At 39.9% G+C, this 288,358-nt stretch overlaps 2 protein-coding genes across 4 annotated transcripts; one reads left to right on the top strand and one right to left on the bottom strand.

Annotated features, from left to right (window-relative positions):
• Positions 1-88,518: 88,518 nt before the first annotated feature.
• Positions 88,519-125,852, bottom strand: DTL (denticleless E3 ubiquitin protein ligase homolog). Its single transcript, XM_061185573.1, has 16 exons — positions 125,801-125,852; positions 120,486-120,611; positions 119,569-119,667; positions 118,502-118,563; positions 118,297-118,417; positions 112,844-112,909; positions 111,513-111,625; positions 110,179-110,252; positions 108,212-108,315; positions 107,792-107,896; positions 104,962-105,074; positions 99,487-99,576; positions 96,951-97,086; positions 90,672-91,504; positions 88,731-88,841; positions 88,519-88,629 (listed from the first exon to the last, which is right to left on the bottom strand). The coding sequence occupies exons 1-15, from the start codon at positions 125,850-125,852 to the stop codon at positions 88,743-88,745; spliced, it is 2,193 nt and encodes a 730-aa protein (XP_061041556.1). The 3' UTR covers positions 88,519-88,629; positions 88,731-88,742.
• A 362-nt stretch (positions 125,853-126,214) lies between these two features.
• Positions 126,215-214,496, top strand: INTS7 (integrator complex subunit 7). Of its 3 annotated transcripts, none has more exons than XM_061185569.1 (20): positions 126,215-126,401; positions 137,415-137,544; positions 138,716-138,862; positions 139,995-140,132; positions 146,217-146,263; positions 150,068-150,267; positions 150,751-150,873; positions 165,566-165,683; positions 167,829-167,963; positions 171,366-171,463; positions 174,133-174,372; positions 176,229-176,366; positions 177,464-177,670; positions 191,147-191,341; positions 191,908-192,011; positions 193,055-193,123; positions 202,800-202,932; positions 208,109-208,207; positions 209,581-209,766; positions 213,012-214,496. In XM_061185569.1, the coding sequence occupies exons 1-20, from the start codon at positions 126,308-126,310 to the stop codon at positions 213,297-213,299; spliced, it is 2,889 nt and encodes a 962-aa protein (XP_061041552.1). In that variant the 5' UTR covers positions 126,215-126,307; the 3' UTR covers positions 213,300-214,496. The 3 variants fall into 3 exon arrangements, with proteins under 3 accessions (XP_061041552.1, XP_061041555.1, XP_061041554.1); XM_061185572.1 differs by lacking the exon at positions 126,215-126,401 and adding an exon at positions 126,523-126,550; XM_061185571.1 differs by lacking the exons at positions 126,215-126,401; positions 137,415-137,544 and having other exon boundaries at positions 138,847-138,928.
• The last annotated feature ends 73,862 nt before the right edge of the window (positions 214,497-288,358 follow it).

Genomic DNA, 288,358 nt, shown 5'->3' with positions numbered 1-288,358 from the left:
CCCACTCACTGTTTCTGGTGGACTCCTGGAAGCAAACTGTATGGGTGGTTGGGTTGGGGGGACACAGAGAGCAAAGAAGTAGGAGGTAAATGTCAGGAATCAGCAGAGCTGGCTATCAGCAGAAAAGCTGGCATATCTGTGGCATCTGATTTGAGGTGGGAGAGGAGGGAAATGTTGAAAATTTTGTTTGTCTCAAAATATCCTATCAACCTCAGCCCTGTGGTTAGAGAGGTATTCCTACTAGTCAATTCATTTCACCGGAGGGAAGATATTTTCTCCAGGAGACCCTGTTAAGATGTGGCAGAGCAAGTGGGGAGTCCATATGGAGTAGTGGCTAATCTTGCAGCCTCTGGTGCTAGATTGTCCCTGTTTGATTCCCTGGTCTGCCATTTTCCAGCTGTGGTACCTTGCACGATTTACTGAAATTTCTTTACCTGACAGGGTTTTGAGATGAGATGAGGAACATAAAGTGTCTGGACAGTTAGCACTCAATAATCCAAGGGTGCACACAGTATGGGCTTAGAGAATGCCTAGTTCAGTGGTCCACGATTTCCCATGGGAACCACCGGGAGTTTATTAAAATACCAGGGCCCAGGCCTTACACTGAATGGGAAACCCTGGGGCTGAGCAGACTTATTTTCCCAAGAAGGGGAGGGGCTACAAGCAAGTCACAGTTGTTCCCTGCCTAAGCTGGCATTGCTGTACCAGAATGTTAAGTTGTTGCCCTTGTGGTGCCAAAAATACCAAAAGGCCAAGCGATGTGGTGGGCAAGGCATGGGCTTTGGCATCACACAGGCCTGTGATGAAACTCAGGACTAGTCATTTGTTGGCTGTGTGACTATGGTGATGGCACTTCATCTCTCTGAGCCTCAGTGTCCCCATCTGTGTCGTAGAGATCATTATAGTTTTCTTTAAGCTTGTGGTGAGGATTAATTTAGGCCCAACAGTGCCTGGTGGTCAGCCAATGTCAGCATCACTTGTCTTTTCAGGATGGAGTCCTCACATCATTCAATACCAAGCCCCTCTGAGAAGATGGGAAATAGAGCTTCTGGGAGCATCCTTGGCAGTAACTGAGCTGTTCAGGTAGGCAGCTGGCCTTTAGGCATTGAATGGAACTGAATTTTCTGCAAGAGGAACATCTGCCAGGTCACTGGTCAGTGTTCCTAGTGGGTGGGTCACTGAGGATGAGTACCAGCTCAGAGGTGTCAGTAGTAGGGAAGCTGGGCAGGGCAGAGACAGGCAGTGGGGAGCGGTCCATTGGCTTCTTCCTTACTGAAAAATAAACTCCTGTCCATTTCTGGAAGTTAGGAACCTTCAAATTAGCCTACGGGGTATTCCCTCCCGGCCAGTGGAACAAAAATATCTCACCTGGGCGGCACTCTATTGAAGAGGGAGGCAAGCTCTGTGGTTGTTTTTGTTGATGGGGTTCTCCTTCATCCAGCCACCCGACCAGGGGCAGCATCTCTTTGATGTCTCCCTACATTTGCTCCCTGAGTTACAGTCTTGTGACGTGATCTAATTCTCAGGATTAAATTCACAAGCAGATTCACACACATTGTGACACAAAACCAATTAACACACAGCCAAACCAGAACCAGAAGAGGTTCTGAGGCTTAGTCAATAGACATGACAGACACTGCATCCCCTTTTCATCTCCCACCCCAGCACCCCAGCAGTAGTTCCCCATCTGTCCAGGTGAGGAGGAAGCCCTCAAAGGGGATATGTCCCCCCTCTGCTCTTGGGGTCAACTTGCTCAAGATATGGCCTATCTTTACCAAGACCTTTCTAGCCACAAGACATTCTCAGGGGATATTGGGAATGGGGTGAGGTGGGGAGCTTGGAACTCAATTTCAGCTTTCTTTGCAGTTGTCTCTTTGTTGTTCACATTATTATTTTTCTCGGTTTGGGGCTCTTGTTGACATTTTGCCTTTATTCTGACCATTGCTGCCTCCTGCCCTGTTTCCAAGAGTACATGCACCCCGTTTCTCTTCCAGGTGTGCAGCAGAAACATCCAGGAACCCCTAGTGGAATGGGAGTTCCTCACCTGTCTTATTCCTCTTTACAGCCCCAGCACTTAGCCCAGTACCTGGCACCAAGATGGTCCTCAGTCACGGATGCGGAGCCAGAGGAGCAGCTTGTTATTGTACTAGAAGTGAGAGTCACTTAAGAGAAGGGTGGCTCTGTCCATCTCTGGCTTGACTGAGCAGAGGGCAAAGGAGGGGTGGTGGGACAAGGAACCAACAGCTTTCCAACTCCTCCCCCAGGCCAAGGGAAACACTTGGGATTTGGAATCAGGAACCCGAATTCAAGAGACAGATCTTCTACTTACTAACTGCATGAACCTTGGGCCATTTACTTAAGCCCTCTGAACCTCAGTTTGTTTACTTATTTCCAAGAAAATAAAGATTTTCCTTTCCCGCCCCACAATCAAAGAAGTTGTGACAATTAAAGAAATTAGCTTTACAAAAATGCTCTATAAAGAAGTATATGAATGACAGCTTTTATTCTTTGTAAAGTGGTTTCACCAGTGGGTTTAAAGTGTTGTGGTTCAAAGGTATTAGGCACCTATTATGTGCTAGGCACTGGGCTAGGGGTTTCAGTAAGTACACAGTCGAGAGGTGAGGAGAGCGCTGTGAAGGCAGCCCAAAGAAGGGAGCCATTCACAGACCACACTCAGGCTGGGGGTGTCCTGGAGGTTTCTGTTGCTGAAGCGGCCTGGAGCCTTTCATGCTCTGGAGTCTGAAGCTGTAAATAACACCCGAGTTATTCTCATTCGACTTCAGGACACCCCCAGGCTGAGGCTGTGAATGGATCCCTTCTTTAGGCTGCCCCCATTTGCACCAGTGCTGGCCACCATCTCCGAGAATATTGGGAAGAAACCAAATATAATCTTTGCTGAAGCCACATTTTGGATCATGGACATTGTGTGATTTCAAGTAACAGCATCCATTCTAATAGTATATATTATAGGAGGAAAAATTAATAGACAAACAAAATTTTTGATATTTCCCTCCTTTCCCACCTCAGATCAGATGTTATAGATATTCCCACTCCTCTGCTGATAGCCAGCCCCACTGACTCCTGGCATCTACCTCCTACGTCTTTGCTCTCTGTGTCTCCCCCTTATACAGTTTTGCTTCCAAGAGTCCACCAGAAACCGTAGGTGGGTGACAAGGAATAGCAAAGAGAAAGACTAAGATCACTTTAAGGGAAAGGGGGAGGGGCAATACAGGGGTAGAGGGGTAAGAGGTACAAACTATTAGGTATAAAATAAGTTACAAGGATATATTGCACAACATGGGGAATATAGCCAATATTTTATAACTATAAATGGAGTATAAACTTTAAAAATTGTGAATCACTATATTGTACACCTGGAACTTATATAATATTGTACAGCAACTATACTTTGATTTAAAAAAACCAAGAAACTACCACTTTATTGGGAAGCAGTGATACTATTTTAGATTAAAATTTGCCTGAAAATAGACCATTCAGTCATAAAGACAATAATAAATTATATGTAAACACCGAACACTTATGCACATTTTTATGCACATATCCATGTGGTACTCCTGGGTATTTGGACATGGTGTGAGAACACCCCAAGTATAGTCTAGTGGTTAAGAACTAGCTGTTGAAGTCCATCAGATCTAGGTGTTGAGCACAAGCTCTGCTGATTACTAGCTACAAGACCTCAGGCAAGCTCCATGACATCTTTGTGCCTCAGTTTCCTCCTCCATACAATGGGAACAATGTAATACCCACCTCTGGACAGGTTGTGAGGACAAAGTGAGTAAAGCACTGTAGACTCTCCTTTATAGTGGCCTGGAGGGAAACAGTGACCCTAATGGGACCCATTTCTCTTATCTGCTTTCCTCAATTGATGTCAATGACTTGTCTTCTCTCCCACACAAGGGCACCTGATTCAATGCAGACTATTCCTCCTTTAAGGTGGGGAGCTATGTTCTTGGCTTTAAGACAGATTTCTTAAACTGTCTTCCGCTGTTACAATGACTCAGCCGTTGCTTAGGGATTTAATTAACTAGCAATAGGAGGCTTAAAAGAGACAAACCTCTGGGGACTTTTTGCTATGGCTGGCTTTCCGCCAGGTGAGACTGGAACATAAAGAAGCTTCTAGAACTCCACTGTCCAATATGGTAGCCACAGTGGCTACTGAGCACTTGAAATGTGACTAGCCAAATTAAGATATGCTGCAAGCATAAAATACACATCAGATTTTAAAGATTTGTATTAAAAAAGGAATATAAATGCCTCATTAATAATTCTTATATTTATTACATGTTCAAATGATAATATTTTTGACATATATGTTGACTTTGGTTAATGTGGCTACTAGAAAATTTTCAGTTACCTATGTGGCTGTTGGATGGTGCTGTTCCAGAGTATTCATGATTTAATAATGACTTGATAATGTGTCAACACTTTTTAAAAGTAACTTTAACAGAGATCTCCTTTTACTTTTAAGAGTAGGTATTGTTATAACCAATTTCCAGATAAGGGGAGCAAGACCATAACCCATTCTGTGCTGACAATCAGTAGATTTGAACAGACCTAAATTGGGGGATAATCAGATGGAAGAACACTGACTTGGGAATCAAGAAACCTGGCTTCTCGTTCTTGTTACACCACTAAATAGCTGTATGACTTCAGGCAAATTACTGCCCCTCTCTGGACCTCAGATTTTCACTTGATAAATAAAGAGATTGGCTGGATTTGAATTTAGGAGTGGGAAGCTAGTAGCCTGTGGACCAAATATAGCCACAGATTTGTTTGTGTGTTTTGGGCAACCCAGTGCTTCATAGTTTTTAATTTACATAGTTTTAGGTAGGGGTCAGGCGCTCTCCTATTGACTATGGCCCCTACCACTCCCCTTGGGCTCTCACTCCACCACTTCACACACTTTTGTTACTTGCCTCAAAACCCTTGGCTGCAAATTTTAAACTCCATATACAGTGACCCTGTGGGAGGACTGCTGACTTCCTTCTGTTCACACTAATGCTGACCATTTTCAGAACCGGGGGTCTTAAGGTCTTAAGTGGTGATCCCCAATCTACTTCAGGCCAAATTTTTGTCTCTCCTTCTAAGCCTTTTTTATTCTTTTTTTTAAAGTGATATTACCATCTTGAATTTCCAACAGAAACAGCACCATATCTTCCTGTAAATCATAAATATTAAACTAGAAGGAAACTTTTAAAATCTGTTTTAATCTATTCAGGGTAAACTTTCATTTTACAGATAAGGAAACCAAAAGAAATTTAGGGCATATAATGCTTTTATACTTGTCTGTGTCAGTGATTTTATCACGTGTCTTGGAAAGTAAGGTAAAAAATAAGAAAAAAAAAGATAAATAGTTATTTTTTAAATTCAAAACTTATACTATTTTCAATTCCTTTACATAAAATCCAGGTAGAATTTTCTTTTTTTTTAACAAAAGTTCAATGGGATGACTAGAAAAACAAATAGTGGTATAGAACTGCTTCCCTTTCCTTGTGATTATGCTATATAAAACTTGTAACAAAAAATAGGTAAATGTAACCCACGCAATGAAAGTAAATAGCTAAAGGATTTTAAAGCACTGAAAGAAGTCTTTTTGTTAGGATAATAGCAATTGAGATGCGAGCTACAGCTTTTGCATATTAAACACAAGTCTTTGTCTCTTTTACCTAAGTAGTGTGAGAAAGCAAAATCTGATTTGATGGGGGAAAAGGAAAAGACCATAAATAAAAGGGTGTGTTGTTTCCTGAGGGACAATCTTCCTAATGGCATTCTGCCCAGAAGCCCTTTCTTCTTAGCTAAACCACTGTGATCAGGATAAGTTGAGTAACCAGATGGAGACCCCAGAGGGTCAGGAGTGACTACAAAGTTGATCAATGCCTTCAGGGTCCAGGTGTCAGCCAGTGCTGACCCTGAGGCTGGTCAGTGTTGCTGTTGGATAAACATAGAAACTCCACATGTGATCTCTTTCAGGAGAAGCTCACGGCCAGTGATGGGGGAGATCCTTCCCAAAGTTCGGTAGTCACAGGCACCCCAGAAGTGTCTGAATATATGATCACCCCTGCTCCCCAACACCACTCTCAGGCATCTCTTCCTGGGAGAGAAGTCTAACCTTGGGTACATGCCAGATTCAGGCAAGAAACAGCTCCTTGTATTTTTCCCAGAAATACTGTCGCCCTTCACGGCCATGACCTCTACCCTCAGGAAGCCAATGTCCAAAAAAGGAAAAAGACAGATCTATTTTTCATCCACAGAAATATAAAAAGGTAAATGCTAGAAGTTGCGTTAAGGATTCGAGAAGAGGTGAAAGCAAAAAAACAGTCTGCAACTGGTGAAAGCCCATCCAATCAACTCAAGGTCAAGACAAGGTGAAAATTCATAGTAAAATGGTTTGGGGAGATACAAGTTTTGTCAACATGCCCTGTTCATTTCCTTCTCTGCTTTTAGACTTCCTGAGCAGCAGGCCCTTAATTCTCCCTCTGTTTCTCCAATAATCTATCTATTCTTTCAAGGTGCCTCAAGAATCCCAGTTCCCCCATGAAGCTTTTTCTAACCCTCCAACCACAGAGTTTCTTACTTTATTATCTGTATTGTTCATTTGCCACTTAACTATAGCCTTGAACTGCTTTTAATATATATGTGCACCTCACTTTCCTGACTAGGCTGCTGTAGACCCTTCACAGGCAGAGCTGTGTGAGTGACAGTGTCTAGCTGAGCACAGAGCTATAGAGAGGAGCCCAGGGAAGCAGCTATCAGCCATGGCCCGGGGCCTCCCTGATTCCCCTTCCCAGCATGCCCTGGGACACTGTGCGTTTTGCTGACTCCCTGCCTCGTTCCCTTCTGGACCAAACATGAACCAGTTCTTTCCTCACCAGAAGGCCGAGAGAACCAAAGAGATGTTTATCTTTTTGTTCAAAAACTAAAGTATCAGGGTAACAGAAAACATTATTAGCTGATCAGGTAGGTTTAAGACAACAATTACCATTATCCAGATTATTAAGATTTTCTTAGAAAACCAAGCCTTTTCCTGTGGAACAGACCTAGACCATTAAAAGAAAAAAAGGAAGCAAAGAAAAACTTTGCACAGATTCCTTCTGGATGTTGTTACCAGGCATCTGAGGACTTTTTTTTTTCTTTTTAACAGATATGTATACATTGGGTTTACACAGTCCACAGGTTAAAAACAGGCAGGTCCATAAAACAAGCATTAACAATAAAAATATAGTCCATACTGAACTGTACACTTAAAACGGTTAAGATGATAAATTTGATGTTATATGTAATTTACCACAATTAAAAATTGAAAAAAAAAATACAGTCTGTGTGTAGTACCAAGCACTAAAATAAGAGTAGCAAGTTGAAAACATATGAGGGTTCCTCATATGAAAACATATGAGGAACATATGAGGGTACAAGTTAAGGTGGGTGATGGGCTAAACTATTTTAGCTTAATTGGAGGGCAAGTGCAGTCAATAACTGTGATATACCACAAGTTAGGAAGAAAATGACCATTAAAAATATAACCATGGAATAGAGGTAGGCATTTGTTAAGAAATCAAAATTTTACTTGAAATGCAAATGGAATTGAATGCATAAGTAAGTGCTATATTCATTAGATGTCTGTTTTTACTTATATAATTCGCTGCCTTTGAAAAAGACTATGAGGTGGAGTCGAGATCTACAATATTATGTGGTTGAACGTGTAACTTCACTCTTTTCCCCCTAAAAGTCAGAACGTGCCAAAAACATAAAATTCCAGCCAGACAAATGAGGTAAGGAACAAAGGAAGGAAATGGCCACTTTGGCCGGCACATCTGCAGAGAAAGTACAACACTAGAGGCGGACTCTCCCTGCTCAAAACCCTTTCAAAAAAGCTTCCCCATTGTTTGTTGATTTCTCAAACACATCTGACTTCAGCACACTTTTTATATATGATATATTGGGAAAAACACCAGGAGGAGCTTATGAACTACATCGTCATAATGATGATAACAGATAGCATTAACTGATAAATACATGCCAACACTGTTCTAAGCACTTTATACCAATTGACTCACTTAGTCCTCAGAGAAACCTGCAAGGTAAGTATTGTTAATACAGTCAGCCTTCTGTTTCTGTTCCATATCCAAGATTCCAAGATAAGTTCCATATCCAAAGATTCAACCAAACTTGGATAGAAAATACTCGAGAAAAAAAATTCCAGAAAGTTCCAAAAAACAAAACTTGAATTTGCTGCATGTCAGCAACTATTTCCATAGCATTTACATTGTATTTACAACTACTTCTATAGCATTTACATTGTATTAGGTATTATAAGTCATCTAGAGATGGTTTAAAGTATATGGGAGATGGAGAGATATACCATGTTCTTGGATTGGAAGAATCAACATTGTGAAAATGACTCTACTACCCAAAGCAATCTACAGATTCAATGCAATCCCTATCAAACTACCAATGGCATTTTTCACAGAACTAGAACAAAATATTTCACAATTTGCATGGAAACACAAAAGACCCTGAATAGACAAAGCAATCTTGAGAAAGAAAAATGGAGCTGGAGGAATCAGGCTCCTGACTTCAGAGTATACTACAAAGCTACAGTAATCAAGACAGTATGGTACTGGCACAAAAACAGAAATATAGATCAATGGAACAGGATAGAAAGCCCAGAGATAAACCCACACACACATGGTCACCTTATCTTTGATAAAGGAGGTAAGAATATACAATGGAGAAAAGACAGCCTCTTCAATAAGTGGTGCTGAGAAAACTGGACAGCTACATGTAAAAGAATGAAATTAGAACACTCCCTAACACCATACACAAAAATAAACTCAAAATGGATTAAAGACCTAAATGCAAGGCCGGACACTATAAAACTCTTAGAGGAAAACATAGGCAGAACACTCTATGACATAAATCACAGCAAGATCCTTTTTGACCCACCTACTAGAGAAATGGAAATAAAAACAAAAATAAACAAATGGGACCTAATGAAACTTAAAAGCTTTTGCACAGCAAAGGAAAACATAAACAAGACAAAATGACAACCCTCAGAATGGGAGAAAATATTTGCAAATGAAGCAACTGACAGAGGATTAATCTCCAAAATTTACAAGCAGCTCATGCAACTCAATATCAAAAAAACAAACAACCCAATCCAAAAATGGGCAGAAGACCTAAATAGACATTTCTCCAAAGAAGATATACAGATTGCCAACAAACACATGAAAGAATGCTCAACATCACTAATCATTAGAGAAATGCAAATCAAAACTACAATGAGGTATCACCTCACACCAGTCAGAATGGCCATCATCAAAAAATCTATAAACAGTAAATGCTGGAGAAGGTGTGGAGAAAAGGGAACCCTCTTGCACTGTTGGTGGGAATGTAAATTGATACAGCCACTACGGAGAACAGTATGGAGGTTCCTTAAAAAACTAAAAATAGAGCTACCATACAACCCAACAATCCCACTACTGGGCATATACCCTGAGAAAACCATAATTCAAAAAGAGTCATGTACCACAATGTTCATTGCAGCACTATTTACAATAGCCAGGACATGGAAGCAACCTATGTGTCCATTGAAGGATGAATGGATAAAGAAGTTGTGGCACATATATACAATGGAATATTACTCAGCCATAAAAAGAAATGAAATTGAGTTTTTTGTAGTGAGGTGGATGGACCTAGAGTCTGTCACACAGAGTGAAGTAAGTCAGAAAGAGAAAAACAAATACCATATGCTAACACATATATATGGAATCTAAAAAAAAAAGAAAAAAAATGGTTCTGAAGAACCTAGGGGCAGGACAGGAATAAAGATGCAGATGTAGAGAATGGACTTGAGGACATGGGGAGGGGGAAGGGTAAGCTGGGACGAAGTGAGAGAGTGGCATGGACATATATACACTACCAAATGTAAAATAGATAGCTAGTGGGAAGCAGCCACATAGCACAGGAAGATCAGCTCGGTGCTTTGTGACCACCTAGAGGGGTGGGATAGGGATGGTGGGAGGGAGATGCAAGAGGGAGGAGATATGGGGATATATGTATACATATAGCTGATTCACTTTGTTATAAAGCAGAAACTAACACACAATTGTAAAGCAATTATACTCCAATAAAGATGTTAAGAAAAAAAAGTATATGGGAGGATGTGTGTATTATGTGCAAATACTACACCATTTTATATATGGGAGTTGAGCAACCTTGGATTTTGGTATCTGTGGGGGACCCTAGAAACAATTCCCCTCAGATACTGGATACTGAGGGCCAACTATATCTCCCATTTTACAGATGAAGAAACAGAGGCAGAGACAGTCACAGAGTAAATTGTTCAAGGTCACAGAGATAGTAAGGGGTAAGGTCAGGGTGCAAACCAAGGTAGTTTGACCCCAGAGCCTGGAGACCTTAACTGCTGTTGTGTACTGAATGGCAGTGTTTCCCCCAAAATGTGTATATTGAAGTTCTAACCTCAATGTGATGGTATTTGGAGATGGGGTCTTTGGTTGGTAACTAGGTTTAGAGGCGGTCATGAGGGTGGGACCCTCATGATTGGATTAGTGCCCTTATAAGAAGAGACACAAGATAACCTTCTCTCTCTCTCTCTTTCCTAAAAGAAGAGGTCATGTGAGCACACAACAAGATGGAGGTTGCCTACAACAAGAAAAGAGACCTCAGAATGAAACTTACCCTTGCTGACACCTTGATCTTGGACTGCCAGCCTCCAGAACTGTGAGAAGTAAATTTCTGTTGTTTAAGCTACTCAGTCTATATGGTATTTTGTTATGGCAGCCTGAGCAGACTAAGACAATCACTATACTACAACCTCCTCCTGCCCAGCACAGAATTTTAAAGAATGGTGTGTAAATGTTTAGGCCACAATAAACATGGAATAGCATAACAATGAATGCTGAGATCACAGGGGGCCTAATGAGAGACGATTGTTTATTGGTAAGTGTTGCCGCCTCCCTTAAGCTCCCAAAGGAGCTTTGCACACCGTGCTTGTGTAGACACACCATTTCTAAAGGGAAGTGGACACCATAGGGGAAAAAACCATGTACGTGTTTTTAGTATCTTTTTTAAAAATAAGTTTTAATTTTTAGAACACTTTTAGGTTTACAGAAACATTGCAGAGATAGTATGATACATTTGTTACAATTAATGAAACACAATGGATACATTGTTAACTGAAGTACATACTTGATTCAGATTTCTTTAGTTTTTAACTAATGTCCTTTTTGTGTTCCAGGAACTCATCTAGGATGCCACATTACATTTAGTTGTCATGTCTCCTCAGGCTTCTCTTGACTATGACAGTTTCTCAGACTTTCTTATTTTTGATGCCCCTGATAATTTTGACACATGCTAGTCAGGTATTTTGTAGACTGTTTCTCTGTTGGGATTTGTCCGATGTTTTTCTCATGATTAGACTGGGATTATGGGTTTTTACGAGGAAGATCACAGACATAGAGCGCCATTTTCATCCCATGATATCAAGGGTACATACTATCAACGTGACTTATCACTGTTGATGTTGACCTTGATCACCTGACTGAGATCATGTTTGTCAAGTTTCTCTACTGCAAATTTACTCCTTATCCCCCTTCCCATAATGTTCTCTTTGGAAGGAAATCACTACATCTAAGGGTGGGGAGTTATGCTCTCCCTCCTTTAGGGTGGAGTATCAACATAAATTATCTGGAATTCTTCTGCAAGGGAGACTTGTCTCTTCTCCATTTATGCATTTCTTCACAATTTCTTTCCTCCTCCTTCTCCTCCTTCCTCTTATTCTTCCTCTTCGAACTTTATTTTTAGAGCACTCTAAAGTTCACAGCAAAAATGAGCAGAAAGTACAAGTATTTTCCATATACTCCCCTCCCCCCCACAGAGTAGTACATTCGTTACGAATGATGAACCTACATTGACACATCATAATCACCTAAAGTCCATGGTTTATATTAGGACTTGCTCTTGGTGTACATTCTGTGGGTTTTGACAAGTGTACAGTGACATGTGTCCAGCACTGCAGTATCATACAGAATAGTTTCACTACCCTAACAATCCTCTGTGTTCTGCTTAGTCACCTGTCCCCCACTACACCCCTTGGAGCCACTGATCTTTTTACTGTCTTCATAGTTTTGCCGTTTCCAGAATGTCATTTGGTTGGAATCATACAGTGTGTAGCTTTTGCAGACTGGGTTCTTTCACTTAGTAATATGCATTTAAGATTCCTCCATGTCTTGTCATGGCTTGATAACTCATTTCTTTTTAGCATAGTAATATTCCATTGTTTGGATGTACCACACTTTATCCATCTACCTAATGAAAACATCTTGGTTGTTTTTGAGTTTTGGCAATTATGAATAAAGCTGCTATAAATATCCATGTGCAGTTTTTTTACGTGGGCATAAGTTTTTCAGTTCATTTGGGTGAACAGCAAAGAGCAAAATGGCTGAATCATATGGTAAGAGTACATTTAGTTTTTTTTTTTTTTTAATTAATTAATTAATTAATATTTTTGGCTATGTTGGGTCTTCGTTTCTGTGTGAGGGCTTTCTCTAGTTGCGGCAAGCGGGGGCCACTCTTCATCGCGGTGTGCGGGCCTCTCACTATCGTGGCCTCTCTTGTTGCGGAGCACAGGCTCCAGACGCGCAGGCTCAGTAGTTGTGGCTCATGGGCCTAGTTGCTCCGCGGCATGTGGGATCTTCCCAGACCAGGGCTCGAACCCGTGTCCCCTGCATTGGTAGGCAGGCAGACTCTCAACCACTGCGCCACCAGGGAAGCCCAAGTACATTTAGTTTTATAAGAAACAAACTGTCTTCCAAAGTGGCTGTACCGTTTTGCATTCCTACCAGCAATGAATGAGAGTTCCTATTGCTCCATATCCTGGCCAACATTTGGCCATTCTAATAGGTGTGTAGTGGTATCTCATTGTTGTTTTAATTTTCAATTCTGTAATGACATATGACATTGAACATCTTTTCATGTGCTTACTTGCCATCTGTATATCTTCTTTGGTGAGGTGTCTGTTCAGGTTTTTAGCTCTTTTTTTTTTTCTTTTTTTAATAAATTTATTTATTTATTTATTTATTATTTTTAGCTGTGTGGGGTCTTCGTTTCTGTGTGAGGGCTTTCTCTAGTTGCGGCGAGCGGGGGCCACTCTTCATTGCAGTGCGCGGGACTCTCACTATCGCGGCCTCTCTTGTTGCGGAGCACAGGCTCCAGACGCGCAGGCTCAGTAGTTGTGGCTCACGGGCCCAGTTGCTCCGTTTTTGCCCATTTTTAATCAGGCTGTTTGTTTTCTTATTGTTGACTTTTAAGAGTTCTTTGCATATTTTGGATAACAGTCCTTTCTCAGGTGTGTCTTTTGCAAATATTTTCTCCCAGTCCGTGGCTTGTCTTATTCTCTTGACATTGTTTTCACAGAAGAGAAGTTTCTAATTTTGATGAAGTCCGGCTCATCAGTTATTTCTTTCATAAATCATGCCTTTGGTGTTGCATCTAAAAAGTCATTACCATACCTAAGGTCATCTAGGTTTTCTCCTATGTTATCTTCCAGGAGCTTGATGGTTTTGTGTTTTGCTTTTAGGTCTATGATGTTTTGAGTTTTGCGTTTTACTTGTAGGTCTAAGATATTTTTGTGAAGGGTATAAGTTCTGTTTCTAAATTCACTTTTATCACATGTAGGTTCATAGTTGTTCCACATAATGTCATATATATATATATATATATGTATTTAAATACACATTCAAAGTATGGTATATATATGTATGTATTTAAATAAATTTTGGAAGAAAAATATTGATAACATCCTAGTAACCTCTATGGCACAAAGATGGCTGCAGAGCAGTTTGGGAAATGTTGATCTTCTAAATAAAGACCCTCCATAGTCTTGTCCCTCTCACCTCTGCAGACTTGGCCCCCAGAACTTTCTCTACACATTCAGTCTTCCAGCCAGACTGGCTACAGGTTGCCCTTTTCCACCAAAATGGCCACGTCTCAAAACCCCTTCATCCTGGAAGTTACAGCTTTCACACTGAAACTTTCCTGGATGAAGTAATGTCTGTCTCTTCTGGGCTAACAGGATACTCTACCTATAACTCTGTTAATAGCACTTTTCGAGTTGTATAATGATAGATTCTTGCCCTGTTTTTGCTCTACCTTCTAGAATCTGTTTTTTTCCTTTATAACCCCCCTTTTCAAGTTCTGAGGGATATTTCCTCCTTTTTATCACCAGCTGGATAGGTGGGCCATAGAGAGGTTTTATTCGGGTACAGTCCTGCCTGGGAACCAGTCGATGTGAGCATGGTCACTTGGCTCTCTCCAGATCTGTGTATTTTGGGTACAACAAAAACATTTGTGGGACACAAGCAAAAGCCCACATGGAGTCCCCTGTACCTATGTCTAAATATTTAAAAGTTATCAATTGAGAATAAGCTGTTAAATAAAATGTTTTATTCTCCTACTTTGACAAGTGTACCTTCATAATGACCTGGAAGGGCAATGTCAAATGCAGAATTCTTGAACTCCTTAGAGTTCTGTGCTGGAATGGGGTGGCTCAGGAAATGACTCCCGTTCCCCTCTGATCTGTCCCCACTTCTCTTACTGCCCTTGACTCTCTCTGAGGGGCCTCATGAGCGAGACCATGGGTACTTCAGCCTGTGGTCCAACCTCTGTCCACACCCCCTGAAAACAGCTGCCCTGAGGCCACCTTTCAGGGCCGCAGATCTCATAGCAGCAGTGAGGTTGGCTCCGGAAGCGTGGTCCGGGAAAAGTGCACACAGGCCCTGGAGGCAGGAGCAGGAAAGGCCAGCTTTGCAGAGGATTCAGGCATCCCTGCTCCCTGGAGCATGGTCTAGAAGGGGAGGTGGGCTCCGGTGGCCACATCTCCTTGGCCCCGAGGACCCCTCCTCCAGTGAGCAGAGACACAGCTGAAGGAAGCACATTTCTCAAACTGCAATGTGCATGTGAATCACCTGGGATCTTATTTAGCAGGTCTGTGGTAGGGGCTGAGATTCTGCAGTCCTAACAAGCTCCCAGATGATGCCAGTGCGGTGGTATAAGGACCATACTTTGAATAGTAAAGCTCTAAAGCATAGGCCCAAGGCAGAGGTCCCTCTTACCTGGGCAGACCAATACCTTAGACAAAAAAGGATATATTTGATATTAATTTAATCAGTTCCATGGGTAAATTACCAATAGAACTTAGTACACATTTATTACGCAAAAATAATGTAGGTGTAATACAAATTTGAATGTAGCATTAATGCCCACTTGGGGAGTTCTTTAGTCTAGCAGGACCAAGTAAGTGTCCCAGTTTTTGGCTCTAACAGTTGTCGTTTTCTTCCCCTTCTCGCACCCTTGACCCCTTCCTGCGTGTAGCCAGCCCCGTGTCCCTCACTGACCAGTTACTGGCATTTCTATTAGAGCTTTGCTGTCCCTTCTGCAGACTCTTACAAACATACTTCTTGTCCTTCCTCATCATTCAGTCCACTCTTTTCTTTCATGCGCTTGCCTACACTTTCAGCACATTTCTTCTGGCAGTTTCTCCAGCAGACTTGTTACTTTCCTAAGTCCTTTGCCCTTTGCCCTCGGCCCTCAAGCCCACTCTTCTCAGTCACGCTGCTTGTCCTGCAGCAGCTGCCTTCTGTCCCCAGGCTCCCTGAGGGGCTCCCTTTCCTGATACTGGAAAGCACCATCCTGAGGCCTGCCTTCTGGAGCGGGGAGGCATCTTCAGCCAGTTCCGTGTGGCAAGAGAAGCTATTTCTGCCTTTTGGAATCTCATCACTGGGGCAGGAAGTGACCAACTTCCTGGCAAAGAATTCCCAAGAACATCTTCCCAAAGGGAAAAAAGAGAAAACATATCTCTGACGTACGTGGATGGTTTCCTCACTTTTAACTGGCCCTGCCCCAGCTGAGTGATATGGCTCGAGGCTGATAAACTTCTGCTGGTGACAGAAGCCCACCCTGTGTGACCCACTCAGACTCAGGGTATTGGATGTGGCAGGTGTTGTTAGCCTTGACTGAGTCAAGTTCAGCTTCCTGGGGCTGAAATCCTACTTCCTACTTACTCTCTGCTGCTGTTGCTCCTTTCATGGGGCACTGCCAAATATTGGTTAATGCATAAAGTTAATTTTTTGCTAAAACTGAGGATTCAGGTATGTCAGAATGCTGAGTCAAGCAGATTATACCACGGGGTATTGAGAGGGATGCAAACTTTCTTCTAGAAAGAGGAATGGTATAACGTGGAGGCAGAACGTATAACTTCCCCACTCCAACCACCCCCCAACCCCCCAGAAAACAAAAAACAAAGCAAAAAAAAAAGTTCTGTGTTGACTGGAACACATGAGAACATTGTCTTAGGATTATGTAAGAGATGGCTTTAGGGGGCAATAAACAAGCTCTTTCCAAACAGTGACATGTTGATATAAATGGACGCAAAACCAGTACTCTCTCTTCGATTGTAAATACTGTGAGGGCTTGTTAGACTCTAGCAATGACTGCAGGTGAAATCACTGCTGACTTTGGTGTCATTTTTGAATTATTCTAATAATAATAATTTTTTTCAAATATTCCATCCCAAATTCTAGTAGTCAAAGATGCGCCTCCATATTAAGAACCACCATCCTACTACCATCTAAGACTCAACAGGACTAGGCCCAAGGGCAAATTGAAACAGGAGGGTCGGTCTTTAGGGTGTTATTCCCTCTTACTGCTGCAAGCTTCTTGCCCACCATTGCTTGTTTTATCTTAATGCAGAAAACTTAACTGCTCTATAGTTCTTTCTCCCAGGGTTAGTAGTTCCAAGGTATAGTTCAGCTAATCTATTTAACTGGTTCATGCTAACATGTAAATGGAAGTGGTCCCTCCCCTCCAGTCAATGTACGTTTTCATGGTGGTCTCAGAAGACCCCACCTCTCTAGTGCCTGAGAGGACAGAAGACAGACACATGAAGAAACCTTGGTGGGAGAGAGACTTCCACACAGGCGTGGTCTTGGGACCATCTTGCTTTACCCTGTCACATTGGTCTTCCCCTACACAAGTGGTGCTCATTGCTACGATGTGCCTCATGGGCTGGCTGATTGACAGACTTTCCTGGATGACAGTGAAGGCCCAAGGGTGTTTTCCGTAGCGGTGTCCTTTAGGATAGTGTTCAGGAAGGTTGTCCTGGGAAAGTGCCTGGTGTAGCCATGATTCACACCATAACTCCCTTTCCACAAGAGAGCCAGAAGCTGAACCAGGTGGCTTTCCTCCCCCAAAATCAGAAGGTTGGGAAATGTATCATATACCTGTGTTGGCTGGAAAGTTTAAGCTGTATGTTTTCTATATATCTCATTTTTTCTTCATTTCTTTTCTCCTCTGTCTTCTTTTGGATTTATTGAGCATTTTTTTATGCTTCCATTTTATTTCCACTATTAGCTGTATGTATCTCTTTTTTTAAAGGGAACTTTATTTTTATTTATTTATTTATTTATTTTTGGCCGCATTGGGTCTTTCTTGCTGCACTGGCTTTCTTTAGTTGCGGTGAGCGGGGGCTACTCTTTGTAGCGGTGCACAGGCTTCTCGTTGCAGTGGCTTCTCTTGTTGCGGAGCACGGGCTCTAGGCATGCGAGCTTCAGTAGTTGTGGCTCACGGGCTCTAGAGCGCAGGCTCAGTAGTTGTGGCACACGGGCTTAGTTGCTCCACGGCATGTGGGATCTTCCTGGACCAGGGCTCGAACCCGTGTCCCCTGCATTGGCAGGTGGATTCTTAACCACTGTGCCACCAGGGAAGCCCTGTATGTATCTCTCAAACAATTTTTTTTGGTGGTTGCTCTCTATGGTTTACAATGTACATCTTCAACCTTATCACAGTCTACCTTCAAATAATTTTATAGTTTTATGTCACTTCACATATAGTGAAAGAAACTTACAGAAGTGCCTTCCATTCCCTCCCTTCTGGGCTATTGTCAAACATTTTACTCTGACATATGCTATAAACTGAAGATACATTGCAATTATTTTTGCATTAATCAATGATCTTTTAAAGAGATTTAAAAGCAAGAATATCTTCTTTTCTATTTAGCCTACTATTTATCATTTCTGGTGCTCTTTATTCCCTTGTGTAGATCCAAATTTCCATCACCTTCTGCCTTTACCATTTCTTCTAGTGCAGGTCTCCTGGCAACAAATTCTTTCGGCTTTTCTTTGTCTGAAAAAGCATTTATTTTGCTTTTGTTTCTGAAAGATATTTTCATAGGGTATAGAAATCAGGTTTTATTTTCAGTAAAGATGTTGTTCCACTCTCTCTAAATTGCAAAGTTTCTGACAGGAAGAATGCTGTCATTCGTATCTTTGTTCCTCTGAATATTATGACTTTTCCTCTGACCACTTTTAAGATTTTAATTTTTATCACTAGTTTTCAGCAATTTGATTATGATGTGCCCTGATGTGGGTTTCTTTAGGTTTATTCTGCTTGGAGTTTATTGAGCTTCTTCTATCTGTGAGTTGATAGTTTTCATCAATTTGGGGAATATTTCAGCCATTATTTTTTCAAAAATTTTTCTACCTCCCCTCCTCTCCTGGGACTCAGATTTACTAGATATTGTCTCACAGGTAACTGAAGCTTTTTTTTTTCCCCTAATCTTTTTTTTTTGACAGTTTATATTGCCATGTTTTCAACTCCCTGATCTTTTCATCCGTGTTATCTGATTTGCTCTTAATCCCATGCAATATATTTTTCATTTCAAATATTATATTTTTCACCTCTAGGAGTTTCAGTTGGACCTTTTTTGTATCTTCCATTTCTCCCTTCATTGTTTTACGTTTTCTTCTACCTTCCTCAGCATGTGGAGTACGTTTTCATTTTCTTGTCTGCTAAATTCCGTCATCTCTGTCATTTCTAGGGCAGTTTCTACAGATTGATTTTTCTCCTGGTTATGGGTAATATTTTCTTATTTTGATGTATATTTGTCAAGCTTTGCTTGGTTGCAGGATATTGTGAATTTTACATTTTTGGGCACTGGGTTTTATTGTAATCCTTTAAATGGTGCTCTAGGTGGTTCTGACACACAGCTTGCTTACTTACAGTCAGTTTGATTCCTGCACAGTGTGCTATAGTCCTGTTAGGTGGGTGCTATGCAACAGTGAGTCTAGGGCTGATCAGATCCCACTACTCTGACAGTGTCCTTCTGAGGACCCTACTTGATGCCCTGTGTATTATGAGGTCTTTCCACTCTGGTTAGTGGGAACAGAATTCCATGAGCTCCAGGAATGTGGGGGGCTCTGGATGCCCATTGTTGTGTGTGTTCCCCTCACACCCCTCCTCTCCCAGCTTCGGGTCATTTTCTTTCACACGTGTTTTCTCTCAGCCAAAGAGTCGATCTGCAGATCTTCAGAGCTCTCTCTCTGGGCAGGTCCCTCCTCTCTGATGCTGCCTCTCAAACTCTAGCTATCTTAGCTTCCCTGAACTCCAACCTCTCAATTCAGTGCGACCACCAGGCTCTGTTTGGGTTCCCCTCCTCACACTGCAGCCTAGAAACTGCCTCCAGCTAGTAAGGTGAAGCAATCATAGGCCTGACCTTGTTTTTCTCCCCCTTCTCTCAGGGACAACAGTCCTGTGCTGACTATTGTCCAAAGTCTGAAAACCACTATGTCATAGTTTGTCCAGATTTTTAGTTGTTTAAGGTAAGAGAGTAAACCTCTGGAGCCGCTATTACTCCATCATGGCCAGAAGCAGAACTTCTCTCAATGAATATTTAATTATATAACATATGACATTTTACATCATGGTGTTTTTGCTTAACAGTAGATATTGGTCATTTAAAAAATTTTGTTGCATAATTGTGGTAAACATTTTTTTAAATTTATTTATTTTATTTATTTTTGGCTCCGTTGGGTCTTCGTTGCTGTGTGTGGGCTTTCTCGAGTTGCGGCAAGTGGAGGCTACCCTTCGTTGCCGTGCGCGGGCTTCTCTTGTTGTGGAGCACGGGTTCTAGGCCCACAGCCTTCAGTAGTTGCAACATGTGGGCTCAGTAGCTGTGGCACACGGACTTAGTTGCTCTGCGGCATGTGGAATCTTCCCGGACCAGGGCTTGAACCCGTGTCCCCTGCATTGGCAGGTGGATTCTTAACCATTGCGCCACCAGGGAAGCCCTGGTAAACATCATTTTAAACTGTGTATACATTCATTCACTTACCAAACAGCCACTGATTGAGTGACTCCTACACTCCAGCTCTGGATAAAGCAGATAAGATTGCCACTCTCCCAAAGCTTTTACGCTAGAGGAAGGAAGACAGGTAAAAGATAATAAACCATAGAGTGAAAAGAGCTAGAAAACAGGGCGATATGTTAGAGAGTGACAAGGGTAGCTCCTGAAGATGTGTGTTTAGGGAAGTCCTCTTGGGAGGTATGATGCGGGATCCAAGTCCTGAGTGATTTTAGGGGTAGCCATGTGCAGAGTGTTACAGGCAGAGGGAAGGGAAGTGCACGAGCCCCAGGAAAGTAGCAAGCCTGTTGCACTGGAGGAACAGAGAGGAGACCAGTTTGATTAGAGCACAGTGAGCAAGGGGGGAGAGTGGTACCAGATGAACTCAGGAGGTAGATGGAGGGGGTCAGACTTTATGGGGCAAAGAATGCAGTGCAAATGCATAATTTATTTACCTAATTATATCATTACATGCTTATTGACTTCCTTGTTCCTGTCCTGTGAAACTTTAGATTTTTGCATTTTACAGCGTTTTATCATAAATAACATTGCAATTAAAACCTTTTTCTTTTTTCTTTTTTTTTCTGTACTTAGAATTATTTCAATATGGCAGAATTTCAAGATGAATTAAAGAGTCAGGGGGTAGGTAGCAGAGGCGGATGGTGCGCTTGGGGTCCCTTGTACAGTCAGCGGTGTTTGTTCTCAGCTGTTGCAGGTGCTGCTGACACCTCACACCTTGGACAATGGGACCCACCTCCCCATGTGCCTGGGAATGACACCCCTCCAAGCCTACAGCAAGTGGCTGACTGGTGTGCGGATACAAAAGCACCCACCTCCTTGCCTCAGTGCAGGACAACTCTGTGGTGCCATTTACACTCCAGAGCTCCTGGAAGGACCAGGTGGAGGCCATGATTCTCCTGAGGTCACATTCCTGCTTAGCTTTCCCCTTCCTTACTCTGCTCCCCTCCTTCCGTCAGATTTCTCCTGAAGCGCTCCCCCGAAGAGTCACCTGTACAGGAATCCCCACATCAGGCTCTCGCTCTAGGGAACCCAACCTAAGACAGGATATGAGCCTTTTGAAGATTCCTGATTTAGTAACTCCTTGGTAAGAATAGATAGGTAGCTGAAGGATAACTAAAGGTCCTGAGGTGAAGAACTAATGGTACTAACAGCTCCATGTGGAATGAGGATTAAGAGTCCACTGGATTGGGATGAGTTAGGAACACAAGTCTGTGAAGACTTAGGAATAGCCAGACTCAACCTTCAACACCAGTAGGCCATTTGAGAACATCAGGTGAACTTGTTCCTTCTCTCAGCGACACTGAGAGCCTGCAGGTTACCTCACTGGTCCCAGAGCACATCTCCTATTTTCCTCCAAGAGTCTGTCATTTGATCCCAGAGGCCCTGTGGCTTTAAGATAAGAGGACAAGAGAACAGAAGCAGGGGTGGAAGCAGTGGTCAAAAGAAAGAAGGGGACAAATTGAGAGATGAGAAAGAGGGTTCAGAATAGAAGAGGAAAACTTAGGGTATCCTGACACTTTAATCATGATTCTTTTTTTCCTCTCTTCTACAGGAGAAGAAGGTAGTCACATGGGAAAGCTGCAGATCAGCAGTGACTATCACATACACACATACACACACACATACACAATCACCTTGCTACTCTTCCCCAGGTCCCCATCTCCCCACCATCTCCCCACCATCTCCCCATCCTTTGAAGAGAGGATCTTAGATAAGGGAGCCCTGGCAGAGGGTTTGGAAGTACCCTCTTTTTTTTTTTTTTAACATGTTTATTGGAGTATAATTGCTTTACAATGGGGTGTTAGTTTCTGCTTTATAACAAAGTGAATCAGCTATACACATACATATATCCCCATATCTCCTCCTTCTTGCGTCTCCCTCCCACCCTCCCTATCTCACCCCTCTAGGTGGTCACAAAGCACCGAGCTGATCTCCCTGTGCCATGCAGCTGCTTCCCACTAGCTATCTATTTTACGTTTGGTAGTGTATATATGTCCATGCCACTCTCTCACTTTGTCACAGCTTCCCCTTCCCCCTCCCCGTGTCCTCAAGTCCATTCTCTAGTAGGTCTGTGTCTGGAAGTACCCTCTTACTGAGAGTCTGGGCAGATTCCAACCTGGCTTCCAAAGTAGATGGTAATTCTACTGCCAATTGTTTCTGAAGAGGTTGATAACTGAAGAGTCTGAGATCTAGAATCATTAACAAATCCGACCAAGTGTCAGGAAAATGAGAAAAGACTACGTGCCAGAAGGCAGTTGGTCTTACTCTGGATTCTTGTCCTATCTCTACCCACATCAGAATGAGAATAGCAATGATTAAGTACACATCTGAATATACCCCTTACGTGCTGAACACACAGAGTCCTTCAGACTCTAAGGTGGCATGTCCCTGGAGCTGCATTTCCAAGACTGTGGATGGTCTCACTGAGCCAGTCAGGATGATGGTAATAACTAAGACTTGCACAGGAATTTACAGCTTCCAAAATACTTTCATAAATATTATATTTAGCTGCCACTCATCTGTAAGATAGCTACTCTTATTATTGTTGTTGTTTTAACTTTTTCATGATGAGTACCTTGAGATGAGTACATTGAGAGTCAGAGCAATTAAATAACTTGCCCATGATCCCATAGCCAACAAGAAGCAATTCTTTTCTATAATACTGAGTCTAAATCCTGTACAGTTCTTACTCTATTTGCCTGCCTTGTCCCCTTCTCTGCTCACTGGAGTCTTCTTACATCTTGCTGTTCAGAGCTAAGAGTTCTAAGATCCTAGAAAGGGCAATAAGGAGTTGGCTATCCATGGGATCCTGAAAGCCTACTCTCTCTCTCAAGAGGACCTTCCCACGCTTGCTGGAAGAAGGGCATGATAGCTCATTCTTTTTTATTTTAAGGTACAGCTCCCAACTGAACTTAAGAAGAACCTCTTTTTCTGCCTGATTTGCACCTCTGTTGCTCCCAAGATGGCAGGCCTCTTCACATCAATGGGAAGATGGCAAGATGTATGAACCTATTCCTGCAAGTGTAATCACTGCCTCCCCTGGGCATGCAGGAAGTGAGTATGGGTATCTCTGGCCACTGTAAATGTTGAGCACATTGTTTTGTAACCTGCGCCACTGGCTCCCCTTTACTCCCCCACCTGCAGAGCTGCCTATCTAACTAATCTGGGCTGATGGAATGCCATTTCTTTCTCTCCTTACCCTAAATGAAGTATCATTAGGAAGGTAAAGGCTCTGCCTAAAACAAATCACCTAACATATTCCAGAGACAAATTTAAATTATTTAAATTATTTTTTTAGATAATGTGTCCCATCATATTATCCAAACCATTGCTGCTTTCCCTAGCAAGAATAATTGAGAATTGACACAAAAAGAAACTCACCTGAAGCCAGGGCTTAAGCTGACTTGCAGAACAGGTGTAAAGCCTGCCATGGAAGGAAGTCTACAGTGATAGCATTTGGGAGAATTTATCATCCCGAGGGATATGGTGGTAGTAATTTCAGCATTTGCAAGCTGTGACTCACAGCAGAGCATGCTACGTGGTGGGGATAGACCTAGCTCTGGATTGGATGACTGTCCCAGGTGAACTCACCCAGCAGGCCTGGGAAGCTCCATAATCTCATCAGGGCGTGGTTACCATTGTCAGTGAGCAAAAACGCCCTGCTGAGATTCCCAGGCTGGGACTTGTGGGCACAAGACTCCTCGAGAAAAGGATATAGAAGAGCCTCTAGACCAGAAGCCCCTTCCCAGCTCACAGGAACTGAGGCGGCTTAGTCAGGGAGGCAGGGGCAGGGATGGAGGAGGACTGCTGGTTGGCCCACCCCCTAGAGCAGTGTGCCTGCCATGCCTTGGCACCAGAAGCGGGCTAAACAGCCATGCCCGTGCCTGTAGGTCTGTTGGCTAACCTAAGAGGTCCCTTGAGGGTGATTAGAGCTAGAAGATTCTGCTTCTCTGTCAGCAACACTGAGCACAGATTCTGGAGGCAACCAGGCAGAGATACAAGGAAAAGAAGTGGTGGTTCCTCTAGGAACGGCTGTGGTAACGCGGGGAGACTTCTGGGTCAAATGCCAAAGACCAGGAGATTTAGGAACAGGAAGTGATCAGTGAACTAGAGTTCCTCCCATTCCTAACATTCTGTGATTCCAGTTTATGGGAGGAGACTGGATAAACATACATCGAAAGTATACAAATGCTAAGCTCCAGAAGTGTAGCGGTGGAGTCAAGACTTTCTGACTTGAGCATGATCTTTATAGACCAGTGACAGCGGGGCTGAAGACTGGACACCGCGGACGGAGGGCGTGAGAAAAGATAGGTGATTCTAGCTGAAATATCAGAGAGAGTTGCTGATAGAACAGATTGGAAGGGGAAAACTCTATAAAAAGAACTCTTTCTTTTTTTTTTTAAGCTCGAGGCTGAAAATCTCTTTTCTCCTGGGGAGAGAGATTCTGCTATTGCTTCAGCCAAGATGTGAATTTCCTGAAGGAGGAGATGACTGAGGTGTTCCTGGTGGAAAGGTGGCTGCTGGTGAGAGAGGGGTGGGTGCAGGGGATTCAGGGCTGATTTAGGCCTTGCCCGCAGTGATTCAGGCAGCCCAGGACCTTGCCTCCTGTGGGTGAAAATCCTGAGATAGGTCCTCCCATGCAGACACGCAGGCGGTTGCCATGTGGATGGTCTGAGATGTTTCTGCGACTGCTTAGTAAATGTCCCAAGGGAAAAGCATTTGGCGGTTAAGCTAGGGAAGGGGACAGGTATGATGTTCTAAAGCTAAGCAGATTCATGCAGGGCCAGGAGGGTGTTCTAGAACAGGGAATTTCTAATCGGCTTCACCGAGGAAGGGGAGCTGTCTTGTCTCATGCATGATCTGCAAGTGTATCTCTGTGTATACTTACCTCACCTGCAGCGGTGGTACTGTTACCAGCTCCAGTCCTTGGACTCTTTAATCAGGGTAAACTGATAAGAGGCTAGATGAGAAATTCAGGCAAGGCTTTACTGGGACTCAAGCTGCAGCAGGAGGGAGAGAAAACAAATAACAGGTTCCCTTACTCGCTCCCTGAGGAGGGTGGGCTGGTCCCTTAAATGGGCTGAGAGTGGGGGCAGATTGGTGGGTTGGGCCGGAGGGATGGCTTAGGTGGTCTGCCACCCGCTTGGTGGTGCTGTGCACACGGATTATGTGCAGTACCCTGCTTTTGCTCCCGGCACCTCAGAAGTGGCAGTTGGTTTGTGGCCTTTTTGTATCTTGTTGTTCATAATTGCCCGGACTGCTCACGCACGCAGTTGTTTTTAGTCTCTTATCATTTCTTTGTATTCTGTTGCTTGAGGAGACATTTGTCCAGGTGCAAGCACTGCAGCAAAGGGTCCCAGGTCCCAGCCTATCTCAGTACAGCTTTTAAGCATTCAGGTTAATTGAATCTCCTTTGATGGGTCAGAGTGAGCTGAGGGGGTTTACTGAGCTCCTACTGCCCGAGGAGGCTGGGTAGTATGTAGGAAAGCCCCCGGGTTGCCAGAAAGATCTAGGTTCACGTCCTGCCTGGGACACTTATTAGTCGTGTCTTCTTGAATATGTTGCTTGACCTCTCTGATTCCACAGAGTCCTTAATTATAAAACGGGGACAATCGTTCCACAGGGTTGGACTGAGAATTAAATGCGATAATATACAGCACTGGGACAAAAGTAGCTCCAGTTATTTCACTTCTGTGAGTGTCAGAAACACAGTGGGAGGGCAGGACCTGAGATAAAGGTAGATTAAGGCGATGGATGAACAGGTGTGCCCAACTTGGGGCCTTAACTGTGCTTTCCTCTAATGCAGTGCCATGTGGAGGGGGACCAAACCAACCTGAACCCAGGGTGCCTTACCAAGATGGCGGGCCCTCACTTCAGAGACTTCTCCACGTAGAACCTGTGACAGGCCCGGGACACATGAGCCATGCAACCTATGCCTCAGCACTGTCTTTGGCAAACAGGATCTCCCTGGGAACACCCACTAAGCCCAGGCTCTCTGGCTCTGCCTGAACAACACAACATAAACACAGCATTAAGGTCCAGAGGCGGTGCCTTGGCCCTGTCTGTGGTATGTCTCCTTGGCTTTAACGATATGGGCTGTGAAATGAAAAATAATTTCAAAAGGGAAAATATTAGTTAAGATCATGTGAACAAACTTCCAGTAGACAGACTTTCATTTTTCTTCTTCTTACTTTTCAGTCCTATTTGTGTGTTCTTGTATGAGACTATGTCTGCCAGGGCTTAAATATGTCAAGCAAGAAACAGGAATAATAAGTTCTGGGTTCCAGCTCCAGCTTTTATTAACTGAGAGAGACCTTGGGCTAATCCTTTAATCTTTTTGAGCCTCAATGATCTCATCTGTAAAACGGGGATACTAGTGCCTCTCTTAAACTGTTGTGGTTAGAATCAAATAAAACAATGAGTGTTAAAGCCCTTAATGAACTGAGGGCAAAAGTGATACAAATGGAAGCTCGTTTTTGCATGTCGAATATTCATTGATCGTCTGCTTGAAGCGTCTGTAATTACTGGGTTGACTTCCTAGGCTATCTAATGATATCTTGGCAGACATCTGAGCCTGCCCTTTCGCCTCTGCTCGTTCAATCCCTACCTCAGTCTCACCCCTCCAACAGGTCAAAAGAACTGAGACACTGTTGACCCATTGTGCCTGGGGCAGGTTGGATGTTCCTGAATGGTCATTAAGGACTCTTAGGGACAGAGGTGTTGTGACAACTTGCTGGTGTGAGTGTGGGGAGCTTTTCTGTGCATGCCTTGCAAACCCTCTCAAGGCTCACGTTGCCCCAGCCTTTCTCTCAACAAGGGCAACAAAAGAAAAGAAGAAAGATTCACGGGACACAGGGAATGGGATGCTGACTGCCATGGCCTCCAAGTTTCCCCACCCACAAACTCTCCATCAAACACTTGAATATGCAAGAAAGAAATGATAGCCTCTCAGGTTCTCTCTCTTTACTTTTCTCCTCATGCACTCCCCTCTCAAACACTGCAGAGATTATAGAGAACAGGGCTATAGCTACACAGCCTGAAAGCCAAAGAGAGGGTGCAACTCCCAACCATTCTGCGTGAATGGGAGTTTACTCTCTCTTGCTCATCTTGCTTTGAGCATAAACTATCTTATCCTATCGATTTTTTCATTAAAAAATTAAAACCATTTTCGAACTGTAAAACCATACTTGTTGTAGAAAATGTAGAAAATAAAGGAAGCGATAAAGAAGAAAATTACCCATAATTCCACCATTACTAACACCTTGAGTGTCTTTCCTTTCAGTGTTTTCTCAGCCACAGAATGTGGGTGGTGTGTGTACAGTTTTGTGTACTTTTTCACTTAATGTTATGACATGAAAAATTTCCCATGATGCTAAAATTCTCAGAAAACAGGATTTCAATGGCTGAGTAAGGTCTGTCATACAGATGAATCACAAATTATTTAGCCGTTTCCCTATTGTTCAACACTGAGGCTGTTTTAATTTTTTCCATTAAAAATAACACTGCTATTAATATCCCTGTACATGTGTCCATGTCTCTGATTATTTCCTTAATATAAATTGCCAGAAATAGAACCACTGTGTCAAAAGAGTAGGAATGTTTCTGAAAGTTTTGATCTATGCTGCCAAACTGCCCTCAAGAAAATACGTACCAATTTACCCTACCAGTAAGAGTGCATAATAGTACTCATTTCCCCACACCCCCAACAAAGCTGCATGTTATCTCCATTTTAATCCTTGCTATTTTAATAAGTGAAAACTGATTTGCTTTATTTATTTTTTTGTAGCAATCCTACCTTATCATTCCAGCCATGACACTCATTTGTATGTTTGCTACCTGTTTATTTTGTATGCCTTGCCTACCTCCAAACAGAATCTGAAGTCGTGCCAAGTAGGTAATCAGCCCTTAAAATTTTCCCAGTAATTTTCCCTCTTTGTAGCTTCTATGACTGGCACAGTGGTCTTCACATATTCAATATTTGATGCATGTTTACAGGTGAACCATATAGAGATGTTCACTAACAGAATCTTCTCTCTTTTTGCTATGTGTATGGCCCCATTATGTCCTTTTCTCTCAATCTTCATTGCTCTTACATTTAATCTTTTTTTTTTTTACACAATCTTAAATGCATATAATTATTTAGTGGTTTTTAGGAGAAAAAAACAAAATATAAATAAACAAAAAAACCCCTCTGTCTCCTCAATTGGATTGTCAGTCACTTGAGGGCAGGGGATACATGCCTTTTATTTATCTTAGAAGAAATGAGTATAGCATCAAGCACACGTGGACATTTAATTTTTCATACATTAATTCACTTATTTAACAAGCATTATTGAGCATCTGTTAATACGTCAGGCACTGCACTCAGTGTTGAAGAAACTAGCTCCCAGTCTGATAGAAGGAGTGGGATATGGTGGCATGCAGGATGCTATGAGAGCATTAAGGAGGGACCTCAAACCCAGATTGGAGGAATCAAGGAGGGCTTCCTGAAGGAGATGGTGGCTGACAGGAGCTAGCCGATAAACAATATGGCTGAGGGGATGGGTGTTTCAAGAAGAGAAAGCAGCACATGTAAAGTTATAGTCTACAAAGTATGATGCTTCGAGGAATTTACTACTGACTTAACATATCCAGAACTTAGAGAGGGACAGATAAAATGCAGGAAATGAGGCTGGAGAGTTGGGCAAATGTACAATGAGGATGAAATTGACCAGTTTTCGGCTTCACCAGTCAGTGTATATAGTGGCAATCCCACTGGCATCAATACCCAGTTCTCACATGCTCTGTATCCCGCCAGCTTGACTTAAAGGAAGCCAAGATCCTTGGAAGAAATCAAAGTTATTTTCAGCGTCTTTCCATCAAGTATTTAGGGGACTCTTTGGGGAGTACTTCCACGTTTCAATGAAACAATCTAGGTTATCATTTACGACGAAGTCTAGCCAGGCTGGAATTCTGCAGTCCCAAGCCTTAGTGCTTCAACAAGGGTGCCAACGCAAGGCTGGAACAAATACCTAGCAGTTTATGGAGCTCCATAACGTGGAAATCAGAGCATCGCTGCTGCATCTGAAGACCAGAGATTATTGCCACTGGTCTAGCAAAGTGTGAAGGAAAATGTTCTTACCAGTACAGTTCAAATAAGGGTTCTGTGAAGGCTGCTCAACTTCACAGAAATAGCTCTTTAAATGTCCACACAAGGCCCTTCCTTCCAGGAGCCACACGTGCTGCCAAAGCAGCTAGGGGAAGCAAGTTCCAGTGTTAGCCTCCACAGTGAACCCAGAACACCATTCCCCTTGGACACTCTGGCCCAAATGCTAGATTGATTCAAGAGGCCAGATGCCTTCTACTCTATGATGACTGAGTTCTCAGGGCCCCCACTACCTATAATCATGCCTCCCTCAGGGCCATCCCAGTTCATCAGGTGCCTGAATCCAACCAGGAATAAGGTTTAGACTCTCTCTCATAGGTTGTACTGTTCAACTTCTGCGTAAATCAGTGGGTGTAAATGGATACACGGAGGGAAGGCAGTTGCCCAGCCGTTCTTATCAAAGGCATCTGAACACCATCTCTAGCCCAGATAACACACCTGGCTTTGTTAAAGTACATAGACTTTATTCTGCAGGCAAAGAGGATCCAATAAAGTTATCATACAGTATATTAGCATACCAATTGCACTATACTAATTCATGATTAATATCCACAATATGCACAGAGCTCTCAGAAACTGGTTAGGAAAGACAAACCTGGTAGAAATGGGTAAATGATATGAATATGCGATTCACAGAAGAGAAAATCTAAATGTCCAGTAATGTACTTAAAATATGCTAATGAAAATTAAAGCAATAATGTAATTTTACTTTATACCCTTCCGATTGGTAAAAATTAAGAATGATAACACCTACTGCTGGTGAAAATGAAGAAGAAATACTTGACATTGCTCGATGAAATGTGAATTGCTACAAACTTTTTGGCAATCAGGCAAAGACTATAAAAATTTAACGCATATGCCCTTCATCCCAGCAATGCCATTGCTGGTAATCTACTCTATAGAAGCACAGTTAACCCTTAAGCAATATGGGTTTGAACTTTGTGGACCCACTTATATGTGGGGTTTTTTTCCACAGTAAATACTGTAGTAGTAAACGATCTACGGTTGGTTGAATCCGCGGATACGGAAGAACCGCGTATATAGAGGAACTATGTATATATGGAAAACAAACCATAAGTTATACGCAGATTTTGGACTGTATGGAGAACTGCTGTCCCTAATCCCCGTGTTGTTCAAGGGTCAGCTGTAAAAGCAGGGCACAAAGGATACATATACAAAGGTGTTTATTGCTGCATTGTTTGTGGTTGGCAAAACACTGAAAACAAAGTGAATGCCCACCATTAGGGCATTGAATCCCACCATTAGGGGATTGAATAAATTATGATGTACACATGCCATGGGGAATTGTTTAGCCATTTAAAAATATAAGTTAGATCTATACTAACTGACTTGGAGGGATTTCCATGAAGTGTGATTAAGTGGGAAAAGATATATGCAAAGGTGTATATGTACTCAGATCCAATTTTTAGAAAACGAAGACATCTACTGCTAGCAAAACAACAACCCTAAAATCTTGTGGGTGGGTGTGTATTTTTCCTGTCCTGTCTTGCAGATAGGAGTGACCAATGAGATATAAGCGGAAGTTTTGGATGGAGTGTTTGCTGAAGTTCTTTTTTACTCCTGGTCTTCCCCTTTTCTTATCTGAAATAAGGATGTGTGATAGCTGGCACTTTTACAGTCATTTTATGGCTTTGAAGATATGACAGTGTGAAAGATTACAAGGCAGACAGTTGGAAGGAACGGCTCCCTGATCACTTTATGGAGCTCTGGACTTTGTACATACAAGAATAAAACCTCAAGTGATTAAATATCTGTAGTTTGGTCACTATAATGAGGAGCCAAACACAATTATGATTATATGAGCATGAAGAAAAGGTATGAAAGTATACATACCAAGTTCTTAGCATTGATTGCTTGGGGTGTGGGTGCAGAGAGTAGAGAAAGAGAGAGGAAGGTACAAAAAAAGTATTTAAATAAAAGGTGCCCTTTATTCAAAGCAAAACAGCATTATGATATAATTCCATTTGTTTCCAATCATATATTCACTCCTTCCAGGCCCTCTTTGTTCCTACTTAAAATTATTCCTCTCTCAGGGTCATCCTGTAATATCTGAATCCCAGTGAGGGACAAGGTTTACACCCTTTTATCATATGATTGATCAACATAAAAAGGTGCCTGAAAGGATGATCATCAAAACATTAATGGAGGAATGGGGATAATCTCAGGGTAGGGTGATGTCAGGTGATCATTTCTTTCTTCCTTATATTTGTATGATTGTTTTAATTTTTATATTGATCTTGTATTATTTATATAATCAGGGAAAAAAACCAACAATGCTATTTTCACTGTGGGACAACGAAAATAAAGCAAAGGTTGAAGTGAGGCAAGATTGGAGGCAAGATCAACTGTGAGGGCATTTTAATAATCCAGTTAAGAAATGATGATGGGTTGAAGACAATTGGAGATGGAGAGATGTAGAAAGATTTAAAAAATACTAAGGAGGTAGAATCAATAGGATATAGTGATTGATTGGAAGAAGAGGAGAAGGCAAGATTTCTACGTTAAATGAGTGGATGGAGAGGTGTGCCATTCCCTGAAATGAGGAACAAAGGAGGAAAAGCAACTGAGTGGAGGACATGTAACATCTTCAAAATATTGATGCCTAAGCTCAGTATCTGAATCACAATCTCTAGGCACGTATTTCAGGTGATTCCAAGGCACAGCCAGGGCTGAGAAACACTGGTAAAGACCCCAACAGAGGGCTGAGGACCAGGGGACCAGGAAGTTTGAGACTAAGAAAACATGGTCAGAGAAGAAGGAGGAAAGCAAAGGAGAATATGTCCTGGAAATCAACTAGAGGAGGACGTTTCTGATACTTAGCACTGTGCTCGGTGCATCACTGGCGCTCAATAAATATTATTGACTAAATGACAGAAGGAAGGGACAATGGTGTCAAATATTGCTAAGGACTCCAGAAAGAGAAGAGTTGTAAAGTGTCCATTGGAGTTAGCATCAAAGAGGTTACCTTTCACTCTGTGGGGTTGGTTTGTGTTGTTGAGTAGTGAGGAGTGAGAGCAAAAGGGCCACGGGTTGACAACTGAATGGATGGTGACACACCATTATATCAAACATCTTGGTTATGCCTCAGAAATCACATTTCTAAAACATATTTTGTGATATTGAAAAATGCTCAGTCTACCTATAATATATGATTTTGATTAGAGGCATGAAGAGCTGATTTAAGAGCTTATGTTCTGGAGCTAGACTTCCTGGGACTGAATATAGTCTAAGCCAGTGACTCGATTGATGTGCAACTGTGGGTAAGTCCATCACTGGATCATGGTAAGCCTTGGACACAGCAAGCACCTAGGAAAATGTCAGCTATTAAATGTTAGACATAGCTATATACACATGGAAATCTGAAAATGAGTGGCAAGATTATAAAATTCTTTCCTGTATAGTTTTGTACAAATATTCTGTAATAAACACGTACTAGTTTTACAATTAGAGAAACATGTAAAATAATATTTAAAAACAACAAAAAAACTTTGCTGTTAAAGGAAAGATAAAGAAAAGGCAATAGCTAAAGGGTGTAGGATTGATGTTTCACGTGCTCATGACATTTGCCTGTTCATGGCTTTTGGGAAAGAGCCTGAAAGGGGTTGAGCGTGGTAACTGCGGCAACAATGTTTCTGAGAGGGAGAGGGAAGTGAGTATGAGAGCAGTTGGAGGACTTAGCCTTAGACAGGACATGTCTTTCTGTGATTGGGGAGGAAAGAAGTGGTGAGTAGGTATAAATGCAATAATTTGTAGGTGCAGAGAGACACAGGAGGTGGAAGAAGTTCTTGACTGATAGTCTTCGTGTCTATTACTGAAGCCAGCAAGGCTGTCTTCCGAGAGGGGAGATTTTGAATAGCCACCATAGGGAATGAAGGAGGAAACTGACACACGGAGACATCCAAGCGCCTGGCTTTGGATGGAGACGTGACCCTGCCATGGCCCTGACCTGTGTCACCTCCAGTGTAGCAGATGTACCCACTGTTCTGTCACACAGTTTTGGCGTACTTACGGCTTGCTCTGGATTTGTCTCTCAGAACCCCATGGTTTCTAGGTTCAGGAACTTGCAAAAGCTCCATCTGTGCCTTTTCTCTTTGATACCTGTGCTATCTGATCATGAAAGAGTCATTTTAGGACAGGGGTTTGCCTTGGAATCTGACTTCCTGATGATTTTTGATTGGAGGCCAGTATTATATTCAGTCTGTGTATGAGCATGCATGTGCTTCCTTCACTTCTACTATTAAGGATTTAATTTACTGGAGGGGAAGCACCTGTAATCGCTGTTTGGAAAAATGTCTGCTGAATGGCAATCCTCCCAGATGTGACCCACTTAACAATAAAAGTTCTAATGGAATCAGGTCTCACTGTAGCCCAGTTTACGTATAATCAGACATTTGGCTAACTAGCTGGAAATGACTGGGCCCTCCAGAATGCTTAATCCCCCCCATACATATTCTCTAATTTTATCAGAATCTCTGATGTTTCCACCCCTCCATTTTCTACCAATTCAGCATACTTCCTGGCATATTTTCCTTCTACATCCTGCCTGAAATTCATGGCATATCCTCTGCCATTCTTAGCATCCAAGCTCCCTGATTTTCCTATCACATCTTCTTTATAGTTCATCACCCTTGGATTAATCTAGCCATTTCCTCTTCTTCTATGTCAGGCCTACTGAGCCCTTCATCAGGGCCTAGGTTTTTGCTCCAGTATGATGAGCAGGGATTAGAGGGGAAGGATTCACCCTTGATGTCACTGGTGGAAATCAGTGACTGCAGAACTGAGGACTGGCCCCAGAGTAGCCAGGACATTGGTTACATGCAAGGGAATTGAGCAAATATGTTATATATTGAGGATAATGAAAGCCACTCATTGTTAATGAAAAGAGTTACAAATATGAAAAGGGGAAGGCTAAGATAAACCCTGTGATATTGAATTGGGATTGGAGGTGTTGGTGAGAACTCATGGTTTTTAGTAGATAGACAAACATGGAAATAGATATAGATGAGCATGGGTGTATATATATATATGTGTGTGTGTGTGTGTGTGTGTGTGTGTGTGTGTGTGTGTGTGTGTACATTTCCTAGCTCTGTCCACTGAGAGGACAGGGGCCTAGAAGTAATAAATTACACTCTAGGAGCAATGAGTACACTGAATACCCAGATCCTGGTTTATGAATATCACCTTCCACTAAAAGGAATCAAGCCTCCTTGGAGAAATGGCTAATTTGGGGGCCAGGGCAGGGAAGTATGAGTCTAGAGCCTGTTACCAAAAGTAACAAAGTGCTCAGAGAATGATGGGGACATACCAAGAGGACATAGGGGATAACTTGAAGAGATAACTTCTACTGGTCATATGTGTGGACAATTTGAAGATCAAAAAAATAATAGTAGTAATAGATTATAAGTCATTGAATAAAATAGGAATCCATGAGTCTACACAACTGACTTTAACCAAAAATTAACAATTTGTGGGGCTTATAAAGTATGTAGAAATAATTAAGTGTATTACAATAGCACAAGAGCCAGAAAGGGGTAAGTATATTATTGTATGTTTCTTACCTTATACATGAAGTGATATAATATTATAATATTATTTCAAGATATACCTGTGATAAGTTAAAATGTATATTATAATTCATAGAACAACCACTAAAATAAACAAAAGTCTCATGAGAAATAGCTAAAATGTCAATAGAGAAGACAAAATAGAACACTAAAAACTTTTTTCTACTTTACACAAAAGGAAGCAGGAAGGGAGTTTAAAGAAAAAGGAACAGAAAACAGATGGGGTAAATTGAAAATCATAGCAAGAGGGTTGACTTAGAGGCCAGCTCTGTCAATAATTACACTAAATGTAAATAGTCTAAACACTGCAATTAAAAGGCAGGCTGGATAAATAGAATGGTCTAGGAAGGCTTCACTACGAAGGTGACAACTAAGCAAATACTTGAAGGAGAGGAGGGAACAAGACATGCAGATGGATCAGAGTGTTCCAGACAGAAAGAAGAGCATGTACAAGACTGATTTGGTCTATTTTAAAAACAGAGAGCTGATTAGCAGGCACTGCTCAGAGATGAAGCTGTCTGGATTCTCAATGACTGAAACATCCAGGAATATTCTTAGGATTATATATTAGTAAATTATTATGGCCTCAGAGTTTTGCAGGAATATCCCTTAGAACATGACTAGTTCTGATTCTCAATTATGCCTTTTCTGAGCTCATATGTTCTCTACGCTCTAGCTCAAGCCCCGATACTCTACCACAAAGTTTATAGTGATAATGATCACAGAGTCATGGAATTAGGGATTGGAAGGTATCTCAAAGGTCATCTTGCTCCAACCTCACATCTGTGGTATGGCTGACAGATGAGTCAGTCACATCCAATGGAAATGATTTCACACCTCCCAGGGCCAACTCTTCATCTCATGGAAGCCTCTACTAGAAAGTTCTTTCCTCTGCGGGGCACAAACCTGCCTCACTGCAGTTGAATTTTTTCTGCATCTAAGCAACTGTGATGAATGTCTTACCACATGTTGTGAATGAGACAGAAAGTGCAAGAGTTTCAAATTGACCATAAGTTTCTTGGCTTTTATCACCTTCACAGAGCCTGTCAAATGGTTTAGGTTTCAAAACTTAAATCCTTGGCCTTCACTAAACCTTCTCAGTATCTTCTGTCAAGAGGCTTCCTGGACTTTTGAAGGGAAAGTAAATCAAATGGGCGTTTGTTTCTCATCAGCGAAAGCTAAGTGCTTGCAGAGGCCAGCTGGGCTATTTTTGTCTGTGGGTGGTGGATGGTTGCCAAGATTGAGCAGAGGTGTTTGCCTGTGGTAAAGACAGAGACAGGGATTGGTGGAGATGAGTATTGATGCAGGAGAAGGAAGGTTCATGAATAGGATTCAGAACCTGAGAACCTTGTTGAGATGATCCTAGCTTGACCTTCAAGCTCAGACCTCTCATTCTCCTCCTTACTTGCACCTTCTCGTCTGTGGGCTCGGGACTGCTATGGGATTCATTCCTCTTCTGACATGAACTAGATATCAAGCCTTTGGTTGGGCCAGGTCGTGCAGTACCCTCAGCTTACTGCATGATGCTCTGATTGCTGGTACCCCGAGTCCAAAGTATCCTCCCCCTCATCCTGTCTAATGGGGCTCAGCACTGCTTTGGCTGGATGCACAAGGCTGGGGTGGGAGGATAGAACCACCTGAGGTAGCACAATATCTCAAAGGAGTCAGGTTGCTCCGAGGGATTTGGGGGCAGACTCAGATTCAAAGACTGAGTGTCGTCCAGAGAAACACCACCTCCACTGGCCCCAAAATGCTAGGATTTCAGAGCCATGAATTTGCAACCAGGTAGATCTGGGATTAAACGGAAGCAGTTTGGGAACAAGCCCATGCAGGGTCCTGGGTTATTTTAGCATTTGCACTTTCTTTAAGGGCCCATGTGTGCTGAATACTTACACATGAATGAGTGTGAATTCAGGGTGACTTTTTTAAAAATAGATTTTTAAAATATAGGCTAAAATACAGATTTCTGGGCCTGCTCTTAGAAATTTTGACTCAGGCAGTCTGAGTGGGACCCAGAAAGCTATCTTTAGGAACTTCCCCAGATGACTCTGGTTTGTGATTGGGAATCATCAGCTTAAAGGACTGGCGGTCAGGCAGACACCTGTGCTGAGTCTCTTGTCTGTTGACATCTGAACTTCCTGTCCTCAGCTGTGGTACTGTGTGTGCCTTATCTTTTCTCTCACCTACCTGGATGGCTCCCATGACTTGATTATCTCCCTGCCCAGTTTTAGCCGGCCTCAGGGCTGCTGTGAGCTAATGATAAAGAATACTTAGCACAGTGCCTGGTACTCAATATCACCCAATAAAAGTCAGTTGTTATTCTACTTACCTCTGGTTAAAATTATATGATGGGCCTGAATTGTATGATCCATTAGACCATGCAATCATATCCCTTGAAGATAGTGGAATTAGGTCAACCTCCTACCTCCTATACTAATCCCTTGAATCTCTCCTCCTCCAGGAAACTGCCTGTTTGGCTCCCCTGGGTTCTCACTTGGTGCCCGTCTGATTTTCTTGGGTTTGCTTTCTATTGTTTTGGCAGGATCCGGAGCAGGTGTAATCCCCTTTGTGTTTGTTTAGAAATACTCTCCACTGGATGAGAGGAGGTGGGCCTCCCACTCACAGTGTTCTGGTGATTTGTTTCCATTCCTTTGTGGTTGTGTTTATGGTTGTGGTACAACTACTTGGAACTGAACTGTGGTTTCTTTGGAGACAGGGTTATTCTGTAGACATAGTGTGAAATTCCTTGGACTGGGAGGGCCCCAGAATGTAATACAATATCGCTACTGCCTCTAGAACTACCCAGAGTAGATAGGATTCTACTGTTATAACTAGAACTAGAGTAAATGCAGGATTCACTCATTTGTACATTTATTCAGCTAATGTTTTTGAGCACTTCTAGTGTGCCAGGCACTATGCTAATACTGGGAAGAAAAAGAGGGCCCCTACCATTTCAGCCCAGATCCTCTTTGACCCCTTTCCAGCCCATCGATTACAACACTGCTAAATTAACCTTCACTCCTTTCCACTCATGGTTACTGAATACCTACTGTGTGCTAGGTGAAAAAGTTGGTAGGATGTAGTTCCTATCTCCCACGACGTCACAGCTTGATAGGAAAGCAAGCTCAGAAACACACAACCATTCTATTTCAAGTCCTGTTTGGAATGAGTAAAATGTGTTTATTCTACCAAGAGCTTAGTACTAAGTTAGAGCTATAATAGAAATGTGTGCAGAGTACAGGAGCATAAGAATTAAATTTACTTCAAAAGAGTCATTCATTTTAAGCATTTACTGAATGCCTACTATATGCCTGGCATTATGCTTGGCAAAAGAGAAAAACAGCTTTTGCTTTTATGGAATAGAGTTTAGAAGTGTGGGCTCTAAAGAGTAAGAGAAATCTGAGTTTGTATTCTGGCTCTACCACTGACTAGCTATGTGACCTTGGGCAAATTACCCACCCTCTCTGAACCTCACATTTCTCATCTATAAAATGGAGGGGGGCTTCCCTGGTGGTGCAGTGGTTGAGAACCTGCCTGCCAATGCAGGGGACACGGGTTCGAGCCCTGGTCTGGGAAGATCCCACATGCCACGGAGCGACTGGGCCCGTGAGCCACAACTACTGAGCCTGCGCGTCTGGAGCCTGTGCTCCGCAACAAGAGAGGCCGCGACAGTGAGAGGCCAGTGCACCGCGATGAAGAGTGGCCCCCCGCTTGCCGCGACTGGAGAAAGTCCTGGCACAGAAACGAAGACTCAACACAGCCAAAAATAAATAAATAAAATAAAGAATTTAAAAAAATAAATAAATAAAATGGAGGAAATAACATCTACCACACAGGATTACTGGAAAGGTTAAAGAAGTCTTTTTGCGTGTTTTTTTTAAAATAAAGAGCTTTCAGTTTAATCGTCCTTCGTTCTAATCTCCTACCTTGTATGAGAGTTAGTGCCTGACTGTGGCCCTAGACTGTAATTTCCCAAGGGTGGTGACTGTGTCATATACAGTTTTGTTTCTACCGTGACTCCTGCTTGTTGTCTCCTGCACACGTCTAGTTTAGAGTCCCTCACATCTGCCGTTCCTGCTCCCAGGCCTTGGCCACCATCCATTGATCAGAGGCCTCTGGCTAGGCTGAATTGACTCTTATCACAGAGAAACAGTATAAAACCTGGGGCATGGAGCAGGAAGCTGGTGTGGTTAAGTTTGTTCCTACTCTCCAGCAGGTTCCTAATGTGCCCGCTCAATTTTAACTTCCACCCACACCCAACTTCTTGAACCCAGCCCTGCCACTGCCCCTTTCTTGCCGTCCATGTCACACTGCCTTGTCTGCCTGCTGCTGGCTTCCTGCCTGACCTGATTCTCCACAATGGCTCTTGGGGCCAGACTGATACAGCACTGTCTGCTTTAGAAACTTGTGCTCACACGGGAGTGACCCCAGCTGGCCTCTAACTCTCCCACTCTGGCCAGTGCCCTAGTGGAATCCTTGCTATCAGCTTTTCTACCCCAGTTGGGCTTCTGTCCCACTCTGACCCTTCAACAAACATGCATTGAGTTCTAAAGTGTACTAGGCTCTGTGTTATGGAACACACAGACGAATGAAATGGTCCCTACCCTGAACCACATCTTTGATTGCCCTGGTCTTCAACATCCTCAGGCTAAAAAGAGTTCTGTTGGAAAAGGAGTCTCTAGGCTGCACCATGAGGTTTTCTTGCCCACTTATGAGCAGATAGCAACGTGCCTTCTGGCAGAACCCTAGAGCCAGCTCTCTTTACCTGACCTGCAAGAATCTCACAGGGCAGGAAGCAGTGACTTGATAAACACTTACTGAGTACTTACCATGTTCCAGGTACTGGGGGATACGGCATAAACTATGATCTACTTTCTGCCCTCACATAGCTTGGAGTCTGTGGTAGGCAGAATAATGGTGCCCAAAGATATCCATGTCCTAATCCTTGGATGCTGTGAATATACTATGCCACCTGGCAAAGGGAATTAAGGTTGCAAATGGAAATTAAGATTGCTAATCAACTGAATTTATTTTTTTTATTTTTTGGCCGCACCACACGGCTTGTGGGATCTTAGTTCCCGGACCAGGGATGGAACCTGGGCCACAGCAGTGAATGCGCCAAGTCTTAACCACTGTACCACCAGGGAATTCCCTCAACTGACTTTTTTTTTTTTAACATCTTTATTGGAGTATAATTGCTTTACAATGGTGTGTTAGTTTCTGCTTTATAACAAAGTGAATCCATTATACATATACATATGTCGCCATATCTCTTCCCTCTTGCGTCTCCCTCCCTCCCACCCTCCCTATCCCACCCCTCTACGTGGTCGCAAAGCACCGAGCTGATCTCCCTGTGCTATGCGGCTGCTTCCCACTAGCTATCTATATTACGTTTGGTAGTGTATATATGTCCATGCCACTCTCTCACTTTGTCCCAGCTTACCCTTCCCCCTCCCTGTATCCTCAGATCCATTCTCTGGTAGGTCTGCATCTTTATTCCCGTCTTGCCCCTAGGTTCTTCAGAACCATTTTTTTTTTTTTAGATTCCATATATATGTGTTAGCATATGGTATTTGTTATTCTCTTTCTGACTTACTTCATTCTGTATGACAGTCTCTAGGTCCATCCACCTCACTACAAATAACTCAGTTTCGTTCCTTTTTATGGCTGAGTAATATTCCATTGTATATATGTGCCACATCTTCTTTATCCATTCATCTGTTGATGGACACTTAGGTTGCTTCCAATTCCTGGCTATTGTAAATAGAGCTGCAATGAATATTTTGGTACATGACTCTTTTTGAATTATGGCTTTCTCAGGGTATATGCCCAGTAGTGGGATTGCAGGGTCATATGGTAGTTCTATTTTCAGTTTTCTAAGGAACCTCCATACTGTTCTACATAGTGGCTGTATCAATTTACATTCCCACCAACAGTGCAAGAGGGTTTCCTTTTCTCCACACCCTCTCCAGCATTTATTGTATGTAGATTTTTTGACGATGGCCATTCTGACCGGTGTGAGATGATATCTCACTGTAGTTTTGATTTGCATTTCTCTAATGATTAATGATGTTGAGCATTCTCTCATGTGTCTGTGGGCAATCTGTATATCTTCTTTGGAGAAATGTCTATTTAGGTCTTCTGCCCATTTTTGGATTGGGTTGTTTGTCTTTTTGATAATGAGCTGCATGAGCTGCTTGTAAATTTTGGAGATTAATCCTTTGTCAGTTGCTTCATTTGCAAATATTTCTCCCATTCTGAGGGTTGTCTTTTTGTCTTGTTTATGGTTTCCTCTGCTTTGCAAAAGCTTTTAAGTTTCATTAGGTCCCATTTGTTTATTTGTGTTTTTATTTCCATTTCTCTAGGAGGTGGGTCAAAAAGGATCTTGCTGTGATTTATGTCATAGAGTGTTCTGCCTATGGTTTCCTCTAAGAGTTTGATGGTATCTAGCCTTACATTTAGGTCTTTAATCCATTTTGAGTTTATTTTTGTGTATGGTGTTAGGGAGTGTTCTAATTTCATTCTTTTACATGTAGCTGTCCACTTTTCCCAGCACGATTTATTGAAGAAGCTGTCTTTTCTCCACTGTATATTCTTGCCTCCTTCATCAAAGGTAGGGTGACTATATGTGCATGGGTTTATCTCTGGGCTTTCTATCCTGTTCCATTGATCTATATTTCTGTTTTTGTGCCACTACCATACTGTCTTGATTACTGTAGCTTTGTAGTATAGTCTGAAGTAAGGGAATCTGATTCCTCCAGCTCTGTTTTTCTTTCTCAAGATTGCTTTGGCTATTCGGGGTCTTTTGTGTTTCCATACAAATTGTGAAATTTTTTGTTCTAGTTCTGTGAAAAATGCCAGTGGTAGTTTGATAGGGATTGCATTGAATCTGTAGATTGCTTTGGGTAGTAGAGTCATTTTCACAATGTTGATTCTTCCAATCCAAGAACATGCTATATCTCTCCATCTATTTGTATCATTTTTAATTTCTTTCATCAGTGTCTTATAATTTTCGGCATACAGCTCTTTTGTCTCCTTAGGTAGGTTTATTCCTAGATACTTTATTCTTTTTGTTGCAGTGGTAAATGGGAGTGTTTTCTTAATTTCACTTTCAGATTTTTCATCCTTAGTGTATAGGAATGCAAGAGATTTCTGTGCATTAATTTTGTATCCTGCTACTTTACCAAATTCATTGATTAGCTCTAGTAGTTTTTTGGTAGCATCTTTAGGATTCTCTATGTATAGTATCATGTCACCTGCAAACAGAGACAGCTTTACTTCTTCTTTTCTGATTTGGATTCCTTTTGTTTCTTTTTCTTCTCTGATTGCTGTGGCTAAAACTTCCAAAACTATGTTGAATAATCGTGGTGAGAGTGGGCAACGTTGTCTTGTTCCTGATCTTAGTGGAAATGGTTTCAGTTTTTCACCATTGAGGACGATGTTGGCTGTGGGTTTGTCATATATGGCCTTTATTACGTTGGGGAAAGTTCCCTCTATGACTACTTTCTGGAGGGTTTTTATCATAAATGGGTGTTGAATTTTGTTGAAAGCTTTCTCTGCATCTATTGAGATGATCATACGGTTTTTCTCCTTCAATTTGTTAATATGGTATATCACGTTGATTGATTTGCGTATATTGAAGAATCCTTGCATTCCTGGGATAAACCCCACTTAATCATAGTATATGATACTTTTAATGTGCTGTTGGATTCTGTTTGCTAGTATTTTGTTGAGGATTTTTGCATCTATGTTCATCAGTGATATTAGCCTGTAGTTTTCTTTCTTTGTGACATCTTTGTCTGGTTTTGGTATCAGAGTGATGGTGGCCTCGTAGAATGAGTTTGGGAGTGTTCCTCCCTCTGCTATATTTTGGAAGAGTTTGAGAAGGATAGGTGTTAGCTCTTCTCTAAATGTTTGATAGAATTCGCCTGTGAAGCCATCTGGTCCTGGGCTTTTGTTTGTTGGAAGATTTTTAATCACAGTTTCAATTTCAGTGCTTGTGATTGGTCTGTTTATATTTTCTATTTCTTCCTGGTTCAGTCTCAGAAGGTTGTGCATTTCTAAGAATTTGTCCATTTCTTCCAGGTTTTCCATTTTATTGCCATATAGTTGCTTGCAGTAATCTCTCATGATCCTTTGTATTTCTTCAGTGTCAGTCGTTCCTTCTCCTTTTTCATTTCTAATTCTATAGATTTGAGTCTTCTCCCTTTTTTTCTTGATAAGTCTGGCTAATGGTTTATCAATTTTGTTTATCTTCTCAAAGAACCAGCTTTTAGTTTTATGATCTTTGCTATCATTTCCTTCATTTCTTTTTCATTTATTTCTGATCTGATCTTTATGATTTCTTTCCTTCTGCTAACTTTGGGGTTTTTTTGTTCTTCTTTCTCTAATTGCTTTAGGTGTAAGGTTAGGTTGTTTATTTGAGATGTTTCTTGTTTCTTAAGGTAGGATTGTATTGCTATAAACTTTCCTTAGAACTGCTTTTGCTGCAACCCATAGGTTTTGGGTCGTCGTGTTTTCACTGTCATTTGTTTCTAGGTATTTTTTGATTTCCTCTTTGATTTCTTCAGTGATCTCTTGGTTATTAAGTAGTGTGTTGTTTAGCCTCCATGTGTTTGTATTTCTTACAGATTTTTTCCTGTAATTGATATCTAGTCTCATAGCATTGTGGTTGGAAAAGATACTTGATACGATTTCAAATTTCTTAAATTTACCAAGGCTTGATTTGTGACCCAAGATATGATCTATCCTGGAGAATGTTCCATGAGCACTTGAGAAGAATACGTATTCTGTTGTTTTTGGATGGAATGTCCTATAAATATCAATTAAGTCCATCTTGTTTAATGTATCATTTAAAGCTTGTGTTTCCTTATTTATTTTCATTTTGGATGATCTGTCCATTGGTGAAAGTGGGGTGTTAAAGTCCCCTACTATGATTGTGTTACTGTCGATTTCCCCTTTTATGGCTGTTAGTATTTGCCTTATGTATTGAGGTGCTCCTATGTTGGGTGCATAAATATTTACAATTGTTATATCTTCTTCTTGGATTGATCCCTTGATCATTATGTAGTGTCCTTCTTTGTCTCTTGTAATAGTCTTTGTTTTAAACTCATTTTGTCTGATATGAGAATTGCTACTCCAGCTTTCTTTTGGTTTCCATTTGCAAGGAATACCTTTTTCCATCCCCTCACTTTCAGTCTGTATGTGTCCCTAGGTCTGAAGTGGGTCTCTTGTAGACAGCATATATACGGGTCTTGTTTTTGTAACCATTCAGCCAATCTATGTCTTTTGGTTGGAGCATTTAATCCATTTACATTTAAGGTAATTATCGATATGTACGTTCTTATTACCATTTTCTTAATTGTTTTGGGTTTATTATTGTAGGTCTTTTCCTTCTCATGTGTTTCCTGCCTAGAGAAGTTCCTTTAGCATTTGTTGTAAAGCTGGTTTGGTGGTGCTGAATTCTCTTAGCTTTTGCTTGTCTGTAAAGGTTTTAATTTCTCCATCAAATCTGAATGAGATCCTTGCTGGGTAGAGTAATCTTGCTTGTAGGTTGTTCTCGTTCGTCACTTTAAATATGTCCTGCCACTCCCTTCTGGCTTGCAGAGTTTCTGCTGAAAGATCAGCTCTTAACCTTATGGGGATTCCCTTATGTGTTATTTGTTGTTTTTCCCTTGCTGCTTTTAATGTTTGTTCTTTGTATTTAATTTTTGATAGTTTGATTAATATGTGTCTTGGCGTGTTTCTCCTTGGATTTATCCTGTATGGGACTCTCTGTGCTTCCTGGACTTGATTAACTATTTCCTTTCCCATATTAGGGAAGTTTTCAACTATAATCTCTTCAAATATTTTCTCAGTCCCTTTCTTCTTCTCTTCTTCTTCTGGGACCCCTATAATTCGAATGTTGGTGCATTTAATGTTGTCCCAGAGGTCTCTAAGACTGTCCTCAATTCTTTTCATTCTTTTTTCTTTATTCTGCTCTGCGGTAGTTATTTCCACTATTTTATCTTCCAGGTCACTTATCCGTTCTTCTGCCTCAGTTATTCTGCTATTGATCCCTTCTAGAGAACTTTTAATTTTATTTATTGTGTTGTTCATCATTGTTTGTTTGCTCTTTAGTTCTTCTACGTCCTTGTTAAACGTTTCTTGTATTTTCTCCATTCTATTTCCAAGATTTTCGATCATCTTTACTATCATTATTCTGAATCCTTTTTCAGGTAGACTGCCTATTTCCTCTTCATTTGTTAGGTCTGGTGGGTTTTTGCCTTGCTCCTTCATCTGCTGTGTGTTTCTCTGTCTTGTCATTTTGCTTAACTTACTGTGTTTGGGGTCTCCTTTTCGCAGGCTGCAGGTTCGTAGTTCCCGTTGTTTTTGGTGTCTGTCTCCAGTGGCTAAGGTTGGTTCAGTGGGTTGTGTAGGCTTCCTGGTGGAGGGGACTAGTGCCTGTGTTCTGGTGGATGAGGCTGGATCTTGTCTTTTTGGTGGGCAGGTCCACGTGTGGTGGTGTGTTTTGGGGTGTCTGTGGCCTTATTATGATTTTAGGCAGCCTCTGTGCTAATGGATGGGGTTTTGTTCCTGTATTGCTAGTTGTTTGGCATAGGGTGTCCAGCACTGTAGCTTGCTGGTCGTTGAGTGGAGCTGGGTCTTGGCGTTGAGATGGTGATCTCTGGGAGATGTTCGCCGTTTGATATTACGTGGAGCTGGGAGTTCTCTTGTGGACCAGTGTCCTGAACTTGGCTCTCCCATGTCAGTGGCACAGCCCTGACGCCTGGCTGGAGCACCAATAGCCTGTCCTCCACATGGCTTGACGGTGGACTCTAATCTCAACAGTCCTGTTAGACAGTGATATGACAGCATCTAGTGAAACTTTATTATATCCTGAGAGAACTTCGGTGCAATTAAATAAAGTTAGGAAAGAGCTCCAGTGCAATAAAATGAAGTAGGATGTCTCTGCTGTTACATTTTGGTGAATCACAGGCCCATTGGTAAATGCAGTCCTATCCGAAGGAAATGCCATACACTCCTTAACTTAGTTCTATGATCCTTTATTTCCTTGGTGCTCATCCAGTTTCACTTGCTCATAGGGTGCCGTGTCCACAGGCCTCTCACCCAGGACTTCAGACCAGAGTTCCTAGTGCGAAACAGCTGTGCTGACAGCTCAGCTCCGGGCCGGGTACAGAAGCTTTTTTTTCTCTTGGTGCTTCCTAGTTTCACTCTCTCATTTGGTGCTGGGGGCAGAGGCCTCACACCTGGCTCTTCAGACCAGAGTCCATAGTGCAAAATTCGCTCAACTGAGTTTAAAATAGGACGGTATCCTGGCTTATCCAGGTGGACTCAGTGTAATCACAAGATCCTTAAATGTGGAAGAGGGAGGCAGGAGAGTCAGTGTCTGAGTGATATGTTATAAGAAAGACTCAACCAGTCATTGCCGGCTTTGAAGATGGAAGAAGCCACGAGCCAAGGAATGCAGGCAGCCTCTAGAAGCTGGAAAAGGCAAGAAACCAGATTCTCCCATGAGCCTCCAAAAGGAACCCAGTCCTGTCAACTCCTTGATTCTTTTCGCCCAGTGAAACCTGTTTTAGACTTCTGACCTTCAGAACTATATGATAATAAATTTTTGTTGTTTTAAGCCACTTAAGTTTGTGGTAATTTGTGACAGCAGCAATAGGAAACTAATCCAGAACTCAACTAGGAAGATGGAAGTTAAAGAGGAGATTATACTTCAGTGTGATGAGTACTGTGATAGGAGAAGTATTGAACGCTGGGAGAGTGCATGAAAGAGACCCCATCCCAGTCTTAGTGGTCATGGTAAGGGGGAGTCAGGCAGTGCTTCCTGAAGGAAGAAGGCGGGGCACCTGCAGGAGAGAGAAGGAACCAGACAAGAATCTGCTGTAACCGTGTGAGGGGACAGTGATCTAGTCCATCAAGAGTCCAGTGAAGAGGTGTGGGAGAGTCTGGGCTATGAGAGTGAGGAGGCACGTAAAGGGCTGCTCTGGGCTGGTCCCTCTGCCTGCAGTTCCTCCTTTTAGGAGAGGAATTTTGTTAAAGTTTTCAAAATATAAAAGATGGATAAATAAATGGTAGTAAATTGATACAGCAGAATATTATACCTCAATTAAAAAGTAAATTTAGGGCTTCCCTGGTGGCACAGTGTTTAAGAATCCACCTGCCAGTGCAGGGGACACAGGTTCGAGCCCTGGTCTGGGAAAATCCCACATGCCGCGGAGCAACTAAGCCCATGCATCACAACTACTGAGCCTGCGCTCTAGAGCCCACGAGTCACAACTACTGAGCCCATGTGCCACACTACTGAGCCCATCTGCCACAACTACTGAAGCCTGCATGCCACAACTACTGAAGCCTGCACGCCTAGAGCCCGTGCTCCGCAACAAGAGAAGCCACCGCAATGAGAAGCCCGCACACCGCAACGAAGAGTAGACCCTGCTCGTCGCAACTAGAGAAAGCCTGCAAGCAGCAATGAAGACCCAATGCAGCCAAAAATAAATAAATAAATAAGAATTTAAAATAATAATAAACTATAAAAAACAAGTAAATTTAGGGGGCTTCCCTGGTGGCGCAGTTGTTGAGAATCTGCCTGACAATGCAGGGGACACAGGTTCGAGTCCTGGTCTGGGAAGATCCCACATGCCGCGGAGCAACTAGGCCCGTGAGCCACAACTACTGAGCCTGCACGTCTGGAGCCTGTGCTCCGCAACAAGAGAGGCCGCGATAGTGAGAGGCCCGCGCACCGTGATGAAGAGTGGCCCCCACTTGCCGCAACTAGAGAAAGCCCTCACACAGAAACGAAGACCCAACACAGCCATAAATAAATAAATAAATAAATAAAATTATACACAAACAAACAAAAAAAACAAAAAAAACCCAAGTAAATTTAAAAATTATTTTCACAGAACAAAATGTAAAAGGCACAAACCCTTTGACCCAGCAAGTTTCACGGCCAGGAATTTATCCTTCATGTGTGTCTTCACAGGAGTTCAAAGATGAATGTACAAGGAAGCTCTCTGCCAAACAGTCTCTAATGGTTAAAATGAGAAATAACTTAAATGTCCATAGATGGGGATTAGTTATATTTGACGTATCATGGTGTGGCATTCCATGAAACTTATTAAAAGCAAAAAGGCAGATCTATTTGACCTGATAAGTAGAGAGATTTATCTAAACCAGGATGCTTTGAGAGTGGGAATCTGTTGATAATTATACAGGATGGACTGTCCCAGGTAAACTGGGACATACAACCATACCAATGATAAAGAATGATCTCCAAGGAATATCTTTAGGTGAAAAAGCAAGATGTATAACAATATGCATAGCATGACTCCATTTGTGTGAGTTTTTTAAGGAAAGGATACCCTCTCCTAGTTACATATGCATAAATTTTTTTTATAAGACTATATAAGGAGCTAATCGCTATGGATCTGGGGAGAATGCCAGAATGCCTCCACACTAGGTTCTTATATTCATTTTATGATCTATACTGGGTACTTAAATTACTTTTATAATAAAAACACAATGCTGACTGGGTACATATATTACTATTATAATAAAAACGCAAATTCAACTAAAGTCAAACGCATTTTAACTAGGCATTTGCTCCCAATTTTCCTCTGGTTCTTAGGTCAGCTCCCTCACCAGTCTCCTCCCTCTCAGTTTGGGCCCCGAGTCTTCACACACTACTTAGTCTGAATCCCAACAGTTGCAGTAGAAGATGATAGAAAAGCAAAATATAATAAATAAATAAACATCAATATCACATATGATAAAAATCCCTCTAGGTTTCCAACTGGGACAATTATAAAAGTAGAGGCTACATTTTCCAGAGAAAATTTTCAGCCTCTTTAAAGCTGCCAACTCTCCACTCAGAGGAAACAGGTGCCCATTTGTAGAAAATATTTCTCTTCTATATTCTAAAACCTACTGCAGGATAGTAAATCGCTCCTCCCACTCATTTTTCCTTCTGCACTGAGAAAGGAGCACACTTAAAAACTTTCCTCCTTTAGATAAGTTCCTTCCAAGAAGGGAAGGGTTGAATTTTAGGTCATTTGTCCACCCACTTCCTGAGAAAAGGTCACTTCCTCAATTCTTATTATGGACCCCGCCTGAGAGCAGGGTGGGAAGGACTGTTCTTTGGCTTGGTGGTTTGGTCAAATGGCCTTAGAGGGGTCATGTTTGGCTGAAGATCTGTTGATTTCCATGGATTTTTATCACCCTGGAAGTTCACTCTCAGGGAAAAGGAGGCACCGATGCAACCAGTTCAAGAGATTGAGAGGGTGGAGGTCATTTGACTATTTCCCTGAACAACTTTTTAACAGAAAGAATCCCTGACAGACTCATTCTGTTCCTGCCCTCTCCCTACCCTCACGACCACTTAACTTTTCTGGCCTTGGAGAGCTTTCCCTCACAGTGAGGCGGCAGGAACGGGGGGGTGGGGTGCAGGAATAATAATACTAGTAAGTGGTTGAACTAGTGTTTGACCAAGTCGGCCTCAAAAGCCTGTGAGATCTCCACACACCTGGCCCATCCCTAACTCATCCCCCTCTCCTTCTGGGAATTCAGCGCCCCCTTCAGGCAGGGCTCGTCTCAGCTCTAACCGCCCCTGCTCCTTTTCACCCTCCAGACTGTTCTCTAGACACACCCCACCCCTATCCTTCCCACCCCTACTCCCTGTCCAAGTACTCCCACATTTTCAGGGTACCCTTCCAGTCCTATCTCTTTCATGAAGATTTCCCTGAGCACCGACGTTATGCTAAAAAGATATCGGATTTAAAAAAGTCCTTAAAAACAATATGCAAAAGACTATTATTATCATTAATGATAATAAAATCATTGACTTTAGCTGTGGGGCACATTCAGGCTTCAGGCTTAGCCCAGTGGCAGCCTGTGGTAGAAGCAGTGGATTCTCCAGTCTGCTTTTCCCAACTCTGACCTACAGCAGCAGTGGGGTACTGATGGCCTGGAGGGCCCCTGAGCTCTCCTGCTGAGCAGGGTGAAAGCTAAGCCAGCCAGAACCAGCCTGATGGCAGGAGGTACTGGGAGAAAGCAGGCTGCAGTTTGCACATCAACTCCCAAGCTGTTTGGCCTCAAATACAAAGGAGTCACTTCCTAAGAGGAAGTCAGTTCTTCCCATGACTTACCTGATGCCACCAAAACAACTCTTGGTCACTCTTGGAGTACGGCAGGGTATACTGTGGTCTCAGGACAGAATCTGGACACTCTTGCATCCAGCTCCTCTGACCAGGGCATTCTGGCCATCACTGCCGGACCTAGGGGTTCCCATTTCCAGCTGTGTTAGTAGAAAGAGAATCTGGGATTGGGTCAGAGAATCATAAATTGTTAAGAAGGGATTCAAGGAGAAATCCAACACCCTCTGATAAGGTAAATGAGGCCCAGAGAGATTTCAGAAGTGTTTCCCAAATGCTGATCCTGGTATCTGTCAGTCTTCTGAAAAATGAAGAAAATAAGGACAAAGTAGTGAGTTAAAAAAATAAACAAAATTTATTTAATTTAAAAGACATGCCCTTTATTCTGGTATTAATGTCTTTCCTTGTTTTTAGTGTTAAAATGCCTTTTCTTTTATGAAGTGATGTTGATAGTAGATGGCGGGTGATTTTTAATGCTCTTAAAAAGAAAGTAATGACTGTACTTGAAATTCCGGATGCTACAGGGTTGGGTTACTCATCAGGGGCCCACACGTATATCTAGTCAGGGCGGAGCTGAGTTTGCATTTCTGTTACTCATTGCTTTCTTCTAAGCCACAGAGACACTTATGCATGACTCGGGGTAAGTGATTTTACATCCTGGTCTTCAGATTTTGCATCTACAAAATGAGGGATAATAAAACCTGCCCTGTGTCACAAAGGAATCATGAGGCTAAAATGAGATAATGGAGAAGGAACTTCAAGAAGTAAAATTTTTACACTAAACAAGGGCTTGGTGTGATTATTGTGTCAGTCAATTGACTTGACGCTCCAGCTGGGCAGATTATTTGCTTTGAAGACTATATTAGTTTCCTAGGGCTGCTGGAACAAAATACCATAAAGCAGTGGCTTAAAACAACAGAAATTTATTCGCTCACATTTCTGGAGGCTAAGTCTGAGGTGTTGGCAGGGTCATGCTCTCTCCAAAGCCTCTAGGAGATGATCTTTCCTTGCCTCTTCCAGTTTTTGATGGCCCCAGGCATTTCTTGGCTTTTGACAGCTTATCTCCTATCTCTGCTTGTGTCTTCCCATGGCTGTCTTCACTCTGTGTGCCTCTGTCTCTTCACATGGTGCTCTTTTTGTAAGGAAACCAGTCATATTGGATTAGGGGCGCATCCTCCTCCAGTACGACCTCATATTTATTGATTTCATCTGCAAAGAACCTATTTCCAAATAAGGTCACATTTTGAGGTACTGAGGATTAGGATTCAGTACATCTTTTTTTTGGGGGGGGGGGCGGACATAATTCAACCCATAACAAAGACCATCTAGGTAAATTTTAAGTTGCATTTTTTAAGTAGCACCAGCTGCCCTGATTTTAAGAGAAGCAAATTTCAGGACTTCCCTGGTGGCACAGTGGTTAAGACTCCACGTTCTCAATGCAGGGGGCCTGGGTTCAATCCCTGGTCAGGGAACTAGATCCCACACTCATGCCGCAGCTAAGAGTTCACATGCCACAACTAAGGAGCCAGTGAGCCGCAACTAAGGAGCTGGTGAGCTGCAACTAAGGAGCCTGCTTGCCACAACTAAGACCCAACACAACCAAATAAATAAATAAAATAAAATAAAATAAATTAAAAAAAAAAGAGAAGCAAATTTCATTCTACCACCCTTCCAGGAAGAAACACTGTGAAGCAGAAACAAAGAGAAGTGGGGGGAGAATTCTGGAGGAGAATTAAAGCAGCTGGTTAATCAACACACAAATCTTTGGCTCCTGAGAGATGCAGCACATAGAGCGGCAGTGACCAGAGCTTGAAAGCAAATTCCAGGCTGAGCTCGCTCCTCAAAGAGCTCTTAACTGGAGTGTGGCTCCCCCAGAGCAATCTGCACTGCCAGAGAGAGGTGAAGGAACCACAGCTTCTTAGGTCAACACGCCTGGGCCTGAAGCAGTATTTATTCATGAAGGGCCTGAGCTGGGTTCTGCTCTGCTTGACACACTGAGCTGACACACTGGTGGCAGGGGCATTGCTGGGCAGTCCGGCCTCGCCAGGCCCTGGGGCCAGTTGAATCAACACCAGCACTCTTCTTTCCTAGCTGCCAGCCTCCACTTCCTTCCAGAGAGCTTTTTTGTTTTTATCCTGACTCAGAGGTCAAAGGCAGCTGTGTTTAGTTCTCCAAAGGACTGGTCCAAGGACGTACGTGATCACAGCAGGGATTTGGCTCAGATCTTGGGAAGAATCCATGCTCCATCAAGTTTGTGGACCTGTTACTTGAGGAAGGCTGCATTATGGCTTTCGCTGGCCCTTGGCACTTTTGCCTTTATGGCCCCCTTCCTCCATTAAAAAAAACATATTAAAAATTATATTTTATATAATTTGTATAAAGATGAGTATAATCCAGGCTGGATTCATTATTATATATGCATTATTATTACATTCTTTTTTCCTTCTAATTTTAAAAGAAGTTAAAATTAAGATGTTTTTGTTGGTCCTTAAAATACCACGGGACCTTAGCACTGAGCCTACTGTCTTTGGATAAGTTGGCCCTGGGGAGAGGCTGTGCTCTTTTTAAGCATGTGGGGAGTTGGTTACAGTGGGGCATGTGTGTGTGTGTGTGTGTGTGTGTCTCTGTGTGTGTGTGTGTATTAGATCTAGGAGATGACTTAAAATCAATCCATTCTGGACACAGGGGAATGACCAAGATGACCTTTTGAGACCCATGTAGCTGAAGGAATAAGGTTTAAGGTACCATGCCCTTTCTCTATATAGTGAGATGCTCCCTTTCCTCCTAAGGACACAGATATATATCCAAATGGAAAGTGTATCTTTCTCGTCAATGGTTCCCTGATATCCAACTTCAATATCTAGATACCTTGTCCAACCTCAGGACAAAAATGTGGAGGAGAATGGGCAAACAGGGTGATGAGATGGGGGAGAAAGCCAGGAGGAATGACTTGGACCACTAGTCTAAACAGAGGCCCAGGGCCTGACATTGTTGCATATCAACAGAAATCCTTCCTAGCTGGGGGTCCCCCAAAACGGTTTTCTCTCAGACCATAACTATTCACGGTTCTGAGCGCAAAATATTTCATCTTCCATCAAACCTAGCACTAACCTACCTTCTCCTCCATCAAGGGAAATTGTACCAATTTTACTGAGACTGGGAAACATTTATTGAGTTTTGGGGGTTGGGAAATTTTTTCTGTAAAGGGCCAGATAGTACATATTTTAGACTTTGCAGGCCTTTCGGTCTTTGTTGCAACTACTTAATTCTGCTGTCATAGAACAAAAACAGCTGTGGATAATATGTAAACAAATGGGTATGGCTGTGTTCAAGTAAAACTTTACTTACAAAAACAGATAGAAGGTGGGATTTGGCCTGTGGGTTGTAGTTTGCTGAACCCTAGACTAATCAATCTTTCACTTCCTGACCATATCCTGTTTTTTCTCTTCACAACATTTCATGAGTGTTTATTATGTGCTATGCACTATGTTAAAAACATTATTAGACCTTGTAATATTTAAGTTTTCCTGTTTTTATTTCTTGTTTCTTCCGTGACCTCAAAGACCCTATTTTCTTTTGTATCCTCCATGAGGCCTAACACGGTGCTAAGCTGAGCATACTTCGGTTTCTTATGACATTTCTTACTTACATTTTTCTGGTTTTGAAATCAATAGGGAGGGCATTAGTTAAATTCACTAAAATCCACCCATTTATATTTGGTGTTCAGTCACCTTTCCTTTCAGGTTTCTGCTTTCCTCATGGAGCAACCTTCAGCTCTTGCCTGCAAGGCCCATCCTAAGGAGCTTTGCTGGCAGTTAACCATATCCACCACTCGTCAGTCAACAAGTATTTATTGAGCATCTACCAGTACACTCTAGACTAGACTATGCTGGTAAATGTGAAAGTTTCAAAAAAAAAAAAAAGATGCAATCTATACTCTGTTTATAAACTGAGGTAGACATTGGTGCCCTCCCACCCCAAACCACACCTACCCTTTAAAAAAAAAAATTATTTATTTAATTAATTTATTTGGTTGCACCAGGTCTTAGTCGCAGCAGGTGGGCTCCTTAGTTGCAGCTCCAGGGCTCCTTAGTTGCGGCTCCAGGGATCCTTAGTTGTGGTTCACAGGCTCCTTAGTTGTGGCATGCATGTAGGATCTAGTTCCCTGACCAGGGATCGAACCCGGCCCCCCTGCATTGGGAACATGGAGTCTTATCCACTGTGCCACCAGGGAAGTCCCAAGTCATACCCTTTTGAAGTCTTTTCCCACATTGACTCTGGGGTTGGTTGTGTGACTTCCTTGGTCAATGAGATATTAACAAACATGAAGCAAGTAGATAAGTGCTTGCCCTTTGGGGCTCTACTTTTGGAAATACTCCCTTCTGGAACTCAGCTGCCATGGTGTAAGGAAGCCCAGGATGACCGCTGGAGAGAAGGCCATGTGGAGAGGCCCTGGAGAACGAGATACCACATGGAGAGAGGGGCCAGCCAGCCCCTAGCTGTTCTAATCTCCTCAGCTGAGAATCAGACATGGGAATGAAGCCCATCTTGGGTTTTCCCATCACAGTTGAGCCTCCAAATGACAGCAGCTGTGTGAGCGACATCAACTCAACCAGCAGAAGAACCACCCAACTGATCCCAGCTTACATTGTAGAGTTGTGAGTAAATAGTCATTTTAAGTCACTAAGTTTTGGGGTGGTGTGTAATGCAACAATAGATACAGGTTTCCCCTGCTATCTGAAAATAGAGTGCTCCTATGAAATCTTTTGTAAGCTGAAATGGTGTAAAGCGAAGAAGCAATTACCTTTTCTCGTAAAAGCAAAAGTCCCCTTTGGATTTCTTTCGGTTAATGAAAACAGGTACCAGTGTAGGTCTTTCATAAAAGCAAAGCGGTATAAAGTGAACTTTTGAAAAGTGGGGGATACCTGTAATTGATAGATGCACTAATTAGGAAACATGCATGTGCACGCACGCACGCACACACACACACTTACACAGAATCCAACCAACAAGCCACACAAGACCAAACCTGCTGGATCAAAGACTCATAGCAGCAATACGAGTCCTCCTAAAGAGGGTGGCAGGCTGGAACAGAACCCCTGAGGAAGTGCTCTGGACCTGAATGACAGGCTTTGAGCACATGGAAAAGAGCAACCTAAGCAAAGGAACAGCCAGAGTAAAGGCGCATCTCTCTCTGGACTATATGCCTTTAAAAGAAGACTTTGAGGGCTAAAAGCATCCCTGAGGACTGACTCTAATGATGGACTTCCAGGAACAGTGATGCAAGGAGGCATTTTGGCGTGCGGCTGAGGCACCCTCTCATTTCTCTCAGAACACACACGAAGGTGGCAACCTACTCCACTTACTCCTAAAGCTGATAAAAATAATCTATTATCATTTTAGAAAACTCCTAAGGTGAAATCCCTGGGACCCTAATGGGGCTTCTTTCTTAGGAAGAATAGCCAAGAACAGCTAGGTTTACACCTTCTACTTTATAAAACGGCCAAATACTAGGTGTCAGGGTCCTGTGATTATCTATCTTGGTCCTTCTTGTTCACAACATGATTTGGTTTCTTGTTCTTTATTTATGTACTACCCAATTGAAGGCTATGTGCTTCTCTGCCATCTGACCTTTTGGTTCCCTGATGGCAACACCATCAGTTAAGATCCAGAGCTGCACAACTACCACAGTGCAGTGTAGTTGACTGTTCACTGCTCTACAGTCCCTGCTAGAGCATGAGATCCTCAGAGGCAGAGATTTCTTCTACTCAAAGTTGTGTCTCCAAAGCTTACATAGCGGCCAACATGGAAGGATTCAATAAATGTGTAATGAATTAAGGAGAATACTCAGAAATATAACAACCACAAAACCAGGCAAATTAGAGTGGAAGGCACACTAGGCATAAAACTTCACTAACATTTACTGGCACAACCTGATTCCAGATCCTGTGCTAACCACGTTAGGAACCTTTTGTTCTCTCTCTCTTTTTGTGTTTAGCAAGTTTTAGTTACATTTGGAGAAGTTAAATTTCTTACTCGCAGAGCGGGAATTCAACTAGGCCCTTCTGTTCCCAAGTCCACACTTCTCTTTCTAGCTCTCCTCCTGGATCGTAAATACTACCCAACTGCTCCTATTTGGAGGTCACCAAACAGGGGCAGAAAATGCAGGAGACTGACAAGGCAGCTCCCTTAGAGAATTTTTGCTTGGGCCTCAGGAAGGAACCTACTTACCCCTGTGCTTGTGCTGGGGAGGACTAGGTGCAGACAGAAGAGGCCCTTAGGGTCTTTGCAGACCTTTTCCTGGGCACAAGGAGGGAGGGTTTGGCACCCAGCCTGTGCTGGGAGTAATAAGGATGAGTCCCTCCCAGGCTGCCCTCTTCTTCCTCAGAACCAAGTTACTTTTCTCTGGAAGGACTAACAGGCAGGAGAAGGCAGCCAGACCTGCCTATGCATAGGGTGGGGCATTGCCGCTTGACCCCCATTTCCCCGAAGTGTCATGCTTAAGACCGGGAAGCAGGGGTGGGGCAGGGGCTTGGCATTGGGGCTGAGGCAGATGAGAGAAATTTGGGCTCTTGAAGGGCAGGGTGCAGCTGAGGTGACTCAGGGGGCAGGGCCCGGTGTGGGGCAGCCTTTGGCAGGCAGGGGCAGATCTGAGGAAAGTGTCTAATTCCACATTTGTGCCTGTGGCTTTGTAGGCACCATTTGGCAGCTGCAGGGCAGGAAGGTAGCCTATGGCTGGGTCTTCAATATCCTAGGTTCAAATCTTAGCATGGCCGCTGTCTTGATGGCACTGGCAAAATCACTTAACTGTTCAGAGCTTCAGTTTCCCCTTTGATACCACAGGACTGAAAAGCTGGGATGGGGAGATGAATCAATGAGAAAGCCTGCTGAAATATCATTTCCCCTCCACCTCCCTGTCCTGCTGGTTCTTGACATTAGCCAGAGCCTTAAAGGTGAGCTGTGTCAGGCAGGGCCACGTTGTGACTTTCGTGGGCCCCTTTCGTCTTCCTGGGTTGCTTCCTTCATAAGAAAATATTAAAAATTCTATTTCATGACTGTATTGGTATAAAGATGAATATAATACAAGCTGGATTTATTATCATATATTAATTATTATTATACTCATTTTTCTTCTGATTCTAAAAGAAATTATAGTTAAAGTATTTTTGTGAGCCCCTCATGAACCCCTGCGCTGTGGCTAATGGAGTCCTTGCAGGCTCAGGTCTCTTCCTTCTTCCTGAATCTTTGAGTCTCATTGTGATCCAGATGGTTTAGGACAGTGAATTCACAATTGAGAGGCACTTCCCCCTAACGTGTTTATTGGGTCGGTGTGTGTTGCACATGACGATGGGTGTTCCGGTGGTGGTCTTGGTGTGTCCACATTTCAAGATGTAGCTGTTTTGCAGTGGAGGGAGGTAGTGTGAAAGCCTAAATTATAAAGTCCCGAAACTTGATTGGTTCATCCAACAAGTTTTTTTTTTTTTTAAGTATCTACTATATGCCAAGCCCTGTTGTAGGAACTAGAGATATAGTGCAGTAAACAAAAGACAAAAAGTCCCCATTCTCATGTAGCTTACCTTCCAGTTGGAGGGAGGTAGACAAAAGACAAAAAGAATTATGTGGGTAAGTACCAAGCAAGGGGGGGTTGGGAGAGTGGGTGGTGATAAGGTGGGAATGGAGTTTGCTGTTACATATAAGATGGTCAGGAAACATGTGTTGGATAAGGCGATACTGGAGCGGAGACCCAAGGGAAGTGAGGGATGTGGTTATCTCGGGGAATAGCTTTCCAGGCAGGAGGAGAGGTAAGTATAAAGACCCTGTGGCAGGAGCATCCTCAGTGAGCTTGAGGAACAGCGTGGAGACCAGAGGCTAGAGCAGGGAGAGGGAGGGGCAGAGTGGCTGGAGAGGAGGTCAGACAGGTGGCACAGAGCCAGATCTTGTAGGGCTGTGTAGGCTGTTGTAAAGGTTTTAGCTTGTAGTCTAAGTGTGATGAGAAGCCACTAGAAGAATTTGTTAGAAGAATGACATCATCTCAGCTCTTAACAGGATCACTTTGGCTGCTTGCATGGAAGAGAGGAAAGGGGCAAGCACAGAAGCAGGGAGGCCAGTTAGGAGGCTATAGTGTGTTGCAGGTGAGAGTTTATAGGGATTTGGAGCAGAGGGTTAGCAGTGATAGTGCTGAGAACTGGTCAAATTGTGGATATGAAGGTAGAGCCAACAAGATTTGCTGGTTTATTAGATGTTCAGGGAAACAGAGAGAGAGAGAGAGAGAGAGAGAGGAGTCAAAACTCCAAGGTTTTGGACTGGACACCTGGAAGCATGGAATTGGCATTTATTGAAATGGGGAAGGAGACAGGTTTAGGGAGGACTCCAAGAGTTTGGTTTCTTTCTTTCTTTTTTTTTTTTAAGACTTTGGTTTCGAACAAGTTAATTTTGAGATGCTTCTTGGCTAGAGATGCCCCAAATTGAAGCACTGGCCAAGGCCTTGTAGCCCCACATTGACCAGTCTTTGGCTGTGGGCTGCCCCCAGTGAGGGGGTGCAGAAATGAGCCAAGGAAGTTCCTTTCAGCTGACAGCATTGCCCAGAGAGGGACACAGCTGTGAGCCATCCATAGGCAACACTCCTGGCTGCTGAGCGGGACATGGACTGAGCATTATAGTATCTGTTACAAACCACCTCTTGTGCCATTCAAATCCACTCCATCTGGGAACAGCTTCTCCAGGATTCTGGCTGATCTGTTTCTTTGGGGGAACTTAAGGAAGATTAGCGGGATGAACTAGCCACCCCTCCCTCTGTCCCCACTACTGGTAGCTAGTTTTGAGACCATAATGAATGCTCATCATCTCCCTCCTGTACTGCCCACTCTAGAGTCCCCTCACCCTTAGCTGGTACCTCTGCTGTTCCAAGCGGTGTGACCCAGACCTTCATCCCTAAGGGATGTGAGCAGTGGGTTACCATGTCCTTCTCAGATCAAGGCTGCTGCACTTTTCTATATACCTTTATAACTGGGAGGGGGAGTATCAGGAGATGCCCCCGTGGATTACATGAGTGCCAGAAATGTTCCTCCCTGTCCCCACAGTGTAACCCAGCCTATCACCTTCTGATGGTCAGGGTCAATCACCTTGGCCAGTGTGGTGATGCTTTCATTGTCTGCTGCTCTCTTAGCTTAAGGAGCCTGAAGTTACCAAGGCAGCAGCCATGGCTTAAAACTTGCTGGAGGGGCTTCCCTGGTGGTGCAGTGGTTGGGAGTCCGCCTGCCAGTGCAGGGGACACGGGTTCTAGCCCTGTCCAGGAGGGTCCCACATGCCGCGGAGCGACTGGGCCCGTGCGCCACGACTACTGAGCCTGCGCTCTGGAGCCCGCGAGCTATGGCTACTGAAGCCCGTGTGCCTGGAGCCCGTGCTCTGCAATGAGAGGCCACGGCGGCGAAGAGTAGCCCCCGCTCGCCGCAACTGGAGAAAGCCCGCGCACAGCAATGAGGACCCAACGCAGCCAAAAATAAATAAAATTAAAAACAAAACAAAACAAAACAAAAAAACCTTACTGGAACTCCTACTATGCCTTCTCCAAGTGGAAGCATCCTCCCTGTGGGAACCAGGGCCTCTACACCCATAGAGCCTAAAGTTGCAGGGACTGGACACACAAATTCCTCAAGGTCACTGGAGTGATGGTGAGCAGGTCTATCTATTGGGGACACAGTAGTATATAATGGTGGTTGATTAGGATGAGACCACATCCTGGAGGACAACACCCCAGCTTTGCAGGATATCAGCTCCAAGTTGGTGTCTCAGCTGCATCGTTAAGCAGTCACTTCACCACTCTCTCAGCTTCTGGATATGAGATAGGACTAGAGGATACCATGTCATGTACCCACTCCCACACCTCCTTTGATGAAGAGTAAGGCCCATGGTCCAAAGCAAGGTTACACTCAATCCCATGTCAGTGAATCTAATGCTCTACAAGCTTTTGGATTGTGGTGTTGGCCCAGGCTCTCCTGGCAAGAAAAGCACATCCAAATCTAGAATATCAACCAGGAATATGTTGTTTTAAAATTAAACCTTTATTTGATAATTATATATGCATATGCAGTTGTAAAAAATAATACAGAGAGATCCCATGTACTCTTTACCCAGTTTCACCCAAGGGTAGCATCTTGCAAAACTACAGTATAATATCACAACCGGGATATGGACATTATTACAATTCAGACTGCCCCAATTTTACGTGTCCCCTTTTGTGTGTATGTGAGACTGTGTGTGTTTAGTTCTATACAATTTTATCACGTGTGTAGGTTTGTATATCCACCACCACAGTCAAGATACAAAATAGTTCCATCCTCATAAGATTCCATGTGTTGGCCTTTTATAACCACACTTGCTTCTCCCTCCCTTTTCCCTAATCCCTAGCCTCTGACAACCATTGATCTGTTCTCCATGTGTAAAATTTCATCATCTCAAAATGTTTTATAAATGGAATCATACAATGTATAACCTTTTAGAATTGGCTTTTTTCACTCAGCATACTTCCCTGAGGATTCATCCAAGTCGTTGCATTCACCAATAGTTCATTCCTTCTTATTGCTGAGTATTCTATGGTATGAATGTGCCAGTTTGTTTAACCATTCGTTCATTGAAGGACATCTGGGCTGTTTCCATTTTTTTTTTTTTTTTGGGCTGTCATGAATAAAGCAACTATGAACATTTGTGTATAGGTTATTGTGTGAACATAAGTCTTCATGTCTCTGGGATTAATGCCCAAGAGTGCAATTGCTAGGTCACATAGCAATTGTATGTTTAGTTTTATAAAAAAAAAAAAACCTGCCAAGCTGTTTTCCAATGCAGCTATACCATTTTACATTCCCACCAGCACTGTGAGGGAGCCAGTTTTTCTACATTCTCACCAGCATTTGATGTCATTACTTTTTATTTTAGTTAGTGTGTAGTGATATCTCATGTGGCTTTACTTTGTTTTTCTTTAATGGCTGATGTTATTGAACTTTTTTGCCATGTGTTTATTTCCCATCTGAATATCTTCTTCAGTGAAATGTCTGTTGGTATCTTTTGCCCATTTTCTAATTGGATTTTTTTTAACTGTTGAGTTTTATGAGCTCTTTATATATTTTGGATACTAGTCCATTGATAGGTATATGCTTTGCAAACATTTTCTCCCAATTGTAGCTTGTCTTTTCATCCTTCTTACAGGGTCTTCCATTGAGCAGAAGTTCTTAATTTTAGCGAGGTCAAATATATCAATTTTTTCTTGTGTGGATCATGCTTTTGGTGTCAATTCTAAGAACTCATTGCCTAGCCCTAGATCCCAAAGATTTTCTCCTGTTTTTTTTTTTTTTCCTAAGTTTCGTAGCTTTACATTTTATATATAAGTCCATGATCCACTTTGAGTTAATGAAATATGTTTTAATCCCAGTCAAGATAAACTGTTCTCTCTTCCAGGGTGAAGAAGGACCAATGTAATCAGCTTGCCACAAGTGGCTGGTTTATGTCCTTGAAGAATGGTGCCGTATTGGGGGCCGAGCAATCTGAAAATTGCCTCCACAATTGAGGGCTCACCTCATTTGCGTCCCTTCCCTTAGGGATCACAGTCCTCTCCTGCCTCTGGTCCAATGTCTGGAAATAGTTGTTCCATATCTTTGATCCAGTTTTTCCATTGTTTTTTGTTTGTTTGTTTGTTTTGTTTTTAATAAATTTATTTTTATTTATCTATTTTTGGCTGCACTGGGTCTTCATTGCTGTGTGCGGGCTTTCTCTAGTTGTGGCGAGCGGGGGTTGCTCAGCAGTTGTGGCACACGGGCTTAGCTGCTCCGCAGCATGTGGGATCTTCCTGGGCCAGGGCTCGAACCCGTGTCCCCCGCATTGGCAGGCAGATTCTTAACCACGGTGCCACCAGGGAAGTCCCTTTTCCATTGTTTATAGTGAGATAGTTAAGTCCCATTTTTCATGGATGAAAGCAAACCCGAATCTATTTTGAAGATAAGGCCAACAGGATTTGATTATGAGTTGGATGCAGGTTGTGAGAAAAAGAGAGAGGTCAAGGATGACTTCAAGTTTCTGGCCTGAAACTGGAAGAGTGGCATTGCCATTACCTGAGTTGGAATCAGATTTAGTCGGGGAGGCAGGGAGGTAAAGTTAGGAGTTCAGTTTTACAAGTGTTAAACGTGAGATGCCTGTTAGACATCCAAGTGGGGATGTCAACTTTTCAGTTAAATATACTGGTCAGGTGTTCAGGCGGGAGGTCAGGCTAGAAATGTAAAACTGGGGATCGTCTCTGTATAGATAGTACTTGAAGCCATGAGTCTGGGTGAGATCCCTAAGGAAGGACAGATAGAACCAGTAGGAGTCCAGGGACTGGGCCCAGGGGCACTCCAATATTAAATACTTGGGGAGATGAAGAAGAGCCCAAGTTGTTTGTGCCAACTCTCCTCCTCTTCCCACAATTCTCTTTCACTCTCCTGGCTGTGCCCCATCCTGTCTGCTCAGTCAGCCTACTCTTGCTGCTTTTCTGGCACTGACTTTTGCTGACCTATCTGTCCTGCAGCCATCCAAGTTCAGGCCTGACAGATCAGTTCCAGGACTGATCTCAGGCCTTGGAAACTTCTCCAGTCAATCCATGTCCTCAAAATCCTCTGAAGTCATTTAAGATCCATCTGGCTCTATCAGGACTGACTCCTCTGCCAAAGTATAAAGTGGGAATAAGGCAAAGGGCCCATGGCTTCCAGAGTGAGTAATGCCTTGCCCAGAACCTCTTATCATGTGTGGTGGTAACTTCCAAGTTGAAAACTCAGAAGAATAGGGAAAGAGAAGATACATCTTCCTAGATCAAGCCAGTTTCTTCTGCCCAAGATTCTGTCCTACTCAGTATTGCTGCATGGGCTACCCTGGTAGTGTCCTCCATGCTACTGACCTCAAAAGACTAAGTGTACATTTTCCAAATATCCCCAATTTCCACATAGCACTTTATTATTGACTGGATAGTAGTAATTAATATTAGCAACATTCATCTAATCACATGCAACGAGTTGTATAAGGATGTTTGTCATAGTGCTATTTATAAAAGTATTAGAAAGGACCTACATGACCAACAATAGGAGACTGAGTAAATAAGTTATGGTACATCCATAATATGCCCTCATTAAAATAATTTTGCAGATGTGGGAAGATGTTTATAATATAATGCTGATTTAAACATTTTAATGAGGCAGTTCAGTGTAGTGTGTAAAAGCACTTTAGAATAAACAGACTTGAAGAGAACTCCATGCCTTGAACTCTAACCATGAATGGCTAGGTAGAGAAGGATGAGCTTGTAAAGGAGACTGAGCAAGAGTGGTTAAAGATTTAGAAATTAAACAAGGAGAGTGTTGTATCATGGAAGACAAGGGAAGATTTTTTTTTAAGAGAGAGGGAATGGTCATTTATAACCACTCAACAGAGTCAAATGCTGAAGAGGAAGATGAGAACTGAAAGATGAACACTGTATTAATCATGGATATCACTAATGACCATTGCAAGAGCTTCTTCAGTAATGATAGCAAAAGCCAGATTGGAGTGTATTGAAGGTTAAATGGAAGGTGAGAAAGTGGAGCTTTATTTTGAGGAATTGATTGTGTAGAGGCAGAAAGAAAGAAGGCCATAGACTGAGGAGGATGTATGTTAAAGGATTCTTTTTTTTTTTTTTAATGAGAGAGATAGGAGTTTGTTTAAATAACCATAAGATGGGCCCAGTAGAGAGGGAGAGACTAGATACACAAGAGATTGGATAAATTACAGATAAGGTTCATGGGATGGTGGGGGAGGATGGGATATAAAACACAAGTGGTGGAATTGTTCTTGGTTAGAGAGTAGAAAGGAAAACTCTTCAATTGTAATGGGAAGCAAGAAGGAAGGGTACTGTAGGTAGGTTTAAACACTTGGTAACACAAAAGAGGAACTCGAAGATGATGACTTCTGAGAAAAGTGAGGGTGGAGGTGAGGGCAGCAGAGGTCTCAGGAGAGTGGAGAAGGTTTGGAACAGTTGTTGATAGGAGTGTGAGCTGACCAGAGAAATGTAGTAAAATTTTCAACCACCCTTTGGTCCATGTGGGGTTAGTGATCCTGAATTAGAGTGGAACCAATCTGCCTGATGGTGAGACTTTCCTCAGTAGTGTTCGGTTGCTTGAGTGCAGACAAGAAGGAGGCAGATAGATCAGCTCCTCCGGGGTTGAGATTTAGCCATACAAGAGGGGTGAACATTTCCGCCACCTGCCTGCAGGCCTGGGTGGATGGGGATGAGCCAGCTGCCTGGCTCTTCTGTGGAAGCACAGCCAGAGGGAAACGGGAAGAGGGAGGTTCCTCTGTCTCCACTAAATGAGCTTCCCGGCAGTCCACCTTCCAAACTTCCTGTCCTTGGGAGAGCTGGCCCTTTGTTAGCCTGACAGATTCCCCACGTAGAGCTCAGCCTCCCTGAGCTGTTTCTGCAGGCCTGTCAGGAACAATCCCTTTCAGTCTTCAGAAAGGTCTTTTCATACGTGCTGCTTCTTGATCCATACTGTGCTTGCGAGTGCATGGGAGGGACAGGGCTTGACCCCTGAGGAAGGTCACTGTCAAGGTCTAGTGAAGACAAAACAGCCTTCTTTAATGCTTCAACTCACTCAATACTCTGGTGCCCACACTGCCTAAAAGAAGCAACGGGGCTGCTCTTTCCTCTGGCCCTTGGCTTCTGTGGAGAGCAAAACAGAGTGGAGGCATTTATTTCCCTCAGCTCTGGGCATTTTACCCCTGGAGGAGAAACAGGGCAGCCAGGTTATAATTTGTGCATGTGTGACAGTCCTAACCTGGTCGCTGGGCCAGAGTTGGTGCTGAGAAAGGAAGGACTGGTGAAGGAGGATGGAAGGAGTGGTAGAATCAGGTTCCAGCTTGGGCCCAGGCCTCAGCTGTGGCTTCTACTGCTTGGAGAACAGAGGAGAGAGGGTGAACACAGGGGCGAGCCACTGATGGCTCTGCTGAAGGGTGGACAATGTACTGCAAACCGGCTGGACTTGGGAAGATAGCAACCCCCACTCCCACCCTGACATACACACTCCAACCAGGGAAAGGCCAACACGTGTTTCCTGTGTCGTTGCTCCCTGGGCAGGGGAGCATTTAAATGATAAGCCACTGGCCCGCTGATGAGCACTGAGAGGTCACTTGCCATCTCTGGGCCTGTTACTTCATCTATAACCTGAGAGTTAAACTATGATTTCTAAGGTTCCTCCAGTTCCAGCTATAAATCTGACTGACCTGGAATGACACCAGATTTTAATTATCTTATGATCACTGGATCCCAAGGTCTTAACACATATTTGATGATTAAACACAGAGTCCCAGCACTGGTTACTGGGCTGGTGGGGGTAGGAGGAGAGAATAATTTAGGATGACTCTGCCCTGAAGAAAGGATTGAGCTCCATTTTGACTCCACTTTTTAGGCCTCAGTTTCCTCAACTGTAAAATGAGACTTGGAAGCCTAGAAGATCTTTAAGATGTAGTTCTGATTTTCTATACCTAAGGTCTGCCCTCAGGCAATTTTGAGCCCCAGTGGACAGATACTCACTGACCTATTTACTTCGCATGTGTGCAGTCCTATAGTGGAAAACGATCCCTATCTTCAAGGAGCTCACAATGTATTTTATTTTATTATTATTTTTACATTTTAATTAATTTATTATTTTTAAATTTGTCTTTCTCTGTCTGACTTACTTCACTTAGTATGATAATCTCTAGGTCCATCCATGTTGCTGCAAATGGCATTATTTCAATCTTTTTTATGGCTGAGTAATATTCCATTGTATATATTTACCACATCTTCTTTATCCATTCCTCTGTCGATGGACATTCCATGTCTTGGCTATTGTAAATAGTGCTGCAATGAACACTGGGGTGCATGTATCTTTTCGAATTTTCACAGAAATAGGATAAACAATCCAGATATATGCCCAGGAGTAGGATTGCTGGATCATATGGTAGTTCTGTTTTTAGTTTTTCAAGGAACCTCCATACTGTTCTCCATAGTGGTTGTACCAATTTATATTCCCACCAACAGTGTAGGAGGGTTCCCTTTCCTCCACACTCTCTCTAGTATTTATTGTTTGTAGACTTTTTGATGATGGCCATTCTGATCAGTGTGAGGTGATACCTCATTGTAGTTTTGATTTGCATTTCTCTAATAATTAGTGATGATGAGCATCTTTTCATGTGCTTTTGGCCATCTGTTACTTAGGCTCTCTAAGCTTCAGTTTCCTGATCAGTAAGATGGAGATAATTAAAGCACCTCCTTGCCATGTAAAGATTAAGTAAATTCTCAACAAACTGGGTATAGGGGGAACTTACCTCAACATAATAAAGGCCATATATGACAAGCCCACAGCTAATATTAAACTGAATGGTGAAAAGCTGAAAGCTTTTCCCTTAAGATCAGAAACAAAGCAAGGATTCCCACTCCCACCACTTTTATTTAACATAGTACTGGGAGTCTTAGCCAGAGCAATTAGGCAAGAAAAAGAAATAAAAGACCTCCAAATCAAAAAGGAAGAAGTAAAATTGTCTCTATTTGCAGATGACATGATATTATATATAGAAAACCCTAAAGACTCCACCAAAAATTGTTAGCACTAATAATCAAATTCAGTAAAGTTACAGGATGCAAAATCAATGTACAAAAATCAGCTGCATTTCTATACACTAATAGTGAACTATCAGAAAGAGATATCAAGAAAACAATCCTATTTATAATTGCATCAAAAGAATAAAATACCTAGGAATAAATTTAACTAAGGAGGTGAAAGATCTGTACACTGAAAACTATAAGACATTGATGAAAGAAACTAAAGAAGACATAAGTAAATAGAAAAATATTCTGTGCTAATGGATTGGAAGAGTTAATATTGTTAAAATGTCCATACAACACAAGGTAAACTTCAAGGCAATTCCTATCAAAATTCCAATGGCATTTTTCACAGAAATAGGACAAACAATCCTAAAATTTGTATGGAACCACCAAGAACCCCGAATAGCCAAAGCAATCTTAAGAAGGACAAAGCTGGAAGTATCATACTCCCTGATTTCAAACCATATTACAAAGCTATAGTAATCAGAACAGTATGATATTGGCATAAAAACAAACACGTAGATCAATGGAACAGAACAGAGAGCCCAGAAATAAACCCATGCATGTAAGGTTAATTAATTTTTGACAAAGGAACCAAGAATATATAATGGGGAAAGGACAGTCTCAATAAATGATGTTGGGAAAACTGGACAGCCACTTGCAAAAGAATGAAACTGGACCCCTTTCTTACACTGTATACAGAAATCAACTCAAAATGGATTATGGACTTGAATGTAAGATTTGAAACCATAAAACTCCTAGAAGAAAACATAAAGGGTAAGCTCCTTGACATCAGTCTTGGCAATGATTTTTTGGATGCAACACCAAAAGCAAAGGCAACAAAAGCAAAATAAACGAGTGGGACTACATGGCTACATCAAACTAAAAAACTTCTGATAGCAAAGGAAATCATCAACAAAATGAAAAGGCAACCTATGAGATGGGAGAAAATATTTGCAATTCATGCATCAGATAAAGGGTTTATATCCTGCAAAGAGTTCCTCCTGGACCCAATTCCAACGTGTGTGTGTGTGTGTGTGTGTGTGTGTGTGTGTGTGTAGGCTTCCCCACACCAACAAGCAATTCTCAGATGCCAGGAGAGTGTCCAAAAATTCAACTCAGTTCTGACACTATTTACGCAGAGATAGAATCAGAAAGCACAGGTGAAGGGCTCAGTCCCACAAGGCTGCTGCCCTCCACTTCAGTTGTTACCTGTACTTCTGACCTATTGGCTATAAATAAGAGGTTCTCACAACCGTCTCCTTGGGTTTGATTAATTTGTTAGAACGGCTCACAGAACTCAGGAAAACCTGTTTACTCACTAGATTACCAATTTATTATAAAAGGATAATAAAGAATATGAATCAACAGCCAAATGCAGAGATACAAAGAGTGAGGTCCTGAACAAAGGAGCTTCTGTCCTCATGGAACGTGGGGCCTGACATGGTGGCACACGGAAGTGTTCTGGTTCCCCAAAGTGGAAGCTCAACAAAAAGGACAAAAAAGCTGTCCTCAGAGACATGACTGACTAAATTGTTGGCCAATGGTGTTTGGTTTAACCTCAAACAGCTCTCTCCTTTCTGGAAATCAGGGGGTGGGATTGAAAGGTCCAACCCTCTAATCACAGGGTTGGTTTTCCTGGCAACCAGTCCCCACCCTTAGGTGCTTCTAAAAGTCACCTCTTTCACATAACAAAAAACACCTTTATCACTCTCAACACATAGGAAATCCCAAGCATTTTGAGAACTGTGAGGCAGGAACTACAGATGAAGACCAAATATATATGAGAACTATATTTTGGTCTTCTGAATAACTAAATGTATATTTCTTAGAAATCATAATATCACAATCCAAAATACATAAAGAACTCACAAAACTCAATAGCAAAAAACCAAACAATCTGATCAAAAAATGGGCAGGGACTTCCCTGGTGGCACAGTGGTTAAGAATCCGCCTGCCAAAGCAGGGGACACGGGTTCGAGCCCGGGCCCAGGAAGATCCCACATGCAGCTAAGCCTGTGTGCCACAACTACTGAGCCTGCACTCTAGAGCTCGCGTGCCTCAAATACTGAGCCTGTGTTCCACAACTACTGAAGCCCACGTGCCTAGAGCCCGTGCTCTGCAACAGGAGAAGCCACTGCAATGAGAAGCCTGCACACTGCAATGAAGAGTAGCCCCCGCTCGCCTTAACGAGAGAAAGCCCGTGCACAGCAACAATGACCCAACACAGCCAAAAATAAAAATAATAAATAAATAAATAAATACATAAATGGGCAGAGCAACTGAACAGATATTTTTTCCAAAGAAGACATACAGATGGGCCAACAGGTACATAAAAACATGCTCAGTATCACTAATCATCATGGAAATGCAAATCAAAACCATAAGGTGACATCACTTCATACCATTACTGTTGAATGACTATCATCAAAATAAGAGATAACAACTGTTGGGGAAGACTTGGAGAAAAGAGAACACTTGTACACTGTTGGTGGGAATGTAAATTGGTGCAGCCACTATGGAAAACAATATAGAGGTTCCTCAAAAAATTAAAAATATAATTACCATATGATCCAGCAATCCCACTTCTGGGTATATATCCAAAAGAAATGAAAACAGGTTCTTAAAGATATATTTGCATGCAATATTCACAAGAGCCAAGATATGTAAACAACCTAAGTGTCCATCTGCAGATGAATGGACAAAGAAGATGTGACACATATATACAATGGAATATTATTCAGCCATGAGAAAGAAGGAGGGCTTCCCTGATGGCACAGTGCTTAAGAATCTGCCTGCCAATGCAGGGGACACGGGTTCAAGCCCTGGTCCGGGAAGATCCCACATGCCGCGGAGCAACTAAGCCAGTGCGCCACAACTACTGAGCCTGCGCTCTAGAGCCCGCGAGCCACAACTACTGAGCCCGCGTGCCACAACTACTGAAGCCCGCGCGCCTAGAGCCCGTGCTCCGCAACAAGAGAAGCCACCGCAATGAGAAGCCCGTGTGCCACAACAAAGAGTAGCCCCTGCTCGCTGCAACTAGAGAAAGCCTGTGCGCAGCAACGAAGACCCAAAGCAGCCAAAAATAAATAAATAAAATAAATTAAAAAAAAAAAAAAAAAGAAAGAAGGAAATCCTGCCATTTCCAACAATATGGATGGACTTTGAGGGCACGATGCTAAGTGAAATAAGCCAGACAGAGAAAAACAAATACTATATGGTACCACTTATATGTGGCATCTTAAAAACAAAGTCAGACTTATAGAAATAGAGAGTAGCAAAGTGGTTGCCGGGGTCTGAGGAGTGAGGGAATACGGGGAGATTGGTAAAAGGGCACAAAGTTTCAACTATAGGATTAACAAGGTCTGAGGATCTAATGTAAAATGTGTTCACTATAGTTGATAATGCTGCATTGTAAAAACGAAATTTGCTAAGAGACTAGAACTTAAATGTTATATTAAAAAAGACAAATATGTGAGGTGATAGATGTGTTAATTAACTAGATAGGGGAAATCATTTCACAATGTATATATATATCAAATCAACATGCTGTACATTTTAAATATCTTATATATGTCTATTATACCTCAATAAAATTGAAATTTAAAAAAGTATAAACTATAGCATGCTCCTAATCAGAAGGCATTCCTCTTTCTATCAACAAAAAAGTTTTTAATTAGAAACAAATTTTTTAAAAAAGTTATGACCCAAGCAAACAAACAAAAGACTAGACAGATTGTCCATGTAAGGTATTCAGCATAATGCTTAACACCTAGTTAGTACTCCATAATAATCCCTTTCCCGTCCTGACCCCCAAAGAAGCCCAGAATGTGATTCCAGATTAGGGAGGGCTGTGGACAGTTGGCCTGGTCTGATATGACCCTGGCTTAATGCAAGGTCACCCAATTGAAAGTCTAAGGTCGTGTGTATGTAGGACCTGCCGTGGCAGGCCATTGTCTAGGCCTGAAGGTGATCTCTGCTCTCGCAGGGAAAAGCTCCAGGTGCAAGTGGAGTCAGACCAGGATGAGAGAAAGTCTGCATGGAAGTGACAGAATGTCAGGCAGTGAGGACAAGGCGGAGCAAGATGGTGGGGTACACAGGGTAGGATCAGAACGCTTGCTCGAGCACATAAAAGAGCTAGCTCTGCCTACATTTAATACGGGATTGTGGCTGCCTTTTTGAGTTTTAGGCGTTTAGGTCTCATATTTAGCCAGACTTTTAGAGTTGTTCTATTCCAGACTCACACGCTCACCCAGGATGAGTCTAGAACCGAACTGGCCATAGATGGTATAGCACCTTAAAATTACCTCCCTCCAACTCAATTCATGATATGGAAAAGACCTTGAAGCCACGGCCAATGGAATCCCTGAGTGTGTGGACAGCATCTGAATCGATATCTGTGGACAGTGAGAAAAATATAGTGTCATAAAAGGGGATGTTGGCACCAATTGTATGTGTGTGTTAATACTACGTTAAGGAAAGCTTGAGCCTTATGGTAAACAGTACCTAGCAGGGTGCCTGGCACATAGTGCACATTAGATATACATTTTTTGATAACTGAATAAATGAATAAATGAACAGATGCATGATAGACAGTTAATACTGACTGCCTATCTTGGTTCATGTGTTTAAAAATGAGGAGGCTATTGTCATGTGCTTTCCTCCATATATAAAATTATATCCCTGATTCACCATTAAAAGACCATTCACTTAGTATTATGTGGTGTGGCCTGGGCTCTAGTCCTAGCGCTATAACTGCCATGTGACCTCAAGTAAATGACTAGTTTTCTCTGTGTGTGTTTTTTTTTTTTTCTTTTTAATCTAGAAAAAGAGGAGGTTGAACTGAGCACATGCTAAACCTCCTTCCAGGTCTGAACTTTAGAGATTATTCTGTGGTTCTGAGGTAAGAGCTCCTGTGTGTAAAGTCAACTCATCCACAGAGGGACTAAACCTGTGAACCCTCTTCCACTAGCGTTGGGCTGGAGCTGAACTGCCCTATAGTAGCTTGAGCCAGGCATCCTTAAACACAAGACCTGCAGAGCCCCTGAGGTCCATCAGTGGGCTTCATAGGGTCTGTAAACTTGCAGCCCCACCTCCACTCTTATAAGCAACATTTTGTGTATAAGTATCTTGTGAATTTTTCTGGGGTGTGTGTCCCTAGATTTCAAAGATTCCCCAAAATGAGGATAACCCCCAAATGGTTAAGAAATCCTTGAGCTTTTCAGAGAACAAGTGTAGAAACATGCTCCCAACACTATGGCATTTAATCTGATAAATGATTAAGTCCTGGTTGTAGCCACAGAAAACTAATGAAATTCAGAACAAAGGTCTGAGCATTTCTATGCACAAGACAGTCATTCTGACTACAGGTAGGTCATTGACAGATCAATGACAGGAAAAAACCATCAGAAGCCATGACTGCAGGACAATAATATTTGAGCTGGGTAGAATTCCACCCAGGTGGGGTTATCACAGAAAGATATGTGTCAGAAAGTTTTCCAGTGTAATGATAATCTCTACCTGATGTAGTGATGTCTAAGACTGTCCCAGAGAGACAGGTGGCAGTGATGGAGAAAGGGCGCACGCCTGTAGCCATCCATAGTTTGGTTCTTAGACTGGCACAAACCAGAGGCAAGCAGGTGCAGCGTGGGCCAACTGAAAGAGGCAGGGACCCCGCTGAGCTCTAACCACTGTTGTGCTGCAGAGTTATGATTCAGTGAAAACCACTCAACCCTGTTGGATCCCAATTCCTTTATTTCATAGGGCTATTTAATATGAGAAGAGAGAACTTGAATTCCTAAGAAGAAATCCCAGAGAATTAACAGAGTTTACTTTTTAAGAAAAGGAGGAAGTATATAGGAAGTCAAGATATGGGATTCGCCTAGAGTCCAGACTTGGAGTCCTTGAATGGATCTAAGGGAGTTTGGGGGTTTAAGGTGACTAAAGACCTACTATCATAGAGCCACGAATGTCCCCAGGGCAGAGTCTTCGGAGCTATGCATTCAGCAGCAACTAATTCAAAGGCTTGTCCCAGAGGCTCGCAGGGCCAGTTAGCTCAAGATACCATGTGGTCAGAGATTTGACCTTTGTGTATATGTGACTGTTTCCACATTAGACTGAGCCCTAGTCCCAACCAGCAGAGTCACACATGTGCATCACTGGGGACACACAGAGGACTGGCTGGGAGAGTGTAGCTGGCATCCCCGCCTTTGGAAACTCGCTCAAATACACTCTAACTCAAACTACACACCTTAACCCCTAAGGTTTAGAACAGAGTATTTGTAAGTATCCCGCAGGTCATGGTCATTTTGCAGTCATTTTAAAGAACATGTGAGCAGGGAGAGAAAACAGGGTTCACTCCTGAGGGCCTTAGGCTGAGGCACTAGCCTCGTTGTATTGACCAACTGGATTGACTGTTGATCTCCTTCAGGAAGTAAGTACTCAAAATTCCCTGTCTTTGGGGAAACCATAGAGCTTTTCTTTTCTTACCGGGCCTTTCTCTCTGGGCACCTGTCTCTCTGGGCACCTGTCTCCCTGAGCAGGGCTGGTCGTCTAGGCTCCAAGTGAGAACTGTAGAGGAGTGCCAGACACACGAACCAGAGGGCTGGGCCTTTGACGACTGCTCCCAAAATAAGGTGCCAAGCCCTACTTCTCACTTTCCCCTTGTGCCCTATGAGATGCGGGCACTGCCCCTGGAGCCATTACTCAGCAGCCTGAATGTACAGAAATAGGTCGGCTCTTCCCTCTGGCAGGGTCCTGTCCTGGCGTGGTGGGCCCAGGCAGGGCTGTGTGGGGACATCTCTTGGCCTCCCACTCTCTCTTCCTGTCAGGCAGTAATCCTATTACAAGACGGAGCTTCACTTAACTGTTCCTAGGCCTTTGAAGCGTCTCCTTGCCCCTCGGCTGTATAGCACCAGTTAGCTGGTGAACGCACTTCCTCACCTCCTCCATCTTTTCAACACATACTCTTTCCATCTTCTTATCCTACTGAAAACACGGCCTGTCCTGTTCTCTGGCTCTCTCCGGAGCAGGCAGCTTCTCTCCCTCCCCTGGGTCTCGAGGTCAGAAGAGGCTGGCATTCTCTGAGCTGCTGGTATTCCTCCAGGTCATGGCTCCCCAACCCCTCGTGGGCAGACCATCCCATCTTACAGGCTGCCCTGTCCATTCGATTGTCTCCTGATCTCCAGCACTCTCTTATCCTCCTCAGTGGCTTAACACCTGCCTCTCAGCTTTCCTGGCCACTTCATCCCGGGCACCTGTTTTTTGATCCTTCTGACACCCTGGATTCACCATCATTTTGAAAAACTACAAAAGACCCTAAATTCTGCCAACCTGTCACTCACTGTGATGAACGTAACCTGGGCACGGCATCAAAATGGCCCATGGCATTTCAAATTCTCATAATCCTACTCTGACCACAACCTACTTAACTCTTTCTACCTGTCAAGGTATTTCATTCCTCACCTGCTCACCCTTCCCAGAACCTCTTGCTTCCTCCACATCCAGCCTGGACCTCGTGGCCTGCTGCCTCCAGGCTGCTCACGGATCCTGCATTCTTTATTCTTCTCTGGGTCCTTCCTTGTTGACTCCCCATCTCAGGTAATCCCTAACTCAGATTTCTTTGCCTCTGCTCCCAGACTGCTGAGCTATGCTGGAAATTTACAAGCTTTCTGTGGTGTTTGAGCCCTTACAAACCATTCCATTGAGACCATGTGTGTCTTCAAATGAATTTATCTACGAAACAGAAACAGACTGACAGACATAGAGAACAGACTTGAAGTTGCCAAGGGGGAGGGGGGTGGAGGAAGGATGGATTGGGAGCTTGGGATTAGCAAATGCAAACTAATTATATATAGAATGGATAAACAACAATGTCCTACTGTATAGCACAGAGAACTATATTCAGTATCCTGTAATAAACCATAATGGAAAAGAATACGAAAAAGAATATATTTATACATATACATATATATAACTGAATCACTTTGCTGTACAGCAGAAATTAACACAACATTGTAAATCAACTATACTTCAATAAAAAAAAGACCATGTGTGTCTGACTCTCTTCCCTACCATTTGCTCTTCAAGGTAGGAATTTTGGCCCCTCAGGGCAACTGTAAAAAGTTAAAACTTAGCACTTGCCTGGCACTTGTCTGAGGACTTTATACTTACTAACTCATTGAATTCTCCAATGACAATGAAGGAATTACTGTTATTACATTTCTCATTTTTTTGATGAGGAAACTGAGGCTCAGAGAGATTAAGTAAATTGCATAAGGTCACAGAATTACTAAGTGGTAGAGTCAAGATTAGAATCTGGGTGAGATATTATACTATGTCTCATCATAAGATGATCATAAACTCTGGGAAAAGTCTGTTGACTTTCATCAGAGCTCCTCCTGTAGTTCAACAGTCTTTGAAATCATCCCTTGTTCACTCCTAATTGAAGGTATGTATATTTCAATTCTGACTCTATCATTTTTGGTCAGTTGAGACCAGAGACCAAAGGCATTGCTTCAGGAGTCCTGGTGAGCATGTAGAATCTTGGGGTATTCTTCCATTCTCTTCTGCCTCGTGTCTGACTGAATCAGTGCCCACATGAGCTTCCCTCAGGACTCCATATACCATAACCCCAGGTCCCTCCAGCTTTTAGCTGGGCCACAGTGTTCTAGTCTCCATTCTCTAGGGAAGGGAGAAGATACTGCAATTCTCATAGTGGTTATTTAAAGCCATTTCCATGTGATCTGGCTTTGGAGGCCAGGTCTTAAAACTCTCCTCCACTACTCACTAGCTTCCATGGGAAAATGGTTTAAACTCAAAGAGGTTTAGTTTCTTTATCTGTAAAATGGGAATAATAACAATACCCTTAGTAGGGTTGCATTTATTGAAGTGCCTAGCACAGACTGGGGCACAAACAGGCACATATTAGTTCCTTTCCTTCTCTTCCCCACACCCATTTGTTTCTTCATTCTCTGCAGATGACTCTGAAACTTTCCTTTTTTAAAAATTTTTTTATTTTATTTATTTTATTTATTTATTTTTGGTTGTGTTGGGTCTTAGTTGCAGCTGGCGGGTTCCTTAGTTGCGGCTCGCTGGCTCCTTTAGCTGTGGAACGTGTGCTCCTTAGTTGCAGCTCGTGGGCTCCTTAGTTGTGGCACATGTGCTCCTTAGTTGTGGCATGCGAACTCTTAGTTGCGGCACGCATGTGGGATCTAGTTCCCTGAACAGGGATCGAACCCGCGTTCCCTGCATTGGGAGGCAGATTCTTAACCACTGCACCACCAGGGAAGTCCCTGACACTTTCTTTTTGAGTGAATTTCCTCAATTTCCCTTATATCTGTATCAGAAATTTCTCAAAGTACAACTTTCCCAAAAATGAGTTGGCACTTTTAACGTAAGGGCCTTAATGTTTTTCAGACCCTTTGTCACAGTAATCCCACCTCTAGGAATCTTTTATGAAGAAGTAGTGGAAATGTGTATATGTATTCTATGTATAAATTCAATAACATAATTATACTACATATATTTTAAAGTATTCTATATATAAGATTCTATGTTCTCTGTTTTTACACACACGCAAAGATGTCTGTTGTGGAAATGGGACTTCCCTGGTGGTGAGTGGTTAAGAATCTGCCTGCCAATGCAGGGGAAACTAGCTCGAGCCCTGGTTCGAGCACTGGTTCCACATGCCGTGGAGCAACTAAGCCCATGAGCCACAACTACTGAGCCCGTGTGCCACAACTACTGAAGCCCGTGCGCCTAGAGCCCATGCTCCGCAACAAGGGAAGTCACTGCCATGAGAAGCCCGCACACCACAATAAAGAGTAGCTCCCGCTCGCCACAACTAGAGAAACCCCACAGCAACGAAGACCCAATGCAGCCAAAAATAAATAAATATAAATAAATGAATAAATAAATTTATTAAAACAAACAAAAAAAGATGTTTGTTGTGGAATTGTTTACCCTAGGGGGGAAAAATACAAAGCTTCTCTGTATTTTTGCTCATTATTTCTTCCTTCCCTTTTGCTTCTGAGAAACAAGTAACTCTTTTCCTCCCTAGATTCAACTAAAAAGTATTTTGTAAAATAACTTAAAAAAAAATTACAAAACTAACATATGCTTGTAGAAAAATCTAGAAAATAAATCAATCACTTGTGAGTCCACTCTCCAGTGCTGACTACTACTACAGTACCTTTATATTCAAATTTGTTTATACCTTTAAGAACAAAATTAGATATTATACCTATTATTTGGTAATTTATATTATTTCCTATCTTTTTTCTATCATTACAATAACATCTTTCCTAACACTCATATCTTAATTTATCTAACCAACATCCAATGATTGCTGGAAAATCTATTTTGATCTATTTTATTTTTTTAAACTTTAAAAAAATCGAGGTATAGTTGATGTACAATATTATATAAGCTTCAGGTTTACAACATAGTGAATCACAATTTTGAAAGTCATACTGTTTATAGTTATTATAAAATATTGGCTATTATCCTGAGTTATTCAATATATATTTGAGCTAATTTATTTTATATATAGTAGTTTGTACCTCTTAATTCTCTATGCCTCTCCTGCCCCACCCCGCTTCTCTCTTCCCACTGGTAACCACTAGCTTGCTCTCTATGAGTCTATTTCTTTTTTGTTATATTTACCAGTTTATTTTTTAGATTCCACATATAAGTGATATCATACAGTATTTGTCTTTCTCTGACTTATTTCTCTTAGCATAATACCCTCCAAATCCATCCATGTTGCTGCAAATTTTCATTCTTTTTTTATGGCTGAGTAATATTCCATTATATACATATTATATATATTCCACTTTATACGTTACACACACACACATATATATATATATATATATATATCTCACATCTTCTTTATCCATTCATCTGTTGACGGGCGCTTAGGTTGCTTCCATATTTTGGCTATAGTAAATAATGCTGCTACGAACATTGGGGTGCATGTATCTTTTCGAATTAGTGTTTTTGATTTTTTGGGATTAAACTATTTTTTTTTCAAGTTTATACATAGGACTGTGGTGACTGCAGCTGCATCTTTGGGCACTTCCTAAATTATATCCTCGCCTGTCTTTGTTCCTGATGCCATCCCTCCCAAGCCTCCATTTCCGGGACCCTGAGCCATAGCATAGGCCCTTGCCTCTGGGCAGGTCCCTTCCCGTTGGCTTACAAATATTACAAACCTACTCCAGCACATCTAGGCTTCAAAACTCTCCCCCTTGATTCTTCTGGCCTTTCCCTGCATCCTGAAGGCTCCTCTGGCCTCACAGGTAGGGCTTCTTCCTCCTCCTTAAGGCAAAGTTCCCTGTGTTCTGGATCCCCTTCCTTCCTGTTATCCCCACTCCTGCCTGTAAACTCTTCTTCTTTCCTGCCTCCTTTCTCCTAGCCCACACATGTACTTAGTCTTTCCCAACCATAGGTCTCGTCCTGACCATGACCCTCCCCCTGCCCCCAGTGTCCATCCCTTCTCACTTCTCTTCTCAGCCAAACCCCTTGGAAGAGGAAACTGTGTTTGCCACCTCCCCTCTCCTCCCTGACATGACCATCTGGCTCCAGTATTACCTTCTAAATTGTCATATGCAATTGGCATTATTTGTTCTTCGTCTTGCCCGACATTGTTGAAATTTACTCCTTGAAACTCTGTCCTGGGCCATCTCTTCCTAAAATGGTTCCTTCTTAGTCACTCCTGTCAGCTCTTCTTTCTCTAATCACTCTGAAATGCTGGCTTCTCTCCACACTAACGGTCCTCAAAGAGTGGTTCCCGGACCAGCACCATCAACATGGCCTGAGAATTTGTTAGAGATGCAGCTTTTCAGGTCCCACCTCTGACCTCCTGAATTAAAAACTGGTGGAGTGTCCACTCAAGTTTGAGAACCACTGCGCTACACATTCTCCCTGGCCCATCTCCTCTTTAAGCTCCACTTTAACTATTCTTTTCACACCTAATACTCCTAAAATTCTTTCCACCTCAGACTGCTCTCCGGAGCTCCAGTTCTATGCATATAACTACCTATAGGGCATCTCCACTCTCCCATCAGGGGTTTACAGGGAAAATAATTTCCTCCCGTAATCCTGTCATTTCTACTGTATCCCTTTCCCCCCAAATGATACCACCATCTACCCAGTTGCCAGTGTCAGATCCTTGGATTGATTTGATTCTTCTCTCGTTTACTCACCTAAAAAAAACACTAGTTTGCCATTTCAGGAGCATCTCTCAAATTGACACTATCCTCTAGTCTGCACTGCCATTGCTTCCTTCAGGTCCATTGCCTTTCGTGCTGGGATTACTGCAATCACCTCCTAACGGGGTCGACTGCCTGAAGCCTGGCTCCTTACCAATCTATTTCCCACACTGCTACCAGAATCATCTTTCTAAATTAAAAACCAGATCGTGTTTGTCTCCTGCCTAGTCATTCAGTGGCTGTCTAGTGCCTTCCTGATGAAGTCCAAACTCCGTAGAGTGGCACAGTGGGGGCTATTATGCCCCAACCCCTGCTTACCTCCACTGCCACATCTCCTGCTGTTCTTTATGTGCTCCCTGTGCTCTAGCCCTAGGGGGAAACTGGAATCATCGATACTTACAGTTCCTCCAATGGGCACTCTTTCTCACACCCTCAAACCATTGTTCGTGCTATTGTGCTACTTCCTCTATGAGGAATGCCCTTCCTTCACTTACCATCTGGACATTTTTTTTCTTCTCTAGGGCTCAGCTCAGAGTCAACTTCTGTATAAAACCTTCCTTGGATGCCCAGGCTCAGCTGGATGTGTCCCACAGTCTGCACATCATGCCTTGATCAGAGACCTTATCACGTTGTGTTTTGTTCTCCTGTTGTCTGCCCGAGGAGTCTGCGAGTAGCTTGAGGACAGGTCATCTTTGTTTAGTGCAATGCCCCACACATAGTAGGTGTTTAGCAAATAGCTGTTTAATAGGAGAAAGACTGCTTTCTCTTTTCTTGAAAGGAATCTACCCTTACTCCCTATTTCCTAACCACCCCTATTTTTTCATTCCCAGCCATCTTTCATCCCTATCATGCTACTGAAATAGCTCTGGAGAAGAACAAAGATGTGCTGGCCTTATCATAAACTTCTGAGCAGCAGTTAGCTACCCAGTTCTCAAAGAATTCTCTTCCCTGGGCTACTGAGCAGACGCTTTTTGAATTCTCTTTACATTTCGGTCTGGACTTTCACTGGTTCCCTTCCTCATGCTTTTTGCAACTGCTCTACAGGGCACTACAGCAAGCACAGGGGTTGATGGTGATGGTGGGAAATGGGTCCGGATGTGCTGATAAGCTGGCTCTCTGGGGAAAAAAAGGCCCTGATTTGTAGCTTTTGTCTATTCCACGGTATAAATACTCTCACTAGACTGATTTCAGGCTACCAACATTTTAACAACCAGCTCACAAAATTCTTGAATATCTAATAATTGGCTTTCATGAGTATGAGCCAGCTCTAGCATACCACTGGGTATGCAGAAACGAGTAAGACCAGTTTGACATCTAGGAGGGGATAATCTAGTGGTGGAAATAGAGAAATATTGGGTTGGCCAAAAAAGTTCGTTTGGGTGTTTCTGTAACATCTTATGGAAAAACACGAACGAACTTTTTGGCCAACCCAATAATTCTAAGACAAATGTGATAAGCACTATTTAGTGTTTAAACGAGGCACTATGGGGTTGAATGGAAGGAAGGTTTAATTAGGAAAATCTGTGAATACTTCCTATAGGAAGAGAGGGGTGTTTGAACTAGACCTTAAAAAAAGAGGACTTTAAAGGCAGACATAAGGGGTTAAAAACTATTCCAGGCAGAGGAGACGCCTTGAAGAAAGGCGGGATAGTACATTATTTGGAGGAATAGCTAATAGATGAGTAGGACCGGGATGCAAAGAAAGTGGGACACCAGAATGGATTCTGACACTATCTAGTTTTGTGATGTTGGTCAAACTGGTTAACTTCCCCAGGCCAGTTTCTACACCTTTAAAATAAGAATCTGACTTCTATGGCCCATTTCTGTCTTCATTTGATGACCCACCTTGGCAAGAGAAAGAAAATACAAGAGTGGGAAAGAAGGAGAAAGGAAGAAATGTATATAGCGTGGAGTTTTTACGTGGCTAAAGGCTGCAGTGCTGGCAATGCTGCAGGATTCCCTCCCACTGTCAGTTCCCCCCGCTAACTTTTGGCTTAATCCCAGTTATGAAAACCCCGACCCCATGTTTGAGCCATTGCACTGTTTTCTGAAGGCTCAGTTCTTTTCTTTTAAACTGAATGAGTATACTGAATCCTGACAGTATATGTAGAAGCAATTTAGTTCATCCTTCTGCTTTGAGGGAACAGGGGATTTTCCTTTCTCCATAGAAAGTATCAAGAAGATCCCACGGGCTCCCCTAGTAACTCATTCCCTTTGAGTAATTGTTATTATTAATTGTTATTATCCAGTCTATCTAGAATTTCTCCATCCCCACCTCTTGCCTGTCTTCTCTAGAGATCTCATCTTCATTCCTTTAAACATTGTGAATCATAAAACATACAGAAAAGTACATAAAACATAAATGCAAGGTATAATCAGAGCAGACAAGCATGTCACCACCAAGAGCAAGAGACAGAGACTTGCCATAACCTAGGAAGCCCCCCAAGTATTATTTCCCAAGCACAACCCTCCAGAGGGAACCACTGTCTTGACTTAATGTAATAATCATCTTTGTTTTGCCTCTTACCATCCATATATGTATCCCTCAAATACTAGTTCAGCATCCCGTTTTTTAACACTTGATTTGAAAGGAATCATACCGTATGCATTCCTTTGTTCTTGCTTCTTTTGTTCAACATTCTAACATTCATTCACATTGTCATGTGTAGCTAGTTCATTCTTTTTCATACAGTCTTCCGTTATGAGTATCCCATTTTATCCATTCTACTGTAGATGGACACTTGGGTTGTGTCCAGCCTTTGGCCGGTATAAACAATGCTGCTATGAACATCCCTGTACACATGCCCAGTGCATGTGAGTTTCCCTAGGGCACAGGGGTAGAATTGTTGGGTCATAGGCTATGTGTATCCTCATCTTCATCCTTCATTCTCTCCCTTATATTCGTGGGCAAGCTTTATTCCACTTTTTCTTTCCTAAAGAATTTTAACTTCTGTGCCTTTGTTCCTGTCTTACTAGCTTTTGATCCTGTTTGTCAGTTTTCTTGTGTTCTTATAACGTTATCAGTATTGGTTCAAGCTTCTCGACCTATATATCACCTTCCTCCTGTAGTTAAGAATGGTTTCCTCTCCCAAAGAGTAATTTTTTTATTACTCAAGTAGGAAATGTCTTTGGAGTATTTTGAGAGTTCTCTTTCAAATGTGCACAAAATGAAAAGCATATATTTGATTAATAGAGGGCCAGGGACAGGCTTCTTTCTGTGAGTTATTATAGTATGGGAATTAGTACTGTGGGCTTTTGAGTCATACCAATCTACAAGCTGCCACTTGTTGGCTATGTGTCCTTGGGCAAGCTACTGAACTTTCATGCTTTAGTTTCTGTCTAAATGTGGATCTGTCAAAATGTAGATAACAATTATAGTCACTTATTGGGTTACTGTGTATATTACATGAAAGAATCTATAAGTTTGATTAAAAGAGGTTTATAAACTTGGTCATCAGATAGGGAGAACTGAGGAAAGACAGGAATTCAGAATGCCTTCAGGATGTGTGTAGTGAGGATACATACTCTGAGTTTGTTTATACTGAGCCTAAGCACTCTAGCCACCCCTCTGTGGGGTGGCTTGCTAGGGGAGGCATGTGACAGGCTGCCTGTGGCCACAGAACAGAGTGAAGTGAATAGGCCATTTGGGAATCCAACTCACAACCCTGGCTTCATTTACTGTTCAGCTGGCCAAAATTCCATGAAAAAGTGAATGGGATTAGAAATGCTGTCAAAGTAAACAGGAAGGCACGAGGACACCACAGGATAACTCGAGTTAACGAGCTGCTCTAAACAGCATCCTCTCTTTGTGCAATTTATTGTACAGGAGAGTTGGCTGGAATAGAAACCATTCTTAATCAACAAAAAACCACATTCTAATTTTCCTGGCTCTGCAGGCATTCCATGTATAATTCCAGACTTTGTTGCTTACATTTCTTAGTTTTAGGAGGTAGTTTTCCAAAACCAGATACTTAATTATAGCTGCAACACTTAAAGGCCAATACCTCATTACCTAACTAGGGAGCTGAGAAATGTTTATGATTTCTCTTCCCCACTCAAAGGTTATTAATATTCATTTCGACTTGTCTGCTAGTCAACCTCTTTGTGAAGACATTGATTTTTGGACTTGGAATCGTACTCCCACATAAAGCTAGAAAAATCTAATAAGGCTTTTATGGAAGTAGCACTTCCAACTTGACACTAACTGTTGGGCCAAATATTGACCCATTACCGGGGCAACAATGCCTACTGGATTTTAATTTTAACTTTTCAGTTCCTATACCGCTATTATTTCACAGTTACACTTCATAAATCCTATTATGCTTCTTTTCAAATAATTCTTGGAAAATTGTGTTTGAGTGTACTGTAGGTGATGGGGAAAAGGTGGAAGAGAAATTAAAAAGAGGAAAAGACTGGTGCTGAATGATTATCGAGTGACGTATGACAGTATGCGCTAACTTCGTATCAGCATAGCAAGGCCAGATGGTTTATTTATAGTTTGTTATTTCAATAACATATATTATCTGGTAATATAATAGGGAAGGACCCACTTGTATAATTACTTTTAGACTCTGGATTTAAAAGTAAGGCTGTTAACAGAAAAAAAAAAAAAATCAGCTCTTTACATCTTCACCTGAATTGATAACTCCGGCACAAACTGATGAAGGGGTCCAGCATGGAGGACTGTTTGGAGAGGAAGGTGCCAACTCCTAATAAGAGAATGCTACATTCTCTAAGTTCTCGTAATTGGAAACCACAGTCTTGAACAGCAGCAGTGGCAACACAGTTTGTTACTCAGATGCCAACTGAAACCCCAATGTTGGGTTTGTCCACCAAAATGTCAAACCTTCATGGCTGGTATTTTGGCACTGATGAGATAAAGGCACTAAGTATTACTGGCATTGAAAAAGAGCCCAGGGAAGAATCTCACTGAAGTGAGGGAAAAGAATCTAGAGACTTACACAGTACTCCTCAATCAAATGTTTGACTCTTAAGTTTCTTACAAAATCAGAGCTACTAATACAGCAGCATGGCCTGTTCTGAGCTTTACCTCTTATTTATTTGCCTACTCACTGGCCAGGCAACACAATAGCCTAACAAGTGATCAAGACTTGGCTCTAAAGGTCCCCCAGCAGCAGCTTCCTCCCTAAAGGTGAACACATCTTAAACAATGTAGCACAGCTGGGGGCAGCAGTCAGGAAACGGGAGGGTGGGCTTTGTGTGAGCAAAGTCTTTGGCTTACTTGAGAGTCCAGGATATAGATTTGCAAACCACAGCCTCTTTAAACAGTGGCTGAGGCTATATATGAAATAACCTCTGTAATTTTCATGTACACCTGGTGAGAAAGAGTCATGAATCTCAAACACCTGGGGAAATAGAGATTTTTTTTCCCAGAGGCCTATTTGCTCCTTTTGAAAAGTGCTAAGACTGGAGGCCCAGGCAAATCTTCCGAGGTGATTCTGATTTAGTTCCCATAACTGAGGATCACAACTGTAGTGGAACAGGAATGTCAGAAGAACTGAAGTTACTTAAACCTTTAAGTCCATTTATCAAATATGGTTAACAACCCCTGCCCTCCCTACCTTATGAGAATAATATCTAACAGTAATTGTTCAATAAATGTAAGCTATTACGTGCTATTAGGCACTGTCCTAAGAACTGTACATGTAATAACCACACATCTCATGGAAACTGATTCACAGAGAGGTTAAGGAACTTGCCAAAGGTCATACAGCTAGGGCTGGAATTCAAAGCTACGCAGTCTAGAGATCATATTTTTAACTGTTATTTACAGTGTTGTAAAGAATATGAAACATGCATGAGGAAAGCATTTTACTTTGAAAAGTTAAAGGTGCTTTAAGTGGCAGTTGAATGAAGTTCCTGGAGGGAAGAGTCTGCATCTAGCCAGCACTTGCTACATCGTAGCTGCTCACAACTTCATTCAAAGGACCTGAAAATCTGATCTTTGCCTGTTTCCCTCAAATGCTGACTTTAGCCTATTAAAGCGCCACAGATAAAGTGACTCCTTTGACTACTTAAAATAAAGGGAGGAACTCTGCAGACCAGGTGCTTCACACAGGGCTTGGCAGGAGTAAATAAATAAGTGTTGGCTGAATTGAACATCTTCCAGGTGATGGATGTGTTGGCTGAATTGAATGTCTTCCAATCAAAGGCATTTGAAATGTGCTATTCATATTCTACAAAATGGCTTGAATTATTTAGAATGTCAAAACGGGAAAGGTCAAGTGGCAAGTTAAGGAAATTAAAGAGAAATGGGGTATAAATGGAATATTAAACCTTTGAAATTCAAAATTAAGAACCTGGTTATATATCCTTGAAGTCCTCTTTCCTGGCTTAGCAGGGAAGTGGGAGGGATGAGCTTCGGGGATGGAATAAGCCTATGTTTTTAATATTATAACACCTCTCATTTGTGTTGTACATACTTGCTGTAGGCATACTGATCCAAACAAGCTGCCTAATGTTCTTTTCAAAGGCTGACTTGACTTTACATAATTCTTTAACAACCCTTACACTTTTTAGCATGCGCTCAGACGTAGCTCAGAAATAAAACAGGTTTTTCTACCCCTTTAGACGACAAAGTGGGTCCCTTATAACAAGCTGGGCTTGTATTCCTGGCATTGGATCTAATGAAGTTATTTGACTCACTTCACATCCAACAAAATGTTGCTTGGCTTGCTTATAACGTCCAAACAATCTCTAAAGAGCACATGCACAATGCAGGTTTTTCCACAATTCCTAGGCATCTGATGCGTAACCGGTTAATCCGAGATGTGGCATGATCCGAACCGAGGGCAGGCAAAGGATCTCCTGTGGAGACCTGTGTGGGAAGCGGTTTGATGCTCAACGGGGCCAGCATTCAGTCCTGTATAGAATTACAAAGCAGAAACCACCTGTGCTGAACTGCCACAAGGAGGACAAGAACTCAGGTTCTCTGGTACGACATTCTCACCCAGCTTCTCTTCTGACGCACATCTGTAAAATGTTGCCCACACTGCCTAGCTGTGGAACGGATTCTCTCGGTGAGACTGCTTGTCCTTTGCTTTAAGAGCAGTGTGAGAGGAAGTCCTGTCCCTTTTGGGACTAGGAAAAGCAGAAGAACAGACCTAAGAGCAGCAGTGTGTTGGCTACAACAGGCTCTCAGAAAGCGTATGTTAAACTGCTGTGACCTATACAAGATCATTGCCACTGGCTAATTTCAAGGTGAGGGTTAAAGCAACTCACACACACACACACACACACTCACTTAAAAAGAAAAAAGTAATGTCTAGACATGCATATTGCACAGCTGAGGTTTTAAAAAATGCCTCCTACACAGGGTGTCCCAAAAATCTTAAAGTTTTAAGTTATTAAGGCTGGGGATAGGGATGGTGGGCTGAACCTGCCTTCTGCCACTCCAACGGGGTAAGCTACACATGATTCTGATTTACCACCAACTGAAAATGCAGCCTAGATTAAGAGACATTTTAAAGGACTAATTAGTCAACCCTTGCAAAAGTAAATTAAGGGCCTGTGTTGAAACAGCCAAAAGGAAACTTTAATACAGCTTTGTAGCAATAGCGCTTGGAGTGTATTCAAATAGAAAAGCTTGGGCTGGAAATACTTGTTTCGAAAAAGAATTACACCACTCCACCCTCCTTTATCAAGTAATCCAAGCCACCTTAAACACTCAAGGTCTGATCAAGCAGGACGTATTTTATGAAAACCTCTTTCATCCTGAACTAGATCATGTCCTTGGGAATAAACAAAGTTTATTCAATGAGCAAGTAGAAGGGATTCTTGATTACTGCTATAGTTCTTTTGTGTAGACAGACTGCTTCTAGGTTAATGCAAAAGCTCAGAAAAGAACATCAGATAAGGTAAAAGGCTTTATTATTCAGGAGCAGCTCAAAGTCTGACACTGACACAAGCAGGAATAATTATTATCTCATTACATTTGACCTTTGGCACCCATTTGAAGTACTAGTTTTCCAAGTGGGAATGTTACACTCAGTAGACTCTCAGCACAGTTTCTGACAGCCACATTTATCCCCAATTTCACTCAGCAGAAACTGTCAGATGAGCAGGGATACAAAGAAGAAAACCACCTACTTTAGTTCTCTTTTTCATGGATCCTTTTCCCCACTGGCTTTCAAATCGAGAAAGATAGACTGCATTATTGGCAGGTATTGGTCATAAATAACACCTTCCCACAAACACACAAAAATCAAACGTCAAATATAAGTAGAGTTCTTAAATATTCAGTTAATGCTACGGCATACTTTGTTTCGAAAATAGCATTTCTGTGGCTTTCCTTTATTTACCTTTCTCCTTGGATAAAACCAGGAGAACCCATGCTTAACTGACCCATGCAGTTCTTGTTGTTACACCTTCATTTATAAGAATCAAAGGAATTAAAGAGTTATCATTAAGAATAGATTTTAAAATGATGACGTAAGTATGAATAAAGTCTACACAGTCCTCAGGGATGTGGATAAAATGAATCAAGTTTCATGATTGGAAGGGGACTCCCTTCCAAGGACACAGTACATAGAAAGTACACGGAGCTTGTTTCTATGAGGTTACAAAGGGCTAAAATATAAAACAATGGTTCATTTCAAGCTGATTGATACGTAACTTTAGGGTAAGGGATACTCAAGACATTTTGCACATTATTAACTGAGAGTCAGTCTATACACTCTCTATATTAAATACCTAGAGAAAATTCCATGATGTTTGGCTCAGGGCTCTACTAGAAGATCACTGCTTTTTCGTATATAAAGAGAATCCAAAAAATCAAGTTAAAGTCAAGATTTACTCTTTAGGTTCTGCATTTTCAGTTAAGAACTACCTACTTTTATAAAAATACCAATAAAAAAAATCATTACTTTTTCTTAAAATCTGATGACTTCTTTTTAAAAAAAGTAGCAGCCCCTAGAGAACTGAAGACTGAATTCAAACTGCAGCTTCAGTGACTACTGATTCTATAAACATCTTCCTCCAGTAAATGGCAAAAACTATAACCTCTTCTAGAACGTGATGTTGGGCTGGAAACATAGTAGATTGTTTGCTAAAATATGAGAACCTTAGATCTCATATGGGAGATGTATATGGGCGGAAAAAAGACAAACATTTCTAGTGTTCTCCAAGTTTCTCCAACGAGCTGATATTTATCACTGCTTTTAAAATAAAGATGATTTTAACTTGAGATTGTATTTTAACACTGAATCAATATAAATTTGCTTATCTAAACATCACATTTTACCACATACTTAAAAATACCCACAAAAATGTAGTGAAAAGATTATATATATTTTATATGAAACTGTATTTGTTGGAAGCAGCAGAGACCCAGGGTCCTCTTCAGCAGCTGACCTTCACAGACAGGCCTCCTGCTGTGGCCCGCAGATACTTTCCACTGTGCCCAGAAAGTTTCAGAGTAACAAGAGACAACACTTGTTTTTTTGCCTCTATGACATGGGATGTCATTATTGTACAGAAGATGCATAATTTAAAAAGTAAAGACTACTCATTCAAAATGTTACACAGTGACAAACTTACTTTATGAAATTTAAACACAGCATTCTTTCCGAGGAGGCTGCACATACACCATGGCAGTAGAACCAGGCTAGGTAAATTTCAGAGTTGAAAGGATTTTCTCTAAAAAGGAAAAAACGGTAGCTTTCTTAAAACCAGAGTTACAGAGTCACTCTGTTGAATTTTTAATCTTGTTTTAATGGGTCAAAGTTCAGTTAACTCACTCAGATGAGAATCTATAATTCTGTTGACTGTTCTGGACTACAGTAGCCATCTTGGGACTTTCTATGGAAATATGTACAGATTTTCCGCATGGAGCTGGGAGTAATGGTAACCTAGAAGAAGAAAGTTTAGATTTTAAAGATTTTCTAAGATAAAGTTCAGCTGTTACCTCAGCAAGTTATCACTAAGGGTATTTTAAGATAGGATGCCTAGAAATTTGCTTATTTAGTCAGATAGATTTCAGTCTCAAATACTTTGATGGCAATGTCTCTTTTGGTTGATTTGTACTAAATACAGAAAAATTTAAGGCAGCATGCAAGGAAGGAAGAAACAGATTTTTCATGTGAACAGAAAATATTTACCAGTTAAGCCTTGTAATAGGAACCAAAGAGGTTACAATTACCATCCTTTTTGAAATACGTGAGTAAATCACCCTCCCAAATTTACAAACGAGATAGGTATTCAAATGGCAGATACTACCCTTTTCTGAAGTCTACATTATCAACATGTACATAAAGAAAAAAATTATTTTAAAGAAACTTAAGCTTCAAAGATTGAAATTATAAAGCCAGAAATATCTTGGACCAGCGCACTATTTTTTAAAGCCTTTAAGGTGTACACATTCATGAAAACAATTTTTTATTGAAATTGCTTTTCTGCTAACACATAGCTCGGACCAGCTCCCTGAAATAAAATTCCTATAATAATAGGAATTTTAGCTAGGGGCAAAGATCACCTACAGTGATAATTTTGAGAGAAGAAAGACTACTTATAGGTTTTTTTTTTTATATTCTGTAACAGGTCTTGGAGTTTGTGTTTGAAGTAATCTTTAAAATATTTCTAGTTTATCTTTCCTAAAATTATGGGATAGGCTTCATGACAGTAGGAGGGGGATATGAGCACTTATTAAACTAGAACTGGCCTAAGGTCATCTAGCTTCTGCCCTTTAAATGGGCAGATGTTACTGATCATGACTCCTAAATTGGGTTTCAATCATTCTTCCACCTTCTCCCTAACACAGAGAAAGAGCTACTATGAACTACAGGAGAAACTTCCTTAACCCACCTCCATCCTTAACTTGCCAACTGAGTAGCAGAAGCTTTCTATTCCCTTTGACTGGTGCCCATAGCTCACCCAATGCTCACAGCTACTTCTGCCTCCACCATAATGAGTCACTTGCTTTTCAAGGTTCACAAAGCTATTTCTGCCAGCAATATCTGTTTTTGAAATTATCTAAGTTAAATAAAAAGATAAGTTAAACTGAATGTTTAAAAAAAAGGCAGATACAGGTGAGTTGCCAAAAATACCGGTGTGAGCAAGATGATCGTAAAAGATTGGGGAGAAATCATAAAAATCTAGAAGGATTCTTCACTTAAATTGCTTTGTAAGTATCTTAATTTTGCTTTATTTTAAATAATTATAAGCTGTAATTACATATTGCAAATCTATTTATGGATGTTGGCAAATTGTCCATGAATTACAGCTTTGTCTGTAAAAAGGGGAGAGAATCTATAAAAAGAGGCTGCAGGGGCTGGGGGGTAGGGGAGGGAATAATGTCAAACAAAGGAGAGGGAAGATATTTTTGAATTGATATCCTGGAGGATGAAGGAGGCTTTGATGAATCAGGCAATGGGGCTGAGGGATATGGACCCTGACAGATGGGATTTTAATGGAAGTAAATAGGGTTGCCAGATAAAATACAGGACACACCCAGCTACATTTGAATTTCAAGCAACAAATAACTTTTAGTATGAAAAACTTTTAGTATAAATATGTCCCATGAATATCTGTCCTGCATTTTTATGTGCTAAATCTGGCAGTCCTAGGAATAAATAGATTTACTTTAAAAAAAAAAAAAAAAAAAAGCATTCTGACTTCTGAGAAGAGATCTGTGCCTGCCCTGGCCAAGTTGGGAAATGCATCTTCTACCACTGCCAACTTACCGGGCCTGGAGAAGTCTTTCCACTCTGTCTCCTAGGGTTGGGGGTCTGGGACGATGGACTTCGTGGAGACGAATTCTCAGCCTTCCGTTTGGCTGCCATGGCCAATAACCAGTTTTTATTCTCTGGGGAGCTATTCTCTTTGCCTACCACTTCAGAGCCTTCTCCACAAGATCCCAAAGGAAGAGGTAGCGTTCCACAGCCTTCTGAAGCATAAGGACTGGCAGGAGAAGGAGGCTCTGTGACACTCATACTAGTCCCTTCAATCTTGCTTGGTTTGGTAGGACCTAGAGAGTCCTTACCAAGGTCTTCCTGGTTACCAGCAAGGCAGCACAGATCCAAATGAAGCTTTTCAACTGGGTCATCAAGCTCAGTCACACAGTTGCAACTCTTTACACACTTTTGTTTCACATTCTCCAGACAACTTGAGTCTAGCCTCCTCTTTACTCTATTTCTAGACTCAGAGCAAGCCACTGCTTGGGATGATTTCAGGCTCACAGGTATAAGGGCTTTTCTTGGAGACATGATCTTGGTCTCAGAAGCAGGTGGAGTCATGGGTGGTGATAAGGAAGGTGTTCGGGTCATCCAGTTTCTAATGGACATCTTGAAAGATGAGGGTGGCTTGGGAGAGACAGAAGACACGGAGCCTCTTCTGCTGATGGGAGATCGGGTCTTGGCAGGAGGGGTTTTAAGAGAGAATGTGGCAGTATTTGAAGGAAGAGGGAGGTCTCCAGCACAGCTTGGAGCACAAGCTGCTGATGATGGGGAGGAAATGGATGGACTGCTCTTTACTCTGGGGGCTTTGGCAGGAGTACTCTGGCTACTTGTCACTGTTACTGAAAAAGAAAAGAGGGTCACAAAAATCAGAAGTGAAAGCCATAGTATATCCCCGAGTTCTCATCAAGGAAAATTATAGCTAACTTAATCATCCAGGGGTTGATTTCCCAGTGAGTAGATCACATAAGTCATTTGATTCTTACTGGACCCTTTTAGCATTTTCCTTCCCTTTTCCTAACTGCCAGCCCCCCAAACACCCTGCTGTAAAACACATACTTGTAAAAATCTAGAAATTACAGAAAAATTTAACAGCATCCAAGTGAACCACTTTTAGTGTTTTTTCTATACTTGTGCATGTGATATAATACATCTCTTTCTTCTATACAAAAATGGGACCATGATGTACCAAATATTTAGTAACCTGCTTCATAACATATCATGAACATTTCCCACATTAATACAGATTTATATCATTTTTAACAGCTACAAAGTATTCTAAGGTAACAGTAAGACATTAGGGTTGTTAATGATATTTTGTTTTCATAAGTAAAGTTGCCATTAGCATTCCTGTGTATACTTCTGAGCACAGGGCAGAGAGGCACCGCACACTAAGGAGCGTACAGGTCTACAGTCTGGCACAATCACTATGTGACTTGGCACAACCTTTCACCTCCTCTGCCTCGCATTCCACATCTATTAAATGGAGATAGTTTTTAATCTCCATAAGAAGTAATTCCATCAATTACTTGTTATCAGGCCTCATGTGGCTTTCCACCTTAATTTACAATTTATGATTTTCCACAAGCCAAAGAATGTCAAAGAACATTTCAGAAACTCAACGCACACTCTCTGTAAAGCAAATCAAATAGTGGATAGAACACTTCTCTATGTGTCTTGTCCCTTGTTTACAGGCAATGACAAGTACTTCAGGCAAATTCTTATAAACTGGGACTTCCCTGGTGGCACAGTGGTTAAGAATCCGCCTGCCAATGCAGGGGACACGGGTTCGAGCCCTGGTCCGGGAAGATCCCACATTCTGCGGAGCAACTAAGCCCTTGCACCATAACTACTGAGCCTGCGCTCTAGAGCCTGCGAGCCACAACTACTGAGCCCGCGTGCCGCAACTACTGAGCCTGCGCTCTAGAGTCCGTGAGCCACAACTACTGAAGCCCTCACGCCTAGAGCCGGTGTTCCGCAATGAAGAGCAGCCCCTGCTTGCCGCAACTAGAGAAAGCCCCGGCGCAGCAACAAAGACCCAACACAGCCAAAAATAAATTAAAAAGAAAGTTATTAAAAAAAAGACTACAGCAAGCACTTGAGATAGAACAGGTAAGGTTTCCTTTTCTTTAAGATAATCATTTTTGTCACTTAGTAATGCTTACACCAGAGGTTCTCAATCTGGCTGCATAGCGGACTTATGTGGAGCTTTATAATAATACAGGTACTTGGCCCCTACCCCAAGCCTACTGGACAATTTCTGGAGACAAACAAACTTTAAAAAAGTTCCACAAGTGGCTATGATGCACAGACAAGGCAGAGAACCATTCGCCCTGATGGTGCTATGAAATCTCTGGCTGAAAACAGTGAAAGAATAGTAAACAACGGAGCAGGTGCTGACTGGGAAAAGTAGGACAAGGTAAAAGGGGCCGTGCCTTGGGATTTAAAGCCCTCTAGTTACTAGGTTAAAAGGGCCAGAAGAGAAGACAGGCAGTCCAGGACAGCAGTGAAGGGTTGGGGTGGCAATTAGAAGCTTGGGAAAGCATAGGAACATAATTTTCAAAATGGCAGTGTGATGAGCAGCAGCCAATCCATTGCTGGAAGTTGGCTTACAGGGCCGAATGGCCAGTGCACCAGCCTTTGGCCCTTGCGTCAGGTTGTTGCTCTGTAGTGCTCTTCAGAGTTAACTCTAGCATCACCCAGAGACAGAGAAATCTAGGTCTAACTCCTGGTCCAGGCTTAGTTTGAACTTCGCTTTGTTGTGCTGGGTTAAAGGAGGCAGTACTGCAAGGTGCTTCCAAGCACGAGCTTTAGAATCAGACTGCAAGGGTCTGAACTCTGATTCTACTATAACTTCACAGCTGTGTGATCTTAGGCAAGCCTAAGTTCCTTGAGCTTCAGTTTCGGTTGTTTGGGGAATTAAACGAGATAATCCAAGTAGGTCCTTAGAACAACTGTGCTTAATACTCAATAATGGCTAAATGTTATTAATATGGTACAAATTGGTCAACATATGTAACTTTTTTGTGACTTGACTTCCAAAACTAAGAATAATTAATGACACACTAAAAACACCTAGTTAGGGACTTCCCTGGTGGTCTAGTGATTAAGATTTCGCGTTCCAGTGCGGGGGGTGCAGGTTCAATCCCTGTTCCGGGAGCTAAGATCCCACATGCCTCGTGGCCAAAAGACCAAAAAACATAAAACAGAAGCAATACTGTGACAAATTCAATAAAGACTTTAAAAATGGTCCACATCAAAAAAATCTTAAAAAAACAAAAACACCTAGTTAAAAGAAACATAATTTTCATCAAAAATGTTAAAATGTTTATAGTCATTAACACAGAAAATCCACCTCTGAGAATCTATTTTAATGGGAGATGGGGACCCTAAATTCAGAAAAATTTTTTTTCCCACAAAACATTGGAAATAAAATGCCCAACTACAATAGAATAGCTAGGTAAACTATGGAACATTTACCCAGGGGATGATTCAAAATGTTTTGCTAAAAAGATAACATGGAAAGTGCTTAGAATATCATGTTCAGTGAAAAAAATCCTCAAGAAATCCAAATATATCTGTAGTATAACTATGACTCTGTTAACAAGAAAATCTCTATGGATAAGGGAGTAAAATCTCAAAAAATAACTCGAAATGTTAACTGAAATTGTGTATGAGTGGTGGCGATGCTGATGGCTTTTTCCTCATAGAATTCATTTTTACTTTTCAAAATTAGGGAGCAAAAAATACATATAAAGACAAGGCAGCAGAGGGACTTTCCTGGTGCCACAGTGGTTAAGAATCTACCTGCCAAGGCAGGGGACACAGGTTCGAGCCCTGGTCCGGGAAGATCCCACATGATGCGGAGCAACTAAGCCCATGCGCCACAACTACTGAGCCTGCGCTCTAGAGCCTGCGAGCCACAACTACTGAGCCTGCATGCCCCAACTACTGAAGCCTGGGTGCCTAGAGCCCGTGAGCCTAGAGCGCCTGCTCTGCAACAAGAGAAGCCACCGCAATGAGAAGCCCGCGTACCGCAACGAAGAGTAGCCCCTGCTCACCGCAACTAGAGAAAGCCCACGCGCAGCAACGAAGACCCAAGGCAGCCAAAAATAAATAAATAAATAAAATATTAAATTACTGAAAAAAATTAAAAAAAAAACCCATATGACTGGTTAAAACCAACTTTCCACCTACAGTGTACCTGTACCTGTGCAGCAGACGCACAACCATGCTGACTGCTCACTTTCAATGAATGAGTGCTAGCCTTAGGTTGACTCTTATGCCCAACATCATATTTCCCTGGTCCATTTACTCTTCTATTCTCTATATGATTATTCCAGACTTTCTTTTCTCTCCTCAAATCTCTATCACCTCCACCCCTCATCCTTATTCTCAGTTGATGATCCTGATTCCTATCTAAGAAAATAGAAGCTGTCAGAACAGATGGAAACTTCCACAAGTTCTGACCATCCCATTTATCCACCTACCTTCACTGTGCCTATGTTTCTGCCTTCCGGTTATTATGCATGAACTATCCACACCCCTGACAAAGGACTACTCTTCAACATGTATATTAGATATCATCCCCTCACTCGAGGACACTGGTCCAGCAAACTTCCCTGCATCGATCTTCCCCTTCACTATAGGATCCTTTCAATCATATACAAAATGCTATATTCTCATTAAAAACCAAACCAAACCAAAACAAACTTCAACACAGCTTCCTCCTTCAGCTACCACTTCATCTCTCTTCTTTCCTTTCTAGGAAGATTCCTTGAAAGAGCCTTCTCTTCTCCCATCCTCCTGAACAACACTAATCAGGCCACCAACACGCCACCAAAAACTGCTCTCACTAAGGCTGCCCGCACTGCCAAATCTAAAGGTCAGTTTTTAGCCTTCATCTTACATTGCATGCCAAAAACATCTGACCAAATTCATCCCTCTCTCCTTAGTTTACACAATACTCTCCTGGTTTTTCTCTTACTTCTCAGGTTGTACCTGCCCCTTCACCTCTCCAATTTCTAAATATTAGGATGTTCCAAGGCTCAGACCCCAGACCTATTCTCTTTTCCATCTATAGCTACCTTTTACCTATATGATGATGAATCCCAAATTTCAACTCCAGCCCTAAATTGCAGAATTAAACATCTAACCGCCTCTCTGACATCCCCATTTAGATGTCTAATAATATCAAACAACATATCCAGCTGTTCCCTCCCCCAAATCTGTTCCTCCTGCAGTGATTCCTATATAGGTTAACGGCAACTCCACCCTTCTAGCTCCTCAAGCCAAAAATTCTGAAGTTATCCTTGATAACTCTCCCTTACGTCCCACATCTGATCCCACAGCACATTCTGTTGGCTCCATCATGTAAATATATACAGATTTTGAAGACTTTTTGTCCTACCATTTGCTACCTCTTTGGTCTAAGTCACCATCATTGCTTCCTGGGTTATTTCAATGAGTTTTTAAATTAGCTTGTAGCTTTTACCCTGATCCCCTTACAATTTGTTTTCAACACAGAAGTTAGAATGGTCAAGTTAAGAAAAGTCAGATCATACACTTCTCTATTCAAAACCCTCCAACAGCTTTTTGTCTGTCAGAATAAAAGCCAAAATCGTACAAGAACCTTATTTTCCACTACTATTCCCCTCTTCTCTTTTGCCCGCTTTAGCCACAGGGACTACAGCTACATTAGCCTCTTTGAGGAACACAAAATATGCCAGGCCTGCTCCTGCTTCAGGGCCTTTGCATTTGTTTTGTCTGCCTAGAACATTCTCTAAAATATCCATATGGCTTATTACTTCATTACTTCAATTTTTTTACTCAGATATCATCTTTTCATTGAGGTCTCCCTGGGTACCTAATTTAAAATTTTAACAGCATGCTTTGCTATTCTCTCATTCCTTCTTTCCTTTTTCCCTAACCACGTATTTGTTATCTGACAAATTTTACTTCTTTAACTTGTTTACTGACTCTCACACTAATATGTAAGCTTCATTTACATCTTTGGGATTTTGAATCCCCAGCAACTTAGAACAGCGCCTAGAACATAGTAGATGTTCAACAAATACTTAAAAAATAAATCTACCGGTGTATTCCACTGCCTTGTGTAGATGATAAACATAGTAGTGTTCAGAAAATATGTATTAAAGAGAATGTCAATGAGACGGTACTTTCCTCTGAAAATATACCAAATAAGATCAAATCTAGCTCACCATCTGTACTACAGAACTAAACCAATCAAACCATTAAAAAACTTAGAAAAATGCATGGGATCCTTACCTAGGTCAGCTCTCGCCTCTCTCTTCTTCTGAGAGGCCCAGCCCACTATGGAGAGTTTATCTCCTCCTGATTTCTCTTCTAAGTCTCTATTCAAGCGCCAGACTTTCAGTGTATTGTCATCAGAGCAGGTAGCAATCTACAGAGAACCAGGAAGGGAGTTAATAAGTTTCAATCAAAGATTCACAACAAAGTAAAAAGCAGGTATGTCTTAAGGGCTCATGATTAGAGAATTATTCTGCCTGATGTAACAGGATATAGAAAAATGTTATCTGAAAGGTCAAATACTTTCATTCCTTGCTTTCAGGAATCATTCCAGATTTCCAACGAAGTGAATCCTTTAGTTTCTTCTTTATATACATTCTGCTGGTATGACTTTTGTGACCAGTCATCTCTTAGCTACCTAAAGCTCTACTATAAAACCAGGTTCATTTCATTTTATTCTCAAGAAGTTGGGCAAGTCATTATCTTTATCACCTTCTGTGTAACTACGAAACATGTAATTAAATTAAGATGTCATTTTTACTCTTTCTCTTAAAAGATCAGTCAGTGTATGTCACTGACATTTAATTTGTATGACTTTCCTCTGACTTCCTCAAGTTCTGGCTTATTGTTAAAGTAATGGGATTATTCCAAAGATCTGATTTAGTCCATGACTCTAGTATGCTGTGGCAGGTAGAATGAAACCATTCCCTAAGATTCTTTTTCAGATAGGTAAAGAAGCAATCTGGGAAAACGACACGTTCACTAGACTGAAAAAAGTTAAAAATAACCTTTGCCCCTTTAAAAATATCTAACCATTCCTGATCTTGGTCCCAAGCCTTTTATGGCAGAGAAAGTCCAGCTTGAAGAGCTTGTGGCAAATGGCCACTGGTACCAGAGCTGTTCCCCAGCATTTGTTTATATAATTTCTCTATTTCAGTAACTAAAGAGAGAGGAAAAAAAAGGACACACGTTCTCTTAAGTCTTGGTCCCCAAGAGGCTGGCAGCTTTTTCCTTTCCTCACTGGGAGGCCAAAAGAAGACACACATATTTAACTGCTCAAAAGAAATGCCTGGAATCCCCAGTTATTCTATAGTCTATAAAGAAGTTATTATTTACAGAGCAACTACTAAATCTGAGTGTCCGAAAATTTATGTTCTTTATCTTATTTAATTCTCACAATATAAAAAGCCTTATACTCAAATAACCTCATCCATAAAATGGGAATAAAGTTATTTGCCCAAGGTCACCACAATTAAGTGGCAGAGCTAGAATTTAAATCCAAGTTTTTCCAATTTCAAAGTGTAAATCTTTTTTTTTTTTTTTAAGCAGTATTTTATCTTCCTAATTCTAGGCTCGGGACAAAATTATTTTAAAGAACCTTTTAAAAAGGTGGTCGTTAAATTGGTATGAGTAAACAGCCCTGCTACTTCCTTTGAGTCTTTTCTGTGCAAAGAGATAAGGGCAATATACGATGGATGGAAAAAGATGATAATTAAATGAATAATAAAAAAAATTCATCTCAGTAAGTTCTATGAAGATATAAAATTCCACATTAAAAGCAGATGTTTCACTGGAAATCACAGGGAATCTTAGAGGGAAAATGCCATTGGGGTGTAATTTTTGGTGATTAAAGCAATGATTTCAAAAAAAGTCTATCATGAAGCTCATCACAGAAATGGTTATATAGGGATATAGAAATAAAAGGAAATCCACAGTAGTACTGGAAAGCTAGCAGGGATGCCATGAGTAGATCAGACCATGAGAAGATTCTGGAAGATAAAAAAACAGATGGGAACAACAGGCAACAAACCTTCAAAACATAATAGATGAAAAGGAGCTCTCCACAGAAGGGACATTTCCTGCAAACCCAAAATAACCCGAAGACCAAAGGTAGGGGACTGGAGAAGTGAGCGGAACTAGGGCCACTATTATATGAAATCCCTACATATACGTGGAGTTTGTTTATGTTTCTGGGATTTCTACCTTTCAGGTTTTTTACTTGTTTTTAGTATCACTATTAAAAAAATTTTTTAAGTGAGTATATTTTCTTCTTTTCAAAGTGTCTAAAATACTTTGGAGCTACTTCTTCTCTAGTTTAGTCACAGACAGCCTAACACGTTAAGACTTCACAGAAAGCATTTTTCAGGCATGTGAGAACCCAAACTGAACTGTGAAGAACAGTCAAGGTGTTACCTTTAATACACCACATTGATAATATGTAGAAAGTTAGAAACACTAGTTTTCACCTTAGATTTTCTTTTTACCTTCGATTTTAACATGATATTTTATTAATGTTAAAGACTTAAATTCTATGTTTAGGAAAGGAATGACTCTAGGCAACTAAGAAATCCACTTATTCTTTAGTGCATAATACAGTTTATCTATTGGTATAAAAAACAGAATATGTGTGTTTAATGATGATACAGATCCTGGATGGCCTCTAGATCTTTTAAATGTCTATTTAAACATAAAAGTCTGTATTAACTCTCAAGCTAACCTTGGGAAAACCTACAATCTACTACTTTTTAAACCAACCACAGATTCACCTACAAACCTTTGTGAAGTCTGATGGACACCAGCACACAGATGTGACCTCTTGAGAATGACCCAGGAGCACAGTAGGAGGATGCCAGGGTATGGAGACCTATCACACCATCAAAAAGAAACAAACAAGTCAGCAGAGCAGTGGTAGTTCTGCCAGACAGAGGCTTCGAATCTCTCCATATCTGTACCTTAGAGAGCTTTAGGGTTGTTACCAAAAGCCCCTAGACATGCCTACTTATAGCTCAGAAAAAGTCCCAATGGGCAATGAAAGTATTTTTGTCACTAATCTGAGAAAACAATGAAAATAGCCAAAATAAGTAAACAATATGAGCTTAGATACCAGGACAGGTCTTATTTCAAATCAGGACAACTTAGCTATACGTATTTTGACTAAAACTCAAGACTGAAAGGGTAAGGTTCAGCAGCTAGGTAGTACACTTCAAGCGGAGCCTAGATAATTTTAGATCTTCTCTAGTCAGCTACTTCCAGGAACGCTGCACTTACTAAGTCCTGAAGGTACCTGAGACATGCTAGCAGATCTCTTGGGACAAGAGGACAGTCTTTCTTCCAAAAGAAGACTTACTGACTTTTAAGAAAGCCCAAAGTTATACTCCTTCATTTTGAAGGGGTATAAGCTATATTTTACATGGCACTTTGTATCCTTTTTGGAAAAAAAATTCCTCTAAAATTTTATTTAAGTTCATTTGCTTAAAGAAATCTTGAATTTTCAAGTTAAGTATTGCCACATCTTAATACATTTTAATGTCTAAAGAAGTGTCACATTGTGCAGTACTACGCATGTGACTAAGAATATTTTCACCCTCATTGGATGCCATTAGTGATATGCGTTTGACAGCTGACTCATTCAAGAGCTGTCAATCCCCATCAGAGGCCATGGGCATTAATCAGCACAACATGGAGTACAAACTCACACAGCTATTATTAGCACGTGTGTTTGAAAAAGAGAAATTATTCTCTTTTCATTTTCCTGAGGCTCTGAATCATTGCTCATTTGTATGAAGAAAGTGGAGGCATTCTGGGAAGAACATTTGTGAGAATGACTAAGTAAGCTTAATGGACTCCTCAGACTGTAGTTAAAGACATTCGACACACTGATTCATAAGGTTATCCAACTCAATTATTACTACTCCTCTCTTGGGTTAAATGGCACATATGTAATGATTCAAAAAGCCAAAGAAGACAAAGAGCAGAATCTAATTTGCCTTGCTGGGCTTTTTCTTGAGATCTAAAAGGACCTCACTTGCTGTCTACTCCTACAATGCCACAGAGAACAAGAGCTCATTCTTTCACAAGGTAGCATATTTTAGAAAAGACTTTCAAGATAGTCTCTATCTCAGCAGTCACAGAAATTCTTTATGGCCCCAGCCCATAAAGTTTCTCTACCCAAGGCCCAAGGAGTACTGCAAGCAGCAAGTTAAAAGGAAGAGGAAATCCTCATGTCCTCCTGACCCTCCCTGGTAACAACACATTATTTTACTCATTGGTTTACTTGCCTGTTGCTTCTAGCTCTTCATTTCATTATCCTGCCCCTTCCTCAGTTTCCTAGGCATTAAAATACCTAGGAAAACCTGACTGTCTATACCAAAGATTAAAATAAATGTCAAGAAAAAACAAATATCCACCAATAGAATGTATGTACATTTCTGCATTTATCTATAGGATTTAAAAGAAAAAAAAAACAAAGGGTAGACCTGTTAGAAAAACTTTTTACAATTTGATAATAAGGCAGGAATAATAATAGTAACAAAAGTCAGCATTTATTGAAATGATTACCATGAGCCAGGCACTTTACACAGCATTAAAAGTGAGGGGAAGGTTCCTCAAACAGTTAAACACAGAATTAATTACCATATGACCCAGCAATTCTACTCTTAGGTATACACTCCCAGGAGAACTGAAGACATGTTCAAACAAAAATCTGTACATGAATGTTCATAGTAGCTTTGTTCATAAAGCCAAAAAGTGGAATAATTTAAATCCCCATCAACTGATGAATAAATAAGTAAAACAAGGTCTATACATACAGTGGAATATTCAGTTGTAAAGAGGAATGAAGTACTGATACATGCAACAACATGGATAAACCTTGAAAACATTAAGTGAAAGCAAAGCCAGGCATAAAAGATCATTTATAGGAAATGTTCAGAATAGTCAAATCCCTAGAGACAGAACATAGGTTAGTAGTTGCCAGAAGCTGAAAGTGACTCTTAAAGGGTATGGGGTGATGAAAATGTTTGGGAATGAGACAGTGGGGATGGTTGCACAATACTGTGATTATATGAAAAAAAAAAATCACTGAATTGTACACTTTAAGGTGACTACAATGGTGAATTTTACATTATACAAATTCTATCTCAACAAAGAAAAGTGGAGGGAAGGGCATGTTGTGGGCTGGAATGAGAACTAATGTCCAACAAGTTTTTATGAATGTTAGTAACAAGTGTTTTCACAGTTGAGGACTATCCTAGTATGGTAAACTATACTTGGTGACTACTTCAAAGAAGATTAATTTCTTCTAATGAAACTCAGGTGACTTTTAAATCCTTCATTTTTATTCAAATAAGTTTTTATTTATTGTCACTTCATTATTATAAAAATATTATCACAATGAGAATTTCATTTTTTAAAAACCTCCCTCTACTTTCAAACAGGAAGAGGAGACTATTAAATCCAAGAGACATTTAAACATCTATGCATTCTGGGAATGGTCAAAACACAGAAAATTGTCCTCTCTTACAAATTTTAGTTGTTACAGAATAAAGACTAACTCAAGGCATGAGAAATTCCGAAGTTAAAACTCCCAGAACTATGAAGTAACTGGCTCTAACCTACAGACTTCATAAAACATTTTGTATACTTGAACATGCAAAAAAGATCAGCACCTTTTCTCAAAAAACCTCCTTACTCTGCCCAGTTAGAAACCAAACCTAATCTTCATTTTTGCCATGAGATCATTTATATTTCCTAACGTGTCAGGCTCAATGTTTCGCCAGTCAGTGGTAGAATGACGGTGCCGAATCAGTTTATTTATAACCACTTCAATACTATTCAGTGGCTCTATCAGAAATGAACCAGGGAAGGGGAGGTGGGTAGGGGTGAGGGTAGGACAAGGGGTAGGAAATTAAAAAAGAAAAATAACATAATATTAAATCTTTTTATTCTTAAGTCTTAGGCCTCAGTGTCAGAAAGTCTAATTATGTTACATCTCTTGGCCAGTGGTGAGGATTAAAAGGCCATTCTCTTCTGTCTTGAGATCTAAAATTCCCTTCTTTCACCCTGTTTTCTTGGGCCCATGGGCTTTTTTGGCATAGGAGAATCCTAACACCTGAGAGAATTCTGACCTAACAGCCTGAATACTCAGCTTGTGTGAAATTTTTTTTAAACTAAACCCCTCCCACTTTTCCTTACCATGGAAAAGAGAAACTGAGCCACCTCACTAGGCACATTCAATTTTAGGAGCAGTAAGTTTGCCAGGATCTCAAATGTCAGAACCTGCACACTGAGTTATGTGTGGACAGGCAGGAGAACATCATGTCTGAACCACATCGTTCAGCACCGACACGTGACCCAGGCTAGAATTCAGAAAGGTTCACCCATGTGTGTGATACCCACTGACTGGATGTCTGAAAATGGGTTACTAATGAACGGCCAAGTATCTTTACTGCATGTCTTTAAAGAGAGGAAGCATCCCTCAACCCTGATTTCCTGAAACCAAGAAGGAAAAAAAAAAAAAAAAAAAGCAAGCATTTGTACTAGAGCTAGGGAGGAACTTTAATTATTTATATATATAATTAAGAAGCTGATTTTAAATGATTTAAAGAAATGATCAGTGCCTAAAGTTTTCTTTTTTTGCATAAGCCTTTATTATACTTTTTGGTATATCTGAAATTTTGTTTTTAAGAAAAAACTTAAAAAGATACAGACCTTGGTAGGAATAAAATCCTCTAACTAAATTGGGAACCAAAGTATAGAAGGAAAATGTAGGTAAGACAGTGAGGGAAGGGGAAAGGGAAAACCAAAAGACAATAAATACGCAGCATAAGACCAGATTATGAGACAGAAACATTAGTGCTAGTCACATAACGTTTAAAGCTCAAGTCAGAAGAATTTTATAGACAGGAAGCTATGTAAAAACTCTTACCATAAGAGGGGGTTCTCAAGTGTATATTTTATAAGCAAATTTTTCATTTTAAAAATACAACAAATGTGCTTGAAGAAAAAGAGGTAAGGTCAACACAAAAGCATCTTGGATAGAACACTATCTCCACCTTGTGACCATCTAGGTTATTGTTACTAAAGCTTTTGATAAGGTAGTGTTGCATTTTTGCAACTAGAGTTGCAAACCTAGAGGTATATAGAAAAAGCATTTTTTAGTACCTCCCTCAGGACCAGATGAAATTAAGCTGAAGAATTATGCTTCATACCTGACAGGATCTACCCCTGTCCTGCATTAAAGATATGACTTTCTAGAGATTGGCAGTACTAAGAATGATACAATTTCCTCCTGAGAAGGAATTTGATAATATTGAACCTATAGGTCTATGAAGTTTTAGACATTATGACTCTAAAAATCCAAAATGCATGAACTCTGATCATTCAATTCACCAATATCAAGGAAGTTTATGATATTATAGGGCAATCTGGAAGATAATAATTTCTAGCCCTAGGAAAACAATGCCTAATGCTCTTATTCTTTCTCTGAACTCAGACATTTCTATAATTAATTATTCCACAAGAGACATTTTCCAGTGGTCAGCAAGTGCTACTTATATTTCAATTTTCTCCACTTGACTTCAAATTGACAGCATTAAGTTTCTTAGCCTATAGTAGTCACTTTAGAACCACTGTTTATTTAAAATGTAAAAAAAGAAATTATAAATTTCTGTAACAGACATGGGAAATCTGTAAAATAAATAAATAAGTGAATAAATAATGCTATTAAAGATATACAAAACTGACAAAGCAACCACATCTATTTCAATAGCCTGAAGATTGGCCACTTAGAGAAGAGTAAAGAACACAATTATTATATGAATATTTTTGAGTGAGTGTTTTTTGCAAGTGTGATTTGGGGGTAGGATTCTAGGATTCAAACACTGTGTTTTGAATGAGAGTTTGAAAACACAGGGCAGAAAGGCAGAACAGCATGTTTTTCCAGGAAGCAAGACAAAGTACTGAAGATTCTTTCCAGTCTTCTGAATTCTCAACTTCCTGATAATCTGTAAAACTGTTGGAGGATATGGATTGTCAATTTCTGACAAGCTGACCATGAAAGTGTGATATCTTCTGTCAGAATCAGAGTGAAGTTTTGGCTATATTAAGAGGCAAGAAGCAATTTTTACTAAACATCTGATACAGAAAAGTTAAAGTATGTGTTTACATTAACCTTACTTCATCTTGGACAGAAAAAATATTTGCAAGAATACTTCAGCCTCACCTTTGTGGGGAAAGTTTGGTAACTTACCTTCCAGATGTAGGCAGCTTCATCACTTGAGCCACTGACTAAAAACTGGTCATCTGGACTAATACTGGACTTAACATAAAAGGTAGAGTTCTGATGTCCATTGAAGATAGCCACTGCCAGAGGAAGAAAAATCCAATTACTTGGCTCTTGTTATTTCCAGTTTTCAAATAAATGCAGAGTATACATGTTCTAACAAGTTTTATTAGTGTACTGATTACTGAAGCAGATGGTCAAGCTAGTCACCAAATAAAAAAGAACTGGACATTGGCAGGAAAAGAATGGAAATCCTAGAAAGAGGCTTTATATTAGACCCAATCTCACAATCTAAGCCCAAATACTTGGTATGGAGCTGGATGCAGAGAAGAAAGTGATGAAAAATATTCTTAAAGGACAAGAATGGAGCCGGGGTCCAATCCTTTAGTAAAATGCCTTTATTAGACCCTCTCTCCCCACCCCAGGCTAGGTTTTTTCCATTGCATTAAACATTGGTCTTTCCTCCTCTTAGACTTTAAATCTCTTAAGGATAAATTTCATAAATATCGTCCTTTCCTCACTTAGACCTTAAATCTCTTAAGGATAAATTTCATAAATATCGTTCTTTCCTCACTTAGACCTTATAATGCTTTGAACAGAGATCTTCAAACATTTGTTGTATGAATAGGTAAAAATCAATGTAAGGAGAGTTAAGATTTATGGATAGCTTATCTGAGATGTGGTAACCTTTAATCTAGCACTTTAAATAGGCTGAAGAGTAGAAGTGGCCAGTGGGGTAAGCTATATACTCATATGTAAGATACTCCAACTAGGTTGGGTTTAGACTTCTCACTATCCAGTCTAGCATAATGTACTTGACAGGTTCTTTTATCCTAAGGAGACCAAAACCTGAGGCCTCTGGCATCAGAATACTACTAGGAAATAAAAGAAAAAAATCTCAGTCATTAGAAAATTTAAGGATACATTTAGGCAGGAGAAAATATTTCACTCCAATCTTCTAATGGAGGGGAAAAAAGAATTATTAAGGGACTTAACAGCTTTCTGTAAGTACTCACAAAAATCCCTTCCTTTTGCTAGAATAACACTGGAAAAAAACCTTTGTATTTATAGCCCTTTAAGAAAAAGCCTGCACATCAAATAACCCCCACATCAAATACTATTACTGTGAAAGTTAAGCAGGATATGAATCAATTCAGATACACACATTATAGAGCTACTATGATAGATAAATCCCCACAAAATAAACAGGCTCCTTTATTCTGACTACAACTCCAAAACTACAATTGTTCATCTTTCTCAACTCTTAGCTATGAATGGAAAACTATAGACCAAATTTCCCATAAACTCGTAAGAATTCATTGCCCTCTGCTGGTCTAAGAAAGCCAACATAAAGTACACAGTAAATGTTTCAAACCATGTGAAAAATCCTTCTAAAACCTATATTGGCTTTAATTAGTTTAATTTAATCTTTGACAGTTCGAGCTTTTAAAATGCTTCATTAAAGTGCTTCAGAGTCATCTTTATGAACATCACTTAGTGTAATAAAATGCTGTGAATTAAAAGTATAGGAGATCAAGTATTGAGTCCAGGACCCTTTCTAAAGTTTTGAAAAAGACGAGCAATTACCAGATGTGTCACAAACACACACACACACATGCACACACACACGTCTGTCTTTCAATTTCTAAGGAACATACCTATCTATCTACTTACCTACCTATCTATATATGAAAGCCAATCAAATTATTTCAGGAGCACAGGAAAAAGGTTACTAAATTATTAGTAAAGTGGCCTTGGGCATATTTGTTTTAATGGCAGAAGGACAACTAAATTCAAAGCCCCTTTTGGTGCCACACTATAACAAAATGATACAGAAAGAGCTCTTGGACATCTGATAATATAATTAGGCTTTTATCTTTTAGGGAAAAATTTTAAAGAGTCTGTTTTATACGGCTAAATAAATCAGAAGTTGTCCAAGTTCTAATTCCATTCCCGAAGACAGCACGTTATAAAACCTCTTCGCTTTTCCAAATGCTCTTATTCTTGTTTAGACAACGTCAGACCTAACCCAGGGCATTGAAAATACCAATTGGGTAACTGCCACAGATACCAAAGTCCTAACAATGGCTAGGGGTCAGTCTTTAGAAACTTCTCTAAGAGCCCAGCCAAATTCTGTACTATTTTAAGATTTCTTTTTTATCAACACATCTTACTTTACTGGGAACTGGGTAGCTCTAGGGATTGGTAATAGAATTCAAAGTCAGTTTCTGACAGAGCTATACCTGAGAAGTAGGTTACAAATATGCAGCTTGCTTAAATAATTGATAATGTTCTTAAAATGATGAAATTCAAAATTCAAATTCATACCCTCTTAGAGTATGCTTGAAAAACTTTGATTTTTTAAAATGTCATTTATCAGCTTTAAAGTCAGATTCCACTTATAATTTTCTTGAAGAAAAATAAAAAGGTGAGGTTGGGGAAAATACCCAGAGGTCCCCTAATTTTAATGAACAGCTCCCAAATAGGACAAAACCCGGGCAGAACAGCCTTCTCTATCCCACAAAAATTGAGATAATTTTAAGTATACCCAAAGGGGTATAATTTCGGGACAGACTCACTATTAAGTTACCATATAGAGCAGGATTCTGTTCACTTGTGAAATCATCACAAGGTAAATACATCTATGAAAACATCACTGGAACTAATTGAAGACCCCAAAGTCCTTATATGTCTTCATAAATTTCGTACAGAAAAAAAAAATCAACATTAAATTCTCATTAACAAAAAAAACCATATTAGTTTCCAGGAAAGAGAATCTGAATGACTAAGCTCCTACCTGGAGAAGTCCTTAATCCAGTCATATTGAACATGTAGATGTTGTCATCTGTGCAGTTAGCAAATAAAGTAGAGCCAGTAGAATCCAAAATCAGACTTGAGTATCCTAGAAAAAGGAAACTTTAGTTAGCATGTGCTGATGAAGGAGAGTAGAACTGAGGTGAAAATGATCTTTTTAGATCATTTCACAAGAAGAATCATCAGAATTCTTCTTCCCTAAAGTATATACAAACCAAAATTATTCTTGGGAGTTTCTATCTTTTGAACTTCAAAAAGATACTTCCATATATTAGTTTCTCAAGTCAACAGAGAATAATAGTTGCTGAAAACTAGCTTGATATTTACTTTAAAAATTTTAACAAAAACTTACATATCCAAAAAAGCCCTACAAAAAAGTCCTAATGAATACGCAAAGGCTTACCTAGTTTTCGAGTGCTGCTACCTGGGTACAGGAAAGACTTGGAAGCTATGGGTTCTTGCCGATAAGCAGTATAATTCTTACGTAAATCCCATATTTTGATTACCCTAAAAACCAAGGTAAAGAAATAGTTATTTTGTAGTCCTTCTCCAACACCAATCAGTTTCAACTACGTTTGAAATATGAAATGACTTTTAATCTAATTCCTCTGGCACATCAACCAGGTACAGTGAGGATATGTCATTGGGAAACAGATTGAACTATCTCATACTTTTGTCTCCAATGTCAGGCTAACAATTCTGGCAGAACGGAAACAGATGTGATCTGACCCACTGATGGGTTGCCCTGAGTTTACTTCAAGGGAGCGGAAGAGGAAGATGAAGGTTGACTGCTGATAGTCACTGTTTCATTGTTTTCAGAAAAAAGCACTTCCTAAGCCTTTAACATTCTGCATGTAACCTTTGACATCATTAAGTATTAAGCTCTGTCCCTATGGTTATATCTCTATATATTAACTCCTTAAGTAATCTAGTCTAAACAAATTTTCCTGTGAAATATTTTTTCATTTCATCTATTGGAATACTTTTCTTAATTTTCTACATCTACTTTGTAGGCAACTTGAAAACACAAGCTTGGTTATAAAAGGGAAGTATCCTTGGAAGCAAAGATTTCACAGCTATTTACAAATATAACTAATAACCTTTAGATAATTCTACATTTGTGCCTGAGAATTCAGTCCACAGAAGAGTTTAAGTGTCCAGAGGACACAATAGAAATTCTAGTTTATTAAGCCATCATATTTTTAAATTAAAACTTTTGAAGGGAGGGATGCCTTGGGAGATATAATGGGCAAAAACGGGGCAAAGAAGAGAATTTTAAAAAGAAAGAGCCCCTATACTCAATGAACTTAAATTCCAACAAAGCAAACAATCAAGAAGTATCACAAACTTATTTGGAAGCCAAAAATTCAGAGCAATCATAGAAGGAAAGTATGTGAAAGTCTTTAGGCCTATCAATCTAGTTAGATTGCTCCCAGAAATGCCAGTTACATGCCCAGAATCAGATTCCTCCTTTTAGGATATTACTAAACCAGAGAAGATAAAATCCAAAATACAGGCATACCTCATTTTACTGTGCTTCGCTTTATAGTGCTTTGCAGATATTGCGTTCTTTTACAAATTGAAGGTTTGTGGCAAGTCTATAGGTGCCATTTTTCCAAAAGCATCTTCTCACTTCATGTTTCTGTGCCACATTTTGCTAATTCTCCCAATGCTTCAAACTTTTTCATCATTATTATATTTGTTATAGTGATCTGTGATTGGTGATCTTTGATGTTACTATTGTAATTGTTTTGGCATTTTTTAGCAATCAAATATTTTTATATTAAGGTCTGTACATTGATTATTTTAGACATAATGCTATCGCACACTTAATAGACTATAATGTAAATATAACTATATAGTAATATAATAAACTATAATATACTAATATAAATACAGCATAATATAAATATAACTTTTATATATACTGGGAAACCAAAAAAATTCGTGTGACTCACTTTATTGCGATATTAGCTTTATTGTAGTGGTCTGGAACCAAACCTGCAATATCTCTGATATATGCCTGTAACAGAAATTTTGCTCCTCAAAATAAGAATCCTTGATTAAATTATACTGCACAGACAAGTAAGTTACCCAGCCAGCTTCTCTATAATAGCAGCAGCAGCCAACACTCCTCCTATGTGCTAGAAATGTGCTAAGTGTGATACATTATCTCATTTAATTATTTGAGCAAGAGTCCTAACTACATATTTTCCAGTGTGATCTGTAATTCCTCTTCTCAGCTGGGTACTCACTCTGTTGAAAGCTAAAAGCACACACATTGAATTATAATGGGTCTAGGTGACTTCCCCATCACAGTTCATGAAAGACAGCTCACCAAAAGAACCAAGAAAGAAAGACTCGTCTTACCCATCCACGGCTCCTGCTGAGACTAATGTATTCTCATCTTGAAAGAGGACCACAGTAACACTCTGCTGGAAATCCTATAGCACAAGGAAGAAAAAGAAAAGAAGGAAATCCTATTTTGGGTATAACAATCTTCACTATCAAGAGACCAAGGTGCTAAAATGATGGCTTTTTCCCCTAAACTGAGTATGACTAGATCTTGCCCTTCCAATAATCCTAGTCAGATATATATGCAGACCAAGAAGTAATTTTAGCCAGAAAATGACCTAAACATCGTTATATTACATAGTATGAACACTTTGACTCGTATTCAAGAAAAAACTGGTGATTAACACAAGATTTTAGTACTTGTCTAAGTCTACTGGCTCTACTTGAAATCATCCCTACTGTCTATCCATCCTTAGGAACCTCATTTAACTTGTACCTGTTTCATCTATAAAATGTTGCCGTCTATCCAGATTGTCATATAGGAGTGTCTAAAGAATTGTGAATGAAAGATGGTTACATGCTCTGAAAAATCTAAAGGAGCTAGTAGTTTTACCTCCTAATTGCTGTTAAGTTTTCTTGGCTAAGAATCTGATGAAATGTCTGAAATGTTACTCATTTTAACTTCATCTGGCCTCCAAAAACCACATGCTAACCCTGTCAGTTTCCATTCATGCCCGTGTAATTTTAAGTCCTAATGTTCTAGCAACCACACGTCCCCAAAATATTAACTAAGACTCTACAGACCAAGAATACTAGAAAAATAAACAAATTCAAGTAAGAACACTGGTGATTTTTCTTAAAGAAAAAAGCTGTATTATGGGCATTGTTTGAGCTTTGACTATAATATGCTAAAGAGGTACTATATTTTACCCCAATATTTCTCAAAATGTTTTATAATCTTTTGCCAAATATTAAAAAAAATAAAAATAAAAAACCCATATCTTTTCTGCAGTTTGTATTATGAAAACAACAACAGGGATTCCTTTCCCCTACAGAATACTGTATCATGGTACTTAATATGCTTCTTCAAACTACCCATCTCCCTTTCCTAATGAATCACATCATACTGTAGATGATGTGTATGCATGGAGATCTCTAGGGATGAGTCTCAGGAAACTAAATTTTTAACATATTCCCCAAGTGACTCTGTTGCACACTAGAGTTTGAGTACCAGTACCATAGGTACTGAACTGGTATTAAGCACTAAACCAGTGACATCAAGAGGAAATGAAGATTCTCATTCATTGACTGAATCTCTAGCTCCTATTTTATGCCCAACAAATTCCCTAAAATGAGACTCTATGCTACTGTCAAGATCTGCACACATGTATACAGCTATAAAACCTTACCACAGAAGGAGCAAGCCCTTTTGAATTCTGTTTCTTCTTAGGTTTTGAAGGGGTTTGCTTGTCTAAGGTATTGTGAGCTCCACTGATTTGATTCACTTGCCTATAAAATCCATCTGAAAAATATTCCAAGGTAAATGGTTTAGGTTTCAGAACTTTATTCCCATGCTGAATGTAACATTTATATATAAGATGTCAAAATTAATTATATTCTTTATTAAATTAGTGAAATTAGAAGCCAGCAGGGCTACTGTACTACATCCTTGTGGTGAGATTATGATGTATAAAAAGGAAATAAGCACATGGATATTTATAGCAGCTTTATTCATAACTGCCAAAACTTGGAAGCAACCAAGATATCCTTCAGTAGGGGAATGTATGAATAAAACTGTGGTATATGTAGACAATGATATATTATTCTGTGCTAAAAAAAAATGAGATACCAAGCCATAAACAGACCTTAAATACATATTACTAAGTGAGAGAAGGCAATCTGAAAAGGCTATATACTGTATGATTCCAATTATATGACATTCTGGGCAAGGCAAAACCATGGAGATAGTAAAAGATCAGTGATTGCTAGAGGTTAGGGGGGTGTTCAGGATGAATAGGTAGAGCACAGAGGACTTTTAGGGCAGAGAAACTATTCTGTATGATAGTATAATGGTAGGTATATGTCACTATACGTTTGTCACAACCAAGAGAATGTATAATACCAAGAGTGAACCATAATGTAAAGTACAGACGGACACTGGGTGATAATGATGTGTCAGAGTAGGTTCACCAGTCGTAACAAATGTCCAGCTCTGGTTGGACATTGGACATGTTGACAGTGGGAGAGGCTGTGTGGGGACAGGAGGTATATCAGTACAGAGAGAACTCTTTGTACATTCTGTTCAATTTTGCTGTGTATCTAAAATTGCTCTAAAAAATAGTCTATTAAAAATAACTTTTAAAAAAAAGTGAAGCAGGGAGATGATCATTGCTTTCTGCTTAATGGCATCATGGGGCAATGTGAGTATAATTATATTTAGTTTAATCCAATTCTTTAAAGCTCCCAAATTTTTAAAATTAAAATAAAAGATCATGTACTAATAATTTCAATTCCATCAATAATTTAGGTAAATGGCATTATAGTTCAGAAGACAATATGAGGTAAATATGGAGGGTAATACTTAAAACAATCACTAAGATCCTGAGAACTGAACAGAGCAGAATTGGGGTTTATGAACATGTGCCCCCTGGTGGTAATCAGGTGAAATAGTTGATTCTTTCATTCAGAATTATTATGGGGCAATCCCACATATATCAAAATTAAAATGGAACTAGATTACCTTTTTTGTTGCACCTGGTGTCCCAGACCATAATGTTGCCATCTCTTCCACCTGTACAGAAGACAGCTGCAGACACATAAAGAGTTTATCAAGAAGTTAACAAAACCAGTCAGTGACACATATATTTCAATTTAAATTTCCTAGAGTATCTATTATATGCTAGGTACTGTAATTGGCACTGGAGATTAAAAATGATAAAATATATAGCTCAACACAAATAAGAAAACAAATCTGTGAAGGGAAAGGATTATAAAGAACTCAAAATGCTTATGTTGAGCAAAAACTTGGTAGAATAATCCCTCTCTGTAAATTTTCTTTAAAACCACATGAAATACTATACTATAAAGTTGTAGTAAGAATAACGATAAATAAGCAATAACCAAAATATACTGAGTGCTTATTAAGTTTTAGACACTATCCTAAGTGCTTTTTTATAAATGACCTCAATCCTTGTTATCAACCCTATTAGGTGGGAATTATTATCCCCATTTTACAGATAAGCAAACTAAGGCATAGGGAGGATATGTAACTTGCAAAGGTTATTATTTTTGGCAGTATGTATCCAGAGCCCATATTCCAAACCTCCAAGCTGTATTGTCTCAGTATAAAGATATGAACCAGATCCACATAAAGTTTGTGAAAGGGGTTGCCTCTGGGGATGGAAGGAGGGCAGTGAGATCGGAGGAGGGAACACAGGGGAACTCCAGTTTATCTGTCATACTTTATTCTTTAAAATTAAACCAAAAAATTCTGCTTCCTGATGAAAGAGTGAGCACTTATCATATTAATCCACCTGCATTAGTTTACAGCTAATGCAGGTGGATTAATTTGATAAGTGCTCTGGTCAAAATACAAAAAACAGCTACTTGAGGGTCGTATAGAGATTGACCAAAAACATACAATTTTTGTAAGGGAGTCAACACCTGAAGCAAGTGACTGGCCTAGGGTAAGTTCCTGATTTTTTGTGGTTTTACCTTGAGGGCAGCCACAGTTGTAGCATCAGAACCAGGCAGCCAAAGTGCCAACAAAAAGACCATCTTTCAAGCCAGAGGAACTAGGAAAAGAGGACAGGGGCAACAAGAGCTGCCAGAGGAAGTGGGGAAGCCTGGAGAGAGCAGAGAAAGGGAAACCCTAATTCTGTGTTTAAACTTAGCTCAAGTCTCTGGCTGACCCCCAAACCATATGTGCATAGGAAAGCTAAAAGCAGCTTGCAACTAAGGCTTAAATTAAAGAACTGAATTGTGATCCGATCTTCTGAACTGACTGCCTTCCCACAGGTTTGACATTATGCAATTTGAGTCTAAATGATTTAACTGCCTGTTAAAACAAAAACACCAACTCTTCCCTGAGCAACATAACAGAATTCAGAGTTCAACACACCATTCCCAATGCCCTGGGTATGATCTTAAATTACTTGCCATATACAGAGCCAGGAAAATGCGTCATTCTCAAGGGAAAAGAAATCAACAGAGGCCAGCCTCAAAACAACCCAGATGTTGATTTATCAGGTCTGGTTGTAAAACAGATATGACTGTCAAGTGAAATAAAGAGACACTCATAATCAATGAAAAGATGAGAAATCTCAGCAGAGTAACAAACAGAACTTATCGAAAACAAATGGAAATTTTAGAACCCAAGCCCACAACTTCTGAAATGATAAAATTCACTGGATAGGCTTAAGAGCAGAATGGAGAGAACAGAGGAAAAAGTTTATGAACTTGAAGACAGATCAACAGAAATCATTCAATCTGAGGAAGAGAGAAAAATAAGATTGAACATTATGCTAAGTGAAAGAAGCCAACAACATATTGTGTGGTTCCATTTATACGAAGGTGCAGAAGAGGCAAATTATAGAGAGAGAAAGTAGTTCAGTGGTTGTGTAGGGCTGGTAAGACGGAAAGTACTGCTAACAGGTTCTGGTTTCTTTTCGGGTTGATGGAAACATTCTAAACTTAGATTGTGGTGATGGCTGCATAACTTTATAAGAAAATTAAAAACCAGTGAAATGTACACATTAAATGGGTGAATTTTATGGGGTGTTAATTATATCTCAAATTTAAGAAAATTGAAAAAGATGAACAAAGCTTCAAGGATTCATGTGACAATTTCAAAAAGTCTAATACATGAGTAATTGGAGTCCCAGGAGAGAAAATTGGGCAGAAAAAATATTTCAAGAAATCACGGCAGAAAAATTCTCAGATTCAGTGACACATATTTGTAAATTTACAAATTCAAAAAGCTCAGCAAGCCTCAAACAGGATAACTTTGAAGGGAACCATGCCTAGACACATCACAGTCAAACTGCTGAAAACCAAGACAGAAAATCCCGAAGGCAGTCAGGAAAAACAACATATTACATACAGGGAAATGATTCGAATGACCACAGAGTTCTCAACAGAAACCATGTAAGACAGTGGAACAACACCTTCAAGTAATGAAAGGAAAAACCCTGTCAACCTGGATTTTATATCCAACAAAAATATCCTTTAATAATGAAGATGAAATAAAGAAATTTTCATATAAAGGAAAACAAAGGGGATTAATTACAACCAGACTCGAACTGCAAGAAATGTTAAGGGACGTTCTTCAGGCTGAAGAGAAATGATTTCAGAGGACAGGGGAAAGATGGTGCTGCTGGGGGAAATCATGAGTTCAGTTTTAGGTATGCTGAACTTGAAGTGCTTGTAGGAAAAGTGAAAGCTGGAAATACAATCTGGTTCAATATAAGCGGAGCAAAAAACAAAACAAAATTGGAATAGATGAAACTGTCCAGGGAGAAGGTACAGACTGAAAGGAAAAGATGGCCAAATACCAAATCCTGGGCCATGTCAACACTTCAAGTTAGGTAAAGAAGTGGAGTTCACAAAAGCAATTATGAAGGAATAAACAGAAATACTGATAACCAGAGGGAGTGGTATCACAGATTCCAAGGAAGAAAACAATTTTCATGAATTTTAAAATAACTTGCCAGAAGTGTCAAATATTGAACAAGTAGAAGGCAGGGTGATTTCAGGAAGAGAGATGGAATGGATTGAACCAAACTGAGATGAGGACATTTAACCAGGTTTTGATTACTCTTAAGAAACTTAGAAGAGATAGGAAATAAGAAAGGATGATAGCTGAAGGAGAATACAAGGTTAAGATGTTTCTTTCTGGACAGGCCACAGATATGCTTGAGTTTTTCCTATGGAGAAAGAGCCAAGAGAAGGAAAGCTTGAAGACAGAGGAGCTGTGGGGATGTAAGTGATAGCATAAGGTCTTGGGGAGGATCAAGAATGTTTCTTAACCTTAGCTGCACACTGGAATCCCTTGAGGAATTTTAACAAAATAGATGCCTGGCCCACCTCCTAGAGATTCACACTTAATTGGTATTTTAAAAAACCTCCCCAATGTGTATAACTGAGTCACTTTGCTATACAGCAGAAATTAACACAATGTTGTAAATCAACTATATTTCAATAAAAACAAAACAAAACAAAACACCTCCCTAGGTGACTAATGAGTCAGGGTTGAGAATCAGTGCCCTAGGAAGAAGGATTGGCCTTAAACTGGAGAATGAAGAATGAGAAAGAAGGTGCAAATTTGAAGATAAGTTTGTAGGAGGGGAAATAGAAAAACACTTATAATTATTTTTAATTACCCACTAGAAGTTCTAACACCCATTTTAATCACACAAAACACACATCTGTGAGTAACTGACAATTAGAGATGAAAACATTTTCCATGTTTTCAGGTGGTAGATACTTAGGGAAGGCAAATTCCACTAGTATAACTATGTCCTTTAGGATTTTTTGTATCCTGCCCATGTAGGGCTGAAAGAACTGGATCATGATCTTTCCTACCATGTTACCTACAAAAAAACCCCCCCAAAAACCAAAAAACAAACCCCAAAAAAACCAACCCACTAAGCATTTATATGCTCCTCAGTTTTGTGTTTGTTTGTTTTGGTGTGTGTGTGTGCATTCACATCTCACTTCATTTTTATGCTTACAATGTTTTTATGAATTTGGAAATGAAGGTCCTGGGAGATAAAAATGACTTTGCCCAAGAATTTAAAGGCAGAAAGCAGAACAAAACACAGGGCTTCTATGTATGGTTGTAAAAGTATGCCTTGCACAAGAACACTTGGCTGAGGGTGTAGGGGCTAAAATCTGTGTTTTAGCAACCAAACTATGAGGACTTGGGAGCAGTGTCCAACCAGACTAATCACACTAGGGCACCTGTGAACTACTGGGAGCCATGATAAAGGTTACCACTTTTTCTACTAGACCACACTGGCATAGATTCAATGCACAGAGTTTTAAAAATTAAGCAAAGGGACCGAAAGATATGGTGTTTCCCTTTTCTATTACCCTTTAAATAAACAAATTTTCTTTAAGTACATTTTCATGACTTTAAATTATTTTTATAAACTTACAATGAACTCTGACACAGGGGTGTAGTAAACTAGAACACAAGCATACCTAACTTTATACAATAGATGTGTTAATGAAAAGTTATGCAGAGATAAAAACTGTGTCATGTATTTCCTCTTCAAGGTTCCAGTCTCAACAGCAACCAACTGACCTTTTTTTAAAGTCCAAACCAGCTCAGCAACTCAGTTTAGTACTCCTGAGTGCTCAGGTGAATAAACAAAAACATTCCTTTTAAAAATAGAATATTTTTTAATGATAAAGGAAACTATACTGTTTATTTCTATTATTCTGAGATTAAAATCAGATTGATCAGCCACTTCTTTGAGATGAATGTTTGTTGTCTCACTCTTATTTAGTGAGAAACAAATGGAGGAAGGAGAAAAGAGAACAAAAAAACAGAAATGAAGAGCTCATTCAGATACCCCTGCTAAGTTTTTCCCTGGCTACTACAGTACTGGTCTGTATTATAGCCGTCTTTAAATCTTCCTTCTCCCTTCTCCATTATAATAGTTAATATAGAAAGATTAATTGTGAGTAAATAACAGTTGAAAACATACCAGGGAACTGGGCCATTTAAAGTAATTATGTGGTAAATTTTTTAGGTAAAGAATCATGTCCAGTTTATCAGGTCTCCCACCCAGCCTCATACTCCATTTAAATTTTACAAGTAGAGTTAAAGTAACTATTTTACAAATGGAGTTAATCAGTGTCCGGTACAGGCTTTGACCTCAAAGGCCACTCAAAGTTGAACAGAGGGATTGTGGCTATTTGTGAATTTTTACCTTATCTGCAAGATTATAGAAAAAAATTATCTGAAGACACTTGACTTTCAGGGACAAGCTGGAGATAATACCCATTAGAATGGGACTAAAATCCAACTTAATTTCATTGAGGTTTCCAAGTCATATTAAGAATCTCGATCATCTACGCAGGTAAAGGAGCAACTTTGACAGGGGAAAGGGTGGAAACAATTACAGCTTACTATTACTTCACCATGAAAGAGGTTAAGGAGATGAAAGAGGGTAAGCATATACCTACCTTTCTCAAACTTAGAAAAGGCAACTGACTTGAGGCTGCACTGATGACCTTTGCATGTTCCAATCAGCTCACCAGCTTTTACATCCCAAAATTTGGCTGTTTGATCACCTGCTGCTGTAACCTTTCAAAAATAAGGTTTCACAGTTTAATTAAGCAACCCTTTACCAGTGTTTACCCAGATCCCAATAAAATGAAAGTCACTTACAAGCTTAAGTTCACCAGGGACCCAGGCCAGGTCAAAGACAGCATTCCAGTGAGCCATCCATTCTAAACAAAGAAAATGGTGAATGTGAACTGTCTAAACTATGTCTTGTGGTAGCCATACCAATAGCAGTTGAAGTGCCTTGAAAGCTGTAGTGAAAAGATCAGTGGTCAGCACACTAAGGTCCATGGGCCAAAGAGAATCTGTGGACTCGCACACATAGCACATTCCCTTCATTACCCCATAAAACTACTGTTTGATATCAGATTGTTTTCCATGAGGGTATATATTCTCTAAAATGGAATCTTTATGAAACATTCTCAAAAATCTTCATCATGCTCTCTGAATGGAGTTTAAAGTACTTTGGTTTGACATGCTAAATTCTGCTCGCTTTGGCCGTATCTCTTACTGTTCTCTGTATATCCTATTCCAACCAAACTGGAGCGCTCCCTATATGCTCATTATATCCTATGGTTTCCTATCTCTAGGCCTTTACTAATGCTTTTCCCTCCACCTGGAATAGTGTCCTATTCCACCTCCACGGGTCTAAATACCACAGTCTGCCTCAAATGTCCCATCCTTCATGAAAAATTTTCCTCACCTTCTTTGATACGTAAGAGCTCTTTGTGACACCTGTGGTGTTTTCTTTGTATTTCCTCTACATCATCTATAGCCTTTGTTTTACTTTAGTTATCTCAAACACTTGACTTACTAGTTCCAGATTATTACCTTCCTAAGGTCAGTAGAACTTTGCCTTATGTATAGAAGATGTTTGTTCAATATAAATATTTACAGCAACATTTTCCCACATTAAGTATAATATAACAAATTTTACTTTTTTAAAAGAAAAACTGTTTTTAATCTTAAAATGTATTTTTCTTAACTTTCAGTAAAGGCTTTGCTGCCGTTAACAGTTATTGACAGAAAGGCAGTCCACCATTTACTTTCAGCCTGGCCCCTAAACAGGCTTAATCAGAAGTGAGTATCACTGAGAATTTATTCAAATAGCAACTTCCTTGAGGCTTTATGAATTAAAAATGTTCAAACAAATATTTTAGACCCCGACTTACCTTTGACGCACTTCTTTCTACTGGTTTGTGATTCTGTGTTATATAACCTAACGAAGCCTTCTTCATTGGCAACTGCTAGTATATGCTCCATATTGGGAGCTAAATAAGAAATAAAGAATAAAATATATAAAGAGTAACAAAAAAATTTAAAGCTGAGTTTAAATCTATATAAACAACATAATATAAATTAACTGAATAGCTACAATCTATTTGAAAAGAGGTAAGATGATCCTACCCAAATAGCATCTGCTATGGTAGAGAGGTTTTTCTGAATTAAAGATGGCTTAAAATTTGCCGTAATACCTAATTCAGTAAGTGACTCAAAAACACCAATCGTCAAATAATCTCTTATTTAAAGAAGGGCTGAATCAAGCATGGTAATTAAACAAAACAAAAGTGGTACTGCCCAATAGCAAATAAAAGCATATGATATAGGCATGGCAAATAAAAGCATACGATACAGGCCACCAGCAGGCTGAACCTACTAATTTTATATTCCCTTTTCACAATTTTTTACTTTTCCTTTCTTAAACTTTTAACAGCAGGGACAAGTACTCTATTTCTGTTAATATGTTCCCCAATGCATTGTAGAAAGAGACAGATTCAATCAGGTCAAAAGGGGCAAAAGTTTTCATGATGGCTGAACCTTTGCAACCCTTTCCTGATATCAGTTAAAAAAACAAACAAACAAACAAAAAATGGTGCTATAAGAATCTTATCCCTTAGCAGAAATATGTAATTATGCAGAGATTAAGAAAAGTCTATTTCATAAATCAGGGGAGAACAGTTATTAGAAAAACTCTATCATCTATCTAACTTACTTTTTCTTGAAAGGGAGACACCCCAAGACATTTTCCCTCTGAAGAGTGAAATAGATCATTTCTGACCAAACCTAGCTTATACAGTAATTCCCTTACCGGAAGAGAAGGTGCATCCAAAAGGAGGAACTGGGGCTCCTGTTTCTCCATAAGAAGTGTGCTCATCATTATAGTTGCACTGATAACCAGTAAGAAGGGACTGTAGAGGGTATTGTGAAGACCATCCTAAGGTAAGACAAAATTCCTTATAGAGTTCCAATATATCACATTTCAGTACTTTTAACAAATGCAGAGGTTATAAATTCATTTCTAAAAACTTTATATACTTAAGTATAGATCCACTCATTATCCATGGCCCTCCAGAACACAGTTTCAGGTATTTTCCTAAGGGGTCCTAAGGAAAAAATGAAAGAGCAATCTCAGCTTCTGGTGAGATACAGCTTTGGGCTTATCCTCTTAAATGGAGACTCTTGCTAATACATTTAAGACTGCAAGAAACAAGTGGCCTTTGCACATTAGAAAAGATCTTACCCCTTCCCCCACCCTTTGGTGACAATCACAAAACACAACCACAAAGACTACCACAACCACTAAAACTGCCATTCTCGTCAATTAAAATTTTATGTTTTCAGAGTTTTTAAATCATTACTGCAAACTCAAGTTACCAGCAACATCACACATAAGCCAATGGTCAGAGAGTTAAAGGAAATAAGGTATGTCAATGTGCCTACTGTAGCCCCTAGTATACGAGATAGGAAGAAATTCAGGGTGGAGGGAAAGTTTATTCCGCTTGGGTCAGAAAGCTGATGTGTACTATGGTCCTAAAACAGTAAACCATCTGGGGGCTTCCCTGGTGGCGCAGTGGTTGAGAATCTGCCTGCTAAGGCAGGGGACACGGGTTCGAGCCCTGGTCTGGGAAGATCCCATATGCCGCGGAGCAACTAGGCCCGTGAGCCACAACTACTGAGCCTGCGCGTCTAGAGCCTGTGCTCCGCAACAAGAGAGGCCACGATAGTGAGAGGCCCGCGCACCGCAATGAAGAGTGGCCCCCGCTCGCCGCAACTAGAGAAAGCCCTCGCACAGAAACGAAGACCCAACACAGCTAAAAATAAATAAATAAATAAATTAAAAAAAAATAGTAAACCATCTTGATTTGTTTTATCATTTTGATATGTGGGTCAACATATTTTAAATATATAAAAGAAACATTCATTCAATATATAGTTACTGAGAACCAAATGTTTAGTAAGCATGGGAGGAAACAATGAAGTTACAATCTAGAGAGCTGTCTAAATAATTAACAAACTCTATCATACTTTAGGGTACTTTCAATTCTCACTTTTCATAAAAAAATACCATTTGGAGAAGACATCTTAGCCTGATAAAACCTCAGACAAATCTGGTTTTGCATGTTCATAGAAATAACCTGAAGAAATGCAAACGAGGCAAATAAATTCAATCCAGATTTAGTCATATTCCTGGGGGTATTACCTTAAGGCCAGATACGATTGTAAACAAGCCATTAAAGACCACTAAAAGAGGAATATGAATACAATAATTAGTTATGTGGTCGAGTTCACAAATATCCATCTACAGAATGAATTTTAAAACAAAAGCCTCTATTCTAAAGTTATATAAACATACACTTGTAGTTTGGGATTAAAAAAAAACAAAACCAAAAACTAATGATCACAACTCATGAATTCAAAAGGAATCTTGAACAATTTAAGTGGAACTGAAGATGATAAGCTCTGGAGACCTAAATTCTTTACAATTAAACAGTGACCCCTCAACTCTGTCTCATTGCCTACAAACTATATCCAAACACCAACAAATGGCCTAATGTGGCTTAGTAACTGGTCCCTATTTACCCCTCCACCTCTGTGACTGTGACAACACACACTTCATGGACAAGCCCCGTAAGCTACTTTTGGATCCTTATTGTTCTATTCTGTTTCCAACATGAGCTTGTAATGCTTTCCCTCACAACACTCATTTGGAAAAGTCTATTATTTCTTCAACGCACAACTTAAGCCCCTGGGGTTACATGCAGATTTTTCAAGGAGAATGAGAGCTGTCGGAGAACTAATTTCCAGATACTCAACTTCCATATATATATGTATTTCTAAAACTGACCTGTTTACACTGTCGAGGTCGAAGCTTTTCCCCCTCTTCATCACTACCTTTCTTCCACTTTTCAAAAGAAAGGCATTTCCATGACCCAATCTTATACCTTGCGTTGACTCAAGGTACAAAAACTCCTGGGATCCCAGTGAGACAACTGGATAACTCCTTTAATAAAGGCATCATAAACACCCAAATCCATCTCTTTAAAACATAGACTTTCAATAAATTTTTATTTTGTTTAATTATTTATTGAAATTAGTAATCCATATTGTTTTGATCAATGACATACTAAAAATAGTAATGATAAGTCAACCCAGAAGAAACTTTTAACACTTAGAGCTTTATGATCACAGAAAACATCAATTTAAACATATTTTTTTTACACAGAGAAATAAGATAGCGTGATCAATAAAATGACTTTTCAAGCTTAAAATCAAATCACATTAAGATAAATTCTGTGGGAGAAATAAAGTGGTAATAAGCTCAAGGGGAAAAAACAACTATGTAGAATATCTAGCAGTTAGAATTAGTCCATACTTTTAAAAAATGATTGATGTGATTATTAAATCACTACAGTATTTACAGTCTATTAGATACATTTTAAAGACTGATGTAGCAGTAGCATTTTTATTTAAAAAGATCATCACTCACTATATGGCCAGAGACGACATCCTTTGCATCTGTTTAAACTTATGATAAAAACTTTCAGATACCAATTTAAAAATACACAGAAGAGTAATCAGTTTCCATTTCAGAAAGATCATTGGCAGCAATGTGGAGGATAAACTGGAAAGAGGGAAACTAAGAGGCTATTTGGGAGACTTGTTACAGTTCAGACAAGAACATATTATGGCCCAACCTAGGGAAATAGAATGGTAAGCATAGGACAGATCCAAGATATGGTGAAGAGGCAAAATCAGTGGGGATACCGAGGAGGAAGGATTAGAGATTTTAAGGGGACTTCTCTGAATGTGTATCTTGAGGAAAATGGAGGAATTCTGATTGACTCTCAGGTTTCTGACTGTGAAGACCAGTTTAAAATAATGAGACCATTTCCTCAAATAGGTAATATAAATATAGCAGGTTTGGGGAAAAAGTGAGTTCGGTTTTGGGTATTTGAGTTTGAGATGCTTACAGGACTGACCATCTGGATGAAGATGCTCATACAACTCTTACAGGAATGGATGTAAAGTATAGGGAATGGAAGGTTGCAGGTAGTAGTAGAAGAAACCCTGGTTACAGCTATGATCACCCATGGGAGTAGGTAGAAATAGAAAAGGGGCCTAGGATGGAACACCCTCATGGAAGGGGAAAGAAGAAGATGGTCCTATAAAGTTCAGTGCATTATATATAACAATGAATGAATTTCAGTGCCTAACACATAACAACGCATGAGTATTTGGGGGCTCAGGGTGGGCTGTCTCAAAACATGCCACAATGGCATATTGATTATTTTGCATTGAAGTTGCTTGAGAAGCAGCTGACGCAAGAAGGAAACTCTGACCTCCCTGTCTCCCTGAAAAGCAGGAAATAAATCTCTTATGAAAGGTGCACTCCTTGCAGCTGGAGGTAGAAGGACACCCCAATCCGTCAGAGATAGGGAATTCAGAGCCAAGAAGCCTGTGTAAACAAACCTTGTTACTTCTTTTATTTTACTACCTGAAGCCCAAACTCTGTTTAGATTCTTCACTTAGTAAGCATCCCAAATCTAAGTTTCTTTGTCCTGTCAATTCCTCACAAGTACATTGTTGTTGTTTTTTTTTTTTGTCTGAAAAGTATAAAAGCTGCCTTGCTTTGGCCATTTCTTAGTCCCATTTCTATGAGACCTCCATGTACATGAATTAAAATTTGTTTTTCTCTTGCTAATCTGTCTTGTGTCAATTTTAATATTAGTGCAGCCATAAATACTCAAGAGGGGTAGAGGGGAAAATTTACCCCTCCCTGATAAGTATTTGTGAATTAGAGAGAAAAGGGAAGTAGACAGACAGAATGTAGAATTCGGAGAAAATCTGTTACAAAATAAAGGCTACACAGCTTGCTCCAAGTCACACAGATTCAGTACGGAGTGGAGGTGGAATTAAACCTCAGGAAGTTTAACTCCAAAGACAGAGATCATAACTACCATGCTGTACTGACACTCATGACAGAGGATAGAGAAGTATCTTAAGCAAGGTCACAGGAGAGACAGAAAGAGAAGCATTTAGAGTATAATTTAAAGCCTGTCTAAGAGGTAAGGATGGTAGGGTTTTAGATTGGAGGCAGGAAGTGGAGGAACTACTCCCCAGTCTCCTTCTCAATATCCTTCTCCTAGACCTATGCCTTAAATTCAAAAAGTTCACTTCTCACGTTATTTTCTTCCTGTTTTCCACATGGCTTCAAGCGGAAAGACCTAGTCCATCTTTAAATGAATGAGATTCCATTTGCAGCCAAGCTTAGTCTGGGTAATAATTCCCTTATCAGAAACTTACCAGAAAGTTTCAGGTTGATGACACCCAAACCTAAGCTCAAAATTCTTATTGCCAATGTTTTAACCTAAGGAACTTCAAGAACTGGAGAGAATAAATCAGATATCTATGCACTAACATGGAAGTATTTCCAAGTTTTACCGTTAAAGAAACAAAACATTTTTATCCCATTTCTGTAAATAACAATACTTATTACCTCTGGCATTGAAGAACACTTGGAATAAAATACTTCAGTCTATTAATAATGGTCATTTCTGGGAAATGTGCTTATGGGCATTTTTCGCTCTATAACTACGAGTTTTTATGCCCATGTATTAATCAGGAGGAAAAAATTCTGACCATGCTAGAAGCAGATGTTCTGTCTTCTCTGCTTGACTGAGTTCCTTAACAGCGGGTCATAGTCACTGGTATATATAGCAAAGAGTAGGGCTCACTAAGGTTCCACAACAAATGAATGAATTAATCAATGAATACGAGTCTTGACGATCTCACATAGCTGTTGAGAAAACCACACATACTCCAATGAACGCGTTTTCCAGTTAATGTGCAAAACAGACATAGCCGTAATGGAGGCCAGTTAACTCAGCGTCCCTCCCTCCGTCAGCCTACACTACAATTGAAAAAATCCCGATTACGACTAAAAGTGTCTCGAGAGCACGAAAGTGCAGCTTTCTTCAGTACTCTTCGCTAACACGAACTCACTCTGGCTGTGGGAGAACTCGGCGGCTGGGAAACAGAACTGGAGTCGGCGTTGGTCCGAGGTGTTGTTCGGGGGGAGGTGAATCCCGCCGGCAACAGGCAGCGGTTAGGGCCGTTACTCACCATTTCTCGGGACGCCAAACTGGGGCTGGCGGAGTACCGAATTGAAGAGCATCTGGGCCGGAGGAAAACTTTCAACTGAGGGAGAAGCCGTGGAAATGCCCCCAGATTCAGCAGAAATCTTATGTGGCGTCCCTTAGAACACGACTAGTTATTGCCTCCAACTCCCGCCACCGTAAGCCCCGGCCACCAAACTCCCCGCCAAACTGACGTCACGCCCTCTGATTGGCTCCCGCCGCGGCGTCCGGGCGCGTCCGAGTCACTTCCCCCTTCGAATCCCCGCCTCCTTTTCTCCCAGCCGCGGGAACCTAGAGTTCCTGAGCTCCCTGAGCGCCTGCGCGGGGGGGCCGCAGAGGCGCTGGCGAACGGCGGGGAGACCAGGGCGCATGCGTAACACGGCTTGACAGAGCGCGGAGGAAAACTCCGCGAGAAGGTGGTGGAAGAAGATGGCGGTGCTGGGGCAGAGTTTGCTATGTTTCTGAATAGGCTAGTCGAGTAACTATTCGGGTCATGGCGTCAAACTCAACGAAGTCTTTTCTGGCAGATGCCGGCTATGGCGAACAGGAGCTGGATGCTAACTCTGCCCTTATGGAATTAGACAAAGGTATTCGAAAGAGCGGGCTGAGCGGGTGAAACGCATGTGGGGGGAAGTGGCGCCCCCAGGCGGTGGTAGCCTCGGGAGAAGCCGGGAAGGCGCATGCGCCTATCTTCCCTGGGCGGGGGCGGGCGCGGGCGCTGGCGCCAGTGCTTTTGGTGAGTCCGGGGCTTTTGCCGCTTTGCGAGATTGCCGGGAAATTGCAGCGTTGCTAGATTGGCCTCGTACAGGTGAAAAAGTAGCGAGTGGGGCCGTTTTGACCACTTGAGGGCACAGTCTCCCGATTTTCCAAGCAGTTTCTAAAAATGATAAATTGAAATTGTGAAATTATTTTTCAGTATGTTAAGTTGAGACCAGGTCTTCACCAAGAGTGCTGAATGATAATCTTGTACCGACTTACAACGATTCATTTGATTTCTGTAACTCTTACCTGCCGGTTATTAGGCAGGTTAAAAATAGGGCCAAGACCATCTGAAAATCAGAGTCCCTGCTCATTCTCTGCAGATGGATTCCACGAGTTCTATTTCCTTACGGGAGTTGGAGTGGTGGGAGCTTGGTGTAGTAGTAGGAGCTTTGGATAGACTGAGTTGAATTCTCATATCGTTCATTTTATGATCATGGACAGGTCACCTAAGTTAACCTAACCTTGGTTTTTTTTCTGTGCAAAGTGGGTAAAGTACCGTTGAGCTAGCAAGATTGTTGTAAATATTGTGATATAATGGTATGCAAAAGAAGCCTTTATTAAATGCAAAAGAGATTTGCCTTCTTTCTTAGATATGGATGTGGGAGGCAAGGGCAAATACTTGTCAGTAAAGAACTCAAGTATTAAAATGAAACCTTTGTTTTCAGTGTACTTAAATGATTTTTATTGAATGGGGGAACCATTTTGTCACCTGCTATACAGTTAAGTTTTAATTAACTACAACCAATGTGTAATATATTAAGAACTAGAGGTTAGAAGGATTTTTCTTAAAGTCCACTTTGAGCCACTTCCCAGCTCTCCGACTTGGACACTATCTTATACTTTTTGGGGACTCTTTATTTTGTTTGTTTTTTAACCTGTAAACATTTACAGCGGGTTCGTCTAGATAAGAGTTTCTCAGACTTTTTTAAAAAGCTTTTAACTCCTTTTGGTCAACATAAAAATGCCACAGCACTCCAATGAGATATTCCTTTGGTTGAGTCACAGTATCTTTAGTGCAGGTCCATCAGCCAAGAAAATGATGTTGAGCTTTGATTTCTCAACAAATCTATGGGGACTTTTCCCTCTAAAATATAAAGTCATAACATTAAATGTGTTTTTTATGCACTACATAATCTTTTCCTCCCCATTCTGATATTTCCTTCCTTATTACCCTCTTAAGAGTTGCAGGTCTGGATATCTAATATTCCTACTAATTCTGTAAAGACATTTTCTACCACTGTGGTCCAGGTGGACTCATCCCATAATGACAGTAGAGCAGTGGTGTGGAACAGAATTGGGATGGGACTTTGAAGAAATGAGAAATCTAGAATTGTTTAATTCCGAAAAACTTGCAGTTGTAGTTAGAAAAAATATAACACAATTTTTGCTTCTTAAAAATTGAAATAGGAATATTTCAGATCTGTAAGAAATATATAGGTGGCTATTGAGTGTAAACCATGTGTCTGTCCTAGATACTAAGTGATGGTGTTAAATCCTCCCAGCAGTGCCTTGGGTGAGTATTTTACAGGTAGAATTTGATGTGGGGTTACTTGAATGCATGGATGCTCCACAGATACTGAGGGACTACTGTAGTGAGGGGGCAATTGTATCAATAACAATCCAGGGAAAAGAGAACAGTGGCTTGGGCCAGGGTGGTTACAGTGAGGCTGTGTGAAGTGCTGAGATTCTGTATATATTTTGAAGGTAGAGCCAACAAGAGTAGCTAATGAACTGGATGAGAATGTGAGAGTTAAGTGGTCAGGAGAAACTCAGAGGTTTTTGGTCTGAGCTACTGGAAGTATGTATTGCCATTTACTGAGTGGATGAAAATCAGATCAGTTTGAGACTGTTAAATTTGAGATGTCTCTTAGACATCCAGATGGAGATGTTGGGTAGGCAGTTAGATATACAGATGTGATACTTGAACTCCATTATAAAGAAATATCTGTAGCACTAGTGTCAAGAAATACACTTGGGAAATGCTGTCATTTATAACCTGTTATATGTTTATAACCATTGCACTTTGTTCTGAGCATTTTGAGCAAGCATGGCAGTAAGCATCTTGTTTCTGATCTCTCTAGGAATAAATGGATGCTCTTTTAAAGCTGACTTAACTCTGTTCATTTAGGATGTAGTTAGTAACACAGGAAAATCATCATTCATATAATAGCCATTAAGTCATTCAACAAATATTTACTGATCACCTACACTGTGTTAGGCACTCAGACTTGGGGCTATATTAGTGAACAAAACAGCTTTAAGAAGCTCACATGAGGCAGACAGAGCTAGATCAAATATGGCCTTGTTAGGACAAGAAGTTTGGATTTATGCAAAGTGCATTGGTAAGACATTGAAAGTTTTTAAGCAGAGGACTGACGTGGATTGGTTTACATTTTTGAAGGTCACTTTAGCTCCTATGTAGAGGTCTTTTTGCCTTCCCTTTTTTAAAGTTTTAAGCTGATAACCATGCTGCCTGAGCTGTGAAGACAGAGCAGAGTTAAGTGTCAAATCAAGTATAACTTATGTATATCTGACACATTTCATAATCATTTCTATAATATAGATATTACAAAGGACATATCTCCCATAATTTACTCAGTGTAACTTTCACTAATGTAACTTCTACACTGTCAGTCTGAAGATTTTTAAGTCAGCTGATGAGAAGTTGTCCCAGTGATTTAGGAAAACTTATGCAAGATCTCCTTCACCCTGGGTGAAAAGGAGAGTCTACCTTAAATGACATCACTCAGCCTATCTGCTTTCTGTAAGGTTGGCCTTGCGGGGGGGATGAGATCAAAGAGCAATGGGGAAGAGAGTGGTTTCCCTTTCTTGCACCTGGGCAGTGAGAAGGGAGGAAATGTAGGGGGTGGAGTTGCTGTCTGAGGTGTTGGTGAACTTAATGTTGCATGGAAAACTTGATGGTATGTTCAATGAAAAAGTTAATTATGAAATAGAAAATTGATGTAAATCAGGACAGCTATCTGTTTTCCCCTAGATGCTGTCACTTCACCTATGTTCCAAAACATCTGAATTCTCAGACTGTGGAAGAGACCACAGGTCGCTTTTACTCTGTCCATATTGGCACAGATGTAGTTGGTATTATGATAAACAAATAGGCCCTGTGAGTATCCCCATATCCCCTACTAAAGAGGGAGGTCTCTGCAGCCAAGTTTGTACCAAGTGACTAATTCCAGGCCATAAGTGATTCAGAAGAGGACATGTGGGCTTCCCTGGTGGCGCAGTGGTTAAGAATCCGCCTGCCAATGCAGGGGACACGGGTTCGAGCCCTGGTCCCGGAAGATCCCACATGCCGCGGAGCGGCTGGGCCCGTGAGCCACAATTGCTGAGCCTGCGCGTCTGGAGCCTGTGCTCCGCAACGAGAGAGGCCGCGGTAGTGAGAGGCCCGCGCACTGCGATGAAGAGTGGCCCCCACTTGCCACAACTGGAGAAAGACCTGGCACAGAAACGAAGACCCAACACAGCCATAAATAAATAAATAAAATTTAAAAGAGATAAAAGAAAATCAATAATTTAAAAAAAAAAAAAGAAGTGGACATGTGACCCACACTGAGTCAATCAAATTCTTTCTCTTGAGAATCTGTACTACCAGACCAAACTTAGTGTGGCAGTATTGAGAAGTGGACCTGTAAGATCATGTAGAATTAAGGTCAGACTCTTAACTCAAAGCCACATAAAAACCAGCATTATAAAGGACTGATTGTTTCCCTTGATGGACTATGAACTGATCCAAAAATCCAAGGCCCTTCTTTAGTTCTTACTGAAATCCATAGACTCATTTTTACATATGGCTAAAAGCTATTATCTTGTAACTTACAAAGTAAGTTATTAAATATTCCTAAAAGTTGGTATTCATAAAAATAATTTGTTTATGATTCTAAATCAGTATTCTTTGTGCATATTGCACAATATTGCATACATTCTCACCATGTATATTTACAGATTCTAAAGTTTGGGGGAAGGATGCTTTATTATTAATACATCATCAGTTGAATTGACTATCCTATTAGTTGTTTTTATTCTTGCTTTTTAAATATAATTTACTGAGATGTTACCGTGATCAGTTTACTAAGCTGTGGGTTGTGAGATTGCCTTGGTGTAATGTGTGGTGCATACTTGTGTTTGTATTTCTCCCCTCCCCATCTCATTTTTAATGAATAGACTTTAAAATGTTATGGTTTAAGATGTTAGGGTATTATGGTTCCATTTTGAATCATTCTCACCCTTTAGCTAAAGCAAATGTATACAACAAATTCTCCTAAAATGTGCTTGCATAGTAGTGTGTATTAGCAGTGTTCTTTGTAGTGGATATTAGTCATATTGGTGGTCAATTAGCATCTTGTGAACATTCTATGCTTGAGGAATGGCCCACACCACAAGCACTGTCTCATCAAGGTGGAAGCAAAAGCTCACTTTCCTAGTTTCCCTTTAAAGAGCGCAGGAGAGGATTCCCTGGCTGTCCAGTGGTTAGGACTCCACGCCCGCACTGCCGAGGGCCCAGGTTCAATCCCTGGTTGGGGAACTAAGATCCCCACAAGCGGTGCAGCCAAAAAAAAAAGCACAGGATGTGAACTAGGCTCTGCCAATCAGACCAACCTCCTCCAGGCTCTGTGATTTCGTTTAGAGATGCAAGAAGGCAGAGTTGAAGAGTACTTGCAGTTTCCCTGGCAGCAGCAGTGGCTGCAGTGTCCATAGTGTACAGTAGTAGCAGCAATGGCTACTACATTCCTAGATGATAGGAGAGCTAATTCTAGCATCTGGTGCTTCCCAGCAACAATAGTTTACCTCATCTAATCAGTTTGGCAGTGTGGAGTTAGGTGTTCTTAGGAGTTTTGCCTTGAAACTGCTTATTACTTTAATAAACACTCAATAAAAACTCATTTCCTGCCTAATCAGTCAGAGTTAGCTTCTGTTGCTTGCAGCTAAGAACTCTGACTGATACATGCTACCTAGAAATGTATGCTATTTTGAAAACTTGATTGATGTATCACAAATCCCAAGTTTACCATAATTTATGTTATTTCTCTTCAATTCCTTGGAATTTGTCATCCCTCAGAATTATACCACTCTGAAATCCCATTCAAATATCTCTTCTTTAATCTTAACCTCTGTCCTCTAGTTGCTTGCTAGAAATGCATTTTAGCGTAATAATTAGGACCAGATTGCCAGGATTTGAATTCCATCTCTGCCATTTATTAGCCGTTGTTTCTTAGGCTAGTCGCTTAACTATTCTTTACCTGTGTCCTCATCTTTAAAATGGGAATTATTGAATAATGCCTAACTTCTGTGAGTATAGTGAGAGCTTAATACATGTAAAATGCTTACTAGAGTATCTGGCACAGAATAAGCACGTAATATGCAACATCATCATCATCATGATTAACTGCTATTTTAATCATTCTTTATTTTCATTCAGACCTCAGTATACTCACCTCTCTACTTCCCTTACCTCTCAATCCCTTTGTGTTTTTACTTCTTTATCCAGCTTAGATTTTATGGTCCCTCATTTCATTAATTTCATTAAGTTTCTTACCAGTACTTTAAATTCTCATCCAAGGTTCTATTTTAGTCATGTGTGCCCAAAGGCAGCCAAAAATCGCTGGAGAAAGTCATACAACTTGGTATGTGGCTATTACCAGAAATGACACAAACCCAAACTGGCCTTCAACACAGACCTGCAATACTACAATGTTTCTTTAGTCAGGATTCTCTCACCTTCTTTAGTGACATTTCAGATCTTTAAATTTTCAAAAAAACCCCAAAACCCCAGAAATCCTGGGTTTTATGTGGAATCTCATTTCATTTTTAAGATTTGACAATGAATTCAAAACCTTTGAAAACATTGTATCATAAAATTACTCTGAGGGCCAGATTCAGCAGCCTACTAGTTTTCAGTCAAATAAGATTAAATGGCAGAGGATAGCTTGAGGATCTACTCGCCTACCTTCTCAAAACAGCTAAATAGATGCCTGGGCCTCCACTGTAGAGATTTGGTAGGTAGGAGAGGAACCCTAGCATAGACATTTTTGAAAAATTTCCCAAGTGTTTCTGATGCAGAACCAGAGCTGATAAACCACTAGCGTAGCAAAATGTTCTGCACATTTTAAGTGAGAAATACGTTTAGAATAATGAATTTCATTGCTGCCAAATGGATTTTGACTGAATAAGCGATTTACGGACAACTTATTTTAGTTCTTCCTAGTCCACCTGCATGTTGCAAGTAAGTTGAGCACTGTTTAACTCCAGGCACTGAAAAGGAAGAGATTTCTGTTTCTTTGGTGGGAGAATAAAAAGTAAAATGTAGAAACAGCAATCACATCCTTCCACAGTGGGTCTTACGGTGGCATTCTTATGATCATTGGTCTTCTGATCAGGGTATTTTCCCTCAGATTTGTTGTAGCTAGCAACAGAAGTAAAGTGAATAACCTCTTAAACCCCTCTAAGAATAAGATCTGCTTGTGCTGAGCTGCTATTTTCAGGTGCTTGGCTTATACTGGAGTTGGAATTGGCCTAGAGCAAGCAAGCTGGGTACCATACTGCCCCAGCCTAGGATTGTTGCTGCATCGCAGGCCTTAATGCACTTCTCTCTTCTCTTGCACCCTAGCTTCTGACCTTCTGAGCCAGCCTAGCTTCTCATTTCCTCTCTCATAAAACTCATATCAGAAAATAAGCGAGACATTTACTATTCTTTAGCTCATGTACCCTGATGGCTCTGTTATAGGAATGAGGGTCTACTTTATCTTAAAGAAATAAAATTTGACCACACTAGAGAAATCAAAACCTTTCTTTGACCAGATGCAAAATTATCTTTGGTACATTTTAAATCAGCATGTTTAAATAAATGATTTGGTCTGTGGTTCTGTTTTTAAAGGGAAGGTAAAGCGGATCATATTCTGTTGAGGAGACTCCCTGTATGTAGACCACTTCCTACTTTACCTTTTTCATCCCAACCAAGGTTAATTTATTACAAACAGAACTTTACTATCCTTTGTATCACTCAACTCTTGAGGGAGAGAAGAGAAGGAAACAAGTCTAATGACTGTGGGTTCTCCCAACATTCCCTTCCCCCAGCACATGTACATAAGCACACATCTCTTCTCTGTTCTCACACCTCCATCTTCGGACTTGCCTTTCTTTTTCTCCCCTTCCCTTGTGTCCTTCACTGCCCTATCTGTGTGTCCCTTGACCCCTTTTTCAAGGATACAGGAGCCATTGCCAGTAACCTGCAGTGTCTCTGTTGGTTCTGTGCATTTAGTGGGAAGAAGACTCCTGGAGCTTCTAGTGGCAGTTCTTGTGTGTATGGAAGTTGGTGGGTGAGGGGTGTAGGGAGAAGGGAGCAGACAAAGAAGGGATATGTTCTAAATATCTCAATTAGAAATTAGAGTTAATTTTGAATTAATTTTCCCAGAGGAACTTTTATTATAAGTGGTTATTAGATTATGGAGTACTATGAATACTGATAGTGCTATTTTTTTTCCTATGAGGAAATATTTTCCAAGTACCAAATAACTAACATGAGTGCACCTATAGAACTTAACTCATTAGTAAGTTGTAGAAATTGCATGTGCAGATTTACTTTGTGGTTGTCTTATGTATTGGAACAAAGTGGCAACCAGTAAAGAGCCCTCTGTCAACTGGGGGAAAACCGCACAATATAAGAGCTGTGAGTTGAGTTTTATTCAGTGTCTTACTGAGGACTATAGCCCTGGAGACAGCCTTCCAGATAGCTCTGAGGAACTGCTCCAAAGAGGTAGATGGAGAGGTCAGTATACATGTGATTTTGGCTGAGGAGTATGTGCAATCCAGCATATGTCTCGGTAGAAGGTTGCTGCTAAGGAACCTTAGCTGCCAGTCTAAGGAACAGATATCTCAGTTAATGATTTTAGTGCTTTTCTAAGTGTGGGAAGATGCAAGAATCTGGGTTCATAAAAATTTTTTTTTCCTGAAATATAACTATCTAAGGGCCTGTTTTGCCTGTTTTCCCTAAAGCACAGGGTGCCTCATCTTGTTCTTTGTCCTAAATTCCTTTCAGGGTGTGCTGTAGGTCAGCGACTTAATCTTTGTAGAACTGAATGGCAAGCGACATTCCTTGTTTTACACCTCAGACATTTCCTTTGTCATTTTTTAACAGTGAACAAACTTTACTGAACAGAGATGTTCTAGGGCGCTTATTCTTGTGCAGATATAATCAGCATTTTGTAAATGGCAAAATACGAAAAGAAAAATATTTAGAGGTGATACTATTAATTCCATATCAAGATACTCATTCTTAATGAATTTTTTAAAGGATTGAACATTAACTCCTTTTATTTGTTGGATTTTTAAAAAAACCAGATTCATTGAGGGAATTCCCTGACGGTCCAGTGGTTAGGACCCAGTGCTTTCACTGCCGTGGGCCCAGGTTCAACCCCTGTTTGGGGAACTAAGATTGCACAAGCTGTGTGTGGCGTGGGGGAAAAAAAATCAGATTTCATTGAGGTATAATTTGCATATAATAAAATCCACCAAATGTATGCAGTCATGAAACCACTACCTAGAACAATTCTTTCACCCCCAGAACTTGCCCTGTGCCCCTTTGTGGTCAGTTCTCTTTCTTTAGCCTCTGGCAACCACGTTCTGCTTTCTATTCCCATAGTTTTGCCTTTTCCAGAATGTCATATACAGTAGTCTTTTGGGACTGACTTCTTTCACTTAGCATAATGATTTTGAGATCCACCCATGTTGTTGTATCAGTAATCGGTTTCTTTTTATTGCTGAGTATGAGTCCATTGTATGGACCACAGTTTGTTTATTTATTCACCAGTTGATAGACTGGGTTGGGTTGTTTCCAGTTTGGGGCTATTACGAATTAAGCTGCTGTGAACATTTGCATACAGATCTTTGTATGGACAGATGTTTTCAATTCACTTAGGTAAGTATTTGGAAGTAAGATTGTTGAGTGTATAATAAGTGTATATTTATCTTTATAAGAAATGACCAAACTGTTTTCCAAAGAACTGTATAGTTTTGCATTCCCACCAGCAATGTATGAGAGTTTTAGTTGCTCCATATCCTTTTTTTTTTTTTTTAAAGCAGAGGTTCTTCTTTTTTTTAAAAAAAAAAAAAATTAATTAATTAATTTATTTTTGGCTGCGTTGGGTCTTCGTTTCTGCGCGAGGGCTTTCTCCAGTTGTGGCAAGCGGGGGCCACTCTTCATCGCGGTGCGTGGGCCTCTCACTATCGTGGCCTCTCTTGTTGCGGAGCACAGGCTCCAGACGCGCAGGCTCAGTAGTTGTGGCTCACGGGCCTAGTTGCTCCGCGGCATGTGGGATCTTCCCAGACCAGGACTCGAACCCGTGTCCCCTGCATTAGCAGGCAGATTCTCAACCACTGCACCACCAGGGAAGCCCGCTCCATATCCTCTTAGCACTTGGTATTGTCAGTCTTTTCTGCCATTCTAGTGGATGTGTAGTGGTGTCTTACTGTGGTTTTTAATTTACATTTCACGGATGACTAACAGTGATGAGCATCTGTTCATGTGCTTATGTTTGCCATCCTTATTTCCTCTTTAGTGAAATTTCTCTTCAAATCTTGCCCGTTTTAAAAAATTAAGTTTTCTTTTTATTGAGATATAAGAACTATGGATGAAGTCCTTTATCAGATACATGTTCTATAAATATTTTCTTCCAGTATGTGGCTTGTTTTTTTATTCTCTTAACAGTATATTTTGAAGAGAAGTTTTTTTGTTTTAATAAATTTATTTATTTATTTATTTTTGGCTGCATTGGGTCTTCGTTGCTGCACACGGGCTTTCTCTAGTTGCAGCAAGTGGGGGCTACTGTTCATTGTGGTGCGCGGGCTTCTCATTGCAGTGGCTTCTCTTGTGGAGCATGGGCTCTAGGTACGCAGGCTGTAGTAGTTGTGGCACGTGGACCCAGTAGTTGTGGTTTGCGGGCTCTAGAGCTCAGGCTCAGTAGTTGTGACGCACGGGCTTAGTTGCTCCGCAGCATGTGGGATCTTCACGGACCAGGGCTCGAACCCATGTCCCCTGCATTGGCAGGCGGATTCTTAACCACTGTGCCACTAGGGCCACGAGGGAAGCCGAAGAGCAGAAGTTTTTAATTTTGATAGAGTTTAACTTATCACTTTTTAATTTTATGATTTTTTAATCTAAAAACTCCACTTTTTTTGTTTTATGTAAGAATTATTTGCTTAACCTAAGCTTATAAAGATTTCCTCTGTATTTTCTTCTATATAATTTATAATTTTAGCTCTTACATTTAGGTCTATGGTTCATTTTGAGTTAATTTTTGTATATGGTGCAAATTAGGGATTGAGTTTCTTTTTTTCTTTTCTTTTTTTAAATTTCCCTTCTGATTTCTTCTTTCACTTCTTTCAGTGATTCATCTTATTGATTATTTATAAGTGTGTTGCTTAATTTCCAAATATTTGGGAATTTTTAGATATTTTTCTCTTACTGATTTTTAATTTAATTCCATTATGGTCAGAGAACACACATAGTATGATTTCAGTCCTTTTAAATTTGTTGAGGTTTACTTATGGCCCCAAATATTTTATCAACTCAATCTTTTTTAAAAAATAGTTTCTTTTTCATTATTCTATATCTAAAAGTGACACTTTACCAAATTACTATTTCATATACCATTTTTATTTTTGAAAAGGTAATGAGTTACAATTGTACTTTACTTAATTGTTAAGAATGATTATTACTTTACTGTGTAAATAATTTTACTCTGTAATACTGTGTTGATATTTGCTATTTTTGCCTTATTGTAGCCACAAATTTGTAATCTGTTCTTCCCTTTTTATGCTCTTCATAGGTCTAAGATCTGGCAAACTTGGTGAACAGTGTGAAGCAGTTGTCCGCTTTCCCAGGCTCTTTCAGAAGTATCCATTCCCCATTCTCATCAATTCTGCTTTCCTAAAGTTAGCTGATGTTTTCAGAGTTGGGTAAGTCTTTTTAAGGCCTTGGTGTCCTAAAGCACATTGTTCATATTTCTTTGTTTTATATTGTGGTCTGTATTCTTTTTGCCTTTTAGGACTTCCACATGGTTCATTACCATTTTAATGGATGCACATGGCAATTTGCAACAAATTTTGGTGTGAAATTTAATGGCATTTTAAGCAAAAGTGAAGGATATAAGTCAGAGAGTACTTATTTCTTTGGGGACAGGATAATTCAAAATTAAGACAACCTTAATATATTATTGTATATTTCGGAAATATCTGTGGCTTTGTGCAGATAGTTTGGAGAAGTTTCTGATTTAACAGTTTATTTTATAACATGAGATTACATGTTACATGAGATTATGGGTCACTGTGAAGTGCCTGAAACATGTAAGCAAGCACTGAATATACACCTACTTTTTTCTCTCTGCCATTCCCTCTCCCACTTCTTTCCACCCTTCTCCATGCATTCATGTGCTTATACACATACCAAATCAGACTTGGAGAAACGATGTTGTAGAATTAGCTTGAGAGGAAGATGACCATCTCCTTGATTATAATATGACTGAGGAGATTGAGTTTGGGTCCAGGGCTTCTCTTAATGTTATTACTGTTTTGGTGCCTTGCAGCAGGACTGCAGGCTTTGCTAACTGCTTATGCTTAGTACGCATCTCATGTACAGTTGGCCCTCTGCAACTAAGCGTTCTGCATCCATGGGGTCTACCAACCATGGGTCAAAAATATTTGGAAAAAAAATTCCAGAAAGTTCCAAAAAGCAAAACTTGAGTTTGCCACACATTGGCAACTATTTACATTGTATTTACATTTATTTATACAGCATTTATATTGTATTAGGTATTGTAAATAATCTAGAGGTGATTTGAAAGTGTGTGGGAGGATGTGCAAATACTATGCCATTTTGTATAAGGGATTCGAGTCTCCAAGGGTTTTGGTATGGAAGGAGGTGGTCTGGAACCAGTCCCCCTCCCCACCATGGATATCACAGGATGACTGTACAGACTTTAACTCTTTCAGTGGTAAGACAGAGAATATTAAGATTGAAAAACATTGGCCTATTGCTAAAATTTATTAGTATCATTAGTGTTGCTTTGATTCCTAATTAAATATTACTTTATAAAGTGATCTAATTTATTTTATCTGTGGTTTTTCATAGAAACAATTTCCTGAGGCTATGTGTTCTTAAAGTTACTCAACAAAGTGAGAAGCATTTGGAGAAGATTCTAAATGTGGATGAATTTGTGAAGAGGATTTTCTCTGTGATTCATAGTAATGATCCTGTAGCAAGAGCCATCACACTCCGGTATACTCTGTTATGCTAATGAGTCACCACAAGATTGTTTGAGTTGTGATTATATATCCCCAAAAGGCAATATATTTACTTTTATCATTTTGAATATTAAGAATTTATTTTTATTTTTTCTACTAACAGTCAATGAGAAAATATGGTAACCATCCTAATCTGTAAATGCCTTGCAGCTAACCATCTATGATACTGTTTTGGTAACTTACGTTTGAAATATTTCTCTTTGTGGGTGGATGTTCTGATCTGATAACTCTAAGGTGAATGTGGCTTAGCCTCAGCTTATTTTGAACTTTTACCTTCCTGACCTTGTTCTACTGTTTCATGTCAGTTTTCTGTATTCATCCTTGGTTATGTGCTTGTTTTTGTATATGATAATTTATATCTGGACTCCTTGGAGAATGCCAGATATAACCATCTTAGTTTCTTCAGCCTTTCCTTTTCTTTCTTGGCATTAAAAAAATTTTTTTTTTAAGTCTTGTTAGAATTTCATTTTGTAAGCCTTATATCCAGCTTGAACCAATATCCTCATTTTAGGTCTATCATCTATGAAATTATATGCATAATTTTGGATTGTTTGAAACTCACTTTCCTAAACTCTTCCTTCCTCAGTTCTGATATGAGCCCCAGGGGGCATTCTCCTCTCTTCTCTTGATATTGAGGAGAGATTTGAAAATCATGATACAAGTAATCACTGATGTTGAAAAAAATACTGGGAAGTCTTACTTTTTACTTTGCGGATCTGCTTAATAACAAAAGTATTGAACTCTTAATGCTTTGCTAAAATGGACTTCTTTATACAACATTGGAAAATTGATATTTTGATGCTTTAATAATTTAAAAGTTTCTTTTTCTGGGCTCTTTTTGGTACTTGGCATGTACTTCAAGGCGATTTTTAAAAGTTTTGCTTGTGTGAAATAAGCCATGTTAGTTTTTCTGACATATTGAAGTATGGAAAAGTGTTTAGAATTTGAGTCACTGCTTGATTTCTAAAATTGATACTTTATTAACCTGAGATTTATGTAATGACCTGTAAACTTTAGTTTTGGTAATTTAGCTTTGCCTGTTTCTTCCTTTTCTGACCTTGAGCTTATTGTATTTCCATTCTTCTTGGGTTTCTCTATTTGTGCAGGATGTTGGGAAGTCTGGCATCAATAATTCCTGAGAGGAAGAATGCTCATCATAGTATTCGTCAGAGTCTGGATTCACATGATAACGTAGAAGTTGAAGCTGCTGTTTTTGCTGCTGCTAACTTCTCTGCACAATCAAAGTAAGCACAGGCCTTTTATAATTTGGCTTCCCAGGAAGAGGTTTTGAAGGAATAACTCATCTGTGTATGTAAAACACTAAGGGATACAGAAAAATGTAAATGGCAAGGTGTATTTTCCAAGAGGGTTTCCGTCATGTTGGGAAAACAGGACTTAAATCCATAAAACAGAAAAGTTAAGTACAGATGTTGGCATTAACTGTAAATGAAATTAGAGTTTCCAGAAGGACAGGATCAGCATGGGATTAGAGTAGTTGGGGAAGGCTTCATTGGGGAGCAGAAGCTTTGTCTACTGAACAGCCTTCCCCAGACATACAGTCCTAATACTAAATTGCTGCTTTCTTACTGTCTTCTCAAGTTTAGCTTTTTGGCAGTAGAACTGTGCACAGTTTGACAGAGACAGTAACTTGAGTTGAAACCAATTTTAATTTCTTTGGGATGTCATAGTCTACTATCTTACAAAACAGTATATCTGTGTGTGTGTGTGTGTGTGTGTGTGTGTGTGTGTGTATTTTTTTTTTGGATGAAATGTTGACCATAGTTTTATTACTGTGTTTGACTTGCTTGATTATCCTCTCTAAAAAATATATATTATTCCCTTTAGTGACTGATGGGGAAGTAGCATTGCTTTCTGGAGGACATTTTGATAATATGTATTTTGCTTCAAACATGTACATTCCTTTGACCTAGAAAATCCACTTATAAGAACTTATCCTAAGGAGTCAGCAATGTGTACTGATATTTACTTACAAGGATGCTAGTTATAGGGTTATAGTAACCAAAAAAATTAGTGACAACTTAAATTCCAACAAGTGTGCTAATAAGATAGATATGACCGTACAACAATATACTATATCAGCTTTTGTAACGAATATATTTTAGAAATATATTTGGAAATAGGTTGCATAATAGGTTATATGATATTATAGATTTATTTAAAAAACAAGTATATATATTTATGAAACAGAAAAAAGACTAGAAGGATATATATCGAAATATTGTCTCTGATTGGTAAGATGGTTATCTTATTTTTGTTTTCTTTTTTACGAATTTTTATATGTCCTGCTAGGAGCAAGTTTTGGTTTTATAATCAGATGACTAATGAATTTTTTTTTAATAAAAAGTAGCATTTACATTAAGAGCCTCTGCTAAATTTGGATTAAACTTGAGAGAGTTAATCACCAGCAGTCTTCCTTTATATTTTATTAATACATGCACATTCATCTCTTCAGCTGCTCTTATGAAGCCTTCAGAATTCCAGGATTACTCATTGGAAAAGGAGATTAGAGAATAGAAAGCATATAGTCTTTAATTCACTGATTGAAAGTAGTAGGTGTGGCAATAATTGAGGAAGAGAAATATCTGAGTAAAGACAGTTCCTATTTGTGCTTTTGAAAGTTGGCATTTTTTTCTTATTAAATTGATGACCAGTACACATTTAATAGTTTATGTAGAAGCAGTTTTTCACATACCAGGCTTCAATATGGTATACTTGTGATTTGTGATGTTTAAAAATACCAAATTAGTGCAATAGGAAAGTCTGAAAGACCTGTCTAGATGTATCAGAGTGTGAATAAGGAAACACGTGTTTTTCAGATTAGCATTTACCTCTTCCCCCAGAAATGATGACCTGGCTTGAGATCAAATATCTCAACCAGTACTGATGGATTTTTATGTTAGTATCTCCATCAATTTTGGATCTTAAACAAATTAGAGTAACTGGCCAAAAAAGACCTTAAGCATTTATTTAATCCTGTTTCCACCTGTCTGCTACCACAACCACATGTAACTTGTTCTGAAAAAGGTTATAATTTTTAAGAGCTAGTCCCAGAGCAGGAGTTGCAAACCCAAATGTCTTCAGGGACCAGGGAGGCATTGTCAATGAGAGAGGTGACTTCACGTGGTGACTGTGGTGAACTGAAGGGTGCACTCACCATCTAAAAGGAGTAGCCCCTTGGTACCAGTAGGTGGTAACAGTGCAGGAGTGTATGACCAATGGTGTGACATCGGAATTTGGGGGTGGGGGGTGGTGGGGAGAATCGGATTATTCTGTTTATTTCACCATACGAGACTATATATTCTTAACATATTCTTAATGCTGACATTAAGAATTTAAAAAAATATTATTAGACCAAAAAAAAAAGAAAAGGGAGAAAACTGCAGGCTTCTAACTTGCAGTTTATTGACCCTAGAGGAGTGTAACAGACTTTTAAACTTTGAGTTGTTATAAAGGTTATTATATAGTTAGTGGGACTTCCCTGGTGGTGCAGTGGTTGGAAGACCACCTGCCAATGCAGGGGACACAGGTTCAAGCCCTGGTCTGGGAAGATCCCACATGCTACGGAGCAACTGAGTCCATGCACCACAACTACTGAGCCTGTGCTCTAGAGCCCGCGAGCCACAACTACTGAGTCTGCGCACCACAACTACTGAAGCTCGCACGCCTAGAGCCTGTGCTCCACAGCAAGAGAAGCTACCGCAGTGAGAAGCCCGCACACTGCAACAAAGAGTGGACCCCGCTCGCCGCAACTAGAGAAAGCCTGAGCACAGCAGCAAAGACCCAATGCAGCCAAAAATTAAAAAAAAAAAAAAAAGATACTATTTTTTAAAAAGTTATTATATAGTTAGTGAAGAAATACTTAGTGAATATCCATCATGTCCAGACTCTATTCCAAGCACCAGGAATACAGAAGTGGAAAAGATGAATGACCTGTTGTGATGTAAACACAAAATAGTTTCAGCTGCTCATTAATGTTATGGAAAAATAGAACAGTTTTGTCATTGTGATGATGACCTGAGTGAGCTGCTTAGGTAGAGTGATCAGGGAAGGCCTCACTGAGGAGGTGACATTTGAGCTGAAACTGGGTGCTGAAGAAGAGGCAGCAATCTAGAGGAAGGATATTCCAAGCAGAAGGAATAACAAGTACAAGAGCACTCTGAAATGTGAACAGGTCATCTATACATACCTAATACACCTTTTGCCTTATACCTGAAAGACATTTACAACTTACTTTTTCTTATCAAATGTGAGGCTGATATCAGAGCAGTAGTTTTGAAACTATTTGGTATCAGAATCCCTTTACACTCTTCAAACATTATTGAAGTCCTCAAAGAGCTTTTTTTGTTTATGTGGATTATATCAACTGATAGTTACTGTATTAGAATGAAAATGCCTAAATGTTAAAAATATTTATTAGTTCATTTAAAAAGTAACAAATTCTTAATATGTTAACATAAAAATATCTTTATGAAAATAATTATTTTCAAAAACAAAAATCAAGTTTGTGGGAAGAGTGGCCTTGTTTTACATTTTTACAAATCTCTTCAATGTCTGGCTGGATTCTCATATCTGATTCTGTGTTCACTGTTTCTGTTGCAATGTTATTTTGGTTAAAATATGTGAAAAAAAATCCAGCCTCACACAGATATATAGTTGGAAAAGAGAGGAGTGTTTTTAAAGGCTTTATAGGTAATTATGGATGTTTTCCTTTGATACTGTACCAAAACTAGAAAAGTGTTGGTTCTTAAAGGTTAATTGCCCTGTGAACTCTAAAACCACCAGTGAATATGTACTGTTACATTGAAAGCCATTAGCCTCTCTTACCCGTGTATGGTTTTATAACTTAGATATTGGTCTTCTGGAAAATTTTGGTTCACTGTGTTATGCAGGTCTTCCAAATGTTGACCTTTTTCATTGTAAAATATCAAAGGATCACATTTGTTACTATCACCACTGATCTCATCAGGAAGGTCTTTAAATATTAGGCTGTCAAGCTCATGGTGACAGATATAAGTTTTCTGAAATGCTAATTTTTGCTTAAAAGCTAAGATTGGCCAAAGAATTTTCCCAGTTACTTTCCTTAAAGTTACAAGCTTACTTTATTCATCTTTTTAGAAAATATCTGCAAATAGCCAACTCTGAATAATTATGGAATTTCATGGGAAAAAATGGGTAGCTCATCTTGAAACTCAAATGACTGCATGGTACTTTTCCTGCAGACAACCACTGTGTACTTGATGTGTGCTTTCCATTTTGTCAGAGAATATTAAATAATATCTTATTGGCAGAAAATGTTTTATATAGACATCTGAACTGCAGAGGGGAAGTATTCCATGCCCTGTGTATCATTTATCATGACTAAAAGAGCCAAGTTAGATCATATTATCTGTATCATATTTCCTTACATATTATATAATGTTTTATCCCAAACATTCATGTTATTAATAACTTTTGCAACACTCAGTGATATTTCAATTGCAACAGACTCAAAAGCAACACCTTGGGAAATACTTTACATGTATATAATATTTTAAAAATGCCTACTTTTAATTTTTGTTTTATCTTTTTAATTGAAGTATAGTTCGTTTACAATGTTGTGTTAGTTTTAGGTGTACAGCAAAGTGATTCAATTATGCATATATATATCTATTTTTCAGATTCTTTTCCCATATAGGTTATTACAAAATATTGAGTATAGTTCCCTGTGCTATACAGTAGGTCCTATTTGTTATCTATTTTATGTATAGTAGTGTGTATATGTTAATCCCAAACTCCTCTAATTTATCCCTCCTCCCCCTCCCCTTTGGTAAGCACAAGTCTGTTTTCCATGTCTGTGGGTCTATTTCTGTTTTGTATATAAGTTCATCTGTATCATTTTTTTTGATTCCACATATAAGCTATATCATATTTGTCTTTTTCAGTCTGGCTTACTTCACTTAGTATGACAATCTAGGTCCATCCATGTTGCTGCAAATGGCATTTTTCATTCTTTTTTATGGCTGAGTAATGTTCCACTGTATATGTATACCACATCTTCTTTATCTGTTCATCTGTTGATGGACATTTAGGTTGTTTCCATGTCTTGGCTATTGTAAATAGTGCTGCAGTGAACATTGGGGTGCATGTATCTTTTCAAATTATGGTTTTCTCTGGGTATATGCCCGGTAGTGGGATTGCAGGATCATATGGTAGCCCTATTTTTAGTTTTTTAAGGAGCCTCCATACTGTTCTCCCTAGTAGCTGCACCAATTTACCTTCCCACCAGCAATGTAGGAGGGTTCCCTTTTCTACACACCCTCTCCAGCATTTATTATTTGTAGACTTTTTGATGATGGCCATTCTGACTGGTGTAAGGTGATACCTCATTGTAGTTTTGATTTGCGCTTCCCTAGTAATTAGCCATGCTGAGCATTGTTTCATGTGCCTTTTGGCCATTTGTATGTCTTCTTTCTTCTTTGGAGAAATTTCTCTTTAGATCTTCTGCCCATTTTTTGATTGGGTTGTTTGTTTCTTTGATATTGAGCTGTATGAGCTGTTTGTGTATTTTGGAGATTAATCCTTTGTTGCATCGTTTGCAAATATTTTCTCCCATTCTGTAGGTTGTCTTTTCGCTTTGCATATGGTTTCCTCTGCTGTGCAAAAGCTTTTAAGTTTAATTAGGTCCCATTTGTTTATTTTTGTTTTTATTTCCATTACTCTAGGAGATGGATCCAAAAAGATTTATGTCAAAGAGTATTCTGCCTGTTTTCCTCTGGGAGTTTTATAGTATCCAGTCTTACATTTAGGTCTTTAATCTAAAAAATGGCCACTTTTAAATAATTTGGCTCTTAGTAAGATTCTATCCATATTTCCTACTGCATTTCTACTACTTCATACTTACTCTGTTTTTCTAAAATTCAGAATATTTGGTATATATTTTATTGTTTACGTAAGTGATCGCTTGTGTGTTGAAAGCTTCTGTTAATTAAAAGTGTGTCCTAAAACATTGTAGACTGAGATAGTGACCTTGAATCTTTCAGACAGTGTCATCTGGTAATGCAAATTGCAACAGTGCTCATAAATCAGAGCATCTTTCCTTGAAAATCATGTGGGAACAGTGTTGGCATAAGCCCACTGCTGTTTGGAGTTTTGGTTTCAGTTGCATTTCTTACCCCACCCCTGGCACCTGACCTTAGGAATATTAGTTACGATTTGGAGTATTGCATTTCTCCTGTGCTTACTGTGTTCTGTTACTTTTAAGTCCTCAGAAAACTGAAGCAAATTTAACTGTTTGGTTTTAAAGATTTTGCTGTTTTCTCTTTCCAAAGGGATTTTGCTGTAGGAATCTGTAACAAAATCAGTGAAATGATTCAAGGTATGTATGCTTCATTTGGTATTATGAAGTAACTTAATGGGATTTATATTAATAATAGCTGCTAACATTTATTAAGTACTTACTGTGTGCTAGTCACTATTCATTCAAATAATGTTTATTAAGTGTCTTCTAAATGCCAGAACTATTCTAGGTGCTTAGGATACAGTAGTACACAAAACAAAGCCCTTGCCCTCATGTAACCTACATTCTAATGGTGAAAGGGTTGGTGGTAGCAACAGATAAGTAAATTTATGACATATCAGGTGCTGTGGAGAACAAGTGCGGTAAGAAGGATAGAGAGTCCCCAGAGCAGATGGCAGGATAGAAGGGGGGAAGTTTCTGTTTTATATATGTTGATCAAGGAAGACTTCTGATAAAGTGATATTTGAGTGAGAAATGCAGATATTTAGGGGGAAAACATTCTGACCTGGGGGAGAGCTGTGCTGTTAGGAGCTCTGGAACTCTCTTCACTCTGCTAATGTCCCTCCAGTATCTTCCAATTGCAACGAAACTCAAATCCAAATTCCTTACTGTAGCCTACAAAGCCTTAGTATTCTAATCTCATCTTCCATACTGTGCTTCACATGTATTACCCCATTTACCCTCATAATATTCATAAAAGGAAGCTCTGGGGTTACAGCATTGCACAGCTCTAGAGAACACGACTTTCTTTGTGTATTTCTAGATGGCATTTCTTTGAATTGCGCAATTTCGCAGACTTGGATAGGTAATACTATTACCTCTATTTTATGGAAAAGGAAATGGAACCGCAATAAAATCACTTAATTGAAGGCCAAGATACAGTGGTTGAGCTTTGTCCTGTTTCCGTTTATTCCTTTGTCTTTTTTCCCCTGCTGCCAGAAAAGGGCTGTCCTGCAGAAAGCTATCATTAGAAGGAAGCATCACTCATTCATTGAGCAGGTTTTTATTGAATGCCTGCTGTATCAGACAAGATCTCAGCAGGAAACAGATGTCACACTTGAGCTAAGATAATTCAAGTAGGGTTTAATGAAGGAACCATTTACAAAGGTGTGGGCAGGCTAAACTATAGGGGATGATGTAGTCCTGTACCCCTCTGTGGTGCAGGAGAGGGAGTGGTTACCAGAACCTGGAGTCACATCAAGAGGGCCACTTTGAAAAACTGACCTTCAGAATGATGTGACTTGATGAGACCCTGCAGAGAAGGAGCCAAGGAATAAATACTCGGACCTGAGCATTCTTCTCTTCCCGTCTGCTGGGGCTCTCCACCCAGACAGAAGGCAAATAGCAAGGGAGTTGATGTAAGCTATAGAGGTAAGCCTCCTAGGGTGCTGGAGGATTCTGTATAGCTTGAGTGGTGGCTCTATGGATATATTCATATGTAGAAATCCATTAATATGCATATTTAAGATTCATTTTTGTTCCATAAGTTTTATCTGTAAAAAATTAAAGTAGGGACTTCCCTGGTGATGCAGTGGTTAAGAATCCACCTGCCAGTGCAGGGGACACAGGTTCGAGCCCTGGTCCGGGAAGATCCCACCTGCTGCGGCGCAACTAAGCCCATGCACCACAACTACTGAGCCTGCACTCTAGAGCCTGCGAGCCACAACTACTGAGCCCACGTGCCACAACTACTGAAGCCCACGTGCCTAGAGCCCATGCTCTGCAACAAGAGAAGCCACCACAGTGAGAAGCCCGTGCACTGCAACGAAGAGTAGCCCCTGCTCACTGCAACTAGAGAAAGCCTGCGCACAGCAACGAAGACCCAATGCAGCCAAAAATAATTAAATAAAAACAAACAAACAAATAAATAAATAAATTTAAAATGAAAGTAAATGAACAGGAATTAGGAGATGGAAAGAGAGACAGGGAGAAAAACACAAGGGTAGGAATGGGGGCAAGGTGGAGGAAGATTGGAGCTCAAGATATAGAAGTAGTGAGCAAGTTTTAGGAATAAAGTATCCTTAAATTAAATTTTAAGCTGCTTGTGTTTCTGCAAAGTAAAATCTTGAGTCTCCCTAAACCTTCAGTAAAAATGTCTGTAAACACAAAGAGTCTCTCTGACTGCTGGATTGAGAATAGACTTGCAGAGGACTTGCAGAGGAGAATAAAGTATCCTTAAATTAAATTTTAAGCTGCTTGTGTTTCTGCAAAGTAAAATCTTGAGTCTCCCTAAGCCTTCAGTAAAAATGTCTATAAGCACAAAGAGTCCCTCTGACTGCTGGATTGAGAATAGACTTGCAGAGGAGAAGGGGGGGATATGCGACAGGAGTCTGCCATGGGGAAAGGCCTAAGTAGAGACAATACTTAGGACACTTTTGCAATGATCCAGTCAAGAGATGGTGCTGGAAATGGACCAGTGTGATAGCAATGAAGGTGGAAAGACAGATTTGGGTTATATTTTGAAGATAGAAACCAACAAGATTTGTTGATAAATTTGGATGTGGGTGTGAGAGAAATAAGGGAATCAAGAAAGACTCCAAGTTCTGAGGAGCTGTAATGATGGAGTTGTCATATCCTGAAATGGGAAAAGTTGGAGGGGCAATTTCATAGTAAAGATCAGAAGTTCTCTTTGGGCTGTATTAAGTATAAAATACATCAGAGACATCCCATTGGAGATGACCAGAGGTAATGGGATGTACATATCTGAAGTTCCGGGGGCGGGGAGGCGAGGGGGAGGCAGTCTTTAAAAGCATGTATCTGGTAATAGAAGCCATGGGTTTATATAAGCTCACTCAGGGAAAGTACATAGGGTAAGAAGATAATATATTACCAAGCCCAAGGAATACCAGAAATTAAAGTGTGGATAAAGAGGAAAATACAAAGAGATTGAGAAAGGACAAAAACCAGGAAGAGTGTGAAAAAGCAGAAGCTATTGAGAAAGAGTTTCAAAGATAGACTGGTCATTCAAATGCATTCAGTACCTTAAGGATCAAAACAATAATAACATAAGCCTGATATGATCCTGCAGAGAGAAAACCAGGGAGTAAATGCTCTGACCTCATTCTTCTCCCTCCCATCTCCTGGGACTCTCTGCTTTGGCTCAACTCAGAGAGAGGCCAAATAGTAAGGGACTTAGTTGATGTAAGCCACTGTTGGATGTTGAAAGGGTATTTATGTATTCACACTAACAGTTACTTCACAGTGGCAAAACCAGTGATCAGCAGAGATAAATTAGCTTTTGACATATGTGTAGTACATTATGACTGACAGTTTTTTGTTCACTGTCACCTCAAAGCCATGCTGTAGAAGAAAAGACTTTTTTGTTTATGTAGCTCCAATGCTGACAGGAAAAGATGCTTTGGAATTAATCCTCATGGAGTTCCAGCTATGTATGCTGTAAAGAAAGGCATTGCTACACAAAGTTCAGAGAGTTTCAGAACTGCTCCATACACAGTCTGTTCACATCCTGATCTTAGAGTTGAAGGAAATAATTAAAATTGTAAATATAATCAAATCATCGCCATTGAGTTTGTGCATATACGTGTGTATATGTATACATGTATGTGTGTATCTTTTAGTATCCTTTGGGAAGAAACAGGCAGCAAATATGACTGCTTTCTACTGTGCTTTTTAAGGGCATTTTCTACTATCAGCATGTAGTTTAATAAGCACCCACAACGTAATGTTAAGATAAATACTTTTGAAAAAAACCTATTGAACTTGTTGATTAGCTCTAGTATAACATCTTTAATGTTATAACCATAATACTAGTCTACTGTTTGTTTTTAAATGGTCATTTTGCTAATTGAATCACACCTTTTAACTGTGGACTGTTATCCAGGATGATGATCAGAAATCTCTAAGCATTCTTTCTGTATCTAGGTCTAGCCACGCCAGTAGACTTGAAGCTGAAGTTGATCCCTATCCTGCAGCACATGCACCATGATGCAATATTGGCGTCCAGTGCTCGTGAGCTTTTACAACAGCTAGTCACATCCTATCCTTCCAACAAAATGGTGATTGTTTCTTTGCACACCTTTACTCTGCTTGCAGCTTCGTCTTTGGTTGATACGCCTAAGCAGGTAATTTCAATTTTCTTTAACTGCCTTTTCTTCAATAAACTTGCGTATTAAGTATATGCTAAAAAATAAGTAACCCGTAAGTTTTGATGACATTAAGATCCCTTTCTCTGATAAAGATCAGAGAAGGTTTCATCTCCTTTTGCTTGCTTTTTTCGTCTGTTCATAGTGCTGATTCTTAGGAGCCTTGAGAGAAATGAGGGGGAGGTGGGGGTACACGGCAGAGCATGGAGTTGGCGGGGAAAAAAAAGGGAAGAATTTAGTGTTTGAGGCCAGGTCTTGTGCTAGAACCTTGAAAGTTAAATGATAGTATATTTCTATACAAGAGGAGAAAGAGGCCCAAACATGGGCATATGGCGAATAAATGACAGGGCTGTAATTCGAAATGAGCCCTGTCTCAAATATAAGTTTCACTAACTTACACTGCATCCCTAATGATAATTTCAGTGACAGTATCATTCATGGAGTGACTTATTTCCTTTGTAGATTCAGCTTCTATTGCAGTATTTGAAGAATGACCCCAGGAAAGCAGTAAAGAGACTTGCTATTCAAGATCTGAAATTACTTGCCAGTAAAACACCACATACTTGGAGTAGGGAAAACATTCAGGTATGCAGAACTTCGAACATTAATATTTTATATAGAAAAATAATATAGCATTATAATAGAGCATATTGTTTTGCTTTACATTTTTATATTGGGTTGGCCAAAAGGTTTCTTCGGTTTTTTCTGTAAGATCGCTCTAGTGGCACTTAGTTGTCTTTAACTTCATTCGAAACAATTTTGTTAGAATTGTATGTGACAGCTGTCATATCAGCGTACATTTAATACAAGACTTATCAAAATTGGTGAATTTTTGTGTAGCCATTTTAATATTGAAGATGGAAAAAAACATTTTCGACCTATTATGCTTTATTATTTCAAGAAAGGTAAAAACGCAACTGAAACGCAAAAAAAAGATTTGTGCAGTGTATGGAGAAGGTGCTGTCACTAACTGAACATGTCAAAGGTGGTTTGTGAGGTTTCGTGCTGGAGATTTCTCGCTGGACGATGCTCCACGGTTGGATACCCCAGTTGAAGTTGATAGCCATCAAATCGAGACATTAATTGAGAACAATCAACATTATACCCCACAGAAGATAGCTGACGTACTCAAAATATCCAAATCAAACATTGAAAATCATTTACACCAGCTTGGTTATGTTAATCGCTTTGATGTTTGGGTTCCACATAAGTTATATTTCCACGTGTGATTCTCTACTTAAATGTAACAAAAACGTTTAGTTATTAAAACAAATTGTGTATACGTATAGCTGATTCACTTTGTTATACAGCAGAAACTAACACAACATTGTAAAGCAATTATACTCCAATGAAGATGTTAAAAAAAAAACAAACAAATTGCGACAGGCGATGAAAAGTGGATACTGTACAGTAATGTGGAACGGAAGAAATCGTGGGGCAAGCGAAATGAACCACCACCAACCACACCAAAGGCTGGTCTTCATCCGGAGAAGGTGATGTTGTGTATGTGGTGGGATTGGAAGGGAGTCCTCTATTATGAGCACCTTCCGGAAAACCAAAGGATTAATTGCAACAAGTACTACTCCCAGTTAGACCAGCTGAAAGTAGCACTCGACGAAAAGTGTCTAGAATTAGTCAGTAGACTAATCTTTCATCAAGATAATGCAAGACAGAATGTTTCTTTGATGACCAGGCAAAAACTGTTAGAGCTTGGCTGGGAAGTTCTGATTCATCCGCCGTATTCACCAGGCAGTGCACCTTCGGATTTCCATTTGTTTTGGTCTTTACAAAATTCTCTTAATGGAAAAAAATTTCAATTCCCTGGAAGACTGTAAAAGGCACCTGGAACAGTTCTTTGCTCAAAAAGATAAAAAGTTTTGGGAAGATGGAATTATGAAGTTGCCTAAAAAATGACAGAAGGTAGTGGCACAAAAGGGTGAATATGTTGTTCAGTAAAGCTTTTGGTGGAAATGAAAAAGGTGTCTTTTAGTTTTACTTACAAACCGAAGGCACTTTTTGGCCAACCCAATATTATCTTTGTCTTTTTCTAAGTGTTTCAATCTAAAAAATTTCAAAGAGCATTGTTGATATTGGTGGCAGAAGTTAGAAGTGGCAAAGTAAATATATAAAACTTCTTTCTTTTTTTCCCTTTGTTTTTTTTCCAGTTTTATTGAGATATAATTGACATAGAGCATTGTATAAGTTTTAGGTGTACAGTGTAATGATTTGACTTAACATCATGAAATTATTACACAATAAGTTTAGTGAACATCCATCATCTCCTAGATACAAAATTAAAGAATTTAAAAAATATTTTGTGTGATAAGAACTCTTAGGATTTACTTTCTTAACAACTTTCATACATAACTTAACAGCAGTGTTAATTATATTTATCATGCTATACATTACATTCCTGGTACTTATTTATCTTATAACTGGAAGTTTGTGCCTTTTGGCTGCTTTCGTCCAACTACCCCCTGCCTCTGGTAACCACAAGTCTGATCTCTTTATCTATGAGTTTGTTTGTATGTTTGTTTGTGTGCTTGCTTTTGAAGTATAACTGAGCTACAACACTGTGTTAGTTTCTGTTACACAACATAGTAATCTTTTTCTATACATTTCAAAATGATCACCATGATAAGTCTAGTTATGCTGTGTCACCATACAAAGATATTACTTAGTTATTGAAAAATTTACATCCTTTAATGTTTAGGTTTGTTTTAGTGAATTAGACTTGCCTCTCAGTTTCTTTTTAATTGTCCCATAGCAGCACCAAGGCTAATTGAGAAGCCCAGTTAAATTGTTTATTTTATTCTTGTCTCCTTTACTCAATTTAGGGGGAACAGTTTTGGTGCTGACTGTATTTATTAGAGAAAGGTACTGGATGGGTAACTTAGCGAAGTGTATTTCTCCTTTTCACACAGAGGAAAAGACATTCTTAAGTTTTCTTTTGTAAATACAAGAACAGATCTCAATCTCTAGACTTTTAATGTGACATCTTTTATAGCATTTCCTAGGTTAAATTAATGTTTTATATTTATTTTTTCTCAAAATGGAACCCTATTTGTTTACCCATTACTGATGACAGATGCACCACTTTTAAAAAAATGCTGCTTAAAGTGAAATGGAAAATTGTCAGAAATAAATCTTACTTGCATGGATTTTATTATCTCTTGATATGATCATAGCTACAGTGTAACAAAAACCTTTGAATTTCAGATTATGAAAACTGAGCTGCTGTGTTTTTTTTGTTTGTTTGCAATTTTCTAAACATGTTTGGTATATTATGATTGATAGTCACAAATATCCCAAGACATAAGGACAGTAATTAGTATTTGCACTTAATAGATGAGCCAATTAGGGTTCAGAGAGGCTTAATATGCTTAAGAGAGCTTCTTAAGAGGACTTAATTAAGAATTAAGAGAGCTCTGTCCTCTGGTGTTTTTTTCTACTAAACATATTATCCAAGAAGAGAATGTGCTCAGTCACTTTAGGGAACCAAACCAAGTGAGAGCACTGTATTATTCCATCTCATTTCTTTCCTTATTTTCAGATAAATCACACATACAAAAAAGTATGTACAATGTATATTTAATAGTTTAAGTGATAATTGTAAATCAAAACCCATGTAACCACCATCCAGCGAGAAAGAGAACACTGCAAAATCACAGAACCCTGCTTCCTTCTCTCACATGGTTCTCCCTGATCAGAGCCTTAATACCCACCCAATGGAAACCACTGTTTTGACCTTGGTGATAATCATTTCTTTGCTCTTTATAGTTTTACCACCTATATATATGCCTCCCTAAAAATATTGTTTAGTTTTGTTTGTTTTTACTTCTTTTGCTCAACATTATACTGATGAGACTCACTCATGTGGTTGCATGTTTTTTTCCTTTAATTGCTATACAGTTGTCCCTTGATATCTTTGGGAGATTGGTTCCAGTACCCCCTGCTGAATACCAAAATCCTCAGATGCTCAAGTTCCTTGTATAAAATGGTATAGTTTTTGCATATAACCTATGTATATCCTCCTATATACTTTAAATCATCTTTAGATTACTTACAATACCTAATATAATGTAAATATTATGTAAGTAGTTGTAAATAAAATGTAAATTCAGTGTAAATAGTTGCCCTTTCCATGCTCTGAAATGGTTAAGAGCTATGACATAAGAATTTTCTGTCTTCTGAGGGTATAGCTTTAAAAGTGCCGTAAGTCCATCTGAACCTGGAACTTCTTCCAGGGATAGAGTTTTGAGAATATTTCCAATTACTTACGTGGTTATTGCCCTATCAAAGTTTTCTACCTCTTGAATCAGTTTTGATAATTTGTTTTCCATTTAATTTATTTTGCAGATTCATTAGTATCAGTATAAAGAACCTTTATAATTTTTAGTATCTCCGTGTTTAAAATTTTATCTTTATTTTATTCTTACTATTGTGTTTGTGTTTATATTCCCCTTTTCTTGCCAGAAGCATGGCTTTCTTGTGCCTTTCAAGTGGTTGGTACATTTATTTTTATTCTTCTGTTTCATAATGAAAGCACTTAAGGCTATTAATTTTCTTCTTAGTGCAGGTTGGCCACATTCCATAAATTACAACTTTTAGTGTTCCCTTTGCCATTAATTTGAAATGCACTTTTTAAGTCAGATTTTGTGGTATAATTTATTTACAGAAACTTTTCTAGGTACACAGTTCTAGATATGCAGTTCAAATTTTGACAGATGTGTACAGTTGTGTAACTACCACCACAATTGTGATATAGAACATTTTCAAATCACTGCAAAGTTCCTTTGGGCCCCTCTAGTCAGTCTTTCCCCTAACCCCTGACTAGTACTGAACTGATTTCTATCCCTATAATTTTGCCTTTCCAAAATATAAATGGAATCATACAATATGTAGCCTTTTGGGTATGGCTTCTTTTGCTTAACATAATGCTTAGCATAATTCACCCACGTTGTAACATAAAGCAGTAGTTCGTTCCGTTTTACTGCTGAGTAGTATCCCAGTATATGGACCATAGTTTATTTATCCGTTGACAGCTTCATGGACATTTGAATTGTTTCCAGGTTTTTTTTGTTTTTGTTTTTTTGCTATTGTAAATAAAGCTTCTATTGTACAGATCTTTGTAGGACATTTCTTGGGTATATACCTAGGAGTAGAATTGTTGGGTTGTGTGGTAAATGTATGTTTAACTTTGTAAGAAACTGCCAAACTGTTTTATATAATGGCTGTACCATTTTACATACTCACCGGCAATGTATGAGTTGTAGTTCTTTATCCTTGGTAGCACTTTTTATTGTATGGTTTTGTAACTTTAGCCTTTTGAATAGTTGTGTAGTGGTATCCCATCGTGGTTTTAATTTGCGTTTCCCTAATGACAAATGATGTTGAACATCTTATAGGCTTGTCATCCAGATCTCTTCTTTAGTGAAGTGCCTGCTCTAATCTTTTATGCTGCTTTTTTTTTTTTTAGGTTTTCTTCTTGTTACTGAGCTCCTTATATATTCCAGATACAAATACTTTATCAGATGTGTATTTTGCAGATATTTTCTGCCAGTATGTGCCTTGAATACAGTATCTTTTGAAGAACAGAAGTTTTTTTGTTCTGATGAAAAGTAGTTTATCAATTTTTTTTTTCCTTTTGGGGTTGTATTTTTGTTTTTTATCTAGGAAGTCTTTACCTAACCCAAAGTCTCAAAGATTTTCTCATATATTTTCTTCTAGAAGTTTTATAGTTTTAAGTTTCATATTTAGCTCTATGTAATCCATTTTGAGTTGACTATTGTATATGGTGCAAGGTAGGAATCGAGGTGTGTTTGGATAGCCAGGTGTTCCAGCACCATTTGTTAAAAAGACTATCCTTTCTCTGTGAATTACCTTAGCATCTTTGTTGAAAATGAGTTGACCTTATCTATATAGATCTATTTCTGGATTCTGTTCTGTTCCTTTGGTCCGTGTATCTGTTCTTAAGCCAATAGCACACAATTTCGATTTCTGTAGCTTGGAATTCTGTAAGTCTTGGCATCAGGTAGTGTGAGTCCTCTACCTTTGTATTTCTTTATTTTGGGTGTTCTAGGTCCTTTGCCTTTCCATACAAAATTTCGAACCAATTTGTCAATTTCTACAAAAAAGTCTGCTAGAATTTTGATTGGTATTTGCATCTATAGATCAATTTGGAAAGAATTGACATCTTAATAGTATTGAGTTTTCTAATCTATGAACATGGCATATCTCTCCATTTATTTAGATCTTCCTCAATTTCTCATCAGTGGTTTTTAGTTTTCAGCATACAAATTTTGCTCATATTCTGTGAGATATTCCTAGGTGTTTCATGGTTTTTGGTTGCAGAATCGTCCCTCTGTATCGCATCTGCTGATTGAACCAACCACCAATGACTCAAAAAAGTATTCCAAAAAAAATCCCAGGAAGTCCCAAAAAGCAAATTTGCCACCTGCCAGCAATTATTTACATAGCATTTACATTGTGTTAGGTATTATAAGTAATCTAGAGATGATTTGAAGTATGTGGGAGGATGTGCGTATGCAATTTATATGCAAATACTACATCAGTAGTATTTGAGCATCTGTAGATTTTGGTATCTGCAGCAGGGAGTGGGGGGTCCTGGAACCCCTGCGGATACTGAGGGGCGACTGTATTGTAAATGATTTTGTTCTTTTAGTTTTCATGAGAGCAGTTTTGATTTCCTCTTTGACCATGGAATTAGTTTAAATAATGTTTTTATCCCCTTTTTTCTTATTCTTCTTTTATCCCATTTATTAAGATGTAACTGACATACATCACATACGTAAGTTTAAACATAACGGTTTGACTTACTTACATATATTATGAAATGATTAACACACTAAGTTTAGTTAGCATCCATCATCTCATACAGATAAAAAGAAAAACAAGAAAAAAAATTTTTTTTGCTTATGATGAGAACTCTTAGGATTTACTGTAACAATTTTCCTATATATCATACAGCAGTGTTAACTACAGTCATCATGTTGTGCGTTACATCCCTAGTACTTATCTTTCTTATAACTGGAAGTTTCTATTTTTGTCGTGATAAGCTTTTTATATTTGTTGATGGAATTTTTGTTGTTGTTAACCTTTTGTTATTCCTAATTTTAAGGTTTCTTTGTGGCGTAGTGTAGGATCATTTTTTGTAAACAGTTCATAGAATTTGAAAAGACGGTATATTTTCTATATAATGTAATATATATATATTAAGTAATACAGATAAATATATAATATATATATTATGTGTTAATATATATTATTAATATATATTTCAGTATAAAACTGTATGAAATCTTATTGATACTACTCAAGTATACTATATCTTAAATTAGTTTCTCTTTTTGATCTGTGAAGTTTTGATATTCATTAGCTTCTCATGCCAATTTATATGTAACCATTTTAATTTAAAAATCTTAATGCTATCTTGTTCCACAGATAGAACTTTTATTAATGTAAAAGAATCCTCTCTCCTATTTAAAGCTATTTTGGCCTCAAGTTCTTTATGTAATATTAATATTGCCTCTTGTTTATTTTTCTTTCCACATATCTATCAGGTCTTTGCCAATTTTGTTATCCTCAGCCTTTCTCTGTCATTTAGGTTTGATTCTTATAATAGCATATAATTAGATTTACCTCTTTAGACTTAATCTGAGTCTTTTTTAGTAGTATAACTTATTTACATTTATTGATGTAACTGAGTTTTTGTACTTCTTTTATAAACAGTCTTATTTTAGACTTTATAATGTGTCCTTTTTTGTTTCCTTTGTTTCATTACTTTGTTATTTTGGTCAAGTTTTCACTGTTGCTTTATTCTCTAGTGAATTAAAAAGATTTTAGCATGGTAATTAAACATTATTCTTACTTTACCTACCTCTATATTTAATATATTAATATAAGAACTTGTGTATCTCTATAAAGAATGAAAAATATGGTGGTTGAAATATTGCAAATTTTAGCAGGCTTAAATTCTCCTCTTTTCTACTCCCCTTCATTCCCTCCTCCCCCTGTATGTTGTTAAAATAATCTGTAATTTAATTACCAGTTACTTTTTTTATACTATGCAGTTATCGTATGAAATTTTTTTTGTAATATTTGCATTGAACTTCACAACCACATTAATGGTTACTTAAGTGTTAACTTTTTTGTTGATTTCACAGCTTAGGAGTATTTCTTCAATATACCACATCTTCCCTGAAGTTTTTTGTTCTGATTTATCTTTATCTTTCTTGTGGCTTTTTTCTTTAGTTCTTTTTAATTGAAAATACATGTTATTAAATATTTGTCTCTCCCACAAAGAATTTTTTCCCACTGTGCCTGAAATCTGAGCATATTGATTTTAATTAAATGGGTGTGGTCAAATAATCATTTTTTCAAAGCCTGGGTGTATTTTTGAAAATATTGAAATAGAACAGAAGAAAACAGTTCTAATGATTTAACCTTTACAAGGTAATAGCTTGTTGATTTCAAATTTAAATTTTACTCTCAGTCACCAAGAGTAATTATTTTTCTTCAAGGTTTTCCTCCCTCCTTCTTTTCTTTCTTCATTCTTTCCTCCCTTTCTTCCTCTCAGCCAGTCTTATCACTGCTGATTGATTTTTGAGTTTTGGTATTTCAGGTGCAAATTGTGTGCATTCTATTGCTATTTTTACGGGTGTGTTGGTAGGTATTATAATTTCCACTTGTAATCAGATATTCCAGGTTTAAAGGAAATACTTTCATTCTGAATGTCTTAAAAACCTGAAGGAAGGAAGGGCCTAAATCAAGGCCCAAGTATAGCGTATTATTGTTAAGGTAGTCAAAAACAAATAATTTCATAGGAACAAAAATATTTTTTCATGTGTTTGTATTTCTCTTTGGATTTTTTTTATGTCTTGCTATAATATCCATTTGTGTTGATCAATATTAATAGTTTACACTATTCTGATGTTATTGTCTTATCTGAAGAGGTTGATTTATGCAACCTGTCTGTTACACAGCAAAAGATTATTTGTTCTGGGTATTCTCAAAGACGTAATTTTATTTTTGACTTGATCTCTCCTAAGATTTCTGATTGTACCTTACCTGATCCTAGAAGGAATGACAAGTTAAACATGAGAATTAGCTCTTTTAATAATCTTTTTCTTTTTGTAGTTAGTACAATGGAGACATAGAAAATTTAGAGGTATTATGTCTCTGGCAGAGTACTTCTGTTTATTTTTAATTGAAGTATGGTTGACATACAATATTATATTAGTTTCAGGTGTATAGCATAGTGATTCAATATTTAAATACGTTATGAAATGATCTCCACAATAAATCTAGTAACCATTTGTCCTCATACAGACTTACTACAGTATTATTGACCATGTTTCTTATGCTGTACATCACATGCTGTGACTTATTATATGACTGAAAGTTTGTACCTCTTAATCCCCTTCACAGAGTACTTTTAACATGACATTTTTCTTTATTTTGAAGATTATAAACTTTCTGCCATGCTTTTTTGGAACACATCCCTGGTGGCCAGTCCCATTCTGTAGTAGAGGAGAAGCCCCCATTTAGGAGCTGACCCAGAAAAGAGTAATTCAGGACAGAGCCTCAGTTGAGCAGTGAGTTAAACCAGCCTGGACAGAGAAATTCAGACCAAATAGTCAGTGACAGTGACAGTGGTGGTGTGTGAGAAAGGGGGCTCCATTTGAAGAGTTAGATTTTTCCTTTTTGTTCATTTGAAAAATGGTCCTGGTAAGAACAATTTTGTAATAGGTAACATCCTTGAAACAGGAACTTGAACCATGTTTCATCGTTGAAATATGACTGATGTGCTATTTCTGGGGAACTTTGATGTGCTCCATTAAGCTTACTACATTGAATTAATGGACCTTTAAACCAGTATGTAATTACAGAGAGCATTTTAGGTATCCAGTACTGTGCAAAGTGACAGAAATTAGAAGATAACACTGTAGATAATTTTATAGATTTTCGAACACTTTGTTCAATTTTTTAAATGGTAAATCTTTTCTTCTTTAAAATTATTAATATCATCATCTTATGTAACATGTCTCAACCTTCTTGATTATCCCAAAAGGTTAAATATCTGTTATACATAGAACACTTTATAAGACATAATTTTGAATATGTGTAAATACAGGACATAACCTGTGGGGCTATTTGGTTAATAATTTTATTCCTAAGTACAAACTAACAGTACAAGGCAGAACAATTTAGGCAGTAAAAAGTGGATAAATGGAGGTAACCTACGTATTTAAATAAATAAAATAAAACTGTAATATTACCTAATGGCAATGACTTTTTTTTCTTTTGTAAAAAAGCTTTCTTTTGAACTTCAAAAATAGCATCTATATCTGCTTTTTTTAAAATAATTAATTAATTAATTTATTTTTGGCTGTGTTGGGTCTTCGTTTCTGTGCGAGGGCTTTCTCTAGTTACGACAAGCAGGGGCCGCTCTTCATGGCGGTGCGCGGGCCTCTCACTATCATGGCCTCTCTTGTTGCGGAGCACAGGCTCCAGACGCGCAGGCTCAGTAGTTGTGGCTCACGGGCCTAGTTGCTCCGCGGCATGTGGGATCTTCCCAGACAAGGGCTCGAACTCGTGTCCCCTGCATTGGCAGGCAGATTCTCAACCACTGCGCCACCAGGGAAGCCCTGTATCTGCTTTTATATCTTCATCCCCTACTCTTTCTTTAACATACTTGCTTATAGGTCTGTTTCCTTATTACTTTGCTTAGTTACTTTAAAAGATCACCAGTGTTCTTCTTAATGCTAAATCCAGAGCCTTTTTCTGCCTTTATCATCTTTCCTTTTGATACATTGGACACTGTCAGCACCCCCCTTCTTTGGTCCTTAACTGTCCTCACTTACTCTTCCCACTCTCTGAACTGCACCTTCTCTGGATTCTTCACTCCCCCTTTTCCTCAGAGTTGAATCTTTGAGTTGACTTCAGTCTAGGCCCTTTCTTCCATTTCTTCTCTGCCACTCTGAGGGCTTCCCTTAATATAAGCACATGCGTCTTCTAACAGTCTAGTCCTCTTACCTGAGCTCAGTTGCTCTCCAGCATAGTAGCTTGCAGAGGTTGTGAAGTGCTTTGACTCTCAGTAGCTGTTTAATCTTACAGACAATAGATATCACCGCCCGCCTTATATTTTATTTTAAATTTCACTTCCTTTCTTTGCCAGTATATTCATGTGTCAAAATTCAAATGCTACAAAAGGCTGTACAGTAAAATATTTCCCACTCTTCTGCCATCCACTCAGCTCCTTTGCCCAGTGGCAACCAGTGTCTAATTTTTTATATGTTTTTCCAGAGGTGTATAAATTCTGTATAAATCTTTACCCCCATTTTACAGACAAAGAAGTTGAGACTCAAAGATTTCAGTAATTGGCTCAGATCACAGAGATGGTGAGCGGCATAGCCAGAATTCTAATGAGAGTCTTCCAGTTAAAAATCTGCTACAGGGCTTCCCTGGTGGTGCAGTGGTTGAGAATCTGCCTGCCAATGCAGGGGACACGGGTTCGAACCCTGGTCTGGGAAGATCCCACGTGCCGCGGAGGAACTAGGCCCGTGAGCCACAATTACTGAGCCTGCGCGTCTGGAGCCTGTGCTCCGCAACAAGAGAGGCCACGATAGTGAGAGGCCCGCGCACCGCGATGAAGAGTGGCCCCCACTTGCCGCAACTAGAGAAAGCCCTCGCACAGAAACGAAGACCCAACACAGCCATAAATAAATAAATAAATAAAAATTTAAAAACTCAACTTCATGCCCATTAAAAAAAAAAAAAAAATCTGCTACATCTCAGATTCCAAATGCCTGGTGGATATTTCTTCTTGGACTTCATATCTCTTCCTGTTTTCTGTTCTTACTCAAAAATTAGTTTATCCACATAAATTCTCAGTCTTTGTAAATGGAACCAACATTCTCTGGTCATCAGTTTTGAAATTTTGTAATAATAATTGAATCCTTCTTGTTCATTCCCTCGTATACAATCTCCTTCAAAACGTCTCTCATGTTTATCCTCTACTCTCCATTCCTGCCACCGAGTTCTAGTTCAGGCCATCACCAGTCACCACCTGCCTGGATTACTGCCATAAGCTACAGGATGGCTCCTTACCTCTCAACTTCCTTTGTTAACTTGTTGTGTTTACCATTGCCAGAATAATCTTCCCAACACTTTAGATGACGTTATTCCTCTCCAGTGGCTTCCTTTTTCCTTTCTCATCCTGTTTAAATTACTCTGCCTAACATTCAAGGCCCTCTATAATCTGGCCTAATCTTCCCTACTCAATATTTCTCTCTCTTAGCCTTCATCCCTTTTGGATATATCTCCTCTTACCGCAAATAAACACTTCATATTCTGGCCTTGTTGCCCCAGTTCTTGTTTGTATCACATAGACTATTTTCCCTTCCATTACCAAAAACCTACTTTGTGTTTCAAGTCCATTTCCATGCCTTCCACAATAAAGTTTGCTGCTGCTGCTGCTAGTTTTGTTATTAACTAAGTTTTTCTTTCAATTGAAAAAGTATACATGCACGTGATAAAAATTAAACAGAGTTCATAGGTGTGCAGTGAGCAAAATATAAGTGTCTTCCATCTCTTCCCTCAGGTCTCCTCTGTAGAGGTGATCACTGTTACTAGTTTCTTAGGTATCCTTCCTGAATTTTTTCATCCACACGCAAGCATGTGTATGTCCCATCTTTTTTCTGTACAAATGCAAATATACTCTATGCATGTTAAGAACTTTTTGTCACTTAAGAATGCATCTTGTGGGGGGCTTCTCTGGTGGCGCAGTGGTTAAGAACCCACCTGCCATTGCAGGGGACACGGGTTCGAGCCCTGGTCCCGGAGGATCCCACATGCCACAGAGCAGCTAGGCCCGTGCGCCACAACTGCTGAGCCTGCGCTCTAGAGCCCGCGAGCCACAACTACTGAACGCGAGTGCCACAGCTGCTGAGGCTCGTGTGCCTAGAGCCCATGCTCCACAACAAGAGAAGCTGCCACAATGAGAAGCCCGCGCACCGCAATGAAGAGTGGCCTCCGCTCACTGCAACTAGAGAAGAGCCTGCACACAGCAATGAAGACCCAACGCAGCCAAAAATACAATAAATTAGAAAAAAAAAAATGCACCTTGGGGAACATCTCATATTAGCACATAAATCTACTGCATTCTTTTACCAGCTGTGTGGTATTCTCTTTATTCCCAGTCCCCCACTGATGGACGCTAGAGTTGTTTCCAGTATTTTTGCTGTTGCCATTTACATTGCTCCATTGACGAGTTTGTTAAAAGAAGTTGCCTTTGTGAACATAAATTTCTGAAAGAGGAATTTGGGGGCTCAGTGATATATATATATATATAAAAAATTTTTTTATATTTATTGCCAATTATCCATCAATGAGATTTACACCCTTTTACCTTTCTATCAGCAGTGTGTGAGTGCCTATTTCCCCCACACTGTTTTCAGTGTTATGTATTATTAAACTTTAATCTTGGCCAATCAGATTGGTGAAAGCAACTCATTTTAATTTAAATTTTTCAAATTATGAGTGAGGTTTAACATCTTATATTTTAAAAACATTTATATAAATTCTGTGAACTACTGATTTTTCTTTTGGGCTGCTTGCCTATTTATTACTAAGAACTTTTTATATATTAAGATTATTGGGCCTTTGTTGATCTTACATGATACAAATTTTTTTCCCCAATTTTGGCACTTATCTTTTTACTTTTTCTTTTCCCATGTTAAATCTTAGTACTTTTTACAGTTTTGTTTTTTATTTGCCATAAAAAGGAAACAAGAATCAAGTTTTATTTTATCCAGATGACTGGCCAGTTGCCCTTGAACTGTGTATCGAATAGTCTCTGATTTGAAATGCCATTATCATATATTAAGTTCTGTGTGTATTTGAACCTATTTCTGGGACCAGTTCTCTTTTGATTTCTGTCCACAAGTAGGAAAAACTTATTTTATTCCTATAGATTACATTTTAATATTTGGTAAGGCTTGTTTTGTTTGTCATTATACTTTGTCAGAATTTTCTGCGTATTTTCTGATTTGTAAACAGGTTATCTAAGTTCTCCCCTCCCCCCAAGATTCTGTTGATATTTTTATCAGGGTCATATTAAATTTATTGTTTAACCCTTTCTGAAATTTTATTTTATTTTATTGAAGAATGTTTTCTTTCTTTTTTCTTTTAATTTCTTATTTTTTTGGCCACGCCGTGCGGCCTGCGGATCTTAGTTCCCCAACCAGGGATCAGTCCCACGCCCCCTGCAGTGGAAACGTGGAATCTTAACCACTGGACCACCAGGGAAGTCCCTGAAATTTTATTTTTAATTGTTTCCCTAGTCTTTCAATTTTGCTCATTTTCTGAAACTTTGTCTTTGTGAGAGAATGGGAGTTGGTTTAATTTAACAGGACAGTTATTTGACCATTTACACTACATGCAATAATGTTACAGAGTCCTAAGAGTAACTATACAGGATGAGCCAAGACTCACTGTACTAGGAGCACATATTCAAGGTTAACTGCAGTGAAAGAAAAACTAGCATCTTGATTTTGGTAATACTTCAGATCACCTTAGTCAAGAGTAGAGTAAATGACCTGAAATGGAGGAGGATAGATAGATAGCTCACTCACTTATTAGCTAGATAGAATGCTACACTCTCTACTATTAAAAAAAAAAATATATATATATATATATATATACACACATACATACATATGAACTAATATCTGTCAGGTAAGCAAAATATATTGGAGGTTCTGCTTGTGAGGACTAAATAGTACATAATTCATAGTGATCTTAATAAAAAGTCATTCATGATGACTTTTTTTTTAATTTTATTTTTTAGAACAGGTGTAGATCTACAGAAAAATGGGGACTATAGTACAGAGGACTCCCACATACCCACATCCAGTTTCCCCAATTATTGATATTTTACATGAGCATGGTATATTTGTTACACTCAGTGAACCAATATTGGTACATTATTGTTATTAACCAAAGCTCATACTCTGTTCTGATTTCTTTAGTTTTTACCCAGTGTCTTTTTTTTGTTCCAGATCCCATGTAGGATACAACATTATATTTAGCTAATGTGTCTCCTTAGGTTCCTCTTGGCTGTGGCAGTTTGAAGTTTTTTATCATGGAGAAAAAGATATAATTTTTCTAAAAGCTAGAAAATTTAAAACGAGTAGACAATTTTAAGGTATACTGATGTTTTAACTTCTGTATTCCTTTCTCTTCTGCATTTCAGGCACTCTGTGAATGTGCCCTCCAGACTCCTTATGACAGCTTGAAACTTGGGATGTTGTCTGTTCTTTCCACGCTGTCAGGGACCATCGCCGTCAAACATTACTTCAGCATAGCTTCAGGTAAAGAGAAGAAAGGAGATAATATATGGATAACATGCTAATCCTTTATTCATGTTGATATTTCAAGTCGTTTCCTCTGTAAAGCTTTAAATCAGGAAAGGTTTCAATTTCATATGGTTATATGTTAGGAATTTCTTTGAAAATGATTTCTTAACTAATTCCTAAGATAATAAAATCTTGCATCTTTGATCTTAACTCAAGGCTATAGTTTTTCTTGATTTGCCCTTTTTTGCATTATATGTGGATGAAACAATATCTTTGAGGGTGCTTAAAATAGCTGGTTTGCTTTTGTATGTCTCTGACTTAAAATGCCCTTTGGATTTAAGTGTATTTCAAAGGCCAAGCGGTGGTGAATTTTAAAAGCAAATGTCATATGCTTCCTTTTAGGCATATGTTATCCTTCTGGAAAATGATTAAAATAAAACTTTACCCCAGTTCAATAATGCTTTCCTAGTTGCCTGTTTAAGATGATTTAACTCCAAAATGCCTTTGTTAATGCCCTGTGAGGAGCTTGCTTACATAACAGACTTAAGGCTAAAGTTTTTTGTTGTTTTATACTCTTTGGAATGATGCACAAGAAACATAACATTAGGTGGATGAGGAAGACTTCTCTCTTACTAACTTTCTACCTTTTTCTGCTATTGGTTGAACCTTTTGAACCCTGTGAATTTATCTTAGTAAATTGTTTCTAAGTAAAAAAATTGAAAATAATAATTTTATTCCTAAAACAATTGACATAGAAAAATGCTCACAAATATTATATTTTAAAGGTAGAAATTGGAAGTATCTACGTATCCTGATTATATATGAATTTTTAAATTGTATTGGTGAAAAAGATTTTTTAAAGTATTCCCGAACGTTAATAATAAGGTCATGCTGGTTTGTGGGTTTGGGGATGATTTTTGTTTTTTTCTTTGGGTTTTTCTGGTTTTTTTCCCCAAGTTTTCTTTAATATCTTGATGAGAAAAAAAAAAGGAAAAAAGTAAGTTCCAAAACATGTTTGTAAATTTATAGATGAGTCTGCATTGTCCATATCACGTGGGCAAGAAAAAGAATGGAGGAAATTGCAATTTCCATGGTTTTGTAAAGAGAACTCATAGGTTCATCTTTCAAATGTTTTGCCTATTTAAAAAGCACTGAGGTTTTACCTAAGCTAGTACTTTTATGTCAAGCTGGAAATCAGTAAGGTGACCATATGTCCCACACTGCCTGAGATAGTCTTGGTTTATGCCTGTTGTTATTTATAATAGTGTCCTTTTCAAACCTCAAAAAATATGATCGCCCTTGGTGTAAAAGATTGCAGTTGATAGGAATCATGGAAAAATAAGCAGGGGAAAGGAAGACAGGAATGAGAGACCCTGCTGAGAAGTTGAATGAGCTATAATCTCCTGATTCTTCCTGAAGCTCACTCACTTATAACTGAGAGCTTCTCTACTATAAATAAAAACATGCACAACATAAACCTTATGTTACAGAATTTCAGGTGTGACTTTTAAAAGTTACTGCAACTATAGGATAGAACTTAATATATAAAGCACAAGGCCAGTGGATAACTAACAGGTTTTATGACCTCCATGGCAAGATGCTTAAAATCTTTAGGCTTCAATTTCTTCTGTAAAAATAGGTTGTTGAATCAGATGATCCCCAGGTCCTTTCTAGCTCTAAAATAATAAATTCCTATATAAACCTTTTGCAGTATAACTATGTGCCAGCAATTGAAGTGGGAACAGCAAACTTAAAACTTTTGTTTCTCTCCTCTCTTGAATGTAAGGTTTTATTTGACAAGAAGCCTTGTAATGACTCCATTTTAATGAGAGACTATTTGAATGCCCAAGATACAATCTATAGTTGTTTTGGCTTTTGCTGTATTCTTTAGTCAGTTTTTATTAATATTTTTGTGGGAAAATATATTGATTTTAGATTTTAATCATTACAAAACTATTAGCATATACTTATTCTAGGTACCTTGACAGGAGAAAAAGAAATGGTGATGTATATTGATCATGGGGTAGAGGTAGAAAATTTTGTTGAAATTTATTGTTAGAGATTTTCTCTTGAAAATGATAAAAATGAACTGCTTAAAATGAACTGCTTTTGAACTATATAAATGAATTAAATCTGTACTACTTTTCTCTTCTTGTTTAGGAAATGTGGGTTCTTCCCCTAGATCCTCTGATTTAGTCAAATTAGCCCAAGAGTGCTGTTACCATAATAACAGGGGCATTGCAGCTCATGGAGTGAGAGTCCTAACTAATATTACTGTCTCTTGTCAAGAAAAAGGTAAGTTTGATCAAGACTGATACTATGTATAAACTTTTAGATTGGAGTTTGACCAGAATCCTGTGTGTATTTGGTTTTTTAATCCCTTATTATTTTTAGCCTGTGTGCTTTTATCTATTGGTTGCCTCCTCCTGAATGTTCTTACGGCAGATTTTCTCAAGACTGCTTAATCCTTTGGGGGAAAAAAAAGAGTGGGGCTTCCCTAGTGGCACAGTGGTTGAGAATCCGCCTGCCAATGCTGGGGACACGGGTTCGAGCCCTGGTCCGGGAAGATCCCACATGCCGCAGAGCAACTAAGCCGTGCGCCACAACTACTGAGCCTGTGCTCTAGAGCCCGCAAGCCACAACTACTGAGCCCACTTGTCTAGAGCCTGTGCTCCACAACAAGAGAAGCCACCTCAATGAGAAGCCCGCGCACTGCAACGAAGAGTAGCCCCCGCTCACCGCAATTAGAGAGCCCATGCACAGCAACGAAGACCCAAAACAGCCAAAAATAAATAAATAAATTTATTTTAAAAAAAAAATGAGGACTTTAGGATTAGGATTACAGAATTGAAAGGTTTTATGGAGCATTGCCCATTTCCTCCCATTGCTTACCTTTGCTTATAACTATCCAGTGGTATCAGTTTGTTCACCTGTAAAAAGAAAACCTAGAAAATTTAGGGAAAAAAACATATGAAGTTATCGAGTGGCTTAAATAACAAACAGTTTCACCTAGGGGCAAATGAATTAACAGAGCAATGCAAATTAAATTTTCATGGAGTTTATCTCTAGATATCTATAGCATTAAATGATTTGCACAATCAAGAAGGACATGCATAGAAAATAATGCATATATTTTATTGTATTCCTAACGTCTTTTGACCTAAACACTTAAAGAAGTTCATGCTGGTGTTCAAAAACAGGAAGTGCATTTTGGATGTTTCATCTGTTTCAGTGCTTATTTTGATCTTTGTTAAGGATCAGCAGTCCCTCTTATCCCCACTAGGCTTCAGCACTGCTTGTTACTAGTGCCTTTGTTTTCCTAGCAACCTGACCTTCACTAGACATTGTTTGCCAAGCCCCTACACTACTAACTCAGGAGACATTTCTTTAAGTTGTATGTTGATTCTGATTTGAATAACTAATCTTGTTTTATTTTTCCATAGTAATAAGTATTTTCCACCATTTAACACAGCAAATTGCTGTATGTCCTCAAAGCTGACATATTCATTTATTTATTTATTCATTCATTCATTTATTTTTGGCTGCGTTGGGTCTTCATTGCTGTGTGCAGGCTTTCTGTAGTTGTGGCGAGCGGGGGCTACTCGTTGTTGTGGTGCTCGGGCTTCTCATTGCGGTGGCTTCTCGTTGTGGAGCACGGGCTCTAGGCGCACGGGCTTCAGTAGTTGTGGCATGCAAGCTCAGTAGTTGTGGCTCATGGGCTCTGAGCACAGGCTCAGTAGTTGTGGCGCACAGGCTTAGTTGCTCCGTGGCATGTGGGATCTTCTCGGACCAGGGCTCAAACCTGTGTCCCTGCATTGGCAGGCGGATTCTTAACCACTGCGTCACCAGGGAAGTCCCAAAGCTGACATACATTAACCTAAATGTGGTTAAGTAATTTATTCAGAACTTTCTAGAAACTTTAGAGAAATTTTAGCCCAAAGGTAGTGAAAAGATGGTATAGTACTGCTATTACATGAGACATCTAAAGGGTTCCTTTCTTTATGATCTGACTTAAAACATTTATAAGATTAAGTGGGGTCTTGATTATTTCCTAAAAGTTGTTCCACTTTCGTGAGAAAGTTGCATCCTAGGTGAAAATGGACCTGCATAATTTATGTCTTGTTTGGAAGATTGACACGTGCTACATGGTTTGCTAGTTTTTTCCTTAGCTAAGCTGGTGACAGTGTTTCAGTTAGGCTTTATTTATACCTTTGTGGCTTTAGATCTTGGTTTAATGTATGTGTGTGTATTTTAAAAAAAATATTAGTTTCAGGTGTACAACATAATGATTCAATATTTGTATGTACTGTGAAATGATCACCACAATAAATCTAGTTAACATTCGTCACCATACATTGTCATTGTAAAGTTTTTTTTCTTGTGATGAGAACTTTTAGGATCTACTCTCCTGACAACTTTCAAATATGCAGTACAGTATTACTGACTATAGTCACCATGCTTTACATTACATTCCCATAACTTACGCATTTTATAACTGGAAATTTGCACCTTTCCACCCCCTTCATCCATTTTGCCCCCCCACAACTTCCTCCCCCCCACCTCTGGCAACCACCAGTCTGTTCTCTGTATCTATGAGCTTGGTGTTTGTTTGTTTGTTCTAGATTCCACATTTAAGTGAGATCATAGAGTATTTGTTTTTCTGTGTCTAACTTATTTCACTTAGCATAATGTCCTCAAGGTCCATCCATTGTCACAAATGACAGGATTTCCTTCTTTTATAAAAAATGGCTAAATAATATTCCATCGTGTGTGTGTGTGTATGTGTGTATGTATATATATATACATACACACATACATACCACATTTTCTTTATTCATACATCAGTGGACATTTAGGTTGTTTCTATATCTTGGCTAGTGTAAATAATGCTGCAATAAACATGGGAGTACAGATATCTTTTTGAGTTAATGTTTTTGTCTTCTTCAGATGCATACTCAAAAGTGGAATTGCTGGATCATATAATAGTTCTATTTTTAATTTTTTGAGGAACCTTCATACTGTTTTCCGTTGCGGCTGCACCAATTTATATTCCCACCAACAGTGCACAAGGGTTTCCTTTTCTTTACATCCTTGCCAACACTTGTTATTTCCTATCTTTTTTATAATAACCATTCTAAAAGGTGTGAGGTGATCCCTCATTGTGATTTCGATTTGCATTTCCCTAATAATTAGTGATGTTGAGCATCTTTTCCTGTACCTGTTGCCTATCTGTATGTCGTCTTTGGAAAGAAGTCTATTGAGATTCTCTGCCCATTTTTTAATCAGATTGAGTTTTTGTGCTGTTGAGTTGTATGAATTCTTAATATATTTTAAATATTAACAACCCCTTATCAGATATATGATTTGTAAATATTTTCTCCCATTCAGCAGCTTGCCTTTTCATTTTGTTAATGGTTTTCTTCGCTGTGCAGAAGCTTTTCGGCTTGATATGATGTATATATTTTTATAATCTTCAATAAAGTAGTGGAAATATACAAGTCTAAAGATAGCCTTTGCATTTTAGAAGTAATGCCACATGTACTTTTTCAGGAAGGTTAGCTTTATGCATTGAAGTATTTCCTATATTTTAGACTCCTTAATGTTTTCTTCTTCTAAGAGTGTGTGTGTGTGTGTGTGTGTGTGTGCATTTAATCTTCTCTTCTTGACCGCTAAAAAAAATTAGTGTTTTTCCTATAGACCTTTTGGCACTGGAACAAGATGCTGTCTTTGGCCTGGAATCCCTTCTGGTACTTTGTAGTGAAGATGATAGCCCAGGTGCTCAAGCCACTTTAAAGGTGAAAACATCAGTTATTTTAATATAATGCCTGTCTTCATTGCCTAAAGTGTGGATTGGCAATCTCTTTGTAAAGGTTCAGATAGTAAATATTTTAAGTTTTGCAGACAATGTACTCTTTGTCACAACTGCTCAGTTCTACTATTGTAGAAAAGAAGTAGCCATGGACACTGTGTTTTTTTTTTAAAAAAAAAAAGGAAGGGTGATGGTGTGGCTGTGTTCCAGTAAAATTTTACTTACAAAAACAGGCAGGATTTGGCCCAAGTGCAAGAGTTTGTCAACTCCTGGCTTAAACAAATATTTGCCCTTGATCTTCACTTTCAAAACTAGCATTTTGACTGTTGTTATTCCAAAATATAGGCGAGGTAAAAATTTGAGCTTTGGCCTATTTTGCCGTCAGTTGAAAGTGTTTATTAAGTTGTAATAGATACATATGATGGTCCTAGATAATGTAAAGTTAAATAGACAGAGCTCCTGCACTTTTGGAAGTTTATAATCTAAGGTAACACTGATAAGATCACAAAGAACTGATGAAATTACTGCAGTCAAACTCATAAATGTGTAAGTGTGTATTGATTTCTAGAGTATAGAAGCCCTAGTTTTAAGGGCTTTTCACTTTCACTTAATTATAGAATCATCTTAGAGATAGTTAAAAATTTTTTAAATGAGACTGTTATTGGATTGAAACATAAAATATAATGTTTGATGGTACAAAATAATTAAGAAAAGTAGAATTAATAGAAGTAAAAGGCTATTAAGTAGACATTGGAGAATGTAAGAACTATAGCTTGTCTAAGGTATGGCTTGAGGGAAGTCATGACTTATTTTAGCATGTTAAGAAAAGGTATGATGTGGTCATAATGATGTACAGTAAAGATATTAGTACCATTAAATAAAAGCTGATAATCAAGGGGTGGTGAAGGAAGTAGGCAACATGTGATTGGCAAGTCCACAGAATCCCTTTGGAACCACAATACATTTATTTAAAAAGTTTAAAAAGAAAGAAAGAAAGCAAACCAAAACCTTTGCCATCAATCGTAGGTGTCAATAAAACACTGGACTCAGCACAGTGGGACATACATGGGTGGTCAAGAAAAGTCCCTTTGTTAGAGGAGCTCTCCATAAGAGGATACTGATATTTATATAAGGGGTTGTAATACCAAGCAGAATGTCGCAAGTTCTCTAGTAGTATAAACAAAAGTGCAATTCTAATTGAGAGGACAGAGTGGGGGGTGATTAATTTCAACTAAGGATATTAGGGAAGACTTGAACAAGTAGATGTCATATGAATTAAGCCTTGAAAGACGGGGTAGAATTTCAGTATTGAGGAAGGATCATTTGAACCTGAGGGACCACTGTTATGAAAGACAGGAAAGCAGAAATGTACCTGTTATGTTGGAAGAATGATAAGTAGCCCACTGTGGCTGGTTGATGTAAAAAGAGATTAGAAAGTAGTTTGTAGCTCGATCATGGGGGATATCAAATGTCAGGCTGAGGAACTTTGGCTTGATTCTGTAGGTAATGAGATCTTAAAATTTTGAAGTAGTGACCATGCTCTAACTTTTGTTGTAGCTATTATTGTTATTTAAATATGTCTATTATGTACCAAACTTTGTTGAAGGCTTGTATATACATCTTTCACTGTTTACAATAACCCTAACTAGTGAAATTTGTATTCCTCTTATAGTCATGAGGAAATTAAGTCTCAGAGAGATAAAATAACTTGTTCACAGACACTTAGTCAGTCAAGGGCAAGCTGACCTTAAACTCTGGGTCTGTCAGACCCTAAGGACATGATTATTCTTCCTAACTCACTGAAAGCTACATGGTTGTAGCGTGAAGGATGGATTAATGGGCCCATCTTTTCAAGAGATTGGAATTAGGGAGACATTTATGTTGTAGTAGAGAGAATGAAAGGGAGCTAAATAGATGGATATTAGAGACTTGACAAAAGTAGAGATAACTAGGTTTAGCAACCTGTTGGCTTTGTTAGTTAGAGGACTTCTGGGTTTCTAGTTTTGATGGCTGGGATATTAGGGATGTGATTAACTGGCCTGAATAGAAGCTCTGAGACCAACTGATATTTAGATTTCTGTTGAGAAATAAGAGAAAATTAGAAGCCTCTTCCCCACTTCAGTGTGCTGAAGTCACCTAGGGCACCTTTTTTAAACTGCAAACTTTCAGTAACCCAAACACCAGAAAAAAAAAAAAAAAGGTTAATTCATTAAGTTTGGGATGGATAGGGCCCAAGAATCTATATTTTAATTAGCATCCTAGGAGATGCCGTTATGGGTAAGTTTACAAACCACACTTTAGAAGCAGTTCTTGAAAAGTAATGAAAGTGCAGTAATATGACATTCAGTTTGGCATTTATTTGGCCTTTTCAGCATTATTCCTTATGATGTTCATCTCAAGTCTTAGACTGAATAGTCTTAGATTAAAATGAGTGTTTAATGTACCATCCTGTCTTATTATTTTAGTTTTAAACATGGCACACTTGCAGATCTTAATATGGGATTCAATGTCATGTGTTTCTTATGAAGAAAAATGTCATGCCTACAAAAAACCCTTTTCCTTGATTTTTCCTAATAACTTGTAGAGAGTTACTTTCTTTAAAGCTTCACTTCATACTTCAGAATGTAACTGGTCTATTTTCTATTCAATATGCAGATCGCTCTGAATTGTATGGTGAAGTTGGCGAAGGGTAGGCCCCATCTCAGCCAGTCTGTAGTTGAGACCTTGTTGACTCAGTTGCACAGTGCTCAGGACGCGTCCCGGATCCTGATGTGCCACTGCCTGGCCGCCATTGCCATGCAGCTGCCTGTGCTGGGCGATGGAATGCTCGGTGACCTCATGGAGCTCTACAAGGTGATTGGACGATCAGCCACAGACAAGCAACAAGAACTTCTGGTAAGGAGCCACTTTTTGAACATGCTGTGGACGAATAGGATCTGGTCTAGTGGGAATTACTTTCAGAATTCCACAGGTTAAAGTAATCAGCTAAGACCAAGAGCATGCTGAAGTCAAAATAGGATTGGGGCCTGGAGCTTTTTACCATTTCCGCTTTTGGTATAGAAAGCCCTATTTAGTTCACATGTAGAACTGCTTTCTTCCTAAGCCCTGTCGAATCAGCTTAGTGTAGCCAAAGCCTTCAATCTGATATTTTTGTTTTATTACAAAGGACAAAAGGAAAATGAAGGGTTTTTTCTTTTTTATACAAAGCAAATAAATGATGAACCAAACCGTGTATTGTACTTCCAAAAATGTAAGTTGAAGACCTAGTGATATCAATGACCATAAATTAACCCATTCCTCTTTGCCAATCCAGGACCTCTTTAGCTGTTTAGGATCCAGTTTAGGTTTCAGTACCGTCCTGGGGTTGGGAAAGGTACATGCTTAGAAAAAACCAGAAGGTGTGGAAGCTGTATAACAATGTTTAGTTGAAAGTTCTCCAGGGCTGAGAGTAGACTACGTTCTAAATATGCATAAATTATATGTAAGCTTTAAAGTAGCCACTCCATATTGTTTGTGGTCATCTGACTTTATGGCTTGGGAAAAAACTTAATGAAATTACTTACTCAAGCCCATTTTATGTTTAATCCTGCAGGGGGCATTGTGTAAAAGATTGCCCCCATTTCATCATTTGCTATCAGGAAGGGTTACCCAGATGACTAAGTGGCAGTCAGTGGTTGTGGGAATCAGGCAGTTATCACAGTATGTATGGATCCTTGTATGTATCAGCTTTGGAATACTGAGAAGCAGTTAGCCAAGTTTATTTTTCATTGAAGCAGCATTTTCAATTAATATTTTTTATTGCTTTTTTCTTAGTACTACTTTAAAGCAACTTTAAATTATGAAACATAATATTCAAAAACACATAAGGAATAATATGATGAAAGCTTTTATTTATTTTTTGGCTGTGTTGGGTCTTCATTTCTGTGCGAGGGCTTTTCTCTAGTTGTGGCAAGCGGGGGCCACTCTTCATCGCGGTGCGCAGGCCTCTCACTATCGCGGCCTCTCTTGTTGCGGAGCACAGGCTCCAGTTGCGCAGGCTCAGTAGTTGTGGCTCACGGGCCTAGTTGCTCCGCGGCATGTGGGATCTTCCCAGACCAGGGCTCGAACCCGTGTCCCCTGCATTGGCAGGCAGATTCTCAACCACTGCGCCACCAGGGAAGCCCATGATGAAAGCTTCTGCTTCCATCACCTAGGTTAAGAAAAAAGTGTTACTAGTACCCTTGACTTGTACCCCGCTGTGTATCTCTCTGATAGTGTCGTCTTCCTTCCTATCAGGATAGGTGACCACTCTCCCGAATTTGGTGTTTGTCATTCCCATGCATGTTGTTATATATTTACTACCTTAGTATATATCCTAAGTGATATGCAATATTTTTGGCATATTTTTAACTTTGTGTTCTCATACTGCATGTAATCTTTTACATTTTGCCTATTTTTGCCTGTTTTATGTGAATCGTCTATACTGATAAGTGTATTTCTAGTTTATCCACTTCACTGCTCTATAGTATTTCATTGTGTGATTATATCATAGTTTATCCATATTTATGGGCATTGTTTCTAATTATTTGCTATTATACACAATGCTCTGAGCAAAGGAATGAAGTGGAAATTTTATAAATGTCAAAGGAAGACAAATTTTGTTCTTTTTTGATAGGCTCTGATTAGTTTTTCACCCTTTTGGATAAAGTTATCTTTGACATTGCATAGAGTTAATGATTTTCTTGACTTTCTTACTTCTTGCTCGATGTTAGGTGAGCTTGGCCACTGTGATTTTTGTAGCCAGTCAGAAAGCACTGTCTGCTGAAGTAAAGGCAGTAATTAAGCAGCAGCTTGAAAGCGTCTCCAATGGATGGACTGTATACCGAATTGCCAGACAGGCATCCCGAATGGTATGTATTATCCTTCTATGTGAACTGGGTTGGTGAAAATGGCAGATTACGAACCTTAGGTTGTGTGATTGTTACTCCTAGTCCAAACTAAAGATGAAGGTAGAAGTACTTTTTAGTCATGGGATTAAAAGATGATGAAGGAAAGGACCTAATTTTTAACATATACACAGAGAATGGTATATATGTTGTTATGGGGAAGTTCCATGGGAATTCCAAAAATACGAGCTCTTTCTGGCTGTAGGTTGTTAGCAGCACTTTCATTTTGTCCTGTGCTCCCGTAAGCACAGCTCCCTCCCACCCATGTTTATATTCTCCCCTTTGAGTACACCATGTCGTTCTTCCCTTTCCCTCTCCAACTTTATCATTCTTATGTGGAAACGGGAAAGTTTTAGTATTCTGTTCCCTCTCAACCATATGGAAAGCCTAACGATTTTTATTAATTTTGTTTGAGAGGAAATATAGAGCTTGGATAGTATAGAAATTCTTTGGGGATAAGTCCAGAGAACAAAATTTGAGAAGCATTATTCTAGGTGATTGAAGCACATGTTCACATTTTACAGTGTTTCTCAAATGGGAGAAGAAGCACTCCTGACAGGATATTTCTTTATTATACCCAACTGTCCCAAGCATCCAAACACTGCAGGACAGTGAGCATCCCTCGCCCCCAGGCATTAAAAGGCATTCACATCCTCCCACAACTACCCTTCCCTCAGTCATTTCCAGAGGGCGCAGCGCTCCTCTTGGTAATCGCTCGATGGAACTTAACTGGAGTTCTCCCCACCCCACTAAATAGCCCATACAAAATGACATACAATAAGTATTTATACTTTCTATATTTTGAACTAAAATTCTAAACATGGGTTATAGTTACTTCATTCATTTTCTCTTTGGAACTGTTTTGGTAGAGAACTTCAGTCATTATGTTACATAAAAGCAGCTCAGCGTGTTTTCTCTGAAGAAATACTGAGTCTCACAGAGTTATAATGTGAGGAGTGATTGTTAAAACTTATCCAAGGTTTGGGTTTCTCTTTTAGTTGCTACATCAACTAATTCAAGTGTAAGAACCTCATTATCTTCCCCCCCCTTTTTTTTCTTAGGGTAATCACGACATGGCCAGAGAGCTTTATCAGAGTTTGCTGACTCAGGTTGCCTCAGAACATTTTTACTTCTGGCTGAATAGTTTGAAGGAGTTCTCACATGCAGAGCAGTGTCTCACTGGGTTGCAAGAGGAGAATTATAGTTCAGCACTTTCTTGCATTGCTGAGTCTTTAAAATTCTACCACAAAGGGATTGCTTCCTTAACAGTAAGTCCTCTTAATTCTCCTTTGGTGATGATAACTTGTGTGACAATGGTCTCCCTTTTCTTTTTGGGCTTATCCTCTTTTAACCTTGAAAAATCTGCTGATATATATGTACTTGGCAGTATTAAAGTAATAAATAGGACATGGAAGTAGATCATTAACCCCCTCCCCCACTTTTTAACATTCATAGATGGGTGAACATTTATCATTTTGTTTTTATCAAGTATCAGGTACACATGTGAAGAGGATTGCTGAATCCATGCAGGAAGGATAAAGTGGAGATAGGATCCTCCCTTTCCAGACTCCTGTTAGTAAGACCCCAGCCTGGGTCACTGCTACCGTCAAACATAAATCCTCCACCCCATCTCATACCTGGCAACTACTCACTAAGAAACTAGAGTTTCTTGCTTTGTAAATAAAGAAGAAATTATGAGGGATGCTAGTGTCTCACCTTTTATCCCACTGTGATATCCTCCTATTCCAAATTAACAGTCAGCCAGCTACTATTTCCTTTTTTTTTTTTTTTTTTGCCAAGAAAGAAAGGGTGTGGCAGAGGGAGCAGATCCTTAACATTTCCTTGAAACTAGTTATATTCCTAAGTAAGAACCTGTTCCCTAAAATGTGCATTTTCTGTACTAATGCAAGGACTTTTTCCCCTTAAGAGTAAAGAGTTTATGTAATCAGCATTAAACATGTTTAAAGTATTTTCACATGACTTTAAAAATTGTATATATTTAGATGGGGCCATAAAACTTTTGCTACCTGTTTTATATTTATCACGTAATCTAAAATATTTTTAATGGTGGGCCACGCAAAGAGAAATGTTTCAAAGTAGAACAAAGAATAAACAGATGTCACAAAAGAGACAGACTATTCAGATTACTGTGGGTACATATCTTTTGAAGAATGATTTATTGATTAACTGCTGTTTTAAAACAGGAATATAGGAATGGCTGCCCTCCATTTTAAGGGGTAGCATTGACTGCTGTGATTCTCTCCTCTTGATTATCCTTGGAAAAGATTGTTGTTGCCTATATCAGGCTAATAAATACCTCAGAAAATGAAAAAGTACAGTTATTGCCTCCAATCAGTAGGGTAATTTCATTTTCTAGTTGATGTGGAACAGAAAATTGTTAATCATGCAGTACAGTAAATGGTAAGAACTGTGAAACAGGCTCACAAAACAGTGAGGCAGATAGAATTAATATTATGAAAAATCCCATTGAATATTTAATAGTCTTTTAATGATTTGTGTGGTATGTGTGTTTAATGAGGCTTGGCAGTAATTAAGGACTGAATTCTGATGTAGGAAGAAAGTACCCAGTTGACAGAAGGCCCTTGTCTTTGTCTCCGTTCTGCCATTAACACAGGCAAGGGCAGGTTATTGGGCCTCAAATCATCTTTTGAAATGGAGTTCCTTTATTTAACAGACTGTAAGCACTTGCTATGTGCCAGACACTGCTTTGAGGATAAAAAGAAATCAGGAAATGATTCTCCACTTGAGCATAGTCTGAAGGGGAAGGCAGTATGATCCGTACAATCATTTGGAACTCCTCACATTTCTGATTGTACTATACTATCAGGGTTTTGTTTTGTTTTAAGATTTTTAGAAAATCTGTTCATTTGACAAGTATGGATTTGACGGTAGCTTTCTGTCTTTTTAACGAAGATGATTTGAGCATGAATTGCCCTTTTACTCTCTGGCACATGAATGTTCTAATTTGAGGTTGTCAGCTATGAGGATTATACTTTTTACCTTCTTCAACCAAACTAAAGAGAAGTTAAAAATTCTGTGCTTGTGGGGCGCTATGGCGATGTTGGGTGCCTAATTTCCCAATGGAGTGTTTAATGAGAGTTATCTTGCTTCTTAGAAATAAAAATTGTAAAAAGTGTTTGTATTAGTTTTCCATGCTGTGTAACAAATTACCACAAATTTAGTGGCTTAAAACAACACCCATTTATTATTTTACGGTTTCTATGAGTCAGAAGTCCAGGCATGACTTAACTGGGTCCTCTGCTCATGTTGTCACAAAGTTGCAATCAAGGTGTCAGCCAGGGCCAGTCTTGTCTGAGGCCTGGGCTCAGGGTCCTCTTCTAAATTCGTGTAGTTTTTGGCAGGATTTATTTCCTCACAGCTGTAAGACTTGTGGAAGCTTCAGGGCCCGCAGGAGAATCTCTTACCTTCAAGACCCTCTTTTAATGGACTCACCTGATGAGGAGAGATCTACCCAGAATAATCTCCCTTTTGATGAATATAAAGTCAGCTCATTAGGGACCTAAATTACATCCTCAAAATCTATTACCTTTGTCATATTCCATTAGATAGAAGCAAGTTACAGGTTCTACCCACACTTTAAGGGAGATTATATAAGATGTGGAGACTGGGGTGGGGGTGGGAGTGGAGGCATGAGTTAGAGGAACGATTTTAGCAATCTGCCTGCAATGGTGGGTTTTAAATTTATTTTTTATTTTATTAAATATTGAATAGGTATAATATCTACATATATATTATGTGGCGTATATAAAAATATCAAATATCCAAGTATACCTAGCACTCAGTTTAGGAAATGGGACATTACCATTTCCTTTAAAATTCATGTGTGCCCCTCCATGTTTGTATACCATTTCCTACCTCACAAAGGTAACCACCATCCTGAATCTGTTTTTTTTATAAGTTTGTTTGTTTGTTTATTTTTGGCTGTGTTGGTCTCCATTGCGGCATGCAGCCTTCTCATTGCCATGGCTTCTCTTGTTGTGGAGCACGGGCTCTAGGCGCGCGGGCTCAGTAGTTGTGGCACGCGGGCTCAGTAGTTGTGGCGCACGGGCTTAGTTGCTCCGCAGCATGTGGGATCTTCCCAGACCAGGGCTTGAACCTGTGTCCCCTGCATTGGCAGGCGGACTCTTAACCACTAACCACTGCACCACCAAGGAAGTCCCCATCCTGAACCTTGTATGTACCATTCCCTTGCCTTTCTTTACAATTTTAACATGCTTTTCTTTAACTCTTAAGGTATTGTTTTATGTTGCTTGTTTTTGAATTTTATATAAAAAGGAATCATGTATTTTTCTTTGACTTGCTTTGGTTATCTAAATTATATTCCTAAGATTCATCCATCTTGTTGCATAAAGCTTTAGGTCAGTTTCACTGCTGTATACCCATGTATTATATGATTAGACGTCAATTTATTTTCCCATTCTAATGTTGATGGAAATTTTGATTTTTCCAGTTTTTTGTTATTAAAACATTACTGCTGTGAACATTCTTGGACATATTTTGGTGCACCTATGTAAAGGTTTCTCTAGGATACTGATTCTCAACTGGGGATGATTTTAGCTCCATTTGGCAATGTCTGGAGACATTTATGGTTATCACAACTCACCAAGGTGTTACTGGCATTTAGTGGGTAAAGGCCAAAGATGCTGCTGAACATCCAGCAATGCACAGGACATCTCCCCTCAACAAAGAATTATTTGGTCCAAAATGTCACTAGTATACTGAGATTGAAAACCCTTCTCTAGGGCGGTAGTCAGTCAGAACTATGTATCTGCCCCCTGCTCCAATTTAGAAATGTGTGAGGATGTTTCTGTTTGTCCCAGTGATAGAGGCGTTGGAGGGACTGCTGTTGGCCTAATGGTCAGTGAGTGGCTGGAGATGCTTAATCTCCAGAAATGCTGAGGATACCCTTGCCCCTATTAAGAGATACTGATCTAAAATACTACCTTGGAGTGGAATTGCATAAGGTATATACATCTTCAATTGACTAGCTAATACCAGGAGTTTTTCCATAGTGGTTTTACAAATTTACAATCCTTCCAGTAGTGTATAAGAGTTCCTGTTACTCTACATTTTCCCCCTCACTTGGTATGTTCTGGAAGTTATGATTGGAGTTTCCCAAATTACTAATACAATTAAACTTTAGATATCTATATATTTGAGGTATGATTAATATATAACATTGTATTAGTTTCAGATGTGCACCACAACTCGATATTTGTATATATTGTGAAATCACTACAGTAAGTATGTGACAGTTAACATCCGTCACATACATAGTTACAAAATTTTTTTTTCTTGTGAAGAGGACTTTTAAGATCTACTCTTTTAGCAGCTTTCAAATATTCAATATAGTATTTTTAAAATTTATTTTTTCTTCCAGTTTTATTGAGATATAATTGACATACAGCACTGTATAAATTTAAGGTGTACAACATAATGATTGACATACATAGGTCATGAAATGATTACCATAATGGGGTTAGTGAACTTCCATCATCTCATATAAATACAACATTAAAGAAAGAGAAAAAACAATTTTTGTGGTGAGAACTCAGGATTTTACTGTCTTAACAACTTTCATATATATCATACAGCAGTGTTAGTTATCTTTACTGTGTTGTATTTATATCCTTATATTGTTATATCCTTAGGACTTACTTATAACTGGAATTCTGTACCGTTTTACTACCTTTGTTCAGTTCTCCCTCCCAACCCCCACCCAGCCTTCCACCTCTGGTAGCCACAAATTTGATCTATTCTTCTATGAATTTCTTTGTTCATTTGTTTATTTACATTTAATGACCTATGAAATTCAGTTCCTAATGCGCAGCATACTGATTCAGTATTTGTGTATATTTCAAAATGATACTATGATAAGTCTAGTTGTCATCTATCACCGTAAAAAGATGTTACATAATTATTGGCTATATTCCCCAAATGGTACATTACATACCTGTGGCTCATTTATTTTGTAACTGATAGTTTGTACCTCTTAATCTCCCTTAGCAGTTTCCTCTCCCCACCCTCTTCCCCTCTGGCAACCACCTCTTCTATCTGTGACTCTCTTTCTGTTTAGTTATGTTTGTTCATTTGTTTTGTTTTTTAGATTCCACATATAAGTTAAATCATACAGTATTTGTCTTCGTCTGTCTGACTTATTTCACTTAGCCTAATATCCTCTAGGTCCATCAGTGCTGTCACAAATGGCAAGATTTCATTCTTTTTTATGGCTGATATTCCATTGTGTACATATATGTATATATGCCACATCTCCTTTATCCATTTGTCTCTTGATGGGGACTTTAGGTGGCTTCTGTATCTTGGCTATTGTAAATAATACTGCAGTGAACATAGGGATGCATATGTCTTTTTTAATTAGTGTTTTTATTTTCTTTGGATAAAAACCCAGAAGTGGAATTGTTGGATCATGTGGTAGTTCTGTTTTTAATTTTTTGAGGAACTTTCATACTGTTTTCCATAGTGGCTGCACCAATTTATATTCCCGCCAGAAGTGCATAAGTTTCGCTTTTCTCCACATCCTCTCCAACACTTGTTACTTGTGGTCTTTTTGATGGTAGACATTCTGACAGGTGTGAGGTGATATCTCATTGTGGTTTTGATTTGCATTTCCCTGAATGAGCATCTTTTCGTGTGCCTTTTGACCATCTGTATGTCTTCCTTGGAAAAATGTCTATTTAGGTCCTCTGCCCATTTTTAATTGGGTTTTTTGCTTTTTTTTAATGTTGAGTTGTTTGAGTTCTCTGTATATTTTGTATATTAACCCCTTGTTAGGTATATTGTTTCCAAATATCCCATTCAGTAGGCAGCCTTTTTGTTTTGTTGATAGTTTCCTTTGCTGTGCAAAAGCTTTTTTAGTTTGATGTAGTCCCATTTGTTTATTTTTGCTTTTGTTTCCCTTGCCTGAGGAGGCATAACCAAAAAAATATTGCTAGGTAAGACAGAGGATACTTAGCTCAATAAGACAGTATTCTGTCAAAGAGTGTACTTCCTATGTTTTCTTCTAGAAATTTTATGGTTTCAGGTCTTACATTTAAGTCTTTAACCCATTTTGAGTTTATTTTTGTATGTAATGTGAAAAAGGAGTCCAATTTGATTCTTTTGCATGTAGCAGTCCAGTTTTCCTAACACTGTTTATTGAAGATGCTGTCATTTCCTCATTGTATATTATTGCCCCCTTTGTTGTAGATTAATTGACCATATACGTGTGGGTTTATTTCAAGGCTCTCTATTCTGTTCCATTCATCTATGTGTCTGTTTTTGTGCCAAAACTATACTGTTTTGATTACCGTAGTTTTGTAGTAGAGTTTTAAATCAGGGAGTTTGATACCTCCATCTTTGTTCTTCTTCCTCAAGATTGTTTTGGCTATTTGGGGTCCTGTAAGGTTTCCATATGAATTTTAGAATTATGTGTTCTAGTTCTGTGAAAACTGCCATTTGATATTTTGATAGGGATTGCATTGAATTTGTAGATTGCCTTGGGTAGTATAGGCATTTTAACAATATTAATTCTTCCAAGCTATGAGCATAGCATATCCTTGCAGTTTTTGGTGTCATCTTCAGTTTCCTTTATTAATGTCTTGCAGTTTTCTGAGTACAGGTCTTTTCCCTCCTTAGATTTATTCCCAGGTATTTTAAATGCTTTTTGATGTGATTATAAATGGTATTGTTTTCTTAATTTCTTTTTCTGATAGTTTGTTTTTTAGTGTATAGAAACAGAACAGATTTCTGTGTGTTAATCTTGTGTCCTGCAACTTTATTGAATTCATTGATGAGTTCCTGTAGTTTTTTGGTAGTGTCTTTAGGATTTTCTATATATAATATCATATCATCTGCAAACAGGGACATTTTTACTTCTTCCTCTCCAATTTGGATTCCTTTTATTTCTTTTTCTTGCCTGATTGCTGTGGCTAGGACTTCTAATACTATATTGGATAAAAGTAGTGAGAGTGGGCATCCTTGTCTTGTTCCTGATCTTAGAGGAAATGCTTTCAGCTTTCCACCATTGAGTGGAGAACAAGCTGTGGGCTTGTCATATATGACCTTTATTATGCTTAGATATATTCCCTCTATACCCACTTTGTGGAGAGTTTTTATCATAAATGGATGTTGAATTACGTCAAAAAGCTTTTTCTGGATCTGTTGAGATGATCATATGGTTTTTATTTTTCAGTTTGTTAATATGGTGTATAACATTGATTTTTGAACCATTCTTGCATCCCTGGCATAAACCTCACCTGATCATGGTGTATGATCCTCTTAACGTATTGTTGGATTCAGTTTGCTAATATTTTATTAAGGATTTTTGCATCTTTGTTCAACAGTGATATTGGCCTGTAATTTTCTTTTTTTGTGGTATCTTTGTCTGCTTTTGGTATCAGGTGGTGCCAGCCTCATAGAATGAGTTCAGAAGCATTCCTTCCTCTGCAGTTTGGAATAATTTGAGAAGGATAGGTGTTAATTCTTTTCAAAATGTTTGGTAAAATTCACCTGTGAAGTTATCTGGTGCTGGACTTTTGTTTGTCGGCAGTTTTTTAAATTACTGATTCAGTTGCATTACTGGTAATTGGTCTGTTCTTATTTTCTATTTCTTCCTGATTCAGTCTTGGGCAATTGTACATTTTTAGGAATTTGTCAATTTCTTCTAGGTTGTCCCTTTTATTGTTGTATAATTGTTCATAGGAATCTCTTATGATCCTTTATATTTCTATGGTGTGGGTTGTAACTTCTTTTTCATTTCTTATTTTATTGATTTGGGCCTTTCTTTTTTTTCTTGATGAGTCTGGTGAAAGGTTTGTCAATTTTGTTTATCTTTTCAGAGAACCAGCCATTAGTTTCATTGATCTTTTCCATTGTTTTTTTAGTCTCTATTTCATTTATTTCTTCTCTGATCTTTTCCTTCTATGATTTCTTTTGTGTGTGCCTTTTAAGAGTGGAGTCTCTGTTTCCCACAGCCCTCTGGCTCCCCCAAAAATAAGCCCTGCTGGCCTTCAAAGCCAAGCATTCTAGGGGCTCCCGGCTGGGAAGCCCAGTCTCAGCTGGGACTCAAAGCCCTTGCTTTTTGAGGAGAACCTCTGCAGTTTGTAATTAGCCTCCCATTTGTTGGTCACCAACCTGGGGTATGGATCTTGACTATACCATATTTCCACCCCTCCTACCCATCTCTCTGTGGTTCCTTCTTTACATCTCTAGCTGTAGAAGTTCTTTTCTGCTAGTCTTCGGGTCACTTTCATTGATATTTGCTCTGTAAATAGTTGTAATTTTGATGTGCCTGTGGGAGGAGATTAGCTCAGGGTCCTTCTACTCTGCTATCTTTGCCACTCCCTCACAATGTAGTCACCATGCTGTGCATTACATCCCCATAACTCATTTATTTTATAACTGTACTTTTTGACCCCATTCACCCATTTCATGCACTTCCCTACCCCCATCTATCTGTTCTCTGTATCTATGAGCTTGGTTTTTTTTTTTGTTTTTAGATTCCACATATAAGTGAGATCATTCGGTAATTGTCTTCCTCTGTCTGACTTATTTCACTTAGCATAGTACTGTCTAGATCCATTTGTGTTGTTACAGATGGCAAGATTTTATTCTTTTTTATGGCTGAATAATACTCCATTTTGTGTATATGTACCACATTTTCTTTATTTATGTATCATTGGACATTTAGATTGTTTCCATATCTTGGCTATTGTAAATAGTGCTGCAGTGAATATGGAGACGCACATATCTTCTTGAGTTAGTATTATTGTTTTCTTCAGATAAATACCCAGAAGTGGAATTGCAGAACCATATGGTAGTTCTGTTTTTAATTTTTGAGGGACTTCCATACTGTTTTCCATAGGTGCTGCACCAATTTACATTTCTACCAGCAGTGCACCAGGATTCCCTTTTTTCCACATCCTTGCCAACACTTGTTATTTCTTGTTTTTTTGATAATAGCCATTATAACAGGTGTGAGTTGATTTTTGTGCTTGTGGTTTTGATTTGCATTTCCCTGATGATTAGTGATGTTGAGCCTATAGGCCATGTGTATGTCTTTGGAAAAATGCCTATTCAGATCTCTGCCCATTTTTTAATTGGATTATTTGTTGTTGTTGTTTTACTATTGACTTGTATGAGTTTTTAAATGTATTTTAGATATTAACGCCTTACTAGATACATGATTTGCAAATATTTTCTCCCATTCATTAGGTTGCCTTTTCATTTTGGATGTTCTAGATACCAATCTTTTGTAGGTTATATGAGTTGCAAATATTATCTTCTGATTTGTGGCTTTTTATCACTTTAAGAAATGTTTTCCCTTCAAGTCACTACCTTTACCTTTCTCTGTAGAAGACACTTTTGATTTCTAAAACTATAGATTAGTCTTGCCTTGTTTTTCATTATTATTTAAGGAATCATGAAGTATTATGCTTTTTTTTTTTTAATTAGTTTTTACTTTTGGCTGTGTTGGGTCTTCGTTTATGTGCGAGGGCTTTCTCTAGTTGTGGCGAGCTGGGGCCACTCTTCATCGCGGTGCATGGGCCTCTCATTATCGCGGCCTCTCTTGTTGCGGAGCACAGGCTCCAGACGCGCAGGCTCAGTAGTTGTGGCTCACGGGCCCAGTTGCTCCTCAGCATGTGGGATCTTCCCGGACCAGGGCTCGAACCCATGTCCCCTGCATTGGCAGGCAGATTCTCAACAACTGCGCCACCAGGGAAGCCCCAGTATTATGCTTTTGATTCTAGCTTCTTTGCTCAGCTTTATATTTGTGTGATGCATTTATGCTTTTTGTTGCATATTGCAGTAGTTTGTTTATTTTCATTTCATTGTGATATTCTTTTGGATAACTGTTATAACAATCTGTTTATCCATTTTATTTTTGAGAAACATTTGAGTTATTTCCAGGTTGGGGCTATTTAGAATAATTTGACTATGAACTTTCTTAACGCACATCTTTTGATATAGGTGTGCATATCTTCTGGATGGTAGTGCTGTGTCATAGGATATACTAAGTTCAGCTTTAATAAATACTACCAAAAAGTTGCCTACGGTGGTTTCCAGTTTATACTACTATCAGTATAAATGCCTTTTGGGGTTCATAGTACTTCTGGGATATAAGGCTTGATGACTTTGATCAGTTATGGAACATTTGGCCATTATCTCTTCAGCCAGTGCTTCTGTCCCTTTCTTCCTCATTTGGGACGTAGTGCACCCATGTTAATTCTTTTTACCATGACTCATATATCTCTTATATTCTCTTCTTCATTTTCCACCTTTTTATCTCTCCATAGTTAACTCTAAATATTTTCTTCTGACCTATCTTCCATTTCCATAATTCTCACTTACGTTGTGTCTAATCAGCATGTCAAACTCATTCATTAAGTTCTTAATTTCATTTATTGTGTTTTTCCAGTTCCAGAATTTCCATTTGGTTATTTTATATTCTGTAGTTCTTCTCCAGGACTCTCTATCTTGTCATTTAAGTTCTTTAACATATTGATTGTAGTTATCTTGAAATTCATATATGATAGTCTGTTATCTGGATCTGTTGTGGTTTGTGTCTTTGACCTTTTTTCCCCCTTTTGGTTTGAGGAATTTTGTCTTTGTTGTATACTCAGTTATTTTTTTAGTTAGTTTTGGACAGTGTGTGAAAAATTACAATGATTATGTCATCCTTGCTTTTGGCAGGCAGTTAGGCTAAGGGCAGGTTACCCTAATCCAGCCAAGGATTGAACTGATTCAGAGCTAAACTTCAGTCCTTGGAAGAGCCAGTATATTTTTGGTTCTCCTAACTCCTGGGGTAGGGTATATAGCCCTTTGAAGTTACAGCCAAAAGCCTGAAGTGTTTTCCACAGCCCTCTTAGTCTTATGAGACTGCTGAAAGCTCTGCTTAGCTTCTCAGACTCCCAGGAGCAGCTTTCAAATTAGCAAATATCACCAGATGTCAGTCTTATCTTCTTGGATTGCCCATCTCTCCATGATTTTGGCTCCTTGTTGCCTTAGTAGCTCTTCAGTACTTTTAGATAGATGTTCATAATATTTTACTCAGTTTTCCATTTGTTCTTAACAGGAGGTCTGGTTTTAAACAATTTAGTCTACCATTGCTTTAAGCTTGGCTTATTCTTTCAAAAACTGAGCTTATATTAAGTGAAATAATCCAGTTACAAGAAGACAAATATTATATGATTCCACTTAAATGAAAGTGGTCAGATTCATAAAAACAGAAAGTAGGGTGGTGGTTACTAGGGGCTTAAAGTCCATTGTTTGCACTGTGGTTCACTCTTGGTTGTCACATGTTCTTTACCACAATATATATAAATATTTTTAACTGAGTTTATCAAGTAGCTTTCCTTTCAGCCACATTGGTTTTTTTAGCTGCTGCATATAGAAAACAGAATATGTACCACAAGTCAGAAATTCAGTGAAGTAGCATTATATGTGTATTTAACACAGATTTACCTCTGTATGTTTAGACTTTTAAAAAAATCAAGAAAGAAAGAACGAGAATGAGGGAAAATAGCTATTTAAATAATGGGGACACAAAATAGCAGTTTAAATAGTGGGGACAGTTCTTCTCAATTAGCTTGTACCCCGGGGCTCTGAGTTTGCTGTTCCTTCACCTATGTTAAATTTACTGTAAGTAGTTCCTTCTTGAGGAATTTTCAGGGATAATTTTGACTATATACAATTTTTGCTTTACCTGCTGACCTTAGAACCCACTTCTGTTTTAAGCTTTAGCCCCCATGTAAAGAAAAGTAAATAATATCCCTTTTATTTCTCATTGGCATTGTTCATAGCACTATAGTCTAAATTTTATTTTTATATGTTTTCTGTCTCTCATGGACGATATTACCTTTTTAAAGTCTTTGATTGACCTTTATCACAAGTTTATCTTTTCTGTGTTCTTTTTGAACATGCATACTATATCTAACATTGTTTTCCTTCAGTATAACATGATGTAAGATGCACAGTCACTTTCAAAGTTACCATCTTATATCATCAAATATTTCTTGTTAGTCAGAAATAAATTCAGAGTAGCAGTAAATCTTTTTCATTATAACTACATCTTGCTTTGCTTTCAGTTTTATAATGCATGTTAGGACAATATTGCAAATGTTTTTTTGTCTGGTAAGATGGTCTACACTGTATATAACTGTATATATATCATATATACCCACTTGTATCCCTGATCCTTCTAAAGCTATTGACAAGCAGTAAATAAAAAATAGCAAGTAGCAGCTTAAGGGGCAGAGGAAGGGGGAATTTATCTTCCTATAAGAGCAAATCAAGTCTCCAAGCAATTAAAAACAATTGAAATAGTCTCTTTAATATCCCTAATCTGTGCTGTTTCATGATTAGAACAAAACATCCCAAAAGTTTGAAAACCACAGAATTCAATATATTGATTACAGTTATTACCTCTAGCTTATATAATTTTATATAGGTATAACTTTGCAATTTGAGAGGGATACTAGAGCAAGTGTATGTTCTTATAAAGGATACAGAAGTGGCGAACTATTTCCTAGAGTAAAATATGAATTCCACCAAATAATAAAACTATCATTTGACACTTAAAACTAGAGAGAACTACACTAAGGTCAATACTTGGTCAGATGGATAATATTGTAACTTAATTCTAGAACCTCAAGTCACACACCAGGCTCTCCTGCTAAAAGAATAGTGTGAAATACTATCTAAGAACGGCATCAGCATGTTTTAAGCGAGTCATGTCAGGGAAGAAAGTTAATTTCATTACGCCTCCATTTATTGTTAAGTTAGCATATTTTTAGTATGCCTTTTGTTGAAAATACCATGCTAGGTTCTCCACTAGGGTAGTTGATAAATAGTTAAATGTTGTCTTAGTTCTCTGCCCATGCTGGCTTGACTTATATTCTTTGCTCCCTTTACCTAGCTAATGCTACTTTTTGCTATTCAAGACTTACCCCTGACACCCCTCCATTCTCACTGAAACTTACTTGTGTGTTATAACCTATTCCTTGGTGGCCTCTCTGTGCATTCTCAAGTGTCTAATGAGACATTCTTTTTAAAATTAATCTGGGTTAGTTATGGAAGAAAGCAGCCATGAGGCAAAATGCTGTTTTGTTTGTTTGTTTGTTTTTGTTATTGTTGTTGAAACTGCCTTTTTACTGCGTTTAAAATATAATCCAGAACCTTGCCTGTGGTCTGAAGGCCCCACGTGGTCTGGCTGGCTCTTTCCTCACCTCCGCCAGCAGCGTGCTTTTTTAACAGTGACGGTCTAACAATATATTTCTCCTGCCCTCACCTTTCTTTTCTCCCCCTCCCAAATTTAAAAAATTCTTTTTAATGATTCCAGCATGCGAATTTCAGGTTAGAAAGGTAGGAAGGTGATAAGGGGATTTGGGGGGAATGGTAATGTCTGTGAAGCATCCCTCATATGATATCTTACAGATGACGGTCTAGCTAACCCATGTCTTGTGGGGTCTTTGCTAATGTAGGAAGTAAGGAACCTGAGTGTTGATGGAACATAGTTTTTCAGAGTTGATGCTAATGACAATAAGTTTTTCTTTCTAATATTACATCCTCCCCTAATAATGTAGGTGTTTATCCATCATCATTAGAACTACTGCTCTTTTGCAGACTCTGACAAATACTTTGTCCTTCAGCATCTTCCTTTTATGCTTACCTTATATTAAATATAGCTTGTTTTTATTCCCCAGGCTGCCAGTACACCACTGAATCCTTTAAGTTTTCAGTGTGAATTTGTAAAGCTCAGGATTGACCTTCTCCAAGCCTTCTCTCAACTTATCTGTACTTGTAGTAGCCTCAAGACAAGCCCGCCACCTGCAATTGCGACAACAATTGCCATGACCTTAGGGAACGACCTCCAGCGGTGCGGTCGCATCTCCAATCAGGTATGTCTTAACTTTATTTTCAGTGCAGTTTTTATTTACACTTTAGAGGTTTTTGAGGTTAGTCGTGAGATGAAAAATTCTGAAACTTAAAAATCAGCGGTTTGACTCAGAGGCAACATCAAATACTTCTAAACTCAACTGTCTTGCAAAAAACAGGCTGAAGTCTTATTAAAATGACAGAGTGATTGATGCTATCTCACTAGATGCTACATATTTATATAAAGAGAAAGGACATACATTTTAAAGAAACTTTGGGATGTTTATAACTATATTATTTATTTTAGTGAAACTTTGAAGAAGCTAAAAATGCAATGTTTTTTGTTTCTATACATCATGTGTAAATTATAATCTTGTACACATTTGTAGTTTCATTTGCCATCTTTGTTAATTTTCTTTAATAGGGTTTATAAAAATGAATGAATTGAACATGAAAAAGAGTTGAAATTTTTTTCATTTTTTTTATTGTTTGAGGATTGTTTTCTTATGTTTTGGCTTTTGTGTTGTTTATACAATAATGATAGCATATTTGTTTATTTATCATAATTGATATTTTTCCTTCTTTATAGATGAAACTGTCCATGGAAGAATTCCGAAGCCTTGCTTCCCGATATGGGGATCTTTATCAGGCATCTTTTGATGCTGATTCCGCAACTTTGAGGAATGTAGAACTGTATCCTAAACTTGCCCCATATTTCTTGTTCTTTGGAAGTATTCTTTTAAATGTAGAGTAAATACTTCAGACACGCTTAACTAAAATATACATATACATTAGATAAGCCTACAGATTTACCATAAATAATAATTTCTCTTTTGAAACCTAGTATGAGCAGTATAATTTTGCTTTTTTACTTCAACCAGGCTTTTTAAAAAGTGGTGACTCAGTGGTGGTCTTTTTCCACCTCTGGGAAGAGCATCCAAAACCCAGGTCCAAACAGTGTTGAATACTTTGTGCTCACTTGAGCTACAATGGACAGCACAAAATATTTTTCCACCAGAGAGCCATTTTCTGTCTTGCTTCACCTATCTTTTCTTCACAGCTAACAACCCTAGTTCCCATCACCTTTATTAATGATATATTCAATCGTTTCAGTCATCACTTATGTTCCCTAAGCCCCCTTTAAGTTCTCCGTATTTTCTTATTAGCAGCCTCAGATCCTTTTTGAAAGGAAGAAAGAGATAAATTGCTTTTCAGTTGCAGGACCTATAAATCAGTTATTCCTGGCATTTTGATTTAGTGATTGAAAACCTGATGAATACTATGGACCCTCTCCCCTAAAAAAATGCATATATGCACATACCCCCCAAAATTTGCATACCATTTCAGGAGAGTTAACAGATCCCTTGAGCCCCAGCCTAGGAACCTCCAGGGTAACCACTCTACAGACCCTTATTGTGGTGGTGGTTTTAAACTTTCATCAGTGAAACCCCTATATCCAAGATAGATAAAAGTTTCTGTGATTGAATCACAAAGCCTGTTGCTTGGTTCCTCCTTCCAACATTAACCTCTGAAGTACTCTTCCTGGAACTATCACAGACAGCATATATCCCTTAAAAAGAAAAAAATAGAGCCACAGACTATTTGAGTCAATAACATGTGGTTACCTTCACTGAGAATATGATTTTCATCTTGCCTTATTTAATATTCAAATAATATAAAGTCTATAGTACATTTTTCTATTATCATGTATAATGTATAACCTTAACATAATGCAGACAGCAGCAGAGCTGTTTACTGATATCTCACGCAATAGAAGCCCTGATTTTGGATCCAGAATCAGCAAGGTATTTAAATAGTTTATATTACAGAACACTTTCAAATATGTTATCTTACCTAATCATCACAACATTGTTTTGGAAGAGGTTTTATAGAGGAAGAAACAAAGAGGAAGAACTTCTCTAGCATTTGCCTAAGGTCATATAGCTAGTGACAAACCTAGATTTTCTGTCTCCATTGTTTACTTACCTCCTGTGTCCTGTTTTCTAAATAACTAGGAAGAAGTTGTTTGAATTTGAACATTTTCTTCTGGTATATTATAAATAAATTTCGGTGTAAAAAATTGAGTTAATAGTATAATTAAGCTTGAACTTGAAATTTTTATTCTTTGGTTTCCCAAACAAAAAGATATTCCTCTTTTTGCTTTATTAAAATTCTTCTCCATTCTCTAATTAACTGATTGATTGTTCAAAATATTTTTATTGAAGAATGGTCCATTATTTTTTCCCACTAGAGTATTCTGTTTTGGAACATGCATTTTCAACTGTGTAATATATTTCCAATCTAGTAAGGCCTGTGATTCCAAGATCAGCTTCTTCAAAGAGAATATAATCAACAGAGCATTTTAAATTTCTCTATCCTAAAGCATTGACTCACCATTTTTTTCCAAGGCAGTACCAAAATCCTTGTCTTCTGTTTTAAAGTGCTGTCTACTCTCAGACTAGGCCACTTGGCTATTTTCTTTTTTTCACTCATCTGATTCATTTTAATATTTTGATGACATACTAATTTTTACTTATTTTTCCATTTATCCTTCTTTGATCTATGTTCATTTTCCCCTTAGACGTCCCGTGTTTTTGTTTTGTTTTGTTTTGTTTTTTTAAGCTTCTCCCTTTAAAATTTCAAAATGTTCTCTAACCTCCATATTTTTCAGTCTTTGCCAGTTAATTGATACTTCCAGGCTCACGCCATTTCTGATCATGCCGTACTCATTTTACCTCATAGCACACAAATGTCATTGTACTGTTGGTTGACATAAGAGAAATTAGTATTTTTCTTGATTTTTTAACACATTATCAGCAGGGATGGGGTGAAGGGAGTTATCTAGCCAGCTCTCAAATCCTACTCTCATTGTCACCCTCTCCACTTCCTACCACCTTTCTTCACTCTTCTCCATCCCGTTTTATCCCCTAAACCCACTCGCCTAGCCTTTGCCCTTCCTAGCAATGAAAAATTGGAAAAGAAAGATTGTACCTTGAAGGAGAGCTCTTTGGGTTTCAGTCGTACTGGTGTACAACTGCAAAGACTAGATTCCTTCTGAAACTTCTCTTCTTGATACTGTATATTTTGTGCCTTTCATATAAAGAAGGACCTGCTGCTAAAAAGAGCCTCGAGAGAGTGAAGCATGACATTGATAAAATTCACTATAGTTTTTACAAAAATCTGTGTATATCTTTCATAGCCTAGAAGGTTTTTGGGGAGAAGAGACCTTGTCTTATCCAACTTCTAGCTAGCTTCTCTAGCAGCTAACATTGTGCTTAAGCCAGTATCAGTAAGTGTGGGATAGGATGGGGTTTATGTTTATAATTATAAATGTTATTATCTAGCTCATACCAACCTTTTAGGATTATTAAGAAAAAATATTTTGAGATGCTTGTCCATTACATTTTTCTATTCTAGCTTTGCACTTTACCTTTATTTTTACTGCCTAAGATATAATGGAATGGCTCTGGTCATGAAGCCATTCAAGTATGGGACTTTTCCGTCTATTGTAAACAACTAGAAACCTGGATAAAATATGCAAGTTTAAATATAAGTTTAACTGTTTTCAGACATTGGCCAACAGGCAGCCCAGGAATGTAATCTCTCAGGGAAGGGACACAAATAAGGTAAACTTTACACTAGTCCTTGCTTTCCTCTGCCTGGAGGCACTTTTTAGACTGCCTTTCAGGGAGGAGTAACCAAAGTAAAACATGGTGGTCTTACTTAGTTGAAGAGATAGATATCAGGGTTCAGAGAACAAAGGAAGCTAGAATTTGCAGGCCAAGTACAGGGGTGGAGGAAGCTTTCCAGAGGAAGAGTGCTATGAATCTTTGGCTGAATGCTAAGCTGTACATATATAAGGTGAAATCCCACAAGGCCAGGCAAAAAACAGCTACTAGGGAAGGAATAATTACCAGGAAGCTGTAAACTGAACAATTCCCAGAGCTTATGCAGAGCTGAGAAATGTTTGAGTTCCAACTGGCCAAACTGTAGAGACCTAATTGAACACTCAAGGCATTCAGAAGAGACACCAGAAGGGTCACATCACCTTAGTAATCAAGCTAAACTAGCCCTAAAGTGAAGACTAGTCTAGACCTGTGCTAACAAAGCTTAAGTAATCCTTCACAGAGTCAGGATTATGACAAGTAATGGCTGTCCACCAAAACAAAATCTTAACATTCTTTGAAGACAACAAAATCCAAAAACTCAAATGTATAAGGTCCACAATTTTAGCATCCGATCAAAAATTACTAGTCATGAGAAGAAGCTGGAAGATGTGACAAATAACCAAGAGAAAATTCAGCCAATTAGAAAAAAGGCTCACAAATGACAGATGATGGAATTAACAGACTTGGACTTTAAATTAGTATTTTAGTACTATTAGTATTTTCAAAATTTTAAAGGTAGAAGATAATGAACAAATTTAAAGGTGTAAAAAGAAAATGGAACTTCTAGAGCATAAGAATGAAATATCTTGATTTTGCCTTTATTTTTGAAAGATAGTTTTGATGAATATAGAATTCAAGGTTGATTAGGTTGGGTTTAACAGTAGGTTAAATACAGCAAAAGAAAAGATTAGTGAACTTAAAGACATAGCAATAGAAATTATCTGATTTGGACAGTGAAAGAAAAAAGACTGAAAAACTGAACAAAGTTAAAATTGCCAGTGAGACAGTGTCATTTGTACTACTATACATGTAACTGGAAATCTTAGAAGGAGGGGAACAAGGGACAGAAAAATATTTTAAGTGGCTAAAAAATGTTCATGTTTAATTAAAAATATAAACCCACAAATCCAAGAAGCTTAACGAACCCAGAGTGGCATAAACATAAAGAAAATCACAAGGCACACATTATAATCAAATTGCTGCAAACTGATGATAAAGAAAAATATAAAGCAGCCAAAGAAAAAAGACTACGTAGAAGGGAATAAAAATAAGAATTTTTTACTAATTCTTATCAGAAATAATGCAAGCCAGAAGACAGGTGAAGCAACATCTTTAAAGTCCTGAAAGAAAAAAAAAAGTTAACCTAGTATTCTATATTCAGTAAAAATACCCTTGAATAATTAAGACTAAATAAAGACATTTTCAGACAAAATCTGAGAAATTTTGTTACCAGCAGACCTAGACCTGTACTATAAGAAATGTTAAAGGAAGTTCTTCAGGCTGAAGAAAAATTATTTGAGATGTAAATTCAGATCTACAAAGAAGAACACTAGGAATGGTAAATATGTGAGTAAATAAAAAAGACTTTCCTCATTTTTTTTTTTTTTTTTAAATATTGCCCATTTAGAAAAAAATAACAATGCATTTGGGAGTTTATAACACATAGAAGTAAAATCTGTGATGTGAGACAAATGATGGGGGTGGGGGTTGGAATTAATACAGTAGTAAGATTCTTACATTTTACATCAAGTATATATTATTTGAAGATAACTTGTGGTAATGGAGGATGAATAAACTCTAGAGCAACCACTAGAAAATAAATAAGCCAATAGAGGAGGTAAAATGGAATACTTTAAAAAAAAACCTTAGTTAATCCAAAAGAAGGCAGGGGAAGAGAGGAAAAAAAAAACAGTGAACAGATGAAAAAAGTAGAAAACAAATCACAAAATGGTAGATTTATACCCAGTCATACTAGTTATTACAATAAATGTAGATAGTCTTACTCTAAGTAAAGGTATTATCAGACAGATAAAAAAGCAAAACCCAACTATAAGCTTACCACAAGTAACCCACTTTATTATTTATTTATTTATTTATTTATATCTCATCTTAATTCATAGGTTTATTATGAGGTTTTGTGGGCTGCTTATTTTATATTTTATTTTTTTTAATATCTTTATTGGAGCATAATTGCTTTATAATGTTGTGTTAGTTTCTGCTGTTTAAAAAAGTGAATCAGCCATATGTATACATATATCCCCATATCCCCTTCCTCTTGTGTCTCCCTCCCACCCTCCCTATCCCACCCCTCTAGGTGGTCACAAAGCACCGAGCTGATCGCCCTGTGCTATGCAGCTGCTTCCCACTAGCTATCTGTTTTATATTTGGTAGTGTATATATGTCAATGCTACTCTCTTACTTCGTCCCAGCTTACCCTTCCCCCTCCCCGTGTCCTCAAGTCCATTCCCTTTGTCTGCATCTTTATTCCTGTCCTGCCCCTAGGTTCATCAGAACCGTTTTTTTTTTTAGATTCCATATATATGTGTTAGCATACAGTATTTGTTTTTCTCTTTCTGACTTATTTCACTCTGTATGACAGACTCTAGGTCCATCCACCTCACTACAAATAACTCAATTTCATTTCTTTTTATGGCTGAGTAATATTCCATTGTATATATGTGCCACACCTTCTTTATCCATTCATCTGTCGATGGACATTTAGGTTGCTTCCATGTCCTGGCTATTGTAAATAGTGCTGCAATGAACATTGTAGTACATGTCTCTTTTTGAATTATGGTTTTCTCAGGGTATATGCCCAGTAGTGGGATTGCTGGGTCATATGGTAGTTCTATTTTTAGTTTTTTAGGAACCTCCATGTTGTTCTCCATAGTGGCTATATCAATTTACATTCCCACCGACAGTGCAAGAGGGTTCCCTTTTCTCCCTACCATCTCCAGCATTTATTGTTTGTAGATTTTTTGATGATGGCCATTCTGACTGGAGTGAGGTGATACCTCTTTGTGGTTTTTTTTTTTTTTAAGTAGTAATCATCTGCTTTTTTTAATTATTATTTTTATTTATACAGCAGGTTCTTATTAGTCATCAATTTTATACACATCAATGTATACATGTCAATCCCAATCGCCCAATTCAGCACACCACCATCCCCACCCCCCCCGGGGTTTTCCCCCCTTGGTGTCCATACATTTGTTCTCTACATCTGTGTCTCAACTTCTGCCCTGCAAACCGGTTCATCTGTACCATTTTTCTAGGTTCCACATACATGCGTTAATATACGATATTTGTTTTTCTCTTTCTGACTTACTTCACTCTGTATGACAGTCACTAGATCCATCCACGTCTCAACAAATGACTCAATTTCGTTCCTTTTTATGGTTGAGTAATATTCCATTGTATATATGTACCACAACTTCTTTATCCATTCGTCTATCGATAGGCATTTAGGTTGCTTCCATGACCTGGCTATTGTAAATAGTGCTGCAATGAACACTGGGGTGCATGTGTCCTTTTGAATTATGGTTTTCTCTGGGTATATGCCCAGTAGCCCTCCTGTGGTTTTGATTTGCATTTCTCTAATGATTAGTGATGTTGAGCATCCTTTCATGTGTTTATTGGCAATCTGTGTATCTTCTTTGGAGAATTGTCTGTTTAGGTCTTCTGCCCATTTTTGGATTGGATTGTTTATTTTTTTGATATTGAGCTGCATGAGCTGCTTGTATATTTTGGCGATTAATCCTTTGTCAGTTGCTTCATTTGCAAATATTTTCTCCCATTCTGAGAGTTGTCTTTTTTGTCTAGTTTATGGTTTCCTTTGCTGTGCAAAAGCTTTTAAGTTTCATTAGGTCCCATTTGTTTATTTTTGTTTTTATTTCCATTACTCTAGGGGGTGGGTCAAAAAGGATCTTGCTGTGATTTATGTCATAGAGTGTTCTGCCTATATTTTCCTCTAGGAGTTTTATAGTGTCTGGCCTTACATTTAGGTCTTTAATCCATTTTGAGTTTATTTTTGTGTATGGTGTTAGGAAGTGTTCTAATTTCATTCTTTTACATGTAGCTGTCCAGTTTTCCCAGCACCGCTTATTGAAGAGGCTGTCTTTTCTCCATTGTATATCCCTGACTCCTTTATCAAAGATAAGGTGACCATATGTGTGAACCCACTTTAAATACAAAGATACAAATATATTAAAAGTAAACAAAAGGATGGAAAAGGAACCCTAAAAGCTGGCGTGACAGTATCATACAAAGTGGACTTCAGGACAAATACTTGATAAAGAGCTACATTTTACCATAATAGGGGTCAATTCATCAAGAAGACATAATTCTAAACATTTATATACTTAGTGACAGATCTTCCAAATATTCAAAGCAAAAACTGACAACTGAAAGGAGAAATAAATCCACAATTATGGTTGGAGTTTTCAACACTCCCCTCTGAATAATTGCTAGAACAACTTGCAGAAGATTTCTTAGGATATAGAGGACTTGAATAACACTACCAGCCAACTTGACCTAATTGACCTGCATGCCCTACCAACAGCAGCATACGCATTCTTTCCAAGTGCATTTGGAAAATTTACCAAAGTAAACCATATGCTGGGCTACAAAACAAGTCTTAGTAAATGTAAAAGCATTGAAACTACGTAGAATATGTTATCTGATAGAATTAAATTAGAAAATGATCTCTGGAAAATCCCTAAATGTTTAGGAATTAAACAAGACTTCTAAACATTCCAATTGGTCAAAAAAATCACAAGGGAAATTAGAAAGTAAGTTAGTAATTAGTAAGTTAAACTGAATGAAAATGAGAACATGACATATCAAAACTTGTGTGATGCCGTTAAAACAGAGCTTAGAGGGAAATTTATAGCTTTAAATGCATACATACACACACAAAAGAAAGTTTAAAAGTAATAACATTAGTTTCTATCATATTAAAGCAAGAAAAAGAGCAAATTAGACTCAAAGTAATTAGAAGGAAAGAAATAGTAAAGATGAGAATGCTAATCAGTGAATTATAAATAAACAGTAGAGAAAGTCAATGAAACCAAAAGCTGGCTCTTTGAAAAGATCAATAAAGTTGATAAAACTAGCTATTCTGAACAAGGAAATAAAAGAACACAAATTACCAATATTAGAAATGAAATAAGAGTACCATCACAAATCCCATAGATATTAAAAGCGTATTAAAGGAATAATAACTTTGTGCCAAAAAATGTGATAGTTTAGGTGAACAGGAAAAATTCAAATATTCTACATAGACTTAAAAATCTTTAACAAAACATGTACAAATTGAACCTAACAAAACTCTAAAGGATAATACATTAAAACCAAGTAGGGTTTATTCCAGAAATTCTAGGTTTGATGTTAGAAAACCAATCAGTGTAATTCACCATATTGTAAGATAAAGGAAAAAAACTAAAGTGGAGGACTTGCTAAAGATTTCAAGACTTAGTATAAAGCTCCAGTAATTAAGACAATGTGATATTGGCTTGAGGGTAGAATGGAGAGATCAAAATAGATACATAGGAGTATTACTTGATTTTTGGCAAAGATGACAATCTGTTTTTGCAACAGATTGTGCTGGAACACGCTGTATGGGGGGAAAGAATCTTGACCTTACCTCACACCATACATAAAAATTAATTCCAAGTGTATCACAGATCAAACTGTAAAAGATAAAATTCCAAACTTTCTAGAATACTACTTTGGAGAAAATCTTCATGACCTTGAGATCAGCAAGGATTTTTTCAGGACACAAAATTTTACTGTACAGAAAAATTTGTTTAATTGGATTTAAAAATTTAAACTTCTGCTCTTTGAAAGATGCCATTAAGAAAATGAAAAGATAGGTTGCAGGGTGAAATATTCTCAAACATATTCTATCAGAATATTAAGAAAACCATGCAACTCAAGATAACCCGATTTTTAAGAATTGAGAAGAGATTTGAACAGACACTTCAAAAAAGAAGAAATGTTAATTCCAATAAGCACATGAAAAGATGCTTAACATCATTAGGTATCAGAAAAATACAAATTAAAATCACAGTGAGATACAACTAACACCCACTAGAATATCTAAAGTTAAAAAGACCTTTAATACCAAGTATTAGACGTGGAAGAGCTTGAATTCATACATATTGGGGACCGCAAAATGATTCAGCCACTTGGAAAACTGTTTGGCAGTTGCCATATGACCACCAGTTCTATTTCTACTTACTTAAGAGAAATGAAAACATATTTCCACAGAGACCTGTACACAGATTTTCTTAGCAGCTTTATTTGTAACAACAAAAACTGGAAAGAGCCAAATGTCTCAACAGGTGAGTGGGTAGATAAATTGTAGTATGTTCATACAGTGGAATATTACTCAGCAATATAGATGGATGACCTGTTGAAATATGCAGAACACATTAATGACTCAGAAATGTGCTGTAAAGGAAACCAGACACAAAATGTTACATATAGTATGATTGTTTATATCCAATATTAGGAAACATCTCATTTACAGTGATAGAAAGCTAATCTGGTTGCTGGGGGCCACAAGTAGGGATTGACTAGGAAGGGTGCATTTTTGCGATTTTGTAACATATCTCAATAAAGTTTATTAAAAATAAATAAAGGAATACTCCTTTTGTAGAAGGTGGAACAGTATATTGTGATTTTATACCCTTTTATTAGCAGGACACTTTGTCAAAGACTTTTAAATCTTTATGCTTTATTGTGTGGTATATTTTTCCTTAAAGTCTATCACTAAATGAGGTTCACTTCTTGTCTTAATAGAACTTAAGATATAGTACAGAGTAGGGAACAAAGCTTTGGAGCCAGGCAGATACACATGTACATACAGCTAGGAGTGAGTATGAATAGAGACGTGTTCTTTCATCTCCCTGAGCCACGTATGCATAAACTATAGGTAAGTAATAATGCCTGTCTCTTAGAGTGGTTGTAATGGTTAAATGAAAACCTATGTAAAGTACCCAGCTGAAGTACCTTGCACATAGTAGGCACTTAAAGGATAATAAGGGAATAATAAGAATAGTGTTAACCCAACATAGTTAAGTTACCTATATTGCATTTTCCAATAGCTCTCTTGAAGTTTAGTTAGAATGCAGGAGTTTGCCACCTTTTCCAATTTAGAAATACTTTCAGAAATGTCTTTGGGTTTGAGGCAGTAGAAGAAAAAGAAATCTAGGTAAAACTTTTTCCAGCATGCTCTATATGCTAGTTCTCTGCTGAACATTCTTGTGCATTTCACCTGCTTGCTTTAGATTCATGCCATTTCTCCAGTTATGAATGCCCTCCAAACTTTCCATCTCTTCAGATCTTATCCATGCTACTTGCATAGTGATTTGTCCAAGACCTATCTCTTCTGTGGCATTCCTCAGCTCCCTCTATATTCTGATTACTTGCATATCTTTACTGGTTATTTGGCACTTGTCTGCTGACTTTATTGATAGTTTACCTTTTCAAATGTCTTATGTCTCTTTCACCTCATGGCAGGGGCAAGGTTTAATTAAACGTTTTTATACTAGCTAACAACCAAAGTGATTAAGACTTGTATAATTTGAAGTCAGGTCTGGATTTGAATTCTAGCTTGTCGCTTACTAGTTGTGTGACTGAAGGCGAAATACTTAACATCTCCAAGCCTCAGTTTTCTCATCTGTGAAATGGAAATAACAGTGCCTACTTCATTATTTTAAAGATTAAATGAGAGTGTGTGGAAAATACCTGACACATTTTGACATTAAATTAGTTACTATTTTGGTTGATTGATATTAATTTTTGACTTCAGTTTCCAGGAATATGGATCTACAGGAGCAGCCCATGCTGATAGTGAATATGAGAGAAGAATGATGTCTGTATATAATCATGTCTTGGAGGAGGTGGAATCACTCAGTCGGAAATATACCCCTGTTTCTTATATGGCAAGTCACATTTGTTTTATTGAGTATTACTATATGGAAGTGAGTTTTTATCTGTCTCTGGCACTTAACTGTGTGTGACTTCAACACATTAACCTCTCTGTGACTGTTTCCTCTGTGCCTGTTTTGTAACAGGGTTAGTACAGTGCCTACATCATAGTATTGTTGTGAGGATGAAATGAGATAATCCATGAAAGCACTTGGCACATCTGTAGCTGCTACATAGTCACACTAACATGTCAAATCTGCTCTACCAGAATGCAGATAAAACTTTTTTTTCCTTTTTTAACAATTTAACTAAAGTTGCAATTGTTCTCAACCTTGGCTACACATTAGAATCACTTTGGAAGCTATTTTTAAAAAAACATCAATATCCAGGCCCCACCCCAGGCCAGTTATCTTTGAATCTCTGCGAGGCCCAGACATTAGTATTTTTAAAAGCTCCCAGGTGATTCTGTCATGCCACCAGGGTTGAAAACTATTGGCCAATTAAAACAGAAGGAACTGGGCTTGTTTTCTGACTATCAGTAGATCAGTTCCTGCCAGGTGATGCTACTGCTGTCCTTTAATACTCACGTCCACTTAGCCTACTGAATCTGCTGCCTTTGGCACCGTTGAACACCTGCTTTTTATCCCCTGACTTCCCAGTCACAGAACAGACTGACACTCTCACCCAGATTTCCTCCTCCCTGTCTGGCCATTCTCCAGTGTTGTATTGAGCTCAAGTTCCTATAACAAAATAGACATAGTGGCTTAAACAACAGACATTTCTCACAATTCTAGAGGCTGGGAAGTCCAGACTCAGGGTGCCAACCAGTTTGTTTCGTGGTGAGGGGTCTCTCGCTGGCTTGCCAGCTGCTGCTTTCTCGCTGTGTCCTCACGTGTTGGAGAGAGAGGGGGCTCTCTTCTCTCCTTCTCTTCTTATAAGGGCACTGATCCCATCACAGGGACCCCACCCTCATGTCCTCATCTAAACTTAATGACCTCCCAAAGGCCCACCTCCAAATATCAACACATTGGGAGTTAGGGCTTCAACATGTGAATTTAGAGACGACAGCACATTTAGTCCATAGCACTGTCTTTGAACTTTACACCTTGGAGAGTTTCTCTTGCCCTGCCTACACATTGGGTACTGGTATTTCCTGTAGCTCTCTTCTGCCTCCTGCTGTTCTCATTCTGAACTCACCATTTATCAGGTGTTCTAGAAGAAATTGACAGGATGTGTCATTAAAGAGTTAAATTAGATTTTAAGGTTAGATACTTTGCTCTGCACACTGCTTTCCACATAAGATTGTCAATACATATTTGCTGAATTGAAATGACACAGGTAGCTGTTTGATACTGATATTGGTTGCTAAGGAAGATTGTAAAGATTATCTTTGTAGGAAGTAGACGTATTTATGTGAGACATTGATTAAATTATTTACATGTATTTCCTCTAAGCTCCACCCTAGGAAATTAAATAGATGCCAGATAGTACCTTGAGTTTGATAGAGTTCAATCCACTGCGTCTAATGGAAAGAATGGGAATTTTCTGCCCAGTAGGTACGCAATACAGAGAAAAGAGCCCTAGGGTCAAATTCTACCTCTGCCACTCAGCAGGCGTGATTTTAGACAAATTTCTAATACCCTTTTCTATGATATGGAAAAATATCTACCTCATAGGATTTTTGTGAAGTTTAAATGGAATAATGCCTGGCACAGTGCCTGGCCTGGCATATAAGGAGTGGTTAATAAATATTTATTCCCTTTTCCCCCTTTCCAAATTGTATTTTATAGATTTGATACTTTCTGAACCCAAAATTCAGTTTAACAAGTATTTATTGAATCCTGTGAATAGAAAAATGACAAAGAGGCTCTTCCCTCAAGTTGTCCATAGTCTGATAAGAAAGATTTTGTAGACAAATACAATATAATATATGTGCAGTAATAGAGGTCTGCACAAAGTAGAGTTGTAGCACAAAAGAGGAAGTAATTCATGTCAAAGGATAGGGGAAATGGGGTGAGGGTGAACATCAGAGAGAAGAGGTGTTTGCATATGAGTTTTTCAGGCAGATAAGGAGGTGTAGAGAATTTCAGGCAGAGAACAGCATGTTCAAAAGCAGAGGCGTGAGGACTTCCCTGGTGGCACAGTGGTTAAGAATCCACCTGCCAAAGCAGGGGACATGGGTTCGAGCCCTGGTCCAGGAAGGTCCCACATGCTGCGGAGCAACTAAGCCCGTGCGCCACAGCTACTGGGCCTGTGCTCTAGAGCCCGCGAGCTACAACTGCTGAGCCTACGTTCCACAACTACTGAAGCCCGCAAACCTAGAGCCCGTGCTCCGCAACAAGAGAAGCCACCTCAATGAGAAACCCACGTACTGCAACGAAGAGTAGCCCCCGCTCGCCGCAACTAGAGAAAGCCCACGTGCAGCAACGAAGATCCAACGCAGCCATGAAGATCCAACCCAGCCATAAATAAATAAATAAATTTATTTTAAAAAAAAAAGCAGAGGCATGAAATAGCATGGTGTCTTCTGGGAACAGTGTGTTATTGCTGCAGCATAATGTGCAGGCTCAGGACTAGAGAGGTCGGTGGAGGCCAGATGACAAAAGGCTTTGAACACAGTCTTGAGTTTGGACTTTATCCCATAGACAGTGGGGGCACTCTTTAGGAATTTTAAGTGGGTGTGGGAGAGAAGTGGGTAAGCTAAGATTGTACACTATTGTTATGTGGAAACAGAACAGGTAATGGCCTGGAGGGCATGAAATTAAAGGAAAGAAGAGTGGTTACAAGACTTCTGCAGTAATCCAAGGTAGCGGCCAAATTGATAAAGTGGGAGCAAGAATGAGAAGAACAGATACATAAGAAAGATTATTTAGGTGTAATATTTTCAAGGCTTGGTTTTGGGTTTTTGTTTGTTTTTTGTTTTCTTTAAATTAGATGTGAGAGGATGGAGACATGACCTCTCTGGGTTTCCAGCTTAGGTGACCAGGTGCACAAATGGTTGATCCTTGACTGAGACAGAATACAGAGGGATAGTGGAAGAAGGTGGTTTCATTTTTAAACGTGTTAAACATTGGCAGTTAGATAACAGGTTTGGTGTCAGAAGGAGACAGGCTGGGATGCATGTAAAGTTGAGGTGTCATGAGCATACAGATTCTTAAAGTCCTGGGAGTGAAGAAAACTGCCTGTGAAGAACAAATGGACTGAGAAGACAAAAGGACTAAGGAGAGCGTCAACACTGAAGGAACAAACAAAGGAAGAGAATCTTAGGAAAGAAGATGGAGAAGGGAAGAATCAGAAGTGAGGGCAGGGGCCGTTAAGTGGAATTTCATGGAAGAAGAGCATTATCAGGTGCCACAGAAGTGTCAAAAAATACAAAGGCTGAAAAGTATTCGGTTTGGCAATGAAGGGAGTGTTCGTGATGCGATAGTCCTCTTATCGGTTTACTAATCATGATATGTGATTTCACATCTCCAGACTGGTACTTTGATAATAATCTGCAACTAACATACATGTCGAAGTGTGCCCAAGGGGCTAGTGGTCTCAGAGGCAGTCCTGCTTTCCCAGTGGGGAATTGCATAATCTGCATCTATTTTAAAAGGGAAAATGGTACCTTTTTGCCCGGGAACAGCCTGAGGTCACTTGTGGTCCTCTAAGTACGTCCTTTAAAGATGTTTCTCTCCTTAAATACTGTTGTGGCATCAAATGTTCCACCACAAGTAGGATGTCCGTGCAAACGCATCTCAGATCCCTTGTTGCAAGAAGATGAATAGCGCTGTTTTAGCAGTTAAACCTGAGTAGACGCAGTGTCTCTAAATCCGTGTTGTGGTTATCTCAAGTAATAGACCTGGCATTTATATTAGGAGTCTGTCAGGCACAGAATGTTCAGTAATCTGAAACCAATGAGGAATGGATTCTTCTGGCTTTTAGCCTTAATGCCCTACTTTTTAAAAATGTTTACAGCAGAGGCACTAGGTGATACCCTGCTTGGAAGCAGGAACTTAAAAGGACAGACAGCACTGTACAGTGGAATAGTTTTTAGCCTGTGGTATTTTGGGGGCCACTGAGAGAGGAGTAGACTGAGGAGGGGATGGTAGGCCAAGCAGGAATGGTTCTGGGTCACCCAAAGTTACAGATGTTCCGGTACTGTAATTTTTTTTTTCTATTAAGTTTGCAAATCATTGGTGAAATAAAACAAAATCACTGAGTGACCTAGTCTGGTGACCTAGGTTCCAGTTCCAGCTTGTTCCATTAGCTGTCTGGGTGACCTGTGTCATCAGCAAAATTGAGGGTTAGACTGGGTGATCTTTAAAATATCTTTGATGGTATCACAGGTGTATACTTATCTCCAAACTCATTAAGTAGTATACATTAAATATGTACAGCTTTTTGCATGTCAGTGGTACCTCAAGAAAGTAGTTGAAAATAAACAAATAAATAAATAAAATCTTTGAATTCTTAAATTCTGGTTCTATGACCCCTTTCACTGACTCAAAAGATTCGTTAGAGTAGTTCTGTTCCTCTGCAGTTAAGCTGGGATTTTCAAAACTCAGTTAAATTTGTGAAATAGATTTTAGAAAGGTGTTTTATTTAAGTTTCAGCGATCTATAGAGTTGGACTATATGGTAATCTGTAATCTGAATTCCAGTAAGTTTCCACCATTTCTCACTCGCTGGAGACTCCTGGCCACATGGGCAGGGAGGCCACCTGGTAGAGACGGAATGAAGAATGAGGCAGTTCCAAGACAAGGTTCCACGGGGATTTGGACTCGAGCCTCAGATGTCAATATTTTGCTCTCATTTTTTACCGTATACATGCTCTTTATCATATTTTGTCACGTGATAGTTACTTTATATTTTAGTATCTAAAATAACTGTATATGTCTAGTAGCTCTAAGCTCTATAGAAACGCAAACTTTGCGCATTGCTTGGTCTTGAGGAGTGTGGGTTTTCTCTGTCATTTTTTATTGAATATATTTCAGAATAAAGTAAAAATCTGTAATTGTCCTCCTTGACATGAGTGATTTGACAAATGTATGCAGTTCCTGAGTGTTATGTCTCTTAACCTGATTGGTGTGTACTTTTGTAGTAATCTTATGAGCGTTTGTAGTTTTTACACTTCTTCCTGAAAGTAACTATTTGTTGATGAAATTTGGAAATTTATTTTCATTTGATTTTTCTTTTTTATCCCCAGCATACAGCATGCCTCTGCAATGCCATCATTTCTTTGCTGAAAGTTCCTCTTTCATTTCAGAGATATTTTTTCCAGAAACTGCAGTCTACCAGCATCAAGGTAATATAGGAAGAACACTCAGGTTTAATATAGTTCAATACCTTCTTCTGAAGATTATAGGGGGCATAGCTCTGCTTCAGGATCTTACCTTTGGTTTGGACAGAACTTATACTCTTCAGTTGTAAGCCTTTCCTCCCTTCAACAAGTGATTTGGGAGTTAAACCCTCTTCTCTCCTTTCTTTCCTGATAGTGCCATATGCAGTGTGACAGGCATTTGGGTACCTCGAGCTCTGTCCCTGTCTTCAAGAATGAGTTGAGTGCTGTTCATCATAGTAGCCCACAAGGATCTTGCGCTGGGTCCATGTCTGATCAAACTGTTTAAACCCAACTTAGAATGAATCAGGTCCAGTAAAACATCACCAGCCCTATCTCCAAAGCACTTTTGTCTTCAAATAACAAATTTTGAGGAGCTGGGCAATGAGTAGAGTCAGTATTTTAAAATATTTAAGCCACTCAAAATTCAAAAGCTATTGTGATTCAAAGAATGAAATTGTTGGGAAAGGGGGGAAATTGTCATTTGTAAGAGATTCCCTAGATTATCCCTATCAGTAAATGTCTTCAGTGCACTTTTGCATCCATTTGAATGTTTTTGATTACAAATAATAGAGCATTCCATTTCAAAATGACCTGAATAACAAGGAAAATTGATTATATAGATAGGAAGTCCTAAGGTAAGATGTCTCCAGGGTTCAGTGGCTCAACAACATTACCAGAGAGACCCAATTTCTTCCATATTTTTATTTAAGCAAGATTTGAGCTTTCTTTAATTAAAGGGTATTTAGGATTCTTAATATGTTTTTAAAGAAAACCTGAGAGGTTAAAAATGTCATTTGGTTTATTTGTGGAAATTGACTTTTATACCATGCTGACTTGATAGCGTATGTAATCCTAGAATTCTAGATTCATTTACATTTGAATTTAGTTTATTTAAAATTACCTAAGACCATAGAGACAGCAGCTGGACATGAAAATTTATATAGTGCATTTCCATACTGGGGTTGGTTCATTGTCAAAGAAATGCCCCACCTCAGAAATTGGGAGAACAGTACCCTTGCTATTCTCTAATCCTCTGTTCCCCTCAAACAGAACTGGGGCTGGGGGTTAAAAAAAAAACAAAACAGTGGTATTTAAAAGGAAGCATTAGGGATAAGGAACCTTGACTTTAAAGGTACATCTGTCTGGTTGTCCTAGCACAGTCGGGTCATTGCAGGGGTGTGTGTGTGTGTCTGTGTGTGTGTGTCTGTGTGTATGTATGTGTGCCTGTGTGTGTACAAGTAACGTCTTAATCTATAATCAACGATAAGCACAGACATGTTTGTTGGAAGGAAGCTTGCTTTTGGTTGTTAGCATTTATTCTAATGTTGGCTTTCCAGCTTGCCCTGTCACCATCCCCCCGGAACCCTGCTGAACCCATTGCTGTCCAGAATAACCAGCAACTGGCGCTGAAGGTAGAGGGAGTGGTCCAGCACGGATCTAAACCCGGACTCTTCCGCAAAATTCAGTCTGTCTGTCTGAATGTTTCTTCCACACTGCAGAGTAAATCCGGACAAGACTACAAGGTAATTTAGAGAAGAGGCAGAGTTGTGATGCAGGTTTTATCAACTCATTGATGGAAGTTTTCCAGTGTTTTTCATGGTTAAGCAGATTGTAGTTATACCTCCCAAGGGATCAGATGGACATAAGTTAAAGGTACGTATTAGGGTGTAAGGGAGCTGGTAAACAACACTTCTCTTTTCCCTGCCCAAACCAGTTGATAGACAAAGCATCCAGGCAGGCAGAGATCAAAACATGAGTGTCACTACTGTTAGAGCTGGGGAGAAACCTAGCTCAGGTTGGCAGCAAGGACTGCCTAGCCTTGTGGCTCTGAGTTGAGTTTTCCCACCAGCCTCCGCCAGTACACACAAGAGCCTGCCCCTGTAAAACTGGGAGGAGCAGTACCCTGAAGCCCAAAGAAGAAGGGAGAGAGAAGGTGCTTAGCTCCCCAGGCCCAGTCCCCACCCCACAACTTACCAATAAGTAGGATGCACCTTCTCCCCTAGAGACCAGTACTGTTCATCTAATGAAAGGTCCCTCCACATGGAGGGAAGCATCAGGAGTGGGGAATAACTTCTCCCTAACCCCCTGACCCCAAAAGAACACATCTATTTATTTTTCCTTTGTTTTAAGTAAATTTTAGCATGTTCCAAAAAAAGTATACTATATTGACATACAATGATCAGATGAAGTAAGATCTTTCATTAAGGGTTTAACCCCAGAAATTTGCTACTTTGAGAAATCATGAAGTAGGTTAACCAGAATCACGCTTGCTTTGTTAGCCAAAGCTAAGATTCTGAATCTGTGCCCATGAAACACCAACGTTCCAAATGTAGAATGTTCCTTTCTTTAGACATCTCTTTCCAGTTCCTTGGTGGTTTAGTCACAGTAAATGGAACAAGTGAACAAGTGCACAGTTGTATGAACAGAGTTGTTTAAATATCCAAATTGGTTATGTCTGGGTTTATTTGTGGGCATCCTTGAACTGAGGTCCAGAGCAAGGAAAGGGGTATCAGTAAAGATATAAAATGAGAGCATTTTATTCTCTTTGGTGGTTTTAGGCTAAAAGACCAAGGGAAGGTCTGGTTTAAGCCATCACTACTTTCCTTACTTTGGTAACTTTCTCTCTCTCTCCGGGGCTCTGTACCCACTCTGAGAAGGCTCAGCCTTCATTCTCTCCCTCTCTTTTGACTTCGAGGGCACAAAGCATGGCACCTTATGTAGCCACTCAGTAGATATTTGGTGAATAATGAAAAAAATCATTTACTGTATTTAGTACAACTCTCTTATGTTTCAATGATCTCTGTTGTCACAGAAGATCATAAGGAGAATGTACATAGTCAACTTATCCCTGTCTGCAGCTCTCTGCTTATTTTGAGTTTGAAAGAACAATAACCATGATTCTCTTTGTTCTTATATATAGTGATTTCTACTGTTTTTAAAAAAACCATTCAAGTCGAGAAGTACTACTGGTCTTCTCATTGTTGACTTACCTCTCAAGAGGCACTGGTTAAAGTCAAGAAGCTGACGTAATAAGCCAGGTAGTACATGATTGCTTTGTAATGTTACTTGCAGTGAGTTTGCAACTTAAAATGCATCATGCGTTCAGAGTGATCAGGTTGCCTACTAGGCCTATTTCTGGTCCTTTTAAGGAAGTTCTTGTTTGGTGTGCATATTCTTTAGGGAAATAAAAATCCTACAAAAGTTGAATGTGCAAACAAAAAACAAAAAAGGACTTATAAATAATTTTAAGATCTTGAATTTGTGGTGACTTCATTTCATTAATGTTACAGATCAGTGTCTCTGGAAAACTGACCTCATGATAACTGCTTATTGAGACACGAAGCTTCAGGGCACATTAATATAATTAATTACACACAGAAATACACACATAAACATAGAGCAATCTAATCAAATATTCATTCTGATTACCTCTATATGCATTCTTAGAATAAGTGTCTCTCTTGACATACTTCATCTTGGGTACAAGAAGAGATACACCTGCAGGTGTTACTCTGTTCTTTGAAGGACAAAGGTATGAGTATCTAGCTAAATACATAAATGAATTCATAAATCTGTGTTTCGTAATATGTTGTACTGCCCATCTGAACAAGACACTGATTTTTAAGTAAGCAACATGCAAGTTCTAAAGTTAATTTGTTAAAGGAGGGAAGAATCACTACATTACTTAAGTAATATAAAATCAGACTAGCTAGGAGGGGAAGAACCATATATTTGCATAGCATTATGTTCTTTTTCAGTCTTTCAGATTTTAAACTCACTGAAACAGGTGGTTGCATCCAGTTTCTTTAGAATATCTCTTCACAGGGCAAAGAAAGATGGGAATTGGAGTTGGGGTTGGGTGAACAAGGAGAGGGGAGGAGAAATTTCTCTTTTATCCTCTTAGGGTCTCCAGCTGGGCCTAAGATTGAACTGACCTTAAGGCAGATTAACAGGAGAAAAGCATGCCAGTTTTATTAGAATTTTACATATATATGGGAGTCTTCACAGGAGGATGAAGACCCGAAGAAGTGACCAGAACAGAAAGCTTAGATACCTTTTAGACACACAGATGATAAATTCCTGACAAAATGGCAAGACAGAGGGTTTGGGACTAGGGACAGTAAGTTGAGGGAAAATGACTAGGAGATGTGTTGGGGCATTGGGGGAGACTAGTGGAAGGTACGGGTTATTTTCTTAGGTTGGTTTGTACAGATCCATCTCAACATCGATTCCCAGTCTCTGGTGGTAGTCTTCCTCTTTTTTGATGCAGGGAGGTTTACCTTTCTCGTGGAAAATTTGATTTATGTTTTAGGTAAAAAGGGGCAGGTCAGAGAGCCCTTTCTGTATCTGTTGTTTTTCAAGTGCCCTTAGCTCAAAATAATCGCTATGCCACAGCAGCGTATTTGGGGAGGCATGTTCTGAACTGCTTCACAAGGCAGAAAGGCCAGCATCAGAAGGGGTTGAGAAAGCTCCTTCTACTCAAGCTCCCTCTAGTGAGGAGGCAGTGTCACCTCATATTAAGAGTGCAGGCTCTGGAGTTAGCCTGCCTGGGTTCAGATGCCAACGTCACCACTCATTAGCTGTATGACCTTGGAGAAGTTACTTAACCTCCCCACCTCAGCCTCCTCATTCATGAAGCAAGGATAATATTAGCACCTACCTTTTGGTTGTTTGCAAGGATTTAAATAGCACTTAAAACAGGTCCTAGCTCACAGCATGCACTCAATAAACGTTAGCTATTGTTATTTAACGATTTTCTTCATTCCAGATACCCATTGACAATATGACCAATGAGATGGAGCAGAGGGTTGAGCCTCACAATGATTACTTCAGTACCCAGTTCCTGTTGAACTTTGCTATCCTTGGCACACACAACATTACAGTGGAGTCTTCTGTGAAAGACGCCAACGGCATCGTATGGAAGACTGGTCCCAGAACCACCATATTTGTAAAATCCCTGGAAGACCCTTATTCGCAGCAGATTCGCCTGCAGCAGCAGCAAGTCCAGCAGCCGTTACAACAGCAGCAGCAGCGAAATGCCTACACGCGGTTTTAGCCGTGCAACAGAGGCACTACAGACTTTCCAGGGACTGAGCAAATTAGCGAAAATAGTTTGCTTTTTCATATGGATAAAGGTACAAAAGTTAGAATATGGAGTCCGTTTATTCATTGGTTTCTGTGATAGAACATTCTGGAAGAAAATTTCTTTTCTTAAAAATTTACTTGGAGAAATCATTGGGTTCCTAACCAGAAAGATTTTTTTCCCCTTATTTCTTCTTAAACCAAGTCCTTCATCTCCTATTTAGCACTTTCATTGTTTTGCTATTATTACTTTTATTTTTGCTGAGCCTTCTCTTTTTCTTTCAGGAAAAATCACATGTTGGGATCATTGAATTAGTAAATTTGACTGCTTTCCTACCAAAATATATCACTTGCTGCCTGACATAGACCTCTAATTCTGAGCTGGGCCTTAGGAAGTTCTGACCAGTATGTGCCGGGTTTACCCAGGGTAGTAGAAACTGAGTACTCCCGTAGTTGGACTTGAAAGTGTCCCCTGAAACATCCAGTCTTGTGGATTATGAGAGCATGCAGTCTAGCAGAATGGAAACATCCTGCCATATTATTTCAACTGTTTACCTATCTATTCTCTGCTAAAGCAATCTTAATTTATTGTTTTAGTATTTAATTGACCCAAAGAGCAGCTAACAATTACATAGAAAGATTGGAAATTAATAATTTGTTTTTTCTAATATATGTGTGATTTTATGTAATACAGACTTTTTTTATCGTTTCTAAGAATGAAAAAAATCACATTTAATGTTAGGAGGACAGATCTTTTCCTTTGATTGGTTTAGATTCTTCTTGGCAAGTTACGTAACGCTAAACTTGATTGTCTAGAAACAGCAGTCTCTTTATAATACACCCTCAGTTAGTTGGGATGCTCAGGGAATAGAAGTTTTCTTGTTAACCAGAAAACCCCCTTTTTTTCTATGTCAATACTGGTTGAAGACCATTATAAAATATAATAATAATACACTTTCTTTTCTTAACACAGTATACTACATGTAATTTAACTGTTCTTTCTTGATTTGGGATCATTCAGTGCTTCAGGATCATGATTTCTAGACATCAGGGATCACAGGATTGCAGACACTGATGATATGGGCACTTGGGCTGGAAGTAGCTCCCAAGGTGAAGCGCAGGGCACATTCCCTGGAAGTTTTCTTTTAAAATAAATCTCTCAATTGCTTTGCTCATTTTGCCTTTTTCTCTTTAAAGTCGACATTGGCTCAAAGGAGGGATAGAGTTTAAAGGGAAAAAAATGAGTTTGGGGGATTTTTGTGTGTGTGTAATGTGGCCTCTAGGGGTGAAAGTGATTGGCAGGCAACTCGTGTCCCTCTAAGATCTCTTGGCTTCATGAGCTATCGTCCCAGCACTGCACTTCTTCTGCCAGTGGCCAGGGCATTGTCGTAAAACATGTGTAAATCTACAGTGTCCACTGTGGTTGATGCCCAGATGTACGCAGTGCATGATGTGCGCAGGCGTGACAGCATCTGGGAACATAAGCCTTAGGAAGAATTGCTAGAGAGTAGTGGGGGACGTGTGCAGGACCTCTTGCCCTTCTACCAGGTGTGGAAAGAGCCGACCGGAAAGCCTAGGTTCCACTGTAGGCTCCGAAGAGTTAGCCCTGTGACCTGGGCAAGTCTCGTCATCTCTGTAGACGGAAGTTTCTTTGTCTGTAAAATGACTGGATTAGACAGGACCTCTTGACTCCAGTCTAGAGTTTTGTTATCTGAAAGACTAAAGAAAAAAAAAAAGTTCTTTCTTAAATTGAGAAAAATCTTTTTTCTTTTCTTTTCTTTTAAAGTGGCTATTTTCAGAATGAAATTTTACAATGTTAATTTTAGGTTTCTGGTGCTGTTTCAAGGCAGAATTGTCTGAAAAGAAGCAAATTGTGTAAACCACCAATTCCCCCAGTTCACTTTGAGACCCTCCCGTATTTTACATTCTTAAAAGATAGGCTTTTGATAGCTGTAGTTATAAACTGATTGATTTGGTATACTATAGAGCCCCTGGCACAAATTGGAAAGGAATTATTAAAATAAAAACAAATCCAAATAGTTTGGAGTGAAAAGTAACTCTGTGAAGCAAAAAAGGCTATTTTCTTTCAGGATGTCCATTAGATCTGGAGTTGGGACACTGATTTTATTTTTGGTATAATATCTACTGCATTTTTGGCATCAACTGTTAAACAGTTATTTGAGGTGGGGGGAAACTGTGTTTATAATTTCAACAGTACACTCATGAATGAAAAGGAAAAGAATACTCAAGGAAAGATGCAGAAAAGAAAGATAAACATACTGATTATGAAGTGAACATGTTCCCTGATTTTAGAAATATGAGTAATAAGGGCACTGGCCGATTGATTTAAGAAGACAGGACTGATTTTTCCCAGTACTTAGTGACTTTGCAGTATAACCTGGTGGCTAAAAGCCCAATCTTTGGAGCCACTCTGTCCAGTTCCAAACCCTAACTCTACCTAACTTTGTGGCCTTCGATGAGCTACTTAACCTCTCTATGCCTCAGTTTCCTTATTCCCCAAATCGGGAAGCATAATAGTGCTTCATGGGTTAGGTGTGAGGATTAAGCAAGTTAATACAGAATTAATGTATATAAAGCACTTAGAATGTGCCTCGCACATAGTAAGCAGATACACATGAGTGTTTGCTGTTATTATTACTGCTATTATTATCCTCCCTAGTATTATTTTTCACAGTGTTAGATCAATTCTTTTTTTTTTAATACTTTTTTTTTTGTTTTTTTGTTTTTGGCTGTGTTGGGTCTTTGTTGCTGTGCGCAGGCTTTCTCTAGTTGCGGCGAGCGGGGGCTACTCTTCGTTGTGGTGCGTGGGCTTCTCATTGTGGTGGCTTCTCTTGTTGCGGAGCATGGGCCCTAGAGCATGCGGGCTTCAGTAGTGGCGGCATGTGGGCTCAGTAGTTGCAGCTCGCATGCTCTAGAGCGCAGGCTCAGTAGTTGTGGCGCATGGGCTTAGTTGCTCCGCGGCATTTGGGATCTTCCCAGACCAGGGATCGAACCCATGTCCCCTGCATTGGCAGGCGGATTCTTAACCATTGCATGACCAGGGAAGTCCATAGATCAGTTCTTAACCTTAGCATTTTATTTATTCAAAATAAAAGTTACCTTTTCTCGGCTAGTCAACACACATTTAAGCTATTTTCCCTCATATTCATTTTGGGTACATTGATTAAGAACAAAATAGGTTAATGTTGACCTAAACAAAATGAAATTTCTGTCTTCTGCAGTGCTGAAATCCTATTTAATTAAAATATTTAAAGAAAAATGTACAAAGAAAATTATGAAAATACTTTCCAAAAGTACTGATTGCCTTCAGTGGTGATGGCCATAGTATATTGACTATTTAGAAACTAAAGTACTATTGTAGTCCAACTTAAACTAAGAGATCTTGTGATGTGGCTTTCCAGCTCAAACCCACCAAGGTAGCAGGTAATTTGCAACTGAAGGCTGTCAGTCACTTTTCACATTGAAATGTGGTTCAGAGAAGAACAAACCAGCCAAACAAGATCTTCAGTCTAGGGTCCCAGAGATGTCAGTTTAAGTTCTATTTATAAGACTCACTTGCCATGGATCCTTGGATAGGTCACTTGATCTTTTTGTGCCAATATATGCCAGCAGTATACTGAGAATAAGATGACCCTGCCATCTGGTATACAGAGTATATGCAGAGCTGTCTAACAGAACTTTCTGAGATGATGGAAATGTTCTAAGTCTGTCCTATCCAATATAGCCACTAGCCACATAGAGCTGTTGAGTATCTAAAGTAAGCCTAGAGTAACTGAATCATTTATTACTTTTAATTCAGTTGAACTTAAATAGCCTCATGTGGCTACTGCCTATAGAACTGGACAGTGCAAGAGTAATAAGTGAAGAAATGAGATTCACTACTACCTTAGGACCTAGATAGTCCCTAAGTAGGTTTCTAGATAAGGTGTCTACATTGGAATTATTTGATGCACCAAAGCTTTCACATGGAAGAGTGTGGATGACAAAGAAGGCATCGGGGGTTCGTGTGTTTGCTCAACCACATAGCCCTGTTCTCTCTATAATGTGCCCTTGGATTTAGGTTTTATCAGTCACCAACATTAAAAGTATGATGGGAGTACTGAGAAGTCCAAAAGTCTGGTGAATTGGCTTAGATTTCCTGCCAACAGCACTCCAGGAGGTTGTGGTCTTCCTTTCCATTTCTTGCCCAAGAACACAAAGACCTTTCCATGGGCTGTGTATTTTATTGGCTTAACTGGCATTAGTCCACTATCCTGTGGTATCTCCCAGTCTACTCATTCTATGAGCAATTTGATGTTTAATTGTAACAGATTTAAACAGAGTGTAAGTCATGTTTTTTTTCTTAAATAACATACCAAGATCTGGAGTCATTGATTTTCACAGTATAATGAAGAATGGTAAATTTACTTATTTCAAATCTACTACAGTTACAAAACATTTTTTCAGTCTATATCTTTTCCCTTATCCTCCTGCTTACTTGCTAATCTCTCCCAGAGCAGTTCGCTCCTACACAGTCCAGTTTGTTGTGCAATAATTGTGTTCTTTGCTTATTATTTAGGTCTAGTTAAAGATTGAGACTTGGTGAAATGAGTTTGGGGATTGTCTTCTTCATAGATGATGACTACGGGTCTAGCTTTTGTCTAGTGATACTTTGGTGGCAAACTGAGACTAAAAATGTTTTTATTGTTGTTTCCAGATAATTTTTTCTTAATAAAATTATAAATGTGAGATAATACCAAATGAATCAGAACAATCAGGAAGATGAACATCTACCCAGTACCCTCAAAATTCAGATTGTAAGCAGAGAAGAAATACTCTCTACCTTTTGGTTTTCTCGGGAGATTTCGTTTGTGGATTTTGATGAAGCTTATTTGTGGCTTATTTTTATTTTAAAGAAAGAAATTTAAAATAGAAGACTGTGACAAGTAAAATAGAGCTGAGTTAGACTGAGGAATTATGAGAAGATACCAATGTTTGCTTTTCCTGTTTCCTAAGATCATGGAAGGTGAAAGTAGGCCGGGCTGCCTCAATTTCTACCACTCCAACCCCCAGCTCCCCCACTGGAAGCAGTGAGGCTAAAGATGCTTTCAGTTTATGTGTCATCTCACACTTAGGAGATGAGCAAAGTGATGGCGACTTGTTAACACTTGTGTCCCCCATCCTTGCTTTCCCCTCCCACCCCCACTGCCAGCAAAGGCAGCCGGTCCTGTGATTAGGAGGGTTAGTTCTGAAATCCCCCCAGCCCCTTCGCCCACTTGACAGGAGAAGCAGATGAAAAGCCTACTGTAGAAGTGCAAGTTGGAGAGAGGGGCTTTCCTGACAATGCCGGGCCCTGAACTGGGCTGAGAAATGCAAAAGGAAACTGACAGGGAGACCCCTCAAGCAACTTGCAGTCTCATTTGACAGAAAAGATCTATTTTTAGAGAATGTGGAGAGGGCTTTATAAAAGCTGTTGACAGAGCACAAAAGATGCCATTTCTGAAATTCTAGTAGCACCCCCCCTTATACGTAACAGGACAGGCTCTTAGGTAATTAGAAAACTGGCCGTCATGTGGCATCTTCTCCTTTTCCAGCACTTCGAATGCAGTGTCCTTTCCTCCTCAGAGAGCCTCTTTTTGACATAAGCAGAGACAGTTGGGTACCTACTACTTGGAAGCCAGAGAGGAACAAAAGAGCATTTGGAAAAAAGGTACACTCCTAAAGTGTGAAGTCAGTATTTAGCCTTGAGGAGATAGGAGCTTACACTCAGAATTAAATATTGTCTCCTGTTGCAGAAACTACTGCTTCTGGCCAGGCCGTTGGAGGACACGAACCCCTCAATGTCACGTTTCAAGGTATCAGGGCATTAGGGAGAAATGACTGTAATCACAGAATCACTTAAGCAAGATCATATCTATCCTACTTAGTGGTTACAGTGTCCCCCGGGATGCTCAAGAGAGTATTAGCCCTGCCTGGAGTTGTCTCTCTCAGGGAGTGAGCACATCTGGAATCTCCTTGAGGGCCCTTGGTGCAGGAGGGGGCCCACGTGTCTGCCCCAAGCACCGCCTCCCCCTGCCTCTCTCCCCTGCATGCTGACCAGGTTAGCTGATGGAAAGCACTTTTCCTTCATCCTAAGCACCAAGGTAACTCAGCTGACATCACAGGGCACTGTAGCTCAGTCAGCATTTGTCCATTTGTCTGAGCAAGCGTTTGTGAACTCAGATTTCTCAGATCTGTGCAAAAGGCACAGCCAACAAGGACACAAACAATTTTGGAAACAGGTGATCTTTTGTTCTTCACCAAATGTTGATTGAACACGTACAGGGTACCAGGAACTGGGAATACAATCATAGACAAGTTCCCTGGGTTCACGGCCATGCCACTGCTTGTTTTTGCACAGGCTGTGGGAAACCCACCCTGGCCTTGATTATGCCAGGGGGGCCTTAGCTTCCTTGGTAGTTGATCATTTTCTCCAGTGAAAGGGGAGAGGAATGTGTTTAGACAGGACCATCCAGATCAGAGTCGCTGCTGTTTGCTGTGTGGCCTTTGGAAAAGCTCTCTCAGCCTGAGAGTCTGCTCCTTTGGTATCTAACCATCTTCCCAGTTCACTAAACCTTTCCTTACATCCCAGCTAAACCCCTCACGGCAATCTTAACCTCCTGCTTCAATTCTGTGTTTGAGGGGATAGAAAGCTCCCCAAAGCCTTGGTCATAGGGAAATAGCTTTAAGCAGAATGCAGTCTCCCCTGACCCCAGCTACACCACATTGAAAAACCCATCTGCCCCTCCAGACCCAGCAGAAACCCTGGCCCTGATTCCTCCAACCAGACATGGTGCCCCGTCTCCCTCTGTGAGCAGTATCAAATCCAGTCTCGTGTATGTTCTGCTGCCTGACCCTTGGGGTTGGCATGAATGTGGACAAATGGTGGCTAAAATTACCATGTCCTGTTAATGGGAACAAATACCTCTGTCCACTGTCCCACGCCCCACGTCAGCCCCCTGGCTGTTCTCTGAGTCTCTGTTTACTCTCATAACATCTCTGTGAGCCTTGGCGTCTTCATCTGTGAAATGGGGCTAATACCTGCCTGTTGAAGAGTTGTGAAGATTAAAGGTAATAATACACACACAAAGCCGGCTACTGGTGGGCCCACCAAACGTTGGTTGCCTTCCGTGTCAGTGGTGTAGTGGCCAGCGTGGCCTGGTGGCCCAGAGAACACCGGGGAAAGAAACGTCAGCTTCATAAAACAGTGATGTTTCAGATCATCTCTGCCTTAAAGATGATGTCCCAGGTTTGAGGACTTAAAGGGACAAAAATTGACAGCTGAGAGGAGGGGGGTGGTGAAGAGGTTATGTTTTCTCTCACCTCCTAAGTGTGTCTGTGTGTGTTTGTGTGAGATATGTGTCTAGGCAGGGAGAAGAGCTGGCCTACTTTGGAGGATGGGGGACTGTCCTTCACGGTGTTTCCTCCCTCCTGTTGCCACTACCATCACCCTAGTTCACAACCTCATTATATCTTCCTGGAATATCACTTTCACTTCCTGTTTTTCCTGCCGCTAGTGTCTGCCTCCTCTGAGTAATCCTTTTTCCCACTGCTTCCCAGTTCACTCATCTGGTCCAAAATCTTTATTCCCATTGGGTTCCCTAAACATCCTGAATTCTTCAGTATGTCATTTAAAACCCTCCACAGTGAGACTCCAGCGTGGCGGCCAGGCCTCACCTCTCTCCCCATCTCTGTATATATCCCAGCCTGTAATAAAACTAGCTTCCTGGGCATCCCACGAGCTTGGTTTGCACACTCTCACCATCATGACTTTGTTCATATTTTCCCACCACCTGAAAACTCTTCTCCATCACTGAAACCCTCGTCCACCCCTCCATGTTCTGATTCTCCAGCCAAGCCCAGGGTTCCTCCATGACCTGTAACATGTTCAGTCTTGTGTGGAGCAGTTAGCCTGCCTGGCCCTCGGAGTCAGCATTAAGGTGGACATGTAGTGGCTAACGTGACCATGTCCTGCTGATGAGAAAAAACGGCTCCCTCCGCTGTCCCACCCCTCGTGACTATTCTCTGCCTCCAGCCCTGGTTCACATCCCTGCGTGGAGCAGTCCCAACTGGTCTGCCTACTGACTCAGTGTTCACCTCGGAGGCAAGAGGTATAGGGAAGGCTTTCTACTATTTCTGAGCTGCGAGCAGCAGTGTCAAGGCAGGAGCACACACCATGGCCATTGCGGGGGGCCTGGAGTGCAGCTCAGGTTCTGATCTGAGGTCTGAGGCAGTAGGGAGGGAACCAGAGCCTAGACTTGCAACAAAGTAAAAAAAAAAAAGGCCTGTTCATCTGTTTTTTGTTTTGTTATGTTTTTTCCAGCCGCGCAGCTTATAGGATCTTAGTTCCCCAGGGATCGAACCCGGGACCCTGGCAGTGAAAGCCCAGAATCCTAACCACTGGACTGCCAGGGAATTCCCATCATCTGTCTTTTTCTTTAGAGTCACCTTCACTTTCCTCCAGCACCAGCCTTCTCTTGATCAGAATTTGGAATATGTTGTTGCTTTGGGTGATTTGCATATAACCTGTTATATTTGCATATAACCTGTTATATGCAAAGCACTGCAGCAGGTAGAGTCCCTGCTCTCTGGAAGCTTTGGTTGGTGGTTGTCATGTGTGTCAGCTTGATCCATGTTTGTCCACAGTGCCAAGGTGCTGAGGTGCCAGTCGCACTGAGGTGAGACTTGAGCAGTCCACCCCATTGTCCTTCTCATAGACTGAGCTCATGTATAAAGAGCTGCCTGAAAGACCCTGTGGGAGGTGGAGTGGGCAACGTAAGATGCCAAGGAAGACAAAGGCAAGGAGAGGAAGGCAGAGGTGGCCTTGGCTTCTCACCACTCCAATCCAGCCTGACTCCAGAGCCAGGCACAAATCAGACTCGTAGAGCTCCACCCTGATGCCTTCATTCCTCTGCAGCTCACCTATTAGATTGCCGGCCAGCTCATATTTTCCCCTCACCTCCCACCCCCCCCTCTGCTTTCCTTTATACTTCTACCCCACGAGCTTTGGACCACAGACTCCCTTTGGATGGCTGGACCTGTGACAGGTAACCTTGGGAGTCATCCAAGACCATGTTTTTTGCTCTGTGTACAAACAATAAAAAAGGACAGCCTAGCTGAGTTCCTGTCCAAGGTTCCCTGAGCTGCCCTTACGTCCTTATAATGCAGTGAAATATTCATCTTTCTGCTTTTCTTTTGGACATTCCCCAATATGTGATCTTTCCCTAGTCAGAGACATCCACAATGCCCTAAGGAGAAGTGGAGGGTTAAAGCAATACGCAAACACAAAACAACCCAATGTTCAGTCTTTTTAACATCCAAAATAAGATATTGAGAATAAAAAGGGATAGCGTTTTGGCTATAAAAACAGAAGAGAGAAAGAACAGTGAGATAACCATGGCTGCCGCTTTAGATGTGTTGACATTCTCATTGTTTCCTGAACCCCAGTGCATCTCACACCTCTGGGCCCTTGTGGCACTTGGCATTCAGTGTGTGATGCTTTTTTTCCCCCATGGTTCTGCTTAGCAAGCTCAGTCCATCTCTGTAGATTTACCCAGGTTGAAAGTCCTCCTCTCCAAGAAGCTTTCCCTGAAAGCCCCACAGAGTTGGGTGCTACCCTAGCCTTCTGGTCTACTCTCTGCTTACGTGTATCTCCCTGCTTACATAGATATCTCACCTTCTATCTAAACTGTGAACATCCAACGGGAGGATTGGGAGTTCATCTTTGCACGCCTGCTGTCCAGCATGGTGCCTGGCACATAGTAGGCAGTCATTTGAGTTGAATTACTTAATGCAGAATTCAGTTTCTAATGACCTAGGCTTAATAGAGTTTCTGGTCCTAGGAGCCTAGCCACTGAGAACTAACTGTAAACTCAAGAGCTATTGCATAACTAATGCTGGATATTTCTGGTCCTCAACTCAATAACTCAACTGCTTAGGTGACCCTACTACAAAGGACCCAGCACTCAGGCAGCCTAATAATTCTGCAGCCAACGTTGCAGAGGTGCCCTTCCTAAACTAGTGGCCTAGCCCTGACCCTACAGCCTCCGAGTAGGCGTCAGAACTGGGCTGGACTCCTTTGTGACCAAGGCAAAGCTTTGTCATCCCTGTCTCTGGTCTTCAGTTTCTCTGTCTGTTGTGTGGTTGTGGTCCTAATTAGAAAGCTCTTAGAGGATCCTGAAAGGACTGTTATTGTACAGCTGCACAAAGGGTATTATGTCACAGTGGTGTAAGAGCACGGCAAATAATGTGAACTAGGAATAATAAGGGCACTTATTCCCAGAAGCACATTGATTTAAACCACAAAAGCTCCTTGGCACAGGGCTTGAGGATTGTAAAACCTGAGCAGTCAACAACCCCTGGGAGAGGGGAGCCCATGCCAGCCTACCGCTGGAGAGTTCATTTGGTCGTGGTTGGTGGGCCAGTGTTGTCCCTCAGGTGTTTTCACTTTGATGAAATTTCCCTGCTGGAGTGAGCCCAGCCCATTTGCTGGGCTCTGGGGCAAAGTGGCCATTACTTCCGCATCCCTTCTGCATAAAAGAAGCAAAGAATTGGCCTTAGCAAATCTCAGTTAACTTTTCATTCTCTGTAGGATGAAGACAGGTCTCTAGATAATGGAAGTTTCATGGCCACTTTTGCTTCTAAAATCTGTATAGCCGAAAAGTCATCTGGGTCACACCTTGACCCGCCATTGCTACCTCTGGTCAGAAACTTGGGAAAACCAGCCAGATGCACTGTGTCTATGAAAAACAAAGTCACCATAGCAACCTGGTCATCCTGGAGTGGAAAACGATGTTTAAACATGGCTCTGACAGGAGGAAGGGCAGAATCTACAAAGAAAAAGAATGGTGGCTCCTGGAAGAGACAGGAACATGTGCTAGTGGCTCCAGAGTTTCTACCCAGGAACCTTGATGGTTGAAAGTGAGCTTGAGAACCCGCTTGCCATGTTTGCATAGGACTTTATCTGAACTGGGAAAACATCAGCTATTCATACGAAAGAAGGAGGTGAATGTGTGTGGGCATGGGGTGCTGGTGGAGGTGAAGAGGGGGTGGCTAAAGCCCTCAACCCTGCTCTGGAAATCAGCATTAGGCATGGGTAAAGATTCATCCTGTATGGGCTTCCCTGGTGGCGCAGTGGTTGAGAGTCTGCCTGCCAATGCAGGGGACACGGGTTCGAGCCCTGGTCTGGGAGGATCCCACATGCCGCGGAGCAACTGGGCCCGTGAGCCACAGCTACTGAGCCTGCGCGTCTGGAGCCTGTGCTCCGCAACAAGAGAGACCGCGATAGTGAGAGGCCTGCGCACCGCAATGAAGAGTGGCCCCCGCTTGCCACAACTGGAGAAAGCCCTCGCGCAGAAACGAAGACCCAACACAGCCATAAATTAATTAATTAATTAATTTTTTTTAAAAGTAGGAAATTAAAAAAAAAAAAAAGATTCATCCTATATATACATGAAAGAAGCATTTAAACATGCAATGAGAGTCAGGGAACTTGGCCTCTGGGACCAGCTTTGCCACAAACTGACTAGGGCAAGTCATTTTCTAATCTAGGCTGTAGTCAGGGCTCTGCTGGCTGCCCATGGCGCTCCAGGAGGTTCTGAGGACAGATGTAGGACAGGTGTGATGTGTAGGACAACCAAATAAACCTTGCCAAACCAACATCAAGTAAAGGCCACTGCTCACCTGGTTTACCTGGTCAGGTCACCTGACCTTGATTTCATTGGCCTGGCAGAATCCACCCAGCCCAAATACCCAGAGGAGTTATACACCTGGGGAATGTATGTAGACGACAAAAGGAAGAGGTGAGAATAACTAAATCTGTGTGACTGAAAGAAAACTGCATTGTTTAATCATAAATTTACCCAACCAACCATGGATGAGATATGATAGGACATGACATATGATATGGGTTGATAGATGATATAATGATATGATGTGTTGGCTTCCAATTTCCTTCTGACCAGAAACCTGGAAAAGCCCCTTAATCATGACTGAGAGATGGGTAGAGAGGTATAGGATTATACATGGAAAAAGAACAGAGGTCGGGGTCACCCCAAAATGTCTGGCATCCCAAATCTGCCACTTACCAGTTGTGCAATTCAAGGCACATTGCTGGAGATCGCTGGGTCTCAATTCCTTCATTTTTTAAATTGGAGAAAACACAACTACCTCATAGAGTTGTTGTGAGGATTAAATGTCAACACAGATATAAAGTATGTAGGAAGTACTAGATGCCCAGTACCAGCAGCTACTTGCTTGATTCTTGTTTGTAATACATTCTTCTTCCTCTTGCATGTTCCCAGTTCTCTCAGTCCTCTCCTGCTGTCCATGTCTCATGTCAAACTGGGCAGGAGTGTTCTTTTAAAAATTTAAGGTGCCTAAATAAGTATGGAGAAAATTCCACTGTTAGACACTTGTCCCAACTCTTGGACAGAGTCCCAACAGAGGCCTAAGTCACCATCCCCAGTCTTTGCCTGCAGTGATGGGACAGTGGTACATGGCCACAGGGCCCCAGCTGAGGGAGGGGTCGAGCAAAGCCAGAGGGGTTGGATGGAGATAAGCAAGGGTCAGCTGCCTGGATTAGGGATAACTCCTCATGTTGCTTCCAAGCCTGAGATACCATGATTTTTAAATCTTTCTTTATCTACTTCATTAATCCATATAGACCAGCTGACTCAACCAAGGTCGCGTACTAAGCAATGGCCGGGCTGGGGTTAATAGCTCTGGCCTTTGAGCCATTATCATAGAACTGGCAGAGACCTTGAGCCCATCCCAGTGGAAATTTCAGGGCTGTTCATGGAGCGTTCGATGGGCCAACAGCATACCATGTTGATTTTTTAAATATTCCCTGATAATTTTCACATCAAATAGTTTCTGCTATGTTAATTCATTTTTAAAAATATTTTTTTGGCATCTGTGGGCAACACAGAGTGCCCATTAAGTTCTCATTGAAGGTATTTATTTCCTTCTCTAATGACATTGCCTAACTGGAAATCAGGAGTGGGAGGCTCTGGGCAGGACATCCTGGCTTTTGCCTTAGCTGGATGCCAGTCTGTGTTCAATCTCCAGGCCACCTGCCAGACAGCCTTGTGATTGGACTGGAGAGTAGGAAATAGTGTAAAAGTGAAGCAGGCAGAGGCCACAGGCAAGAGTAGCTTGAGACAGCAAATAACACAATGGTAAGATGAGCAGGAACGGGATCAGATCTTCCCATGAACACATGGAGGTGTGGAAAGGTGAGCAACCAGAGGGGAGCAGCACCATGGAGACAGGAGGACTGGGTGTGGGCGTGAAGCAAAGAAGGGCAGCGGGAAGCTCCTTAGGGTTCGCCCAGTGACATTTGGCTTAGGGTTGAGTTATGGAAGCAGAACCACTATGAGTATTATGGAATAAGGAATGTATTAATACTATAAGAATTAGATCATGCACGATTGTGGGAGGAGCTGGGCAAGTAAAGAACTGAAAGTTCTTGAAGGATCACCGAAAAGTCATTCACCAGCCGTGGTGCAGGTGAACAAAGCAGAGCTTACAGGAAGGAGCAAGGGAGGTCTGGCTGCTGGACTGGGGCCACCAAGGGGCTGGTGTGGGATCTTTGGAAGGACGTTGGCTCTTTGTAGCTACTGCCTCTGTGAGTTTGCAGCAAAGCATCTCATGGTGTATGGGGGCGTCACTGTTGGTCAGCAGGGCCGGCAGTCACAGAGCAGCGGGGAAGAGCAGGGACACACACGAGCCTGGCTGCCTCTCGGTGTGCCCCTCCCCAGCTCCAGCCAACAGTGGCCTTCAGAGCATGACGGCTGATGTTTCACTGCCACCACCCACAGCACATGCAACTTCACTTTTGGCCAACTTCTCACAGAGAAGGGGGTGCTGGGAAATATTACACCATTGAAAGCAAGGTGACCGACCACTGAACCTTCCAACGCTGATCTAGGAGAGACAAGAACACACTCAGCTCACCGATACACAGAGCCTCACATTTTTGAAGTTTCAGAAAGTGTATGGTAGAGAGGAAAGCTGTCAGAGTATTTCTGTTCATCAAGACACTGGGTTGCAAGTGACAGAAATTCTAAAACAAACTGGCCTAAGTGAAAAAGAGGCTTTGAGGCTTTGGGGGGTGGAAATCTTGGGGTAGCTCAAAGAATCCAAAGAATTCTTTGGATTAAGAATTAATCAGAGGGGGACTTCCCTGGTGGCGCAGTGGCTAAGACTCCGCCTGCCAATGCAGGGGACACGGGTTCGAGCCCTGGTCCGGGAAGATCCCACATGCCGTGGAGCAACTAAGCCCGTGTGCCACAACTACCGAGCCTGCGCTCTAGAGCTCGCGAGCCACAACTACTGAGCCCGTGAGCCACAACTACTGAGCCCGTGTGCAACAACTACTGAAGCCCGCACGCCTAGAGCCCGTGCTCCACAACAAGAGAAGCCACTGCAATGAGAAGCCTGTGCACCGCAACGAAGAGTAGCCCCCGCTCGCTGCAACTAGAGAAAGCCCGCGTGCAGCAACGAAGACCCAATGCAGCCAAAAATAAATAAATAAATAAATTTATTTTTTAAGGAAGAGTTAATCAGAGGGAACTTAACACCATACAACATACTCTCTTTCCTTGTTTCCATGTCTGTCTCTCACAGCCTCACTTCTGGATGGTGGCCTCATCCTCCCATCCTTCTCATGTGGCAGCTCTGGTGTCACAGTTATGTAGCAACTTGACCAGAAAGAAGAGTTTCCCCACCAGCTTCATTTAGAAAATTCCCTGATTTTTGGGGGGGAGGGAGGGAGTTGGTCCTTAGATGAATCCTCAGACCAATTGCTGTGGCCGGATGAGTGGGCTGTTGTTATGGTTAAGCTGGGGTCACATGTCCACCCCTGTGGCCCCAGAGGAACAGTCCAGGGCACTTTGATCAGCGGCCCGGAACCGTATGGGGGGGAGAAAGAAGCGGTTCCCCCAAGGAAAGAGGCTCTGTCCCCCGAAGAGGGGAAGGAGGTGCTGGGCAGACAGAAGTAACAGTGTCTACCTTGGTGTCTCAGGGGCTGAATGAAATGCTCTTCAAATTTATGCTTCTCATTCCTACCCATTTTCTTTAATGTTAAGGCCACTGCAGCAAGTTTCTGATTACATTCCACTGGTACTCCGAGGAGAACTGCTATAAGGAGGGAAGTACTACCTTGTAAAGTGTGATGAGCAGGTAATAATAATCATCTCAGAGACCTAGAGATTGAGCAGTTTGCTCAAGGCCACTCAGTTATTTAAAAAGGAGAACTAGGACTCTGACAGATATACCCAAGCAGTACATTAGCAGTCGGGTTTATAGAGCACCTTGTGGAGCTTTGGACTACTGTGAATCCATTTTCCAGAGCCTAATCAGATTGTTTTCCTGGACCTGAAAGAACAGACTGGGGCCAGAGAGATTACTCAGTGGTCAAAGGATAAAAGACATGACTTAGAATCTGACTTCAGCACAGAGACACGTGGAGATGATTCATGGTGTGTGTGTGTAGACTGCAAGGTAAAAGAAATGTCACTGAAGTAATATACATCTTTTCTAGAAGGAAAGGAACCTGAGATCAGCATTTTGAGTGCCCTGAAAAAGGCAGATAATTAGTTATCAACTCTAAACAGAGTTTAAAATGTGCAGATAATCTAAGACTTCTTTTTAGCTAACAGTGTAATTTATTTCTCCTCTCCTGTTTGTCTTTTATACTTTGTCAGTGGTTTCCTCACTTGACTGTGCATCAAAATCACCTGTGGAGCTTAAATAAAAAGAAGACATACAGATGGCCAAGGGGCACATGAAAAGATGCTCAACATCACTAATAGAGAAATGCAAATCAAAACTACAATGAGGTATCACCTCACACCGGTCAGAGTGGCCATCATCAAAAAATCTACAAACAGTAAATGCTGGAGAGGGTGCGGAGAAAAGGGAACCCTTTTGCACTGTTGGTGGGAATGTAAATTGATACAGCTACTATGGAGAACAGTATGGAGGTTCCTTAAAAAACTAAAAATAGAACTACCGTATGACCCAGCAATCCCACTACTGGGCATATACCCTGCGAAAATCATAATTCAAAAGGACGCATGTACCCCAATGTTCGTTGCAGCACTATTTACAATAGCCAGGACATGAGAACAACCTAAATGTCCAACGATAGGTGAATGGATAAAGAAGATGTTGTACGTATATACAATGGAATATTAGTCATAAAAAGGAATGAAATTGGGTCATTTGTAGAGATGTGGATGGACCTAGAGTCTATCATACAGAGTGAAGTAAACCAGAAAGAGAAAACCAAATATTGTATATTAATTCATATATGTGGAATCTAGAAAAATGGTACAGATGAACCTATTTGTAGGGCAGGAATAGAGATGTAGACGTAGAGAACGGACATGTGGACACGCGGGGGAAGGGGAGGGTGGGACGAATTGGGAGATTAGGTTTGACATAAATACGCTACCATGTGTAAAACAGATAGTGGGAACCTGCTGTATAGCACAGGGAGCTCAGCTCCGTGCTCTGTGATGACCTAGATGGGTGGGATGGAGGGGGGTGGGAGGGAGGGCCAAGAGGGAGGGGATATAGGTAGACATACAGCTGATTCACTTCACTGTAGAGCAGAAACTAGCACAACATTGTAAAGCAAGTTTACTCCAAAAAAAAAGAAAAGCTTCCCAGACACCAGGTCCCACCCTCATTCCCCCCGTCCCTGCTCGCCCACCATACCCCCTCCTCCAATTTCAAGCTCCATAGAGGATCCCAATGCACAGGAAGGATGGAGAACAACTCATGGTACAAAGGGCTCTCTCTCCCTCAGAGATCCTGCGTGCTTTTCCTTGCCCCACAGCTGTGGGAGCAAGGCCAGGCTGGAGAACCACGGATACAGCAGTTAAATGGTGTTTTTAAGGTCAGACAACTTGTAAGTTCTGGAACCAGGTGGCCTGGAACCTGGCTTATTCTGCTCGTGATCTAGTTAAAAAGGGCAGCGAGGGCTTGGTCTTGACCCCCAGTGGAGTAGTAGCGGGTAAAAGAGGCCTGACTAATAAGGATGTGTCTACTTCTATACACAATCGATCAGAGTAATACTCCTAGGTAGTATGCAGAAATTAGCACCTCTGACAGGCAGAGCCCTTCCTAAAATGTACCATTCATGGACTCCTTCCTCACTGAATGAAGGTGCCATTATTCCTGTTCTGGCAATTACTGCTGTGTGACCTTTGGAAAGCTGCTTGACTTCACTGTTTCTTGGTTTCCTCATCTATACAATGAGAGTGTTGGGCTTGGGTCCTTCTGCTCTTGTGCTAGATTGTTATATCTCTTCAGTGAAGAGCCCTTGGGCATGATGTGATTGCAGAGCTGAAAAGAGCTCTCTGTTTTCTTAATGTCCATTGGACAAAACTTTTTATGTTGCAATATGATACAAGAAAAAAGCATAAAATATGGTGATCCCTGGAAAAGATGTCTTATGACTCAGTCTCAGGCAAGTAAAAAATGAAAATGTTTGACAGCAAAGGGAGTAGGAAGTATGCAGAACAGAAGGCAGGGAGGCTGCAAATCCATGAAGAGGAATGGGGATGGAGCTGAAGAGTGCCCTCAGGGGCTGGAGTTGACAAGAGAGGGGTGGCAGCAGCAAATGTAGCTGATTTATTCCAGTTTTGCCTGAGGAATGTCAGTCCTTGATGGATTATTGGATGAACATTTGAAATCTAATCCCTTACTTCTGCCTCAGCCCTTCTGGAAGGGCTTAAGATTGTTTCCCCTACATTTTCCACTGCAAGCCCAGTAAACATAAAATAGACATTAGTGTCCTGAATGAATTTATGTTGTTATACATAACAACATTTATGTTATACATAAATGTTCAACATTTATGTTGGTCCTTGCCCAGCCTGGCTACTAGAGCTGGGAGGAGAAACTCAGAAACTAAGAGGGGAATTCAAAGAGAGACACAAACTCATGAGAATGACATCAGGAAGGTTAAATCCCCTACAAAGAAGGACCTTGCCAACCATGATCAGGGCAAAAAAAAGACCTATTGGGTCATGTTCAGAGCAAGAAGATGGGCTAGTCCTATAGCATGGGAAGTACCACATTACTGACAAATGACAAATAGACAGAGGAGACATTCAGCTCCTAAGTGCTTTCTCTCCTTCCACTACTGGAGATCCAGGAAAGTCACTGAATACCCAGGCTGAGCTCAGGGCCTGGCACGTAGTAGGGGTACAGTAAAAGTTTGTTCCATGAATGAAGAATGCATGGGAGGCGGATGACAAGGAGAATGCTTTTCTTGAGCTGAACGGAGAGCCCAGGATGTTTGAAAAGGTCTTGAGAGTCTGTGCTGTCACTTCAATCCAAATCAGGAGCAGAAGGTCACTGTGGTAATCAGTTCCTTAGGAAGCTGATGGAGATGGAGACTGTGGGCAGGAAGTTTACTGAGTGCCCTTGGCAGCCATGCCTATGGGTGACTGAAGGGAGTAGGAATGGCAGAGGGATGAATTGAACTGTGATGCAGATGTAACAAAGGTCTCAGGTCAACCCTATGGGATGGTTCTTCAGAACTGGCTCACCTTGAGGCTAGGGGGCTGGGTCTTCATACTTCCTCATCAACTAGCCACTGGATACAGGCTATGCTTCTGGGGGATATATGGTCTTGGGTCACCTGTGAACTATCAGCCATCCCAACAGTTGAGGGAATGAGTGACTCAGTCTTGAAGAACGTATGTGTGGGCACACCACAGCATCCACTGTGAAAATTAATCCAATCTCCTCATTTTATAGATAAAAACAGTCCAGAGATGAAATCATATATCTGGTTAACAGCAGAGCCAGGACACCTCTCAAAGGACTACCAGAAAATTCCCACAGACTTAGTGTACATGAAATTTGGTATGGGATTTGACAGAGCTATCAATGTGGATGAGGAGAAATGGAGATTAAATCAATGGTTCCCAAACCTAGCTGTCATCAGAATGATATAGAGGACATTAGAATGCAGATTCCTGGGCCCCATTTTCAGAGATTCTGTTACTGGAGGGTCTGGGGCAAAGCCTAAGAATCTGTATTTTAACAAGTGCCTATACAATTTCTATGTGGCCTATCTCCCAGCCTGTGCTCGGGAACCAGTGGCTAAGATAATAGAACCCTGGGCAGATTCCAGTTTCTTGAACAATCTGTACTTAAAGAGTATTGCTAAATGATGGCCCTCTGGATGGACATCTCAGGTGGGTTCAAGGGGGTTCACTCCTGAACTCTGTTCTACTCAACAAATTTTATCAACAGCTTGACGACTTTAACACGCTATATATCCAATGAAGAGAATTTCAAAACTAGAAGAGATTGCTAATACTTTGGATAATTGACTCAATGTTTCAACAGATTTCAACATGTGGCCCTTAATTATGACTTTGTAGATTGATATTTATTGACCTTGAAATTTGTTCGTGTATCTTAAATGAGAGGAAGCAGCAGAGAGGCAGTGGGATATGGTGGTTTAGAGCACAGACTCTGGACTGTATGGATTGAAATCCCAGAACCATCACTCACTGTGTGGCCCTGAGCAAGTTTCTTATTCCCCTGTGTCTCAGTTTCCTCATCTGTGAAATGGGGACAATAATATATATATTCATAGTACTTACTTCATAAGGTTATTGTGAGGATCTGTGAGTTAATATGTATAAAGAATTTATAACTGTGCCCGGCACATAGAAAACACTGTATTACCATTTGCTGTGATTATGTGTCATTTTTTCAGCTATCTATTGCTGTTGTAACAAACTACCCCAAAACTTAGTGGTTTCAAATGACAATTTATGACTTTTTATGATCCTGTGGATTATTTTGTATCACTTGGTCCTGACTGGGACTCTGGGATAACTGGAAGGTCCAAAAGGACCTCATTTACACAGTTGATCATTGATACCGGCTGCCAGCTGGGAGGGAGCTCCGTGTGTTCTCAGACACCGGCTTCAGTTCTCCAGGGGGCTGTTATGCTTCCTCATATGATGGTTGGCCTCCAAGAAGAGTCTTCCAAGAGCTGAAGGCAGAAGCCGAGATCTCCTTAGGCCCAGCCTTGGAAATTACCCTGTGTTACTTCCACTACATACTATTGGTTAAAACCAACCACAGGCCCAGCCCAGAAGCAGGGGAGAGGAAATAGATGCCACCTTTCAACGAGGAGAGTAGCAAAGAATTAGCAGCCATCTTTAATCTGCCACAGAAGTTTAATCCCACTTTTGTAAAACTAAGTGTGTGTGTGTGTGTCTGTGTGTGTTATACATAGAAAATGATGTCTAGAAGAGTATATACCAAAATGTAAACAATAGTTATCTTTAAAGGGAAGCATTACAATATAGTGGTTATTCCCTTCATGTTTTGCTTTTTTGTTTCCCTGAATTTTCCATGATGATGTATATTACATTTATTTTTTAAAAAGTAATTTCCATTTTTTGAAAAAATGTATGATGAATTTAAAACTAATATGAGCCAAAATTATGATGGTTCTCCAACCGAAAGAAAAGCTAGCTCAAAATTACACAGTATTAAAAAAATCACAGTAGCTAGATAGAGAACAAAGGTCCCAATCCCACTCCCCTCAGCCATCAGACCACACTGAGTGTTATGGGCTGGGTTCTGAACCCTAAGAAAGGAAAACAAAGAGAAACACAGCATATCAAGGTGCCAAAGGGTTGACAAAGTGTCTGTAAACCATTTCTTGTGGAGAAGGACTTAAGGACACTTGGGTGGAAGAGAAGAGGCTCAGAGGGGACGCGAGAGAGTGAACCGGGCCCTCATTCTGTGTGCGAGGAAGGCTGCCGTGGGGAAGAAGTGTTACCGCTCAGGGTTCTTGGCCTCCTTAATAGAAATTTGATCAGAGGCCGAACAAGAAATCCAGGCAAGGTTTTACTGGGGTCCCTGCTGCAGCAGGGGTGAGCGAGAACAAGTAACAGGTTCCCTTGCTAGCTTGCTCCCCAAGGCGGGGCGAGCTGGTTCCTTACATGGGGGTGAGGGTAGGGGTGTATCCAGGGGTCGGGCCGGAAGGGTGGCTTAGGTTTGCCCACCCCTTTGTGGCGTTATGTGCAGGGGGCATGAGCAGTACCCTGCTTTTCCTCCCGACCCCCTGTTTTTGCTCCTGGCTCTTCAGAAGTGGCAGTTGGTCTTTTTGGTCTTTTTGTATCTTTTGGCCAGAATTTGCCCCAACTGTGCATGCACAGCAGTTATTTTTAGTCCCTTACAGTTTCTTTGTATTTTGTAGCTCAAGGAGACTTTTGTCCAGGTGCAAGCACTGCAGCACTGTAGCAAAGGGTCCCAGGTCCCAGGCCTGTCTCAGAGGCATTAGTTCTGGTCCTACAGAATTGGGAACATTTAATGGAATTGACACAGAGGTATATTTGAGATTCTTCATACAAAGGAGAACTCCCTAAACTGTAAAAGATAAAGCTGGAGTGAGATTTCTAGGATGGTAACAAGTGGAGACCAGATGCCCATGTCTCAGGGCAGGAATCCTGCCTTGCACAGGTGCCTGACCTAGACCTACCAGGCCCCTTCCAAATCCCAGGTTCTGTGCCTGTAGGCCTACAGGAAAGTGGAAATAAAACACACGACATTTAAACCTTACCCTGCCTAAAGGCAGTGGCCTGAATTAAATGAGTTCTTGAGATTCATTTTACGGGTCTATAAATGGATATTGCCCTTGACGTGAAAACACGATGAATCAACAAATGTTATCAAGTGAACACTAGATGCATGGCAATGTCCTGGGTACTCAGATGTGGTCTCTCAGCCCACAGGTCTAAAGTTTAATAAAGAAGAAAGACATATAATCACCGTATAAACTTAACACTCCTAAGGACAGCCATTACCTGCAGGGGTGGCAAGGGCCCAAAGAGTAAATGATTGATTCGTAATAGCAAAGAAAGCTTGGGGGCAAGTGGGAATGGGAGCTTTAGGTTGTAACTGTGAGATGAGAGATGAGAGGGATGGGGCTGAGGCAAAGGAAGAGGGGCCTTGCCCTGCATATTTATGTTAATGTGAACGTCTTTGGTAGAGGAAAGAAGGCTGCATGCCAGCCTCCTGGATTGCGTTTTCCTAAAAATAGATCACATTCTCTCTTTATTGACTCATAATAATTATAATCACCTCCATTTACCAAGGACATGCTGTATGGTAATTGCTTTACATATGTTAACTCATCAAATCTGTTTGATGACCAAGTAAGGCGTGACTATTATCTTCAGGGTCTAGAGTCCCTGAAGAACTATGGTTGACCTCCTTTGGGGTGCCTGCCCAACTCACAAGAACCCTTGCCCCTTGCCCACAGAGCTAGCTCCCGGCAGATATCTGTTCAGCATGAACCCTGCACTCCTGGCCTCAGCTGAGTCAGAGCCCTCCCCCAGGCATCTGGAACTGTGTCCAAAGAGAAACACGGGGTTTCCCTGGGGTAGGACCTGTAAGATGGAAGCAAGGACACTGTGGGTGGCCATATTCGGCTATGCTGAGACAGACAGACAGACAGAGGAAGCAGTTGCCCAGAAAGAAGCAGAGACAGGGAGAATGGTTCCTGGTGGGCAGCCACCCACCAGTTCTGGTCTTCCCCGGGACCTGGATGCCTTCCTGCCCTCTGGTGTTAAGAGACAGCCCTATATCTTTATGTTAAATTGACCTTTTCCACTTATTCTAGCTTGAGTGTCTATTACAGCTAATAAGTTCTTACTAATACAAGTGTTTTGTCCATCTGTTAAATAAGGAGCCAGGCTTCCAGGAATTCCCAGGTGGTCCAGTGGTTAGGGCTCTGTGCTTCCACTGCAGGGGGCACGGGTTCGATCCCTGGTCGGGGAACTAAGGTCCCACAAGCCATGAGGTGGTGTGGCCAAAAAAAAAAAAAAAAGGAGCCAGGCTTCCAGCTTAGTTTTGTCTACCTCCAGAGTCCCAACCATGGGGACCTCCAGCTCCTTTGTGTTTGCTCCAGAGTGGCTATTTTAGGGTAACATTTCCTAAAAGGAGGCTTACTGGGACAACTGGCTCTTTGCTTCATCAGGGTGGCTCCTGTGCCAGTTAGGTGTCAGCAGTATGACAACCAGCTGCCCTGATGAGGGCAGGGGGTTCCCAGCAGCAGTCCAACTCGTTCATAAGGTTCAATAGTTCCCCAGCATCACATTCTCCCCTGGAACATGCACCTTTCTGATATCGTTGTTGCATCCCAGGTGTCAATGGCCAAACAAAAAGTTGCTTTGGGAGCTTGGCTTTCTAAGATTATAGCAGCTGCCCTGGCACCGCAACCCCTGAGCCTGCTCTCTACATGCTGCTGCATCCTCACTTGTCACAGCTGTCACCCTGGCCACCCCTTCTCGAAAGCCTCCTCTTGACCTCTGCCCACAGACTCCCCAGATGGTTAGAATCAACCTGACCCTTGTACCCGTGTCTACAAAAGCTCTGATGACATATCTGTACTTTCATTTACTTAACTTCCTGCCTCCCGCTTCTAGCTGTGTGGGCAGGGTCTGTGTCCTATTTGTTTTTGTGTCTCTAGTCCCTATCGCAATGGATGGCACAGAGTTGGTATTGAGTAAATGTTTGTGGAGTGAATGACTGAATAAGTGAATCATTAAACAAACGCATTTCTTTCACTGTCTCTTTACTCTGACATACTGACTATGCTATGTTTTATTTCACGAATAATGTTTCTTTTAGGACCATTCTGTCTTCCCCGTTTTTTCCTTGTCCACCTGAAGGACTGTAAAGCAAAGGCCTTCCTCCCGCTTTCCTTCTCATAACTAGCACAAGGGTTTGCAAATAGCTGATGTGTCAATTCATGGTGTGTGTGTGTGTGTGTTGTATTTGTTTTACAGAGCTCAGAATAATAATCGTAGTGCTTATTCTCTCACGGGAATTTCTTAGATGGCGATGTCTTTTTTTTTTTAATTAATTAATTTTTGGCTGTGTTGGGTCTTTGTTGCTGCTCGTGGGCTTTCTCTGGTTGCGGCGAGCGGGGGCTACACTTTCGTTGCGGTGCGCGGGCTTCTCACTGCAGTGGCTTCTCTCATTGCGGAGCACGGGCTCCAGTAGTTGCAGCACGCGGGCTCCAGTAGTTGCAGCACGCGGGCTCAGTACTTGTGGCTCGCGGGCTCTAGAGCACAGGCTCAGTAGTTGTGGCGCACGGGCTTAGTTGCTCCACGGCATGTGGAATCTTCCTGGACCAGGGCTCAAACCCATGTCGCCTGCATTGGCAGGCAGATTCTTAATCACTGTGATGGCGGTGTCTTTACTGTCCTGTCCTTTTCCCTCCTTTCTGTGTGGCCGGCCACCTCCTGACAGTGGACATAGTCCAACACAGGGCTTTAGAGTCAACATGAGTGAACTTTGGCCGAGGCAACCCAGGCAGGACTTTACTCAAATATCTAGAAATAGAAGCATCTGTTTAACTATCCTGCTGAAACTTAGGAAAATCTATGACATCACATTCCTGCACTTTCCAACTTGCCTAAACGGAGCAAACAAGAACCCGAGTGGCCACTGGGAGATCACACTGTTCCCACCAGTCAGGCAGCAGGTGCACACAGCGCGGTGGGTGAACTCCCCCTGGGCCACATACACCCTGCCTTTGCCCCCAGCTGCTGCAACCCTTACTTGCCTTTCCACTACAAGGCAGAGAGAGTGGCTTAACAAGATGGGATTGGAGCAGATAGTCAATGAGGCTAGAGAGGAGAGAGATGAGAAGAGGCTTGCCAGCCAGGAGAGGTCTTGATGAGTGAGAAGTGGCTGTTCGTGTGTTCTGTTGGCCGCCACTGCCTCATGGTGTTCAGGGTACCGCTCCCCAGGGGGCAACCCCAGGTGCTACTTTGGTGCTGCTGCCTTTGTTCTCTGAGTCTCTGGGCTCTCTGGGCTGCATCAACTCCCTCCACTATCCTGTATCGCATCATCTTTTCTTAGGTAAACCAGGGACAGCCCCTGGAGATAAATCCTCTGAAAGGGAACTCACAAGGCATGGGAACTGACACTTAAGTGCCTACTTTATGCCAGGCATGGCGCTGGGTTTTTCTTTCTTTCTTTTTTTCTTTCTTCCTTCCTTCCTTCCTTTTTTTCTCTCTCTCTCTCTTTTCCTTTCTTCCTTTCTTCTTCCTTCCTTCCTTTCTTTCTTTTCTTTCTTTCTTTCTTTCTTCCTTCCTTTCTTTCTTCCTTTCCTTCTTCCTTTCTTTCTTCCTTTCTTTCTCTTCTTCTTCATCATCTTTTTTATTGAAGAACATAGCTGTGAATTTTTATGTGAAATTAGTAATAATGAGACCTGTACAATTAATTTCCTTTTACTATGTCTGGCCTGCTAGAAATTGTTAAGATCACAATGTTCCACTGTTTCAGCCAGATGCTTGTGAAATTATGTGGCTTTTTCATAGATAATATACATGAAAGGGGAACTTCTGGTATTTTTGGTCTTCTACGTAGCTCCAACTTTATGGCCAACAACCTGAGTCTCAATCTATTTCCAGAGCTGCCAAGTAAACTGAAGACTTGAGATTGAAGATTTGGGGGTAATATAACTCGAATGCCCCACCCAAATCTGTTCTTTCTTTTATCCTTGTCACATCTCCCAGCCTTCCTTGAAGTTAGATATGGACAACAGGCTAAATAAATTTCCTCCAAAGGAACGTGAGTGGGTCCACTTCCAGGCCTACACTTAACACCTGGGTGTGTCTCCTCCCCAGTCTCTTCCCCCTTCCCACACACTGGGACCCTGGCAAGGCACTGACTGAACCTTGATTATGCAGATAACATCAAGGCCTAGGGGTTGGAGAAGTGGCTTAACAAGATGGGATTGGAACCCTGAGTGAAGGAAGTTGGATGGAAGTTGGATCCCTGAGTGATCAGGCAGAAAGAACAGAGCCACCCTGGACTGTTACCTGAGAAAGAAATAAACTTCTGTCTTCTTAAAGGTGTGGGATCATTGATGGGTCTCTTTGTTATCCATCTATAACCTTACCCTAACTAATATAGAAATTGTTTCCAAAAGTATGGTATTGCCGTTACAAAAACTCAAAATATGTGTCATTGTTTTTTACTGGAGAGATAAGAAATTGATGTTTTTTACTGGAAAGCCAGTGTCTTGTTATGCTGAGGCAAAAACATTTGACAAGATCACCATCTGTGATAATTTGAAGGACAGACCACTTGCCTACTAAGCCCCTAATTCTAAAGGAAGTAATTGCATAAAACTCCATTGTCAGTGTGTACTAGCTGCTCCTTCCTGCTTTTTAGTAAGATATTACAACAAGTGCAGGCAAGAAGTGACCAGATTGCAGAGTATGTCCAGAATCGTGGATTTTTACAGAGTCAGACAAGTCAATTTCTTCTTTACCCCAAACAAGAAGAGCTAAAATTGTGGTTGTTCAAAGCATTTTTCAAAGGGCCATTAAAATTTCACAGCCAAACCAAGAGCCAGGCCTGTGCCAAAGATGAGACTAAGGGACTAAGGGTCTGGGACTTCCCTGGTGGCGCAGTGGTTAAGAATCCACCTGCCAATGCGGGGGACAGGGGTTCAAGCCCTGGTCCAGGAAGATCCCACATGCTGCGGAGCAACTAAGCCCATGCGCCACAACTACTAAGCCTGCACTCTGGAGTCCCCGAGCCACAACTACTGAGCCCGCGTGCCACAACTACTGAAGCCCACGCACCTAGAGCCTGTGCTCCGCAGCAAGAGAAGCCACTGCAATGAGAAGCCCTCACACCGCAACGAAGAGTAGCCCCTGCTCGCCGCAACTAGAGAAAGCCCGCGCACAGCAACGAAAACCCAACACAGCCAAAAATAATTAATTAATTAATTTTTTTAAAAAAGGGACTAAGTGTCGTTTCAGATGGACTCAAGGTAGCCATCATTAAAATGAGAGAGAAAACCACTGGTTGATCAAGAAAGCAAAGAAGTAAAGCAACTTCGAGACCTATGTTCGGAGAAGAACTTGGGAGTGGTGAGTGGCTCATGGAACTGACTGAAGCCTTCTCAGTTTTCAAGGCAATTACATTCTCAAAGAAACTACAAGCATTTAAAAAAAAAAAATCTCCAGGTGTTTAAGGCAGAAAGCAACCCTTGGACCCCAACATTTGCACCAGCAGGAAGCCAGCTGTGAAATCTGCATAGCTCCAAAGAGGGCTTAATCCAAAGCTCACTTCAGATGCTGTGAGAGAGGAAACAGATAAAGAAGAAGCTCCCAGAAGGCAAAGCCATCAGCCATGAAGGACAATGGCCACATCTCTTCCATATTCTTTCACTGCCAGCTTGGCTCAAGCATGTTGTTGCATATTGCTATTGCTCATTCATTTTCATTGCCCAATAGTCTTTCATTGTAAGAATATGCCATAATTTATTTATCCCTTCTATCATGTATAGCTATTTAGGTTGTTTCTGCTTTTCTTCCTATTATGTTCTGAACATTCTTTTACATGTTTCTTGGTGCACTGTGGACAGATTTCTCTGGGGTACGTTCTTAGGAGTGCAGTTGATGACTCATAAGGTACTCAGTAATGCCAAACTCTCTCAGAGTAGTTGTAGCAATTATACTCTCTCCTGCAGTGTATTTGTATTCCCCTTGTTTCATACCCCTGTCTATGTTATTTTCAGATATTTTAATTTTGCCAATCTGGTGGATGTATAATGGTGTCTTGTTGGGGCTACATTCACACTTCCCAATGACTAATGAGGCTAAATACCTTTTCATATTGTTTATTGGCCATTGGGACTTTCCCTTTGGTGCCTATTCAAAATTTTTGGATAGAGCTATTGGGTTGTGTATCTCTTTCATGTTAATTTTTAGGAATTCTTTTATGTAACAATCACTTACATAATGTTGCAAATATTTTCTCCCACTGTATGGCTTATCTTTTCACTGTCTATCTGGTCTTTTGATGAACAGAAGTACTTAATTTTAATGTGGTTGAGCTTAAGTTTTTCATTCCTCTTTATGTGTCCCTCTCTATCTGTGGTTCACGTTCAGAATCTCTGAGAGATGATTTACCTAGTTAGCCAAGCACAATATAAAGCAATGCGGTTGGATGATACTCTCATGTAAGACCATCTCCTAGGTCCTGGGCAACTTATGGATGTCTGCTTTAGGATCACTGCCGATCTCTGGCCCATTTGCTGTCCCTAAGATAGGGGAATACCATTTAAAACAATAAATGACGGGGGCAGGAGGAAATTAGACACAAGATAAGATATTCAAATCAAGAAATACTACTCACTGACAATACAGCTCTTAATAATCTGCATCCAGAAATGAAGAAAATAAACAACAGAAAACTTCTTAGAAATTATTATCATTCCATGGGACTTTGCATCTCAAATATTTGGTGATTGAATACTTAATAACAATAATCTACCCTAAAATGTGATTTGTAGATTGCTTATTGATTAAATTACGTGATTTCAGTGTTATCCCCAGGAAGTAATAAGCTTAAAACTTCATGAAAGTATGTTGAAATGATAACCACAATTGGCATCTAAAGGTTGAAGTCCGAAGTCTAGAAAAAGGAGGGTCCGTGAGTTTAGATTTGCCTGTGTTCATCCAGGAATTTCCAAGAGAGAGCTGGACTGGATAGACATGAACATTCCTGTCACTTCAGGATGCTTTGTTTCAGTTTTAGAAAGCAACCTACTCCTACCAAAAGTTCAGATGAGGAGGGGAGCTGATGGGGATTTGTGTGGAGAAAATTGCTCTGCAGGCAAGATCCAGAGAGCCAGCAGGGAACCGTATTAGAATCATGGGCTCATCCAACCCACGAGCATTTATTGAATGCCTGCCATGTGACAGATATACAGTGGATACAAAGTTGGAGATAGAGTCCCTGTATCCATTAGGACTCTTCCTACTACAAGTTACTTCAATTTAATAAATAATATTTTTGGCTCATGTAAATGGAAGTTGAGAGGTAGGGCAGGCTTCAGGGATGAATTAACTGGGTGGCTCCCAGGTCATCTCCCCTCTGTGCATGGGCCTCCTCTTCGGGTTGGCTTCCCACATTGTGATAAATGGCTCTTCTAGATACCAGGATTTACAAAAGAGAGGAAAGCTTTTATGAAGTTTCACTTTTAAAAGCATAGACCCTGCTTTCCCAGAATTACCTAGCAAAGTTCACCTCATTTTCCATTGGTCAGACTAGGCCACATGCTCCTTTCAAAACCAATCCCCGTGTGGAAAGAAATGTCAGGCATTGACTGGTTCAGAAACCCAGGCCTAAGCTAATTGCCTTGACAGGCAGGATGGGATTACATCTAGGCAATAAAAATCTACCTCTTTAGCTGGAGGATAGGGGTTATCTTTCCCCAAATCTAATAGACCAGAGAGTAAATACTTGAGTAAAAATCAGGGTACTGTCAGGGAATGGCAGAAAGGATGCTGTGCCATCTCCCTATTATAGCCTCAGTCTGCAAGAAGCTTACAGTTGGGGAAGACAGGTTTATAATCTACTCATAATGAAAAACGACATGAGAGACACAAAGTGCTTTGGGAGACTAGAGAAGACCATTTATAACGCCTGAGGGATCAAGGAGCTGGGTCCACACAGATACAGTTTTTTAAGGATGCTGAAGTAGAAGTGCATTCTGGGCTAAGAGTGTTGGATCCAGAGCACAGGAAGGAAAGTGTGGTTTAGAGGAAGGAGGCAGGAAATTAGATTTATAGTAACATTGAGATATCCAAGTGAGGATATCTGGAGAAAATTTGGGACCAGACAGAGATGGAGAGGTTGTGTTGGAAGCCATCAGCGTAAAGGAAATGATGATAATAAGAGTTACCTTTTATTAAATATATATATTACATGTAAATTTTATTATATATTATTTTATATTAAATATATATATGCCAGACCTGTTCTAAACACTTCGTTGGTATTATTTCTTTTGATTCTCACAATCCAGTACAGGTATTCTTCTCTCAGTTTTACTAAAAAGGAAACTGACCCTCAAAAGAGTAACCTACCAAGGCCATCCATGTGATCAATGGATGAATAGGGTTCAAACCCAGATACTTCAGGGGTCTGGGTGCTGGAGTTATGAACGTGGATAAGGTTATTCAGGAATGCGTTTCCAATCTTGTCTCCAAATGCAATGATCCTCAATTTATGTGGATACCTTGACTTTTTAGTAATACATTTGTTCAAAATTATTTTGTTGTCATAGCTCTTTTTTCCCCCCAACATCACCTGGGATCTTTTTGGCTACAAGTAGCTGAAAACAGTGACTCAGCAAGCCAAAGCAAAAAGAAAAAGTGTTATCTCATATAACAAGAAGTCTCAAGGTAGGGCAGCTCCAGGATTGATTACTTCAGCAACTCCATGTCATCAAGAACCTTGGTTATTTCCATTCATTCTGTATCTTCAGCATGTCAGTTGGGTTCTTAAGCTAACTCATCTGACGGACAAAACGTAGCTAGCTGTCAGAGTTTAAGTAACTCATCTAAACCTGCCAACATCCAAGGGAAAAAGTTAGATCATCTCTTCTGGTGTGTCCATTTTTCATCATGAAGAAACCTTTCCCCAAAGCCAGCTGGCAGATTTGCCCTCACATCTCGTTGCCCAGAGTTGTATCACACACCCATTCCTAACCAATCACTAGTGAAATCACTAGCAAAGAGAACGGGATTACCTAACTGGCTTAATGAAGTACATGACCACATGCATGACAGTGGATTAACATACAGACAGACATAAATAAAATATTAGGGTTCCCTTGGAAAGGGGAAAGCAGTGGGTTGGGGATGGGTGGATGGGGTAGTCGTAGGAAGATGAAGATGGCAATAAGTGCATTGAATAGGCAATCAACATGTCTGTTACATTTTCATCTACATCATGCTATATGCTATCATTCTCAATAGCAATGGTATCCTCCCAAGAGGGTAAAATATTGGTTGGGGTAGGACTTTATTCCTTTTCTGTGTAAAGCACAAATATACGTATAGTACATGAACACATGAATATACAGTATAGCTATGCTATTAATATTTCATGGGGGGGGGTAGATTAGGGAAAAAATGTCTAAAAAGGCTCCCGTGGGGCAGGAGGGGGGTGGTAATAGTGAAAAAAAAAAAAGTGGAGAAACACTTAGCTACATCACTGTGTCTTTATCCAGATTTGGAAGCTCCTTGAGAAAAAGCTGTGCTGAAATCCTTCCGTGTAGCAGAAGGCAGCATTTTAAGGAAGTATGCAAACAAGAATCGCTGTGAGGCATCTAATGGTAGACGATGATTATTATAACACATTGATACTCTGTGACCTTTCAGTGTCTTCTATCTCCCTCTGGTCCAGATCTGTAACTATAATAGCAGCCACTGTTCACTGAATCTTTTATTTATGTCACTCTGCTGAGTACTCGACAGGCATTAACTTGTTAAATCTTCACAACAACTAGCAAAATGAATGCTACTGTTATCCCCATTTGATAGGTGAGGAAATTGAGACACGGGAAGATTAAATAATTTTCATAAGAAAGTGGTTGAATGGGGATTAGAAAAAAAACTATTCAGTATTGAAAATGTCAAAATGGAAATCTTCCACAGTAGCGCAGGATTGTGAAAATGGTCGTGTAAGCTGAAACCATGCAAAGCAATCTTAATAAACAATGAAAAAATTACAATTCTTTTGTGACCTTCAAACATTTTTGTCAGAACATTAAAATTTCCCTTACTGTCTGTTGTAAATACATAGGGAGATGAAAAAAAGAGTAAAGCTAATATTTATTTAGTACACTGTAATTTAAAACATTAGACACTTTGAAAAGGAAAGTGTTTATTTCTTTGTAAGAAATGTATCAAGAGTAGTTTGAACAGTGCTTGCCTTCACGTCACCCAGCGACTAAGCATATTTTCTATGCCTTGGCGAATTGTCATGCTCTTTCTAAGTGTAGATCAGCTTCCAACACTTTGTCCTTTGAGCTTTCCATGTTGTGAAACACCTCCAAGAGTACCTTCAATGTGAAGGTTTTTCCAGGTGTCACTTCCTCTGGAATATCATCATCTTTTCGTCACAACCACTGTTTTCCCTGAGTTTGCCTTCACTGCATCCTCTGGCTGTGTCCATAGCCTTGAATGGCGGCAATGTCGACCTCCCCACAGTCGGCTATTTATCTACAAGTTCACCTGTAGACAAGCTCTAATTTCACTTTCAGTGTCATCACTGTTCATTTCTTTGGTGCATTTTCATTTCTGTTGGCCAAATCTCTCTTTCTGATGATCCATTTTTGTAAAATGTCACATAGGTTTATTACTAGGAGACAAGGAGGCAACTCAGCACATGCTTTGTGTCTGTGTGTAAACTTAACAACAGATGGGCAGTGACCAATAACCAAAGACAGACTTTGAAAGAAGTGTTGTGACAGATGGCTGATGATAATGGGCACCTGCTTTTTACGCAGTAGTTTGTGCACTAAAGTGTGTACTTTATGCAATGACTTACAGTTAATATCCTGTGGTCACTGAAATTTGAGCTGTGTTGCGGGGAGACTGGTGCTATTTAACTAAACCATGGTAACTGCAATCCATGCATATCAGAACCATGCAAAGTGAGGACTGCCCGTATATACAATGTACGCAGATTGGTATAATAAACCCCATATATCCATCACCCAGTTTCAGCCATTGTTAACTCATGGCCAGTCCCATTCCACAACATCCCCACTGACTCTCCTCTTCCTGCACTATTTTGAAGGAAATCCCAGACATCTCATCATTTCATACATAAATATCTATTTGTAATTTTAAACGGAGATTTGAACTCAGTTCTGTCAAATTCCAGAGTCTGAGCTCTTAACAATTACACCCTACAGCTTCCTGGGGAGGGTAATAGATCCCGAAAAATGGAATGCCATGTTACAGTATTTGCTCTTTTCATGCTGACAATGACCCTGTGAAGTATTATTGTCTTGACTCTTTCTGATGAGGAAACTGAGGCACAGAGGAGCAGAGTAACCTGTCCAAGGTCACATAGTGAATGAGCAGTTGAGTCAGGCTTTAACTTCAGATCTGCTGACGCCACATCCCATTCTCTTTCCTGTGCATCACAACTGCCCTGCGGGTGGTTCTTAAACTCCCGTCACTGAATTTCTCCTGTACCCAAACTCTTGTGCCAATTAGCCTCCCAGCTATGGCCAAGAACTACGGAAACCACATACTACTTCCTTCTCTCTGCACCTCCAGTCTTACTGGAATATGATTTCAATGGCAAAAACAAAAAACAAACAAGGACTCAGCGCAAATCCTTGGGCAGGTGTAGTCGTCCTCGTCCCCCTGGTCCTGGTTCCCACTGGCACTGAATCCATTGCCAAGGCCACACTTGCGACGGGCTCAGGAGCCTGGTTTGTCAACCATCCTCCTCCGCAGATGTCTTCTGGGCCACTGACTCCAAGAAAAGCCTCATGGAGCAGGTTACTGTACTGAAACCAGCTATGCTTCCACCCCCAGGCCCATCAGAGCCCGAGTTAAATCACTCTCTGCTTCCTGCTTCAACACCTCAGCTCTGGACTGTAGCGCTCCTCCTGCTGAGCCTCTGTCAAGGGAAGGAACATTGCCTGGAGGTCTCTGATAACGTGGGAACAGCGGAGAAGAGAAAAAGCAGGAGGGAAGAGAGGAGGGGAAAGAGAACAGTCACCCTGCGTGTCAGTTGAATGGCACCTCTCTGAACCCTGCCACTAATTCTAATGGGACTTGCTGTGACCCAGCTCCTAACTCCTCAGGCACTCGAGAGAATAGGCCTTATGGCCTCGCAGTGCTAGCTTTCCTTTCTTTTCTACTACAGCTTTCTGATTTCCCTGTGAACCTTCCTTCTGTTCCAGATCAAAAACATTTTCTCTCCTGCTCCTGGAGAGAGTCAAGCAGGGGAGGGTCCTTTCAGCTCCCTTCGGCTGCAGTTCCGCAACAGTCTCAGAAGTGACTTTAGGTGTGGCTGGGACAAGGATATTTAAGGAAGGAAGTAGGAGGCTCCAAGAACAGAGGGACCGGGAACTGCCCAAAGAAGGAGGAAATGGATGGCTCAGTTTAATGTCTATTTCAGTACAAGGCCCTGTCCCCTTACCTACGGCATCCCATCCATTGAAATGGACAGTTCCTATTTTGTGGGCCCAACTTCCGCTTCCTTTCCACCCGCACCCTCCAAATCCTTATTTTTGGTAACAGCATTTACAAATACCCTTTCCTCTGGGGAATTTTCTCTCTCTGCTTTACCAGTAGATTCTGGTGGGACTGTCCATCACAAAACCCTTCTCCCCTCCCTGGGGTAAGCTTGCAACTCAGATCTGGCCAATCGGAGACTTCTTTGGACTTGTATATGCTGATCAGGGAAAGAGAAGTCCTTCCCCCCTCTGGGTTGCTAAGCAGAAATGAGATAAACTATTTACAAGCACTGCCACCACTTGTATGGAGGAAGCTCATTTGTAGGAGAAGATGAGGGCAATACATAAAGAAGCAGAATTGAGTGTGTGTGTGAAAAAAGAGAGACATTGAGAAATATATCTCTATTTCTCCATGTCTAGCTCTCCATCCATCCTTCTATCTGTTTATGAGAGAGAGAGAGATCTGAAAGTCTTAGAGTCTCTGGATTAAGTCATAATGTAAACTGTTAATACCTCTGTGTATCAATACTTTTCTTTGTTTGGGGTTTTGTTTGTTTGTTTGTTGTTTGTTTTTGGTGAAAGCTTGAGTTGGGTTTTCAGTACTTAGGACAGAGAAAATTCTAACAGAAGGCTGATCCCCCAACTCCACTGCTGGCATTCTGTCAAGCTGTCCCCTGAAGACAGGTGAAACCTGGTCCTACCCCCAAAGAAATGAAGTCTGCAAGAGAATTAGACCTTCATAAACCGCTATAAAGCAAGACAGAACACAATGTTACAAAAGAGACACAAATGAAATTCAGTGGGATCCACAGGAAAGGGAGCGTGTGAGACCACGGTTGCGCCTGAGGTCAGCCCAGACCCAGCTTAGAGGGATTCCTGAATGTGTGAATGCCCAGTCTTGCAAAGTCTCTTTGGGCTTTCATGGTCACTGCCATTTACTAATGTACAACCAGCAGTTATCACAGCCCTAAACAGAAACCTCTGGCTGCGAGCTTCGGCCACTGTTTGCAGAGCTCGGTGTTGTTTGTGCCCCTGCCTCTCATATTTACAGTTGCCCTGAAACCTTTGCTCGGAACAGCCCCACCCCCTCCCATTCCTTACCGCTGTTCTGCCGCCTGATCCGTCAGACTCCATTGCTTCCTGCTACAAGCACAGCAAGCCTGCAGCTGAGTAGGGGGTGAAAGAAGGTAAGTGTGGACATTCATTTCCCAGGCATCTATCAAGGGAAACGAGTTTGCACATGCCACTTATAAGCTATTTGCAAGATGTGCTGTATATTCAGTTGTTTATTCCTCAAATGTAAGACAGCGGTTTTCAACCTTTTCTTTTCCTCCTTGAGCCCACTTTAAGCTGGGCAAAATAGCCCACAGCCAATCAACCCCATCCTTTCTCACGTCCCAATGGAAAAATAACTCAGGGACACTATTGAGGAGCCATTGTAAAGTACATTTGGGGGGGATTAAGTGTCAATGTGCTTTAGCAACTAGGGCATACATGATTCATATTCAAATTGCAATGCATAATTGTCTTTAGGTATAATTACTGGAAAATCAGAGGCCAAAAAATACAGTTGAAGCAAATATGCAACACTAGTTGCTTTAAGGCTAACCAAATCGCAACTAACTTGATAATGATGAAGCTAAGTTAACAGTAAATTATAATTAAAGCAAGAATGGCAGCAATTGAAGACCTTGACCCAAATATGGCAATACTGACTGTAGACTAATGACAAAGCACTGGTCTAGAGACAGTCAGGTGTGGGCGAGGCTCCATCAGAGCTTTCCCTGGAAGCCAGACTTCTTGGTGGGATACTAAATTAGAAATTAGAAATCCTCGATAAGAACTAGTATCTCATTGATTTTGGCTTATGAATTCCAAATTAGATTATCTTTTAATAATTCACTTATCAAGCTACTAGAGAGTAGCTCCTAGATGTACATAAAAACCGGAGTGTATGGACTTGTAAGAAGTTTGTCCGAAAGGACTAAAGGGAAGAGTCACTTTCTTGGGTCTGTTTGAGGCCCGTCAGGTTGGCCTTGGGTAGTTTTGAGAATCAGTGGTTGGAAGGCTCTGGAACACAGCTGAATTTCTATTCACAGGGTCTTAGGCGAAACCAGGAGCAAAATATGAAACTTGAGAATCAGGGACATTTATTCCAACTCTCTTGCCTTCTACAATAAGAGTTTGCCGGGACCTCAGGAGGAAGGGGAGTGTTTTAACCTGACACTCCCAGTTAGGTTAACACGGAGGTTAATGTGCCTTGGAAGTTCTTCATATTTGCTGATTATAACACAAACCTCCTCAAAGCAACGAAGACGGATGCTGGTGACCTACAGAAGAGTTACAATGCTTTATTTGTGGCTAAAAAATTAAGTGAAGGAAAGACAAGGTAGCAGTCTGTCAGAAAACCTAGAGTACCAGTTTCCAAAGGGTACAATGTCGTGGTATTTCTGCCTTAGAAAATAACACTTTACAATTGTGTAAAAACAACACTTTTAACCTTTGAAAACATATTTACATATGTTACTTTGATCTCCAGTGAGGAGGTGCAATTTAAATCTCAGGTGACTGGAGGCAGTTTGCAGTTCTCTGACCTCCTTTTTCTTTCCTCTTTCCTCAACACTCCACTTCCTTCTCCTTGGGTTCACATCCCTCCTAATATATCCTTTCTCTCTTGTTCTTTCTGTTCCGTTTCTCAGTGGTTGCTTTAGTGGCTGGCCCAGGCCTTGCTTATTCTTGAAATGAACCTACAGGAATTTCTAGGGTCACTCAGAGTTAAAGAGGTGGCTGATCCTGGAATCAAAGTCTAATTCAATCTAGATCTTTTGGTACCTCTTTAAAAAATCAAAATATTTGACTTTTTGGTGTGTTAAAAAACAAAATTCACTGAGTAAATTTAAGGACCCAATTGGTTTTATCCAGCGATTCATGAATGGGGCAGCATCACATCCAGGGATTAGAAAGGAGCTCCGAGGATCATACAAAATGGAAGGTTTTTATAGACAGAGGGGGGCAGGCAAAAGAAAGAGTGATTACCACATCCTTCTTTGGGGGATGGAAGGGGTCTATTGAGGAGATTACCACGCTACTGCTGACCAGGAAATTACAGATTGACTGGTTTAAAATTACATTCCTCGGAGAGGCTGAAACTGCAATTAGGTAGGTACTAAGTTTTACTTTGGTGACGTGGGTTCAGCACAAGTGACTCCATTTGGGCCCTGTTGTTTTGTTTTTAGCAAGTGAATCAGGTAGAACGCTTCACTCCTGGAGAGTGACCCTAGTGAGTGGGTTTATGAACTGTGAGTGACTCATACATAGCATATGCTGTCTCCTGCCTCTACCTCACTGAGGCGGCCAGCACCAGCTTCCATGTATCTTTGTTATGAAACCTACAGTTCAGTAATTTGGGGATTGTTATGGGTTGAACTGTGTCCCTCCACGCCCCACCCCCCAATACTTGTGATGAAGCCATAACCCTCAGTACCTCAAAATGTGAACTTATTTGGAGATAGGGTCTTTAAAGAGGTAATCAAGTTAAAATGAGGTCAATAGGGTGGGCCCATATCCAGTATGACTGGAGTCATTATCAAAAGGGAAATTTGGACACAGACACAGATTCAAATAAAGGGAAGACAATGTGAAGAGACACAGGGAGAAGCCAAGGCAACGAGAGAGGCTTGGAACAGATGTTTTCCTCACAGCCCTTAGAAGGAGCCAACCCTGCCAATACTTTGATCTCAGACTTCCAGCCTCCAAAACCCCTAGCAAACGAATACAGGGAGCAACAGAGCCCAGGGGACTAATTTTACTACCTCCTCACAGAATTATTTTAAGAATTAAATGAGCTAACCTAAGGAGGTAAAAGACCTGTACTCAGAAAACTATAAGACACTGATGAAAGAAATTGGAGGCAACACAAACAGATGCAAAAATATACTGTGTTCATGGACTGGAAGAATTAATATTGTTAAAATGACCATACTACTCAAGTCAATCTACAGATTCAATGCAATCCCTATCAAAATACCAATGGCATTTTTTGCAGAACTAGAACAAATAATTTTAAAAATTGCATGGAAACACAAAAGACCCTGAGTAGCCAAAACAATCTTGAGAAAGAACAGAGCTGGAGGTAACAAGCTCCCTGACCTCAGACTATCCTACAAAGCTACAGTAATCAAAACTGTATGGTACTGGCACAAAAACAGACATAGATAAATGAAACAGAATAGAGAGCTCAGAAATAAACCCACATATTTATGGTTAATTAATCTATGACAAAGGAAGCAAGAATATACAATGGAGAAAAGACAGTCTTTTCAATAAGTGGTGCTGGGAAACTGGACAGCTACACGTAAAAGAATAAATTAGAACATTTTCTCACACCATATACAAAAATAAACTCAAAATGGATTAAAGACCTAAATGTAAGACTGGATACTATAAAACTCCTAAAGGAAAACATAGGCAGAATACTCGTTAACATAAATTGTAGTAACATTTTTTTTTGGATCAGTACCCTAAGGCAAAGGAAACAAAAGCAAAAATAAACAAATGGAACCTAATTAAACTTAAAAGCTTTTGCACAACAAAGGAAACCACTGACAAAACAAAAAGAAAACCTACTTGAACGGGAGAAAATATTTGCAAATGATATGACCAATAAGGGGTTAACATCCAAAATATGTAAACAGCTTATACAACTCAATATCAAAAAGCCAAACAACCCAATTAAAAAATGGGCAGAAGATATTTAGATGGCCAACAGGCACATGAAAAGATACTCATTGTCACCAATCATCCGAGAAATACAAATCGAAACCACAGTGAGATAACATATCACACTTGTCAGAATGGCTGTCATCAAAAAGACCACAAATACTCCCTGACACCATACACAAAAATAAACTCAAAATGGATTAAAGACCTAAGTGTAAGGCCAGACACTATCAAACTCTTAGAGGAAAACATAGGCAGAACACTCTATGACATACATCACAGCAAGATCCTTTTTGACCCAGCTCCTAGAGAAATGGAAATAAAAACACAAATAAACAAATGGGACCTAATGAAACTTAAAAGCTTTTGCACAGCAAAGGAAACCATAAACAAGACCAAAAGACAACCCTCAGAATGGGAGAAAATATTTGCAAATGAAGCAACTGACAAAGGATTAATCTCCAAGATTTACAAGCAGCTCATGCAGCTCAATAACAAGAAAAACAAACAACCAATCCAAAAACGGGCAGAAGACCTAAATAGACATTTCTCCAAAGAAGATATACAGATTGCCAACAGACACATGAAAGAATGCTCAACATCATTAATCATTAGAGAAATGCAAATCAAAACTACAATGAGGTATCATCTCACACCGGTCAGAATGGCCATCATCAAAAAATCTAGAAACAATAAATGCTGGAGAGGGTGTGGAGAAAAGGGAACACTCTTGTTGGTGGGAATGTAAATTGATACAGCCACTATGGAGAAAAGTATGGAGGTTCCTTAAAAAACTAAAAATAGAACTACCATACGACCCAGCAATCCCACTACTAGGCATATACCCTGAGAAAACCATAATTCAGAAAGAGTCATGTACCAAAATATTCATTGCAGCTCTGTTTACAATAGCCAGGACATGGAAGCAACCTAGGTGTCCATCATCGGATGAATGGATAAAGAAGATGTGGCACATATATACAATGGAATATTACTCAGCCATAAAAAGAAATGAAATGGAGGTGTTTGTAATGAGGTGGATGGAGTTAGAGTCTGTCATACAGAGTGAAGTAAGTCAGAAAGAGAAAAAGAAATACAGTATGCTAACACATATATATGGAATCTAAGGAAAAAAAAAAAAAGGTCATGAAGAACCTAGTGGCAAGATGGGAATAAAGACACAGACCTACTAGAGAATGGACTTGAGGATATGGGGAGGGGGAGGGGTGAGATGTGACAGGGTGAGAGAGTGTCATGGACATATATACACTACCAAATGTAAAATAGATAGCTAGTGGGAAGCAGCCGCATAGCACAGGGAGATCAGCTCGGTGCTTTGTGACCACCTAGAGGGGTGGGATAGGGAGGGTGGGAGGGAGGGAGATGCAAGAGGGAAGAGATATGGGAACATATGTATATGTATAACTGATTCACTTTGTATAAAGCAGAAGCTAACACACCATTGTAAAGCAATTATACTTCAATAAAGATGTTTAAAGAAAAAAAAAAAAAAAAAGACCACAAATAACAAACGTTGGAGAGGGTGTGGAGAAAAGAGAACTCTTGTAGACAGTTGGTGGGAATGTAAATTGGTGCAGCCACTGAGGAAAACAGTATGGAGGTTCCTTAAAAAACTGAAAATAGAACTACCATATGATCTAACAATTCCACCCCTGGGTATATATCAGAAGAAAATGAAAAAACTAATTAAAAAAATACATGCACCCCAATGTTCATAGCAGTATTATTTACAACAGGCAAGATATGGAAGCAACCTAAGTGCCCATCATCAGACAAACGGAAAAAGAAGACGCGGTACATATACACAATGGAATACTACTCAGCCATAAGAAGAATGAAATAATGCCATTTGCAGCAACATGGGTGGACCTAGAGATGATCATACTAAGTGAAGTAAATCAAACAGAAAAAGACAAATATCATATGATATCACTTATATGTGGAATCTAAAAAAATGATACAAATCATTTACAAAACAGAAACAGACTCACAGACATAGAAAACAAACTTATGGTTACCAAAGGGGAAAGGGGTTGGGGGAGGGATAAATTAGGAGTTTGGGATCAACATATACACACTACTGTATATAAAATAGTCAACAAGGACCTACTGTATAGCACAGGGGATGCTATTGGATATTCTGAAATAACCTTTTGGGAAAAGAATCTGAAAAATAATAGATATATGTATATGTATAATCGAATCACTTTGCTGTACACCTGAAATTAACACAACATTGTAAATCAACTCTACTCCAATATAAAACTTTTTAAAAAACCAATTTTCCCATAAAAAGATGAAATTTTGAAATTTGCAACAACATGGATGCACTTAGAGGGTATTATGCTTAGTGAAATAAGTCAGAGAGAGGCAAATACTGTGTGTTCTCACTTATATGTGGAATCTAAAAAGCTGAACTCATAGAAACAGAGTAGAATGGTAGTTGCCAGGGGCTTGGGGGTGGAGATGTTTGTCAAAGGGTGCAAACGTCCAGTTAGAAGATGAATAAGTTCTGGGGATCTAATGTACAGCAAGGTGACTATAGTTAACAATACTGTATTATATACTCAAAAGGTACTAAGAGACTACATCTTAACTGTTCTTACCACAAACACCACCACCACAAAACGGTAATTATGTGAGTTGATGGAGGTACTAATTAATCTTATTGTAGTAAGCATTTCACAGTATGTACGTGTATTAAATCATCACATTGTACACTTTAAACTTACACAATGTTGTATGTCAATTACATCTCAATAAAGCTGGGGAAAAAATGCAATTTTTAAAAAAGAGGTGACTCACTAAGGGTGCTGACCTTGTAGCCTAGGCTGTGCCCATGAACAGTCAATAGTACTGAGCACTCAAAAGGAAGGTCACCCTCACATGCTGTTTTGGGGGCCCCATCAAGTAGACAGTGAGGCAAACCGTGAGGAGAAATAAAATTAAAACCAATAAATCAGAGCAGGGATATGCAAAGCCCCTTTAAAAATCAAAAAATGAAAGGCTCCTGGATATACAAAACAGGAGTCTTATTTGATTAATATATTAGCATAACTCAGTACAGAATGATTTCCCCTGGGGCTGAGGTGAGGAGTGGGGATTGTCAACCAGAAACTTTGGTTCGGAAAGGGAGAACTGAGGTGCCTTTGTCAGCTAAGCCTGGCTAAGAGTGCCCAGACTGGGGATGAAGATATCAGACTTTCCTGGGAGGTCTTTGATGGGAACTAAACCCCAGGACCCATCTGGGAATGCGAGAGTCCAGTGTGGCCAGGAAGTAGTGCCAAGGTAGGGCTCAAATATAATAGAGTGATTCAGAGTAAGAATCCTCTGCCTCTGTGAAACCCGGTGTCGCAGTTTGCATTTAAAAAGGACAAAGGACAGGAAAGAAAATCTGTAAAGGTCCTTGTGCTCTGAGTGAAGAATTAAGGATCTCTGGCTGGTGCTTCTTGTCTACAAGGAACAGGAAAGCCATCAAGCTTGCCAGACGGACCCGCCTTTGGGATTTCACCATCCCAGGGAGTGGTAGTCATCCTTTTGTCCATTCATTCATTCATTCAAACATTTTTGAGCCAGACCCTGTGCTAAATCTTGGGGATACAAAAATAAATGTTAACTACCAGTCCGACTAAGAACCTTAACCTAAGGGATCTGTGTAATCTATAATCCAGTTCAAACAAGCATCTGCTGGCTTCCCCGGGGGGTTAGGAAGGGCAGCTCTAACACGGAGGAGCACAAGGTTAATCGAGCAGAGCAGAGGCTGTGTAAAATGCCAGTCCACCTGGGGACCTGGGTCCAAAACCTCACCACCTCTTGCTGCGCACATTAACTGGGACACATTACGGCAAAAATACAGCCCCAGTTAGGCTACAAGCACTGCCACTGATAAGCACTTAACCAAAATGATCATGAGCTAAGCAAGGTTAGTTAAGCAGATGTCAACTGAAAAAAAATACACAACCTAAAAGTTGAGAATTATATTTTACTCTGTGGACTTACCGAGGACCTAAGTCCAGGAGTCAGACACTCAGATGGCTCTGAGGGACTGTTCCAAAGAGGTAAGGGAGGAGCCAGGGTATATAGGAGTTTTTGTTGAAAAACAAACAAGAAACAAACAAACCATGTAGTCCAACATCAAAAGATTACTGCTAATCACAAAAACAGACGTCTCAAGTTAATGATTTTAGTGTTTTTCTATGTATGGGAAGATGCAAGAGTTTGTGCTCGTTGAAATCATTCCTTTGCTATGCACCTTAACTATTTTAGGGCCAGTATCCTGTTTTTCTCCATCTTGAATCCCCTCAGGGCACACCGTCAGCGGAGGCTACAGTGGCTGATGGCTTTATGGGTGCAACATCCTTTGTTTACTAAAATGGCAGGTGATATTCTTTGTCCACACAGATCTTTCTAGAATGCCTCCAGGGGCCTTTCAGATATGTTCACCGACTGCCCCATTGGCTGGCTTCCCTGACTGAGCAATCCCTGTTTGGTCCAGAAACAAACCAGCCCAAAGTCATCCCAAGATTCTTAGTCTAGATGGCACTTTGCTAAGACAGTGCCCTATATTTTCAAAATTTTGTCGTTGTTCAAGCCAGGTTGTTCATTCCTTGTTCAAGCATGGATGTCAAGACTAGTGAACCTAAGAGCCACCTTTCTGGGATCAGAGTAGATGGAGAAAGTGTACTGTTTCCCTCCCAGTGCTTTGCATGAATTTGTATATTCCAACATACAACTTTCTATGCTGAGGTTCAAAAGCATTTATTCAAGTAGGCAAAATTAAACAAAGCAAAGCACTTTAGCCCTATTCCAGATCAGGGCTCATTTCCCTACTTACAAAATACAGAGATTGGTCTTTTTTTTTAAGGATTCTTTTTTTTAAATTTATTTATTTTATTTATTTTTGGCTGCGTTGGGTCTTCGTTGCTGTGCACGGGTTTTTCTCTAGTTGTGGTGAGTGGGGGCTACTCTTCATTGCGCACGGGATTCTCATTGCAGTGGCTTCTCTTGTTGTGGAGCACAGGCTCTAGGCGCACGGACTCAGTAGTTGTGGCTCGCCGGCTCTAGAGCACAGGCTCAGTAGTTGTGGCACATGGGCTCAGTAGTTGTGGCTTGTGGGCTCTAGAGCGCAGGCTCAGTAGTTGTGGTGCATGGGCTTAGTTGCTCTGCGGCATGTGGGATCTTCCTGGACCAGGGCTCAAACCCGTGTCCCCTGCATTGGCAGGTGGATTCTTAACCACTGCGCCACCAGGGAAGTCCCCAGAGATTAGTCTTAATAATCTTTATTTGCTGGGTCCTTCCATGCTAAGAACCACTGAATTATATTGACCTGAAACAGCTGATTGAGACCCATTGGAAGGTATAATAGTTACCTATTGCTGCATAACAAATGACTACACAATGTAGTGGCTTCAAACAACAAATATGTATCATTTCAGTTTCTTTAGGTCAGGAATTTGAGAGCAGCTTAACAGTGAATAGTTCTGCTCAGGGGCTCCCATGAGGTAGGAGTCAGGATGTTGACGGGGCGGCAGCCATCTTAAGGCTTGACTGGGGTTAGAGGATCCACTTCTAAGATGGCTGAACTCACACAGCTGTTGGCAGAATGTCTCGGTCCCGTGCCACATGGACCTCTCCTCATGACATGGCAGCTGGCTTCCCCCAGAGCCAGTGATCCAAGAGAGAGTGGCCAAATGAAAGCCACATGACCTTCATCTCAGAAGTAACACAGTTACTTCTGCCATATTCTTTCCATTAGCAGGAGTCACTAACTCTGGCTCATAATCAAGGGAAGGAAGGTCAAGCTCTCTTCACTTGTTGAGGGGTGGCGGATCAAAGGATTAGTGGACATAATTCAAACCACCACAGAAGGGAGTGGGAGGGAGTGCTACATAAGGCTATAGGATGAACCTGGAGCAAAATTGTAAATCGGAGTCTCATCTTGTTGCCAGTGTCACCCCAGTGGCCAGACAATGCCCATCCCCACTTCTTTGGCTCAGCTTCTCAGGTGTGTTCTCACCTCTCCTCATCAGTCCACCTCAGCCCATTATGTATATTATCTCTCCCTATGGATAACTGTGCCCCTGAGGAGATGGTCAGATAAGCCGATGTACTAAGCACCCCTCTTCTGCCGCCCCCCGGGTAATGCCAGCATTTTATTAGAGGAACCTGACTTTGCTGTGAAAGTAAAAGCTATCCTCTTGGAGAAAGAATGAATTTAGAGGCAGCTCCCTAGAGGACATTGTGGGATAACTGCCCAATGTGGTCACAAATATAGAGTCTCTTACAGGGAGCTTGCATGCAGCAAAGACTCAAGAATAAATGTCCAACATGCTACATTCCCCCAAGCCTGCTCCGTTCCCTTCCAAACTCTGACATAGGGTAAACTCCAGGACTGGTGGTGGTACCCTCCAGAGAAGTCCTTCCCATCAGCCTCTGCTTCCGATCCTGCATTAGGACCACAAACCCAAGAGAGACGCTTCAAGCCCTTACTGAGAGAGCACGGTTCTACTTCCCAAGCTCCCTTGTTCCTTTCTCCCCTATTTCATCAATTAAACTGAACTACCTCCCATCCCAGAGTGGACAGCAGACTCAAACCAGTTTCTTGGAGTCCTTCTGGGTTGGGCCTCTAGAGCCACCATTAATAACTGTGTACTTTCTGGGACCAACCAGCCAGGCCTGGATCCACCAGGAACACAGGGAGCTGGACCTGCAGCTGGTCAATAGTTCTCAGATTTGCCTTCAGTGGTTGGTTCCAATCACCAGATGATGTTCTTCAGGTGTTCAAAGAGAGTGTAGAGCTGTCAAACATCTAGACTGAGTGCTAAGGGGCTAGATCTCTTCTAGTGCTTGCTTCTTCTCCTCTGCCTTACCCTGCAAGGTTCAGGCTCTCCTGACCTCAAACCAGACAATTGCAAGGGCTTCCCTACTGTCCCTCAGGTTCTGCTTAGTGCATTTCAAACCACACACTGATTCTGGCTTGCTCATCTCAACAAATTTCAGTGGCTCTTTAATTATTCTCCTAAACTAAGGATGCATTCTACTCCCCAGTTTTCTAGCCCTTCCCCACCACTTGACTTCCCATATGTGGTTATATCCAACCCTTCTCTGACACTTGCTCACTTTTACTATGTTGTTCTCTCATCTGTAATGTTTTCCTTTCTCATCTTACTTCCGTGTCTTTCTCCTTCAAATTTCTTCTCACTTTCGCCTCAAGCCATATCTCTCATGAACACATACAAACAATTCTGACCAAAATTTTAGCAAATCAAATCTAACAGTATATAAAGGATAGTGTATGGTGACCAAATAGGGTTTATCCCAGGAATGTAAACTTGGTTAAGCTTTTGAAAATCAACCAATGTAATTCATCCTATTCATTTTCTATTGTGTAAAAATTATTACAAACAGCTCAAAACAACACAAATTTATTATCTTCCAGTTTCTGTAAGTCAGAAGTCCAAGCATGGCATAGCTACTAGATTCTCTGCTCAGCGTCTCCCCAGGCTGGTATCAAGGAGTTGGCCATAGCTGTGCTTCTCACATGAGGCTTGGGGTTCTCTTCCAAGCTTGGAAGAGCCCTCTATTGTGCCTCTTTCCATGGCCTATTTTATTGTAGAAGTTCTTGCGCCTTTGTCTTATCCCCACCACATCTGCTGTGCTAAAGGCAGAAACTGTCTTCTTCATCTTGGTTTTATGAAACTGAACCAAGAAGTCCCAAAGTGCTGGTACTTTCCACTTCAGCATTTTCTAACAGTGAATAAAGAGAGAGTCATTTCAGGTTATATATTTCTCCCATTTTGCCACCGAACTTGTCTGCTTTCCTCCCATTTGGCAGTACTTTTCCCAGTCTGGTAGTCAGCACTTCTGACAGCTGTTTGGCATGGCTTTCAATTAAAGGCAGCCATCTGTAAAAGGGACATTTGCCACACAACCCATTACTGCTCCAGAGATGGTGATGGTAGCAACAATTACTATTACCTATTTACCACCTAATGGGCAAGGCACTTTTTTTTAAAGAATTTGTACCCCAACATGGGTCTATCATTTCTGGATAAAACTTTCATTTTAAGAAATTGCATCCAGCAAATTGAACTAGTCATAGACATATCTGAGGAACTGGGACAAATACCCAGGCCCCTGTGGCACACAGTTCAGAATGGTTCTATACATCTTCCCCCATCTCAGCTATACCTACTTTGAGTACTTTTTGCATTTTATTTTCATTTCTAAGTGATGGGAGCAGAAGATAGTGGCTATAGGAGCCACCTGGGGCTCTCCTTCCCTTCTAGAGATCTCTATGGATGAAGTGAGTCAGTCAAGGTTGTTCAGGTATATAACAGCAGTTAACAGCTCAGACTTTGGAGCCCAACTGTCTGGGATTGAATCTTAGGACACATTTCTTAATATATTGTACCTCAATTTCCTCATCTATAGAATGGGAACAATAATAGTACTTACAAGCTATTCCAAAGACTAAACAACTTAGTTAATTTAGAACAGTGACTGGCACATAGTACTCGGTAGTAAAGGTTAGCTATTATTACTATAATAATGATAAATTATTATTATAATATTCAAATAATTGGAAACATTTTGAAAAATGCTGACGCTTAGAGCCCCATCCTAGATCAAGGCTTCTCATCTGTGATACCATGGGCATTCTTGATTGGATAATTCTTTCTTGTGGCAGCTGTCCTGTGCATTTTCAGATGTTTAGCAGGGACTTCCCTGGTGGCGCAATGATTAAGAAAATGCCTGCCAATGCAGGGGACACGGGTTCGATCCCTGGTCTGGGAAGGTCCCACATGCCGCAGAGCAAATAAGCCCCTGTGCCACAGCTACTGAGCCTGTGCTGTAGAGCCTATGAGCCACAACTACTGAGCCTGCACTCCACAGCTACTGAAGCCCAAGTGCCTAGAGCCTGTGCTCCGCTACAAGAGAAGCCACCACAATGAGAAGCCCTTGCACCGCAACAAAGAGTAGCCCCCGCTCACTGCAACTAGAGAAAGCCCGGGCACAGCAACGAAGACCCAATGCAGCCAAAAAATAAATAAATAAAATAAAAATAAAAATAAAATAAAATAAAATACTGATCCTATTAAAAAATAAATAAAAAGATGTTTAGCAACATTCCTGGCCTTTAGCTATTTGATGCCAAAAGCAAATTTCCCCTCACTTTCAGTTGTGATAACCAAAACCAGACATTGCTAAAAATCCACTAGGGGGGAAAATTGACCTCAGCGGATATCTATGGCCCCAGATCAATGAAATCATTCTGGAGATGGGGCTTGGCCATGGGTCTTCCTAAGGGCAGATCCAGATTTTGTGGGGCTTGAAGCTTATACAATTTAGGGGTTCCTCTTTCAGAAAAATAATACAAATTACAGGTATGGAAGTGAATATTCATTTAGAATGAGTAAAGAAATCACAACAAAATACTGGTGACTTGGAGATTCATATCCCTTTCTTTTGGGATCAATGTAGGTAATTTACCAGCAAAAATTCTTATTGATAACAACCTGGCTTTCTCTCCCCACCTAGAATACAGGTGCCCTGATGTTTAAGCATCCTGAGAAAGCTTTATGGGAAATTTACCTCTGGATCTTCCTTTGCTGCATGCAACACACTGCTTTGGATAGAGGTCCAGCTGGGTAGAGCAGGCAAAAGGCCCACGAGACCTAGTTACTTTCATCACAGTTCAGAAAACTTGGCACTGGGAGGTAAGTCAGAGGTGGGCAGGGAGTACAACAAGAGGAAATCAAGATTGTAACCCCAACTGGAAGTCTGGAGAACCATGACCCTGGCAATGAAACAAGTAGTTCCAACAACTGTGTTGAGTTTTAATTTTCAACCTCAGTATTGAGATCCTGGGCAAGGTAAGTGGTCAAAATTCAGGACTAGGGGCGGTGGGACCAAGGCCATGAGGAGAGGTGTGCTTCACAGGTCAGCACAATCACCTTCCACCACTCCTTAAGAATGCTGTGTCCCAGATCTGCCCAGAAACCAAAGAAACTGGGCAATGGATAAGTCACATGGGCACCTAGCAGCCATAACTAGGGAGCCAGACTCCAGGTCTTAGAGAGTAGACTTCCTTCTTAGCCCCATGAAATGAGGTTGTAGGGAGAGACTAAGCCTATAAATACTGAACTCTGTTATAGACTGAAAAAATTCATATGCTGAAATTCTAACCCCTAATGTGATATATTAGGAGGTGGGGCATTTGAGAGGAAATTAAGTCATAAAAGAGGAGCCCTCATGAATGGGATTAGTGCCCATATGAAAGAGACCCCAGAGAGGTCCCTTGCCCCTTCCACTATGTGAGGACACAGTGAGAAGATGGCAGTCTGCGAACCAGGAAGTGGGCTTTCACCAGACACTGACTCTGCTGGCACCTTGATCTTGGACTTCCCAGCCTCCAGAACTGTGAGAAATAAATTTCTGCTCTTTATAAGCAACCCAGTCTATGGCACTATTTTAGAGTAGCCCAAATAAAGACAAACTCCCTGCCTCAGTTAGGAAGGACTCCAAAACTGGGTGTGAGGAGGAGCAGCTAGGACTGGGTATAGGAATAAGCCCTCAACCCTAGCTGTGATGTGCTGGGAACTACAGAGGAAGAGAGAAAGGCCAGGGCTGACACAGGGTAAAGGCCACTAAACAGAGGCTCTCTTGATCTTGTGGATGGAAAATGGGGCTAGGTGAACTTTCCAGCTCTTCATGACATCATCATGGTTGCCCATGGAAGCATCTTGGAATCTGCTAAGATAAAGGGATGAAATTAGGGGTTTTCTAAACTCATGAAATCAAGAGTTGAACCCTGAAGTTAGCCCCCAATTTGAGTTGGCTAGATACTCCTTTTATCAGAACTGGAGATGAAGGCCATTTGACTGTGAACTTTGCTCTTCAATGTTAGATGGGTAGACCAAAGATCACATAGGCTATTTCCATGAACTTCCGCTTTTAGCACACCTAATAGAGTGTCTATATTATCAACATTATTACTGCTATAATTTCAGTAACTGAGTCCAGACAAGTACTATGCTTTCTTTCTAAGAAGGACAGTTTGCTTTTCATTCAGAATTCCGCTGGTGTAGAGTTTTGGGTGAAGTTTTTGGGGAGATTGATTACAGCATGTGTGATGCATGAGGGTCAAAATAGAAGAGGGCGTTTCTCAGATGCACTCCCCTGATAACTGTTCTCATATCCTCATCCTGTGTTCCAGTCATCCATGAGTATGGCTGCATGTGCTCTAACCTTTATGTTATAAACCACCAGGGAAGAAACAATCCGTAAACTAAGGTGTGTTTAGCTGATACCCTAGTCAAACAATGAACCAACAGAATCCCCATCCTGGCTCCAAGTGTTCTTCTAACCATGGGTGTTTGAATCACTCAACTAGCCTAGAAAAGTAATTTTAACCAGTGATTTCCTCCTCTTCCCCATTCTTTTATCAAATATTTTATCAAACTATCTATTGGGACATGAGTCCATCTTCCTCTGTCTTCTATTGCCCACTCATTGGGAATCCTGCAAACGGATAATAAAGTGGTCCAAAGCAAGCAATGATAAGAGAAAAAACAACAAATTTGGATAATTTTCAAACTACAACTTCAAACCATCCCTTAAGCAATGAGGACAAGTTGCCTAGCGTTAGAAGTATATCTTTTTTTTTCCAGAATAATCAAAGTCTTTCCTGTCATATTGCCTAATTCTAGGAACTCATTCCCTATGGGAAGTTGCTGTCTTATTCTTCTGGGTTTTCAGGTTTGTTATTTGCAAAGAACCACATTCAGGTCTTTCTTAGAAAGAATTATATCAATTCTCTAATGCTACCTCTTTCCATGCTTTCCCTTTTAACCTCTCTGATACATGTTAGAAGGCTGAGATATCACCCGACTCCCCAACAAAGTTGCTGTATCCACAGCACACTAAAAGGAAGGTGACGAAGGAGTTGGACCATCAGCTGTGTCACTCATAAGATCTTTGTAGTTGCTGTTTTCTCGTGTTGGGATCTGATTCCAAGTCTATCAGAGCCAGGCCTGTCTGGCTTCAACATCCCTACCCTATCCACTCTCTCCCATTGCTCATTCTCACAGGAGAAGGATGAGGAGAAGGAGGAGAAATTGGAGGAGGAGGGGAAACAGAGATGCTAAATGTGGTTTGCTTTTGAGGGAATTCAATATCAGTTTTTCATACTTTTGAATGTAACTCTCCTCAAGATATTATTAATAATTAATAAGGTAATATCCTATAAATATCTATAATAGCTACTTCAGAGAATTGTTGTAAGACTACTATTAATATTTAATAAGGTAATGATACCTTATTATTACCTAGGTATTATTTAAATCTACTTCACAGGGTTGTAGTGAGGAATAAAGGTAAATATATAAAGTGCCTGACACATAAATGATATTTATTAAATAGTAATTATTACTGATAACATGAATTTGGTAGAAACACATGTTCCAACTCTGGAGTCAGACAGACCTGAGTTTGTGTGACCTTGAACAAGTTATTTAAGGTCACAAAACCTCAGTTTCCTTATCTGTAAATGGTAGGAAATAGTTCCTACTTCATAGTGTTGCTGTGAAGATTAAATGTGATAATGCTATGATATTTAGCATTGTGCTTGTCATGTAGTAAATGCTAAATAAACATTAGTTATTATGTTAATATTGTTATGAGGAGCTTATCACTCTGTTTTTGTTTGTTTTGTTCCTGATATCATCACAGATGCTATGATTTCCTTGTCAATGACTCCACATGCCTTTTCCCCCTCTTTTGGAATATCAATGCTTTTGAAATTCTGAAATCAACTTGGAAGAATTCCACTGGATTCTTTCCTTCTGATTCTCACGGAGTCTACTTTGATTATTTCTTTTAAAATTTATTTATTATTTTATTTATTTATTTATTTAATTTATTTTTGGCTGCGTCGGGTCTTAGTTGCGGCAGGCAGGATCTTCGTTGAGGCATGCGGGATCTTTCGTTGCAGCGTGTGGGCTTCTCTCTAGTTGTGGTGTGCGGGTTTTCTCTCTCCAGTTGTGGCGCGCGGGCTCCAGAGTGCGTGGGCTCTGTAGTTTGCGGCTCGAGGGCTCTGTCATTGAGGTGCGTGAGCTCGGTAGTTGTGGCGCCCGGGCTTAGTTGACCCGTGGCATATGGGATCTTAGTTCCCTGACCAGGGATCGAACCCGCGCCCCCTGCATTGTAAGGTGGATTCTTTACCACTGGAGCACCAGGGAAGTCCCTGATTACTTTTTTCCTCTTAAATATATGAGTCCTCTCTCTTGGCCATCACTATTTTAATTTAGGAACTCTTGGTGCACAACCCATTATTCAAACCCAGCACATCTTGTAACTTGGAAAACTGTTCAAAAACAGTCATGCCCTTGATTATAACCATGATATTAGATTCATATCTGCAGCAATTGTTTTCTCCAATCTTCCATTTTAAGCCCTTCATTACCATGAGTGAGAACCCACCATTATTTTCCTATCAGTACCTTTTCCCAGGTATTTGGATGGCTTTCTTTCACCTGTGGCTGTAATCCTACTTTGTCTCTATTTGTTGCCCAATCATTCTTAAAACCTGTTTTGTTTTTTTTTTTCCTGCCTGTCTTCCTTTCCTTTGCAGCTTCCACTTCTTTTTTCTTTTTTTTTTTTATTGAAGTATAGTTGATTTACAATGTTGCAGGTGTACAGCTAAGTGATTCATATATATATATATATATATATATATATATATATATTCTTTTTCAGATTCTTTTCTATTATAGATATTACAAGGTATTGAACATAGTTCCCTGTGCTATACAGTAGGTCTTTATTGTTTATCTATTTTATATATAGTAGTTTGCATCTGTTAATCCCAAATCCCTAATTTATCCCTCCCCCCCTTTCCCCTTTGGTAACCATAAGTTTGTTTTCTGTTTCTATGAGTCTCTTTCTGTTTTATAAATAAGTTCCTCTGTGTTATTTTTTTAGATTCCACATATAAGTGATATCATATGATATTTGTCTTTCTCTGTCTGACTTACTTCGCTTAGTATGATCCACTTCTTTTTGAGGCTATAATAATGTGATTTAAATGATTGTACCATTTACGAAACTCCAGCTTCCAAATTAAAGAATATGCTGAGTGACTTGGCTAGCAGAAAGACATAAGTATACTATAATATATATATAATGATTATGTTCTAAGCTATAAATTGAGTTTTTATACATAAAATTTTACTTTAAATATCCTAAGGGAATTTGTTTCCCATAGTAAATTCCTCTTTAAAGAAGATAACTACCCACTAATTTATGTTTGTATATAAAAATATGAGAATGTTGATATTGTGTCAGATCTAGAATTCATCTGGGATTCTGTCTCCAGGGAGAGTTTATGAAGATCATAGCTATCGAACCTACTTAAAAGTTGAAAGAGACCCTACAACTTACAGTTTTTTGGGTCCCTTAGCCATAATTTTTTAAAGTAATCTTACATGAAAAATAAATAGGCTTCTGGATAACCTAATGAATTAGTCATATTTATTTGTCTCTGTGTTCTTCCAAAATCTCAAAAGGTTAAAGTTGGGGGGGGGGTGGATTTAAAAAAAGAGACAAATCTACAAGGACAAAGAGAACAAGTGAAAAGACCACAGCAAATGAGAGATGTCAACAACATTTTGGAAGATGGAAAGGGGATAGGTGATGATAAATGACTTAGTAAAGAGGAGAAAGGAGAAACACTAGTGCTTTCTGGGAGATAACAAGAGCCAAACCAACACCCATGCAGTACCCCAGAAGGAAATTGGAGGTACTGGATTGGGGTGGCCCTGAAAACCAAAGGATTGAATGAAGGTTTGTATAAAGAAGAGTTCCAAGATTGCCTGCTGTCCCTGCCTAGGTACAAGTGTACACCTCCCCCATCCCAGTGGAATACTAGATGGAGGTTTACTCTCTGGTGAGGCTGACTCAGGAGGTATTATGCTCTGGGATCCTTGATGTGGCTGAGGTCAGAGGGTGAAGCACCTTACCAAAAACAGAGAAATTACATGAGAAATGAAGAATGCCTTTGATGGGTTCATTAGTAAACTAGAGATGGCTGACATGGCTGTACCCTGTGAAGTTATCCTTCAAAAGTGAAGAAATAAAGACTTTCTCAGACAAACAAAAATCGAGCTAATTTGTTGCCAGTAAACCTGCCTTGCCAGAAATGTTTTAAAAAATTATTCAGAGAGAATGAAAATTATATAGATTAGAAATGGATCTAGATAAAGAAATGAAGAGTTTTAGAGAAAGAATATAGAAAAATAAAAACCAAAGCTAGTTCTTTGAAAAGATTAATAAACTTGATAAGCCTCTAGCCAGGCTAACTAAGAAAAAGAAAGAAAGAAGATACAAATTACTAATATCAAAAATGAAAGAGGAAACATCACTACAGATCCCATGGATTTTAATAGTGTATTAAAGGAACACTATGGACAACTCTATGTCCACAAATTTGATAACCTGGATGAAATGGACCAATTCCTTTAAAGACAATCTGCCAAAACTCACACAAGAAGAAGCAGACCATCTGAATAGGCCTACAACTATTAAAGAAGTTGAATCAATCATTAATAACCTTTTAAAACAGGAAGCACCATGCCCAGGTGAGTTCACTGAGGAATTTTATCCAACATTTAGAGAACAAATTATACCAATTCTTTGCAATTTATTCCAAAAGATAGAAGCCAATAAAATACTTCTAAACTCATTCTATGAGGCCAGCATTACTCTAATATCAAAACCAGTCAAAGATAGTACAAGAAAAGGAAACTATAGACCAACAATGGACCATGAACATACATGCAAAAATAGTCAACAAATTGAATCCAACAATGTACAAAAAGAATTATGTACCATGACCAAGTGGGATTTATCCTTGGTAGGAAAGGATGGATCAACATTTGAAAATCAATTAATGTAACACATCACATCAACCATCTAAAAGAGAAAAATCATATGAACATGTGAATAGATGCAGGAAAAATATTTCACAAAATTCAGCACCAATTCATGATTAAAAACTCAGTGTGAGAGACTGGACATGTGTAAGGCAAGGATTATATGGGAACTCTCTGTACTTTCTGCTCAATTTTGCTGGAAATCTAAACCTGCTCTGAAAAATAAAGTTTGTTAATAATTAAATAAGTAAAAAAGATAATGTGTACATGTGAGAAAATATATAATATTAGTCTTTAACATACCATTCACTTTGACATTTGTCTCTTTTTCCTAATACATAGTTATTGTTGAAATAGTGTCTAATTTGAGACCCTTTGAGATCGTAAGACTCAAGCCAAAGGGTCTTCCTAACACCAAATGCCAACTCCAGGCATCCTTTGTCCTCTGGCTTTGGGAGCTTTATTCATAATGCTAATCTCAAAAGTCAAAGGCATTTTCTAATCAGTTTAGCTTCCCTAATAACCCATTATGAACCTGAATATTTTTCATTAGAATACATAAATAAATTGTAAAAAATTATACCATTTGGCATATTCATACTATACAGTCTTTAAAATAAATCTATTAGAAATGTGTATTTAAACATCGTATGTCAGACAAATGTTTGCTAGAAATGCTAGATCTTGAAAACATATTTAGTGACAATACCAAGTTGTACAGTATTACATATAGCATGCTATTTTTGCATTAATTTGTATTTATTTGTATTTTTAGTCACATTATTTTATACAAAGTATAAAAGCACAATAATAGTAACAAATGGAAAGGAAGAAGGGTGGGTGGGATGGGAGAGAACACAGGAACTTCAACTTTATTGTCAAAGTTTTCAAAGGAATCTATTTTGAAACTTCTGGTTTTCCCCTGAAGGGCCCTGAGGGGTAAAAGTTCCATAAGTTTCCTACCCATTTTGTAAGGTAATGCTTTCATTTGACCTTAAGTTGCACTTTCAATTTTGAGAGGCTTTCTGAAATTTGTAAATTTAATTTTGTTCGCTTTGTCTTTACCATTGCAATGTTATAGGTGGTACCCATGAAGAGTATATTTAGAGTTAATCAGATGTAGGACTAAGTCTCAGTTCTATCACTTGTTAGTGGTTTGGTGTCAAGTTAAGTTATTTAATTCAGTTTCCTTGTCTGTAAAATGTTGGTAACAAAAACATTCCTCTCTGGTTGTTGTGAGGTAATATATGTAATAGTGGCTGACATAAAGCTGATATTCAATAAATGCTAGCTTCTTTAAGACTTAAATCACATTCTTTCTTAGTCTTTGAACTATTTGTAGAATGAATGCATGAATAAAGGAATGCCAGGAGAATTATGTAGTCAGTGATGAAGTAGGTACAATGAGACAGCAGGTTAGAGATTTTACATGGAACTATAAATAATAAGGTAAAACATTAGTTATAGTTCATTGATAAGTGTGTTTTAGAGATAAAGGAAGAATAAGTGAGTGCTTTCAAGCACACCATTGAAGACGAGGCTGATATATCATTGTAAAATGTGTGACGCAATAAATTAATTAAATTGTCTCTACTAGTCTCAGACTACCATCAGTAGCAAGGATAGGTCTAGTTATGTCACATGATAAATCACATAGTTTATCAGTATAAACAACAAAATAAAAGTCATGATCCAGAGTTACTAAGAATAAAAAGGGGTGGAGTGGGGAGTTGTATAAGTGAAGCATGAAGGTGTGTTGTGGGTTTGAATGTAATAGCAGCTGTGGTTGTTATGTGATCTTCTTCTGAAGTACCAAGGTAATAGACAGATAAGCTCCTTAACTAACAATCAGAAATATCAGAAGAGTAAAGGTTTTGTTTCCTTTTTTGACCACTCTAGGTTCTAAGGCCTTTTAGAACAGAAATTGGCTAGACAAATACTTCTCAAAGTAATCAAGTATTTTCAAAGTGTAGTCTATGTCATTAATAAGAAACAAATGGATATCATGTGTCTCTAGAGGGGATGTTCTGAAAAGGACATATCAGTTATGAAGGATTCTTGCCAAAACTGCATAACTCAATTCTAATCCCTAGAAAACATCAGCCAAATCCACAATAAGAAACGTTCAATAAAATAATTGTTTTGTATTCTACAAAAAATGTCAATATGACAAAAACAAAGATAGGCTGGGGCACTGTTCCAGATTGAAGGAGACAAAGGGAGGTCACACTAAATGCAATATGTAATACTTGGATTGGATCCTGTTTGGGGAAGAATAGTTGTTATAAAAGGCATTATTGAGGCAATTGATAAAATTGGAATATGGATTATATATTAGGTAAAAATAGCTTCTCAAGGTTAAACTTCCTGAATTTGATAACTGAAGAGTGTTCATGTAGAGAGAATATCTTTATTCTTAGGAAATACAGACTGAAGATTTAAGGAGTAAAGGGGCATGATATGCAAATTATTCTCCTTTTTAAAATTTTTATTGAAATATAGTTGATTTACAATGTTGTGTTAGTTTCAGGTGTACAGCAAAGTGTTTCAGTTATACATATATTTATTATTTTTACATTTTCTTCTATTATAGTTTATTACAAGACATAGAGTATAGTTCCCTGTACTATACAGCAGGTCCTTATTGGTTATCTATTTTATACATAGCGGTGTGTATATTTTAATCCCAAACTCCTAATTAATCCCTCCCCCACCTTTCCCCTTTGATAACCGTAAGTTTGTTTTCTATGTCTATGAGTCTGTTTCTGTTTTGTAAATATGTTCAATTGTATCATTTTTTTAGATTCCACATATAAGCAATATCATATGATATTTATCTTTGTCTGACTTACTTCACTTAGTATGATAATCTCTAGGTCCATCTATCTTGCTGCAAATGGCATTATTTCATTCTTTTTTATGGCTGAGTAATATTCCCACATCTTCTTTATCTATTCCTCTGTCGGTGGACACTTAGTGCAACCTACTGTTAAAGGATTTAGAAAAAAATTTTATATAGAGAGACAAATAGAGAAAAAGAGAGATTGGTAAAACAAATGTAGAAAACTATCAAAAATTGATGAATCTTGGTAAAGTATATATGAGAGTTCTCTGTGCTCTTTCTGCAATTTTTCTGTAAATTTGAAATTATATTAAAATAAAATTTCATTTAAAAAAGTGCCCATGGATCACTTGACTCAGAATCCTGGAGTGTATTACTTGCTACTGATGCAACTTCATGAGCCCTGCCACTGAATCAGAAATTCTTGGGTAGAGCCTGAAAGTTTTCACTTTAAAAAATCATTCCTGGTGATTATTATGCATACTAAAGATTAAAAAACACTTCAAATAATTGTCTTAATTTAATCAACTAAATGCCTTGAAGAAGAATACTACTACTATTACTCCTAATAGCTAAAATGTATATTGTGCTTATCATATGGTAAGGACTATACATATTTGTTCAGTTCTGTGAATTACTATATACTCTTTTTACAGATGAGGAAATGGCGGCATAGAGGGGTTAAGTAGATTGCCAGGGTCACATGCTATTAAGGGATAGAACCAGGATTTGAACCAAAAGCAAACTGACTATAGGGCCACACTCTTGCCACTACGCTACTGAGCCTAACAACGGACATGTTGTTTGTCTCATAAAGTCAGTTCTTAATTACACATTAAGGAAGGAAGCAGTGGTGCAGCTAAAGCAATGAGCATTATGTTAAGGAATGGAATTCCCCCTGCCGATCCCCTCATCCTGGTGACAAAGCCATGGCTCTGTGACTAAGGTAAAGCCACAGCCTGTTTGTTCTTCCTGATCACTACTGTGATTTTCCCATCTATCTCACAGATCCTCTTCAGCCAGCAGGTACCAGACTGGGTGAGATCTGGATATACCTTCACCAAAGATAGATCCACCCTTAGAGTGAGAGCATTTCTCAATGAGGTGGAATGTCATCATAGTTTTAAACTAGGAAAGGAATTACCCCTAAAGAAACCAAAGAAAAGAAGTAGGTATTTCCCAAGGGTACAGCTCAGCTGGTTCTGCTTCCTCTGGTCTAGGGCACTGCCACCCCTCTGAGGCCCAGTCCTCTGCAGGGGAAACAGCAGCTCACAGAAGGAAGCCTGAAGAAGTAGCTCACTGGGCTCTCAACAGTAACCATGCAGAAGTCAGTTAGGCAGACACAGTCTCACTGCTAATAGGCACAGAGCTGGACTGGAAATCAGTCTTCCAACTCCAGAGACTGAGATCTTTCCATTAAACCCTGCTGCCTTCTGAATGAAAGAGAGGAATACTGACACTATTTTGGAATCATGATCTCATATATTTATTTATTTTTAAAAATATTTATTTATTTAATTTTTTTGTTTTCCTTATTTTTTTGTGTGTGTGTCGGGTCTTAGCTGTGGCACACGGGATCTTTGTTGAGGCATGCGGGATCTTTTCGTTAAGGCGCACGGTCTGCTCGGGTTTCTCTCTAGCTGTGGCATGTGGGTTTTTTTCTCTCTCTGGTTGTGGCACGTGGGCTCCAGAGCGCTGGGCTCTGTAGTTTGCGGCACGCGGACTCTCTCGTGGAGATGCGCGAGCTCAGTAGTTGTGGCGCACAGGCTTAGTTGCCCTGCGGGCATGTGGGATCTTAGTTCCCCAACCCAGATTGAACCGCGTCCCCTGCATTGGAAGGCAGATTCTTTACCACTGGACCACCAGGGAAATCCCCATCTCATATGTTTATGTAGGTTGATAAGGGCAACCCTTGGGGTAAAGAGCAAAACTGGATTTTTCAGCTGCATCTAGTTGAAATGTAATGTGTAAAGAATTAGTAGTGAATTTTCTTGTTGAGAAACTCATCCTTTCTAGCTAGAAAAAGGAAAAGCTTTCAGCAAAAAAATATATCACTATTTTGAAGGGATTGAAGATCCACCTCCCAGCTCAGCCCCGCCACAGTGCAATTGTTGCAGTCTTTAAGAACATTCAGGGGATAGATGACATGACTTTATAGATAGAAAATCCTAAGAAATCCACTTTAAAAAAACTATTAATGAGTAAGGTTGTAAGATACAAGATTAATACTAAACTAAAATCATTTTCTATATACTTGCGATGAAAAATTTGAAAATGAAATTAGGAAATCAATTCTATTTACAACATTATCAAGAAGAATAAAATAATTAGGAATAAATTTAATATGAGAAATGTAAAACCTATACTCTGGAAACTACAAAATGTTGTTGAAAGAAATGAAAGGAGACCTAAACAAATGAAAAGACAATATTGTTTACATGGCAATACTTCCCAGGACACTACAGATACAACACAATCCTTATCAAAACCCCAGCTGGCTTCTTTGCAGAAATCAACATGCTGATTCTAAAATTCATAAGGAACTTTAAGGGACACAGAGTAGCCAAAACAATCTTGAAAAAGAAAGAGCAAAGATGATATATTCACACTTCCCAATTCCAAAACTTACTACAAAGCTACAGTAATTAATACAGCACAGTCCTGGCATAAGTAGAGACATATAGATCAATGGACAGAACTGAGAGTCCAGAAGTACACCCTCATATTTAAGGTCAATTGATCTGACAGGGGGGCCAAGACCATCCAATGGAGAAAGAATAGTCTGGGATGACTGGATAGCTACATGCAAAAGAATTAAGTTGGACCTCTACCTCACACCATATACAAAGATTAACAAAAAATTTAGGAGCTAAAACTTAAACTGTTAGAAGAAAACAAAGGTGTAAATCTTTGTGGTCTTGGATTAAGCAATGGTTTCTTAGATATGATACCAAAATCACAAGCAACAGAAGAAAAATTAGATAAAGCAGACATCATCAGATTTAAAAATTTTTGTGCTCCATCATCAAGAAAGTAAAAAGAAAATCCATAAAGTGAAAGAAAATATTTGCAAATCACCTATCTGATAAGGGACTTTTATTTATTTATTTTTAAAATTTTTATTGGAGTATAGTTGATTTACAATGTTGTGTTAGTTTCTGCTGTATAGCAAAGTGCATCAGTTATACATATACATATACATATATATACATATACATATACATATACATATATCCTCTCTTTTTTAGATTCTTTTCCCATATAGGTCATTACAGAGTATTGAGTAGAGTTCCCTGTGCTATACAGTAGGTCCTTATTAGTTACCTATTTTATATACAGTAGTGTGTATATGTCAATCCCAATCTCCCAATTTATCCCTCTCCCCCTTCCCACTTTGACAACCATAACTTTGTTTTCTACATCTGTGACTCTATTTCTGTTTTGTAAATAAGTTTATTTGTATCATTTTTTTAGATTCCACATATAAGTGATACCATATGATATTTGTCTTTCTCTGTCTGACTTACTTCACTCAGTATGACAATCTCTAGGTCCACCCATGTTGCTGCAAATGACGTTATTTCATTCTTTTTTATGGCTGAGTAATATTCCATTGTATATATGTACCACATCTTCTTTACCCATTGCTCTGTCAATGGATATTTAGGTTGCTTCCATGTCCTGGCTATTGTAAATAGTGCTACAATGAGCACTGGGGTGCATGTGTCTTTTGGATTATGGTTTTCTCTGGATATATGCCCAGGAGTGGGATTGCTGGATCATATGGTAGCTCTATTTTTAGTTTTGTAAGGAACCTCCATACTGTTCTCCATAGTGGCTGTAGCAATTTACATTTCCACCAACTGTGTAGGAGGGTTTCCTTTTCTCCACACCCTCTCCAGCATTTACTGTTTGTAGATTTTTTGATGATGGCCATTCTGACCGGTGTGAGAAGATACCTCATTGTAGTTTTGATTTGCATTCCTCTAATAATTAGTAATGTTGAGCATCTTTTCATGTGCTTTTTGGCCATCTGTATGTCTTCTTTGGAGAAATGGCTATTTAGATCTTCTGAAGGGACTTGTATTTAGAATACATAAAGTACTTTTACAACTTAACAGTAAAAAGACAGTTAGCACAATTTAAAAAGGACAAAGCATCCGAATAGGTATTTCTCCAAAGAAAATTTACAAATGACCAATAAGCACATGAAAAGATACTCAACATCATCAACCAACAGGAAAATGCAAATCAAAACTACAATGAGGTACCACTTCACACCCATTAGGATGGCTATAATCAAAAAGAGGGAAAAAGCAAATGTTGGCAAGAGTGTGGAAAAATCAGAGCCCTTATACATTGCTGGTGGGAATGTAAAGTGATGCAGCCATTTTGGAAAACAGTTTGGCAGGTCCTCAAAAGTTTAAACACGGAGTTACCATATGACCCAGCAATTCCACTCCCAGATAAATATCCAAGAAAATTCAAAAAGTACGTCCATGTAAAACTTGTAATGAATGTTCATTAGCAGCATTACACATAATAGCCAAAATGCAGAAGCAGCCTGAACGTCCATCAACTAATGAACTGATAAATAAAATGTGGTATATCTAGACAATGGAATATTATTTGACAATAAAAAGAAATGAAGGTCTAATACATTCTACAACATGGATGAACCTTGAAAACATTATGCTAAGTGAAAAAAGCTGAACACAAAAGGCCATGTATTGTGTGGTTCCATTTATATGAAATGTCTAGAATAGGAAAATTCATAGAGGCAGAAGACAGAGGAACAACTTCCCGGGATTGGGGAATTTGGGAGGAAACAGGGAATGACTGCTAATGAATACAGGGTTTCTTGTTGGGATGATAATAATGTTCTAAAATTGATTTTGGTGATAGCTGTACAACTCTGTGAATATACTAAAGACTGTTGAATTGTATAATTTAAATGGGTGAATTGTGTAGTATGTGAATTAAATCTCAATAAAGCTTATATATATTTGACTATAAATCTATAAAGCTGTTTTATATATACAGGTATATATAATATCAATATCTACTTATTGATATATATAGCAATTTATATACATATAAATAGAACCTTCAAGTCTGTGTCTTTTCCTCCTTTCCTCTTAGAAATAGCATTTATTCAACAGGTCCTGTTCACTACTTAGAAGTTTGATGGTTTTTAAATAGTAACACAAAATGAGGAAATTCCTAGTAACTCTTCTATTTAATGTGTCTAAGAAACATGAATTAAAACTTCTCTAGATGATCAACAGCACATAAAGGTAGCTGCAGATAGGTTTCCAGTTGATGAGGCCTTCCACTGAGTCTGAGAGGAGAGAATGCAGATCAGAAGTTTAAAGTAAAGAGGAGACTGTATTTGAAACAAGATCAATGGGACGGGAAGCTGATCAGGGATATATGAAAGGATTTCCAAGTGGCTCAGGACACCTGGTTGAGTCTGGAATCCATAGCGTGTTAATACCACCCTTCCGTTCAGAGCTGTGTGATTTTTTTTCAGCTGAACCCAACAGCCCCCATAGGAGTATGACCAAAAAATGGACTCAGGAACCATCCCAGGTTTTGCAGGGCAGGTGTAATTTGAAGACTACGGGAAGGGCAAGTTGAGGGGAACGATGAGAGCAATTAAAGTGAAAAGTGAAGTAAGAGAAGTCCAGTGGAGAGAGATGGAGAGGGAGAAAAGGAAAGATTGGGGAGTTTTAAGGTAGCAGGAGTGAGAGGGTGAAGCTGAAGAACAGGAGATTGTGGCCAGAGGCTGGAATACGGAGATTCAGGTTTCATAACTGAAGCAGTCTGGGTGGTGACAAGGTCCAAGGTGACCCTGAGAGTGGGTTGTGGCTGGGTGGGTGCTACGTTATCCCCAAACTGGCTTCCTTAGAGCTCCTAGATGTTGGGGCAGCCTTTTAGCTGTTTTGACTGAATTAGTTATCCTCAGGGATGGAGGCTGGATTTATTGCTACCTTTAAAAGGCAGACAGATGGGCTTCCCTGGTGACGCAGTGGTTGAGAATCTGCCTGCCAATGCAGGGGACATGGGTTCAAGCCCTGGTCTGGGAAGATCCCACATGCTGCAGAGCAACTAGGCCCGTGAGCCACAACTACTGAGCCTGCGCGTCTGGAGCCTGTGCTCTGCAACAAGAGAGGCCGCGACAGTGAGAGACCTGCGCACCGCCATGAAGAGTGGCCCCCACTCGCCGCGACTAGAGAAAGCCCTCGCACAGAAACGAAGACCCAACACAGCCAAAAATAAATAAATAAATTTTAAAAAAATAATAAAAAAAATAAATAAAAGGCAGACAGAAACATGCCTGCTCCTGCCACACACATATTTGACCCCCAAATCATCCAAACTCATCCTGGTCACCGCTATAAGATTTTCAGAATTATTTCATTAACATTATTTTTAGTGTTTTTATAATGAAATTAATTTAAGTTAAAAGTGCTAAATATTGCAAAGTAAAATAATTGAGCTCCTATAGAGTATAATTTAGTAATATTAAGATATGCTACTTATTACTTTGCTAAGAAAACATTTATACACTTTACAGGTGTAAAAAACACTAACAAAGAAGTTCCTGCAGGTTTATTAGACACTTTAGATTAAACATAAATGGGAAAAAAAGCATAATTGTGTTTAAGTGTAAATTTTGATTCTACAGCATCAAGCTTTTTTCATCATTATTTGCTTGGTTCACAATCCTAACCTTTCATTTCCTAAGCTACCAATTGGTTTTATGGTGCAAAAAAGAGGCAGCAATTAAGAAGTTATAGCCAACAAACACATGAAAGGATGCTCAACATCACTAATCATTAGAGAAATGCAAATCAAAACTACAATGAGGTATCACCTCACACAGGTCAGAATGGCCATCATCAAAAAATCTACAAACAGTAAATGCTGGAGAGGGTGGGGAGAAAAGGGAACCCTCTTGCACTGTTGGTGGGAATGTAAATTGCTACAGCCACTATGGAGAACAGTATGGAGGTTCCTTAAAAAACTAAAAATAGAACTACCATATGACCCAGCAATCCCACTACTGGGCATATACCCTGAGAAAACCATAATTCAAAGAGTCATGAACCACAATATTCATTGCAGCACTATTTACAATAGCCAGGAAATGGAAGCAACCTAAATGTCCATCGACAGATGAATGAACAAAGAAGATGTGGCACATATATACAATGGAATATTACTCAGCCATAAAAAGAAACGAAATTGAGTTATTTTCAGTGAGGTGGATGGACCTAGAGTCTGTCATACAGAATGAAATAAGTCAGAAAGAGAAAAACAAATACTGTATGCTAACACATATATATGGAATCTAAAAAAAAATGGTTCTGATGAACCTAGTGGCAGGACAGGAATAAAGATGCAGACGTAGAGAATGGACTTGAGGACACGGGGAGGGGGAAGGGTAAGCTGGGACGAAGTGAGAGAGTCGCATTGACATATATACACTACCAAATGTAAAATAGATAGCTAGTGGGAAGCAGCTGCATAGCACAGGGAGATCAGCTCGGTGCTTTGTGACCACCTAGAGGGGTGGGATAGGGAGGGTGGGAGGGAGACGCAAGAGGGAGGGGATATGGGAATATACGTATGCATATAGCTGATTCACTTTGTTATACAGCAGAAACTAACACACCATTGTAAAGCAATTATATTCCAGTAAAGATGTTAAAAAGAAAAGTTATATGTACTGTTTGCTATTCCTACTAAAAAGGTAGAACATCTTGCAAAGAATGTTAAAATGATCATAAAACTACAGTGACAATTGTAAGTAAATAATAATTTCCTGGCAATTCCCTGGCGGTCCAGTGGTTAGGACTCTGAGCTTCCCATGGGGGGTGGGGCCATGGTTCGATCCCTGGTCAGGGAACTAAGATACCACAAGCTGGGTGGCATGGCCAAAAGTAAATAAATAAATAAATAAAAAGCAAAAAAAAAAAAAAACCCCAAAAGCAACTACTCAACTCTACAACTGTAGGATGAAAGCAACTACAGACAAAATGTAATCATATGGGGGGAGGCGAGCTGTGTTCCAACAAAACTTTAAAAAAAAATTTCCTTAACTGTTATCAGTTTAGAAATATCGGTTAAGAAGTAAGAGAAGCAAATGATTACTTGGAAATACTGTCAAACCACAAGTTCTCATACAAATAAAACCTAGATCAATAGCTCATGGTAACTATTGGACCACTTTCTAGTAGGAGGAAAAGTACTTTAGAGGAGGTGAAAGAGTTCCTGGCTTCATTTTGGGGTTAGGTGTAGTTGTTAGGCTATAAAAAAGATTGTTTTCCTTGGGGAACACATTGATCTAAGGTGATTTAAATGGCCCTTGCCTAAAGGCAGCAAGTTAAGGAGCCATAATGTTTTCTTTATAGCCTTTGATTCTTGAAACCAAGGCTTAGACTAGATAGTTTGTACTTTGGCTAAGGTGATGTCCTCTTGGGTCTACCCTAGTATTTCAGTGCTTAGAAGAATATAATCAGAGGAGCTCCTATGTGGGATTTGAAGTCCAGATTTCCCTTTTGAAAGTGAAATCACTTGAGTTAATCCATGTGGTCTTGGAAATAGCATTTCCAACCTCTCACCATGTCCTGCCAATTTTACCTCCTAAATTTCTCTCAAATCCATCCTCTTCCCCTCAACTTCACTGCCACCACCCCAGCCCAAGCTACTGTCTTCTTTTGCCTGGATACTCCAACAGTCTAACTGGTCTTATTTATTCCACTCCTGTCCTCCTACACTTGGTTTTCCATATGGCAGCCAGACTGTAATCTTTAGGAAAAATTAGATCACTAAGGTGACCAACCTCTTGGTTAGCCCAGAACTGTCCCAGTTTTAGCACTGCAAGTCTCATATCCCTCAGTCCCAGGCAAACCAGGATGGTTTGCCGTCCTAGGATTCTGCTCAAAACCTGCCAGCAGCCAATCATCCTTGGGACAGAACCCTTTATGATGGTCTACAGGGCCCTATAGGACCTGTCTCTTGCCTTCCTCTCCAGCTCGTCTCATACTAGGCTCCCCTGTGGGCTCACCACTTCAGGTACACTGGCTTTATCTTATTTATGAGAACTTATCCTGCTCCTTTCCATCTCAGGGCCTTTGCCTTTCATTTCCCTGCAGGGGATGTACTTTCCGCCTCCTTTCACTTAGTTAACTCAGGTTCATCCTTCACATCTCAGCTGAATCCTACCTCACTCTGTTACTCGCCTCTAATGCAAGCTCTCAGAACATTTTGTTTCTTTCCTTTGCAGCGCCTACCATGGTCATATCATTATTCATTAGTAGTTTAATGTCTGACTCCCATACCAGGCTGTAAACTCTGTGAGTGTAAGAACATGTGTGTTTTTGTTTGTCATTGTAGCTTTAACTCCTAGAATGTGCCTGGGACAGAAAAAGGGCTCAGTAAGTATCTGCTTCAGTTCCAATGTTAATGCCACAGGCCAGCCTGAAGACTTCTTGAAGCATTTCCCTGCTTGTAGTCTATTCACCTTTTAAACCACGAAGTCCACTACTGCCAAATTTACCTTCTAGATGTAGATACCCTCTGACTTTTCACAGCCACTGTGTCCCATATTGGTCTGTTGCTATGTCCCTGTATATAATTAGAAAGAGTATATTTATTAAGAGCGTGCTGTACACCAGTACTGTGCGAGATACCTTATATAATCTAATTTGCTCCTCATAACCACCCTTGAGGAATGTTCTCCCTATTTTACATATGAGAAGACAAAGGCTTAGATTAGGTAACTAATCTATTAGGGTCATAGGGCTGGGGACCTGGAACCAGGATGGTGCCTGATGCATAAACACTTGCATTTTTGGCTTTCAATTAATGTTTTATGAATTCGAGTTAGATTTGGCTGTGCATGACAGAAAAGTCAAAGTACAGTATTAGTGACTTAAGGAAGATATAAAATTACATCTTTCTCATGTTAAAGAGACCAGAGGAAAGCAGTGTGGGGTTAGAATGGCCTGATCACCAGGGACCCAGACTCCTCCTATGTCACTGTTTGCTCATGTTAGCCTGTGACTTACAGCTTCTGGTCCAAAATTGTTACTTGAGCTCTAGTTATCCTCATCCCTATTTAGTTAACAGGAAAGTGGAAAATGTAAAAAAGGATGTGCCCCCGTCCTTTAAAGGTACTTTAGAGAAGTCACAGCTGATATAACACTTCTGTTTATATCTCATTGGACAAAAGATAGTCATATGATCACACTGCCCTGTAAAGGAGGCTGGGAAATATAGTCTACATCTTGGTTGGCTATGAGCCCAACTTAAAAAAAAATCCCCTGAGTCAACTATACTACAATTAAAAAAAAACTTCTTGTAAAGTAGAAAGAAAAAATGGATTGGGGAAAATAACCAGCATTGTCCAAACACATGCTATAGCACATTCTGACTTTCAAACCATCTACAATTTAGTTTCATCCTACATAACCTTCTCGTTTTCCGTCCTTCACTCCCCTAAAACCTTTGCCATAATAGGGCCGTTCACTTCTCTGTCTCCCAGACAAATCAAGCTCATTTTAAGTTTTACTCTCCTTGCTCTCTTTCCTTCTTGGGAAGGCCTCCTGTCTGCTTCCATAACACCTCCCATACTTTACCCACCCGCTCACCTCCTCCTCCATGGAGGTTCCACTGACTCTTCCGGTCAGTATACTTCCCCCCTTCTTAGAACTCCAATTGCAAACATCAAATGCCCACATAGCATCGAGGCATTTCATTATCTTCTATAAGTCTTTTCTATATTATCTTTCTTTCCCCCAAATAGAATGGGAGAAGCAAAATTCTGGGCACATGGAAAACACCTAATAAGTAAATACTTGTTGATTAATACATTAAAAAAGTCTTGTTTATATACTCAAACACTTATCTAGACCTCTGGTTCATTTATGATTTTGTCAATGCAAGTTAGTCTGCACAATGGGACTTCCATGGTACCTATTCCATGAAAATATATTCATCTAATGAATATTTGTTGAGAACACATTAAAGGCCCCCATGGAAGAAGACTTGCTCCAGGTTATCCATTGATAGCTCTCCCTTGGTTTCAAGTTTTGAGTTGATGTGATGTTGTTCGTTGTATTGTAGTGCACTGCTTATCAAATGTTATGTACACACAAACCACCTGGGAATCTTATTAAAATGCAGATCCTGATTCAGAAGATCAGGGCGGAGCCTGAGATTTTGCATTTCTAATCCATCCCAGGTGACACCGATGTTGGCAGCCCACACAGTAAATAGCAAGATTTATAGGGACCTTCAGAGCACCTGCCTCAGATCACGTGAAGATGCTTTTTAATGCTGAAGATCCCCAGACCCCACCCCAGACAGACTGAATCAGAATCTTTGGGATGAGGCCCAGGAATCCGCATTTTAACAAGGAGATGATTATATACACTAAAGTCTCAAATTAAAAAGAACTGCAGATGTTTCTCATGATTAGGCATATTTAAAAACATTGAAATAGAGTAGGTACCTTTTCAGAAGAATGTCATTCAATTCAACATGACGTGGAGCTGCTGAAACTTTACCGAAACCTCATGTAAGAACTTAAACTATAGAATTACTATAAATTGAGTGGCTCCAAACTTTAAAAATCCCATCCTTTTGTTGCAGGAAGGGGGACCCCTTCCAGGGCCTGAGAGTGGGCTCTTGTCTAACACTTGGAAATGAATTGTCCGAGAAGACACACTTACTGACAAAGCAAGAGACTTTATAGGGAAGGTGCGCCCGGGTGGAGAGCAGGAGGGTAAGGGAACCCAGGAGGACTGCTCTGCCACGTGGCTCGCAGTGTCGGGTTTTACGGTGATGGGATTAGTTTCCGGGTTGTCTCTGGCCAGCCATTCTGACTCAGGGTCCTTCCTGGCGGCGCGTGCAACCACTCAGCCAAGATGGATTCCAGCGAGGAGGATTCTGGGAGGTTGGTAGGACATGTGGACTGGTGTCTCCTCTCTCCTTTTGACCATTCCCGTATCCTTCTGGTTGGTGGTGGCTTGTTAGTTCCGTGTTCCTTACCAGGATCTCCTGTCGTAAAATAATTCATGCAAATTGTTACTGTCTTTGTCTGGCCAGGGCGGGCGGTTTCGGTCAGTGTTTCCCCTAACACTTGAAGAGGCAGCATTTTAGCCTCACTCATTTGCCGATAGCCTTGTGTAATTCACAGTACTTAAAACAGGAGCTTGTGCTGAGAAGACCTTATAATAGGAAACCAAGAGATGAGGGATTCTTTGTCGACGGTTCCCAATTTACAACCAGGTTCTCTTTCAAGAGCACGTAAGTTTGCATTTCCCCATAGAAATAATATTCTGGGTGAGAGGAAGTAGAGAGGCAGGGCCTGCCAGGTTTTGGGGTGATGGAGGGTGGGACCCGGGTGGGACCCTCCCTCCAGGGCCTGCGGCTGGCTGTGCTGGGAGGGAGGAGCTGGGATCCCCCCAGCCCTACTCTGGGGTTTCTCCAGGCTGTGTGGTTGCCAGTAGCTGATTCTTTTTTTTTTTTTACAAGCCATGGACAGTTTTTAATTTTATTTATTTATTTATTTATAGCCATAAAATAAATTGGGTCTCTGTTGGGTCTTCGTTTCTGTGCGAGGGCTTTCTCTAGTTGCGGCAAGCGGGGGCCACTCTTCATCGCGGTGCGCGGGCCTCTCACTATCGCGGCCTCTCTTGTTGCGGAGCACAGGCTCCAGACACGCAGGCTCAGTAGTTGTGGCTCACGGGCCTAGTTGCTCCGCGGCATGTGGGATCTTCCCAGACCAGGGCTCGAAGCGGTGTCCCCTGCATTGGCAGGCAGATTCTCAACCACTGTGCCACCAGGGAAGCCCCCAGTAGCTGATTCTTAATAATTTAGATCTCCACTTCAGTTTATGCTTTGAAGACAGAAGTTAAGAGAAACAAAGGATTTGAAAGCATGTTTTATAAACTATTTCTTAAAGACATTTCAAGAGAAAACCACTTGTAAAGAAATTCTTTCCTTACCCTACTTACTTCTTTCAACCAGTAAGTACCTGCCTACCTCAGGGGGTTATTGGTAACACCAAGCAAGGGATGTCTGTGTGTGTGTGTGTGTGTGTGTGTGTGTGTGTGAGAGAGAGAGAGAGAGTGAGAGAGAGAGAGCACTTTGTTGACTGCAAGGCACTGGGGAAATGCAAGGTGGCATGATTTTCATTACAACAGTCTCAGCCAACAGGCTCAGTCCCCAAGATGACAAATCAATCTTAAACACACAGTTTGAAAAGGAGCAGGGTGAAAATTTCTGCTCAAACCCCTTATGATTTAAGCTGATGAGAACCTCGGAGAGAGCCAAGCTGCACTGCTGAAGACTTGGATAAGATGGGAAATTTAACCCAGATAAGGACAAGTAATAACGCTTTAGAGGAAACATTAAACACGTTATCAGACCTGAATGGCTTGTTAACTTCTGATGCATCAAATCGTCAGAGAGCATGTGTAGCAGAGAAAAGGTAGGCTGGGAGGGGAAGCTGGACCTCTGTAACCTGGCTAAGGGACTGCATGGGGACCCAGGACACCATAGGGGGTCACCAACCATTTGCCAGGACTGAGTAGTTTCCTGGGCTGTGGGACTTTGAGTGCTAAAATGATGAAAGTCCTGGGTAAACCAGGAGTTGGTCGCCTTAAGACCACAGCAGCCGTTTCTGGTGCTCTCTGGGATGAACAAGCCGTGTAACTTCCCCATACCTTCTTTCCTCTGTTCATAAGTGGAATTATCCTGTGTTCCTTTTCCACAGGGGAATTCCGCTTCCTTAACAAATATCACTAAATTTCACCACCCCAATGCCAGAACAAAGACGCTGCAGTGGGTTGTTTTTTTTTTTTTTTTTTTTAAATTTGTGGGAAAACCCAGAAACATAGGATACTTATGAGTTAAAAACTTCCAGACAAGTTAGGAGTCTGTTGTCAATGGTAGGACTTGGAATTGTGAAAGAAAGCTTCAGACATGTGATTCCATGGGATCTCCTGAGGATAAATGGGAGGTCAGAGGAAAGGGAGAAGAAGCTAGTACAAAGCAGATAGGGTACTCTTTCCAGAAAGAAGTCAGTGCTGGGAAATTCTGTGGACACAGTCCAGGGAAATTGCCAAGCTGGAATTCAGGTTAACTGTAAAGAGAGCAGTTTTGTCTGGAAACTAAGCAGAATCCAGGACTCTGAAAAGACCTAACTTTTCTGAGGGTCTAGAGAGGCTGAAGAAAGTAGATTTGGCATTAAACTGGAGGATGGACTGTGGAAGGACAGAATGATTGAAAGGATCAAGCTACTGAAGGACCATCAGATAAAGAAGTGAGAAGGAGGAGCTGGAACTTGTTTGCAGTCTGAGTGGGGTAATGTGAAATTATGCACCTGGAACTTCTCAATCTGTACATCTTATATGCCGAGACCTCCCTGTACTGCAGGCTCAGAATCAGGCAGGTAACTGTGCTATCCACTGCAACAAGCATGCAGAAGGGATGTGTGAGAGCAAAGATGCAACAAGCATGCAGAAGGGATGTGTGAGAACAAAGAATTAAGTCAAAACTGTGGGGGTGCTCTCTATATAAATGCAGTAGTTATTCAGAGAAGGGACTCTGGCATCCCGGACAAGAAGACAGGCTTCCTGTGGTTGTTAAAAGATGGTCAGAGAGAAAGAAGGATGGCTTTAGGGGAATAGCCAAAGCAAAGCTACGGAATGTGTTTGTTTAAAAGTAGAGGAGGCTGGTTGGGAAGTAAATGAGAACTGAAGTAGAATTTGACAATGTTTCCCAGCCTTTCATTTCACAGCAGTCACTGACAATGGTGATAATAGGTTGCGGTAAATGGAGGCCACCAGTTTGTACCCTAGAGTGCCAGGCTCTGCCTTGGGAACCTCACTGAGACACAGCAGAGTGCATGGCCCATTGGTTGATAAACTCTAGGATAATGAGTGAGGACTCTGGTGTTGAGGTCCTGAAGTAAACCAGACAGAGAGAGTCACACTTGATTTGCTAGGACGTGGAAAAAAATGTCAAAACTTGAGCAGGAAAATAAAATGTTAAAAATGGTACTTTAAGCCAAATACTACAACCACATCATCTAGGATGGATTGGGAGTAGATGATAGCTTGAGAATGAGGAAGGAAGATATTTTAATAATGAAAGGGGTAATATTATTGTGTACAATTAGTGATTCAGCTGAGGTGCTTCTAGCCACTGAAACAATCATTTTTGTTTTTGTTTTTGTTTTTGTTTTTTTGTGGCTGCGTTGGGTCTTTGTTGCTGTGCCCGGGCTCTCTCTAGCTGCAGAGAGCAGGGGCTACTCTTCGTTGCGGTGCGCGGGCTTCTCATTGTGGTGGCTTCTCTTGTTGCTGAGCACGGGCTCTAGGCGCGTGGGCTTCAGTAGTTGTGGCTCGCGGGCTCTAGAGCACAGGCTCAGCAGCTGTGGCGCACGGTCTTGGTTGCTCCGTGGCATGTGGGATCTTCCCAGACCAGGGCTCGAACCCGTGTCCCCCGCATTGGCAGGCAGATTCTTAACGACTGCGCTACCAGGGAAGCCCGAAACAATCATTTTTAAAAGGTTGAAATACATTTTAAGATGAAGTATTAGCAACATTTATTGCTTCTGGCTATGGTTTGGATAATGATGGTGATGATGACAATGATGATGATGTCACCATTCCAGGTATCCTACTGTCAACTTAAAAAAATGAAATCATTTAGTCTGAATAAATTAAATGAACATTGAATTCAATTTTTTTTCCTACCAAATATAAGGCACTAAGCTAGACATTGGAAAAAAATGAGAAAGACAGGTGATATGGAACCTCTAATTTTAGCAGAGAACCTGAAATATAAAACATCCAAGCCTGTTACAGTATGGTAAGCATTGGGATATAAGAATGCACACAGAGGAAGAATGAATTCTGGGGGTGGGGCTGGGGGTATGGATCCTTTGATATCTTAGCTGGACCACGAAGATGAGTAGGATCAAAAAGACACAGAGAGGGGAAATTCCCTGGTGGTCCAGTGGTTAGGACTCCACGCTTCCACTGCCAGGAACCTTGGTTTGATCCCTGGTCGGGGAACTAAGGTCCCACAAACTGTGTAGTGCAGCACCACCCCCCCCCCAAAAAAAGAAAGCACAGAGAAGGGAAAAGCATGAACAAAAAAATGCATGAGATTGTATGTCTGAAGTTGCACAGTGCATCTTTCAAGATGGTGTGAGAAGGGAGTGATAAGAAATGAGGCTGGAGAAGAGTAGCATCCTCTGAAACTTCCTCTCAATCTCTCTCTCTTTCTCTCACCCTCTTGGTGGAGAGTGGCTTTTCTACCAGCCTCTCCTAGAGAGGCACTGTTTTGTGGTCAGGAGAATGGGCTCTGGAGCCTGAGAACTGGGAATCCAGTCGCAGCCCTGCCACTTGCTGGCTGAGTGACCAGGGGCAGATCACTTAATCTCTCCACCAATAAAATGTAGGTCCTTATAAGGTCTTTGTGAAGAATGAATGAGTTGATGCATGGAAAGCAAGCACTGAGAACAGGGCCTGCAGTGTTGAAAGTGATCAATAAATGTCAGCTATTATTACTATTTTAACATAATCATCAATAACGTCATTATTTTAGTTATTATGTTAGGAAAAGACAATTTTAAATCTGAATTTGTCTTATTCTTAGGGGTACTACATGATTTCGTAGGTTCTGTCAGCGAAGGAACTTGCTGAAATAGCCTCTCCAAAATATCTTACAAGAATACTTCTCCACTACAGTACCGGGGAACCTACTGATAGAAATGCTTTTAAGGAAGTCCTTTATAAAATGTTAATACTTCAGGAAGAGGGAATGTGGGTTTTAGCCATTAGCAACTCAGCAGGGATTAGTTTACCACACTAGGCAGGAAAGACTGGGCTGAACTAAGGAAATGCAATGTTGGATAGGTGAGAAAGAAGGTTCTAGATTAGAGTGTTGTCTGTTGGGGGTGGAGGTCTTAGGTGGGGTCTTCAGTGCCCCTTGGAAACTAGGTACCATTTCAGTATCAAGAGGGGAAAAAGGAAATTAGTCGAAGAGGAGAAGGACATAGAGAAGAAGAGAGAATTGTTTACTTCACAAAACTGTTTAGGGTCAACCTTGTTAATAACAAGAGTTGCTGAAATGGCTTAAATAAAGCTGTAGTCAAGTCTTGTCTAAAAAATTTTGAGGTTATGAGTCCTAACATATTTTATGTAAAATGATTATGGATACTAATATAGAAGAAAAGTATATATTATATATTTCATATATTTAGGTATATATATATCTCCCTTTTTGTTTGAAGTTAAAGCTGACAACAGTCAGAATGCATGACTGTCTTGGGGTGCTAGTTTCTAGGTTGCAACTGTTTCTAGTGATGTGGGAGG

Source organism: Eubalaena glacialis, chromosome 3, assembly GCF_028564815.1.
Source record: "Eubalaena glacialis isolate mEubGla1 chromosome 3, mEubGla1.1.hap2.+ XY, whole genome shotgun sequence".
NCBI classification, from domain to species: domain Eukaryota; kingdom Metazoa; phylum Chordata; class Mammalia; order Artiodactyla; family Balaenidae; genus Eubalaena; species Eubalaena glacialis.
Note: the sequence above shows the minus strand (reverse complement) of the source record. Positions and strands in the feature narration are given on the sequence as shown.

Bases quoted from the DNA above. Each gene is read 5' to 3' on its own strand.
- DTL (XM_061185573.1), bottom strand. From the start codon at position 125,852: ATGCTCTTCAATTCGGTACTCCGCCAGCCCCAGTTTGGCGTCCCGAGA. The intron at 119,668-120,485 runs GTAAGGGAATTA...TTTCTTATTTAG, and splicing joins TGGATGCACCTTCTCTTCCG to CTCCCAATATGGAGCATATA. The intron at 118,418-118,501 runs GTAAGTGACTTT...TATTTTTGAAAG, and splicing joins TCCCTGGTGAACTTAAGCTT to GTTACAGCAGCAGGTGATCA.
- INTS7 (XM_061185569.1), top strand. From the start codon at position 126,308: ATGGCGTCAAACTCAACGAAGTCTTTTCTGGCAGATGCCGGCTATGGC. The intron at 140,133-146,216 runs GTAAGCACAGGC...CTCTTTCCAAAG, and splicing joins AACTTCTCTGCACAATCAAA to GGATTTTGCTGTAGGAATCT. The intron at 150,268-150,750 runs GTAATTTCAATT...TTTCCTTTGTAG, and splicing joins TGGTTGATACGCCTAAGCAG to ATTCAGCTTCTATTGCAGTA.